A 288,358-nucleotide genomic window follows, 5' to 3' on the forward strand; every position below is an offset into this window, starting at 1 on the left:
TAATAATTACACAATAAAAACAAATAAGGTGATGTAATATTTCATAAATATCGTATCATTTTTTAATGTACCTACCTTCAAAATGTGAGGTAGGGATTGTAATCCCGGTTTGAATTTGCAATCTCGGGACTTATGGAATCCGGGATAATCCCGACTTCCCAGAGTCACAGATTCGGTGAAAATATGAAAAGCAGTGTTTACTAATGATTATGAATTATAAATAAGCAAAAATGCTACCTAATATAATTTGGGAAAACCTTTAAGCAACATGACGTCAATGATTTTGAGATTTTGACAAAAGAGTTCACGTTCAATTTTTTTTTAAATAGTGAGAAATAATGGTAAATAATTATTAAAATAGCAAAAGTAATATCATTATCATCACCAGCCGGGGTCAATCCACCGCTGAATTTAAGCCTCACCTAGCTCCTTCCACTCTTCTCGGTGCCTAGTTATTTGCTGCCACGTACGTACGAGTTCATCTAACCAGCGAGTTTTAGGGCATCCCTGTAGGCGTTTAGTGCCTATTGGGTACCACTGTATGACGGTATTCGTTCAGCCCATTGCTATTCCATCCGCTTAGCGACCTCTATCACATCGTGTACTCTTGTCTGCTTCATAATCCATCAGTTTATTTTGTGATACTTACGTATTATGCCCAACATGCACCTTTCCATGCCACGTTGCGCTACTCGTAATTTTTTGATTTCTCATAAATTAATAGTCCATATTTAGGGAGCTCAGAAATAATGGAAACTGAAATACCTAGCGGGTAAGGAGTAGTAGGTAACCGATCTCGAGTAAGGAATACTCCTGGATAAACTTAAATAAGTGTCAAGAATATGTCATACGTCGAATACTGATAATTGTTCTAGGTTTATGCATTGATGCTCATTTAATATTGGTGTATTACACACACTATTTCACGTGTATAATGCGTGTTTCATTTTTGTAGGACAGTCACACATTCAAAACCATGAATCAAAATGTAGTGTATTGAATATTGCCTGTCGGAATTATAGATATGTATTATTTTGTTCTGTGTCCATATTTCACACGCATAGTAGCACATGTTGGTTGAACACTTTCAAAACTTACCCATAAGTAATGAAAAAAATAATGTTTTATACCGAGTTAGTGAAGTCACGATTTTTGTAAATTTTTTAGTTATTTATTGAAAAAGTTATTATTATATTCAGTTCAGAAAAATGGGTTATATCGAAATAAAAATCACACGAAAACTAATCCCGGATCAAAGGGTCCGAGGGTCGAACAAATTGAGCGGATCCCGGAATTTGAAACCCCTAATATCTAACTACTAATTAGTATTTAGTTTTCAAAATATAATATATTATGGAAATGAGGAATAACTCTGTTATAATATAATATTATACGAGTGAGTACTTACCTATTGGCAATAATTTTGTTGGACCAATCCTATCCTACCGTCTCCGGCAAGGTCGTCAAAAGACGATTAAAAATATAACAGGTGATTTTTTACTTCAAATAATATATTCCATAGTTTGATCTAAATATTCACAGGTATATATGTACAAATGTGTGTAGGTACAGATAAGTGCCTACAAATAGATTCTGAATTGCAATTTAATAGATATTATATTGAATATGAATAAAAGTGACGGTTTGTGGGGTGACCATTGTCAAATGAAGCAATTTCATTTAGTAGGTTATCAATACATTATTTTACATAATATATTATGGTCTTACACCTCATGTTTATAATACGAATTGAAATCTTTCATATTACAAATTATTAAGCATAAAACGTTTACAGCGTAACCTAGAAATATCAAAACAATATTTTAAAAAAAATACAAAAATACAACGGAAGTAAACTAGACATCGCGAACCTGTCAAAAAAATTAAGTCCCGTTAAAACTTTTAGTTTCCAAGCAGTGAGCTGAATTTTTTAATGGAAAAATATTTTCGTTATTACCTACTAAGTTTTGGTAGCTATTTCTATATATACCTAATGATTCTCCTCGATTTGCCGCCCTTTGGATAACTGCCACCCCTAAGCGACGCAAAATCTGCCCCACACCCGATGACCGCGTGGATTAAGCGCCGGTCTATAGTGTCGAGGGTCCCAGGTTCGAATCCTGGGTCTGGCAAGTTCACATATTGTTTTTCAATTTGTGCATGAGTCAGAGTATGGTCCTAATAGGTTGAGCAAGTGGCTGACATCCATTTCTCGTAAAAATAAAATCTGTTAATACAAACCTCCACTCTGTGGAGGCCCATATGATCCTATTAGGATCGGACATGGAATAATAATAAATATAAAATAATTTTGATCTTCCTCCTGGATGTAATGTTGAAAATTCACTGTTTTCCATAATTGTATTATGAAACATCTATACATTTTTTACAGTTCAGGGGGCTGTACGTTTTTGAAAATTCTTTTATTAATTATTTAATGGTAACAGGTCACCATAGACATTAGTTTTTATAAGTTGGTAGTAAGATGGACATTTTTCGTTACTACCCACCCCGCTAAAATACATTGCCACGCCCCTGCGTACGAGCCCAATATTATGGGTTCAGATCCCACAGTTATTTTTACTTTCTCATACTAAACTGCACATTTTTGTAGCATGCGTCGCAAAAAAATCTCTTCACATAAATTTTTGCTGTCCATATGATTAGCTTCGTTTTCTTTGTTATAGGTAATATACCTACCTTAAATTAATTTTCTTTTTCGTAATTTCCATGTGCTTTTCTCTCCCTGGCGTCTTGCATTAGAGTAAATTCTTCGTCAGTCACTCAGTCAGAGCTCACTTTGAGCGTAGCAACCTTTCCATGGGGGATTCCCAGGCAAAATTGAAATAGATGCTTCACATCGCCACTGTAGGGAGCCGTGATACGCTCTATTAAGACCGAGTGTGGTACGGGGCGGGTTTTTGTTTGGGGGGATTAACTTCAATCACCCTTATTTATTTATTTGATATTATTTATAGATTTTATTATACATCGAATGGTCACCGCAATTTAACAGAATCCCAAGTACATTGTCGCCTTAATGTGATGAATATCAAATATCTGCATCTGATATTATGTTAATAATAAAATTATAATTATTGTCTATCGATGAGAGAAACAAACTCTGGTATAAATAGGTCAGATCGATCCTAAAAACAACAGTAACGAAATCGTTAGCATTCGACAAACATTTAATTTTACAGTTTACTAAAACGTGAAACTGAACAGTGAAACATGATTTGCAAAATCGTAAGTAACAATTATTATTAATTAGTGTTAAAAATACAGGAAATTAAACATTTTATCCCATTTAAAAATAGGTAGGTACCACAGTAATAAGGAACTTGGTTTGTTTCAAAATACATATTAATTTTAATTCAAATAGATTTAAGTTTTGTACTATTCCATATGAGTCGTCTTTTGCGACCCGGGTTTCGCCTTTCGGCATCTTCAGGCGCTGTGTACACTCACCTGTACACCCAGGAGTGTAAACAGCGCTTGAAGATGCCAAAAGGCGAAACCCGGGTCGCAAAAAACGACTCATATGTAATAGTACAAAACTTAAATCCATTTGAATTTAAATTTCATCAAGTACCTTCGGTCGATAGTATCAAGACGATACATCAGTGAAACGGCAAATAATTTTCAACTATAGGCGCGACGAAATTTTGGACTCGCTGGCATTCGGAGAGAGAACGTCGAGCTGGGAACACGTCAATTTGTTTCGTGATGGCGACGGGGGTATTAATTCTTAAATCGTGTAAAGATGACTAAAAACGTTACCCATTTACTTGAAAAAGAAAACATGTCAATGAATATATTATTATTGTTACTAATAGAACAATAAATAGAATATTAAATGGACGCATGTTGGATTTATATGACAAATTATATTTCGTTCGGCATGCGTCATTTGCACCCGCGACCCGCAATCCGTGCATCACCTAGCCACGATCTTTTTAGACCATGCCTCAACTGAGGTATAGCCTTATAACAAATTATTTTGTTTGATAATAATTATTGATAGAAACGCTCCTCTGTAAACTATCCTACTACTAAATACTGTCCTTATTATGTTAATTTTCGATAAATTTATTATTATTCATAGTTATTTCTTTTATTAAGTACCTATATAAATTAAGTGTTTTTTCTATTAAAAGACGTGGATATACTCGTACCTACGGTGTTTTATAATAAATAATAACTGTGTTATTTTAAGACCCACCACATAAAAACAAATAAAATTAGGACAAAAATGTGATAGACTCCAATACGTTACAGATAGAGATGATAGGACGTGTCGATCTCTCCTCTTTATCGCTAATGGACATCTTTGTGCCCCCTTACCATCCAGTGCTTACTTTGAGACTACTATTAGTTATATGCCAGGATTAGATGGTTTTTATTTCTAAATATACAAACTATATAGTTTTTTTGTAAACATTAGTTAAAGAGAACATTTGGAATAGGTACCTACCTTCATGTTCAAAATTAAATCATGCACATGTTTCAATAATAATTGTAAAATAACTCTTTCCATCGAAAGGGAATCATAATAATATGAGCCTACATCTTACACAGAATGGAGTTGACGAGGAATTGTTGTCAACTTATTCGTTCGACGCAATGAATCCTTAATCTACATATTTAAAAAAATATGTGAAATTGACAGGTGTTGATAACACCTGTGATCCACGGTTTCTGCGCATCTATTCAATACACAAGACTGCTATAGGCAGTTATCGAGGGTATTTTTTCATTTTTTGTATCGATTTATTAGCACTTATTGTAACAATTACAATAAGTTAGCCGTCTAAACAGTCAAAACTGTCATTCTCGCTCTAAAATTTAACACAACCAAAAGAGGGCTGTTAACAGCACTTATTGTAACGATTACAACTAATTTATTGTAATAATTGTTACAATAAGTGCTCTCAAACAAAAACTACCGTCGATAGCTGCCGATAGCAGTCTTGTGTATATAATAGATGTGCAGATACATGAGATAAAAACTTTTTAAAAATACAAAGTGATACCTATATACATAATATAATATCTTCATCTTCAGTGGTGCTTGGCTTTCTCAACTCTCTGCTATCACGATAATCGGTCATCAGATGCTTCCCTCCTAATCATCAGCAGCATTCCTTGGTGCCCTTTCCCAAATTATTTTCTCAGCAATATCTCGGCCTCCCCACGGGTCTCTCGGTTACATGTAACTTGTATGCAGTTCATCGTGGGACACTTATTCGTACGCCGCAGTACGTGAAACATGAGTTCGTATAACATTTTATCAAATGACGATTTCTTCGTTGAACATTTCACCGTGGAATACATTTGTACGTATCTTAAAAAATGCGGCGATAGTTTGCAAATAGTACTGTTCCAATTAGATTAACCCTAACCTAACCTAGTAAAGACATCTCCACATGTTGAAGCATACGTACAAATATACTCCACGGTGAAATGTTCAACGAAGAACTCGTCATTTGATTATATGTTACACGAACTCATGTTTCACGTACTGCGGCGCACGAATAAGTGTCCTGCGGTGAACTGTTTACGTACAAATTTCCGGATACGGGGTCTCTTCCCCCCTGAGAATCTACAGATCATCTTCTTTGTAATTTTTTAATTGTTCATCCGTTACTTTGAACTACGAATTTGAAAACTATGGAATGTCTAATGAGATTCTAAAATCCTCGTATGTATGTATGTACATAATATTATTATCTTATTAAAATTTTTATTTCTAGGCTTTTTTGGTAGCAGCTTCCCTGGCCGTGTGCTCAGCGGACAAGTACCCCGCAGGACTATTCCCAGCCCTGTGTCCAGACTACCCCAACTGTGATAATGAACTCCTCGCCAGATACTACCCTGATGGTCAGCCTAAGCCACTTTACAACCTGCCAATGCCTGCTGCACATGAATCTGCATGGACCAGATCTGCTTCTGAGTAAGTTACATTTTTACCACGTTTTTATTAGCTCGTATTCTTGTTTGTCCGGTACAGATTTTTTCTTGTGTGTCCAGTACATTTTTTTCTTATTTGTCCAAGATTTGTATTGGACGATTGAGGATTTTTAACTAACTTCCCGACTAGCTAGACATTTGAAACTTTTAGAATATATTATCAGAACATGACGACAATGCATGCTTTTAATACTTTTAGCCATTTTTAAGCAGAATTGAATTAATTTTCAATTAACTCTGTTTTGTATGGAAAGTTATTATTGTTGGTTGCTAAGGGGGTCCTAGCAACTAAATTATTAATATATACGTGCGTTACTATGGAAATCAATATGAAATGTCAAAATTACATTTCAGTATTCTATATTCATTCAGTATTTCTATCAAGTACAATAAAAAGATTTTATTAAAACATAGAATTGTCAAGTTCATATGATTCAACAGAAAATTTAAAAACGTGGTACTTATATAAAAAGTTCTTTTTATTTTGTAATTATTACTTTATCCATCTATCTAAGTACATATTGCCAACTTCACCTATTACGATGTACATATTATATAATTTGAACGTTATAAAGATGTCGGTTAATTTATTTTCCCCAAAGTTATTAGTGATAATTAGAACACAAAATTAATGCTTCCGCCTACTGAAAATTTACCAAAAAAGTGCATATTTTGTAATATGAAACTCGACTTACGATGGGGTTACCGGAACGCAGTGGCGAAGGGTGGATGTAGACTGTTATAGTCTTATGTTGGTAGGCACATTAAATTTTGTCAGTCATACATACGTAGGTATTTGATTTTATTGAAATAAGACTACACTTTAGAGATGGTATTGGTTATCGTAGTATATTCTTGGGTTATCACCGTGTCTCCTTCTTCCTTCTTTACTCGACGCTTCGGGCTCGTTGCAGAGGCCATTATCAAGAGATATCTCTTGATAATGGCCTCTGCAACGAGCCCGAAACGTCGAGTAAAGAAGGAAGAAGGAGACACGGTGATAACCCAAGAATATGCTACGATAAAAAACAACCGTGAAAGCCTCAAACATTATATGGTATTGGTTAGTTTGTAAAATTCATTTAAACCCTGCAGAAACCAAGCCATAATAAATAATAGTCAAAAAATACTCGTCTATCATCAAAATATCTAAAATTATGCAATTAAATCATATAAAACTTTGGATATTTTATAGATAGAATAATATTTTTGTATGTATTATAGTTTTATATATTGGCCCACGATGGCCGCGTGCTTTATGTCGAGGGTCCCAGGTTCGAATCCTGGGTCTGGCAAGTACACATATTGTTTTTCAATCTGTGTACGAGTCAGAGTATGGACCTAATAGGTTGAGCAAGTGGCTGACATCCATTTCTCGTAAAAACAAAATCTGTCAATACAAACCTTCACTCTGTGGAGGCCCATATGATCCTATTAGGATCGGACATGGACGAAAGAAAAGAAGAATGTATTATAGTTTGGTTCAGGCAGGGCTTAATGAATTTTAAACAATAAATCAACATTATGTTTAATATGTATTCTTAATCCAACATAAACAAATAAGTATGAATGAAAAAGTCTGCGCAATTTTGTCGTATCGCCCAAAATACACCAAAACTATTATGGTTTTAGGTTTTAATTGATCAACAACCAACACCATCTGTAAATTGTAGTCTTCGTTCAATGAAAACAAAAACGTATGTCTAAGATAGTTTTATGTGCACTATTAATGGTGAATCTTAACAGCATACCACCCTTCGCTATTGCCGGAACGGAACCAAAGATAATATATCCTCTCAGATAAAAAAAAATACTACAAACAAGTACTTTTATACATTTCGCCATAGTATTTACAATATTTAGAATTTAGATGAACAATCACAAAAAATTGTGTTGTACTTACATGATAATTAAACATTAAAAGTGCCACAATCTTGTTTATGGCTGCTTTTTTCAATAATTTAGCACTATAGGTACTTACAGAATATTATTTTTCCTATAATTACCAATTTAACCCCGCAAAAAATGTTTGCAATCACACCATAAAAAATCATTTTATGACTAGTTTATTGATAATGACAATTATTACATAATATTTATTGAAATAATTATAATCTCTACATTTAAAAATACTTTTGTTTATTGTTAACTTATACAATAGATGTCACCTACTATCTGTGATTTGTCCTATTCTTTTTGACACTAGATGTCCCTCTAAAAAAATGTCAGTTTTAAAAAACACAAACAAATGATATAAATAAAAAGGATCTCAACACATTTATATTTTTTCATACACATTTATATTTTTATAAAAATCGATGTTTTTTAAAATAAATATAAAAAATATAAGAACGATGAATTAATCAAAAATCAACACGAGAAAAAATTGAAAACCTAATAAATTAAATTTTAATATTAAATATGACCATAAAAATAATGTAATAATAACGTAACTTATGACATAAATATGTAACAAATTAAATAGTTTATATCTTTGACTTAAAAAAAAAATCTTTTGTAATGTTTTCAGATACATATTTATTAATTAATACGGTTGAAATTGTTAATTATCAAAAAAAAATTTCAAATTGCAAGCTTCGTATTTTTCCGCTAGGTTCTATGTTGGCATAAGGATCCCCCTTAAACATTAAATCGTATTATTTATTATTTGTTCTTCCTATTTGTAGATGGCCAGCAGGTGTTCCACCAGCTGCCTGTCCCAACTATCCATTCTGCAACGTGGGCGGAGGATTACCTCTTCCAGGATACACACAGAGACTTTACCCCGCCGGAGTGCCAGCCGCCGCTTGTCCCGACTACCCTTTCTGTTAAACCAATCAACTAACCCTGTTATTCCTTGTTTTCACACTCAATATATATCATTCTATTAGAAAAATATCAATAATATACAGTATACTAAATCCGAGACCTAAAAATAAACCAAAACCGAACACAACCTATTGTAGTACGTTGTGGTTTGTTTTTATGTTTAGAAACTATAATTTCAGACCATTATTCAACATTTTTCTTTACTGGAAAACACACGATATGGTATATTGAATATTTACAAAATTATCTGTTTATTTGTAATACCGAGAATGACATCTAAAATATATTCATTTTCCAAAGAAAAATCTTTAACCAACATTAAAAAGTACTGATATCTTAGTAATTTGTTTATTGAAGAGATCTTTCTATAATCCGAACTACTGATCGAAAAACGTCACTTCACTTCAAAGATAACTTAGAAATCCGTACAGACTTACAAACTTATCTGAAGAATGGCCAAAAACGGAACTACGAACTACCATAGGATGCCATTTTGAAAATATCGTTCGAATGTCAAGATTTTGTCTAGTTACGAGTCTTGATTAAGTAGTTTTCGACAGTGGCTCTCCCATCCCGTTCTTCAGATAAGTTTGTAGGTCTGTATTTTTTTTTGATCTTTTGATTTCACTATTTGTTTGTCTTGTGTTCTGATTTTTAAATTCGGAATAAAAATATTTTTCTGACAGATACATGCTATATTTTCTTCTTCCTTTATTGCTTCCCTTTCACCGCGGAGCATTTAATTACTATTTAATTACCACATATAAATAACATGCTAATTATATCAAATGGCCAACTAATGAGGCACAACAGCTGTGAAAAGGTTAATGCTTATAACTGAGGCTATAAAATATAAGTGAGTACACTATTTCTATATGTATTGTTTTTCATATTATTTTATTAGTATCATCAGAAAAATATACCCACCTCCTTGGTTTCTTATCTTGTAATGGCAACCTTGTTGCTCGATGATTAAGTATCATGGTTGCATTAGTAAAATAGTGTAAAACATAATTTTTAGTTTTAAAATTCTGATCTTGTGATGATGGAATCTTGTCAAAATTTATACATCTATCGACACTGCCATATTAAATAAAAAATATTTTTATAAAATATAATCTATTTATTTCAACCATATTCATTTTCTAATTTATCATTGATCGACTCCAGCCAAAGGATATTATGGACATCAACGAGGTATCTCAATATTTGTTTTACGAGTTAGTCAGTTATTTTTTCTTGTCATTGTCAGGGAACACAAAGATTATGAGATGCATTACCTTCTGGGTGTAGTTGTAAGGAGGCACGTTTCTCGAGTGTAGAGAAATATGAGATAAACTTAAACATGTGTTATTTTCAATATTTACATCTATATATAATATGTATGCATTAAAGTTTGTCACTTAAACGCAATGCGCATTCAATATTGGTATTACTTGAGGACATTTAAGTGGCTTTATACTTTTGTATTTAATGGGTCATCAAAAACTTGGTTTATGGCGGAGGAGTCATCTTTGTGATACACTGATCTATGGAATTGACGAGCTGAGTCTACAATTTCTGCAGGTAATTTAGTCATTAGTTTTAGTAATCTTCTTTCAACTTCACTGTAGGCAGGTGTCGCTTATATATGACAGACTTGAAACACAGAGTGAGAGGCTGTTCGTACCGTAGTTCAGTCGTACGGCATCTTCTGTTTTACAAAGTGTGTCATGACTGACTTATGACATTATTAGGACAGGAATGAGAAATTTGGTTCTTCGTGACTCTAATGACTGAATCAATCAGAACAAGACGCGAAATGCAATTGATATAAAGGGAATGGGACAACTGGGCGCCGGGACAATTGGACGCCGCACTGTCGAATGAAATAAATAGACATTCGTTACGATTTATACACAAAGTAGACGAGGAATTTTAATCAGCTTCTATCCACTACTTATTATAAGGCATTATATAAAAATAAAAGAACTCTCTTCTTGTTGGAACATAAACATATGCACAATTAAATCATTATTTACATGTGCATATTTAAATTCTCACAAAGTATTAAATGATAATGTAATAATATTAAATCATTTTAAAAGTACATAATATTATTATAATTCACGAATGTCTGTTTATTTTCGAATTTCATTCGATTGTGTGGCGCCAAGTAGTCAAGGTGCCGAATCGTAAAGACTTATATTCACAATTAAATGACTCATTTCCCATAATTAGAGATGGTTTACTATGAGTCTTGGCTGTCCATATTTCAAATTGTTGACGTCAATGAAATAAAACACAAATATCGCATATGTCATAAATTTACATATATTTTTTAAAAACATTTACTAATTAAGTTATTTCAATAATATTTACAAGAATATTACTATGTACATATGAACACACTCTATGTAGAAGGTTCGAATTGCAAAAAATATTCCCAGTTTTTTTTTAAATATCTATTACATTCTAAAAATACCCTAAGGTATTGTAGACCTTTGATTTAAATAGCTACCAACGACCCTTGTAACATAATTCATTTAATTTTGTAATACAAAGTCAACAATACTTGTTCTTTAAATAAGGAGTTAAAAAATTAAATTAGAATGTTCGCACCTAAGCAGAGCCATAATATGGGCCTTTGCAGACGAGGAATAGTTATTAGACTATCGTCCAAATCATTGGAACCTTGCACTGAATTAAATACAGTAAAATCTTGGATTGCGAGTGTTTTGCAAGACGGACAAAAATTTTAACTTGAGAAACGAGTGAGGTATTGCAATACGTATGTATACACTTTGTCAGCCGAGCGTCACATTATCACAACTGAGCCGATGGTTCTCTCTCTCGCTGAGAAATCCTCAAAATGAGGCAAAAGCAAGTGTTATTGGATAGGTTACTTGTTAAAGTCCACAAAAAGAAAAAGATTCCAGTGTGTCAACAGATAGCATTGATTCCGTTGGTCACAGTGAAAGTTGTCCTTCACAATAATTAATAAATTTCTCTTCTTCTTCGGTCATATCACATTAGTTGGAGCATATCTACACCACGCAGCGCCTCCAAGATTCACTGTCGCTCGCCAGTCTTCTTGCTTCGTTATAGGTTAAATCAACATCCCGTAGCTACGGAAGTCAATACTACCTGACTGAGTTATATCTGTTACCGGTGAACGGTGAACCGGTGTTAACGGTGAAGCTATGCGACCGATGACGCTATCAATCGAGGGCATTCAAGAGATAATCGACAGGTCGCATGACAACTCGTCTTGCGTTGGTTTGAAAATCAACGTTTTGTGCAATAAATTTGATTCCTTTATATTTAATTTAAATACATAATAAAAATATAAGAGTATTTCGTGTTAATCATTTTTATATTATTTCTAGCGGCAAAATTCGCTTTGATATACAAGTGCTTTGGATTAGAAATACGTATCCGGAACGAATTATGCTTGCAATCCAAGGTCTGACTGTACACATTGAGAAAAAAAACAAATTGCATTTTTCTGACCCATGATTTCGTATTTATACAAAAACAGCAAAACAGTTTATGAATACAGATTTTAAATAATGTTTATTGTAACAAAAACAATTACTGATGCATAAATAACTTGTAAACAATAATTTAATATTTATGGCCAATTATTATGGTAACATTAATTGCGACATACTATTATTTGTTTGGGTAACTTTGATCCATTGGCAGGATTTCTGCCACCAAAAAATTCACTAAACATTTTGTCAAGTTCACAATGTTTCGATGCAGATCTTAACCGCCTGCCTTCTTAACAGATCTGCTTACAAGAAATGGTTGTTACACATTTGTTCAACTTATTAATTCGATGGTCTGAATTCAAACACACATTGTGAGATTAGTACTCATATCATATGGTTACTGATATTCTGCTATTCTTGTAGTGCTATAAAAAATTTGCTTACATAATTACAACACATTATGCATGAAGAGAAAGCAATGTGGACCAAATTAATCCAATGGGTTAAAATTACCAGAATTGACTGCAATGAAAAACATATACATAAATTAATATTTCTTATTTAATGTTGTCATTAGTTAGTCATTTGTTATTAAGAAATAGTTTATTTAATTATTAAACTTAAAATAATAAAAGGTGGATCACAGAGAAAAATCTTAAAGTAATTATTTAAGTACGTAAATAGAATGTGGAAAAAAAATAAAACAATACTATTATGTACATTTTTTAACTGAGCAAAATCACCGGATTATTGTGGAATAAATAAAAAAAAACTAACTTATAAACGTTGTAATGGAATTCTTCTATTTAAATGGCTGTTATTAATAACCATGTCCTTGCTTTTTCGTACAAGGTGGTTGTTAGTAATTTTGAACAATCACAAACACCCAGGCTTTGAGAAAAACACATAAATGTTTTTGTCATGACCGGGAATCGAACCCAGAACTCTCGGGTGGAAGGCCAGCGCCTTACCCACTGCACCACGAGAGCCGCCTAGATCTTACATATTGCAAATATCCCTTAAGATTCATTTTTTCTTTCGACCATGTCCGATCCTAATAGGATCATATGGGCCTCCACAGAGTGGATGTCAGCCACTTGCTCAACCTATTCGGTCCATACTCTGACTCGTACACAAATTGAAAAACAATATGTGTACTAGTCAGACCCAGGATTCGAACCTGGGACCCATGACACTATAGGCCGTCGCTTAAGCCGTGCGGCCATCGTGGAATTGTCATTTAATAGACAAAATTTTAGTTTTAGCTTACAGTTAAAACTTGTTAATTGAAAAATTCATAATTCAAAATTTGTTGTAATTCAAATTACTCAAAACTATTTTCAAATGAAATTCTAATCATAATTCGAAATTCTTTTTTACTGGTCCTGCGCATCTATTCTATACACAAGACTGCTATTGGCAGTTATCGAGGGTAGATTATCATACATTCGTATTGAGGTATTATAATTGTTACAATAAATTAGCCGTCTAAACAGTCAAAACTGCTCGCTCACTCTAAAATTTTGCACAGCCAAGAGAAGTACTGTTAAAACATAGCACTCACTGTAACAATTACAACTAACTTATTGTAAAAATATAATACTTTGATACAAAATATGAAAAACTACCCTCGATAGCGGCCGATAGCAGTCATGTGTATAGAACAGATGCGCTGATCATAATATGAATGAAAAATCAAACGAAGAACTCCATGTTTTAAATAAATACTATCAGTATTTTAAGGGTTCAGTGCATAGTCACAAATAAGTAGGCTTATGTATTACAGCATGGAGTGTGAAGGCACATAAGTAACATTCCATAATAATAAAAAAAATTTACATTTTAAGTAACGCATAAGGTTACTTATTTACATAAGTATGACTATGCACAGGGTCCCTCTTTATAGTTAGAAGTAAAACAACCTTTAAAATCGTTGAATGAATTGAAAATTTTGACATTTTGTGTTCCGTACGTATCGTAGTTTGCATTTTTTCAAAATAAAAAAACTATTTAAAAACTAACATGAATATTAAGCCAATTAAGAAAAGGACATTGAAACCTGAACAGAACTAAAAATTATCCCAAAAAAATATTTAACACAGGTATTGTTATATCTAAAAATTAAATAGAACCTCTGTTTTATAAAACTAAATTCTTCTGATTGATAACGGTTTGTTGTGCCATCTTGTATCAGTTAGCGGCAACTCTCATTTCATACGGTACGTTACTACCCATCTGTTCACTTCCAGGATCCTTACTATTGCTGTCGACTGCTTGTGTTGGAATATTTCTCGTACCGCTACCGACTTGTCCGGCGGGTTGGTATGCGGGATTAGAAGAATTAGAAATCTGTTGTTGCTGCTGTCGGTGATTACCGCTCATATCTTCGTAGCTATTCCTCGACATCGGCGATAGATTATCGAGATTCATGTGCGGACTGGATTGATTGTATGGTGAAAGCGGCGAACCTGGATTCACTAATCGCTGATTCGTCATATCCATCCCTGATAATTGAGCAATATGCCGACTTGCCAACGATGCGTGATGATGGTTGTGAACACCGTAATCCTGAACTCCCACGGCGCCTAGCATACGATTTTGTAAATCGCGGAAATCTCTAAAGAAATTATGCGGAGAGGCAGCCATTGCCGCGAAACTGTGGTGATTGTAATGAGATTCTGCCGATGTAGAATTTGACGTATTACTCAAATCTCGAACACTCAAAGACGGCGAATGATTGATGTATTCACGTCCCGTTACTGCAGTTTGTTGTGTTTGATAATCCCTTATAGTCGTTCTTGGAGACGGTAACTCCTGTATCATCGGTTGCGATGGTTGAATGTGTGGGAATTTTCTTCTTGATACGTCTTCTAAATTCATCTGCCTCTGATGGTGTAAAGTAGCATCTGTATAAGCGTTTTTCCTGTCATTATTTAACTGCAAATCGGATTCGTAGTAATACTTTCTATCAACATGCGAAACAGTTTCTTGCCGTTGATTTGTAGCTGCCAATCTTTGATTAAAATTTCTAAGCTGCTCCGAATGCTCAACGTCCAAACGTGGCATCCGTAAATCACCATAACGCTGTCGACTCGCTTCAATTAAATTCCTAGGCATCGTTTGCCGTTGCATCTGGTTAGATTTAGCTGCCAGAAACCACGGATTCGTCAAATGCTCACTCGCGTTCGGCATCTGCGGGTAACTATCGAAATTCTGCCGTAACGTATCCTCGACGCTACGATAGCTCGGCGGTACGATTCTATTTTGTTGTATCACAGGTTCAGAATACGGCATCCTCATATACGGAGGCTCGAAATTATTTCTTATTGTAGGTATTTTCGGCGGCTTTGTATCTAAATTTGATTGGGACGTCGCGGATAGATCCCTTACTCCAAAACTACTGTCTAGAATGTTGTGAGGAACTATTGGCACATTTATTGGCATACTGCTTGCGTTTATAGATTGCACACTACGAACAGAACTCAAAGGTTTTGTTTCTGCCGACGATACAGGGGATTCTTTTTGAACTGACACATTGACATCACTCTGAGCTGTATTTAACTTTTCACTAACACGATTATCTTGAGACTTACTAGAACAATCACTCGAAGAATGACTATCATGTTCTTCTTCCTTTTCCTGTTCAATAACATTTATTTTATTAATCACAACTTCATTAGTCACCGCGGACGAATCTACGATATCTTTTTCTATTTCTACACTATTAATAACAGGACTGTCTTTAGAAACAATTTTTTCAACTTCCGGCTCGACTAAAACCGGCGGTTCTTGTATCACAGCTGCTACTGGGGGTATTTTAATAGGATTGTCTATTCTTAACTTAACATCTTTCTCTATGGCCGCCTCAAAGTCTATCTTTTCGATTTCTTCCTGTGCAGGCTTGCTCTCAGGTGGCGAAGTGATTTCCTTTTCCGGTACCTCATCTTCTTTGATGGCAGGTTTGTCATCTACGATATCTGGACATGGTTCAAGTTCCTCTATGGCTTGTATTTCTCCGACAACAAGAACAATATGGCTGTCTTTTAAATGACGGTTTAGTTTGTCTTTGTGCTCAAATACCTGCGAAAAAAAATTATAAACAATATAATTAATAATACACAATAAAGTAGTTATCAAATGAATTGAGAATAAAAATACTGATTGATCCAAATTTGAGGACTTTTTTGAGTATTCAAAATACCATTTTTCATCAAAGATATTGAAAACCACCTTCTATAGAGATAAGCCTAAATGTATGTAATTGAACCAATAAAAAAAGGACCATTGGCTTACTGATTAAGTCAGTTGCGTGTTGATTCGCAGAGAACTTCACACTTGACGTTTATTTGTCAATTTGCAGGACATATATAAAGACAATCTGTCAGGTCGAGTAGTTAAGCAGCATATACACAGATCTTATAAAATTTGTATAAAATTGTTTATAACTGCACTCGATTAAGTAATCACAATGAACATAAAAAATGGGCGCCGTTGCGTATGTAAGAAAATAGAAATGGCAACTGAGCGAGATTAATATTTGTGAAATTTACCAAATAACCATACTTCAAGCGGTTGCAAAATAATTTCAAATGTCATAACAGAATCTTCTGCTGGAATCTCTATTTATTTTACCATTGGCGACATTTATCTTGAGTCGTGAAAATTATTTGAATACAAGAATTTTCCAAACTTAATAACTACAAGGCAGTTGTCGCAAGTAGTGCGAAATCATTTATTTCAATCTGCAAGTAGGTAATGAAAAAACCTTGTTAAAATTAGCGACATCTTCAGCGAATTAATTATGGCGACGATCTTGGGAGGGATCGCGTATGCTCGCAGTAAGACTAACCCCCATAACAGTCAATGTGATTAAGGTTGTGCTGTAGTAGGTACTTTTAAAACATGAATTGATATATATTGATATATTTTACCTGTCCACACAGCATGCACAAATGCTGCGGTGTTATCCTAGGAATATCTTCATTCTTGTGTACGGTGGCGAGGTGCTTGTTTAAGCTCTGCGAGGAGCGGTAGCCGAGCGAGCAGACAAAGCAGGCGTATGGCTTGCCGGCGAGGTCGTGCCGTGCCACGTGCGATGCCAACCGCTCGGCTGTTGAGCAGCCCTTATGGCATGTATCGCAGCGGTACTCCCCTCCGTGGATCAAAGCGTGCTTTTGGAGCTCCGCTAACGAGCCGCGTGCCACTGGGCAGAGATCACAACGGAAGCGCTTGCTGGTCTCATGGTTCTGAAAAATTAAACTAATATGAAAGTCTGCCTGTCGAGATAGTGACTAAGTTTAAAAACATAAGTGATACTGTTGTCAACGATGGCAGTCTTTCTAGTGAACTTATAGTCCGCATGAACACTGCAGGATCTGCATTCACGTGTCAAACGAGTACCACATTTGAATCTAAATAATTATTAAAGATTATAGATCATTAAGACGACCCGCCATATTTAACAAATTCGTTGTTTAATACCAAATAAGTTGAACGTCTATCATCGAAGGAGCAACACGAATCTTCCATTTGAGGCAACACTCAATGCATTGTTAATGAATAAAATGCAAATAACAATATTTTAGTTCCATACCTTAACATGCGTCTTCAACCTAGACTCGGTGTAAAACTTCTTAGAGCAGATGTGACATTGATGATCCTGAGGACCGCTCTGGTGCATATTGAGTCGGTGCCTCGTGACGCTAGAGGATGTTGTAAATCGGAGACCACATAATTCACAGCCATAAGGCTTCAAACCCAAATGCGTTCCCACATGGTATCTGAAAATAAAATAGACATTTCTTTAGACTGGTGGAATAATAGAAATCTGACAACTTTTTCGAAGAAATTAAACAATAATCAGCAGTTCTGATGCACCAAATCTGACATGAGAAATACTTTATTTGAATTTCTCAAAACCTAACGCTAGCTACTAACGATCATGAGTAGATTTTAAAACAAAATATTTTTACACCCACAGTGTTCTAGTTGGTAAAAGGACTCTCTAAAGCAGTGGGTTGCGGGTTTGATCCCGTAGCTGGGCTAAATGCATCTTCTTTTTCAATATCTGTTTGACCCAGTGCAAAGCGCACAGAGTGTGGCGGGGCTATATGATACGATCACTTGCACAAATTACAATGCAAATTTATAGCTCAATGCCCATTGGTCGAGCAAGATGACGAATTAACCCAATGGAATGGCACGCCCCACGACACGTGCTATCGATCCTCACAAATCGATTCTTCACCGTCAGTTTCCATGTAGAAATGTAAATAAATTATTGGGGAAAATGGTTTATATAAATGAAATATTTCAAACAGCACTATTAATTAAAATGAAAAATGTAAAACCTGAAATATAATATTATATTTATTTTTGCAATAGTGTACCTATCATGTATTCAATTTTCCATTTTTAAAAAGTATTAGCTGAGCAGCCATAAATAATTGTGATTAAAAAGTAAACATGCATGTTCCAAATTTAAAAATTTTCACACCTATTCCAAAGATGACAGAAAGAAAAATTTTCATTGTTTGCTGGTTTCCAAGAAATAATGGGTGAAAAATCTCCTTTGTGTCCGAGTAGTGAGGAAAATAGAAATTTACAAAAAAATATAATAGATTATCTAAATAATGTGAAGAATACGCAGTATATACATGGAGAAGTGTTGAAATTTTTATCAATCACAAAAGATGGAGAGAAAACATTTTCAGCACTGACATTTAGGATAAGAATGGATTTTATTGAGGTTCAAGATAAATGGCGTACGATTTTTATCTTTGTTTGGTTTGAATAGATGAATACTATCAAGTTATCCCTACTTTGATAGCATTTTTTTGTATCATATGTACATAATATATATCTGTAAATATTAAGTTTTATAATTTTTTTTTCTTTATCCGATTTTTGTTTTTTTTTGTTTATCCGATCTTCAGAGGTTATATTATTATTATAATATTGAAGAAATAAAAGCAAAAATTGCATGTTGTTTTATAATATCTATTAAAAAATGATATTTAACTATTTACTTAAATAATATTTGATAATGTGTAATTTTTTGCAATATTCTGCGACTATTTTGCTATTAGGTATAGAATCACAAGACCCCTTGCTATTTGCTGGGTGTTAATTTGTAGAATTTATTTTACATGTTCGATTGCATTATTGTAATAGTAAAATTCCAATGAATATTTGTCCCAGCATGGAAATAAAGAAAAAAATGGTAATAACTTTAAATTTAGTGCACAAAAATTAAGATTAAAAAAACTATAATAATATATCGTGTATTTGGCGACCATACATACGATTTTGGATCATTTCGTGACTGATACAAGTTCATGGATTTACAGCCGACAGTACATATTATCGTGGCCATAACAAGAAAATGCACGTGAAAACATGCATTATCGTGCAAATTGCAAGATTGAATGCATTTATCAAAAAAGTTCAGAAGCTTCTGAATTTTCACGCGTCAATTGGACCATGCAATATCTGCGCCTGCGCAGTAGAATGATAGTGGTGAACCTGCCGGTAAACAAACGAACTGCATCGCGCTTTTACTACGTTTTGAGATTAACCAATTTTCACGACCAGTAAAATAGTACCATAAAATCACAACATTACGTTTCACTTGAAGAATGAGATTGCCGAGACAGTCAGCACTTTTACGTGTAAACAGTTACTATCGCGATATTTTAAAATACACACTATTGGTGCAAGTAAATCCATTCACGTGTACAGGGGCTATAATGTATAGATTAAAAGTTAATCATCCATTGAGCAGTGGCGACGACTCTATAGGCGATTAAGAAAAGTAATTTTTAATTGTCTATTAACGAATTTAAATAATTTCATTATTTTATATATTACTAAAATAATATAATTTGCTAATGTAGCTATAAAATTTAATTGATTATATACTTACCCAACCAATCGATACATACATGCACTAATACGTAACCAGCTATTATATATAGCACTACTAGACTGGAAACATAAGAAAAGACTTTAAGTAATTTCGAACATTTCACGCATACAACACATACATACAATTACATGACGAATTCGCGGGATATCTCTAGTATTCAATAAAGGAAGATAGGTATGTAATGTATTAAAAAAATAATTTAATTAAATAAAGTATTGATTAACTTATAAATTATTATTCCAACACATAGTAACACTCTCCAAATGGATAGTGATGGAGCCCGTCATCACTCGTACAGCAATAGAAGACATCATCTACATGTCTGTGGTTAACATTGCGAGTATCATTTTGTCTGACGAATGCGAGCCAAAAATACAGCGGGGACAAGTACACCTGCAGTTGCGCGTTGCACATTTACCGTACGTCGTGAAAAACTTTCGGGTGGGTGCTGGCTGGGGCGGAGGCCTCGGCATCGTGCGAGGAGTTCTCGTATCGAAGGCGACGAAAGTTAAATACATGTACGTATAATTTTTGTTTTAATGTTATTCAATTTTAGATCCGTTCTACCTGCCGGTTGCTGTAGAGCAGGCATGTCCAATGCTTCGATTGCAGTGATGGATAGTCGATCGCACCACGATATAATACTTGATTCGTGACAATGTATAAATTCTGTTGTAGTATAATTAGATTTTTATTTCTTTAACCAGTTTACGTGCAAGTCCTTTTTGAATTAATCGGGTGGAAGCCTAAATGACCTCATTGTTTCTTATTGCCATCATTTGATTCTTATTGCATCACTCACGGACTGATACAAAAGTGAGAGAAAGAGAAAATGTGAATCCCCATGTTTTAAACTGAGGCGTAGTTTCTTCTTGCTGTCACGGAGTAGGCTCTTTGAACAGTAGGCGAATAATTTGGCGGCGGCCTACTTGAAGTTGGACATGCTTGCTGTACAGCGAGCAATGATCGACTCAATAACTCTTTTTGGTACTGTTCGGTTAAAGCGGATACAGCGGAAAACGCATTTTGAAAATAGCCGATAAACTGGATTATTTGTTAGTTTGGGTTAGTTTAGGTTGGGTTAGGTTAGGTTAGGTTAGGTTTGGTTAGGTTAACCTAACAAATAATCCAGTTTATCGGCTATTTTCAAAATGCGTTTTCCGCTGTATCCGCTTTAACCGAACAGTACCCTCTTTTTTTGAATATAAATATTAAAAATGCATTATCAATAGAATAAAATGCAGTAGCCTATCGTATAATATCGATTACACGATTTCAGTAAGCAGTACGCGTGGCAGTGCCCTGGACAATGCGACGACAGTACTACAGTTTTGACGAGCATACCAACTGCAGGTAGGATAATTGTTACATTACATAGTATGTTACTTTATAGCGCCTGTGTACATGTGCATGGATTTACTGGCACCAATAGTGTGTAAATTGTAAATGTGAAAATACTTTGCGCGGTTAGTTATTATTATTGCGTGAAAATTCAGAAGCTTCTGAACTTTTTTGATCCATGCATGCAATATTACAACTCGCACGATAATACGTGTTGTCATGTGTATTTTCTTGTTATGGCCGCGATGATATATACTGTCAGCTGTAAATCCATGCACTTTTCTAATAAACAGATAAATACATATGAAACTGGCGGGAAAATAAACTTTATCTGCATTGTAATAAGGGTCAATTGGGAGGGGAATTAATAAGAATGTTCAACCAAACAGCTTCATTTATCGATATATTCCACTTGTGTGAGTGGAGTAAAGAACAATTTGTAAGTCATCTGTTCTGAGAGAAATAGGAAAGTTTTTTAGTATTCGTGATTTTGTCTACAGTGCTACGCTGCACGAGTTGCAACTCAGTAATGCTAGAGCTGCCGGGCGCCAGGGACTGTGGAGAAATGGCACTTGCAACTTTCATGCACAAACAAGCGTTTGGGTTTACTGACCCACAGAAAAAATGCCGGGATTTCGGCTATATGGCTGCAAGTAGACAGATTTGGCTGCATGGTAATCAACTACCTATGTATTATGTATTTTTTTCAAAATTTGTTTGAGAGCATGACGTGAGTATTACGTTATTCTAAACTGACTAGTCGTTATATAGGTTCGAAGGGAAATGACGATGGATAGTCAGGCCAGTAAACTGCTCTACAGGGTATATACATCGCCCCATTAGGTCGGTTTACAGGCCTATAGGGTTCAAAGCATCCTCTACTATGATGTGTTCAATAGCTTCATAGCTCGAAACAATTTTCAATATGCTTTCCTTAATGAATTCTGGAGAATTAACAATAGTTAGTTTCTCACTTTCCGTCATCAAATACTACAGTTTATTGTTTGTTGCACAAAGAATTCTAATTTATTTTACAGATGAAATGATAGATGTTGCTCTTTTGGGCCATGAATACATTCTGTCGGTGGCATTAGAATGTAAAACCCTCAAAGCGTGGCACATTGAAGAAGTGAAGCCGCCGATGTCGTGCATCGTATATCTACCTGCCAGCCTCCGACGGTATCTTCAACGGTACGGAAATGGGAGGGGCAAACCGTGCACTTGGAGTTTTGCATTCGAGTTGGCGAGGCGATTGCCTTCCGGTGCCGATTTGCCGAGAGAAACTTTGCCCCATCTGTGCTTGGGGCTGATTCTGAGCTTAGCTTCGATACAGGTGCAGATATAGTGTGTTTGTCTCATGAAGGTGCCCCCCCCATCCTGCAACTGCATTCGCATGCACAGACCAGTTTCTCATTTAAATTTTATTATTGCATATTCTGTCTAGTAAGGGGTGACTAGAGATTGCAATACAGAATTAATATATGAATACCGGTATTCGTCAAAACCTATTACAGAAGAAAGAAGTACCTATCAATAATTATAACTATTAAAATCTATTTAAAATACTATTTTTTTGCAATCTTCCTACATTTATTATGTTGACCTTTATAAAATAAATGTATAGATGATAATATTTAAGAACAGTTAATTTTTACAAAATACTAGTCTGGGTACAGGAAAATTTTTGAGAAATACGTTTGTTGGATGTACTATCAACGTTGGATCAATAGTTATAGAATAATTGGAGATATTTGCCACAAATGTCTTCTTTTTCGAAAGATGTTAATTCATCGCGACAATTCTATAAGTAAATTTGAAGGATTTTGTTTTAATATTATGTAACTTTTGTTGGTTTCAGTCAATAAATTTACGTTTTGGCACCATAAAATTTATACACTATATATTTAAACAATATAGTAGTAAATAATAAAAAAATAAAATTAATTCATTTTCGAAAACATGAACGTGTTCTTAATACCGAAAATACCGGTTTTCGGATTTTTGAAAGTGGTATTTCGGTATCGATAAATAATTGAATACCGGTTTTGAAATACCAGTATTGCAATCCCTAAGGGTGACATTTGTGAGATAAATACATTAATCAGTAATATTGTGAAATCTCGATTTAACGTTGACAAAAAAAAGGTAAACTGTAAATGGGGTGGGTACATATTATTGGCTTGTTTATATAAAACTCTTTTAATATTATAAATTTATTGAAAGGTTTCATCTTGTACATTGTCAATGCTAGTAAAATAGACCCTCGATGTACAATCATAGTATTTGCTTTTGTAGTGTGCAACGAAACAACTTAACAAGCAAAATTTTAAATGATGTAAATAGTAAGAATGAAAAATGTCAGCAATAAGAGACCGTAATATTCGAGTCAAAATGGAGAATGAAAAAAAAAAACAGTGTGCCCACCCTGAATAAAGTTAATGACTGCCCACCAACTGCAATGTATAAACTTGAGCTTTCGCATCCCAGCCTTGTCTATAAAAAAGAAATGCGCATATAAGTACATCAGTGGCTTTAAACTTGGCCTTGGATGTGGCAGGTATAATTTATTATAAATAGAAATGCTTCTGCGTCTGTAACTTGAGATGAATTTTGAATATTATATATTTCAGACGTAAATTGCGGGAAAGAGTAATGTAAAACCGGGTATTTAATGTACTAAAATAAAACAAGACTATTTAAACTACAAGCGAATAGCGGGAAAATGTGAATTCCGGGCGAGGTTCCATTGTACCTATATGTAAACTCAAAAAGTCAAATTTGTCAGAAATGATATTATACCTCTGCGTAAACAATACCAGAGCTAACACTTACGTACCTACCTATAATATGATATTTATTATTGGCAGGTAGAAGAAGACAGTGTTCCTGTAAACATTTTAGCGCTGGGATCCAATTCCAGTTCAGCCAATCGACTGATGAATGCCGCGGCAAAGTTTTCTCAAAGGTACGCAGTATGCTCTTAGTAGACTAATAATATTATATTCATGTTAATGGAGAACTGACTGTTTTTCAGGGTTGTATACGGAAGCTCACTGGCATCGGGATTTGGGAAGGGAAATAATGTGAATGCGGAAGATGCCGGCCCATTGACTCTGGCCAGGGGGGGTGTATGCCTTTTGGGAAATTGGACACTCCACGCATCCTCCGCTAAGAACGCATTTGCCATAAAATCAGGTATACATTTCATTCAACCCTTTCACCATCTACATACCAGCGTTGCCAGACGTCTTGCTTTTTAAGTAAAAATAGATAGTCAAAATCACGATTATTTAACAAATACAAATGAGATGTTTAGGAGAAGACAAAGATAATATCAATTATTTTAAGCATACCAACATTTAATTGCTACACCGAACGGGTATTTTCTCAGATGAATTTAAAATGTTCTTATGTCAGAAACAGATGTACTATTGAATTGATAAAATTGGAATTACTTGTTCAATTCAACACGTGGGCTGATACCAACACATTTAGCAACAGAAAGAAATTCTTCAGGAAGTAAAATCTTCACCCAAGTAAAAATAGGCGAATGTCGGGATAAAATATTGTTTGATAGTTTTGTAGTTTGTGTTGTGTCATTTTGATTGATATTATATAAAAATAAACATTAGAAATATTGAACTATGCGTATTTCAGGTTGTCCACCGCTTTTTACTCCTAAACCCTGATTTTTTTTATTTCACATAAAAATAAAAATTTGGTAAAACAATTATCTGGCAATGCTGCTACATACTTAACTTTGGATTATCCATAAGGCTAATCTGGTGGTTTTCAAACTTTTTAATGAATGGAGGGAAGGGTTGAAAAGTGACCCATACCGAAAATAGTGTGATGTCATATATGAGGTACGATACGATCCTATGTTTTTATATGTACGTACATATTTGCTTTTCTTTATATTAGCGGTGGAATCCGGAAAATGCGATGAACAGCCTCTGAAATGTTCGATGTGGACACACTGGCAAGTGTCGCAAAGTGCAAAAGACAAGGATCAACTGGCTATACTGATCAAGTGAGTTGGGCATTCAAATGTAACATGATAATAATAAACATAAATATGTCCACCTAATTAGCTAAACACAGTCTAATATTAACGAGATGTTTCAGACATATCGATTGGTATTAAAACTAGGATTATGAGCTCTGTTAAGGATAACTAGATTGAAATCAGAATTTCGTGTTTAACGTTGCAAAGGCCATTCCACAATGATTCGATTGTGAAATTGCTCAGAGCACTATCCGGCTATATGAAGCCGCTTTCTTTGCGTATAACACACAGTAGAAGCTCAATTTTTTTATTATTGACCACATTGGCGAAGACTCCATACTTGGCCATTATTTAAAACCTACCTTCCAAAGACAAATAATTTTTAATTGCTTACGTATTAAAATAATCACTTAAATACTTTATATTCTACAAACATAATATATTGAATATGCATGAGATGTTTTTAAATTATGTTTATTCAATATCTCAAATCTTGTCTTATTCGTCGAATAAAAAAAAATAGTTTATTAAACATAATATAATTTGCCAACGACAGCTCTTTGTGCCTATGTTTTATAAATTGATTATTGCTTGCCTAACCAGACCGACACTTACATGATACTAATACGTAACCAGCAGTGAACTCAGATATAATGGGAACTGAAATACCTAACAAGTAAGGAGGAGCAGGCATCCGATCTCGAGTAAGGAAGAATCTGGGATAAACTTAAACACGTGTCAAGAATACGTCATACGTCAAATACTGACGACTGCTCTTGGTTTATGCATTGACGCTCACTTAATTTAGGTGTATTACACACACTATAATGCGTGTTTCGTTTTCGTAGGACACTCGTACATTCAAAACCCTGCATCAAAATGTAGTGTATTGAATATAGCCTATCAGAATTATATTTATTAATCTGTTCTGTGGTAACCAGCTATGGCACTAATACAATCAAAAAAAGGCTGCAAGCAAACATCCATACGATTACACATGTATAGTAAATACACATACAAAATGTCAAAACCAGTGTCATACTATCTGAGGCTGTAGGTATTTCAGCCTAACACGCATACAGTGATGTAAAAACGGTTGACTCCAACAACATACCAACTAGTACTGCCTACTTCTTGTACATATTACTTGCGGTGCCACTGTAGCGCGGAAAATTTTAATTAATGTCTACATAAAAATAACTTCAACTGACACAAATAAATTTCTTTCAGTTTGTTTGGCATAACTTTTGAGGCTGACGACAGTCCATGTCAATTGGATTCCCAGATAAATTATATATTGGAGAAGGCCGTCAACCCTCAGTTTTACGAGGAAGACACTGATCAATCGGACAGTGACGAATCTGATGAAGATAAAGAGAATTTCAATTGCCTGAATGTGGGTGCTGGTCAACATGAGAGATACCAGTTTGATGGCAAAGTTTTCGCAGACAGTCAAAATATCGACTATGATATTAGAAACAATCAAAAGGGTGACAGGTATACGAGAAAGAATAACAATGTGAAAGATAATGCGAAACGAAATCCAAAAGGTGTTAATAACCATGATGTCAAAATTGTAAGAGAACAACAAAAATTGGCTGAGCTATTTGAGTTTATAGCCAATTTTAACGTCGTACTGGACCCGGATGCTGAATGCCTTTTGAGAGATTACTTCATTTGTGTACGGAAGGACAGCCCAGGTTTGAGAAGTTTTAGTCTTTTTTTTTCTTAATTTATCAGTGGCGAAGAGTACCCGTCAGTGAAAGGTAAATGACGGACGACAGTAGTGAAGGGTGAAGGTAGGCTGTTAAGATCCGCCATAAATAGTGCACATTAAACAATTAGTCATACGTTTTTGTTTTTATTGAGCTAAGACTACAATTTATAAATGGTATTGGTTATTTTTTAATAATCAATTAACCGTGCCCAAACCAAACCATAAAATTTTTGGTGTACTTTGGGCGATACGACAAAATTGTGCACACTTTTTCATTCATACTTATTTTTTTTCATTGAATTAAGAATACATATTATTATTACACATATTGTTGGTTATTTTTTTAAAATTCATTAAGCCCTGCCTAAGCCAAACTATAATACATAAAAAATATTATTCTATCTACAAAATATCTATCATAAGTTATGATTTAATGGCATAATTTTAGATATTTTATAGATAGGCTAGTATTTTTTGACTATTAATTATTATGGCTTGATTTCGCAGGGTTTAATTGAATTTTAAAAACAAACCAACACCGTCTGTAAATTGTAGCCTTATTTCAATGAAAACAAATACATGTGACTGACGAAGTTTAGTGTGCACTATTTATGGCTGATCTTTACAGCCTACCTCCACCCTTCGACACTGGTAAATAATCGTCTTCGTAACTGCTACCTACGAAGTACATTATATAGTTGAAAATTAATAGATAATCTATGAATTATATATGAAATTACAGCATGTGTGCCTGCCAAGACGCTGAGCGTATTGGGAGCACTGTCTAAAGCTCACGCACGTCTAAACTTGCGCTCCGTAGCGACGCCCAAAGACGTTTTGCTGCCAATCTACCTTCATTACTGCAGCCAGCGTTCATTGTACGGTGACTGCGGCATGTCGTTTCCGGCCACCGTTGGGGAGATTCAACTGAAACAGGTGAGCCTCTTCTATCTAACTTTGACGTGAGGAAGTTTACATTTTTTCCGATTCGTGCCCTACAAATATCTTAACTATGTGTCTCCAGTGTGTTTCTCCTGTTTTATCTGTCTGGATAGCTGATGGTAATGAGAGACATAGCGTCCTTAACTTTGTCAGACCACTGTGTAGACAACTTCCTATTTCTGAGCTTTTCCAATTTGTTGTTATTCCTTTTCGCTATTTGTAGCTAAAAACTTTCACTGAAAATATTGTAGATAGCCAATTTTTCGCAGCGATTCAATGCCACATTTCAAAGGGATCAATAATTTTACTTGACTCATCTTTCCTTTTATGATTAATTTTTATTAACATAATCAATGTTTATTTACACTGTTTTAGGCGGCTAAACAGATTATGCAGTTTGAATTTTGGTTGAAGAATTATATCCAAACCATCATTCCACGATCGTATGATATGCAGTAATAATAATTTTGGACAAATTTTGAAGATCTATGGTTATTAGCGATTAAGTGAAAATAGTAGATAAATCAAGCATAATATGTACATAAGTAAGCCAATAATTTATTTATATTTATTAGTTATATGAAATACGCCTAGCTATCTACATTTAAGAAATAATTTGTACTTTACATAGTGTAGGAACATATTATTATGACTGTAATAAATTGGAATATAGTTTTAATTCTCACAGTTGACTTATAGAAGCAATTTTATTTATCTTAAGAAATAAACGTGTTTACTTATATGTATTAATAAATAGTTTAAAATATTTAGAATAAGGACAATTTATTTTTATAATATAATAAATAGCGATAGTACTGTGATTGAAAAATTATAATTAATTTAATACAATAAATTGTGTCATTGTTTCATTCAAATTTTATATGTTTAGTTTGTATATTATGCTCTATGAGATAGGACAATTTTTAATCAAAATAAATTGTTGACCAACCTGAAATCGGCAACTCTGGAGAATTTTCTGTCACATTTGTCGCACTCGTACGGCATCTCTCCCGTGTGTGATCTGTAAAACCATACATTGCGATAAATAAATATCATACAAGTGATACAAGAGGCAACTAAGGATGTGTGTACAAGGAACCAAAATTTAGGAAAAATTCGAATTATGAATTGATATATTTTTATTTTAAATTTAAGAGCATAATGCAGTCGTCGATGTTAAGCAGCCGTTCGTTCTAACAAAAATAACACGTCACATATTCTTTCTCTCTTCCACTTGGGCATTCTAATAAGAATAATTCTCACTGAACTTAGGTCGTCGAAATTGGCCTCTTAGGACAAATAAAGATAAAAATCTGATATAGTATTAGCTATGTAATTTCAACAGATTTTTGTTTAATTTCTAGAAGTTATTGGTATTGTATAATTTTGAATTATGAATTTAGTATTTTACAAAATGACAATATTTCATGTTATTTACAAGGTTTATAAATTTTTCCATTGTATGGATAAGTTTTAGGAGGTTTTCGTGGATAGATTTTTGAAATTATTAGCCAATCTTACACAGAGGTAAATATTCGATGATACTAGGTAATGTATTCAATAAAAATCAAATGTTTGGCCAAAATGAGATTTATAAGTTTTATAAGATAGACTGACAGTATTGCCATTAAACATAGATGTCTTTTCATAACGGTTATTAAGTCGTTGCATAAAATGAATAACCTGTAGTGTTCCTTGAGTTTGAAAGGAGTTAGGAAGCACCTCTGGCACTGATCGCACTTCCACATTTCCTTGTGAAGGTTCAAATGCTGTCGCATGTCACGTTCTCTCGTGAAATCTGTCAACAAAATAAATAGTGAAATTTAGTACAGCCCTTGAAAACTTGCAAACGCACTTTCAAAACTTTATAGTTAGTAATAAAATATTTACGTTTTCCACAGAGCTTGCATACGATCGGTTTCTCTCCTGTGTGAAGTCGGAAGTGCTCTTCTAAGCAGGTGTACGAAGACAGAATCTGAAAAATTGATATAGAATGTATTCTTCAAGGCCACAAAATTGTCTATGACACTACCATCGCCTCATTTTTACTCTAATGAACATTTGAGCACGCTTGAGAGAGGCATTCACTTTCATACACCTAACAGTACACTCTAATACATTATATCTTGAGAATGGCCTCTGCAATGAGCCTGAAACGTCGAGAAACAGAGAAAGAACACGCGGTGACAACCTAAAAATTTAATTACATAGTAATGCATGAGCAGGTTATGTGTCAGCTTATAATGTCATGGGTCCCAGGTTCGAATCCTAGGTCTGGCAAAATACACATATTGTTTTTCAATTTGTGTTTGATGTTTGAATAGTATGGACCTATTAAGTTGAGCAAGTGGCCAACATCCATTTCTTGTAAAAACAAAAATCTGTTAATACAAACCTCCACTCTGGCCTCCAGAGAGTGGAGATTAATCTTATTAGGATCGGATATGGTAGAAGAAAGAAAAAGAATGATAATATATCATATTTTTTTTGAATAACCGGCTCCAGAATGAGCAAAAAGAAAAGAAACAATAAAGCCTCCAGATTTATAAGGGGTTCCAGGGTTTGGTTCCGGTTCCATTGCCAGCTTTGGTTTGAATCCCACTTGGTCAAAATATTTTCTGACAGGTTGTTTTTCAAAATTAAGTATTATTAATGGGATGTAGAGATAGAAAATATTATACCTTAGGACAGATCGTGCAAGGAAATTGTTTTTTTTCAACGGCGTTTCCACTGTGTAGATTCTTAACGTGCTTCTTCAAAGACGCTTCAGATTTGAACGATGCACCATCTTCGCAGAGGTAACAACTGACAAAAAAAAAATATGAATTATAGACACTTTCAACACATTCTGTCAGTATCTCTTACAGTCAGGGATACAATAATGAGCTGTACGGTTTCTACAGGAGCCTGCACATTAAGACACCTTAGAAGGGTGGGTCATCTACAGAAGACAAATAAAGACCTGCTCTACCTCGTACAAGATGTAGCGATAGTGTCAAGTTATATTTAAGGATTTTTGACAGAACTGGATGGAAGCAGATGATGGAGGAGACCAAGACCCACATAGGGTTGCAGTACCACGATGAAAAAGAAGAAGAATTTGAGCCGTTGTACATATTTCATATTTACCACTTCTTATGCAGTCACCTGCGCTTTGCATTGTTGTCTTTGCGACCGACTCATAAGACCTTCAGAACAGTAGCTTGCAAATGAAAGCCGCAAAGTATGTTTAAAGATAAATTTCTCGGTGACAAAAATAATGATAAACTGCTTTGCTGAACCAAAAGTGTTCCTCATCAATGGCACTCAAATTGATCGAGTCAACAACTACATTTATCGTTGACAACAAATGTCAATTGACGGTGTATGTATAATGAGATTGCTCGCAGAACCAAACTGACATGGAGTGCATTTGGGCGCCTGAATAGTATTTTCGAAAGTGACCTCCCATTGTGCTTAAAGCGTAAAGTGTTTAACCAAAGTGGCTGGGGGAGGCCTTGATTCAGCAGTGGATCGACCCTGGCTGATGATGATGCAATGTAATAAAATCATGTATATACCTGTAGGGTCTCTGTCCGGTGTGTGAATTAAAATGGTCTTCCAGTTTCGATTGTTTATGAAAGGTTTTCGGACATTGTGAACAAGAATACGGCTTCTGATGAACTTTCCTGAAATAAAAAAAGAAAATAATTTTACAAAATATATTTTTTTGTGTCCGCCACTATAAAGGATCGTTACTTTTTTTAAATGTCATAGTTATGTCAGCGATGATCGTTGCATTTTGCCATACGCATAACTCAAGGTATTGACAGGCCCGTAGCGTCTTTTACTTGGTTGGACCGCTTTTCCACATCGACCCATTGTTTCCAATGAAAATGAGCCTTTCCATAATACCCTCATCCCTTCTACCTATGTGTATAAGATGGTAATACAAATTATATTAAATTCTTCCAGTGACATCCCTAGACAAATTGCCGCCACATTTTTTTTTATACAGTACTTTTTATCATCCTTTCCTGACTCCAATATCTAAGAAATGTGTTGTATGGATACGTTACTAACAAGATATATACCACTAAATCTAATTTAAATGCCATCTCTGCTCCAATAGACAATTCTACGGTTTCAGATAGGTATCTACATTTAAAAATACACTGGACAACTTCCAAAACTCGCGAGTGACTGGCAAACATATTTGGATAAATTTTAAATTAGGTCTGCACGTGTCACTGCTGGTCACAAAGAACGTGACGTCCAAGGACGACAGAAATAAACTAGATATCGCAAAACTGACAAAAAATCCTGTTAAAACTTTTATAGTAGGTAGGTACGAGGGTGGGTCAATAATTCCTTAGAAAAAAGCATTAAAACAGTTTTTTTTTTTTTTTTTTTTTTATTTCTCAACATAATCTCCTTGGAGCTCAATACACTTGGTTAGATGTTTCTCAATTTTTTTTAAACCGTCAGAAAAATAAGTTTTCGGAAGGTCCTCAAAATAAGCATTTGTCCGATCGATGACTTCTTCATTTGAAAAAAAACGTTGTCCACTTAGCCATTTTTTTAAGTTTGGGAAAAGGAAAAAGTCACTGGGGGCTAAATCTGGCGAATACGGTGGGTGGTCGACCAATTCGAACTTCAATTCTTCAATTTTAGCCATTGATCGTAAACATGTGTGAACACGGGCATTGTCCTGATGAAAGAGGATTTTTTTCCTATTTATATGAGGCCGTTTTTCTTCAATTTTGTTTTTTAGCTGGTCCATTAAAGATGCATAATAATCCCCTGTTATTGTTTTTCCTTTTTCCAAATAGTCAACGAAAATAATTCCACGTGCATCCCAAAATACAGTAGCCATAACCTTACCAGCTGATTTTACGGTTTTCGCCTTCTTTGGACATGGTTCGCCTTTCGCAATCCACTGTTTTGACTGTTCTTTCATCTCGGGAGTATAGTGGTGTATCCATGTTTCATCTACAGTCACAAAGCGACGAAAAAATTCATCCGGATTGCGTTGCATGAGCGACAACAGGGCTTTAGAGGCCACCACCCTATTGCGTTTATTGTCGACTGTGAGCAAACGCAGCACCCATCTTGCAGAAATTTTTTTCATGCCCAATTTGTCATGTAAAATAGAAATGACGCTACCTTTTGAGATCCCTGTAACCTCAATTATCTCACTCAACTTTAATCTTCGGTCACTTAACACCATATCGTGGATTTTATTGATCATTTCTGGTGTAGTCACCTCTACAGGACGTCCTGAGCGTGGTTCATCCTTTGTTGATGTACGATCACGTTTAAATTCATTTAACCAGTTTTAAATAGTTGCAAGTGAAGGAGCAGATGGCAGAGCAGAAGGAGGAATCCAACTCATTTTTTATTTCCTTTGCTGTTAACCCTTTTATATTAAAATGTTTAATAACAGCTCTAAACTCAATTTTCTCCATTTTTGTAAACAAGCAAATTTTTTTTTTTAATGTACGAGAAACACACAACAACCCGACCAATCTGATTAAAACTTCGCAGCATACTGAATCGGTAGTGCCGCTGCATGAAAACAAACCGCTTACAGTACTAGTCGCGCCACCTGTCGGCTTTTCTAAGGACTTATTGACCCACCCTCGTACCTAATTAATACATTTTATTTCCAATCAGTGAGCTGATTTTTGTAATGGAAAGATATTCCCTGTATTACTAAGCTTAGGAAGCTATTTCTATACTTACATACCTAGTGATTCTCCTCGATTTGCCGCCACCACGCGACGCTCATCCTGCCTACCCCCACGGGATGTCACTGACTTCTACAGACCGATTTATTAGCCGACAGCTGTTTTTTATATTTAGACTTACGGCCAAAGCACACTGCGGCACGCCACCTGTGTCATGCGCTTCCAAGAGAAGGTTTTTTTCAAAGTATTTGATACCAATAGATTAATATTAAATAAATTGTCGACAATACTGGTGTTATACTCACTCTAAATGGATATTGTATTTCCTCAATGATTTGAAAGACTTATTGCATTCCTCGCAGCTAGGTTTCACGTCATTGCTTTCGTCCAGCGATATTTCTTCTTTTTTGATTTTCAACTTGAGCGCCTTGACAACCTTCAACTTTTTTATTTTTTTTACCTTTTTTCTTCTAGAAAAGAAAAAGTATATTTTTCATTACACTTGTACACTATAAATAATACTGCCACACAGCTTAAAACTCCTGTTTCTCTAACCCATTTGATGGTTATAGGCAAGAAAATCTCTCAGCAGCTCTATTCCAACATAACACTGAATTCCAAATTCAATAAAAATAATGATAAAAATGCTATGACGCATTCCATGAGTTCACTATCTCGAGGCATGAACTTCCAAATATAATATTTTTTAACGGCACCCTTTATAGCCGTGCTAATTAAATAGAGCAAGATATACAACAACAATAATTATAACTTGAGTTGTGGCGATTTGGAAAATGAATACGCACATTGTGACACTAGCGTCACCGCACGAGTCATGAAAATGTAATAAGCGTGTTCAAATAAAATATAATTTCGGAACATACAAAATTTTGAAAACACTTCTGAGAAAATATATTATAACCAATAGAAAAAATCTTATTGAAAAAAGTAAGACACTGCAGAAATCAAACCTGCATCTCTCGGGTATCGCGTCCATGCATATAGAACCACTATGCTAAATTAGTCATACTTAATTGTGACAAATTTTAACTAATGGCTTTCAATAATCACTGAAGTGCTTTCCCTGACTTGGCGTATGACTCCTCAAAGGATTTATTAGTAACGCCAAATAAAATAAGTAATACGTTTATTTAAGTTGAAAAATTACAATGGGAGAGTGAGATAGATCATTGCCAGTTTTGATATAGCATAGTAGATCACAGCCAACTTGGAGTTGAATATGCATGTACCACAGTATATGCTGGGCGTGCCGCTTCACTGACCCTCCAAACTCATATAAATATCACACCCTGGCAACGTTGCCTTTTGTGGACACCCTGCCTTAGAGGGCTCGCACATCAGAACTCGCCGCATGCGTCTTACGACGAATTCGTCGATGTGACGTCATCGTAAACCAAGAAACAAACGTTATCAAATGGAGCTTCGCAGATTGGTTGATGCAACTGCGACGCTTGAAAAAAATATGTTGCTGCCGCATGCGTCGAGTTGCATTGTGCCAGAGCCTGCAAGTCGATATCGACCAATATCGACTCCGCGCATGCGCACAGCCGCACAATCGGCCATTTCTCTCCGGACTGTCGCCGCGTTTGACGTTTCTCCGTACATCGACAAAAAATGGCAGACGAGAGAATTCTGCTGCGAGTATCGATATATGTCTAATTGATGGATGAATCCAATATTTTCGCCTTCTACTTAAATGTCTGTGGTACCAATACATAATAATCGCTGTTTCCGCGTCTCGATGATATATTTGCACAATGCGTTGTCAAGCTAGAGTTTAATATTTTGACGTTTCGGGGTACGCGCAAATGCGGCAGCGGCGATGCGTGGCGAATGTCGAATGTCGATGTCGCTAGGCAGATGTGCGAGGTGCAGAGGTGCGAGGTGCAGAGGTGCGAATGTTGCATGATACATGCAACATTCGCCGGCGGGTCTCGGAAGTTTTGATTTATGGCCGTCAGGCACACAAGGCAAGTTGTGATGTGCGAGCCGGCTTAAGGATGTAACGGATTGCAGTCGTAAATTGTGTGAGGGTTTCAACTTACGTTCCCCAAGTGCTATCCTCGTCGGATGAATGTTGGGGTTTTCTCTTGGTCGGAGGCGGCTTCGGTTCGTGCTGTTGTATTTTTATTGCTATATCTCTATTTTCTAATTTTGAAAGAGGCACATCGTCATCTGACTCATCATCAGACTGAAAAGAAAGAAGTATTATAATATTATGAATGACTCATTAACAATTTTCCATATACCTACATATTGAGATTAAGATTGGTTTAATAGAAATCAAAATAAAAAAAAAAACAACCATAGTAGCTGTTAGTTCTAAAAACTACCACCGCACCCCAAGTTATAGATGTATATTACAAAAATGGATAGGTTTGGGCACAATTAGAAATAGCATGTTCACTTATTGTCTTTCGTCGGGATTAATTATTGGTTAGGCCAATTATATTCGCATTCATCCTTTTTTTCCACCAACCTCAATTCCCAATTATTGTCACAAGACCACTTGAGAATGACATTCCGAACTGTCCGTTTACCAGTGCGTGAACACCGAACCAACTCCAGCGCACGCTAGGCCTCTCAACATAAAAGGTCAGTGTCTGGCATCCTGTGTAACCCCCCCTACCCTCGATCCGTAATCCACCAACCAGCATCTTAAAATTACAGTCCACTGCTAAAAGCGCCACATTATACTTTTAATTTAATATCGGCTGGTAGGTGTTGTGTCCCTTGGTGTGAAAAAGATAGCATATTTGATTCGGACACCGCCATCTTTTTCTTCAAACCACACAGTGGTAAAAGTAATTGTTCCCTTGTTTTTCTCTTCAATTCTTTGTTTTGTCGTCGTGCATACCCATCTAGCATTCCTCGATCATTTCGTATTAAATATTTATTCTGTTAATGCCGTTGATTACAGGACTTTTGATGGGAGGTTTAGGCATTTATTACGTTAATTGGTATCTGTACAGATGTATGCTTTTCTGTCACTTCCCACAAAAACATAAAATCGGGGATTCACTATTATATACATCAGTGGCGAAGGGTGGAGGTAGGCTGTTAAGATCCGCCATAAATAGTGCACACTGTCAGTCATACGTATTTGTTTTCATTGAAATAAGAGTACAATTTACAGACGGTGTTGGTTAATTTTTAAAATTTAATTAAACCCTGCTACACCAAGCCATAGTCAAAAAATACTCCTCTATCTATAAAATATCAAAATTATTCAATTAAATAATACATAACTACTTTGTATAGATGAATAGTATTTTAAATCTATAATACTTTGGTATAGCCAGGGCTAATGAATTTAAAAAAAAATGAACCAACAATATGTGTAATAAATGTATTCTCAATCCAATGAAAACAAATATGTATGAATGAAAAAGTTTTCACAATGTAGCTGTTTCGCCCAAAGTATACCAAAAAGATTATGGTTTGGTTTAGGTAGGGTTTAATTGATTTTTAAAAATTAACCATCACCATCTGTAAATTGTAGTCTTAATTCAATAAAATCAAATACATATGAATACGTGTATTAAATAAGGCTCTAAGTACCAAAAAGTAGTATTGCCTGCAGTTACAAAATACCGAGTCATTGCAGTAAAATTTCATGAAGCAGACCTTTTGAAAAATGTACTTTTACAGTGTGAAGCAATCACGGCAGCTTCTATAATTTTAGGTATTAAGAACTCTCAAGTGTCAACACACCATCATCAGCTATTTTATATTCAATGGCGTTGACCACTGCAGTGCTACTTACACCATTATAAATAAAACACGCCAACGGACTTACAACATCGACAGGTTTAATTATTTTGCTGTATTTTTTTGACTTGCTTGAGGCACTTAGACTATAGTTGAAGTTATTGGCGTTGGTACGTAGAACATTTTTCTATAAAAATGTCAGTTTTTATTATTTTGGTACTTAGCGCCTTAATTAATACACGTATTCATATGACTAACAAACTTTAATGTGCACTATTAATGGTAGATTTTAATAGCCTACCTCCACCCTTCGCCACTAATATACATATTATAATAAGTACATAGATAAAGCCTTTGCTTTGGTCAGCTATCAACACTGTGTATTGTTATGACAAAAGCATATTTAAATGTCACATTTTATGATCCACAAACTGTGTCATGTCTGCTCTTGACAATCTTATCGTAACGCCATAAAGATAACGAGGTGTGTAGTTTTAATTCACATTTTAATACCAAAACAATATTTTTGATAAGCCTCGTGTATTAAAAAGAATAATATAACGTGAAAACGAATCGTAAACAAGCTAATTTCAAAACAAACAATTAATTTAAAAAAAATATGATATGACGTCATCTTTGCAGTGGTTTCTGAGAGCAGTAGAGAAATTACTATGCAAACAAATATGAGATAAACTTGACATCCCGTTTCGTCAATTTGTCGGCACAATACAGCTTTCTAGTTCATTGTGTTTCTTTGCTGAATAATCTAACATAAAAATACCAATTTGTTGTATAAGAAATCATCTTTTAACTGACAACATGAGCAATTAGTGATTCATTTCAATTGAACATACATTATTTCAGAAACATGGCTATTAGATGAAATATTAATTTGTACAGAGTGGAACATGGTTTACCAACTAAAATTCCGTTTATATGATTCACTTTTGATGATCATCACAGAGGAATCATCCGCGGTGACCCGTGTAAACGCACATTCATCAACGAATCATCGAAAGTGATCATCCGGAATCAAAAGTGAATGAAGTTCAACTTGTTCTACTTTTGGATCATTTTGTGTTCACTGCGGATGATTCCAAAAGTACTGCGCATGCGCACTGCGCCCCTGAGTACTGTCATCATATCCCCAAGGTATTACGTCACATTACCTATGTATTATTAGTATATTAGTCTATGGTTTTATCCACCAACGACTTTTTTTCCTATTTGTCTTTCTCTCGATGAAATTTCTGCATTCATATAACGATCACAAATTGTTTGAATTCCTACCTCCAGAGTAATTTCACTTGACGCCATTTTGGATGAATTTTGCATTTCACTTTCAGTGATACGAGTAAACATCTGCATTCAATTCACTGCAGATGATCATCCGCAGTGACTCGTCTAAATGAGCCTTAAGCTATCGGCGCAATACTAATCAATAATGATTAATATGTATATTGTACAAATAAAACTTCTGTAGGTACACCACTGTCAGGGAACGAAACAAATATATTTCCGTAAACACCCACTCCCCATTCCGGCACAATATTCATGCCGATAATTAACATATTTTGTCGTTTCGATATCTATTTACTTTTAGTTAAAGTTAGATCGTTTTGAAAATTGGGTTATAGCCCGAAAAAGCGAGTAGTCGAAAATTTTCTAAAATTAAAAAAGCGCTTAATGTTGACCTTTCGCCATAGGTTTTCGAAAACACACTTTTACTGACAAAAAGTGGTTTGGCGTTCAGTGACCGAACCGATTCCACTAGGATACGTACCTTGGGATATGTTTTATAATCGGGTTTAATTGCAAATTCATCCTGATCGCTAACAACTTCTTCCTTTATGTCTTCCACATCCTTCATGGTCATGGTGCAGAACTCAAAGTTGCTGTTGCTAATGTCATTTTCCGTCTTGACGACGATCTCTTCACCGCTCATATTGTGATGGTCTCCGTTTTCGTTCTTACCAGGTGAAGTACAATTATTGTCGGGGTAAATGGCACTTTTGATTTTCTGAAAAAATTATAAAAATTTGAAAAGATTTAAACAAACATATATTTTTTATATTTCAAGACAAAGCTTCTACACCTAGTATACACAGACAGAACGTCAACTCCGTATCACATTTCTACAGTACAATAAAACTATAAAACACAACTTAAAAATTCTATGCTTGCACTTGAAAAAATCATTTCAATAAACACTTTTGCATCAGCACAAAAAAAAAACAATAAGAACAGCGGTAAGTTTAAATTATTAGATACAAAATTAGGATTATTCTTTTTTCTTATTTAGTCTGTTCTCTGTCAATCCCCATTCTTCTTGTGTCTTCCTAGGGCATGCCAGCGTACCGTAGCTCCACAGTGGATGGAATGGCCACGTGCTGTGGATGGTATATACACTCTGTATATGGTATTTAGCGGCCTTCAAGGATGCCGGACTCCAGTTGGCTTGAAGAACTAATCTAACTAACTAACTAAGGTAATTCACTTCAGGCATCCACAGCACTTGGCCAAGCCAGGTCCAACATCACCTCCTCACTATCGACGTGAAGAGAGGCTACTTGGTCTGCTCTCTTATCTCCTAGTTACCCTTAAAGTCATACGCACACCCGGTATCCCAAAATTGAAAACTATTTGACGAACAAGTGTAGACGGTTGACACGGTGCATAACGCACTTTCAACCTAAAAGATGTGCAAAATTACTCAGTTTTAAAACAAGAATTAAAAAGTTGAAGTGATCAAATGTGGACATAGCTAATCGAATCCGGAGAGTTCTCTTGTAAATGGCATCTGCAACGAGTCCGAAATGTTGAGGAAAAAAGGAGGAAGAGTATACGAGAGACGTTTACTTACCAATCGAGTTTTAGATGTTTTCTCTTTTTTTTTCTTCCGTTTCTTTTTCTTTTTAAAATTTTTTAAAGGACTATTATCGTCATCATCATCGTCTTCATCGTTTTGTTCACCACCATTATCATCGACGGCCCCGTTTTCAGCAGCGGCGGCGTCGATTTGATTTTCGTGCACCATATGTTTCAACTCGGACAGTTGTTTAAGATTTAACGTAATTTTCCGACGAGCCATTTTTCTGTGGCCTGATTTCTTATTCTAGAAAGAAAAAGTTTGTTAATATCTTAGGTTAAGGAAACGGAAACTTGCAGTGAATGGAGGAAAATCAGGATGTCTTATGAATGCGGCTGAAACTCAGCAGGTTGTAGTGTCAGTCTTTAGTGTAGTGCCTTTAGCAATAGACACCATCCACAATCATTGATGTAGCCTGTCTTATTTAGGCGTGGATGGTTTATGGATGACCGTATCTTAACTACTGTCCGACAACAAGATATCAGCGATAACAGGAAGTCGCTGTAGTCGCATATAGAAGACTTCTCAGTGACGTACTTGTCATGATATCAACGCGTGCTAGAGGCGTGTTTAAATAATGTCTCGGCTCTCTTTTTAGATACAACTCTTTTTCTTCTTTGCAATAAACCAAAAGGTTACTAATAATAATTCTAACATCACTCCTGATCGTTTTAGACATATTTTTATTATAAAAACTTTAAATTATATACCACGGGAGCGTAAAATGAAATGATAAATTTGGGGGCGTTCCTCATTTGAAAACGGAAGTGCGATACCGGTACTGGAAGAGATTATTAGTTCACAGTTTTAACACTTGGATAACAAGTTCTTGTTCGCCAATAGCTTCGTTCACATTATTTATTAAACATGGTACCATATTTAAAATATCTCTTTTCCCTAATTTAGGTAAATTATTTTTTAATTATTAAACGATAACAGAATTATGAAAAATATACTTCATATCAATATCAATGTATTGATCAGCGGCGGAGAGTGAGGTAGGCTGTGGAGATCTGACAAAATAGTGCACACTAAACTTTGTCAATCATATTTATTTGTATTCATTGAACTAAGAATACAAGTTACAGATGATATAATATGAGGCGTCTAATTACAAAAAGCGACAGGTCCACAATTCGATATTTGCGGCAAACAACGTTTGTATGTTTCAAGCTCCAATTATTTGTTTTAACGTGAGATTAATTTTTCCGTTGTATTCTATGTCGAAATTAAAACCAAATGGCAATTTGTTTCAGCCGATAAACTCTTCAATCGTCTCTGATCTGGCAGAACACACTAACTGGAGAATACTAGTTTTGAGTAATTTGACTTTGAAGTTGTTAAAATGTTTGAAATGGTCTATCATGTGAGTTTATTAAGTAATCGTAAAAAGGATGACTTTAAAATAAAGACTGTTTATTTATTGAGAAGGTTTCCAGACGGTAAAGTCTGAAATAAGGAACATTTTGGTATAACTAACTCAATATGTAATTTTTTCGAATTAGTGTCTTCTGCCAGAACAGTGATGAAATGTAATAAATATAGGCAAAATAAAATTGGACGTAGCGCTAATTGTACGTCACTTTTTAATTTATTCTGCATACGGCACATATTTCCATGGGACTGTCATGAGTTTACCGGATGCTACAGCATGGGAGATGCCATTTCCAATATTGAACGTTCCCTTCCAAGCTTTAAATAACATGAAAAACGGATTTGGCCCTTTTTGTAATAAAACGAGACTTAAAATATTTTTTTTAGTAGGGTTTTGTCGCGTTTTGGAATTTATAGATCAATACGTATTGTGTAAAATTATATAAAGAATATGTGGGCATTTTTTTCTCGATTTTGACCAAATGTGGACTTATCGCTTTTTGGAATTAGACGCCTCATATATAGATTCTTGGGTTTCACCGCATGTACTTCTGTCTTCGACATTCTCAAGAGATATGTTATAATGAAATGTAGTGTAGGTGTATGAATGAGACATACCTTAGATTTCTTACTCTTCTTGAAAATGGTTTTTAAATTATGTTCGCCGTTTTGTTCAACACGCAAGACACGCGCGTCTTGCTGAGACTCGTTCCTCTTCCCCTCTTGCAAATCAACAATGGGATAAAACATTTCATCGTCATCATCATCGAATGAATTATCCGCCTCCATCTCGGGAATCCTTCATCAAATTTCAATCATGATTGGGCAGACATTTCTCATTTGACTTTCTATTCTTTTGATACTGCATTATGGCATTGTGATAAATGCTTATAAACATTTTCAATACTTTAACAATCCATTGTCCATATCAATGAGAATAAATGCATTTTTTATATAAATGCATCATCAACAAGCGTTGTAGTCACCTAGAATGAAAAAATACATACATATATCAGGCACGCACTCACAAAAATGGTTTAAAGGGGGTTCATTTATAAAACAACTATCCTTAATCATTAACTATTGGCATTTAACTGGTTCTATCCCTTCAGCGAGTTATTTCGAATTTCTATGAGGCCGTGATCGACCGTGTCCGGAAACTTGTACGTATGCAGTTCGCTGTATCAAACATCACCATGATTTGTTGTATCGGAAATATATGGCCGTATATTAAAGACCGTCCAACTTCTTTGGGTCGTATAGTACTGACATAAAATTCATGTCTAAATAAAACACGGTTCTTGTCAGTTTACACTTTACAGAAAACAAGCAGCAAACAAATTTTGAAAACAGCCGACATACTGGATCATTTGTTGGGTTCGGTTAGGTTATCATTCTTGAATTCATGAATTTTGCGAACATCAGCTATGAAAATTGAATTAATGTTCATATTGAATCTAATAAAATTGGAGACCATATCGTCACTGTTCTGGCAGAAAACACTAATTCGAAAAAATTACATATTGAGTTAGTACCAAAATGTTCCTTATTTCAAACTTTAAGTACCGTATGGAAACCTTCTTAATAAATAAACAGTCTTTATTTTAAAGTCATCCTTTTTACGATTACTTAATAAACTCACATGATAGACCATTATTTCAAACATTTTAACAACTTCAAAGTCAAATTACTCAAAACTAGTATTCTCCAGTTAGTGTGTTCTGCCAGAACAGAGACGATATAGTATACAGCAAACTGTGTCAAGATGAAATGTTTTACGTACAATTTACATGTACCTAACCGTGATCGACAGGCCGCACATACAAATTTTGCGAGAGTTATCTCTTCCGACTTTAAACTGAAATTACTAGCCACTGTCGATTGATTTGCATAATCTAAAAACAAATAATTATGAAATACTAAGCCTCAAATTATCAGTATTACTGCGATTGTAGTAAAAGCTTCGCTATACATATAACACGTCGTTAAAAATACTGCCATAGTAATATCGTGAGATAAGTCTGGGCGAGGAGGCGGTTAACAAAATCTTGCAGATGTCATTGACTTCCACATTTACCACGCCAACTACTTATAGTTTCTCGACGCTTCAACCATGGACTCACGCACTTTTCAGGGTACATTCTCCATACCTAGCCACTCAAAACTTTGAGTCTAGCTATGAACACCAGTATAACTAAGGGTGTTTACCTATTATTTACCGATGTTTTCATCGATTTTTCAGGGGTTTTATGTCGATATGGAGTAATGTATTTCCGAATATTAATATGTAATATATCATTAGGTACCTAATTTATTACTTTTGACAAGATTCACTCAATGTTGACAAAAAAAAAATATCAGCTAGTTGGTTACAGGGAATTGTGCATTTTGTGTTTTAACGTAATCAAAATTAATTGACTAATTTCACAATTCAATATTTGCACTTGTATTTCAAGAGTGTCATTATTAATAAAAAAAAAACAATCGAAATCGATCTCAGAATGCGAGAAACCAAGCCAGATAGTTCGCCATTACTCCCACATACCGAGAAATTGACTGCGATTTTTTTTATTAGATGACGATGATATAGACACAAGATGACATCTTTAAGAAGCTATAATTCTATACATATTTTTTGCAAACCATATTTATAATCAGTTCACTTACTTTCAGAGTTTTAAAGCGTATTTTTATGATATTCCGAAGGATAAAAACAAAATGGCTTGACGTTTTGACAGTTTACAAATAGTTGCCAGGTCTCCAAATATTTTATAATATGAAATATAAAATTTTAAATTTTTATAATTTTTCTCTGGATATTAATGGAAAACGGCGAATAAGTGTGAAAAATGGTTGAAAAAAAATTGGTGAAAATAACACCGAATCAAGATATCTCTCCTTGAAATGATTTTGTTATTTTTACGAACTCGGGCAACTTTTTCGCTTCCAGTAGGTACAGATAATTTCCGCTAGGTTTGCTATTTTCTACCTGGTGAGAATGCTGCTAGCTACAAATTTATCCTCTGTACAGTGGAAATTTCTGTAATAATTTTGTATGACAAAAAAATGATGTAAACTTAATTCTAATTAAGAGAAACAATAATGCTGCAGATTCAGAATAGGTATATCTATATTACGAGAGCTTTGATTAAGCTATTCCAATAATAATTAATGACAATGCTCGAATAATAAGGTGAGAACAAAATTATTATCTTTATAGGATTATCAAATTCAATTGTAATTAAGTAGGTATATCCTAGCTCCTAGTTATTGCAATTAAGGTGTTAAAAAAAGGTGTATTGACACCCCAATTTATGCAATGTATTCAATATAAATAAAAAAAATACCTACATTATCTACACATGCGCGCACACAGAAAAATAGTTAACGGGTGGGCGTTGTAAATATCCATAATTTTTTTTTATTGGATTTTAAGGCGTTGGGAGGAGGCGGGGTTAATATATATATATATATATATATATATATAAGTATATAATTATTAATATAATTAACATCTAGCAATTGCTACTAACTTCCACACTTACTCCAGCTACTAGGTACTAATAGCATCTCGTCGCTTCAACCGTGAAAAAAATAGCACACTTTTCCAGGTACATTATTCATACCCGGACACTCCGAACTTCAATATAGTGATAAGCACATGGTCTGCAGTTATAACTATGGGTGTTAACCCACTTTGTCATTTCAACCCGTCGTATCCACAAGTTTTTAAATGCGCGTGCCATAATTATTAGAATCGTTTGTGTCCGTTTGTATCGTCCGCGCTATCTTGTTTTTAAACATGCCGCATTGGAATATTAAAGCAAACATTAGGTGCAACAGATATTAATTTGTACTAATTTTGTTATGGGTCTTCCAGTGGCCACAGCTCTTGCGTGTTGTAGAAATGAATGCCTAGGAAGTTGGGCCAACCAGTTCAGAAGGTATTTGAAGGGATTTATCCGGTCACGATCCACAGACACGAGGTCCTGACAATTAATAATAAGAAGTAATATTCCATTTACTTCAATAATTTGAATTTTTTCCATATCTGGGGGGTCCGGAGTGTCCGGACCAGAAACCACCTTCCCTGTGTGCGCGCCTGTAGGTATCTTCGACTAACATTACAAAAATAAACGGTATAAAAATTTGACATTTTACATCTAGGGTATTTATTTCCATATCATATGGCAATACCGGTGATATATTTTCAAGGTCAGTTTTTTTTAGTTTTCCACTTGTCAGACCGTATGCCGTAATGTCAGTTGAGTAAGAGCGTTTAGAGTCGTGTTAAAGTGAAACTTGTGCCGGAAAAATAAATAATACACCCGTGCCGTTGTGTGTGAAATAATAAATGAAGATGAGGGTCGCAAGTCCAATTTTCAGTCAAGTGACTAAAATGCTGGACTTTTACTCACAATTCAGCCCGTCGCCGCTTTCTATAAAACAGTTCATCGATTTTGGTAAGTGGATACTTTTTTCGGCAATTTATAACACTGTTTTCATTCTATCATCTTCATATTATGTTTTTATTGTATATAATTAGAAAGAAAACAACTTACGTATGTGTTTATAGCATTTTTGACAATGGCATGTCGCTAATAAAGTTTGATTTATTGAAATAGGCATATGATTGAAAAATTGTTTCTGAACTTTGGACCGGTATAAATAATATTTACTTTTCCGTTTTGTGACAGCTATTCCAAACATTGTCAGATTCTTTTTTATTGTTCCAACAGTAAACTAGCTAATTTTCAATAAAATATATGCACACTCCTCAACATCCAATGTTCAATTAGGTATTATTAACACAATGAACCAACAAGGGGTACAATGATTGGTAGGTACCAATATCTTGTTGTTTTTATTGCTATTATCAACCTAATTTTACTATCTATCTAACTTTTATCGGGTAAGAATAGACGGTACAAGTCGGTCATGGGGAAGCCAGACGTGAACCGCGCTAATTGTCATAGCCGATTTTGGGCAAAATTCATGAATTCAAGAATGAAAACCTTACCTAAACTAACCCAACCTAACAAACAATCCAGTATATCGGCTATTTTCAAAATGTGTTTGCCGCTGGCTTCCCCATAACCGACATGTACCGAATAGACTAAACGGAAGATATAGGATTCATAGACCCATCGCAATGTTGTCATTAAATGGTGCAATACAAAACCAGATTACTAAATGTCCTTAATAAAAACTGGAGATCAAATCGGTAGATATTATTATGCATTATTGTTTTATACTTTTAGAGAAACGTGTCCTGATCATGACACACCGAATTTTCTATTGAGGCAGGCCGCTTTGTTTAGACGTCATATTGTGTCACTACAAAACCACGTTGTCTTATTCTTGCTAAAAGAAAAACAGGCTATTGTAGATGACGATGTAAATAATATTATTTAAATTGTTTTGCATAAGTAATGATTTGTTATTGTTTAATTCACGTGCATTTATGAACTCTGATGGTTGTGTTGACCTTCTGTTTATGCAAATCCTTCAAAACAAATAAAAATGCCATAGTAAGCCGTGCGTAATATTGTTATTGACGTGCTATAGATTATAGAATATAGATGGACTATTCTGGGGCTGAGAAGCAGAGTGCGTTAAGTCCACTTTTTTCGAAAATGATTTTTTGATGCCAATTTTTAAATGAGACTAATATCTACGAGAAGCAGATTGCAATAAGTCCAAAAATGTTATACTTTTAAAGATAAATCATAAATTTGTGCTGCAAGTCCTTTGCCCTGTAGAAGCAAAATGGAGGAGAGTGTTATATACCGCTAAAAACATGTTTAAAATTAAAAAAAAAATCACTGTTATTCATTTCTGTTAACAATAATATTGTAACCTAACAGAAAAACAACTCATAAATTTAAAATTTTATAATAAATGGGACTATTCGACAAGCGAAGCTCAGCGTATTTTTAGCGATTATATTGAAGCCGATACACAATCTGAGTTCCTTGAGCCGATACGTATTTTAATATACTAATAATACGGAGTTGGTTTTAGTTTCAGTTGAGTATGAAACTTTTGTCGCATACGCACGCCAAACGCTCTATATAGTATTCCAAATCGAGTGCTTATAGTCAGACAACGTTATCTACAAAAAAGTGGTTTTTTGTTGTTGAGATAACGTTATTTTACATTTACGGCTACATGATAGTCAAACAACGTTATGTAAATTTTTTCTAATTTCTTATTAAATCGTCAGTAAAGTTTAACGCTAACTACATAAGTAACCCTTGTTTTCATATTTTTTTTAAACTATCCCTATAAATTTTAACATCATCATAAGCAAGATAAATGTACAATACACAATAAATAATAAAATATTAACATTAGGTTTTAAATAAACATTTCCCTTGTTGAGTAACAAGAATCTAAAATAACGATTTTTGGCTCTCCTGTAAAGTTGCACTTTTGTAGATAGTGTTGTTTGACACCAAGCCCTCGAAATACTAGTAAGTATTTTGGAACAAGTTTATATACTAAGTATTTTTTATGCTGGTATTAAGTATAGGTACTTAGTCTTCAAAATCGACCAGTTTTCCCATCTCTACTTGTTACTATTGAATTAATCACATACACGTCATTAGTTTCGAGCTGTGTCTAATTTGAATACGGACATTTGCATTAGGGACTTCTTATGACACTCACTCCAAATTGTGGTCAACAGATGTTCGTGATTAGTAATTATTTGTGTAGAATTCAAGATAAGCATTACATAACATTTATAGAGCAGGGTTGGCGAACCCTTTTAGTGCGCGTGCTAAAATTTCCTAAATATTATTTTTCGACTGTCGACGTGCCGAGCAGTTTTTTAAAGAATAATTCTGTTGATAAAATTTAAAAATTACAATTGAGTTCTTGAGATTCTGTCTTATCATCGTGTTTCCAGCCGAAGGCATATCTTTTATTATTTGATTAATTTTTTCCATGTTTTCAAAATTTTCAAAGAGATCGTGGGGGCATTTTAACCACGCTTATTTCAAAGATATATACCCCATCACATCCATTTTTAGCGATTATGTTTGAGGCAAAATAACAAGCAACTGTTATTATATTTGAGTGACTGCCGATAAATTTCATGTGGTTTGTTGATTGAATATTTTTATCTTTAATTGTTCGATAAATAAATTCTTTTTGTTCTTCCTTGATTTAATTAAGGAGTGATTTATGGTTTTTCTCATATCTACCATTTTCCTGACGAAGTTCTGCATACATCTGTCCCAGAATACAAAATACATATATATCACTGTATTGCCTTCGTTAATTATGCCATACTCCTCAGTCCACTAGCCATGTTATGTATCTGTAACTCTCCTCTCTATATTATACTATTGTAAATGATTCTGATATCATTCAACTCGGACCATTCAACTTGATCAAACTTAACTCAGCTCTGCACACCGAGTTGTTTCACTGCGGATCGGACTCTCCTGAGTTCTTTTCCTTTTATTTGAATACACCATGTAATTGTAAATTGAGAATTGACGAATAAACATCTCTGAAGATTCATAAACATCCATCGAGTCTTATTACTGACATACACCTTCCACTGGACCACGTGAAGGATCGGGGCCCGTTGGCAAGTATTTCCGTTGCCGAAAACATAACAGCCATGTTTCAATGAAATAAAATGCTTCACTGACGCTTGCTACTGCGAATATCAACTGTATCTATCTAACAGTGACGTCCCTAAGCCCTAGACAAAATGCCGCCCCATTTTTTATATAATGTTTTTTAATATCCGTGCTCGTGTCGTTTCTGGTCACCAAAGACGTCGAAGGGCAACGGAAGTAAACTAGACATCGCAAACCTGACAAAAATTAAAGTCCTGTTAAACCTTTTATGCTAATTAATACATTTTGTTTCCAACCAGTGAGCTGAATTTTTGAAAGGAAAGATATTTTCGTTATTAAGTACTCAGTTTAGGTAGTTATTTCTAAATATACCAAATGATTTTCCTCGGTTTGCCGCCCTTCAAGTAAGTGCCGCCCCCAAGCGACGCTCAATTACAACATATTGTGGACATTAAAAATTATAAGTTTAAGACGTTCATAACATGACATTTAGAAACAAGGAAATATAAAACAGTATTACATAAAAAAAGAGAAGATCAGTAGATAAATTAGATAGGTACAAGGAAGTACACCTGATGAGTTAAGTAGACCCTATTTTAAGTATTTATAAAACAACGTACACCTTAACTCATTCTCACGTAGGTGGAATATATCAACACCCGAAGCATTTTCGTTGAACATAGTAATCGCCCTCCCAATTGGCATTACCAGTGGCAGGTTGGTTCTGCACCTTGGAAGAATAAACAACTGATGGTCTATCTCGATGGCTCAATCTGCCTACCCCCACGGGATTTCACTGGTATCTAATAATTGTTGTAACCAATAACAAACATACAGCTCATAGGATAACAAAATTTGTTGGCTACACTGCCATTGACATGTAATGACGTAACAAATGAATATGAAATGTAAAGTCCGGAAATACTATGCATAAAAAAATTGAATTTTTAAATCGTTCACGTGCCAGCCAAATTTTCCTACGTGATCACCTCTCATAGGTTCACCAACCCTGTTGCAGAATACTGTTATACATCTGTTCTGTTTGTCTATGGGAAATGTGTATCATGTTAATTATTATATACGTCTGTTAGCACGATGATTTTCTTTGCATATTCTTTAATTAATACCCTGTTTTCACGTGCATGGAATTACTGCTGACAGTACGTAATATCGTGGCCATAACAAGAAAATGTGGCAAAATGTAAATTGTACGTAAAACATTTCACCGTGGCACAGTTCGCCGTGAGCTTTCTTATAGGAAAGAGATGACCGTGTACTGTTTAATATACGGTCTCCAATTTTATTTGATTCAATATGAACATTAATTCAATTTTACATAGCTGATTTTGGCAAAATTCATGAATTCAAGAATGAAAACATAACCTAAAAAAAAATAACCCAGTATATCGACTATTTTCAAAATTTGTTTGGTGCTGGCTTCCTGTAAAGTGTAAAGTATAAACCGACAAGAACCGTGTTTTTTTAGACATGAATTTTATGTCAGTAGGTACTATACTACCCAAAGAGGTTGGACGGTCTTTAATATACGGCCATATGTTTCCAATACAATATTTCAGGGTGAATTGTGATACGGCGAACTGCGTACGTAGGTGCAAGTTTCCGGATATGCTCCAGTGCATGAATCAAAAAAGTTAGGAAGCTTGTGACTTTTCATGCGACAGTAGGGATTTTTTCGATCTGCGCCTGCGCAGTAGAACGATAGTGGCGAATCTGAGGTTAACCGATTTTTACGACCTTTCAATTATTAATAGTACAATAAAAATAAATACAAGTAAAATGACAATATCGCGTCTCGCTTACTCTTGAAGAATGAGATTGGAGACAGTCAGCACTTTTACGTGTCAACAGTTGTTGTCGCGATAGTAATATGCACTATTGCTACCAGTAAATTCATGCACGTGTACAGGCGCCATAACTATCTATAAGTACCAGTGATTCTCACGTGAAATTTAACTGTGGCCGCACAATTGACATTGACAGTTCTATGGAAATGTCTGGTGGCCGCACCAAATTTCGCTTTTATGTTATGATTGAAAAAATTAAAGCTAAATTTTATTTACTAAAAAAATGGATCAATTTATTTATAGACAAGTCCATTTAATAAAAGACATTTTAACGTTTTAGTACATTATATCTATTTATTTAAAAATAATGTAAATAGAAATTCCTCAATACTCCTTTTTCCAATGCGAGCCGCATGGCTGCTTCTAAGTTTACATCGGTCAACTGGCTTCGACATTTGTTTTTTTATGAAGTGCATTACACTGAATGATATTTCACAGTATACAGTAGTAGGAAAAATCGACAATATTAATAAAGCAATTATTGTCAATTCTTTGAATTGACTTGATTCTTGGTCAACGTATAACTTCGACCAAATTTTTTCAACTGTGGTATTATTAAAATGATTTTTAAGTACTTGGTCATCACTCATTTCCAATAACGTATATTATTTAAGGTTAGCTCAGTTAATTTAATTAAATGGGTACTGAATATTATGATGTTGGTGGCCGCAGCAAAATCCTCTGGCGGCCACCAGGTTCGCACATGAGAACCACTGATCTATATTTAATGTGACCAGACGTCCCGTTTTCAGGCGGCGTGTCCTGGTGTCCCCGAACACAGCTTCGGGGCGCCAAAATGTCCCGTTTTCGAAAAAAAAGAAACTTGTGACCAAGATACAAAAATATTTGATGAGTATTCACTTTTTTCTAACTACATGACACCGCAAAAAAGTGTCTGAATGGAACACTGGGAATGTTTCAACCGAAAGTCGTTGGGTGGAATTGTTCAAACACTTTCGCGCCAATAATTTGAATCACAAGACTTTTCATCTAATTATTGAATATATTTTTAATGCACCGGTAGAAAGGGTCTTTTTTTATGAATAAGTTGTAGACGAGTGAAAAAAGACAGTTGAAAGTAGATGTCATTAAAGCAATGTTAATTATAAAAGTAGATTCGAAAAAATCCTGCCAAGAATTTCATTCGTTTTTTAAATCAAACCTATACTAAATTTGTTCTTCGGAAAGATAAATTTTCATGTATTCATACCTGTGTGTACTTTTCATTAATAAATAAAATAATATGTACCTACTATTAAAAATATGTATGAACTCAAGCGTTGTATGCGCCTACTTAAACATACCTACCGATAATCTTCAAATAAATAAATAAAATAGGTACTTAACCTAATATGACATGAAAAAACATTACTATCTTGTCAATTAATTGTATTGTATGAAAGTGTGAGGCGCCTAAAATGGATAAGTAGGTACCAATTTTTTTTTTGGTGTCCCAGTTTGGGGGAAAAAATAAATGGTCACGTTATCTATACTGTGTTTATGATAAAATTATGACGATGTTCACGAATTCATCCGCGACAGTTACAAATTGTTTTACACGTCATTATTCTCACCCTTGTTAGCATTACAAATTTATTTTCCAATGTCAATTATTATCTCGAACATCAGCTATTTCTGACACTTCCGGTTTAACAGATAAGTTCTAATAACTCGCAAATTAAAAGTGGCATTATATGCAGATACAGATTTAATTATCTAGTTATTGTTAAGGTCAGCGATATTATCTGCATCTCATTTCGCGTTGCAGATAGATTTTTAGTACCTAACCTCCACGGTCGATGGTCAATAGTAAATTTGACAAGGCCACGCTGACGTAGAAAAACGCAGTGCATTAAAGGTCATTTTAGACGTCGATTCAGTCGCCGTTTCAGTTTTGAAATGGCGGTGTATACACCTAATCGCGAAATACATTATGGTGCATGTCGCGAACTATCACTCGATTACGTCGACAAATTTAGTCTATGGTTTCGTCATTTTGCAGAATATTTTGAACGACCACCACCTCTGTAAATTCAATGATGGATACGTTAAAGTTCCCACCACCTCCCGTCATATATGCACAGCCGTGGATATGCACGGCCGCTTTCCATGACGCTTTAAACGTGTCTGAAAGAAGTGATTTTAAGTGCTCATTCCGTCCCGAGACGGATCCGCATGGGACTGATGCTGCAACCATGCACCGTAGTGCTTAATTAAGAAAGTTAAGAAAGATTTTTTTTTGTTTTTTGGACTGGCTCTGCGACGTTAAGCGCCCTGTGTACCCGCATACTGAGTGTCACGAATTGAAATGGATGAGTCTACAGAGGAATCGGGACTATCCCGCTCCCCATACGACGCTGTAAATTTCTCGAATGCCGCAAAGTTGGCATCGGTTGGGATAGTGCCAACTCTAATGTGTTAGTATTTTGAATTTTAATTCATAATTCATGCTGATTAAAATTAATTTTAACAGTTTCTACGTGTGCGCACGTTAAAATTACTTGCGATATTTTATATTCATATACAATATTTTGAACAGAACCCAACCTAGATACCATACCATAGATAATAGACAAGATTCTTATAGAAAATACATAGCCAACCGCTAAAAACAAAAACACGCGATTTTGACGTATGTCGAAAATGTGTGGGCATGTAAAAATGATAAAAAAACGTTCAAAACGTCATGCAGGTGTAAATGCAGTGCGGTTCAATGTGAGGTGACCTCATTGTTGTTCTGGTGATTTCGGCAGATTTTGCTAACTTTACTGACAATGTTCGTTTAATAAAAAGGTTTAAAATGTGCTACGGGATGGGAGCATCAGTCTGATAGCATTTTAAACATAAAAAAACGACATTACACACGTTTTTTTCTCGTAGCGTGTGACGTCACGTGATAGTCCGCGACATGCACTATCAGGTATTTTGCGCTTAAGATGACCAGTTTACTTGTCCTTTAGTTCGGAAACTGTGATGTATATCCACTAAAAATTAATGATATTTTTATAAAAACTTACTAAACGTATTGATTGGTGTAATGCTGTACCATGTCCATATGACGGAGAATAACAGGATGCAAGCCATATCCTCTGGGAATGTCCTAGAATGTGCTCTGGGGCCTTATGTTAGAACTTGCGAGTTGTAGTCGCCCGGTCGACATGACGTCATATGACATCATTATGACGTACTACCGGAGTGATAATAGCATTCGAGAAAATAGCGAGTGGTCAGACAGCGGCGCTATTCATTGTCACCATACACATATAGGTGTATCATAATAAAATTTTCTATGGTTATTCTGTGCGCGGTCGGCATGCCTCGAACGTGACGTCACAATTACGTCATCTCGTCTGGTGCCACACGAGACGAGAGTTAGGAAATCGCGGTGCTGAGGGGGAAGAAATGTTCGTCGGTCCAACCAGCTGTTCAGACCTGATCGCCACTAAGGCCAAATCGAGCTTAAATATTTGGACCATACCTTAATAAGCTTTCATATAAATAAAAAGGATTTCAAGTTATACACATTTATATTTTTATATAATATAAAAATAAAAAATGTAAAAAATATTAAAACTATGAATTAGTCAAAAATCTGTACGAGGAAAAATTGAAAACTTAATAAACTAAATGTTAATAATAAATATGCCCATAAAATATAATGTAATAATAACGTAACTAAGTATAATTTTCTTTTTAATGTTTGCAGATACATATTTATTAATTAATACAGTTGAAATTGTAAATTATCAAAAAAAATGTCTCAAATTGTAAGCTTCGTATTTTTCCGCTAGGTGCCTCTGGTAGGTAGAAGCATCACCCTTAATGACAAAAATTGTGTTGGTCTCGCTATTTTTGATACTAGTAATAGTTTTGCTTTCTTTGAGGTTGACGTTTTAAAGAAATAAAATATTGCACCCTGAGCGGGGAAAATGTTGCAGACCTTTGATTTAGTGCATAATTCTGCAGTCCAGTGATGTGGCATAAATTTAATATTACATTGTATACCTAATTACTAGTAAATCAATGCTGTTTATCGAGATTCATTAATTACTTAAATAGGTGACTGATAATAGTGATAATGTCAGCATTATGAATTAGATACGAGCCTACCTAAGTTATTTTATTGCTTTTAATTATTACAATATGTACCCAGGATAGGATAACAATATTTTATCTAATAAATAACATGCTTATACTTATAGGTATTTGTTCACAGTCATACGTGACTTTTGGAGCATACCTTCTGCATAGGTAGGTATTTTAATAAGCTCAACAATGTACCTACATACAACGTTATTGATTAGGTATACTAAATCGAATCATTTTTACGATGTTATGTGTAAATGTATTTTAATGACAATATGAGACTATTAGTATATTATGTACAATTCTTATAATATATATTTCGTTCGACATTTAAGGGCCCACATGCCCCACGTAGGTCAAAGTGGAGTTTTTATGGTATTTTCAGAGCATAAGCCTGGACATTCCTTAAGCGTTGTAGATAGAGTTGGGTATTTCCCGAGAAAATCTCAATCTCGAGATTCGGGATTTCCCGAAAAAAATTCTCGTGAATTCTCGAGATATCGGGAAATTTAAAAAAAAAACTGTAAAATTCAGTGTAAAAACAGACAAATTCCAAAAAATATATTTTTTTTATTTATGTAAGACAAACAAAATAGAAGTAGGAAAACAAAAATAATTAAAAACATTACTTATTAAAATGGAATTTCAAAACACAGACTGTCAATCGCATACGATTTTGAGACACAAAATTCCCTGATGTTGCAAAAATTGCGCTCATTTTGAGTCGACGTTGGCTTCATCATCACCATCAGCCTGGCTTAATTGTGTTAAATGCCCCGATCAGTCTTTGAACGTTTTGTGTTTTCTGTTCACGTTTTCATATAGAAAATCGTTTTTTCAATTAATATTTGATAATAAAGAAATCCCGAATCTCGAGAAAAGATTCTCGAGATCCGGGATTTCCCGAAATGTTAAAAATTTATATTCTCGAGATTCGGGATTGAAAATTTCGAAAATTTCTCGAGAATTCCCGTCGGGAAATTCCCGAAACCCAACTCTAGTTGTAGATAATCTATTTATATCATTTTGAAGCCGTATTATCCTTTATATTTATTTTGAACATTTGATGACTGCATAAAGTATTTTTATTACATAAAATAGTATTCTTTTAAACCTCTCGATCTAATGTTTTAGAATATAGTCATATTTCAGTACATCCATGTGCAGTGGTGTTAAGATTTATTAATTTATAAACGCATTTATAAAACCATAGTCAAATTTATGTTGACATTATTATACTTAGTGAAATATTTACAATAAAAAATTATATTTATAATCTTTGTGATCCCAAATTTAACAAGAATTAGGCATTTTATTATTCAAAAAATGGGCAAGATTACCACATTTCAAGATAATTCTAAAGATACTGATTATAAGCCATGTCTTTGACCATTCAAATGTGATAAAACACCCTACGGATAACGATTGTTTTAAAATAATTATTGACCTAAGAATAAGGTAGTATTTTTTTGAAATACGCCATTTCCAATGGCATTTCCCAGTGGTTAAGCTACAACATACGGCCGTAGCCATAAATTGACAGGCGATAACTGAAGTAGGGAGTAAGATCATGTGAACGCACGTGTTTGAACATGTACCTAACCGAAAAAAACGATTTTGACCTACGTGGCGCTTGTCGGCCGCTAAGCGCGAATCAAATTATTGAGGTGCATGTCGCCTACTAACTGTCACGCTGTCGCGGTGTTAAATTTAGTCTATGGTTTCGTCATTTTGCAGAATATTTTGAACGGGCACCATCTCCGTAAATTCAGTGAAGAATGACACTGATGAAGAGTGCCAACTATATGCTCAATTCATTTTAACAGTTTCTACGTGTGCTTTCCTTAAAATTACTTGCGACATGACATCCATAGATAATATTTTGAACAGAACCCAACCTGCAGACCATAGATAATAGACAATATTCCTACAGAAAATACACACCTAGTGCCAACCGCTAAAAACAAAAAAACGTGATTTTGGCATGACAGTCGAAAAGTGTAGGCATGTAGAAGATGATAAAAACGTTCATTGAGTCATGCAGGTGTCGATGCAGTGCAGTTCGACGTGAGGCAGTGATGCCAACCGTACTATAATTATAGTACAATACTATAATTTTGATTTCGCGAAAAATGTAAAATACTATAATTTTAGGCCAAATATACCAAAATACCATAATTTTAAAGGATTCAAGACGAAAAATGTTCCTGTACTATATATTTCTCAGAAATACTATAATTTTTACGCCTTTGTACTATAATCAGCATAGAAAAATGTGGCAACACTGACGTGAGGTGACCTCATTATTGTTCTTTCGATTTCGGCAGGTTTTGCCAACTGACAATGTTAGTTTAAAGGTTCAAAATGTGCTACGGGATGGGAGCATTAATCTGATAACATTTTAACCACAAAGAAAAACGACATTACACACTTTTTTCGAGATCGTTACCGGACCATGATCAATGATTTTTTTTGTTGTTGAACATATGGATGAGATTTGGTTTCAACAGGATGGCGCTACGCTACGTGCCCTACGGGGACCGCAATCAGGGCTTCGAACCGTTATTTTTTTCGTTTCGGTTTTCGTTCCGGTTCAAGTACAAAAATATATATCGGTTCGGTTCCGGCATTTCGAAAAAAATAATTTTTTTTTCCGGTTTTCGTTTCAGCTTCAAGTGATTAATTTTTAAATGTTTTTAAACGACAACTAGAGTGGGGAGTAAGATCATGTTAACGCGCTTGTATGAACATGTACCAAACCGAAAAAGCCGGTATTTTTTTCCGGTTCGGTTCCGGTTTTCGGTTCAGTTCTGGTCCGAAGCCCTGACCACAATTATCGACTTATTGAAATCAAAATTTGGCGGTAAGTTGATTTGAGAGAATGTCAATTAATTGGCCCCCAAGGTTTTTCGATTTGACACGTATTGATTATTTCTGTGGGGCTCCGTGAAGTCACTGTTATACTGATAAACCATTAACTTCACGTAACTTGAAAAAGTGACCTCCAGTATGCTCTTTGTCATTCAATATGCCCGAAATAATTTTCAAATGTTAACGCCACGTACCTATTGATCTTTCGGATAATAAAAAATCATTAAAAGTTTATTTTAAAGTTTTATTTTCTTTTACAGAGAACACTATTAAAAATATGACTCATTTAAGTGTTAATTAATTATTCTAGATTCTAGACTAGATGTTATGTTATGTTATGTTATGTTATGTTGTGACGTATATCACACAAAAACTCGCTAATTTATTTGACCAAGCTTTATTACCATCTACTTGTTTTCGTGTAAGTACAGTTCTTTTTTTTAATATAATCTAGATTCTAGATTCTTCACACAGTATACCAGTGTTTTCCAAACTTTACGTTACTACGCCTCCCTTTTAAAACAATCTAATCTTGGCGCCCCCCCTTTATTTCATTAAATTAAATATAATAAAATTAAAAAGTGCTTTTTTCTACTATACGGACTCGATATATGGATTTCATTGCATCTAATGCAGAAAATTCCGTTTCGCATAAATATGATGTTACGAATGGTAGCAGTACCTACTCACATTGCTTTTCTTGACAAAGTATTATATTAGTCTTCAGTTCGATTCAACCAAAATTGTAACAAAGGTTTTTGTTTCTATATAGCCATTTTTAGTCAGGAAATACACTACAAATAATTATAAAATAAAATTCTACATGTGAATTATCATCAATCGCACACTCCACACAATCACACACAGACACATATATATTATAAAATGTTAATATTCTGAATTAAACTTTTTTTTACTAATATAACGAATTTGTGGTGTGTTCATCTCACTTAACTGGTCTCTTGTTGTGGGGGCCATGCACGATAGTATAGAAATGAGGTACCTACCTACCTGTAATAAAATTAGTCTTTATATTATTATCTTGATACAGGTTTGCAAACAACCTAACTTTTATAGGACTGTTTTTTTATGTAGTTTATAACTAGCTGCCGTTTTATAAACTATGCACTTGCAAACTGCATACCTGCGGCTACATTATCGTGTTAAAATTTTCGCGCCTCCCTTTGCAACAGTCCGCGAACCTCTCCAGGGAGGCGCGCCCCCAGTTTGGAAATCGCTGCAGTAAATCGAGTAAACCAATACTGTCTGCGTGTTGCACTTTGATCTCTGAAATGTTGAGTGTATTTATCCAGGCATGATACCGCTATTTTTATTAACTAAAAAATATTTTTCGGGTACTATTTTTGTGACACTGGCAATGAGATTGGCTCTTATCCGAAGCGAAGGTTGAAATTATTTTCACAAAACGAATTAGCGGGCACGTGGCTGAATGGATTGCACGATCTAATAAAATTTTCTTTTACGTTTTTGCTTATTATTATGTCCGGCATATACAGGCAATTAACTTATATTTATTATTACTTGAATTTTTGACAGTATGCGTTTGTGTTTCAAATCAAAGTATCAAAAGATTTTTTCTAGTGTTTAGGGGGTGTTTTCTAATTATGTATAGTGAAGATGAGAATGTTACATTAGATGAATAAAAAAAAGTTTATTAAGTCTTTCAGCGGTAAAGACGCGCTAGGCGTGTAACGATTAGGTGGCCATTATATATAATTAGCATTCTATTTAAATGTGGTAATTAATAGATAATTAGTAATTATCTTATCAGTAGTAAATTTGTTAATATAATTTTATTGGAGTATTGAAGAGGAAGCATTAACCATCACCTACTATTTTTATTTCCTCAACCAGGACACGTCAAAGTCGTTTTAAAACTAACCACGTAGAATTTCGCGTGATCTCATCGTACAGTTAGGTTGTACACCGCAGTAGTGAGAGAAATATAATACTATGAAACCTCGCGCTTTAAACTCAGGCTTAGTTTTCTCTTACCGTCACGCAGTAGGCTCTTTGCACATTAGAATAATAGTGTGCAAGAGTGCCCTAAAAAACCAAATCTTATTATTTTTACGACGAATGGGACTTTGAAAATATCACAGTAGATAAGGTAGCTGCTAGGATATTTTCAAAGTCCTAAACTAAAGGATTACAAGCCAATGTCAACGTTAGTTAGCTCCCCCCATCTTGACGCGCCTCAAAATCCAGCAGAATCTGCGAACCTAGAGTCAGTATTCTATAAGCTGGCGTACACGTCACACGGAAATCATTGTGCCATCGCGTTCAACTGTTACATCTTTCAATTGGAGGGAACGAGATGGATGCTGAAGCGGGGCGGGGGGGGGGGGGGGGGGCGCACGCCAGCTTATAGAAGCAGACTCTATTTTACTCATTTGTAGAAATGTAAATAGCATTGTTAATGATAGTGTACATGTTTCGAGATAGATAGATTTATAATACCCGATACTTAATAGTAGCAACGAAACAATGGAAGAAAATACAAATTATGTGTAATAAATCTGTTAATAACTAGTTTACTGTTGACAGTAAAAGCCGCTATCATAATTAAAAATTAAACATACAATTTATATGCCATAAAATTAACTTCACATTTAATGTAAATATATTAATGTAATGGAAATATAATAATATTAATAATAACCTAATAAAAACCACCGGAATACCTACAAGGGAAAGACAACACAATGACTCCTCCAAACCAACCGCCCAGCGCCGCGATACGATGTGAAGCATTAGCAGTTATTTACGTCTCGTAATGTCTCAGGAGCAGATACCCAAGGCTAGAGTTGGGTTTCGGGAATTTCCCGACGGGAATTCTCGAGAAATTTTCGGGATTTTTCATCCCGAATCTCGTGAATGGAAATTTTTAACATTTCGGGAAATCCCGGATCTCGAGAATCTTTTCTCGGGATTCGGGATTTCTTTATTATTTCCTTATTAAAAATGATTTTCTATATGGAAAAAAGTGGACAGAAAACACAAAATTCAAGGACTAGTCAGGGCATTTAACACAATTAAGCCAACGTCGAATCAAAATGAGCGCAATTTTTGCGACATCAGGGAATTTTTTGTCTCAAAAGCGTACGCGATTGTCAGACGCAGCGATTGAAAGTCTGGGTTTTTTGAAATCCTATTTTAATAAGTAATGTTTTAATTTATATTTGTTTTCCTGCTTCTATTTTGTTTGTCTTCTTACATAAATAAAAAAAATCATATATTTTTGGAATTTGTCTATTTTTTTACACAGATTTTAGGATTTTTACAAGTTTTTTTGAAATTTCCCGATTTCTCGAGAATTCTTTTCTGGAAATCCCGAATCTCGAGAATTCAAAATTTCATCATTTCGGGAAATCACGAATCTCGAGATTGATATTTTCTCGGGAAATACCCAACTCTACCCAAGACTGAGCAAATGCAATATTTTTTAGATAAGGGATGGCTCCTAGAAAGCGGGTGTAGTAAATGAAATGTCAACCATTGTTTGTAGAAACGCTACATTTATAAACAATCTCTGATTTAATTGAAATAGCATTACTATACATACAGTTAAAATAAACAATTAAAAAATCAAGTTCATACATATTATCATCATCTATGACAGTAGCGAAGGGTGGAGGTAGGCTGTTTAGATCCGCCATAAATAGTGCACATTACACTTTGTAAGTCCTACATATTTGTTTTTATTGAACTAGGACTACAATTTACAGATGGTATTGGTTAGTTTTTAAAAATTAATAAACCCTGCCTAAACGAAAACCATAATAGTTTTGGTATATTTTGGGCGCTACGACAAAATTGTGCACACTTTTTCATTCATACTAAATTTGTTTTCGTTGGATTGAGAATATGTATATATATATATTTATATATATATATATATATATATATATATATATATTATTACACATATTGTTGTTTCATTTTTATTAAATTAATTTAGCCCTGAATAAACCAAACTACGAGTATAATAGATACAAAATATTATTCTCTATATTATAAAATATTCAAAGTTATGTATGATTTAATTGCATGGATTTAGATATTTTATAGATTTTTGACTATTATCCATTATGGCTTGGTTTCGCAGGGTTTAATTGAATTTAAAAACTAACCAACACCATCTGTAAATTTTGGTCTTATTTAAATGAAAACAAATACGTATGACTGACAAAGTTTGGTTTGCACCATTTATGGCGGATCAGCCTACCTCCACCCTTCGCCACTGATCTATGATGATATTCGGAGTTTCTTCTTCCATAGTGCCATAGAAGGATGCTGTGACGTAACGCTAGAAGGATTAGATTAGGGTCTATATGTGTTGTACTATGCTCCCATAGTGAACAATCACTCTCACGGATTGCAAAGAGAGAGGACACACTCCTCGTTAACTCGTTGTACCTATGTTAGATGGTATAAAACAGCTGTTGTGATCCGCTGTGTCGAGGGTCCCACTTCAGGATGTAGGGCCGTGATATGGATACAAACACACATCGAAGAAACAACATGCGGTATGGCGTTCTTTGTGGTCACTACTTGACTCAACGTTTATGTTTAGTTATAATAATTACAAGATAAAAAGAACTTTTTATATACCACGTTTTAAAATTTTCTGTTGAATCATATAAACTTGACAATTCTATCTATTAATAAATACTTTTTTTTGTACTTGATAGAAATACTGAATAAATATTATCATATTGATTTCCATAGTAACGCACGTATATATTAATAATTTAGTTGCTATGACCACCCCCTTAGCAACCAATAATAGTGGATTGGATTACGGATTTCTTCCGAAATAACTTTTCATACAAAACAGAATTAACTGAAAATGAATTCAATTCTACTTAAAGATGGCTAAAAGTATTAAAAGAATGCATTGTCGTCGTGTTTTGATATATTCTAAAAGTTTCAAATGTCTAGCTAGTCGGGAAGTTAGTTAAAAATCTTCAATCGTCCAATACAAATCTTGGACAAACAAGAAAAAATTTGTACTGGACATACAAGAAAAAATCTGTACCGGGCAAACAAGAATACGAGCTAATAAAAACGTGGTAACGTGGTAAAAATAAAGTATGTATACTATTCACTCAGATAAGTGCAGAAAAGTTTTGCTGTATTATAAATTATAAGTATATGTAAATGCAGTCATATTAATATGTCAATGCAGAAAAACTGATCTTAGTTGTCAACGTGGAAATAAGTGGTGTTAGTGGAGGGTATTTGACACTGAGCTAGGTGATTAACACACCCACTTGCCGGTCGACGGTTGCCAAGCAAAAAAAGCTCACCGGGTTTTCATTTTATAATATTTGCAATGACTGTCGCACGCCCGACGAAAATCCTCAGATTTATTGACACACTTATCTGCGAAATGCGCTAGCCGAAGTACAGTTGCGATTTTTTAGCGCGCGACTTTTTAAAAAGTCGTCCATTAGTCAACAAGATGCTACTCTCGGAGCGTGTATTATCCACTCGTGTTAGTATGAGGAAAAATGTGATACTTTTAGATTCTCGAGAAATCGTCACCTGACTAGGCTGCCGACCGCAACCTGAATTTAAAAAAAATGCTGAATAAAATTTCTCAAGAAAATTTGATTTCTCTGGAAAGGACAGATGTCATTTTTTGTTGCTTCTTACAAGTTCAAGTAGATGTTATAACTAAAATATTTGTTGAGAGCCGGGCGCCGGTTAGTAATTAAGGGAATGGGACGACTGGCCTCCGGACAATTGGTCGCCGCACAGTCTGTAGACGAGGTATTATAATCAGTTTCTATCTACTACTTAGTAGTTTGAATTTATTTTACTCTTAACATAATGTATTCTTTATCGCGGATTGAGAATTACCATGCCTAAGGCTTTATATAAAATAAAAAAACTCTTTTTTCGTTGGAACTTAAACATATGCACGATTAAATCATTGTTTACGTCTGCATATTTACATTCTCATCAACTATTAAATCATAATATAATCATTGAAATATAAATAATAATATTAAATATTTTTTTTAAAGTACCTATAAGTACCTAACGTCTATTTATTTTCGAATTCCGTGGCGTCCAGTTGTCCGGTGCCAAATCGTCCTATACCCGTAATTAAGGTAATTAATATTCCTTGATTTAAAACACAAAAACCGATAGTCAGTAATAACGCAATTTGATCTATGACCTACTACTAGTTTAAATGGTCGTAATTAGATAGGAGGCTCGTAGCATAATTGGTTAATGCACAGATTGGCGCGACACCAATGGTTATACGGGTTCAAATTTTTATAGTTATATTTTTTCAAATATGATTTTTTCTAGTGGGTATATTTATCTTAGGTATTTTCAAGTTATGTTTGTTCATTTACATACATTTAGGCTCAATCTCCAAAGAATAAGGTTTTTTAATCATCTTTTAGATATTGTTTCTACGACAAGTGTTTTGTTTGAGTAGGTACTTGGTAAAGTTTTTCAAGTATGGACACCGAAAATTACATTAAAATTACTGTGCACTGTTATAATTATTAAGTTTTTTAATACCGTGCACTGTAATAGGAGGGGGATACTATATTATATTATGTGGATGGAATGTGTAGAGCTCACGATTTCTCGATAATAAAATTGATATTCCGTTATATTAAAAATCAAGATCTATTATTTAGCTAGGTAAATGTGAACTCTGCCATTCTTGGTGGTGTTGTGTGTCTCTGATAAATACCTTAGGGATCGAGGGCATCCGCTGTTTGTTCTCCCACGGTGCAGAACTAACCTGCCATTAGTAATGCCAATTGGGAGGGCAATAACAATGTTTAATGAAATCGCTTCGGATATTGATATATTCCACTTACGTGAGGGTGAATTTAGGTGGACGTTGTTTTATAAGTTTTTAAGATAGGGTCTATCAAAGTTCACTCTGTGTGCTTCCATCTACTTTTACTTTGTTATTTTTGTTATTTTATTTAATGTCTTTTCTTATTTTATTTCTTATTTTATTATTAACTCACACTTCTCGGTATTTTTTTTTTTTTTAATTATTAACACTTATTTTATGTCATGTCGTGAACGCTTTGAATTTATAATTTGTTATGTTCATTATATGTAAAATAAATAAATTTGATTTGTATTCTGGTTAAAAATAAAAATTACCTTTAAATTTAAAGGATTCCGTTCAGAATGAATGTATTTTAAACAAATTTTGTTAAGAAATTCCATTCAGTTTATCGATATCTCAAGAAATGAGATTCTCGAAATTTTGATACTTAATTAATTTCTCGAGATATAAGATTTGCATTTTTTCTCGATCACAACCCGCATCTAGTCCTAGTGTGTGCCATAATATCAATGAGAGCTGCTTGAAGAAGTGTCAAAGCGTGCTCTGGTCTGGGAAAAAGTTTCGTTTCGCTTGCCCTGCGCGCTACGGCTCATACAGAGAAAAACTCTTCGGAAAAGACTAATATCATGGCTTACGAGGGCATGGTTTCATAATAGCACCAACTCGTTGTTTCGTTCTGGAGAAAGAGATGGTCACTTTGATTATGAGGCGACAGCATTTAAATTAGATGTTACTAGATGAGAAAATGTTATCAAACACTGCTCCGGCGTATATTATTTTTAGCATATCTTCACGCTTGATTCAATTATTTTCGTTTCCGTTTTCTGGTTTCTGATCTGATCCGATCTTTGTACCGCGACGTAGCAACTGGGAATGCATCATTCAATAAAAATACGAAATTATTAATAGACAGAGCGAGCCCGTGAATACGCGCGAATTCGCCCAAGATTTTATTTTCGTTTCATCACAATGCTGTTTCCTCTTCCACTTCAACAAGTGTTTCAAGAGCGCGTGGCCATTACTGCACTACCACCATATTATTCTGTATTTTCCCGGAAATTATTACATTGTCCAGTCATATTAAATGAGAGAACTTACATATGAGTAATAAATAGTCCAGGCTCCCATAGACTTTTCGTATACATGAAATGATGCGGAACGCATTCTGACAATTGAAATAGGTTCTAGGGGTCACAAAGATATATACTATCGATGTTGCCAGGAAATATTAGTGGTCATTTTTTAATGAGGTAATAAAAAAAAACCAACCAAAAATTGTTCTTCGATAAAAGTAAAACCGAAGCACGGATTGATTGGAAATTCGATAATTTTTACCATGCCGTCAGCACGGTCGCAGGACGATTCATCCCCTTTGGAAACATTAAAATAGTCGCTAGTACAATGTGTTCAAAATTATCGATTCTTGGGATCATTCTTGGATTCGATTGCCTAATTTAGTAGTATGTGTATATAATCACTCAATTTGATTTTTTATACCACATCTATAAATATGACATTAGTTTTAGTAAAATGGTAAACCCATAAACAGTGTAGATTGCATGTATGGATAGGTGAGTGAATGAAACAACGATAACTACACTAAGTGCACAATTGTTAAAAAAAAAGCAACAACGACATACCCAAACGAGCAATTGCTCAAACTGCTTCAGACCTTCATACTACTTACACATTTTCACAATGAAATATGCACATGCTAAAGCCGATTTCTAACAACTACATGATAACTTATGCCAGTTAGAATTACATTCGCATGGTATAACTAAAGAATCTGGTCCATTCGTCATTAGTTTTGGTAAAAATTATTTTCTTGTAACTCTAAGGCAAATTATAGGATCTTCTTCTTCTTCGATGGCGCTACAGCTCAAGTTGAGCCCTGGCCTCCTTCACCGCCGTCCTCCAGCCGGAACGGTCCTCTGCACGCCTTTTCCAGTTCCTGATTTTTAGCAGCTGGTTGGCATCTTTTGTAATGTTATCGCCCCATTTCGCTTTCCCATTGGCCTTTTCCCCCCTGGGTTTCCTTCGAGGATCTTCTTTGGTATCCGTGATTCAGGCATGCGCTGGACATGGCCTGCCCAGTTTAGCCTCTGGAGTTTTATGAAGGTTGAAAGTTTTAAATTTTGGTATAAACGGTATATTAAAGTATAACTAAAGAATCTGGTAGATGTCCATTCGTCATTAGTTTTGGTACAAATTATTTTCTCGTAACTCATAGGCAAATTATAGTATCAATAGGGTCAAATAGTGGATTAGGTGAGCTTTTCCGTAAATAAAGCCCTTAAACAGTGTCACGTTGACTATTGAAAGCGGAAATCGTGTGTGACGGCGTCATAAGGGGTAGCTAGTTCACAATCTTTAACAATTAATAAAAATAACTGTTTTATTTGTATTATTCTCTTCTTGCGTAATCTAGAAATTGCATGTCAACTTGTAATTATCTGTTTGGCGCTAGTCTCATTAACCACCCACGGCTTGTGGGCTGGCCTCTTTCCGTTTTTTGAACAGAAAATTAAATTCGAATTTCCCCACTAGACCAAAATAAGTGGGCCATCATTTTGTACGTTAGTATTTATAAACCCCTATGACGTTACAGAGAGAAGGTAAAGATTTTCCGAGAGATAATATAAATATATTTTAATCATATTTTACTTAAATTGATCGCAGATAAGAAAATTTGTATGAGATGGAAAATTTTAATTAGTTTCCTGGAAAGTTCTCACATGTCAGCATGTTATTCAATATATCATACAGATCTACATGTCTTATGCCGGGTCCACACTGGCAACATGTCGCGCGACAACCTCGTTAAATTTTACGATAATTATCATAGTTGCTTAAGAAATTTTACGATAATTATCATACTTATCGTAAAGTTTAACGAGGTTGTCGCGCGACATGTTGCCAGTGTGGACCCGGCATTACGTACAGTCTCGTTAGTGCACAGTAGGGAATCCAATCCTGGGATCCCGGTCAATTTTCGATACCAATGAATCCCGGGATTGGTGAACATAGTCCCGAAACCTTCGGGACCGATTTTAATGAGTTATATTTAAGTAGCTGCTTTATATTATGACTACATAATATAAAAAAATTCTTAGAAAGACTTACCAGACAATATTTTGATATTTTAAATATAGTGTGATTTTACTTGAATTCTCTTCATGTGATAGCACTCAACATATCTAACTTCGGTACAATCATTTAGTTTCTTTTATTTTGTTAACTGTCAATTCATGGTGCAACTGCATTGTATTGATGTTTAATTTAATAAAACGCATTTTTTTTTTAGTAGGTACTTATTCCACTTTTGATCAACAAATTAGGAACGGTTTCGTCCGCCTCAGAGGGAGATTTTCATCTGAATGAAAGTTGAAAATGTCCCTCTGAGGCGGACGAAACCGGTCCTAATTTATTGATTAAAGTGGAATAAGTACTACAAAAAATGCGTTTTATTAAATTAAACAACAATACAATCATTTAGTTAAGTATAAATCTGTTGTAACCGTTTTTAGACCGTGAACTTTATTTTACCACGTTTTTATTAGCTCGTATGTTTGTCCGGTACAGATTTTTTTTGTGTGTCCAGTATAAATTTTTTCTTGTTTGTCCAAGATTTGTATTGGACGATTGAAGATTTTTAACTAACTTCCGCACTAGCTAGACATTTTAATACTTTTAAACATTTTTAAGCAGAATTGAATTCATTTTCAGTTAATTCTGTTTTGTATGGAAATATATTATTGTTGGTTGCTAAGGGGGTCCTAGCAACTAAATTATTAACATATACGTGCGTTACTATGGAAATCAATATGAAATGTCAAAATGACATTTCAGTATTCTATATTTATTCAGTATTTCTATCAAGTACAATAAAAAGTTTTTATTAATACATATAATTGTTAAGTTTATATGATTCAACAGAAAATTTAAAAACGTCGTATATAAAAAGTTATTTTTATCTTGTAATTATTTAATACAATATAGATTACTGTATAGTTTATCATTATAAAAAATGCGGCTACTCAAAACTAGATGGCAATGGCAGCACAAAAATAACAGCAGGTGGTTTCTCAGTGAAACCACTGGGCAATAAAGGATTAAGCATTGTGCGGTGTTGAAAAATGTTAGGTTTAACACCATACGCCAGATACGTATTTTGCAAATTAGGTGCTTATTCGAAAATGATGAATTTGCGACGCATTCGTGTTACTGAACATTACTAATTATTAGCGCTACTATGTATATTGTGCATGTACTGATAACATCTAATAACAATTTAATAAACAAGCTTAATATAGTGTGCTTAGTAACCTTGCTAATAAATTACTAATTGTAATAATTAACGTCAACATATTCTATTGTAAAAATGAAACATGCCTTGATTTATAATTATACTATACCTGTCAATTATGTTAAATGTGTCATTTTAACACGATCTGACAATATGCCCTTCGCAATACCATGTCATCTCGAATATTATATTGCACAAATACATAATATGGAACACTTCAGAAGCATAGGTTATTCTTCTACTCCTGACGCTATAACCATTTGTGGGTCTTGGCGATGGTGCCCACAGAACGCGTCGGGCGCCGCACTCGCGCAAAATTTCTACAAGTGGCGCATAAATCATTGAAAATACAACGTAATCAAATACGCCAGCGCCCACTGGATATGGCGACGCATTATACGCGCGCGCCGCATGAATCATCGTTTTTTCGCGAATCACCGCTTCTCGGCGATACGAATGAAAGAAAATACAATGAGTCCATTCATTGAACACAGCGAGCAAAAACATGCTACGCGAGGCATCGTCGATCGACGGGCGGAAAGCAATTATTTAATTACAGAGAAGTCATTGTTTTATTTTATTGCGTGTTCAGTTTATCGCTGGTTGAATAATGTCATCGTAAATTTTAATTACAAGCCCCGAAATAATATAATATTTTTATTGTTTTGTTATGAGAGGCGCTGTAATAATATTTATTTTGTGCTGCTTGGGCCGCTTATAACATAGGTGAAGGGTAATGCGCGGGAAGAGACGTGTGATTATGGTTATGAATAAACACTGCATACGCGGACTTCGCGCGCCCGACGCGTTCTGTGGGCATCATCGCTTGGGGTCATCCGGCAGTTTAGGACGTCTAATGTCTTTAAATCGAACTCAATACCATCTTCAAGCCTTCGTTTGCCTTTCGGCTTTCCGAATGTCAGTTTCTTTGTCATGCGTGACTTACATGTAAATTGTACGTAAAACATTTCACCGTGGCACACTTCGCCATGAGCTTTCCATCAGAAAGAGATGACCGTATATCATACGGTCTCCAATTTTATTAGATTCAATATGAACATTAATTTAATTTTCATAGCTGATTTTGGCAAAATGCATAAATTCAAGAATGAAAACCTAACCTAACATAACAAATTAATAATCCAGTAAATCGGCTATTTCCAAAATAAATTTGTTTGCTGCTGGCTTCCTTTACAGTGTAAACCGGCAAGAACCGTGTTGAATTTTATGTCAGTACTATACGACCCGAAGAGGTTGGACGGTCTTTAATATACGGGCATATATTTCCGATTCACATTTCACGGTGAAGTGTGATACGGCGAACTGCATAATATTATTATGTACAAGTTTCCGGAGACGATTTTTAATACGCCGTAGAAAACTTTACTCACTAAAGGCGATGTGAACGATTTTTTTTGAAGATCACTGATACGTGCTATATCTATGTCTACATTCAATCACCATAATCTATCTTTACTTAATTGAACTAAACAACTACCACGAGGCATCTGTTCATTGGTGCACGGGATTCTTGTTCACACGGAATGAATCATAAGTCGAATGAACGAAATTATGTAATTTGCCTGCAAATTGGCTGTCAAGGAGAGAATCCAGATGAATGAATAGGGGACGGGTGGAAGACTACATATTATTATTTATATACTGTAATAACACGCTGTTGGCAACTGTTGGTTTAATAAAATTTGTAGGTATTCTTCTACATCTTCGTAGTCGATATACTCAGACATGGATGACCCCCACGGGGGGGTGACAGGGCTCTAGCCTGGGGGCCCGGCGTGGTGGGACAACCAGATGACATACATACATCACAAATTGACCCTAATCTTAGACTATATATACATCTAGACACCACATATTGCATTGCTAAATGAAGCTGCGTGCCGTGCGTTTGGTTTGTGGGCGAGCGAACGCATTCGTATTCAAATGTTCGAGACCATAGACCATTTCGCTAGTGCTCGCCCAAAGTGCTCGCACTATACGCTCAGAATTAAAATATATGTTTCTATTTTTTTTACGTTATATAGTATTTTTAAGCGGTTAACATGCAACCATTAGGTAAAAATATCCACAATTTAAGTTATTTTAAAGAAACACGGTCACTTGATATTAAAATATATAATAATATACAAATAAATTATCACGAACATGTATCAACTTACCTATGAAACGTAATACCATCTTCTTGCTTATCAGCACGGCTACCACATCTTAATACAACACACAGAACCATCTTTTCTACTTAATTAACTAAAAATATTTACCACTGACTTTATGTTTAACACAAAAAATAGCAATTTTAGCAACACGGTTATCGACGCTTAGTTAAGCAATAAGGTAAGATTTGGCGGCTACACCGTAGCAAACCATCTCCCACATCTGTAAACCTTTTATCTTACTCTAGCGCGTGTCGCAGAGATTATAAGGGTGCCGAATACTTTCTCACTCGCACTTATGCATCGTTTTTGTTCAGGTCTTGACCCTAATAGTAAAAATGTCGCCTGCGGCGCTAATTTACTTTAAATATGAATGTGGATTATGGCTTTAAAACATGTAGTTATGTGATGCAATTTTTTATGTGTGTCGTTACTTGACAATTCAATAATTTAAGTGGATGTATTAAAAGATACTAAAAATCTACTAAATACTCTTAATTTTTCATCGAACACCATTTGGAAAAAGTTACTGTAGAGCGCCATACTGCCTTTAATCTTAGTGATAGGTAGGGAGTCTACCACAGATCCTTGCCTGAGGCCCGCTTCAGGGTGTGGGGGCCATGTACTCGGGTCACAACATTCCTTTTTATTTATAAGAAATCTTTTTTAGGTATGGTCTCAATATTGAAGCTCAGAATTAATACAGTTGTATTCGGAAATACGGTTACGGACCTTCATTCTTTTTCGGATCGCGCAATTTGTTCGATGTCGACCAAAAATCATCGAGCCAGTTGGTACACACGTTGAGACATGTTGGAATGAGCGTAAAACCATCGAGCAAGAACGTGCGTGTGTACTTACTATAAAATTTTCCTAACAAGCAAACACAGCTACGAATAACTTCGGTGCATGATATTACAGATTAATAATATAAAACGTACATAATCACGTTAGAAAGTAAACATAGGCACGTTTTTTAATTTACCGAAATATCGGTAATAATAAATTAAAATTTTACTGTTTAATCGGTTACCGAACACCGGTAATGCATTCTCTAGTAATAGATGTAATATTTTATATGTAGGTAGTTCTAACATAAATGAATTATATTTCTAAAAAAATAATAATAATCAATTTGTGTTTTACATCCATCAGTCTCCGTTGTGCCACACGAATTTTGCTCGTTGCTAAGTCAGTACTCTTGTAAATATTATACGATTCATTTTATTTGTTCACCTTGAATATGACGCCTACATAGTAGGCGTCATATGCAAATATATTTGATAATGCACTTTGTGCAGATTCGCGGATGCATTTTGCATTTAACCGACCGGCCTTGCCCGTGGCTTTCGCGATTGATTGCTGGCCACGATTTGACCATATGACTACCTTGAGAATTTATCTGTAGGTACCGCGGCTGATATGTATGCATTTTCATAGGCCCATTTTCAACTTTAGAGCTATCGTATTTTACAACGTTTTTATTAGCTCGTATTCTTAATTGTCCGGTGGTTGTTTATCCGGTACAAATCTTGCAATCGATTTTTAACTAACTTCCCGACTAGCTAGACATTTAAAACTTTTAGAATATATCAGAACACGATGCCAATGCATTCTTTTAATACTTTTAGCCATCTTTAAGGGGCCGCTGAAGAGCTCGACGTTCAAATATAATTCAGTATAAAAAGGACCTCGGCGTCGTAACTACGTTAATTTAAATCGATCTTTTCGCAAAAATCACTAATCATCGGAGATTTTATTTCAAGAAACATTATTATTATTACTGATAATTTCTGCCGCGGAGCATTATTATTTTTTTTAATGAACACCTGCGAGATGTAAAGCCGATCAGAAAACAGGGCTGTCAAAATAATATTAAGCATTCATATTTTTAAAATGTTAATTTCATCATAGTTTTTAATCAAACCTGTGCAAGTACGTACTGATAACTTGGGTGGATTTTGTAGCAAACATACTATTGATATATTATACGGGTATATTATTATTATAACCCAATTCAAATTGAACATAGGTTGATACTCAAATACTATTATAGTATGTTTATGATTTCGAGAAAATAATACGATGGTATAATTAATCCATATCAATTATTTGAAAACATTACATTCGCACTTTGCATAAAATTACAAACACATTCGAAGTTTGCCGCACACGTACAGACCACGTGATATTTGTTTACGCAAAATCGTCGCTTTTCAAAATGGCGAATTTGATTACCAGATTTTACTGCGATGAATCAGCATGTTCCTTTTTGTCTTTTTTTATTCGTAGGTTTGTTTACTATGTACACCGAGAAATTTCCATTTATAAACTCGGAAACGATTTTTACAGAAGAGTTTTGGAATATAATGCAACCAAAACTGGAAAAAATTCTATCATGGGTGTTGACTTCCTGAATTAGCTAACCCCAGGTCCATGCCACTACGTGAACCACAATGGATATTAAGCCATTTCCACACTGGCAACAAGTTGCTGGCAACCTCATTAAATTTTACGATACTTACCATAATTGCTTAAGAAATTTTACGATAATCATCATAATTATCGTAAAATCTGACGAGGTTGCCAGCAAATTAACTTGTTGCCAGTGTGGACCCGGCATTAGATGCACAAAACTTAAATAATATATATTATAAATAAAAATTTAAAATTATAAATATATATGATTAATGTCTTCGACAGCCCTGATGAAATACATGTGAAATATGAGTCGGATCAGTCATAGAGCAAATTTATTAACACAAACAACTTTGACACGACCTTTTTATATTAACTAGTAGACCAGATATTATGGACCACATGTTAAAAAATCATATTTTCAATTCTCAAGGCCAATTCTGTAGAACGTCCTCTTAAGTAGAATTGAATTCACTTTCCGTTAATTCTGTTCTGTATGAAAAGTTATTTCGGAAGAAATCCGTAATCCAATCCACTATTATTGGTTGCTAAGGTTGCTTGGTGGTCCTAGCAACTAAATTATTAATATATACGTGCGTTACTATGGAAATCAAAATGACATTTCAGTATTCAGTATTTCTATATTTGTTTGTTTCTTGTTTTTTATTTACTTCATATCAAGTACAATTCCGTAATCCAATCCACTATTATTGGTTGCTAATGTTGCTTGGTGGTCCTAGCAACTAAATTATTAATATATACGTGCGTTACTATGGAAATCAAAATGACATTTCAGTATTCAGTATTTCTATATTTGTTTGTTTCTTGTTTTTTATTTACTTCATATCAAGTACAATTTTCTTTTATTTTGTTAACTGTCAATTCATGGTGGAACTGCATTGTATTGTTGTTTTTATTTAATAAAACGCATTTTTTTGTAGTACTTATTCCATTTTTTATCAATAGATTAGGACCGGTTTCGTCCGCCTCAGTGGGACATTTTTGTTTGATAAATATTGTTTAAAAAAAATGTATTCAGTTGAAAATGTCCCACTGAGGCGGACGAAACCGGTCCTAATCTATTGATTAAAAGTGGAATCAGTACTACAAAATAAAATTGCGTTTTATTAAATAAAAACAACAATATCAAGTACAAGTTTGAGCATAATAATTCAACAGAAAATTCAAAAACGTTGTATATAAAAAGTTATTTTTATCTTGTTATTATTTTCTATATATAATAATTATAAAGTAATTTATTAGGTATAAGAATTTATTAGGGAATTGTAATTTATTTGAAGAATGAAGTATGAAAATTGATAACTTTGGTCGTGTCCGCAAAATTGTACGTATGCAGTTCGTCGTATCACAGTTTAACGTAATCTGTTACATATGGCCGTATAGTATTGAGATCAAATTCATATATAAATAAAACACTTAAAAATACGTAATAAAAACCATGGAAATACAAGGGAAAGACAGAAAACAATAGGGCCCGTTTCAGACGGGACACCGGTGTCGCGCTCGATATACTATAGGAGGCCTTTGTATTCGAATAAATGGGCCTTGTATTATGTTTATGAACGCCTCAGAGCTAATGAGTCAACGCGTGTCCGGTACACTTTTCCGTCGGCCGCTACATTCTCAAGCCGCCGATACACTTGTTTTTATTACCATAGCCAGTTTTATGTTCTAATTTATAACGCGAAATTATGCGTTGACTCGTTAGCTCTGGGCGTTCATAAACATAATACAAAGGCTCCTTTATTCGAATACAAAGGCGTCCTATATTATATCTAGCGTGACACCGGTGTCTCGTCTGAAACGGGCCTAGGTGGGTACGTACATTAGAAATGAATACAATCATATCGAATATATATTTCTGAATGGTTCTAAGGTGGTTAGCAAGTATGTTGTCGTAAGGATCAAGTCGTACCTATTAAATATCTGATAATAATGAGTGGATAAGGAAACATACAAGGGTTTGCGATGCAATAGAGTTCACTAAAAACCTCAAATGGAAATGGGCCGGACACATAGATCGAAGAAGGGACAATCATTGTCAAATATAATCATCGAGTGGTACCCAAGAGGTACAAAACGTCCGCAAGGTAGACCTAGAAGCAGCTGGATCGATGAAATGATTAAGTTCTACGGAATTACGTGGCAACGCAACACACAGGAATGAAAGAAGTGGAATCAGCTTGAAGAGGCCTTCATCCAGCAGTTTCAGCATTTACAGCAGATTCAGGCTGATTATGATGATGATGCATAATGACAGCGTTATTATCAGATATTTGATACAAATTAATGTTCTAATTGAATCTAATAGGATTGGAATATTACTGTCTGAAATGCACCACGAAACGTATTTTTTTTTTTACTCAATGTTATACGGCTCTATATCTCTTGATGACACAACAGCTCACGGTGAGCTATTCTACGGCGAACTGCATCCTACAATTTATTTACATGTAACCAAGTGTGGCTTATGAAATGTCTATTACAGTGGTCGTAAAATTTGTCGACTCACGGAGCCCTTAGAATTATAAGTTTTTTTCGGGGAACATCATCCCATCATTAGAAAAATATATCTTAAAATAATTACATTTTTTTTACACAATTTGTCGAAGTCTAGGTGTACGTCCAGGGGCCCGATGTCAGAATTTGCGAGTGCCAGCTGCCCGGTCGACATGACGTCATATGACATCATTGTGACGTACTACCGGAGTGATAATAGCGCTCGAGAATATAACGCTACTCCGACAGCAGCGCTATTCATTGTCACCATACACATATAGGTGTTTCATCGTAATAATATCTACGGTGGGAACTGCGGGCGGGCGGCATGCTTCGAGCGTGTATTGGCTGACGTCACAATTACGTCATGTCGTCTGGTGCCACACGAGTCGATAGTTAGGAAATCGCGGTGCTGGGGCCTTATGTTCTAACTTGTGACATTAAGTCACCCGACGACATGGCGTAATTGTGACGTAAGCCAATACACGTTCGAGGCAAGCCGCCCAACGCACACGGCTCAAACATGCTGAAACACCTATTTGTGTATGGGGACAATGGATAACGCCAGTGTTTGAGCAGCGTTAATTTCTCGAATGCTATTATCACTCCGGTAGTACGTCACAATGATGTCATATGACGTCATGTCGACCGTGCGACTGGGACTCGCAAGTTCTAACATAAGGCCCTTGAGTGGCAGCGTTCGGCGCAGCGTTGAGCGTTTTGCGCAACTCAAACGTATAACTGTGTGTGAAAATATTCGTAGACAATGTCTTTTTTTGGTTATACATTTATACGGTTATACGTTTGAGTTGCGCACAACGCTCAACGTTGCGCCGAACACTGGCACTGAGGCCTCACACTAGGTCTATTTGTCGGTTTTTTTGAATCGCAGAACCCCCAGGGAGGTGCCGTGGAACACAGTTTGAAGACCACTGGTGTATTGGATAAACAGGAAGCGCATTTCATTGTTCATAAATTGCATTGCTTGTTACAGTCTATCACTTATCAGACTAAATCTGCGGCCGTGATTTCCTGGGTGCGTCCTTCGTCCATGTTTAATAATATAAAACTTAAATCCATTAGAATTTAAATTCAACTTCCATCAGTACCTACCTACCTTCGGTCGATAGTATTAATATGTAGGTACTCGAATATAACATTTAATATTAGTCTGTTCTATAATCTTCCATTGTTGTCAATCCTCGCACGCGCTTAATAAATTATCTAGCCATATTGTGTTTTATCTGTATCGTTTTAATCTCATATTAAATTTTATGAAATGACGCGCTAATCCATCAATAACCAATATCTATCTCCTCGTGATTGTTTACTGAGTAAACTCAGTAATCTAACAAAGCCTTGCAACATCGACGAGCAATCAAATCCTCGTCGAAGATTATCGCGTGACAAGCCTTTTCTTCGCGACGTCCGCCGTCGGGTGACATTGGACGACCGCAGTGGTCAGTTAAATAAAGTTTGAAATTGGTCAGTAAGCGCACTGTGGCTTTTTCAAACGACTTGAACTTTGAAATCGATATTACGCTACATGGCTGCCGCCATGTCAGGGATACTTGTACGTATGCAGTTCGCCGTGTCACACTTCACCGCGAAATGTTGATCGGAAATATATTATGGTCGTATATACATAATTTGAAAACATCTCATGCATATATACACGCTAGAAAAAATCGTTTTGTAGAAAGGAAAAGAAAATAATTACAAGATAAAAAGAACTTTTTATATACCACGTCTTTAAATTTTCTGTTGAATCATATAAACTTGACAATTCTATGTATTAATAATTTAGGACAAACAAGGCAATTGTCAACAAATCATTTTTTTGCTATTTTGCAACAAACAAACAAATACAGAATACTGAAATGTCATTTTGATTTCCATAGTAACGCACGTACCTATATATTAACAATTTTGTTACTAGGATCACCCCCTTAGTAACCAATAATAGTGGATTGGATTACGGATTTTTTCCGAAATAACTTTTCATACAAAACAGAATTAACTGAAAATTAATTCAATTCTACTTAAAGATGACTAAAAGTATTACAATAATGCATTGGCATCGTGTTCTGGTATATTCTAAAAGTTTTAAATGTCTAGCTAGTCGGGAAGTTAGTTAATAATCGATTGCAAGATTTGTACTGGATAAACAACCACAGGACAAACAAGAATACGAGCTAAGAAAAACATGGTAACGTGGTAATAAAATACTGCACCCGACGGCACTTGAACCTGTATCTGCTGGATTCGCGCCAGTATGTTTTACCAGTTAAACTACGGGTGCAGCAGATACAGGTTTAAGTTCCGTCGGGTATCGTATTTTTCTCTACAAAACTTTTTTTTCTAGTGTGTATATGCATGAGATGTTTTCAAATTATGTATATTCAGAATATAGAATGTTTCATTCTGAAAACTTGTGTCTTATTCGTTGAATAAAAGAAATAGTTTATTAAAATATGGTCGTATATTAAAGGCCGTCCAACCTCTTTGGGTCGTAGGTATAGTACTGACATAACATTCATGTCTAAATGAAACACGGTTCTTGTCGGTTTACAGACAGGAAGCCAGCAGCAAACAAATTTTGAAAATAGCCTTTATACTGGATTATTTGTTAGGTTAGGTTTTCATTCTTGAATAATTCATGAATTTTGCCAAAATCAGCTATGAAAATTGAATTAATGTTCATATTGAATCTGATAAAATATGAGACCGTATAGTATACGGTCATCTCTTTCCAATAAGAAAGCTCACGCGAACTATGCTACTGTGAAATGTAATATATACGTACAATTTACATGTAACCGGCGCCGTTGCTGGCGGGCTGCGATTTTCTTCGACGCAAATGACGCAGCCGATTCGTCGGAAAAAAAATAAAGGAGGCCTAATCTTCATAAATTCATGTTTTTTTTATAATACCGTTTTAGATTTCACAGAACTAACAATGTTAAAATTAGTGACGCCCCGTACGAGTAGGCAAATCATGCGTTTCTACGAGACGGGAAATCAAGCGAAAATTGCTAATATTATAAATAATATGTAGGTACTTAGACGTAAACATCTTTTATAGTTGATTCCGTGGACGTGAATTGTTTTTTATAAATTACACAAAATACAAATAAAAAATCGTTCAAGCGCATGGATGTATTTGGGAAATTGAGATTTGATTGTTACCCGGAGAATTTAGAGAATCAGCGAAGGAAGTGACGAGGTATGGTAAAGTAATCGGCGGGGTACGAGTGGCTATCATTTGATTTATCAGCTGTGGTCTTTCTGATTTCGGTAGCTAGTTTTATCCGATTGTAACACTCCACGCAGCCAATGCACATTATGGTAAATGCAGTCTGGAATGTGTGGTTAGCACCGGTGGCTGTGGTTTAGCGGTCGTTTTTGCGCTCACTGTAACCTCCAAAGAGGCACATAATATTATATTACTGGACATGAGAGGCGAACTGGACTGTTCGAAAAAAATGCAGTTTTTTAAGTCGACGCAAAACACTCAATTATTTCATAAACGAGTGTGATTTTAATTGTAATTCATGTCATGTTTTAGTCAACATCATTGTTCATCTCTAAATAGACGATTGCCTGACAAAAACAATAATAGAATAAAGGCGACGTACGTATTTTGCCTTTAAATTGTAATACTTACTTAGGAAGTCAGTGTTTAATTCTTAAATAATATAAAATGTTAAGATGTAAGCGGATTGGAAAAATTTGGAATGTTAATGCATCCCCTACAAACCCTCAATGTTATTATTTTGTTGGGCCAATCATGGTCGTATTCATCATTTTTTCCCCAGCATCCTCTAATCCCCAATTATTGTCACAAGACCAGGCAAGTCAGCAGTAACGGGTCATGAGTCGACCGAAATTGGAAGTTAAGTTTAGTGACATCAAAAAAGCGGTAGCGTGCAGGCTTGTTATAATTTTACCGTCGCTAACTGGCACTTGTGAATTATATACCCGCTGTGCGTATAGGGTGATTCGTCCATCGAGTACCCTTTTGACGTTACAAGGAGTTACATCAAGACAGCGGGCGCGTGTAGGTTGTTAAAGCTAACCACAGAGTAACTCAGCCAAAATACATCTGTTCGACCTTCGTTGCGCTACGAATCGCCCGAACCATCCTGAACTTTTCATCATCATTCATCCCAAAACCAAGTGAAACCGTATAAGTGACATTTCGAACCGTTCGTTTACCAGTGCGTGAGTGCGTGAACACCGAACCAGCTCCAGCGCGCGCCAGCCCTCTCAATATAAAAGTCAGTGTCTGGCACCCTGTCAACCCCCCCCCCCTGAATCCGTAATCCACTAACCAGCATCTTCAAATTACAGTCCACTGCAAAAGCGCCATGATTATTATAATAGATACTTTTTACATTTTCACACTAAATTCCTATGGTGTTATCGATCAAAATCCATCCCGCGTTGGATATACCTGCATTTGGTTAAACTCGCAATAAACCCCAGTGTATATACATTTAATACCTTGAACTTGACAGTCGATATCTGCCACAAGGTGAGAATATCCATTTCATTGATTTATGTGATACGGCTTCACATAAATTGCCAACTGGCCTGGCCATATTTATTGTATTTCCTTCCATTACATCACTATATTATATTAAAATAACATGTATTAAAATTATTAATTAATCCTAGTAAACAGGTATTTAGTAATTGCGAAGTTGTTAAAGTGTTTATAATGCTTTCAAAGTATTTTGTATTCATCACTTGGCAGCTGTTTTTTGAACTTTTCACCGTGCCCTTGCTGCGAGGATTTTTGTACGGCGCCCTAATATACCAATTATAATTCTATCGGCATAAGAACGGGTGGAGACCTTTCGGGTCATGAACCTCAGCCACAAGGTTCCGACGATGAAGAAGAATAATAATAATGCTAACACCACAGATACAAGTTTGTAAGATTTATATGCCCTAATTTTCATTAAAATACTATTTTTTATCGTAGAATTTAACAATAAAAAACTTTGTTTCGCAACCAAACTACTAATATAGGTACTGTGTATTCTTACTTAAGGGTCTTACTAAGGTCATGCGCCTTATGGTATGTAGGTATAAAATACAACAAAGTCAATTATCTGCCTGGTACGATACGTATTCTTGAAGCCAATGGCCAGCTTTAAATAATATTCAATGTCAAACTATGTCTCTCATTATATATGAAACTAAAGCACTCGCACAGTGCCATTGTAATTCAAAGTCACAGGAGTGAGGAGTTGGATCCACGGCCACTTCCCGTGCTGCCACCATGATTTTCCGTATCGTGTCAAGTAGAGGAATCACAAAACAATCAGTTGATACCATATTATGCAGGCGAATCCACCGCGCAGTGCTCATCAAATACCAAGTTAGGGAGGTGAGGAGTAGGAGCCACGACGACTTCCTGGCACGGCACCATGTCTTTTCGTATATACTATGGTCTTATATAAACGAATCACAAAATAAACTGGGTTTGTCTTATTATTATGTAGATTGTCGACGAATTCAAGGTACGCGTCCGGTGCCCATCAAGTAGATACCAAGTTACGGAGGTAAGGAGTGGGAGCCACAACCACTTCCCGGTCTAGCACCACGAATTGTTGTATTATATATACTATAGTCTCAAATAGGTAAATCAGAAAAGAAACTGTGTCTCTCTGATTGTGTATACAGTTTCAGTCTCTCCATCTGGACTAATTCTAAAAAGCATACGTTCCCTTGGATATGCCGTGTAATAAATATAATTCACGGGTTCAAAGGTTGGGGACAGCTGTTCGTAATGAAAGCAGTCAGAAGTATAACGCTTTTTATTGACATTTTGTCATGCATGAGTCGCTTATTTACATTTGTATGTGGTCGTTTTTTTATGTGTATCAAATTGATACTGATTGTAGCTTATAGACTTCAGTTAGTGGCGTACTAAATACCTAAAACTCATTGAAGGTTTTTTTCACTGAGGATTTCGAATTTAAAAATAAATATAGTCACTTTTCGTATCATGACTTCATAACCTACTCATGCTCAAGTTTTAAGATGAACAAATAACTCAAAACAACTGATCTATCAACAATTACAATAAATCAGCATATTTCAGATACCTACCGATACTGATCAGGGTTGCCAACTTAGCATTTTACTTGTACGGTCGCAATTCTTTATATGGTGTGGAAGATATGGACGCTAAACCAGGAGATGTCACGGAGAGTAAAGTTGCCAAAAACAGATTACTTATAAGAATTTCTTTTATTTTGATTTTATCGAGTCATAGATCCGATTGCAATGCATCAAGCATTATAATTGCACATACAGTCGAACTTGGTTATTACGATCACAGAAATAGCGAGATCTCGGATTTAATGAGGAAACATTCGTTGACATTTTAGTTTACGATTTTCTGCATACATTTATTCACTTTTACAACGAGCTACTTCTCGGGTATAGGTACCGAGCAAAACTGTTAATGTGTCGATCGTTTAAACAACATTTTCGACCCTAAGCAATAAAATCCAACCAGGAATTTAACTAGACCGATGCCGCCGGTGTCGGATTACGTTTATGATACTAGTTAAGTGTCCAAGTACCTAATTGGTGTTTTCGCCGACAACATTAAAAAGTATCCATGCATATGGTTGAAATTGCATGTAAAAAATCCAAGCTTTGTGAAGTCAGTAGGTACCTACCAGCGCCGCTCAGCATTTCATTACAATAAACAAATTATTTTGTAGTTTATGAATGCCATGCTTGTTTCGGGGATTTTTACGACGTTTTTCAGATTTTTTATGTCTATGCTTAAATAGAACGTGGCGCGAAAAATGTTATATAACGAGTAATGCTTATAACGAGCAAATTCAGTCGCTCCCATCTTCCTCGTAATAACCAAGTTCGACTGTATATTATGGCGCGTTAACCTTGCTGTTAAGGATGCTGTAGTCGAATAATAATGATCCTAGCTCTGAAGGACGTCACTGACTTATGATCGTATGAACATGGGTGACCTAAAAACGAAAATGATTGCATATCAAAGCCAGTGAAGAGTAACCAATGGCATTTTGCTACTCTATTATCAATGGCTAAAGCTCGTGATTAGTTTCCTTTATCAGTACTGCAGCAAGCAGCAACACGCCTAATAATAATATTACGTAATGAAATGCGACGTAACACAAAATTGACAGCCGAATATTTATCGCGAATGACAATAATATTATTGGTTACATGTAAATTGTACGTAAAACACTTCACCGTGCACAGTTCGCCGTGAGCTTTCTTATCGGAAAGAAATGACCGTATACCAGTAGCGAAGAGTGGAGGTAGGCTGTTAAGATCCGCCACAAATAGTGCACATTAAACATTGTTAGTGTTTATTGAACTAATACTACAATAATTTACAGATGTTGTTGGTTAGTTTTTAAAAATCAATTAATGGCTGTCTAAAAATAGTTTTGGTATATTTTGGGTGAAACGACAAAATTGTGCACAATTTTTTATTCATACTAATTTGTTTTCGTTGGATTAAGAAGACATATTACACATTATTGTTGGTTAATTTTTTTTAAATTCAAAAATTTTAAAGCCCTGCCTAAACCAAATTATAATAGATAAAAAATATTATTCTATCTATAAAATATCCAAAATGATGTATGATTTAATTGCATAATTTTAGATATTTTATAGATAGACGAGGCGTATAAGATAAAAATAATTTTGACAGCAGTAAAAGTCACACAAAAGAATACCTACCAAATCAAAATCGAATCCAAAGTAAAGCGTCGATGACATTTAGGTACTTTATAAGCTGCTAGTCGGCGAGACAGCTAGTGCGATTGTGATGATGACACACAAAACTTTCCACTCGCTCAGAAGCCAACAAGCTAGCGAGTCGAAACCGTCATTTTTGGTACTATTTGACAGGACGTATTGAGTAGTTCTTTTTTTTACCGGTTGGTTCGCCACTATCGCTCTACTGCGCAGACGCAGATCGGCCCACACGCCAGCGAGTAGCGAGTAAAGTAGCCCGGATTTCAACTTTTCTCGGTCGATTGTTTACAATCTGCTTGTTAGCTAGTTCGATGGTGACACTGGGCGAGTTTACAAGCAGATTGTAAATTCGCTGGCTTGTAGCTTGTAAAGTAGCTCAACGTTGTCTTCATTCGCGCTAAAAAATTAAAATTGGAAGGAACAAACAAACATAATTTTGTATTTTACACATGTTCAATCACTCAAGTATTTTTGTTATTATAATAATGTTTGCTCTTGCTTTTAAAATTTTAATCGATTTTCCCGTTTCATTCAACTGTTATATCAATGTAATATAATTCTAAAACTGATTTTTTAATTTCATACTCCGTTACACATTTATTTATTTTTCTTTATCATTTATCAATGTAGCAAACAATATAATGTTATATTATTATCGCGTTATTTGTTTGACAAAGCGTTATCGTATTTTAAAATTCTGATAGCGAATTGTGTTTATTTTTGTCCTGTGTTCTATAATGTGATAGTTTGATTGACCAGTGGAGTGGTGGCAACACACAGCCCACGCCATTCCATGATATTTAGGTTAAGTGTATCTTTTCAATCGATTATGATATCAAACAATGGTGGAGTGTTAATATTTACATAATTCATACATGTTTACTTAATCTGTTGACCGCAATTTTGGTACCTTTATTTAGAGCAATGTGCTCCCATGGGGGTGGGCATGCTATTATCTGATAAGGGGCGACATGGTATCAACATCCTTAATTTTTTTCGAGCCGAGTTATGTCACAATAAATTTTTGTCATTTTATGACCTCATTGGGAAACGAATTTGGTACCCCCGGTATGAGAAGCCAATAATACTCTAATAACCCTAATAGGTCTTGTCCACATGGCGCGTTTTGACTCGCGCGTATAAACACGCGCGAAATTCAGGTACAACTGACCTCATTGATTCCTATACTCGAATCCCGTGTCTGGTAAGTACACAATATATTGTTTTTCAACCTAATAGGTTGAGCAAGTGGCTGACATCCATTTCTCGTAAAACAAAATCTGTTAATACAAACCTCCACCCTGTGGAGGCCCATATGATCTTATAAGGATCGGACATGGTCGAAAAAAAAACTATTATTATAAACGTCAAACTGGCAGCATTGACTTGGCGGGTCTAGGACGATTTGGGACTTGGGTTGACAACTGGACGCCACGCAATTCGAAAATAAATAGACGTTAGGTACTAAAAAAAAATTATATTGTTATTTATCTTTAAATTATTATATTATGATTTAATAGTTGATGATAATTTAAATATACACACTTAAATAATGATTTAATCATGCATATGTTTAAGATCCAACGAAAAAATAGTTTTTTATTTGTATATAAAGCCTTAGGCATGGTAATTCTCAATCCCCAATAAAAAAACATTATGTTAAGAGTAAAATGAATTAAAGCTACTAAGTAGTAGATAAAAAATTGATTAAAATCCCTCGTCTACGTTCTGTATACGTGTCTACGGCAGTGCAGCGTCAAATTATTGTCCTGGTGACCAGTTGTCCCATTCCCGACAGCCGTAGTCGAAAGGTCACCACTTCAAACCAATCCGTCACCCCAATCGTCGGGTTCAAATATAATTAATTGTTTTATTCTGCCCACTCAGTGAAAAGATCCAAAATGATATTTCCCGATCGGGCGAGACATCGAATTTTCGAGTATGCTCGTGTAATGTGTGCTTTACACATTCGACTACGAGTGTCGCGTACGTGCATAATCTTGTAGTTTGATTGAGAATAATATTTACTAGTTTTTATGTAATCAATAGTAAAATTATCAATGACATTAATATGGGCGAAGCATCTGGAAAATAAAATGACACTCACTTTGTGTCGGGTCTGCCGGATGGCGAAATTCATAATTTAATATCGGTATCCTACGCTCAAATGAACATTCTGCTTGCAAGCGGTCTGGCGACACCGCTGGTAGGGAATCCAATCCCGGGATCCCGAGCTATTTTCGATACCTATGAATCCCGGGATTGATAAACATAATCCCGGGATTTCGGGATTGATTTTTTTATCATTTTTTATGGAAAATATAACAGAAAAAATACTTTTAATACAAAATAACTACATTAGAAATAAACTGAGTTTGAATGAAGTTTGATGTGTAGGTTGCCGATTCATTTTATTTTTTCACATAGATTATTAAAAATGAGAAAGATTGGTAAAAAACAATGCTTCGCACTTTTAACAAAGTAATTCCACCATGATATCATACGTTTTACGGCAGTTTCATATTTGGCTGACTAATTAGATTTATGAAGCGGAAAGGCCACAAGTACGCCATGATTATTTGCTTTACTATTTTAAATCTCGCTGATCTATTCATTATGTCTCTACTATCAGAAATAGCAATCTCATATTAAATTCACATTATTATTTATATTATAATATTATTTACTCCATTAAACTTGTGTATTTCCAAGATTTAACGTACACAATATTAACAATAAATGTCTTAAATAGTATAAATTATACTAGATTTATTTTTGACCGATTTTATCAATGTTATTTGTAAATATAAAAATTTTATATTAACAATGGAAAAAAATCCCAATCCCGGGACCAGTCCCGGGATCCCGGGATTGTCAAATTGTAATCCCGAAATCCCGGGATCAGAATTTTGGCTCGGGATTGGATTCCCTAACCGCTGGGTCTCCCCATACAAAATTTCTGACTGTCAGGTTTCGACTCCGCCGTTATTATTGTGTTCCAAAATGCCAATGTGCCCAGATAAAAATTGTAAAAACACTCCAAGAAAGATGTGATATCACTTTTCATGTGTTGGCATTATTTATTATTGATAAAATGCCATTTTAAGAAATTGATGAATGTTTATTCAATGCAATTGAATGTGCAGAAACCATTGGACAGACGCCTGTGATGCGCTGGGCTCACTTGCGTCTAATCTCCGAAAAGTCGTAAGTAACCGAGAATCTGTTTCTAACGCAATCACACTAATACGCCATTACAATAAAGGTTATATTAGGTACTATAAATTCTCGAAGCTTGTATCGCATAATGGAAATGGATACGTCATATGGTCACGTGACATCTACCTATACATCTGTGAATGACTTTCATGCACAATTTCTTGTGCGCGCCGATATGAAGTGAGTTGTCCATTTAATATGTCATTGAAAATTATCGATAAACACGCAAAACCACAAGTGAAGAAATAGCTGTGTTGATTTTACTAGAAACTTAATGTACTAGGTACATAATATTGTTGTGGTTTGAACTAACAATAATTGCAGTTGAAGTGCTGTTTTGAGGTTAATAATCAGCTTATTGCCGTGTTTATTATTTCATTGAGTTCATTGATAAATAGGTATCGTTCTTATCGATAATATCAACATAGTACATTGGTATTCAAACTGTGCGCCGCGAGTAATCAATCCCCAGGAACGTCGCAAATGGTTTGGAAAAATCCAAACAATCTTAATTCGATGCGCGCTGATGGACGATCACAATGATAGATTCGTTTTTTTTCGGTGTCTGTTTTCTTAAGGCGATAAAAATAAATAAACTGCCCTTCCCTTATTGCGGACATTCCATATGAACAAAGGCGTGACTTCATTTCCGGAAGGTCAATCAACGATTCACATCATTCAGAAAAAATAAAATAAAAATCACGGTAAAAAGTCAAATGTGATAGTAAGTCAATTATTGTCCGGCAACTTCATCTTGGCTACGTGGCAAATCTGTGAACTACGTACAGCTAATCGAACTTCCGGTTTCAAATTAGGAACGCCCCCAAATTTTTCATTACATTTTTGACACTTCGTATTGGACGCATCTATCAATTTACGTAATTTGAAGCTTTTTATATTCAAAAGATGTCTAACACAATACGAAATGATGTTCGAATTATTATCAGTAAACTTTTGATTTATTGCGAAGAAGAAAAAGAGTCGTATTTAAAAGGTGAGCCTATACAATACTTTCAACAAGCCCATTTTACGGGTTCCTGTCATGTCAGGTATGTCAAAATTCAGTGTTGTAATACTAGAAATATTTCCCCAAATACTGGAAATTATGTTTGTATATTATAAAGTTATGTGTATCGTAATCTATTTTATTAATATTTTTAGACGTATAATAATTAAGTATAAATGATCATTAGTTAGTTAATGAATTGTCCTATTTTTTCCTAATTTTTAAACCGATAAGTAGGTACATATTGTTTTAAAATTTATGTAAGGTGGATATAATTTAATTTATAGAAAATTATTTTCACAGTATGTGTTTCTACAACAATTTTACTAAAAATACGATGTAAAGACATCATTTGTAAATTATAAAACATGTGATTGGGTCATCAATATAATATTGAATATGTTATATCTTTCACTTCTACTTTTTTACTCATAATTTGTGTTCTAGTTATTTAATTAATAAATACCTGCAGCAATATTATCAGTTAATGTGGGTTCAATGATACATTTCCTTCCAAATTCAATAATTACGCTGTAATAATTAACCTAATATAATAGTAATAATTAAGAGGTGAAATTATTTGAAAAAAAAATTCTATTGATATTTATTGAACAATAATTAGACTTATAAATTAATGTACTTATAAACTTACTGAGAATAGAATTGATATAAACTTAAAACCTAATTTCGCGGGATATGTTTTCTCAAAAAATGACAACACTGTGAAATATTCTATACGCGATAAGAGCGACTTCCTGTTGTTGCCTAAATAATGTTGTCGTACAGTAGTAGGGGCCTAGATGCATAGAATTATGTAGTGTCAATATTACGCGCACATGCCAAAATACAAAACGACGGTTGCCAAACTCTTCATTAGTGACGTCACTCGCGTTCTGTTTTTGTTTCCATTTAAAAAATCTTGATTTTTTAATATTTTTGAAGTTACAGCATAACACGTGGTTGTTCCGTTTTCTAGGTAACGAATTAATTATTGTCGGCCATTTGCAAATCCTACGTAAACAAACGATTAAACGTCAGAGTGACAGTTGTTGATTTAAAAATAAAAACAACGAGAAATAATTATATAATTTAGTAATATAAGTTAAAGTGTATAGGTATAAACTAGCGGCGCTCCAATAAGCGGACCCTTTTCTCGAGTGTTTAATTTAACAAGATAATTAAAACCTGCATAATAAATAAATTAAAATTTACACCGAAGAAGTATAACTTCTAACGCGCGTACATAAGTACACGCACCGATTTTTTTAATTCTCAATTTATTGTAAAAGTGTGCATAGGGAAAAATAAATAAATTGAATAAGCATATTAGTTCAGTCAGCATTTCAGGCGGGGTTAATGTTGAAGTTAGTGGCTCTGGCTTGATTTTGTTGACCCGCCTTAAAAAATCAATTAAAAATATTATGGACATTTTTTTCAAAATGGACTCTCCGTAAATGATTTTTAAGAGGTCTCATACTAAGCTTATCAAAGACGTTTTGTTTTGTTGCCTGCTACTGTTAAAAAGTAACACATCCGTGTCTGTAGATAAAACTAACAAATTTATCAATATTTTTGGGTCGTCCACAGCTTGTCTTTGGGGTCGACGAATCGTCTTTTTTATGAGTCGGACGTATTTGATAATTGAATTAATTAATATAAACAAAACTGATAATAAAATACGTCAACGGATGACGGTACGTCATGATTGTGTATGTTTTCGTTGAAATTTAGTTTTATGTACTTATTATTTTTTTTATTCAGTTCATAGTAGGTACTTATATAATTTCCATCATATAAATTTTTGGTACTGTTCGGTTATGAGGAATACAGCGGAAAACACATGTTTTAAAATACCCGATATACTGGATTATTTGTTAGTTTGGGTTAGTTTAGGTTTGGTTAGGTTAACCTAACAAATAATCCAGTATATCGGGTATTTTAAAAATGTGTTTTCCGCTGTATTCCTCATAACCGAACAGTACCGCAACAGCAATGGTGACGTTCCTAGGAAAACTGCCACCCTTAGGAAAACTAAGGGCTTGCGCAGACAGAGAGCGGTCGGAGTTCTGCGTTCAACCGACCGTTGACCGCTAACGTTCAGGGACAGCAGACAGGTGGCGGTCAACAATAAGCGTTCCATTTGTATACAAACGTCGTTGTGACACAGGCGCTGCATAATGCGAGACCGCTATATTCCGACTGCGAGTGGAAGTGAGAAAGCACCGCTGTTGCGTACTCACTCCCCCGTGTGGTTTCGCTCTATGTTGTGTGACTGCTCAAATTCCTATGACGGGACTGGACGGGAGGTACGGCGTTCTTTGTAATTCCGGGCATAGAACTCCAGAACTCTAGCGTTCCAATTGACCGGCGTGGTCTGACCGCCGGCGTGTGTACCCATACAGTATGAAGTCCATACAGTACAAAGAACGCCGAACTCCGAACGCGGAACGCAGACCGCCTGACCGCGCTCTGTCTGCGCAAGCCCTAAATTACACTATCCGATTCTCAGGCCAGCCGTCTGGCTCGACCGTCTTCCACGATCGCTCCGGTCGTGAATAGTCACTATTAAGTCGTTCCCTGGATTCATGACCAAATTGGATCTTTAGGATCTGTATAATTTTTGTACCTATTTACTTTTTATAGGTACTTTTTTTGTGATACTGCATGTATCATATATCTTTCTTATTTACACTATTCTAATACTATATCTTTGTTTTTAAATGTCATGTTGTGAACGTCTTAAATTTATAATTTGTAATGTTCATCTTCTGTAAATAAAAAATAGAAATTTGGAGCTTACCGGAAACGTACGTAAATATCCGAATTAACCTTGAGCTTCCAAATACGGCCGCACGTGCGTGTCCTCTCTTGCATTTGACATAACCATGTCCCCACTTGTGGGGAGGGGGCTGACAGGGCTCTAGTCTGGGGGCTCGACGTGTTAGGTCGACCAGCTGAGTGAGATGAACATATCACAAATTTACAAATGATAATTCACGTGTAGGATACGGTACTGTAGACTAGGAAGGCACGCCAAAGATACTGAGCCCGTCGCCCGGTCTACCTCCACCATTCGCCACTGGTATTAATAGTGTGTTGACGAAAATAAAACAAAGCCTAATATCACTGATCATTTGAAAATAAATGTCATTGAATTAGCCTACTTTCTTATCTCTCGATACGACATTGGGATTTTGTCACTCATTGCTATGTTGCTATTTTTATATTAAATTTATTATCTTTGTAATCCTCTTATATGTAAATTATTGTTGTTTTTTCTCAATATGTTTCACAAAACGTCGACAATAATAAATATTATTGTAAATTGGAAAATATACAATATTACACATTAAATTATAAAAAATATGTCACCATTTTTTTAAAACTTGCAATTATTATAAATGACAGCATCATGATTATTATTGATGGTTTGAGAATGCAACAATAGCGGGTCCTAGTCAGTGCTGCCAACTAACAAATATCTAGATGCATATTTAATAACGATCTTTATAAGATTGTTATAAAATGGAAACACCTCCAATTTTAATATTTATTCAGAGTTCACAGAGATAGATCAACAATAAAAGAGAATACTTCAAATGGTACACGGAAATAAATTAAGAAGATAAAGATATCCACCATAATATGGCAAAATGAAGATGGGTGGTTTTTTTGTGAAACTAATTATTGTGAAACGCAATACAAAAAAACTGCGTCATTCTGTTCTAATAGAAACAACATTTAATTTAAAAAATCAACAAAAAAAACAAGTTATGCAAATTTGGACAACAAAACGGAATCATATAAGTATCCACTGAAAGTGATATCATCAGTCCATTTTACAGTCTGTACCTACATACACCTAATTGCATACACACCAGTTCCTCCCATATCACATTCGAAACCGGTTGAACCGATCTATGTGTAGTATGACAGGTGTAGTGCAGTGGTTCCGAAAGTGTGAGTAAATTCCCATTCTCGGGAGGCGCTAGAAGAGTCGGTTATGTTTATTACATTTTGCCGTAGCACAGTTAACCGTGACCTGTCGTGCCGGAAAGAGATGGCCGGATAGCATTGTGATTGTGGAACATTGCAGACAGTAATATACCAATTTTATTTTACACGAGGTTTCCAAATTATTATTTTTCCTTTCTGGTTATGTGGACAAAGAAAAGCAAAACTCTTTGAAGACATATTATAAGGGTGAGTAGAAAGAAAAGGGAATACACACATCATTCAAAGGGTGTTCCATCAATATGTTTGTGGCCAAACCTCCTGGTTGCGTATTATGAAAAAAAAAAATCATCTATTTTATTGGTTTTATATCAGTACTAGCTCGTAGACAAGATGACCGCTAAGGGCTTGAACAGACAGAGAGCGGTCGGCGTTCTGCGTTCAACTGACCGTTGACCGGTAGCGTTAAATACGAGTTCCGACAGCAGACATGTGGCGGTCAACAATAATGCGTTCCATTTGTATACAAACGTCGTGGTGTAACATGTCGTTTGACAGCTCAAATTCCGAAGACGAACCATTGCTTTTGTGGAGCTTAAAGGCGTCTCAAACAAAACGAAAGCACTGGGTGCATCCGATAAATACGAAGCGAGAAGAAGAAGGAGAATTTCATGTTCTTTTTCCGCTTTCTTTTTTAAAGATGAAAAACATTTTTTTATTTACCATCGCATGTCAATACAAAGCTTCGATGAATTATATAATCTGATTAAATTTCACATTTCATCAAAAGCGTACGTGAACATGTCCATGGCTAAACAAAAAATAGTAAAAGACGAAGCTTCATTTAATACCGTATTGGTTAATATTGGATAATTGCTTGTAAACTGAATATAATCTAGGTACTAAAATTACTGCCGTAATCAATGCATTTTATCAAACTGGATATTTAAAAACTCGATGATTTTAAACGAAGTGACATATAAACTTATTTGTTTGTGTACCTACCTCTATCTATAATATTTGACATTTCGATTCTAACGTTTCAATTTTACCCATAACCTCACATGTCAAATTTATTCTATTATTGAACTATGAAAACTATAAATTTCGCCAAATTATCAAGTATTTATGCACGTATATCAAACAAGTGTTGATTTAAAAACAGTATGTTTGTATCAAAAACGATTTGCGTCACTTAAATCATGTATAAATCTTCTCTCAATTTTTCTGGTCCCGACATTGCAACGGTTGAGAGGTACGGAGTTCTTTGTAATTCCGGGAATAGAACTCTAGAACGCAAGCGTTCTCATTGACCGGCGCGATCTGACTGCCTGCTGTGTGCACAGTTTTGATGAAGTTCATACAGTACAAAGAACGCGGATCGCAGAACGCCTGACCGCTCTCTGTCTGCTCAAGGCCTAAACGAATTCGATAATCGAACGGTACCCGAGGGATATTAGATGGTGAAATGGCCATCTTAATGTACGCTGGATTAATGAAATAGGTATTAAGGCTACCATAGAGCAGTGATTCCTAACTGGTTCCGCGAAACCCTTGAGCTCCAGGTGTTATAGCCCCGCAATCTGAGATTATCTTTATATTACTCTTATAAAATGTTAATAAGCAGTACAATGAATGTCTCGCAATGCATTTGATAATGATTTGATTTATTGCTTATTGTTTTAAACTTCCTTCCAACGATATTGTTGTCTGAGAATTCCATACATAATAATATCAATGTTTGTTTTATAATATACGAAACATGCAGGTTCCATTCATGCGGGGTATCTTGCTTTTTTCAAATAAGATCTTTTCTGTTGGTTATATTATAATATATTTTCTCAGAAGTGTTTTCAAAATTATGTATGCCCAATAAAGTAATTGTATAAAGTAATCATCAAGGGTTCCATTTATCAGTGTTGGCCGCCTACTACGAACTACTCATTTTACTTCTGTCAAAGAGTTTAAAACATTCTAGTTATAGAGTTACAGCACATAAGTGATTTATTAATATATTATACTATTTATTGTTACTTATGTGTTGACCTGACCAAAAGGTATGTTAAAATAACCATTTCATGAAAATTTTCTCCTGCGGTGCTAATACGCTATTTGCTTTAAGATTAAAAATCTTGTAAACAGTGAGAAAAGACGCTTTTGTATACTTACTATTAGGCAGTATTTTGCCTTGTATATCACTGCCTACTTCTTTGGATGTATTTTTATATTTTTTTTTTTACCTGGACCTTAATAATATTTTAATCAGCCAGCGGGTCTATTCTATACAAAAGGCTGCTTTCGTCCGCTAAAACCGCTAACTAGGGTATGTTTGTATCAAATTATTAACACGTATTGTAACAATTACAATTAGCTGGTATTAATTGTTGCAATAAATGCTATATTTTAACGGCATGCCCCTGCCTGTGCTAAAATTTAGAGCATGAGCGATAGAGAGAGAGCGAGAGAGAGACAGTTTCGACTGATTAACTGATCACAATACAATTACAATTATAATATTTCAATATAAAATGTATGTAATAAATACTAACACATTATCACGTTAGCACGTTAGCGGTCGATAGTCGCCATTTGTATAGAATAGACCCGCAGGTAGGGGTACCTCGAGTTTCTATAATATGTCCCGCGGATTCCGCCAACCAAAAAAGGTTGGTATATAGCAGTGAAGTATATAGTAATGAAAATAATGATATTATAATAATAATTATAAGGCTCAGGAAAGGCTTGGGAAACTCTGATTTTTGATTAGCTGTGTAGTATGTAGAATTTTAGATTATACGATATTGCAAATTTTCTGCTAAAGTTGACGACAATTTAATAACCGAATTAGTTACACCAGTGGGTCTATTCTATGCTTATCGACCGCTAAAGTGATAAAGTGAAAAATATTATCAAACTTAGGGTAGGTTTGTATCAAAATATTAGCACTTATTGTAACAATTACACGAAGCCGGTTTTTATTGTTGCAATAAGTGCTATATTTTAACAGCACCTATCTTGCTGCTGTTAAAATATCGCACTTATTGCAACAATAAAAACCGGCTTCGTGTAATTGTTACAATAAGTGCTAATATTTTGATACAAACCTACCCTAAGTTTGATACTATTTATCAATTTAGTGTTCGATAAGTATAGAATAGACCCACAGGGGTTCTTAACCCTGTGTCCGCGGAGCTATTTTCATGCGCCCAAAATATCAGCAATAATTATGCAGTGCTCCAGTAATGATGAGCTGCAAGAATGGATTTATCTCCTAATTCAAAAGAGATGAACCCTACACTTATTTTATGTATTATTTATTTATTTTAAAAAGACACGTGTTGAGTACATAACAAATTATTAATTCAGGACGTTCACAAAATGACATTTAGAATACAAATTACAAGTAATCTGTTAGAGAAAAAAAAACAAAGCAAAAATAGTTTTATACAAAAGAAATAAAATAAAAAAACAACAATGATTTAAAAAAACAGAATATATAATGGATCGCCAAAAATATCTACATCTCTAGGGAGTGCATTGACCAGTCGCACAGCCCTCGCTATTGGTGCCTGGTGAGCCTGACATGAGGAAACAGCTTTCACCCAAAATAGGTAATGGCTTATCATTGTATTATTCATCAATAAGCATTATATGCCAAAATATCCTTGGACATGTCATGAATGTCGTTCCGCAAATAATCAACAATATCGAAACAAATCCTTTATCGCACTGAATTTTTAAAGCCCTCGTAGAAAAAGACAATTCCTTACAAGCTGGCCCAGCGTTCTAACTTAGTGTTTTTCTTGTCAAATCTGTCATTTTTTAATACGCATCTAGCTTGACAGATATATAAGAATGCTACAGATATAAAATCGTTATAAGGGCAAATCTCTACCGATTTTCACTACCTGTCGAATAGTACGAAATAATACCATAAAAAATAATGACAACATCGCGTCTCGCTCACTCTTAAAGAATGAATTCGAGAGACAGTCAGCACTTTTACGTGTAAACAGTTATTGTCACGATAGTTTAAAATATGATATTTGAAAATTTGAGATTTGAAAATTTAAAATATGATATTGAAAATAAGATGGGACCGACTGAATTTGCTCGTTATAAGCATTACTCGTTATATAACATTTTTCGCACCACGTTCTATTTAAGCATATAACATAAAAAATCTGAAAACCATCGTAATAATCCCCGAAAGAACCATGGTATTCATAAACTACAAAAGTAGTTGTTTATTATAATGTAGTGCTGAGCCGCCGGCGCTGGCAGGTAGGTTACCTACTGACTTCACAACTTCAGAACAAAGCTTGGATTTTTTACATACAATTTCAACCATATGCGTGGATACTTTTTCAATGTTGTCGGCGAAAACACCAAATAGGTACATGGACACTTACTAGTGTCATAAACGTAATCCAAAACCGGCGGCATCGGTCTAGTTAACTTCCCGGTTGGATTTTATTGCTTAGGGTCGAAAATGTTGTTTTTAAACAATCAACAGTTTTGCTCGGTATACCCGAGAAGTAGCTCGTTATAAAAGTGAATAAATGTATGCAGAAAATCATAAACTAAAATGTCAATAAATGTTTCCTCATTAAATCCGAGATCACCATGTTCGATTGTACTTGCTATTGCTGCCAGTAAATCCATGCACGTGTACAGGCGCTATTATCCGACATCTCAAATGCGCCCGCGACCGCAATAAAGTTAAGAACCCCTGAATTAGACGCTCTTTCGTTGTTGACAGCTCAGTTTACACAAGACATCTCATGTTTTATTTTTTAAATGTACAGTTTGTATTTTTTCATCATGGTTGTTTATTTTTTGTTTCACATTGTTACTGAAGCCATTACGTATGCGTGTTTTGTAATGCGAGAACACATCTGTCTGTCTGCATATTTTTTTCTATTGAGATAGGTCATGTTGCTTTACATTTTTTCATGAGATTGAAAAAAAACATGTAAGTAGGTACGTACTTATGTGATTGGTGTTTCCTAACAGTTAACAGTTAGCATTGCATAACTGATATTTATTTTATTATTCTGTAAATAATTATAATGCGACTTCTAGAATTTACTGCCTATTTTTTTTTTAAATTATAGCTGTTTTATTTTTTAAAAACTATATTGATGCTTAAGGCTATACCTCAGTTGAGGCATGGTCTAAAAAGATCGTGGCTAGGCGATGCGCGGATTGTGCAAATGACGCGTGTCGAACGAAATATAATTTGTCAGATAAATCCAACATGCGTCCATTTAACGTTCTGTTTATTGTTCTAGAATCTAGTAGTAACAATAATAATATATTCATTGACATGTTTTCTTTATCAAGTAAATGGGTAACGTTTTTAGTCATCTTTACACGATTTAAGAATTAATACCCCTGTCGCCATCGACAACAAATTGACGTATTCACAGCTCGACGTTCGTTCTCAGAATGCCAGCGAGTCCAAAATTTCGTCGCGCCTATAGTTGACAATTATTTGCCGTTTCAGTGTCCGAACACTTGTACGTATTCAGTTCGCCGTATCACACTTCACCGTGAAATGTTGTATCGGAAATATATGGCCGTATATTAAAGACCGTCCAACCTCTTTGGGTCGTATACTACTGACCCCATATGTCGGTTGAAAGGGAAGACATTCTCAAGCCGGTCCGACCCTCAGTTGGACCAGTCGGCCATTGCGACTTGGTATCTACGAGGGAAAATTTCTCAGCTTTTAAAAAGTTAGCGAAATTTTACGGCGAGCGAGAAGGGCCTTTCTCACCGAGAATTTACCGTAATACATTATATCGAATTGGGGATCACGCACACTCTAGTGCACGGCAACCAAGGTCTTGAGAAGTTGCTTCTGGGACACTTTCGGCACAAATTTGAAGAGCGCCTAACGTTCGTTACGCCACGGTATACGCCTGCATAACTGGTGTGGAGACGTGGCGGGTGGTGGAGGGAAAAGTAACTACTGACGTAAAATTCATGTCCAAATAAAACACGGTTCTTGTCGGTTTACACTTTACAGGAAGCCAGAAGCAAACATTTTTTGAAAATAACCGATATAATGGATTATTTGTTAGGTTAGGCTAGGTTTTCATTCTTGAATTTATGAATTTTGCCAAAATCAGCTATGAAAATTGAATTAATGTTCATATTGAATCTAATAAAATTGGAGACGTATAGTACACGGTCATCTCTTTCCGATAGAAAGCTCACGGCGAACTGTGCCACGGTGAAATGTTGTACGTACAATTTACATGTAACCGAAAGGCTGAAGGGGCGTAGGACAGTGGTATTCAAAGTGTGCGCCGCAAGTTGTTTGACAATTTTAATAATGTCGGACAGTCTTGTACCAGCTTGTGACATCAGTGGCTCCATAGAAGGCTCCATAGTAGGCGATTATTTGAAGCCTACCTTCTAAGAAAAATAGATAGAAAGTATTTAAATTTAAATACTTAAATAAAAAAATGTGCGGGAACCAATTGAATATATCGTCAGAATAATAATTAATAATTATTTAAAAAATATATATAAATGAGTGACAAACCAGCGCCTCTAGCAAGTATTGAATTAATATCAATTCACTCGAGAATAATTTGTTGAGCTTATTGTATGAACGGCGTCGCAAGAGCATTGGGGCAGTTTGCTTTTATTCATACGAATCTATAGGCTTATAAGGCAGAGCTTATATATTTAGTGTCGAGGACTGCCGCTTTGGCGCTTTATTCAAATAATAATTAATAATGCGATAATAAAAAAAAAATATTTCTATATGTTCAGAAACAAAGATAGAATATTATTTAAAAATAATTAATAATTTTATCTTCTGATTATTATTAATCATTTAATTAATTAACATATAAATATATAATTTTTTATTTAGTTTGTCATATTGGGCTGTTGATAATATTTACCGATGATATATTTTTAGGCATATGTTACGTGTAGGTATAGGAAAATACATACTTTATTTTCATTGCTCAATTCTATATCGTCGGTGAGCTATTGAAATTTCATCGATTTAGTGTGACGTTGACATTAGTGTGTACCTATTCATCAGTAGTAATATCGTATTATCGTCTTATTTCCCGTGAGTATATCTGACAAGCGTGCTCTTTTTCTTTGATCTCCACAGCCTACCTCTTTCCAAAAGTCACTCTTGGCCACTGTGTGACATCCAATATGTCCGATAATTATTATTATTAGTACAAGGGCGCCGCGAGACAAAACTGCATGAGAAAGAGTTACGTCGTGACAAAGTTTTTAAGACATTTAGGCGCCAATTACTTTCTAATGAACTTAAATTTATTATAACGGCTCCTAGTCCATGGGTCGCAAAGTGTTTTCTACTGAGCGTTTTTCTTCTCAAATGTAACATTTTTTAATAGGCATCTGCCGTATGGTGTTAAATATATAAGTATCTAATGCATAAGTAGGTAATTACTAATTATACTGTCATTTTTATTTAAATTTCGAAGCATCGTGCGCTCATCGTTTAGTTCGTTATGCATCCTATAATAAAATTAGCTGATTAACATATAAGCACACTCATTTACATAAGTATTACTATGCATTTGGCCCCAAGGGTTTGTTTGCATTTTTTTAATATTTGCTTTCTTATTGTTTACAGGTCAAAATGCGTGCGAGAGAAAGTCCTTCATATTCCTCAGGAAAGAGTTGCCAGTTAGGTGAGTCTACTTAAATTTGTAAAATGTCATAATGTTCATTAGACGATTAAGGCTATACCTTAGCTGAGGCATGGTCTAAAAAGATCGTGACTAGGCGATGAGCGGATTGCGGGTCGCGGGTGCAAATGACGCAAGCCGAATGAAATATAATTTGTCATAAAAGTTCAACATGCGTCCTTTTTATGTTATGTTTATTATTATATTCGTAATAATAATAGTATATTCATAGACATGTTTTCTTTTTCAAGTACATGCAGAACGTTTTTTAGTCATCATTTTTACACGATTTAAGAATATTTTCATCCGACTCCATCACAAAAGAAATTGACATGCGAACAGGTCGACTAACCCTCTCCGAATGGCAACGCGCCGCAATATTTCGTTCCACATAGTGTTGAAAATTATTTGCCGTTTCACTTATGTACGCTCTTAATTTATATATTATACGTCTTGTCCAGACCAGAATCAATTCAATGATTGGCATATATTATGCCAATGGTTTTGATATCATTCAGTAAAGTTAGTTGCTGCTAACATGCGTCTCTGAATAAACGAAAGTAAAACAAAATAGATGCCAGTTCTCCTGGCGTTTACGTGGTAGAACTCCATTATAATGGTTTTTGAACAAATTGAGTTAGCATTTACTTGATAGAATTCAATTTTGAAAAATGATAATATAAATTAAATTAATTTTACAGGTGGTTTTTAAGTCGATAGCTATTTCGGTTGTAACACCATTACCAAGACTACAAAATAAACGACTTTTCTATGCTTAAGTATAAAACTCAACTATAAATCTCATTACAGGCTGGCCAACATAATGAAAGAGATCGCTCTACTGCCGGAGAACCTGCTGAGGATGCCGTCGGTGGGTATGGTAAACCAGTGGTACGCCACGTCGTTTGATGAAATCATACAGTTCGAGAAACATGACGCAAGCGTCCCCACATTGGAGAAGTGAGTTGATATTATCTTGAACTGTGTTAGAAAAAATATGCAGTAAATTTATTTATGCTAGTCTAACAGACCATTCAGGTCGATGGTCGACTGCACAACCATCCTCTAGGCATCTCTAACATGAGCATTCTATCTCCAGTCATCATCTTTATTATCATTTCTGTTTTACCTTTTGAAGTTGTCCTCCCATTTTGATTTTTTTTAACTAGTTCGAGTATTCTTGGGAGAATTTTAGAACATTAAAACTTGGAGTGTGTGTGTGTGTGTATGTATGTGTAGGGCACACACCGTAGAAGTTAAACTTCTTAAAAAGTTTGTGGTGAATTAATTTTAATAAAAATGATCAACAATTAACTAAATAAAAGTAATTGATTGTACAGATGATTCAAAAATAATTTACTCGCACGGTGTTCGCAACTATTATCCATCTTAATACGTCAACTGTAGTCCGGTATTGAAAGTGCAGCTATCGGTATTTCACCAATCTATTCCTTTTGGTCGGTTTCCAGATAGAAATGCCCAAAAAATAACATGTGTGTTATCTATTTACTTTCCGAGATAATTGCCATAGCGCCACTGAACAAATTATCACTGACTATCAGTGAATATTTTATGCCAAAACAGTTGAACAGGCTCCTGTTTTTGTTTTTGAGATGTATCAGTCTTTTCATTGCATTCAGTAGTGGGGGGTGAACGGATTTATTCTTGATTGACTACAGGCCGCCACCAAAGATCCATTTTATTAACTATTTTTGTTTAAAGGCAGGTTGGTTTAACCCTATTGGGCCCTCCCTCAATGATGCTATGTTAAAATATATAAATAAATATTTTTAGTTAATAAAAATATATATTTTTTTTTAGATTTTGTTCAACACTTCAGAAAATCAGCAACCGACATGCCGATGTGGTGCAGACCATGGCTCACGGGGTCCTCGAGATGAAAGAGAATCACGAGATCGACCACCAGACAGAACACAGTGTGCAGTACTTCCTTGACAGGTTCTACATGAGCAGAATATCCATAAGAATGTTGATCAACCAACACAGTAAGTGTGATGACAAGTGACATCTGTGTTATTTTATTGTTAGCTCTTTGTGTAATCCTGTTAACCAAGTTTCAAACCAAATGTTGCTTGATACTAATTTCCTTGAAATTTTTTTTATATAGAAATAAAATTGAAAATTACATTGTAACTATTCGGCAATGCGCCACGCCACAATAGTGAGTGTAATGTTACTAGGGACAAATGGAGACAATATGAAGCATGCCATTTTATACATTTTACTGGTCCTCTACATTTTAAAGTCATTTAATTAGGTAAACAAATGCCTTTCTATCTGCAGCGGTGGCCAAACTTTTAACCACTACTGGCGACCTGCTTTTGAAATTATTGGCGGCGGTCTACTAACATTAAAAGTAGAAATTTAAAGCTAAAAATAAGTCTAAATTGAAAATAAACATAGATAATGTCAATACCAATTCAATATCAAGTTATTTTAATAATAGCAATTCGACCGTGTTTAGGAAAAAGGGCGTAACCCTCACAGAACAAATTTTACAGGAGGGGCAAAAAACGTTTTTTCAATGATTTTGGTTTAATATTTTTTTTTAAATTGGCACATACATTGGGTGCATGATGATTGATGATTTGGTGTAATATCTTTTCGATCTATTAAAGAATTTATTACAGAAAAATTATTAAAATTGAGTGTAAATGCTTTTTTCCTTTAATAAAAACTTAATTAAAGCTCAATTAAATCCTGAATTTAGATAATAATTTGGCATTTGCGGCTTACTTCCTTTTTAAAGAACGTGTATTTAATTGTATACATTGTTAATATCTAATAAAAGCACTTTTCGAAAAATCGAGTGTTACGCCCTTTTTCCTAAACACAATCGAATTAATGATGACTTCAGACAAACATAAAAATAATATGTAAATAAATCCAGATCTTCTTTTATTTTACTTTTATGTCGCAAGCAATATGCTTATATGCTTTACAAATCGTAAATATTAACTACAGTACAAAAATATCAAGTTATTTAAGAGAAAAATAATGATTTATTTATCCTTTTTCATCGTGAAAAAAATTCCTGTTCCCATTCATCATTATAGTGATATCTTTTCGGCTTCTTGGAACTTGTGGTCGGGTGACTCATTGTGGGTCAAAGAATAAAACTTTACTTAACATTTCATTAACACTTCCTGCGGAGCCGAAGGTAGCCGATTATAGCGAAATGTCACTTCTAAAACCCGAAACGGCCAAACACCCGTCCGCTATGCGCTACGGTCGCCACGTGAGTTACCTACAAGTCAACTCTTGTTTTACCCGTCGGGTTTTAGAGAGAGACACTTGTCGATAATCGGTTAACTTCGAGATTGTAGTGCGTTGTCTCTGTCGCACGGCTTGTCTTGCATGCTGTGTGGGACGGGCGTCAGAGATCTGTACATATCAGACAGGTGGGCGACTAGGAATAGTTACGCGGTCGACGTTTTTGACACTCCTGATCAGATATATTAATAAGAAAAGGTAAACTTGGTTCGACTTGCCAAACACTGGCAAACCAAGGTTTTGCTATATGTACTAGTCTTATTCCACTACAGGAATTGATGGTGTTTTATGATTTATTTACAGCATTGTTATTCGGAGAAGCGCCCCCTTCAACGGTAAGTAGCCGCCACGTTGGGTGCATTGACATCTCCTGCCATCTTGGTGCGGTGGTCAGAGACGCTTACGAGAATGCTCGGTTCCTCTGCGATCAGTACTACCTCACCTCGCCAGATTTAGTCCTGAGCGAACACAGCGGTGAGTCCCTTTATATATTATGGTTCTTAACAAAAAAAGTTCTCAGATATTATGTGTACCGTGGAAGATATATGGTCCCACGCTGGCCGTGCGGCAGCTTATAATGTCGTGGGTCCCAGGTTCGAATCCTAGGTCTGGCAAATACACATATTGTTTTTCAATTTGTGATTGGAGTCAGAGTATGGCCTTAATAGGTCGAGGAAGTGGCTAACATCCATTCTCGTACAAATCTCTACTCTGTGGAGACCCATATGATATTATTAGGATCGGACGTGGTCAAAAGAAGGATGATTAAGGGATTGCTTTGCATTCGTTTTGAAGTTTGCTATACTTTTCGAAGACGTTCAAGAAACCATTTTCTCGAAGATCTAAGAGCCTAAATATATGAAAGTGAATCTGATCAAAAAGGTTACTAAGATTGATGATTAAAGTAGCTGTAAGTCATTTTGAATTACAGATTCATTTGTAGTGTAGCAAACTTTGCACTGTTATCGTCCAAATCTATCAAAAATCACAGGGATTTTAATACAAATTAGATTCATTGAATCAGTCAATTCTATGAATTATTGAATGTACTTACATATATAGTTAAGAGCTGGACATGTCAATCAGTGAATGGACAACTGCTGAAAAATGCAGTCATACAGTAGTACTCGAGGGCATTTAAATAACCATCGGTACGCCAAGTTATACCAAGTACAAAAGTTTGGTGGATGTACATGGCAGCGAAGAATTAGGGACCGATAAGAGTGAAAGGAGAGGCCTTCATCTAAAATTTTCATTTTATTTTCAGAGCTGGACTGCTGTGAAGATATCCGGATAGTGTATGTGCCGTCACATCTGTACCACATGCTTTTTGAGCTATTCAAGAACGCCATGCGTGCTGTCGTTGAGAAACACGGCTCATCGTCAGAGCCTTGCCCTCCTGTGCAGGTCACGGTTGTGCGAGGAAAGGAAGATATATGTGTCAAGGTCAGTTTTTTTTATAGTCACATTGACTGCTGACTAGATAATTACTTATTAATTACCACATTTAAATAGCATGCTAATTATATCGAATGGCCACCTAATCGTTACGCGCTAGGCGCGTCTTTAGCGTCTAATGTATTAAGATTATAAAGTTTATGAAAATTGAATCCGAGGGGCTTTCCACGGTGAACACAGCATTTTGCGCTAGCAGTGTCAGTTAGTTGAGAGTGTGGTTAACGTCTGTATCACACATTTTCTATCAATAACCCACCAATTGTTGCTACGGTTCAAATGAGGTGGATACAGTGTTTGAACATTATCTACCACAAAACCTGGGACTACAATTGATACAGGATTTCCTATATATTTATAATGAATACAATCAATGACTTACGTATCATATTTTAGTTATTACAAACCCATAATTTCATTTTTAAATTGTTAGCTAATAGATTCTTTCTAATAGAGCTTCATTTTCAATTATGATTATTACACTCATTCATTGATTATTTTTACTACACCATCGACAAGTCATGGTACTTGTGTACCTCTCTACGTTCACGTCACCTCACCACTCCATCGATTCTATCTGTATTCAACTACTTGTGATGAATGTTTTACTATTTTCCAGAAGTTCTTCTTCTCTTACTCGGTACCTCTCCGACCATGTTTGGTTTTTTGTGCCAAAACTATCGAATCGTATGTTTATATGAAGCGCCTAGTTTCAAATCCCCCTAAAACGGTTGTTAGATATGTATTTAGATGGATATTTTTGTTACCTATATTATGATTACCAAAGATTGAACTTTATAAAACGCCAAAAACCGTCAATACCTATGATCAAAAATTAGGGTAAATTTCAAAACCCGCTAAAATGGTTGGATGTGCTTTACAAATACCCCTAAAATGCAAAGCCAAAATACTCTTTCGAATGTAACGAATTAAAAAATAAATACATAAAGTTCACAGATTTATTGGATATGAGTTTTTGTCATTTTTCTCAAAACTACCTACCTAAAATCATTTTTTTCAGAACTACCTAAAATCATTTTAGGGACTTTTGAAACTAGGCGCTTCATATTTAAAAATTTAAATAATGTAGAAGTATAAAGTGTGTGTTTTGTTTTCTGTTCACAGATGTCAGACCGCGGCGGCGGAATCCCGAGAAGTGTCTCCGATCAACTCTTCAAGTACATGTACAGCACGGCTCCTCAACCATCTAAATCTGATGCTCATACCGTACCGCTAGCAGGTAATTTACCCAAACTACTAAATTTTATATTTCTTCATTGCTTGTATTTACTAAATATTTTACGATACGTGTGAATTGGGTGAGTTTTAGTAAAGTATGAGTTAGAAAGAAAATGGTTGAGTTAATGCACTATTGAAATCATTGTCAGTGCCATGTAGCAGAGGTAGAAAAGAAATATATAATATGAGACAACGACAGCTACTAAAACAATAAATTACAAATGAGTAGATGGGCGGAATTATAGTCAAAATTTTCTAATTCTTCGAGACTTTTCCGGTTGTTTATCATCATAATAGATTTTTTGGTTGACACCATTGGCGAAGGCTCCATACTAGGTGATTATTTAAAGCCTACCTTCTAAGAAAAATACACTAAAGACATTATAAAGTGGAAAAAATAAACAGAACCATCTGTCGTCATAATCTTCAGTGTTGAATTTAGAATTTGTATCAAAGGTAAAAAATATGCGACAGTACCATCTATCTGTCATATCTTATTATACGGATTATTTTGTTTGGAATTCAGATGTATTTTGTATGACTGTCAGGTCACGTGACCTTAACCCCGTCTACCGAAATGTATACTATATGCTAGGCTCGAAAGCATTTTGCGCATAATATTATTGTCTATGACCACAGCTTGAGCTAGTAAAATTAATAACAAGATAATTTAAAAAAAAATATTTCTATGGCTTTCAATCACAAATAAATAGGTATAAGTAGATTGTTTTTAAAAGTAAAAATCAATTTTATATTGTCAGTGAGCTATTGAAATTTCATCGATTTAGTGTGTACCTAGTCATCGGTTAGTAATATCGTCTTCTAATTTCCTGTAAGTATATCTGACTAGTGTGCTCTTTTTTTCTGTTCTCCACAGCCTACCACTTTCCAAAAGTCACCCTTCGCCATTGGTTGACACAGCATGCTCTTCCTTCTTCCTTCCTTACTGGAAACAAGGAGGAAGAACACGTGACAGCCCAAAAATCTATTACGATTATAATTCTTCATCTGTCAAATACAGTACCTAGTTTTAAGGGTTTTTTAAAGAATTATGCTACTCTCTAACAAGAAGATTTTGGCAAAAGCCGGAAGGCGCTGTTGTCGACTAAATGGGAGGAGCTTGTTAGTTTATAATGGAATTGCGGTTAAAAATGGGAGGAGCTTGTTAATTCACAGTTTTAGCCAAGAAGATGTTGTTCGAGTATACATTTTAGAATCTTGTGACTTAAAAAGTAATTTGATTAAAGATTATTAGCAAATGCAAGGATGACAAAATTACAACTTGGATCACTTCTGACGCCATCTATTTAATAAAGTCAGTAGTGTCATTACCTTGATTTACGTTACGAAGACAGTTGACAGAAATGAAAATCGCAAGAAGGATATTTGGGTCAGTAGCTTAATTCGTTAGAGCACACATATGGAAAATGTTAGATATGTGTCTAAATCTTACTTTGTGTATGATTTCTTTCAGAATTTTTCTCCGAGGCTTTTCGAAATTCTGTATTTTTAATAACATTATCTTATGCTGCGTTCTCATGTGGCGACTTTTGCCATTTAACTGTATGTTGAATAACAGTTGAAAGTCAATTAATAATTGGGATCTATAGTTCAACGAAGTTGATTAACTTGTAAGTTGAATTGAACGGAGTTGATGTCCTTTAGTCCATTTAATAGACAATCATCGTTCTAGTTAACTGTTCGCTGAAGCAATTTGGCTGCAGTAACCAAGGTTTTAAGTACAAACTCGTATTGTTACGTCAAACTTGAATGGGCGTGTTCAGACGGAGAATGTCACGTTCATTTATTTATGTAAATGCGGCATTTCGACACACTGGTGGCTGGACACAGGTGTCCCGTGTGAAACGGCTCTAAAAGTCGACACGTGAGAATGCGGCATTATTGATATAAACCTACGCATTGTTTATAAAGGAATTTCACATCTACCTGTACTAATTTTTTGGTGCTTTTCTAGCCTTTAAAGTGTGTTTATTTTACCATTAGAATTAAGACAGACAGCGCATCAACCTCTTATCTACAGAGACCATTTCGACACCGGTAAGACATCCCAACGGTGAATGTGTAATCTGGAGGAATTATTATATACACAAGTACAATTGCTTTTTTAGAGTATCAATCATTATATTACGCTTTACGTCTTAATTTGGAAATTTTCATTTACGAGGCTATCGGATGCAAAGAAATCGTCACACGTAATGTTATAGGAGTTACCATTGATCCTATGGTAATAGTCTCATATTTCATCTACTATGAAGGTTATTAAATTTGCAATCATTTCAATCATTGTATATTTTCTTTGATGTTTCAAAACAATTTAAATTATTATAAAGATAAAACAATGCACTTTTTTATGACACACAAAATCTGGAACATTCAGTACATATTCAATGGTAGATTAACCCTTTTACTCCCAAGTGATTTAGCCTAGCATATGTGAAAACTCCCAAGCGTTTTTTGCCAAAAAATCGTTGATTTAGTTTTTTTTAAATAAATAATTCTACACATGTTTTAAAAATTTTAAACTTTTTTTGTGTGTTCTCAATGGTGTATAAAGCAATAATAAGTAATAATATTGATAGTTTACACCAATAAAATAAAAGAAAAAAATAATGTATCAATATTTATTTAGAAATGAACGGATAAAACTATGTTTGAACTACAAAAGAAGTGTGATGACATTTTTTTATTTATAATTGATATATCAAATTGTATAGTATAATCTATTCTTATCTAGTAAGAGAAAAAAAAATAAACATATTATTATTTCTCTATGAAATAGAATTTTTATAAAGTAATCAAAAAAAAATCGTGTAGTGTCAAGGTATTCAAGAATATTATTCAATTCACGAAATCGCACGAGAATTCGATACAGTATTGAGGACCAACTGATATGGGAATGAAGTAATTTCAAAAAATAAGTTTCAAAGCACTAAAACTATTATAATAATATTTATTCATGTATTTTTTCACCATTCTACCAACAGAACAGTGGGCATTCATTGTTCGTTCAGTCAGAGTTCATTAAAATTACAAAATTTATAATTATATGATAAATGAATCATAAAACAACTAAAAGAAACCTCAGAACTTTTTATTATTTTTATGACCCTCTTTGGCTTCGCGTTCGACAGCTAGAGCAATTATGACTTGTGAGTTATTAGGGTATGCCACAATTATAATCAAGTGTGACACTAAAATAACTATTAGTCACACCTAACACATACCGAATATAGTGTTTTGTTTATATGAGAAGAAATATGACCGGAAAAAAATTGGAATAAATCGTAAATTTGGATCCAAACTTTCGGCCGATGGGATCGGCCCAGATGGAGTTTTCGCATAGGTATGGTGGGCCGAAATATCGGCCGAATGGGAGTAAAAAGGTTAAGTCAATTGGATGTGTGCACTCACAGATTAATATCATTTTAGTTTGTGTAACAATGGTTGGCAATCCAATCCCCTGATTACCAGGTAATACCAAGATTTCGGAATTGAAAATTTTCCGGGATTCCGTAATTACTTTACTGATTTTTGATAAAAAATATATTGTTATAAATGCATTATAATTATTATAAAACTTCACATTTTTCAACTGAATCAACAGATTTTTTTGTTTTTTTTTTTTGTTTTATCCTGGGAATAATTTTCTAAATCCCGAAATTGAAAAATATTAATCCCGAGATTGCCAATTCATTCCGAGATCATAAACCCTAATTGTATCCATTTTTTGTTAGTAATTAGGTTATTATTTTTTTTATAATTTTGGAAATGTATCATACACACTTTTTTAAACAATATTTTACCTACAGATATTTTTATACTGATCAGTATAGTAAAATAAATTGCATTGGGTAGTTCATGGTTATATCTGTATGCGAAAGGAAAATTAAACAAGTTTAAAATTACTACTTTTCAGAAGAACCAAAAGAAGGTTGAGTTTTTGACAACTTATTGTGTGAATTTTCAGGGGTGTTATTTCGACTTGTTTCTTTTATTCTTTATGTAGTGTCGTTAGTTAAAAAAAAAAACAGATTTATCTCCTTTTTCCTTATGCAGTCTAAAATCACTGATTTTTAGAAGAGCCAAAAACCAATCAATTTTTGGACCTCTTCACCAATAAAAAATCACCCACCAAGTGTGTTGTGTAAACTTCACCTTGTACACTGCAACCGTATCTATAAAAAGAAATTGTTCTAATTCTTCAAATTTTAATGAATGCCATATGTATATGTATGAGGTTTTTTTTTTTTAAACCATGTCCGATCCTAATAGGATCATATGGGCCTCCACAGAGTGGAGATTTGCATTAACAGATTTTTTGTTTTTACGAGAAATGGATGTCAGCCACTTGCTCAACTTATTAGGTCCATACTCTGACTCATACACAAATTGAAAAACAATATGTGTAATTGCCAGACCCAGGATTCGAGCCTGGGATCCACGATACTATAGGCCAACGCTTAAGCCGCGCGGCCATCGTGGTATACGTATTTAATTGAATGTGTTAAATTAAATTAAATTGAATTTTGAATACTATCACATATTATGTATTCCAGACATAAATTACGGGAAATAAAAACATAAAACCGGGTATTAAATTTACTAAAGTGAAACAAGGCAGTGGAAACTACACATAAAATCGGGGTTCCGCTGTACCTGTATCATGGTTCAGTTGGCATATACAACTCATTAATAAATTTTTAAGTCTTTTACCATCTTACTTTTGTACACAGATATATTTTTGACTCTACCTGCTTGTGGAAGTGAAATATCAAAGCATTGGTTGAGCAGCCTAAATATATACCATTCAAACGGATATTTAAAAACTCTTATCCGGGTTTAGACATTCATTTGGAAATCAGCAGTGTTTGCCATGTTCAAAAATGTTGCATTCGCACAAAAAAAAAAACAGCAAAATATTCCCCATTACTTTTGTAGTTATAATTATTCCTCCAGAATGAATATTTCACAATGGATATGGGTTTTGTTTTACTCGTGTGGACAATCCTTATTGTTACAACTATTACTACTCCTGCTTTAGGTATAGATCCCGCAGTGTTATGCTAACCTGCAATTTCTATTGTCAGATGCCTGTCTCACTCTAATTTTCCTAAAATGTAATTTAATATATGATACGTATGTGACCTTCCAATTTCATACCATGTGTTAAATCAATGATACTCAACCTTTTTTTTCTTCGGGCCAAATACATATATTTGTAAAGTAACGCGTGCCACATCACTACTGGTGTGACGGAAAAAATCATAAAATTACAAAACATTTTTGAGATTTTAAAAATTATGCGTGTTTTTTAAATTAATCATGTGCAATAGCAACACTCTCATACCAAATCTGATGTGGACCATAATGACAATCCTCTTCGGGTGTCACTATCTGTGCGTCAAAGTCGAAACGAATCTCAAGATATACGAAATTCCTGATAATAAACGTGTTTCGAGAAAGCTTAAAGGGCCGCAGGTTGAGTATCGCTGTGTTAAGTGGTTACATGTCAATTGCACGTAATACATTTCACCGTGGCACAGTTCGCCGTGAGCTTTCTTATCGTAAAGAGATGAGCGTATACTATACGGTCTCCAATTTTATTAGATTCAATATGAACATTAATTCCATATTCATGGCTGATTTTGGCAAAATTCATGAATTCAAGAATGAAAACCTAATCTAACCTAACAAATAATCCAGTATATCGGCTATTTTCAAAATTTGTTTGTTACTGGCTTCCTGTAAAGTGTAAACTGACAAGAACCGTGTTTTATTTAGACATGAATTTTATGTCAGTACTATACGACCCAAAGAGGTTGGACGGTCTTTAATATACAGCTATATATTTTAGATACATTTCACGGTGAAGTGTGATACGGCGAACTGCATATTTACAAGTTTCCGGACACGGTGTTAAATTAGATCATTATTTTATTCAATACTGGATAATACATACACAAGAAATAAGAATTGCACATACGTAATTTAGAACATCCTCAGAATCTTGACTATCACAGAATTTTTTTTAGAATGAATAGGACTTGAACAAGCATTGATTGAGATCCGGGCGATAATCTCTACCAACTGACTGAAATAATTTCCATGCGGCTGACAACTGTGTACCTGAGATGTTATTTTAAATTTTGTCAATATAAGTAACTGTCTTTTGTAATTTTAAATCAAACTGTCAACAACTAACTAACTCCTAAACGGACGGTGTCAGGATCTCATTTTTAAATAACACCTCAGATCAGTGGCGAAGGGTGGAGGTAGGCTGTTAAGATTCGACATAAATAGTGCACACTAAACTGCGTCAGTCAAATGTATTTGTTTTCATTGAACTAAGGCTACAATGTGTTTGTTATCCTAATGCTTCAAATACACTCTATGACGATCGGTCATATAAATGTCGAAAAACCCGTTTCTTATGTTGGCGTCCTGTGTCACAGGGTGTCACAGAGTGTAAATACGATGTCATAGCTGTCATACAATATGTATGTATAAATGTCGGAATGGCATAGATTTGATCATAGACACTAAAACGCTCTTAGCATATATGTGCCCGATCGTCATATAGTCTATTTGAACCTTAATCCAAGCCATAGTAGATAAAAATATTCATTTATCCATAAAATATCTAAAATTTTGCCATTAAACCATACATACTCTAAAAGAAGAAAATATTTATCGATTATGGTTTGATATCACAGGGCTTAATGATTTTAAAAAAACTAACCAATACCATCTGTAATATGTACCTATTTTTAATTCAACAAAAATAGGTATGACTGAAAAGGTGTCCACTATTTTTGCCAGATCGCCCATAGCTCAATGAAAACATATAAGTATGACTGACAAAGTTTAATGTGCACTATTTATGTTGAATCTTAACAGCCTACCTCCACCCATCGCCGCTGCCTCAGATGGATAGGTGTTAAGATATTTCTACATGGATAGTATTTGAGCTGGTAGCTTAATTTGTAAAGCTTATCATCAGGCTTGCGATGTATTTGACTTCAAGTCTCATTTGATCCAAAATTTTGTCTTATATGCACCTACAACAAATCAGGGTTTCACTGTATTATTTACACGTTGTTGTATATTTTCAGTTAATATTTTGTACTGTATATATCGTCGTTGTTTTGTAAAAAGGGCGAATCAACCATTTTGGCAAAATCGAGATTTTAATGAAAATACAATATGTACCCCACTAGCTTTGTTGTGTAAGAACGGCGAATTTGTATCTCCACAGGAAAGTACTTAAAAACGATAACAGTAAGGGCGGATATCCATTTACGAGGGTGGGTCAATAAGTCCTTAGAAAAGCCGACAGGTGGCGCGACTAGTACTGTAAGCGGTTTGTTTTCATGCAGCGGCACTACCGATTCAGTATGCTGCGAAGTTTCAATCAGATTGGTCGGGTTGTTGTTTTTTATTTTGGTACATTTAAAAAAAAAATTTGCTTGTTTACAAAAATGGAGAAAATTGAGTTTAGAGCTGTTATTAAACATTTTAATATAAAAGGGTTAACAGCAAAGGAAATAAAAAATGAGTTGGATTTAGTTCACGGCATATCTGCTCCTTCACTTGCAACTATTTATAACTGGTTAAATGAATTTAAACGTGGTCGTACATCAACAAAGGATGAACCACGCTCAGGACGTCCTGTAGAGGTGATTACACCAGAAATGATCAATAAAATCCACGATATGGTGTTAAGTGACCGAAGATTAAAGTTGAGTGAGATAATTGAGGTTACAGGGATCTCAAAAGGTAGCGTCATTTCTATTTTACATGACAAATTGGGCATGAAAAAAGTTTCTGCAAGATGGGTGCCGCGTTTGCTCACAGTCGACAATAAACGCAATAGGGTGGTGGCCTCTAAAGCCCTGTTGTCGCTCATGCAACGCAATCCGGATGAATTTTTTCGTCGCTTTGTGACTGTAGATGAAACATGGATACACCACTATACTCCTGAGACGAAAGAACAGTCAAAGCAGTGGATTGCGAAAGGCGAACCATGTCCAAAGAAGGCGAAAACCGTAAAATCAGCTGGTAAGGTTATGGCTACTGTATTTTGGGATGCACGTGGAATTATTTTCGTTGACTATTTGGAAAAAGGAAAAACAATAACAGGGGATTATTATGCATCTTTATTGGACCAGCTAAAAAACAAAATTGAAGAAAAACGGCCTCATTTAAACAGGAAAAAAATCCTCTTTCATCAGGACAATGCCCGTGTTCACACATGTTTACGATCAATGGCTAAAATTGAAGAATTGAAGTTCGAATTGGTCGACCACCCACCGTATTCGCCAGATTTAGCCCCCAGTGACTTTTTCCTTTTCCCAAACTTAAAAAAATGGCTAAGTGGACAACGTTTTTTTTCAAATGAAGAAGTCATCGATCGGACAAATGCTTATTTTGAGGACCTTCCGAAAACTTATTTTTCTGACGGTTTAAAAAAAATTGAGAAACGTCTAACCAAGTGTATTGAGCTCCAAGGAGATTATGTTGAGAAATAAAAAAAAAATACAAAAATAAAAACTGTTTTAATGCTTTTTTCTAAGGAATTATTGACCCACTCTCGTAGTATTACGAATAAAATGCGAATGTGACATATTAGGTCTTTTAAAATACTATATAATAATGCCTATTATAATGGCAGTATCCTTTCTAAGCTTTATTATAAACTTGTTAGATATTTCATATGCCAAATGTCATATAGGGATTTATGTGGGGGTAAGGAATAGGGATGGATAGGGATAGGTTGGGGATAAGCATGAGACTCGGGGAAATAGGATGAAGCAGGGTCGTGGATGGTTTGACTTTTACCTCTAAGACCTCAGTTACCTGTCCGGTTACTACACTCATTCGTTGGATGTTCCTGCATAATAATAAATTACATAATGATGGAATAAATATAAATATCTCGGATTGAGACGTGAGACGACTGTTTTTGTGTGCTCTCCTCTTAGCCTTAAAATTGACTGAATTTAATTCATTTAAATTTAGAAATGTCGACTGTAAACAAAGCAGTTCAGTGCAATGGTGAAGATCTCGTGTCTGCTGCACCAAATCGTGTCTTAGTGATTGTGGAGTTATTGCTAAAAAAAGTTGAAAAATTAGAAGAACGGTTGAATAAAACGTGTACCTGTCAAATGGTGTGCCCCCCTCCGGCCCCGCGCGATGCACCGCTTGCCGCTTTACCGAGCAAGCCAAAATCCAAATTGGTAATTAGCGGTAATGCGCCAATTAAGGAATCGAGTGTCAAACAGAAATCAACAACAACAACTGCGACTCTATCTAATACGATGACGTCCCGAATAACCAGGTCACAGAAGGTTTTGGATAACACCAATAAAAAGTCTACGACCGAGATCCCAAAAACGCGGGAAAGTACTTCTAATCCAGAGCGTGACGTCATAGACATTTCGGCTGTTGGACAATCTACTGAAGACGGAAAATGGTCTACAGTAGTGAAGAAGAAGCGACCAGCGGCTGTCCGTGGCATCTTAGGCGGAGGAGTGAAGGGGAGCGATGTAGTTAAAAACTACCACTTCTACCCATTTCACCCAGAGACGTCTGCTGCGGATATGTCTAATTATTTAAAAAAACTTGCAAATTGTAACGCCGAATTTACAATTGCAAAGCTAAAGTCAAAAGGGGACTACGCATCTTTTAAGATAGGGATCCCTGTTAAACTGAGTACGTTGATTCTAAAGCCCGATAATTGGCCACGTTACTCATTCATTAAAGAATGGGTGTCAAAAATTGAAACACCACGGCTGCCAACCAGCTGACTTAACAATGAAAATAATAATTGCCCAAGGCAATTATTGTTCTACTACCAAAATGTACGTGGCTTAAAGACAAAAGCTGTCGATTTTTTGAGAAATGTTTTGGCTGACGACTATGATGTCATAGGGTTAACTGAAACATGGCTTAATGACAGTGTTTTTAATCGCGAATATTTTGGAAGTGAGTACTTAGTCTTTAGGAGGGATCGAGATTCCGGCGCAGGCCACAGGCAGGGTGGAGGCTGTCTTTTGGGGGTTAGAAGCATGGAGGGGTTGAAGGCCGAACGTGTCCATGCTTTAGAGACTCCAAATGAGGACCTTTGGGTGAAACTAACCTGTGATGGAGTCACTATTTACGTTTGTGTTGTATATTTTCCTCCAGCCAGTGACGTGGAGGTGTATAAATGTTTTGTTGAGAATATGCTATCTAGTGTCAACTTGATTGGAGACAGAAGTATTATTGTGTTGGGAGACTTTAATTTAACTTCAGCGCGCAACGGTGAAAGGGTCAATAATGACCTGGAATTTATGTGCGCTGTTTTTGGATTTTCTCAGTACAATGATATTTCTAACTCTAGTAATGGGCTTCTGGATAGGGTATTCAGCAACATCAATTTGTCAGTTTCCCGATGCATGTCCCCTCTTGTACGGGAGGATGACTATCATCCTACTTTGGTTTTTGTGCTCAGGTTTCGGTCGATTCGCCCGCTGCGAACTGACATACCCTCACATGAAACCGATCGGTGCAGGGGATGGAAGTTTGAAGGTGGAAACTTCGAGCTACTTTACTCATTAATGAGTGAAGTAGATTGGAGTGAGTTGCTCGGGATTTGTGATGTAAATGAGGCGGTACAATTCTTTTATAATACTGTATATAATGTGTTTGATGAATGTTTTTCAAGGAAGTCGCCATGTCGTGGTGGAAGGCGATACCCGAGGTGGTTTTCTAGGGAGATTATTGGGGACATTCAGATCAAGCATTGCTATCACAAAGCTTGGAAGGCTGAGCATGGTCTACGCGACTATGAAATGTTTAGCCTTTATCGCTTGAGAGTGAGGCGAGCTGTTCGAGTGGCCTATCGAACATATATGGAATCGGTAGAAGATTGCATTCGTGAAAATCCCAAATCGTTTTGGGATTATATTAAATCATTAAGAAGGGATGGCGGGTATGCCGATTCGATGAGTTGGAAAGGCGAAAAGGTGACCGGACATGGAGTGGCAGAAGCATTTGCTGGTCACTTCAGGTCTGTCTACGCAAGTAGTATTCCTTATTTGGATGTTGCCTCTGCGTCAAGACAGCCAGCATGCGGTGCCCAGTCCATTGATATTTTTCCAGTTGATGAGAGTGATGTGTTAAAATTTATTAAAAAACTAAAAAATACTCACTCTTTGGGACCTGATAACGTCCCTCCATTTTTTTTAAAGGGGTGTGTTGATTTTGTCAAAGGCCCACTTGCATATATTTATAATCTTACAATGGAGACAGGTATCTTTCCGGAAACGTGGAAGATGTCGAAGGTTACTCCAATCCATAAGAGTGGTACAGAGTCATCAGTGGAAAATTACAGGCCGGTAGCTGTTCTCTCTGCACCAGCAAAAGTTCTTGAGATGATCATGCACAACATGATTTCTCCAAAAATTGAGTCATTTATAATAAATGAGCAGCATGGATTTAGAGCAGGCCGATCAACGGAAACTAACCTGATGGTATTTACCAATTATGTGTCATCGGCCCTGGATAGAGGTCACCAGGTTGACTGTTCTTACAATGACTTCTCGAAAGCATTTGACAAAGTCGATCATGATGTCCTGATGGAAAAACTCCAACTTATTGGATTGTCTGATCGATTTTTGAAGCTATTCGGGAGTTATTTTAGGAACCGTCAACAATACGTATCGTACGGCCTTTATCAGTCACAGACCTTTAACACATTTTCTGGTGTCCCTCAGGGCTCAAACTTAGGGCCGTTGCTGTTCACGATTTTTATAAATGACATAGCATTGGTAATAAAAAATGCTATGTTTTTGTTGTTCGCTGATGACTTGAAACTCTTTTTGGAAGTTGTCACCTTGGACGATTGTCGTCAGCTCCAACTTGATATAGATAATATATTAGATTGGGGCAGGCGTAACAAACTAGAATTCAATATTGATAAATGCAATCTTTTGTCGTTTACCAGAGCCTCAAAAGTGTTGTTTTTCCAATACTCGATGCATGGCAGAGTTCTGTCACGAATATCATCTGTAAGGGATCTTGGCATTACGTTTGAGAGTAAACTGACATTTATTAGCCATATAGTTACCATTTGTAACAAGGCGCTTAAAATGTTGGGCTTCGTCATGCGTACTTCCCGGGTCTTTTCGGATGTTACGGTATTAAAACTTTTATTTAATTCTTTAGTTCGAAGCAGACTTGAGAGTGGGTCTATTGTTTGGGCACCGCATCAGTTGAAGTATGGCCTTATGGTGGAGAGGGTTCAGAAGAAATTCTTGAGACTCCTTTATTTGAGGTTGTACGGATACTATCCGTGGCTTTATCCAACTGACTTTCTCTTAGGCATGCTTACATACTGCAGTTTGCAATTTAGAAGAAATCTTTATTTAGCTATGTATTTTTTTCGACTTATACGAGGTATAAATGAGAACTCTGCCATTCTGGGCAGTGTTGACCTGTGTGTCCCTGATAACTATCTTAGAAATAGAGAACATCAGTTGTTTATTCTCCCAAGGTGCAGAACCAACCTGCCACTGGTAATGCCAATTGGGAGGGCGATAACTATGTTCAACGAAATTGCTTCGGGTGTTGATATATTCCACCTACGTGAGGATGAGTATAGGTGGACGTTATTTTATAAATTTTTAAAATAGGGTCTGCTTAACTCATCCGGTGTATTTCCATGTACCTATATAATTAATATTTTTGTATGTACATATTTGTTTAATAACATATTATCTATCTCTTTTTTATGTCATGTTGTGAACGTCTTAAACTTATAATTTGTAATGTCCACAATATGTAAAAATAAATAAATTGAAATTGAATCTACAGGTAATAAACAAATAAATGTCAAAAGTTAAAAATCCTCCTCCTGTAAAATAGCATTTTGGTTAATTCACCCTTTTTACAAAACACCGATGATATTATCACTATGTATTAACTTAATTATTACATCTTTAATAAAAATGGCGATTTACAATTGAATTAGATTAATACGGAAATTTAAAACCGGTTGTATGCCTTCAGCGAGCTATCTTGCCCCATGAGGCCGTGATTGACAGGTCACACATACAAATTTCGCGAGTTATCTCACCCAACTTTAAACTCAAATTACTAGTTACTGTCGATTGATTTGCATAATCTGAAAAGATAAACGTAGTGACAACTGTTTGAATAATTATGAAATACTTAGCCACACATTATCGGTCTTACAGCGATTGTAGTAAGAGCTTTGCTTTACATTTAACGTGTGTCGTTAAAAATCTGCGGCCTGTCAGATATTGCCATTGTCACATCGTGCGGCATATGCAATCGCCTGCATTTCAACTAAATGAGATGTAATCTTAATATTATATTGTGGCAAATCAGAAAATTTACCCGCTATAGCTATACTGTTATAATTTGCTTATGTAACTAATAAAAAATTATCTACAAGAATTAGGCAATTAAGTTTAGACTCGCCACTGACATCTAGCTTTCTCGATTATGTATTAATAATAATATTGTGATTTTCACTGAGCACGTCCTATAGTACAAGCATGGCACCTAATTCACAATAATGTTTCTAACCAATAAGATTTTCATAGCTGTATTGTGTACATGTTTATTTTAAAATATCCTTTAGGATTTTCATTCCCGGGATTACAAATCCCGAGAATGAAAATATTTAAATCCCGGGATTCCGAATCCCGGGAATAAAAATGTTTAAATCCCGGGATTTCGGGATTACTTTTATTTTTGACAAAAAAAACATGTCAACTAACTAGTGTAATTTGAAAAACTGTAAAACTGTGTGCGGAGAATACACAGGACAAAAGTGATTTTTTTTATTTTACCCTCCGTCTCAGACATGTAGATTAATAGTTGCAGTAGATACCAGTCGTAATATTAAGTGTTTTAATGTAATTTATTGATTGGAATGTATACTGCCATCTATTAATACTAACATAAACTAATGTTTAAAGATTCGATAATGCATTGGTTTGCATCCACAATAATAGCTTTCTTCTATATCGATGAAGGATAATAATAATTATAATAGATAAAAACTGTCACTCGTCTAATAGCTGAAATAATACAATCGATAGTGTGCACGCTTGCTTGTCGAAAGATCCATGGATCGATCCGGCCTGCTGTCTTTGATTTTTATTTCCTTTGACGAGTAAATCATGACGGTTTTTTGTCACAGATCAGCGAGATTCACTCTCCCAGGAATTTTCGTTCACCGTGTGTAAAAAAATTTCACTTCAAAAATATTCAAATCTCATAAAAGGTACCATTATTCCACTAACATTCACCAGAATTATGGGGTCGGAAAAAATATCCATAGTGACAATGCTCCGTATTAAACTAACATATGAGCCGCTTAGTCGCCAAACCCTCTTTGTGCAATTTTATAATAAAATTAGTTTTGAATGTACGTAAGTGCTATATCGATGTTTACATGTAAATTGTACGTAAAACATTTCACCGTAGCACAGTTAAGAGGAAGAGATGACCATATACTATATGGGTCTCCAATTTTATTAGATTCAATGTGAATTTTAATTCAATTTTCATAGTTGATTTTGGCAAAATTCATAAATTCAAGAATCAAAACCTAACCTAACCTAACAAATAATCCAGTATATCAGCTATTTTAACAATTTGTTTACTACTGGCTTACTGTAAAGTGTAAATAGACAAGAACTGTGTATTAGTTAGACATGAATTTTATGTCAGTACTATACAACCCAATGATGTTGGATGGTCTGTAATATACGGTCATATATTTCCGATACATTTCACAGTAAAGTATGATATGGCGAACTGCATATTTACAAGTTTCCGGACACGATATCGATAGGTCTACCAGCCTATCGAGATGCGAGTTTTAAAATTCTGCCCTGTTTTGTCAAAAAATCAAACTGAAAATTGACTTGAGTCACCAAATCTGCTCTGGGATAAATAAAAGGTTACTAAACCCGCTCCATAACCATAACCCACCAATCAGACGTCGCGATTCAAACCATGATTTTTAGCATACATTAAAATCGCTATATAAACGTCACCATTACTAGCATCAATGTCATTGTAAATGGACAAAATGTGATTTACTCGAAGTTCAAAAAAAAACCTCCACAGGCGGATTTAGCGACTAAGCAACTCATATCAATCAAGCAGTGGTGAAGGGTGGAGGTAGGCTGTTAAGATCCGCCATAAATAGTGCACATTAAACTTTGTCAGTCATACGTATTTGTTTTCATTGAACTATGATTACAATTTACAGATGGTGTTACTAAGTTTTTAAAATTTAAACACTGCGAAACCAAGCCATAATAAAAATAATAGTCAAAAGATACTCATTTATCTATAGAATATCTATAATTATACCATCAAATCATACATAATTTTGAATATTTTATAGATCGAATAATATTTTGTATCTATTACAGTTTGGTTTAGGTAGGGTTTAATTTGTAGTCTTGTAGTCTTAATTCAATGAAACCAAATATGTATGACTAACAAAGTTTAATGTACACTATTTAAGTCGGATCTTAACAGCCTACCTCCACCCTTCACTACTGCAATCAAGAGACTATCTACATAGTTAGCTATTTTAGCAAATTGTATTTAACTCTTTAATATGCGGTAAAGAGCATATTTATATTATGTTTTTTTTTCTCTTCATTACACGCAATGCCCGGTAATTCAAATCTCTTACAGTTACAGTCCATGATATTGATAATTGTGAGGGATACAAATAAATCTTATGTACCTACTAAAATAATCCATTTATTATTATGCATGTTATAAAAAACTTTCCGTGAGATGATTTTTAAAATATTTTTTTAGGTTATGGATACGGCCTGCCAATCTCTCGACTGTATGCCCGGTATTTCCAAGGTGACCTGGTCCTCATGTCCTGCGAGGGGTATGGCACTGATGCCATCATCTATATGAAGGTAAATTATTACATTATTTTCTTGATATCAAAAATTGCGGTAGCAGAAAATCTTCGTAGCCTAAATATCTGAAAGTGAAGCTGAAGGAAACGTTACTAAGATTAGTGAGTAAATTAGTCGTGAGTCGTGCATTGCAGATTCATTCATTGCAAATTTTGTACTGTCATCGCCCGCATCTGTCAAGAACTCAGCACATTTTTAGATTCATTCAAATAATAAAATCCATAAATTATTAAACGTACAGATATTGCCAAGATAAACCCCGAAAGTAAAATTTGTTATGAATGGATGGCAGTGGCGAAGGGTGGAGCAGGCTGTGGAATTCTGACTTAAATAGTGTATAGTAAACTTTGTCAGATATTTGTATTGTTTTCATTGAAATAAGAATGCAAATTGCAGATGGTGTTGGTTCGTTTTTAAAATTCAATTAAACCTTGCTTAAAACAAAAAAATATAATAAAAGAATATGATTTTTTTTCTTGCATATTATATATCATAGTGTTTTATGTTATTTCTTAGGCTCTATCAAATGAGGCCAACGAACTGCTGCCAGTGTTCAACAAGACATCCAGCAAATTCTACCGATCCAGCATACAGATGGGAGACTGGTCAGGAAGACTGCAATCCAAGTCCAAAATGAACTCCGTACATCATACCCCTCAGCCGAGTGGGGCCAACACTTCTCCGGACTCCGATAGGGACATATCCATGCAGAGATAGTGCCTAGAATATTCCAGAACACAGTCTGGAGACACCGCTGAGAATTGCATAGATTCTAGTAGTAATTTTGAAGGAAACGAAGATACGCTTTCGAAGGAAAATAGACTTTCTGACGATGAAAAGACGGGTGCTCCTTTTTCAACATTATATGTAAGTGATAACGATGATATTAAGAGTGGTAATCAGGTGTTGGACGCCGGTTGCGTCATAAAGAAAAAGGCTGACGCTTCGAAGGATATCGAACCTTATGATAATCTTAAGGTATTTTTAAACAGAGATTTCGATAAGAGGGATTTAAATTTGGATAATATCGACGCTAAAAATTTCACTTTGGGTTGCGGTAATAGTAAAGATGATGGTTTTACTTGTGTTCATTTGAAAGATAACACCTTGACGTGTGCCGATGTGCATGCCAAGCAGAAGGTCCTATCTTCGATTCTCGGCAGGGAACAAAGTCTGGGGATTGACAGGGATTTTTATGGTCACTACGGATTCAGCGATATGCCCAAGTCTCTTGATGAACACGATCTGGGAACCTGTAGCGTAAAGGATTGCGATAAACGACATAGGAATGCTAAAATTGACAGAGGCAGCCCAAAAATTGATTGTACGATCCTATAGTTTGGATTTTTTTGTGTATTTAGATGTTTTAGTGAGATAGGTATGTAGTTATTTGTCTATAAATATACATATATAATATATACACAAACAAAATGAAATCCTAACAGTTCAAAATATATCATTAAAAAATTCATTATAATGTAATCTCCGTTATGGGTTATATTATTTTTTTTTGTGTTCAATCAATTAGCTTGCATTATTCAGTGGCTTTTCATTATTTCTAAATAATGAGAAAACATACATAATTTGAAAACACTTATACCTAACAGGATTCGAACCTATGCCCCCTGGGCTACACGTCCATGTGCTCTGACCACTAAGCTATACGTGTCTTATCTAATTGCGACGAAGTTAACTATGTAATAGTTTTTACAATACTCTCTGAAGCGCTTTCTAAATTGCGTTACTTATTAATTGGCATTTGGTTTTTGTATTTTAAATCAAAGTATTGAATTACCTTACTAATCGGTATCAGAATCACTCCAAATTTTTGTTATAACGTACTAGCACTTGCTAATTATTTAATAAACTATTTTATGATTATATATTTCTCGGAAGTGTTTTTAAATTATGTATATTTAATAAAAGAATGTTACATTCTTAAACCTTGTGAATTATTCGTTGAATAAAAAAAATAGTTTATTATAATGAATAGATTTAAATAAACTACTGTTATACACTAAAAACTTGAAAGGAAACCTTCTAGAAAGAGCTTCTTCTATTACTAGGTGGAGCCTAAATATATGAAAGTGAAGCTGAAAGAATGGATTAATGAGCTGCAATTTGTATTGCAAATTCATTTCTAACAAGCTTCACTCTATTATTATCTGCACCGGTCACAAAGGCCAACTAATTCAACACAATTATACATTCACTCAAACGGTCAAATCTATAACCTATTAAAATGTGAAACTATTGTCGTGATAAAATGCTGAAACTTTTACGATTGGGTGTTATTATTTTATTAATTTCCATAATTATTATATTCCACCAATTCGAAACACGAAACATGACTTTTGACTTTTGAACCAATATACTCACATTATAATGTGAATATATTCAAATACATCGAATTAAAATTGTTTAGAATATTAAAATGAACAACCACAAAAAAACATATAAATTTAATGTCATATCGTCGCTATAGGATTGGTTTGTCGAATATCCGTTTTTGTCGAAATCGACCTTTTATGCAGAATTTTTTTTTGTATCTAAATGGACTACAACCATCCTTTTCTTTAAATTACTTTGTAATGGTAATGGACACATCATTCATATGCTGCAAAAATAACAATTTAAATATCTCCGTGTATTTAAATATAGGATTATGAAATTTGTTTTTCGTCTCCTGAACATTTGGTCTATTCAACAAACCAATCCTACAGCGACGATATGTCTATTACCGAAATGTCAACTGCCAAAGATAACGATTGTGGCAGTCAATTCTAACATATTAAAAACGTTCTAGAAATGTTACCAAGTGCTGTATTATTAAAATTTAACAAGGCTTCCTCTAGTATAGTCAAAGCTCGATTTATAAAAGTTATCCATTCGTAACGATCCTGATGTTAATTTCTCTGCCAAATAGACCACAAACATGCTAAATCGTATTAAACACCCCAGACTTTTAACGATAAACATTTTGCATTCCTAAAAATAGAAAATAATATATTCATTTACATATTAATATTTGCTGTGCTCATCAATTTCACCATTTTGTATTGATAATGCCATCTATATTGTTTTGAATAAACTATTTTATCTTTTAATTGTTCAATCGGTTAATAGATGGCAGTGTGTATAATAATATAGAATAATACATACTGCAGTATTAAAACAAAGTGAAGATTGTATTACTCCTTGGGACATCTAGTGACAGAATTATGAAATAATCAATTTAATACAATTTACCTACTGAAAATTTACATTTCAAAGTGTTTTAAATTAGTCAATGTGTTCGCTAGCTAAAAAGAATAGAAAGAAAAATAGATAATTTTTTAATTAAAAGACGTGGATTACTTTAATGGTGTTGACTGTCAATTCTTGGTGGAAAGACATTTTATTCATTAAAATAGAACACATAATAAATTTTTATTGAATTTAATTTATAATGTGGAGGGAGAAAGGTCAGTGCGGGCCTGATCAAAGATATTGACAGCTGTTGTGACCATACTGAAGCTCAATTAGATATAAATAAAAAAGATCAAATTAAACACATTTTTATTTGAATAATCGATGTTTTTTAAAATAGACAATATTAAAATTATGGATTATTCAAAAACATCTTTTTCAATCTACGTTTTAATGCTAATAATATCATAAAATAATATGTTATAATAATATTAATAAAAGCCGTTAATGCACTCACATTGGCCCAGTGTGTAGAACGGCTGTCTTTGTTTAAAAATACGAAGCCGTCAAGCTGGTCAAATAAAATAACACATCGCGAGTGGAGAACTACAAGGTTCTAAGTGTTTGTCCTTAGCGAAACAAAAGTAACAATGAGGCAGCATAGAATACTACTTCATTGCTGGGTTTGTTTCCTCAAGGATGAATACTTAGAACCGTGTAGTATTAGGCTCGCGACATGTCATATTTCAATTTGTATTTAATCGACTACAACAACCTTCTAGAATGAGCAAATACCAAACAACTATTCTTCGTAAAAAAATCTGTTAGTACAACCTCTACTCTCCGGTGGGCCAATATGCTTTTTACTTTAGGATCAAACATGGTAATTTATTTACTTTTCATAACAGTTTTTTAAAGGTAAATTGCATGTTTTGTAATTCCGTCATTAAATGTCTGCAGTCACTACACTCCCCCTTAAACCATAGACAACTGAATAGAAATCATAGTAAATATTAAACTATATTGATGAGCCTAATAAGAAGTTGTTATCAGTAGTGCAGTAGATAGCTCTTTAATAAAAAAAAAATAGTAATATCTAAAGAGTGGTCTTATAAGATGGTTGTGTGGCGTGTAATATTTATACAGTGCACATAAAAATATAGTAATTGAAATAATCTCGCTCTTCCCTGATGACTTGTCAGTACGTAATCTAAGATTATCCGTAACGAGGACAGGTTGAGACATATTTTTTGTATGGCCATAACTAGGTTTATATCCAATTCTGAGACGGGAAGGAAATAAGGAATGGATTGCGTGAGATAATATAAAAATTGAACGTTGATAATATAGTGTTGCAATTTGTTGAATGTTAGATTTTTAGTCTACGATTAAAAATAATTGCTTTTTATGTATTCTAGTGAAATGTCTGTGATTTGGCAATGACTAAAATTCAATAAACACACTACTCATCAGTGGCGAAGGGTGGAGGTTGGCTGTTAAGATCCGCCATAAATAGTGCACATTAAACTTTGTTAGTCGGATATCACTGGATCACTAGTCATCCAATGGTATCCAAGAGGTACAAAACGTCCGCAAGGTAGATCTCGAGGCAGCTGGATCGATGAAATGATAAAGTCTTGCGGAAGTACGTGGCAACGCAACGCACAGTACCGAGTGGAAGTGGAAGCAGCTTGAAGAGGCCTTCATCTAGCAGTGCATAGATTCAGGCTGATGATGATGATTTATATCGAATCTTAACTGCCTACCTCCACTATTCGCTACTGCTTCCTATACGGCAGGCATCTAGTTGTGAAAAGATAAACATCGTGTACGTGGATGGATTAACCATTCCTGTGTTTATTTCCTTAACCAGCTTACTTGAACGTCCTCTTCAAATTAACAATAAGAAAGCCCTCGGAACATCATCGTATCACTTGATTCTTATTGCAGCAGTGACGCTTACTACAGGAGTGCGAGAAAGGGAAGATGTGAATCCCTGCACTTAAAACTGAGGCGTAGTTTCTCCTTATCGTTGTGCACTAAGTTCTTTACACAATAGGAGAATAGTTTGACAATGAGTGAATTTTTGAAGGCCTTTTAAAATCTGATGCTAATCCTATCAGGGAAAATAAATTTGTCTTTTATGCTCTTATTGCACCAACAGGCTCGATGACTCAAGCTGATTGTCATGAAAAGTCCACCACAAAGCCGTATTGAATTTTAGTCGTTTCTTATCCTGACATTTTAGTGATTTTGCCATTCACTGATTTTCGATTCTTGAAGTTAGTATCAAGCTTTACTTTTCATAAAGCAGTAATACAATATGTACACCGCGCTGTCCAAATATGTGAGGTCTTTTTAATACACACCCAAATATTAGTATTTTACGCCGTAATGTAGAAACCTAACCTAGAAATCCGATGTGAAGTGAGTTGTAATCATCGGTGACGATATCCTAAATTTACTCCCTTTTTATTCTAAAATTATTGTAGTTTTATTATGTTCTACTTTTAAACGTATGCTTGTGTACGTTGCCATATAATTATTTATTGTATTTTTTTATGTAATCATTATAATACATTCGGAAAACTTGTTACATTTCTTAAAATTAACATATCCTTTTAAGATGTCAAGTTGGTAATAGTGGTACAAATTAACACATGCTTTAATTTATTTAATTCACAAAAAAATGAATTAATGAATTATTGAATTATGAATTACAAAACATGAAAACTGTAATAAATAGGTATATGGTGATAAACCGGTTCTAACTCATGTTTTAATTGAATGCCACGTATACTCGTTTGATCCTCGGTACCTCAACTATTGAAAATATTACATCTCCTTAATAAAATAATTATTAAATCGAATTAACGGTATTCAAATTACTATACTGTATTTCGTCGCCGTAGATGTCAACGGAGCCAGTCCACAAAATCATAATGATGAGAAACAGGCACTCAATGATTTTGTGTGACAAACATTTTTTTATTGAACTTTTTTGTTTTTAAAGATATAACGGTGAAACTTTCAACATAGAATATACTTTGTGGTATTATCTTTTTATTATTTTGTACAAATAACTAAAAAAAATAGTATCTTAGAAGTTATGTGTGTTATATCTCTTGACCACTGAATATTAAAATGTACAAAAAATGTAGTCAAAAGAGTTTTGTGGCCTAAATCCATTGACCACTGCATCTTTGATGATTTTTAAATGCTTTTGTATACTTTACTCATTTTCGCCAAATTTGTGGCTTGGCTCCCTTGACATCTACGGCGACGATTTGTGTTTTTTTTATTTTATAACATAAATAAAATGGCTATGTTTATTACAAACAATATATAATGTATTGTGTTCATTTGTAACACTATTGTAACACACGAAATCACTCATGTCTAGATAATGTATAGGTTAGTGTTGTGAAAATCTAGTTGTTAATCTATATCATTTATATTCTTAGATTATTGAAATTAATTAATATTTTAGAGTAACTATGCAACCTGTGGTCTATACACCTTTGTGTGTGTTTAATAGTGTAAAATGAAATAATTTAAATGTTGCTTGTTGCAGAAATGTGTCAACTATATGCTCTTTGAAAAATAACGTTTTTAAATGACATTCTGTTTTAATGATAATTTGTAATACTGTCTTGGTGGTCTCCTGAATTTTGAGCTGTACGTGGTTTATTTTAGTTGCTTCTGCGATATATAATAATTTAATATTCAAACCAAAATAATTGCAGTAGTTTTTGTAATGAAAATCAGGAGATTTTTGCAAAATTCATTGTGCGCAATTTTTTATGTGTCAGTTTTGTGATAATATTCCATTTTTACGCTTGTAATATTTTTTTATTTAATAATATATTTTTTATATTCTCATTATTCTCATTTACTCGTGGTTAAATGCGTATGAATATTTATTTATCTTCTTAAAATAATACATTTCGTTTATATATTGTTATTGTAATGGCAATACTGGGAAAGGGTTTTTAAAATGATATAGTTTTATCGCATTTTTTTTTAAATTGACACAATGGATGCGTTGGATTGGTGTATTAAAATTTTTAAATCGACCAATCGTTTAACCGTGAAATCGCTGTGCGTAGTAGGTAGTTGCCGTAAAAAAGTCACATGTAAAGTCCATACCACCAATGAACCATGTTAAGGATCACAGGAGCCTATCTATGATAACTCAATTTTGAGATAAACGCAAATACTATGAAATTTATTAAATAAAGTACACTGTACTCAACTATTTCTTGTAAATAGGTATATGTGCGAGATAGTGCTTTGTGTCACCAGAAAATATGACTACTCAAAATATGTATTTTTGTAGTTAGGCCCTGTGATCCTAAAACACCAAAAGTTATATATTATATAGAATTCCGTAAAAGCGAGCCCGTGTAGCAACACATATATGATCCTATTAGGATCGGACATGGTCAAAAGAAAAGAAGAAGAAGAAACACCTTCAAAAATGGTTCTTTTGCAGTATTGCAGTTACTCTGACGATTATGCATCACATGGATTGCAATGTTATAATTTTATTATACTATACCAAAATTGAATGTGGCGAATCTGTGAACTAGCTTTATATGTGAATAATTTTATAATCATTATTACAGTTCAATTCCATATTGCAAAGAGGTTCGAAGTTACATCGTTGATCATTTCACGATTACCTATGTCACATTGTCCCCCATCATACAGTTCCTCAATTCCATCCGAGTTAGATATTCTTGGTGTTACTGTCAAAAGTTGGTAAGTCTCGAAATCATCTTATGGAGTAATTGCAATTGAAAGGTTTACATGCCATCTAAAATCAGACTTAATGCTAATTTCTGTGTGCTTGTTGTTGTTGAATTGTCGACTTAACAACTTTTGGCAGCAAACTCACGATTGATATTACAATCTTCAATCCAGCATAGTGTGTCTCACTAATTAACTACGCACATAACGACACGGCTAATGGTCCGAATAATAGATAACGGTTAGTAGTAAATAACCTGCCGTTACACACCATGTATTATAAATGTTATGAATTGTAAACGGATTCGTCAACTTTCTGAATTAAGTATAACAACTTGAAAACTAACAGAATACCTCATCTTATGATTTTAAATGATGTCACATTGGAACATTAAACTATTCGCATTCTGTACGTCAGAAGTAAGATGGCAGTTGTCACATATTAGAAAATTGTTCAGGAGAGAGCAACATATAAAATAATGTAGCCGCGTGACTTCGAAAAGAGACCTATAGATGGCGCTGCCCATTGACTGGACGCCGCAAGCGCTATGTAGACAGATGAGGATTTAACTCTATGTTAACTCTGTAATTTTTATCTCTCACAGCCTTACAGTCAGTCAGCTTAGTCTGATTAGCTCTGACCCTTTTGATCATACAGGTCCTCTAATTTGAATCTAAGCACCTTACACTATCGAGATTCGTTTCTAGTGATAAGTGTGGTTTCTAGTTGTCAAATGTGATACCTACCTTAACTGAACTAATCCTTTGGCAAGTTCATTTAGTTATTTGGTTGAGCGAGTCATGTTAATCTATTTTCGTGTACCGTTTTAAGTATTCTCTGTTATTATTGATTAAATCTCTGTGAACTCTGAATAAATACTAAACCGGAAGTGTTTCTATTTTATAAATAAAACATACTATAATAACCGTTTTGGCTCATAACTCAATTGTTAAATTTTAATTATTTTTTTTCTCTATATTATTCTATTTTTCTTGTCACTGACAGAATACTTACCATATCTGTTCTGTTACAATTTTATGTATTTATTTTTATGATTTTAAGTAGATATCTGTACTTTGACTTTTTGAAACTTTGGACACACATCACCATTTTCATTGTAGAGTGTAGATTCTTCAAGATATTTTTACCATTTCCTGACAAATTTTCATTAAAAATCGACACCTGGTTTTTTACTTCCAAGTACAGCATTTAATAATAATTGCAATAAACATTTTTTTAATCAATGACAATCAAATCAATATCCACAGAATTTTTCTAAAAAACAAATTACCAGTGTGAAAAATAACATTTGAAGGTAATTAAATTCTTCATTTTTTATTCAATATCCGTTATATTTACATGTGCTTTTGTACCTTTTTATTTTAGACTATTTCTGTAATGTTCAAGTAAAACTGCGTAAGTCGATTTTTGTCAACATGAGTTTTAAAATACATTTTGTAGCATGTTTTAAATAAGTAAAAGTCGGTTTGTTATCATTAAATTTTAAGCTTGTTAAAAATACTGCAAAAGTTAAATAAAACTAGTTTCACATTGAGCATAAATTTACGTACTTATGTTGTTTTACCCATTCCAAATTAATATACCAAATATATATATATATAAATAATAATATATATTACGAAATAAAAACAATAATTGGTTGGGAATGGCGTTAGTACCGTTTATGTACAATTACGTCTAACAGGAGCACTTATAAGTGGCTTATTTTTTTAAATATCATTGAGCTGGTGTGACGGTTTTGTCAAAATGTTTTTTATTTTTATATATATTTTTTGTTTGTTCATATTAAATTGCATAGTTTATTAAAACCCACAATGTTCTATATAACAGGAAAATTCAATTAGTCTCTTTACAATAAAACCCAAACAACGGAGCTAGTATAAATCTAGTATACATACATACGACCTGTTATTTAGACACAAAAAAATAAACAGTCTTTTATCTCGTGTAAAATTTCTATTTTGTCACATGGGAGGTTTTTACAGCTCTTGTAAAGTTAATATTTTCGACTTACATAATTTTACCTGAACATCACAGATTTATAAGAATATAGTTATAGGCTTATAACAAAATCATCAATATTTATTTATATATTAAGTATGTAGATATAAAATATAATATTTTACCCTTCTCTTGGCAACGATTTATACAATAATGATAATATGACATTTATTTTTTTATCATAGCAACATAATTTTAGTATTACAAAATACACAGCCGTAGTAATATCAGGTAAAGTTTATTGCCACCTTTCCTTACATATTTTTTAATAGATTTTGATTGTATGTGGACTTATTTGTTTTTTTGAAATAGAAAGACGCTGATATTTGAATAAGACAATTATCTTTTTAAATACCTTATTTGGACTTACAATACTTTACAGCATAAAGATTGATGCAGATGGGTGTCGTATGTATCGGTACAAATGAATATGCCAATAATATTTACCTGATATTGCTATATGTGTTTTCATATCTTAGATCCTATACTAATAGCTTTAAGTGGCTTGAAATGCTTCTATGGCCTGTTGACAATACAATACTTTATTGCTAGTTAAATGATAGTGCTTATTTTGCCAATGGAAGGGTCTAAAATGAATTCTTATTGTATTTTGAATGTATGACTTGAAAAAATAAAATTGACACCAATGAAAATTTTTGTTTTAATTATTCTCATTTCCAAATATATCTATACTCATTTATAAAAAAAAACAAAAGAACGAAAACACATAATAAGTGTGGGCGCATGAGTTGAGAGCCTATGGTGTAGTTGCCGCTATCGAACTTGATTGAGTGATGATTGGCTTTACGCGAAGTGTTGGAATGATGCACGAATTGTTGTTTAATTTAATAAAACGCAATTTTTTTTGTAGTACTTATTCCACTTTTAATCAATAAATTATTAGGACTGGTTTTGTCCCTCTCAGAGGGACATTTTCCACCCAAATGAAAGTGGAGTTGGAATGGAGTTGAAAATGTCCCTCTGAGGCGGACGAAACCGGTCCTAATTTATTGATTGAAAGTGGAATAAGTACTACCAAAAAAAAATGCGTTTTATTAAATTAAACAACAATACAATGCAGTTCCACCATGAATTGAAAGTTAACAAAATAAAAGAAGACTGGCGAGCGACAGTGATTCTTGGAGGCGTGGTGTTTCGTGGTGTCCATATCTTCCATATAAGGGACGGATATGGCCGAAGAAGAATACACAGTATAGTTTGATTTTTCGTAATTATTTATTTAGACATTGCAAAAGTAAGGAAGTATAAAATGGTTTTTTATTAATTTAAAAGTTAACTAACTTTTTAATGGATAACTTTGTTTTGTTGTGACTGCTTTAGGAAAGAATAATTTGAATATTAGATTGTAATCAAACATTATGTTAGTGAAAACCTTATTCTAAACGTATGAAAGAGCTAAAAAAATAAATAATTGGTGGTGTACAGTGTACCTTTTATAAATTGACATTTACGTCACGCGCTTTCTGCATGCTGGCGGTATTGCAAAGGTTTTAGTCCCAGAAATGACCACTGTGGCGTGATGTCTCGAAATAGACGCCGCAGTCTACCAATGAATTTTTCACGAAACAAACAACTCAATCCAAAATTCCAAGAGCTTTTTTAGATTTCCTTCTCATTTATGTACGTATTAATGCTTTCCTTCTACGATTTCTATCCTGTCCAGGTCGAGTGCTATTTTTAGCATTGCTTAAAATATTTCCCACATAGGTGCTTAACCTTCAAAGAAAATTTGCTTCCAAAATTTAAATGTTGAGCTTTTTTAAGCTTTCCCTCTCCCTTTTTCGCGTGGGTGCTTTCCTTCCTGTTACTGATTACAGTTGTGTAAAACAAAACTGTTTTACACAACTGAAATAAAAATTATATTCAAAACTGAGACCTTTTTTAAGCTAGATTTCTTTTCCAAAGCTTTTTTAAACTTTCATCCAGAATTCAAGTCAATGTCTCACTTTTACCAGTCTCGATGGCGCCGCTTAGAATAATTGTTGACGTAACTTGAAAATACCTCAGATATAAATACCCACTAGAAAAAAATATATTTGAAAAAAACTACGAAACTTTGACGGGATTTGAACCCGAATAACCAACCATTAGTGTCGCGACAATCTGTGCAGATCTGTGTGAGGTGTTTTCGAGTCATGTATGTTCAATATATGGAATGTTACAATATATGGATTTGAACCCGAATAACCAACCATTAGTGTCGCGACAATCTGTGCAGATCTGTGTGAGGTGTTTTCGAGTCATGTATGTTCAATATATGGAATGTTACAATATATGGATTTGAACCCGAATAACCAACCATTAGTGTCGCGACAATCTGTGCAGATCTGTGTGAGGTGTTTTCGAGTCATGTATGTTCAATATATGGAATGTTACATTCTCAAAATCTTGTAAGTTATTCATTTGAATTAAAAAATGGTTTATTAAAAATTGTTAGCAAGTTCAAGTAGACGTAGTAACTAAAATATTTGGCGAGAGCCGGGCGTCGGTGAGTAATTAAAGTAATTAATATTCCTTGATTTAATACACAAAAATCGATAGTCAATAATAATAACGCAATTTGATAAGCATTTCATGTATGACTTACTAGTTTAAATTGTCGTCATTAGATAGGAGGCTGGTAGCATAATTGGTTAATGCACAGATTGGCGCGGCACCAATGGTTATACGGTTTCAAATCCCGTCTAGTTTCTTATTTTTTTCTAGTGGGTATATATCGTCACTGTTCTGGTAGAAGACACTTATTCGAAAAAAATACATATTGAGTTAGTTATACCAATATGTTCATTATTTCAAACTTTACCGTCTGGAAACCTTCTTAATAAATTAACACTCTTTATTTTAAAGTCATCCTTTTTACGATTACTTAATAAACTCACATGATAGACCATTTCAAACATTTTAACAACTTCAAAGTCAAATTACTCAAAACTAGTATTATCCAGTTAGTGTGTCCTGCCAGAACAGAGACGATATTATCTGAGGTGTTTTCAAGTTATGTATGTTTAATATATATGGAATGTTACATTCTCAAAATCTTGTGAGTTATTCATTTGAATAACATAAATAATGGTTTATTAAAAAATGTGTTAATTTTCGCGTCCGCTAAACGTGGCAGGTGGATCATAGGTTGACCATCGTGTAGTGTAGCATAGTGTAATGTGTCATACATCTACGCTGGTTCTACAAAGAAAATATCCGTAGCTCTACGGCCTACGATGGGCCTACGCTTCATCGTAGAGGTAAGCTTTTACGCGCTACGGAGCTACAGCGTAGACATCATACCTGTACCAGCTGCTAGCAATATTATGCAATATTTTAATGATAAATCGAATACTAGACCTCTTTATTAATATGACATTAATATACATATATTAATCTCAAGAAGGCATCACCTCATAATAATAATTAGTAGTAATGGAAAATAATATACTCGTATTTTTTTGAATTAGGAACGTTTCGAACTTTTGTCGTATTCAGTGTTACCTAATTAATAAAAATAATGTTAGCTATAAAATTCAGAGTAATTTATCGAACACCAATAATTTTATTTATTCGATTTAAACAAATTCTCTTATTTTCCATAATTACTACCTACTAGTAATTATATAATTTATTAAATTTTATTACTGTACAAACATAATTTTGAAAACACTTCTGAGAAAATATACCTACCTATTAAAAATTATAACCAACAGAAAAAATCTTTTCGAATAAAGTAAGACACCGCGCAGGAATCGATCCTGCATCTCTCGGGTATCGCGCCCACGCACATATACCACTGTGCTAAAGGAGTCATACTTAATTGCGACACATTTTATCGCGATCGGCTTTTGTATTTTAAATCAAAGTAGGTAGGTATTACTTTAATAACTAACCGACGTCACGGATCACTCCAAGATTTTTTGTTGTAACTTACTTGAACTTGCTAATAGTTTTTAATTAACTATTTTTTTTCAACAAATAATTCACACGCGATACCCGAGGGATACAGGTTCGATTCCTGTGGGGTCTTACTTTTTTCAAAATTATGTATGTTCAATAATTACAATGTTACATTCTTAAATCTTGTGAATTATTCGATGAATAAGAAAATAGTTAATTTATTATTGTAGGTAGATATGAGTGCTTTTTTTATTCACCATTCTCAGTTCTTAATATATATCTTTTTTAAAATACGAGCTTATAATTCTAGCTTCTTATTATCTATTATAGTAGTAGGTGTCCCATATCTAAAATCTTATAACTATTATATTCATATAGGTATATTGTATCCTTTTTAAGTTATGCTCAGAAAAATCACATGATCCAGTATACCAATGTGCCTAATAATTAATTGATTTTCCACTGTGGTATGCTACTAACCTTTTTAGTATATTTTTCTGATAGCTTTAAATAATATAATGAAGTATTTCGTCGTTTTGATATTGTAATTAGGAATCTTTTAAAATAATATAAATATAGGTAGGTATTTTGACAGTAGATATTATGAAACTTTAACAGCCAGCACAAATAATTCACCCGTCAGCCGTTCGAAAAAAGCACAATATGCCGGAAAACATTTGAAACGAGAACGTTAGAATTTCCCTCCAATTTGATTTTCCGACGCGCTGCCGTTGTTCGCGCGCGCATGCGTCAAACATTGCACCAAACTGACGCGCGAGTGAGACGGAAGAACAACATTCAGGCGCCACCGCTTGTATTAGAAGGAGACGAATATAGGAACTGAAGCCAGTCGTGCTTCGGCCGAGCAACATGTCGGAAGCAGGGTCGGATGTACGCAGTTTTCCAATCGGGGATGGCTTTCCGGGATTTTGTCGCGATTTTGAGTCATCCATCAGACGTTTTAATGGGGGGGATTACACAGATTAGGCTGCGTCTATAAAATAAATGCCTACTAACTCAATTAGATTTTTTTTTGCGTAAATGTATTTTCTTTGTATATATAATATTTGTTTTTTTTTTGTTTGTATATATAACACGTGCATGGATGTACTGTGCACAGTAAGAAAATGTATGGGGAAACATGTATTATCCCGCAGTTGGCAGATTTGCGTGCATAAATCAAACAAGATTGGAAGATTCCAAATTGTGATGATTTATTGCGCGCAAGTAAGATTATTTTTGATCTGCGCCTGCGCAATATAGCGATAGAGAACATGCAGGTAAAACAACTAACTACTCATTTTGAGCTCCGATTTTCAATACGACCTGTCAGATATGTCAAAATGACAACCTCGCGTATCGCTTACTCTTGAAGAATGAGATTGGAGAGACAGTCAGCACTTTTACGTGTAAAGAGTTATTGTCATGACAGTTTAAAATAAGCACAATTGACGACAGTAATTCCATGCATGTGAATTAACATTAACAAAAATGATTTATAACGTCCGATTAATTGAAATAACTAATATTTTTAAGTTACACTAATTTGATTAGAAAAGTAATTCGTTGTCATTTGATATAAGTAATCTAGAATATATTGACAGCTATCGAGGGTAATTTTTCATATTTTTGTATCGAAGTATTAGCACTAACAACTAACATACTCGTATTTTAATTGTTACAGTAAGTGCTATGTTTTAACGGCACCTCTCTAATTTTTAGAGCGATATAGACAGTTTTGACTGTTTCGACGGCTAACTTATTGTAACAATTATAATACCTCAATACAAAAATATGTAATAAATAGTATCACTTTAGCGGTCGATAGTCGCCTTGTGTATAGAATAGTACCGCAGAAAAGTTTATACTAACTAAAAACATATCATAGGCTGCCTGGCCTATGGGTAAAATATAATATTTCTTTTTATGGACCGTGTTGGTTGATTTTAGAGAATATGACTTGTGGAAAATATATAGACAGACGTAAAATGCTTTACTGTACTTTGGGATCACTATAGGCGTTAGTAGGGATTATTAAGATGTTTATTTATTGTTAAGTATCAAACTTCGTGTAATGCTATTCGACAATAGCACTGGTGGATAGATTCACAAGCGTATTCAAACAATTATTACCTCCTTACTAAGTTATTGAAGAAAATTATTAATTATTGTAAGCAATTAAATCAGAAAATTGTCTTTTTATTGACTCATGGATAATGCAGCAACCATAAAGTGAACAAGTAATCAGTATAAAATTAAAATTTCGTCACTTCGTTTCTAACTAATTTTGGTCTCTCTTCAGTAGAGATTGATATAATATTTTATGACTGACTTGGTCTTTGCTACCCGTTTTACACTGTAAATAATACTGTCTGAATATTAAATATAATATTTTAAAAGGTCCAATATGTCACATTCGCTTTTTATTTGTAATACTAAGTGGATATTCGCCCTTACGTTTATCGTGTTTTAATACTTTCCTGTGGAGGTACAAATTCGCCGTTTTTACCCAAAAAAACTAGCGAGGTACATATTGTTTTTTCATTAAAATCCAAAATTCTCCAAAATGGTTGTTTCACCCTTTTTACAAAACACCGACGATATGATGAATATGAAGTTATAGACACATTTCATAAATGATAATTAAGTTAATTATATTAATTAGAGATAGGGTGTTTGTTATAATCAGTGACGAAGGGTGGAAGTAAGCTGTTAAGATCCGCCATAAATAGTGCATACTAAACTTTGTCAGTCATCCGTATTTGTTTTCATTGAAATAAGACTATAATTTACAGATCGTGTTGATTAGTTTTTAAAATACAATTAAACCCTGCGAAAGCCAAGCCATAATAGATAATAGTGAAAAAATACTCGTCTATCTATAAAGTATCTAAAAGTATGCAATTAAATCATACATAACTTTGAATATTTTATGGATAGAGCAATGTTTTTCATCGATTATAATTTGGTTTAGGCAGGGCTTAATGAATTTAAAAAATAAACCAACAATATGTGTAATATGTATTATTCATACAACGAAAACATATAGGTATGAATGAAAAAGTGTGCAAAATTTTGTCGTATCGCCCAAAATATACCAGCACTATTATGGTTTGGTTTAGGCAGGGTTTAATTGGATTTTAAAAACTAACCGATACCATCTGGAAATTGTAGTCTTAGCTCAATAATAAAAACAAATACGTTTGACTGATAATGTTTAGTGTGCACTAATTATGGCGGATAAACAGCCTACCTCCACCCTTCGCCGCTGTGTTATTAACACAATCACTGCTGACCTTTTAATTACCACATTTAAATAACACGTTAATTATATCTAATGGCCAACTGCTCCAAACGCGCCAGTCGCGGTGTTAGCACTAAATAAGATAACTGAGGAAAAATGCAGTGATTAATCAAGAACGATCATTGGGTAAATTGACGCATCGCGACGGTGCCTCTGCCCACATCCTTGGGCGAAAGCCTCCTCGTCCGCCCCTGCCCCGATCCGAACCGACCGGCCAACCAACGGGATCAATATCTTCAGTGGCCAGTGTTCCGCGGCGTTCGCGTGACGTTCTCGCTCTGACACGCCGCTGCCGAAAAAACTGCGGATGCGAGCCAGCTCTTTCGCAACGTCAATAGTAATACGAGAAAATAACTGAGGCGTCCCGAGTTCGGTTTAATCCGACGCCAGTGACGAATAAACCGAACCGATTCAGCCCCATTTCGGCCGGACGCCCTGTGATAAAAACGGATTTCACACGAGTGCCCGGAGTCCGGTCGATTTGATCATAATGCGGATATTTTGCGATTGTGTTTCATAAATCAATTTTTATCTCAAAACGGAACGTTTAAAATAAAACAAATAGTGCATGATTCAAGTAGTGATTTGTCTTTTAAAACGTGATTATTCGTTGAGTATTAAATTGAAATCGTTAATGTTTAAAATGAACATAATCTCTAAAGTGAAATTCTACTACAGAACATAATAAAGAAACGTTTTTTCAACTGTTAACCACTTAATACAAAAAATTCTTTATATTTCAACTCAGAAATAGATTTCTCACACACTTAATTTTAATTAAAATCAAAAGAAAATGTATTAAACTAACCTTAATTTATAATATGTATTTTAATTAAGCTTTTCTGTAATCATATAACACAAGAAATTAACGTTATTTTAATAAAAAATACATCGGTTTTAATATATATACATAACAAAATAATCTTAAAATCCTGACGATTTCTTAAAAGAAACTCTCACGTAGATCTCTGCAAACTGCAGAAAAATAAAATCACTGTGAAAATCTAATTAAATAATTAACCAGTATACATTATAATATTTACATTATTATTTAAAAAATAAAATCCGACGTGACACATGTTATAAATGTGTATTTTATTAAAATATCTTTGTTTTGTGTCAAATAGTTGCGTGTTATAAGAAAAGCCCTTTTTCTGGACCTCTACAATTGTATTCCAAAACCGTAGCGCCCTTTGCCATAATAATAATAATTGTCAAGTTACTTAACAATACGAAGATGGTAGAATATATTTTATATAAAATAATATAGTAATGTATTCATGCTAGGTTTTTATACGTGTGACAAGCCTTGGCAACGTACAAAATATAATATACAGTTTGTATAGTATACAACAGTAGAATGGTAGACGCCACAGTGTTTTTTTTATTTTTACACTGACGTATTAGTTATTACATACTTAATTTAATTTATAGTTATATGAAAAAAACACCTCGAAAGCAATATTATTTAGTCCCGGGTACTTATATATTGAGAACCGATGTTTTCTTATGAAACAATAAAAACAGACCTACGTGTTACATTTTTTAAATAATTATTTGTCAGATAACTACTATATCCAATATTTTGATTGTTAAATTTATTCAAATACATAAAAAGGGGTAAAAATAATAGTAAAAAAAATATTTCGTAGCAGCAACATCACCACATGTCTGAAAGTGAATATATAAAAGAGTATTTAATACAAAGAGAGAGTCCAATCTCTTTGACTTAATACAAACTTTTGTATAAAAATATGTAAGCATTATCTCCATTGACGTATAAACACGCAGGTGTATGAAAAGCGTATAGATATAAGTCAAAACATTCAAATGTATTATAATTTGAATGTTTTGACTTGATGTATCCTTCCTCAAATACTAAAAACATGAATAACCATTAATATTTTTCATAGAATATAATTTTAAGAATTAGAGTTATGTATAATTTACAAACACATATTTAACGTTAAAGTCGATTTACTCAACCTGAAAGTTGTATTAATTTTATTCAACTGTCAAAATTATTTTTAATTGCAGATAAATGAATTCAATTATATAATTATTGAACAATGTGTTTTCTTTCGTAATAGATGACATGTTTTTGCATAAAAATATATAATACTTATCTGCATTGAAGTATGAACATGCAGTTGTATTAAAAACGTATATATTTTAAATGTTTTGACTTGATATTGTGTCCATTCTCAAACATTAAAACATAAATAAATATTAATATTTCACATGGAATATAATTTTGAAAACAATAATATCTTATATACGTAATGTTGAAAAGAGTTATGTAGAATTTACAAACATATATTTTAACGTTAATGTCGATTTACTCAACCTGCGCGTCTATTCTATACACAAGGCTGCTTTCGGTCGCTACAACGGCTAACTAGGGTAGGTTTGTGTCCTATTATCAGCACTTATTGTAACAATTACAATAAGTTGGTTGTAATTGTTGCAATAAGTCCTATATTTTAACAGCACCTACCTCTCTTGGCTGTGATAACATTTAGAGCGAGATAGAGAGTATTGACTGTTTAGACGGCTAATTTATTGTAATAATTATAAAACCTTAATACATAATATTTAATAAATAGTATCACTTTAGCGGCCGATAGTCGCCTTGTGTATAGAATAGACCCGCTGTTAGTTCTATCAATTTTATTCAACTGTCAAAATTATTTTTAATTGCAGATCAATGTATTAATGTCATTGTTGCAGATACATGAATGCAATTATATAATTATTGAACAATGTGTTTTCTTTCTTAATAGATGACATGTTTTTTTTTGTGATATTACAATATTTTTGACAGAACATTACAATGGTAAATTATGTAATGTATAAAATGCGTTACATTAAAAACTTTAATGTCAATTTCCTTTTCGATTATTGTCGTTAACTTTGTTTCGGCGATTTATTTAGTTTTCTTGTAAGAAAATCTGCAATATCCGATTCGGCAACATCGCAATGTTGGCGCTCGGAAATTGCGAATTGGAGATTCGATTTTCTTTTGAAAATTGTGCAGTCGGTAAATTTATAGATAGTAAATAAATCCGGGAAAATTTTATGCTTAGTATTTGCTTGATATTTTGTTGATAAAAGTGATTATTGAAGAGCTGGGGATAAAAATGACCAAATTACATAAGTAAACGAAGTTATATATTATTATTCGTTTATAAACGAAATTATTGTTTTCAACATTCTGTAAATGGGGCCTGGTTTTCAAATAATACCCTAGTTCTATAGGGAAACAACTCAAAATTTTAAAGTTTTGAGTTAAAAATGCCATTCTATGTAGAAAGTTTTTTTCTTTATAATTCAACAAACGGGTCATAAAATAATCGAATAACCCTTTCTGTGATTAATCATTAATTCAATAATTATAAACGGGAATGCCTTGGTCGATTATTTGTTATACTATAAAATTTCATTGTGCATTGCTAAGTTCATTTGAAATAAATAAAAAATAAATACATTTACTTATTGTGCAAAATTCTTCAAATGCGATTGTTTTTGAACAAGGTATTTTGAGTTGTTTCCCTATAGAACTAATGTATCAATTTATTAGTGTATTTATTGGTAGGTACTAATAGTTTTTTGATTTTTTTTGCTTGTATTGTTCTTCCTTCTTCTTTCCACAACCTTTTGGGTTCATTGTAGAGGTCATTCTCAAGAGACTATGCATTGACGTATATCTATGATTAAGTGTATAATTGCAAACCTAGCTCATATACCTAACAGTAGGTACATGATATTAAAATGTATCTTGAGAATGGGCTCTGCAACGAGCCCAACATGTCAAGGAAGGAAAGGAAGAAGAACACACGATGACAACCCAAAAATCAAATACGACAACCAACAACCGTGTAAGACTCAAATGTCATAATTATAGTTTTTTACTGTTCAAAATGGTACAAATTCAGTTAAAAATAAATACATTGCTATGAAAATAATGACAAAATTTTACACGCAATAGCTCATAGTAGAATGGTCTTAATTATTAATTAAGAACAGTTAAAATTAATCGTATGGAAAATGGCAGATTAGTTCTGTTCCTTGGGAGAACAAACAACTGATGCTCCAAATTTCTAAGATAGTTATCAGGGACACACAAGTAAATACTACCAAGAATGGCAGAGTTCTCATTTAGACCACGTATAGGTACGTCGAAAAAAATTCGTGGCCAAATATTGATATCTTTATCTCACTGTTGCTTTTATGTAGAGAATTATATCACAAACGTTTAATTCGTAGCCCCTCAATTCATATATCGTCTGTGTTCTGGCAGAACACACTAACTGGAGAATACTAGTTTTGAGTAATTTGACTTTGAAGCTTTTAAAATGTTTGAAATGGTCTATCATGTGAGTTTATTAAGTAATCGTAAAAAGGATGACTTTAAAATAAAGACTGTTTATTTATTAAGAAGGTTTCCAGACGGTAAAGTTTGAAATAAGGAACATTATGCTATAACTAACTCAATATGTCATTTTTTCGAATTAGTGTCTTCTGCCAGAACAGTGCCGATATTATGCTTTATCTTGTATAATCTACATATAAAATACATTATGACAATTTAAAAAAATGAATTCGTATGCTAAATAAATATTAATTTATCTCGGTATTTTAAAAAAATATATACTTTTTACCTAACTGCTTTTAATAATATCCATAACTTACATGCATTTATACTACACCAAACAGATTGTAGTGTGTTTGTAAGCCGTTTAAGATTTTAATAATACATAATCCTTTCAAATATAAATGATTTAAACTATATTTAAAAAGATAATTTCAAATAATAATCACTAAAAAATAAACTGAATTGAAATATAAATAATATAAATAAACGGATTTGACATTTTTCGCGTTTTAAAATCCATTTAAAAACACTTTTACACAACGTTGTTCTTCTTTTGTTTTACGTTTTGAAATTGTGTTGACTAGTGCATACTATTGCCATTATAAAAAAAATGCATCGCACTGAATTATGTAATCTTTTAAAGTAACATAATTTATGTACTTACGTATTTCACATGAAAAATATCATCATTCTCCTCAGCCAGGGTCGATCCACTGCTGGATGAAGACCTCCCTTAGCTCTCTCCACTCTTATCGGTCCCTAGTTATTTGCTGACACGTACATATGAGCTTGTTTATACAACGGTTTTTATGACGTCCCTATGGGCGTTTAGTGCCCCTTGGGTACCACAATATGATAGCGTTTGTCTACTTGCCGAGCGACATGTCCAGCCCATTGCCATTTCACCTTCTTAGTGACCTCTATCACAACGCGTACTCTTGTCTGCTTCTTTATCCATTGGTTTCTTTTGTGATCTTTACGCGTTATGCCCAACATGCAAATTTCCATGCCACGTTGCGCTATTCGTATTTTTTGGATTTCTCTTGCGTTAAGGGTTCATTTTTCACATCCATACGTGAGCGTTGGTAGCACACATTGGTTGAACACTTTATGCTAAAGACCATGGCCCCCACATTCTGAAGCGGGCCCCCAGGCTAGGATATTTGGCGGACCCTCTACCTATCGCTAAAGATAAAGGCAGCGTGACGCTCCACAGTAGCGTTTTCCAAATGGTGTACGCGGTAAAATTAATGTGTATATTTAGTGTTTTTCTGTATAATATATATATACATCCATTTGAATTATGGAGTTGTCGAGTACTGATACACAATTAAAAGTTGGAGCGTACAACCACATTATTTTAAATACCTAATAATATTATTGGAAGGGTAATAGCGCCGCAGGCGACTTTTTTACTATTAAAACAAATTTATAATGTGTGTTAATCTCTCTTATCTGGTCGACTCGCCTCGCTGAGCCCCTCCTGAGCCCGGCCCCCCAGGCTAGAGCCCTGTCAGCCTCCCCGTTGTGGGGGCCATGCTTAATACACATTGGGAGGTCACTTTTGAAGATACTATTCAGGCGCCCAAATGCACCCCATGCCAGTTTGGTTCGACGAGAAATCTCGTCATACATAACACCGACAATTGACATTTGTCCAGGATAGACGTAGTTGTTGGCTTGCGACATTTATTTTTAAGCCCGCTCTGCGGCTTTCATTTGCAAGTTCCCACATACTGTTCTGAAGATCCTCTGGATTGCAATGTCGTCTGAAAAAAGCAAATTTCCGTATACTCAATACGTCGACCAATGTTTTAATACATCAAAGCTATGTGAATTTAGCTACTCTTCAACAAGAAGATTTAGGCAAAAGCCGGAAGGCACTGTTGTCGACTAAATGGGAGGAGCTTGTTGCTTCACAGTTTTAACACGTAGTCAAGAAGATGTTGTTCGACTATAAGAGCCTATCTTATATGGTAAATCAATGGTTAATTGTAATATTTTTTCGTTTCTATAAACACACAGGTAAACACAAACCGACAACAAAAACCGGATAAACAAAAATGGTGCCAGCAAGAAAAATCCGCGGGCTCGCGCATTTTAGGACAGTAAAAATGAATTCAAACAGAAAATTATGATTCACCATCATAGATTTTAACGTAAAGCATCGAAAAAATAATGCATAAATTTAAGTGTAAAATATGAATTCGCTCGCCGGTACATCAAACTGATTCAATTTGGTTTTGAAACAATGTTGGTGAAAAGATGTTTTTGACAATTAGTATTGTTACCTCGACGAGAGGGGCAGAGTGAATGAAGTAGTGTGTTGAAAATTAACAAATAAAAGATGCACTGACTCCATCGCTGAGTCATGCTCCTTCTTCTATTCATTAAACTCTATTGAACATTTCCAACCAAATTCCAGCCAAGATGAATTGGATAATCCCTGTGCCAGGTGAGAAAAACTTTACCTTACGTATTATTACATATTATTACTTCCTACCTAATATTTCAGGAAATAAAAACTAGAATTAGGATCGCAAGGAGCGCCTTTCTCAAAATGAGACGCTTTCTTAGCAATCGAGATCTTAACTTAGGTCTGAGACTGCGTATGGTACGTTGTTATGTTCTCTCAATTCTTTTCTATGGTATGGAAGTATGGACGCTAAACCAAGAGATGTCACGGAGACTTGAAGCTTTCGAGATGTGGCTGTATAGACGCGTCCTCAAAATTCCTTGGACTAACGGGGTGACAAATGTTGAAGTTCTAAATCGAACGGGGAAGGACCGAGAAGTTCTACGTAGTATAAAAACTAGGAAACTACAGTACCTCGGCCACATTATGAGAGGACAAAAATACGGCATTCCCCAACTTGTCATTCAAGAAAAGATCAATGGGAAGCGTAGCAGAGGACGGCGCCGCATTTCGTGGCTTAAGAACCTCCGTGATTGGTACGAGTGCAGCTCCACTAAACTGTTCCGGGTAGCAGACGACAAAGATAAGATCGCCTTGATGGTGGCCGACCTCCGCTAGGGGATGGCAAAATAAGAAAAAGAAAAAAAGCCTAATATTTCCCTCCAAACTAACCTGCCTCGCACTACACGAGCGTTGAGTCTATCGGACCGTCCGACCTGGTCGCCACAGAGGCCAATTTTATTGCATTTAGAAAATTTGCGGCGTCATACTGCCAACGTGAATATCTCTTCACTTAGAATGTTCGGCAGATTTGTATTAGCTTTAATTTGTTCCGTACTACAATTTTTAATATTGCCTCTACGTGCTCATCTCACCCGTGGGTACCTTAACTTAAAGTCATGTAAATTCAGTCAAAGCAAATTTGAGTGCATGGCGACCTTAGTCTTGGGTAACTGCTCCTGAGACATTCCCAGTCATAAAAATAAAAACGATGCTTCACACCCAAACGTAGGGTTCCGTGATACGCCCGAATCGAACAATCGATATTCATGTACACAAACTGACAAGCTATGCTGTGGGTACTATAGCGATGGGCTTGTGGAACTCCCTCTTAACCAGTGACGTCCCTAGATAAAATGCCGCCCCTAGGCAGCACCAAAAAGCCGCCAAAAGCCGCCTCATTTTTTATACAGTATTTTTATCATCTTTTCATGAGTCCAATATCTAAGAAATGTGTTGTATGGATATATTACTAATAAAATATCAGACTAATTATTCGCAAATCTGCACGTGTTGTTTCTGGTCTACTTGGTGTACGTCGAAGGGCAACGGAAGTAAACTAGATATCGCGAATCCGATAAAACCAATGAATTTTTTTTTTTTTTTTAAATAGAAAGACATTTTTGTTACTACTTAGTTTATGTATTTTTTCGTTTATTCCAAATAATTCTCTTCGGTTTGCCGCCCTTCAAGTAACCGCCGCCCCCAAGCGACGCTCAAGCTGCCTACCCCCACGGGACGTCACTGCTCTTAACAGCGAACAATCTTCCCAGTGGTGGGCTTAAGTACTTGGAGGTCCAAGGCATTGTCTTATCCCACCCACGATAAAAAATTAAAAAAATTAAATCAAAAATTCCAACTACTATCGTAGTAAAAACAACAATAATATATTACATTATCTCTTCCCTATCCAACTATTATTATCCTTTGATATTTTTTATGCTTTGGGTAATATGTTATACTCATGTTGGTAGAAATAAGTATACTTTAATGATTTTTATCTTTGTATAATTTAATAATTGTATGACTGGTTTAAACTGTTTCGAGACCCCCTTTAAAATCTTCTGACAAATCTATTGCATCATCTGGTACATAAGTGATGCTTGAAAGAGTTCCTACTTTGCGATTGTGGTGAGGTTCAGACAGGGAACTCAGAAATAATGGGAACTGAAATACATAACGGGTAAGGCGATGGCAGGTAACTGACTCGGGTAAGGAAGAATCCGGGTTAAACTTACACACGTGTCAAGAATACGTTTTACGTCGAATACTGAAAACTGCTGTCGGTTTATGCATTTACGCTCATTTAATGTTGGTGTATTACACACACTATTGCACGTGCATAATGCGTGCTTCATTTTCGTAGGACACTCACACATTCAAAACCCTGCATCAAGATGCGGCGTATTGAATAATATTATAGCCTATCGGTATTCTATTTATTATCTGTTCTGTGGGTTCAGAGCATTCAGCGCATTGTGAAGTCCTGCAACTTATATGCATTTATCGGAAGAGTGTCATCCATTAACCAAGACGAACTGAAGAGTGTTGTGTGGATTGATGCTTTGACGGTTCCACTGTAATTTGTTATGTGACTAGTTGTGTGATTTTGTTTTTTATGATAGTTTATTTATGTACTCATTTCATTTTTTTTTTCAACCATCTCCGATCCTAATAGGATCATATGGGCCTCCACAGAGTAGAGGTTTGTATTAACAGATTTTGTTTTTTTCTGAGATATGGATGTAAGCCACTTGCTCAACCTATTAGGTCCATACCCTGACTCACACACAAATTGAAAAACAATATGTGTACTTGCCAGACCCAGGATTCGAACCTGATACCCACGGCGTGATAGCCCAACGCTTAAGCCGCGCGGCCACCGTGGGTGCGGGTGGGAATTTCATATAGGTATAATATTATATACATGTATTATGTTACATTATTACATATACATCATTTTATATTTCAAATAGGTACTTAATATCCATTTCATCTACTTTTTTTTTTTAACCATTTCCAGAATCATCGACGAAAATTAGTAAATAATAATGAAGAAATAGATTTAAACCTGTACCTATAATAATATATAATATCGACTGAAAAGAGGGAAAAGGATTTAACCCACAGTTTTTTTCGAAATAGGTTTTCTTGCATAATTATGTTGTAACTATATACACGTTCTGTCCAAAGTATTTCGGTGGGCTGAGAAAAAACTAGCACTACCATCGAAGCTTACATTTTGTAGAAGGCCGACTCAATTCGCATCACTAATCACAGATTATATATTAATAAAATCAAGTACTTAATTTAAAATTTTAATTGTTTTTAATAATAATCGTAATTAAATTTTAAATGCACAAATGAGTCCGCGGGTAAGGGTTGGGAATCTATGTCGTATTGTGTATGTTAATAATTATTAGTATAAATCTTTTTATTATTTTTCTCCGAGAGTATATTATTGTAATGCATTCAGGGCACCGTGTAGTCGAAATTATAACATTAAAAAGTAGAACCTAGGTTGTTTGTATTTAGGCTATAAATATTTCAGCAGTGGTCAAAATAGAAACATCAGTTTACGTATGTAGTTCATTTTAATCGGCGATAAAAATATAATATACCCACCACTTTTGTTTTATATCACTAGTTAGGTGAGCTCGATCACTAAATCGGCTATAACATACCATTACCATAACATTGGCTATTAGAGACACAGTGGTAAAGCAGGAGTCTAACGCAGTGCTTCTCAAACTTTTTCATACCACGGCCCCCGAAATCAGAAAAAAATCCAAGGCTCCCACCACAAAAAATTTAGTCTTTAGTGACCAACAGTACTTTATTTACCATTAATTATTACTATAGGTACATTTTAATTTAAAAAATTAAAACAGTTTAATGTTATGGGTATAATTGCATATTTTTACATAAAACATCAATATCCGGAGAATGGGACTACTGGACGCCAGGACAATTGGACGCCGCACTGTCGTAGACACGTAAACAGAACGTAGACAAGTAATTTTAATCAGTTTCTATCGACTACTTAGTAGTTTTAATTCATTTTACTCTTATAATAATGTTTTTTTTATTACTGATAGAGAATTACCGTACCTAAGGCTTTATATAAAAATAAAAAAACCTCTTTTTTCGTTGGAGCTTAAACATATGCAAATTAAATCATTATTTATGTGTGCATATTTAAATTCTCACCAACTATTAAATCATAATATAATAATTTAAATATAAATATTATTATTAAATATTTTTTTAAAGTACCAATAAGTAGGTACCTAACGTCTATTTATTTTCGAATTGCGTGGCGTCCAGTTGTTCCGGCGTCAAATCGTCTTAGATCCAATATCCGGTACAATGTTTGAAATGCTAATTCGCAGAGTCTCTGTCGAAAGACACTACCTGTGTTTATTTTTTTATTACCAGTAATGATGAAAATGCTGTTTCGCATAGGTATGTTGTCGCCAAAGAAATTATGATTACGGATATTCTTGCTGCTGTCACCTTATCCAAAATTCTGCAAGACTTACATTATACCATATTTTAATAACAACTACATTTTTTAAATACCAATGTATTATTTGACAATTTTAAAATAAAAATTTGGCTGGTGCTTGTAATTTGAAAGCTATATTATTATGAAGATATTCCACATTTCCGTTCTTTCGTCTGACATTATATTTCATATTTTCATTTGGCGCCAACGGTCTTACCAACTTGAAAAAAATACAAGCGATTTTTTTTACGTATTTAGTGCACGCAAATGACATAATAAATTGTCATGTCTTCAGGTGGTGTACGACAGATATCTATTGAATAAAAAATTGGCACTGGACCAGTAAATCGTGAAAAGACGAAACAGCTTTTTAACAAGAAGTAATTAAAAGAAAAATGAATGATAGACAAAGTAAAAGTACTATTCTCAGCTAGGAGTTTTTCTTTTGTTTCCGATAATAATTATTATTTATGATCAATATATTTTTTAATTTTTCAAAAATAGAACATCAATCTATCAGACATATGAGTCGTGTGACAATGGACATTGCAGGTAGGTATGCACATAATAATATTAGAATTTCATGCAGCCATTACTTACTTAAGACTCTTCTTAATGAGCAACGTGTCATTTACTATGGTTTCCACAGATATTACGAAACAGATAGCTTTCACAATGAAGTAGGAATACATTTACATTGAATATAATTATGTAATAATATGTATCCATTTGGTATTTTTGTAAACATCTAATACTTTGAACATACATAATTTTGAAAACACTTCTGAGAAAATATATTACCATCATCATCATCATCATCTATCCAATGCTGGATGAAGGCCACTCCAAGCTCATTCCACTTCTCTCGGTCCTGTGCATTGCGTTGCCACTTACTTCCGCATTTTCAATCATTTCATCGATCAAGCGGCCTCTAGGTCTACATTGCGGACGTTTTGTACCTCTTGGATACCACCGGATGACTGAATTTGTCCAACGATTGTTTCTTTTTCGAGCTATGTGACCAGCTCATCTCTTTGAGGCTTTCAACGAACTCTCAGAATCTCTCGGGTATCGCGCCCATGCACATAGAACCACTATGCAAAAGGAGTCATACTTAATTGTGACAAATTTTAACTAATGGCTTTTAATACTCACTGAAGTGCTTTCCAAATTGAGCTACTATTGGCAATCGGCTTTTGTATTTTAAATAAAAGTAGGTATTGGTTTCATTACTAACCGACGTCATGGATCACTCTCAGTTTTTTTTGTTGTTGTATCTTACTTGAAATTGCTAATATTTTTTAATTAATAGTGGTCCTATGTGCATGGGCGCGATACTCGAGAGATGCAGGTTCGATTCCTATTACTTACTGTTTTACTATTTTCAAAAAGATTTTTTTCTATTGGTTATAATATCTTTTCTCGGAAGTGTTTTCAATATTATGTAAGTTAATAATTAGAATGTTCCATTCTTGAATTATTCGTTGAATAAAAAATAGCTAATCGAATACTTTTTTAGTAGAAAAAACATTTGAGCACTGGTTAGCAAGACAGAACAGACACTGCATAACTATTATTATATAAGTACTCTTTGTTGGTAGGGCGGCTTTCGTGGTGCAGTGCGTAAGGTGCTCGCCTTACACTCTAGAGTTCTGGGTTCGATTCCCTGTGAATACAATATTTATGTGTTTTTCTCAAAGCCTGGGTGTTTGTGATTCTTCAAAATTACTAACAACCACCTTGTACGAAAAAGCAAGCACATGGTTATTAATAGTTCTAAAAAAACTTTGTTAGTATGCATAATCAAAAGTCATAGTCAACGTTTATATTAAGGTTCAAATAGACTATATGTCGATCGGGCACATATATGCTAAGAGCGTTTTAGTGTCTATGATCAAATCTATGCCATTCCGACATTTATACATACATATTGTATGACAGCTATGACATCGTATTTACACTCTGTGACATCCTGTGACACAGGACGCCAACATAAGAAACGGGTTTTTCGACATATATATGACCGATCGTCATAGAGTGTATTTGAAGCATTACTTAGCTGCCTGCAAACGGTAGAAAATTAAGTACACACTGATCTTTTTAGTTTTTTTTTGCGTGCGATGCTGTTTTCTTTATGCTTTTCTTCTACTAACAGTATGCTTTTAGTTTGCGTGACGATCACGTCTTGCGAACAATACTTTTATAGTTAATTCATATTCATCGGTCTTCAATAAATTCAATATAACGATAGCATTATAATAGTAATGAGTTTGAGGTTTCGGGGTAACCCAGTGAAACACGGTTATAAGTAAATTGTACGTAAAACAGTTCACCGTGGCACAGTTTGCCGTGAGCTTTCTTATCGGACAGAGATGACTGTATACTATACGGTCTCCAATTTTATTACATTGAATATGAACATGAATTCAATTTTCACAGCTGATTTTGACAAAATTCCTGAATTCAAGAATGAAAACCTAAAGTAACCTAACAAATAATCCAGTATATCGACTACTTTCAAAATTTGTTTGCTGCCGGTTTCCTGTAAACTGTAAATCGTCAAGAACCGTGTTTTATTTAGACATGATTTGATGTCAGTACTATACGACCCAAAGAGGTTGGACGGTTTAATATACGGCCATATATTTCCGATACAAGATTTCACGGTGAAGTGTGATACGGCGAACTGCATACGTACACGTTTCTGGACACGAATTATAATATTAATTGAGTAGGATTGGTTTTCGGGTTTTATTTTGATATCCGTGCTTTTGATGTGCGTTACAACTGTGTTGTTGACAGTCTCGAGGCTTGTCACGGACTGGTTCAATCAGGGCCGCTACAATTATATATGCCATATGAATACAAATGATACAGTAAACTTTTAATTGGTTGGCGCTAAAAGATTTAAATACAGAACACATTCTATGGGCACAAGCCAAAACTGTTTATACATGATATAAAATGAATTCAAATCCTTTGCCAAAATGTTATTGATAACTAAAAATAAATAGATTGTCATCTTTGAGCGTCATTAATGTAATAAGATAGATCAATCAAATGCGAATCAGAAACTTGGCGTGGTAGTATTCTTCCATTGGAGACATGTCCAACGTGTCGGTCGCGATCAACCGGTCGATCTCTGGACGGTTTTTGGTCGATAGGAATTGAGTCGTGAAAATCTAAATGCGCGTACATTCAGTTGTAATACAATAGTATAATTTCATTGAGATTTTGATGGAGAACCATTAATCGTTCCTATTTTTACTTCGCTAATCAACCTGCGTAAAAATCGTTTTCAATTTAACCACGAGTAAATCAATAGCATTTAATGTTTGTTCATGGGTTGTATTTTCGCTGGAAAGATGCAGAAATATGCATTTTTTATTTTCTTTTAACCTAAAAAGAAATATGCCTCACGATATTTTGTTTTTTAATTTCAATTTATTTATTTTTTAACATATTGTAGACATTATAAATTATAAGTTTTAGATGTTCACAACATGACATGAAACATTATTATAAAGAAGAAGAAAAAAGACGTAATAAAAGCGATGGAAAATAAAGTTAACAGACAAAAGTAGTGAAAATACTATTATACATCTATAGAAGTTCAAGTACACCGAGTTTGCTAACGATTTATAAAATAGCGGCCACCTAAACTCACCATCACGCAAGTGGAATATATCAACACCCGAAGAAATTTGGCTGAACATAGTTATCGCCCTCCCAATTGGCATTACCAGTGTCAGGTTGGTTCTGCACCTTGTGAGAATAAACAACTGATGCTCTCTATTTCTAAGATAGTTATCAGAGACACACAGGTCAACACTGCCCAGAATAGTAGTATCTGACAGGCCACAGACATACGTTGAATGTAGAGCGCAGCTCTTGCTACAATCGTCGTAATACCGATAATTTGTGGCTTAGTAGGTATTTCATGATTATTCAAACATATGTCACTGTGTCACAGTAATTTAAGTTTAAAGTTGGACCAGATATCTCGCGAAAATTGTATGTGCGGCCTGTCGATCACGGCCTCATAGAGCGAGATAACTCGCTGAAGGAATAGAACCTGTTAATATGGATGAAATTTTACAGTTTTACTAGTTAACCGTAAATATAATATTCAATTCGATTTTAGAACGAAAATTTAATAATAAAAAAATATCCGGAGCAGTGGAGCACTACAAATTTTCGGTGCTCCGGTTAAAATCCCATTGCTCCACTGGTCCGTGCTCCTGCTCCGAGCTACGCTCCAACGCTCTGGCTTTATGGTTGCCACTTTCGCTCGAGTTTATCAATATAATGCTGTTGCTCCTTATCACACCGAAGAAAACAAAATACTGTTTGCATAACATAATTCCATCTGTCAAACTTTTATTCGCGGACACTTAAATATGCGTGCGGCGGCCATTGAGTGTCGCTATTTTCTTTTTACAAGGCGGTTAAAAATATTTTTAAAGCTTAAAATTAAATTTATTTACATCGCGTTGATGTAGGTGTGTGACTCGACCAAAATAGACACCTTTTCGGCAAGGCCCCATCACAATACAAGTCAGACGATTTGTTTTTATATTTAAATTATTGTACCTATTTTATTTTAGGGCTGTCACCGTATATCAGTGGCGAACGGAGTAAGAATCCGCCATAATTAGTGCACACTGAAATTACTTGTCAGTCATACGTATTTGTTTTCGTTGAACTAAGACTACAATTTACAAATGGTGTTGGTTAGTTTTTAAAATGCAATTAAAACCCAGAGAAAACCATGCCATAAAGAGATAATAGTCAAAAAATACTCGTCTATCTATAAAATATCTAAAGTTATGCAATTAAATCATACACAACGTTGTCTATTTTAGAAATATAATAATATTTTTATCTATTGTAGTTTAGTTTTGGCAGGGCTTAATGAATTTAAAAAAATGAACCAATATGTGTAATATGTAGGTATTCTTAATCCAACGAAAACAACTAAGTTTGCATGAAAAAGTGTGTACAATTTTGTCGTATTACCAAAAGTATACCAAAACTATTTTGGTTTGGTTTAGGCAGGGTTTAATTGATTTTTTGAAACTAACCAACACCATCTGTAAGTTTTAGTTTTTGTTCAATAAAAATAAATACGTACGACTAATAAAGTTTAATGTGCACTATTTATGGCGGATCTTAACAGCCTACCTCGACCCTTCGCTATTGCTGTATATGCCTTCTTCCCTTGACATATCCGACTCTCTCCAGAGATCATTCTTTAAAAAATACCTATACTCTATTCGGAATATGATGGCATATAGTTGGAATATACATGCTGTCCCACTTTGACTTTAATTCTCTCGCGCAATGTTGCCAATAGAATTTAAAAATCTACTTTTTTTAATACGATGTAACATTTTCCAATAATCGCTAGGATTTTAATTGTATTGTCTTATATTTTTTATTTGTAGTGTTTTTTGACTGTATTCTGATAATGACATCAGTTAAGAAAAAAACAAACTATTCAAAACAGTGTGAATTCATATGTTAAACTACGCTAAACTGATATATGGATAGTATATACGTCAAAGATACGCTGATACAATATTACATAGTCGTCAAAAGATATCATCGCATTTATTCTATGCACAAGACTGCTATCGGCGGCTATCGAGGGTAGTTTATCATATTTATGTATTGACGTACATATTATTATAATTGTTACAATAAGGTAGCTGTCTAAACTGTCAAAACTATATATATTGCTCTAAAAGTTGACACAGCCAAGAGAGGTGCTGTTAAAACATAGTACTTATTGTAACAATTACAACTAACTTTTTGTATCGATTATTTATTTATTTATTTAAGAATACAAAACATTGTGGAAACATATTAACAAATCTAAATTCAAGACGTACACAACATGAGATTTACATTAAAACAAATATTACAATATAGAATATAATAATATTAACAGAAAAAAATTAAACCAACAGAAAAATAAAATTTTAAAAACATAATTTTACACAGAAAAATAAAGTTTCAAAAACAAAATGCAAAGTACATCACTGAAAATGTCTTTAGGGAGCGCATTTACTAATCTTGCACCCCTCGCTAATGGTGCCTGATAGGCTTGACACGAGGAAACGGTTCCGATCCTGAATAAACCATGGCTGCGACCACGTAGGTAATTGGCAGGCGCATGTAAATTCAAAAAATCTCAATACCATACCAATCTCAAACCTCGATACATACATATGATAAACTACCCTCGATAGCCGCCGATAGCAGACTTGCGTATGTGTAGAATATATGCGCATATCACATTCAGTGATATGACTTCTTACGTCGCATATTATACTATAATGTGGTATTCATATCATATTTTTATCTGTGGTAATATGGAGGCACATATGATCCAATTAGAATCTAACATGGTCAAAAGAAAATATTTATTCTATTATGTATAATAGGTATAATATTATGCAACAAGACCAAGCGAACTTTTATCCTCGCCATATGTAGTACTCACCTTTGTATATTCAGAGCTCATGGCTCTTCCTCGTGGATCTGAGTAGAGTGGTTTCTCTTTCGAATTGATGGAGTCAGCACTGCAAAATATTTTATTTTTATATCTATTCAAATGTAGAGGGACATATAATAGTACCTCTCTTTTGTCTCACACTGTACGGAAAAAAAATATATGCACTAAGGCTTTAAGAGCATTATTGCATATAAAGGTATATGAATGCGAACGTCGCTCTAAGTGCATCGCGTGTCTCACGGTAACAACTAAAAAACGAATTACTATAGATATTATTGCGATGGATACCACAGATGGACGCCGGTCTATAGTGCCGAGGTTACCAGATTCGAATCCTGGGTCTGGCAAGTACACATATTGTTTTTCAATTTGTGTATGAGTCAGAGTATGGACCTAATAGGTTGAGCAAATGACTGACATCCATTTCTCGTAAAAAAAAATCTGTTAATACAAAACCTCCACCCTGTGGAGGCCCATTTATGATCCTATCAGGATCGGACTTGGTCGAAAGAAAAAGAAGAATGACTGCGAAAGAATCAAGCGATGACTTTGAGTAGTTTCATCATATAAAAATCGAACAAATTAAAATCTATTCATCTAAGTTGGTAATATCGCCCTGAGTCTAAAAATACTTTGAGACGATTTCAGTCAGGATTTTTGCTATATGTAAGTAGACCGCGTATGCGCAACTTTGCTGTGGTGACAATGTGCTGATAAAAAAAATATCAATACTGCATTGTCATCGTTCCAGATATTCCTTAATTCTCCATCTACTGCTGGATGAAAGCCTCTCGTTGCCATATCTACTATTGTCCAGTGGCGAAGGGTGACTTTTGGAAAGAGGTAGGCTGTGTAGATCTGATAAAAAGAACACACTTGTCAGGTATTTTATTCGACCATGTCCGATCCTAATATAATCATATGTGCCTCCACAGAGTAGAGGTTTGTATTACCAGATTTTGTTTTTTACGAGAAATGGATGTCAGCCACTTGCTCAACCTATTAGGTCCATTCCCTGACACACACAAATTGAAAAACAATATGTGTGACCCAGGATTCGAACCTGGGACCCACGGTGTTATAGTACAACGCTTAAGCCGCGCGGCCACCGTGGGTGTTGTTAGGTATACTTACGAGAAATAAGATAATACGATATTACTACTAATAAATAGGTACACACTAATGACAACGACACACTAATTTAATGAAACTGCAAAAACTTATTGACGTCATAAAAATTAAGCGACCAGTTTAAATAAAGTACATATTTTTTCAAAACATTTATACACATCAAAAATCATTAGATAAAAGTTATTTTTATTTTTAAAAACAGTCTATATTTATTAATATTCGATTAAACACCATAGAATTTTTTTTTAATTATCTAATTATTCAGTTTTAGGCACTGCGATTGGAGATTACGTTAGTTCATACAATTCGATAGACTGGGCGGGGCAACGTGAAGTAAAGTCCATATAAAAAATGAGAATTATTTGAAACATAATTCGATCTTTATTTACGTCAAGACATATGGCGCGCTGTGGTATATTTTTTAAAACCTTTGCAGATTGTTTTCTAATTATCTGTGTAATACATTCCTACACATACGGCATCTCTCGTTGGCAAAATAAATTATTTTATAGAATATATAATCAAGTGATTATATAAATAAGTCAATATGCAATTAAAAAATATTTTTCTTAAGAAGGTAGGCTTCAAATAATCGCCTACTATGGAGTCTTCGCCACTGCTATTGTCAATAATTCATTATTCATAATAATTAATATTCAATAATTGTACCCTGCGAAAACCAAGCAATAATAGATAATAGTCAAAAATACTCGTCTATCTATAAAATATCTAAAATTATGCAATTAAATTATACAAAACTTTGGATATTTTATAGATAGAATAATATTTGGTACAGTTCGGTTATGAGGAATACAGCGGAAAACACATTTTGAAAATACCCGATATACTAGATTATTTGTTAGATTAACCTAACTTAAACTAACCTAACCCAACCTAACCTAAACTAGCCCAAAGTAACAAATAATCCAGTATATCGGGTATTTTCTAAATGTGTTTTCCACTGTATTCCTCATAACCGAACTGTACCTAATATTTTTTATCTATTATAGTTTGGTTAAGTCAATGTTTATTGAATTAAAAAAAAATAAACCAACAATATGTGCAGATAATAATATGAACATATTAATGAATCCAGCGAAAACAAGTAAGTATGAATAAAAAAGTGTGCACAATTTTGTCGTATCGCCCAAAGTATACCAAAATTATTATGGTTTGTTTTAGCAGGGCTTTTAATTGTCTTTTCAAAACTAACTAACACAATCCGTAAATTGTAGTTCAATAAAAACAAACACGTATGACTAACAAAGTTTATTATGCACTATTTACGGCGGATCTTAACAGCCTACCTCCACCCTTCGCTACTGCAATTAAGACTGGGTACGGGGCGAATTGGTTTGGAGGAATCTACGTTTGCGTTGTGAATCGCACAGTCACGGCAAAATACGGTCACCCCAAAACCAGCGACTACAGAAGCGTCCACCATTAGTGTGTTTGTCTCTGGTGCATGTAAATAAATACACGGTGTTTCACAACTGCTTTGACGACGACAACATGTTATTATTTTTTTTTTGCTCTCTCAGTGGACTGTATAATATTTTTGCTTGTGTAACTTTAATATTATGGGAACAGACGCCGATCGGTAGGTGAATGGACTGTAGACTTAGACAGTGTGACCCAATTACCATCCCGGTGAAATATCACTGTTGTGACTTGATATATTAAAACTACTTCCATTAAGATGAATGCAGAACACAACACAGAAACAAACAGAGACAACAACACGAAATCAAAATGTCTCTTGACGTTAATTAAATTATGTTTATACATAACATTTAAGAATGTAGGATTTAATTAAATACATATTTTTATTAAGTGTTTGAACATGTACCTAACCGATTTATTTTTTATTTTTTTTAAACGGTACATGTTCAAACACGCGCGTTAACATGATCCTCATCATCATCTGTCAAGAACTCAGCACATTTTTAGATTCATTCAAATAGTAAAATTCATAAATATTAAATGTACAGATGTTGCCAAGATAAACCCTGAAAGTAAGATTGGTTATGAATATATGGCAGTGGCGAAGGGTGGAGCAGGCTGTGGAATTCTGACTTAAATGGTGTATAATAAACTTTGTCAGATATTTGTATTGTTTTCATTGAAATAAGAATACAAATTGCAGATGGTGTTGGTTTGTTTTTAAAATTCAATTAAACTTTGCTTAAGGGCGGACTTGCTCAGCGTGGGTCAAAATGTAGCTTTTTTTCTATTTTCAAAGCATGATCCTGTACATACCTTAAACGTTGTAGATACTCTATTTATATAATTTTGAAGCCTTATTATCCGTTATATTTATTTTAAACATTTGATGACTGCATAAAGTATTTTTATTACATAAAATAGTATTCTTTTCTTTGCTCATGTTCAAACACGCGTGTTAACATCATTTTACTCCCTATTTCAATTTTAGTTTGTCAATTTATGGATACGGCCGTATGTTGTAGCTTAACCACTGGGGAATAACAAAAGAAATGGCGTATTTCAAAAAAACACTACCTTATTCTTAGGTCAATAATTATTATGAAGCAATCATTATTCGTAGAATCTTTATTACACTTGAATGGTCAAAAACATAGCTTATAATTAGTATCTTTAGAATTATCTTCAAATGTGTTAATTTTGCCCATTTTTTGAATAATAAAATGCCTAATTCTTGTCAAATTTGGGATCACAGAGATTATCAATATAATTTTTATCGTAAATATTTTACAAAAATTATCTCGACATAAATTATACTAATGGTTTTATAAATGCGTTTAAAAATTAATAAATGTAAAAAATCTTAACACCACTGCACATTCATGTACCGAAATATGACTATATTCTAAAACATTAGAGCGAGAGGTTTAAAAGAACACTATTTTATGTAATAAAAATACTTTTTGCAGTCAATAAATATTTAAAATAAATATAAAGGATAACAAGGCTTCAAAATTATATAAATAGATTATCTACAACGTTTAAGGAATGTCCAAGATCATGGTTTGAAAATGCAATAAAAGTTCCATTTTGACCTACGCTGAGCATGTCCCCCCTTAAAAAAACTGATTAATATCACTAATCAAACTGTCAGTAACGTGTTTTTGCTAATTCAGAGCGGCCATTTTTATTAGTAGGCACTCAGTTAAAATTCCTGAAATTCTGTGACTATCACAATTTCTGTATTTTTTATAATCGAATATTAGTTCCAGACATTAAACAAAGCACTATTAATATCATTAGGTTTAGGTATTTAAAAAAAAAAGCATTTTCAATCTTCCATCACATGTTTACGTTCTTTGATATATAGTTCAAACGATTTATAACAGGCCCGCACTCATATTAGGGGCAATGATGATCATGATATCAAATTTAACATAGATACTTTTGAAAACACTTTACTATACTACATTTTAACCAATAGAAAACAATCTTTTTGAAAAAAGTACGACACCCCACATTTTTATCGAATCTCCAGAGCCTACCTCCACCTTAACCAGCACCATCTTCAATTTGTATTCTTAGTTTAATGAAAACAAATGGTACTGTTCAGTTATCAGGAATACAGCGGAAAATACATTTTGAAAATACCCGATATACTGTTATTATTATTGTTAGCTTGGGTTAGTTTAGGTTAGGTTAGGTTAGGTTTGGTTTGGTTAGGTTAACCTAACAAATAATCCAGTTTATCGGCTATTTTCAAAATGTGTTTTCCGCTGTATTCCTGATAACCGAACAGTACCAAACAAATAAGTATGACTAACAAAATTAAGCGTGCATTATTTATGTCGGATCTCCACAGTCTACCTCCACCCTTCGCCATTGATATAGGTTTATTGTATATCCATGGTAATCAGCGACGTTTCACCTGGTCGTGTAGAATGGCCCTAAGTGATTCGATGTACAAGGCGTTGGGGTTCTGACATGGAAATGTACTAAAAATTGGTCTCCAACCTTCAGTAGAAGACGGCACCACGAAAAGAAGAAGACAGAATCACATCTAAAACCGTCCGCAGCATCCGGAACAACGGGTGATTAATAAATGTCTACAGATTTTCAACTTATCATATACCTAGCATATCTAATGGAATAGTGCCAGACTGTCTATCTCTGTTGGTCTGACATGAGGGATACTTATTTAATAACATTAAATAATTGTGGAAGAATTATCGACGTTAGATTTCACGAGTGACACTTAATACTCGTACATAGGGAATCCAATCCCGAGCCAAAATTCTGATCCCGGGATTTCGGGATTACAATTTGACAATCCCGGGATTCCGGGACTGGTCCCGGAATTGGTATTTTTTTCCAATACTAATATAAAAAAATATATTTACAAATAACATTGATAAAATCGGTCAAAAATAAATCTAGTATAATTTATACTATTTAAGACATTTATTGTTGATATTGTATACGTTCAATCTTGTTCAATCAATACGTTAAATGGAGTAAATAATATTGTAATATAAATAATAATGTGAATTTAATATGAGATTGCTGTTTCTGAGAGTAAAGACTTAATGAATGTACTTATGGCCTTTCCGCTTCATAAATCTAATTAGTCAGCCAAATATGAAACTGCCGTAAAACGTATGAGATCATGGTGGAATTACTTTGTTAATAGTGCGAAGCATTGTTTTTTTCCAATCTTTCTCATTTTTATTAATTTATGTGAAAAAATAAAATGAATCGGCAACTTACACATGGGTATAAATCAAACCTCATTCAAACTCAATTTATTTCTAATGTAGTCATTTGTTATTAAAAGTATTTTTTCTGTTATATTTTCGTTTTTATTTTATTTTCCATAAAAATTGATAAAAAAATCAATCCCGGGATTCATAGGTATCGAAAATAGCTCGGGATCCCGGGATTGGAATCCCTACTCGTACATACTGTTATAATAAAAATGGTCATTTAAAAATGAGACTCCGGAAAAATGAGACTTCTTGCACCAAGTAGATCCGCCACTGGTGTAGGGACTAGGGAATCCAATTCCGAGTCAAAATTTCGCTCCCGGGATTGGCGTTTTTTTCGACAGTTAATATATTTTTTTTATTTGTACAAATACCAATGATATAATCGGTCAAAAATGTCTTGTAAAACATTTTATACTATTTAAGACATTTAATGTCAATATTGTGTACGTTCAATCTTGGAAAAACATAGGTTCAATGGAGTAAATAATATTGTAATATAGATAATAACGTGAAAGTAAAACAGTTTTAACATGGAACATGTTTTACTTATGATCTCCGACGCAAAAGCGTTATGAAAAATAGTCGTAGAATATGTATCGACGCGCGGCCCCGCCCCGATTACTTACGCTTGCCGCTTATTTTCATTTTATTTTCAGTAGGCTATATTCTGTGCGACGTATTGTTAGTCTGTTATTATTACTTCTTTAATTTAATTGTTGTAATTACATAATTTTCAGAAAAGTAAAATTGTTTAAATCCTTTGGATTCGGTTACTTTGACAAATAAATTTTCTTTCGAATTTGGACAACCAGCATTCAGAGAATCAGTAGGCAAAGCAAGTTCCATGTTTAATAATTTTAGCCGTCAGGGTTTAAGTAACTATCATCTGAGGGGCCCAGGGGGGCAAAGCCAAAGATAAAATTCATAATATTCGGCGTAGAAACAAGTGCCTGCTTGCACGTCCGTGGCACTCGCGGTTAGACGCCGTTCGCGTGCCAGAACGTCAGTGGCGTCAAGCTGGTTAAATGAACGAATTTATTATTTTTCTGATGTTATTACGATTGCGTATGACAACAGTGACATAATTTTGTACACATACTAATTTATTGTGATTGATAAAAAAATCAACCCCGAAGGTTTCTGGATTATGTTTACTAATCCCGGGTTTCATATGTATCGAAAATTGTCCGGGATCCCGGGATTGGATTCCATAGTAGGGACATATTATGCTCTACCTGAGAGAAAAGACGACAATCATAATTTACTTAGTTTTTAATGAAAATGATTTGTCCCTCGGATTATAACCACGGGTGCCATCTTGACTAGACCTTTAAACTTCCAAATCAGTAGATCTAACTATTTTTTTTTACCGAGTACAGTCCTGAATATAAACATTATAATATAATATATGTCACATGTTATAAAAGTATATGCCTGGCTGGTTCATTCTTATGATGTCGGCATTCTACAGTCATCAAAGACTATCTAAACATAGTTCCAGTTGAAAGTCAGTTTACTCTGTCAACTCTGTTGCACAGACTCTTTGAATATTATAGTGTGCTTAGATGCCTCGGGTGTCAACGTGTTATCTACGCCAGCGCGTCTCGAACTTTCTTGTGTGGCTGACCGGTGTTTTGAAATGTCTCAAAAGTAACATGTACCGGTCAGTGACGAAGGGTGGAGGTAGGCTGCTAAGATTTAACATAAATAGTGCACATTAAACTTTTTCAGTCATACGTATTTGTTTTTATTGAATTAAACTACAATTTACATATATGGAGTTGATCAATTAAAAAAAAACAATTAAACCCTGCTTAAACAAATCCATAATAGTTTTGGTGTGCTTTGGGCGATCCGAGAAAATTGTCCACACCTTTTCATTCATACTTTTTTGTTTTCGTTGAATTAAGAATATTTATTACACAAGTTGTTGGTCAGATTTTTTAAATACATTAAGCTCTGCTTAAACCAAGCCATAATATATAAAAAATATTATTCTTATTCTAAAAGTATGATTTAATGTCATAATTATAGATATTTTATAGATAGACGAGTGTTTTTTGAATATTATCTATTATTGTTGGTTTTCGCAGGGTATAATTATTGAATTTTAAAAACTAACCAACACCATCTGTGAATTAATTGTAGTTCAGTGAAAAAAAAATACGTGTAATTGACAAAGTTTAGTATGCACTATTTATATCGGATCTTAACAGCCTACATCCACCCTTCGCCACTGGTACAAGTAGATCGTCACACGAGAAATTTAACTGTGGCATACAGATCTAGCATCTCAGAATTCTGAGCAATGTATTGTTCGTTTAATAATTTTAATTAAATCATTTTTATATTAGTAAATCAATCTATAATTTTATATGAAATAATAATTATTAAGGACATGAGGATGTCTTCTATTCATGGTCGTCCATCATGGGTGAAGATCGTGACTAACTTGAAATTGCGCCATCTTTTGAGCGATCAAGACTTTCCACCCCTCTCAGTACTCTGATTCTCTCGGTTAGAAATTATACATATTACATTTCACCTTAGCACAATTCGCCGTGAGCTTTTTATCGGAAAGAGATGGCCGTATACTACATGAGGTGACCTCATTGTTGTTCTGGTGATTTCGCAGATTTTGCTAACTGACAATGATCGTTTAAAGGTTCAGAATGTGCTACGGGATGGGAGCATCAGCCCGATAACATTTTAAACACCAAGAAAAACGACATTACACACATTCTTCTCGTAGCGGCAGCTTACTGTGACGTTTCGTGATAGTACGCGACGTGCAGCATCATAATTATAATCACAACTTTAAAGTCGACGATTGCTCACAACGTTCGTTGAATTTGGTTGCATCTGCGAGTCTGCTGGACTAAGCTTTGACTAAACTTTATATATTATAGCAGTGGTTTCCAAACTTTATGTTACTACGCCTCCCTTTAAAAAAAAATCTAATCTTGGCGCCTCCCCCCCTTTATTTTATTAAATAATACACCTTTTTCAATAGCCAAAAATGTACTACTTAATACAACAATGAAAAAAACTTAATTATAAAAATAAAAAAAGATTTTACTACCTACTTTTATTATATTCATTTTTAAATTAATTTGTTTTTCATGTGATGGATGTGCTTGTTTATTAGCACAAAGTGCTCTTTTTCTACAAAACGGGGTCGATATTTGGATGTCATTGCGACTAATGCAGAAAATCCCGTTCCGCATAAATATGATGTTACGAATGGTAGCAGTACTTTACTTACAATTTGCATTGCTTTTCTTGACAAAGTATTATATTATTCTTCACTTCGATTTAATCAAAATTGAGCTAGGGTTTTTGTTTCAATGAATTATCGCATGATAATACTATCATTTTTTTTTCTTTTTCAATAGTAGTCAATCCAAATTCATCATCGTTCATTGACAAATGGATTCTAGCATGGGCCTCACATCCTGAAGCGGGCCTCCAGGCCAGGATCTTTGGCGAGCTCACCTACCTATGGTTAAGGTTAAGGGCAGTGTGGTGCTCTAAAGTTGTGTTTCGTTATCTTGTATATAAAGTTATCATTTAAGTACGTATAGCAATCATCATATAGGTATCACATCAAATCACAACGTATAACCACATATTTTATAGTCTTGAAACAAAGTAGCAGGCGACTTTTTTTAACTATTAGAGTAAATTTGTGATGTCTGTTATGCCCGGGCCCCCGGGCTCTTTATAAACTATGCATTTGCAAACTCCAAACCTGTGGCTACATTTGTGTTAAACTTTTCGCGCCTCCCTTTGCATCACTCCTCGTCTCCAAGTTTGGAAATCGCTGTATTATAGTGTAAATTGCTTTGCGGACAATATTATGAGTTTTAATGATGGGAAATAATTATTATTAATGATGAAAATGTGTCAACTGCTAATTTAAACATATTGTACATACGCTTAATTGAAATGTCAATTGGGAAAATGCACATACCAATTATTATTTAATTGTGTATTCATTTAATTTGTTCCATTACTCCAAGGTGAATATTATGTATTACTCGTACACAAACAGTATATCTACTCAGTGGCGCACCCAGGATTTAATATTGGGGGGGGGGCCCAAGGAGGAGAATGTAAATTAGTCCCATAGGATCTTTTTCTTCTTCACAGCCTAATTTCTCGTTTATCGGTCTTTTGTCTATTGCACTCGGTGTACCTACACCATGGTCCCCACATCCTGAAACCCCTACCTACCGCTAAGATTAAAGGCAGTGTGAGACACTACATTGTTTCAGTTCAAATTAAGGGTACTTATACAGTGAATTATTGGCGATTTTTAATACATCTACTTTAATAATGGAGCTGTCGAGTATCGACACATAATAATAAAAAAATAAATTGCACAATTATATAAGTAATTGAAAATGTTCATGACCATGAAGTAGAATAGCTCCGCAGGCGACTTTTTTTACTATTAAAGCTAATTTATGATGTGTATTTATCTCACTTATCTGGTCAACCCGACACGCCGGGCCCCCAGGCTAGAGCCCTGTCAGCCCTCCCCAGCCATGACCTACACCACTCCAGAATTCGGGTGGACACCGAGAATTTTTCGACAGTTCCATTAGGGATTGTGTTTCTAAAAAAAACTGACATTAGTGTTTCGAAATTAAAATCAATAAGGTATAGTTTATTGGCTTTCAATTTCAATATTTAAAATCATTCTGATAATTTTCATTTTTGGGGGGTGCCAGGGCCCCTTGCACCCCCCCCCTGGGTGCGCCACTGTATCTACCTATTATTATTTAACACCATCGGTGTTCAAACTTTGCGCCCCAATACGCAAGGGCAAGCTGTTTAAAAATATAACAATTTCAAACAATCTTAATGCAACGCCCTGCGCATCTATTATATACACAAGGGTACTATCGGCGGCTATCAAGGGTAGTTTATCATATGTATGTATTAAAGTCTTATAATTGCTGCAATAAGTGCTATGTTTTATCGGCACCTCTCTTGGCAGTTCTAACTTATATAGCGAGATAGACAGTTTTGACAGTTTAGACGGATAACTTTAATTTTCTAATTAAATCCATTAATTACAAATATATATCAATAAGTTATATTAAAACACGAATAAAAGTTAAGTAAATAAATTAGAATAGGTTTATTACTACTATTTTATATATACTATGTATATAAAATCATACAGTAATGATGTAACAACTTATGAGAAAAAAAATGCATCATTTTCAGATTTTGGTCTATGTTGTTTTCTAACGAATCGGTTCCCTCATTTGCGTCAAAGAAAACCGCCACTATTCTTGGCAACGTGACAACTGCACTCGCTTTATGCACTGACGCTCGTTCAATATTGGTGTTGTGGCTGTCATCGGATTCCCAGATCTCAATTATAATATTATTTATTAAATATTCATTTTCACGTCAGTACCTATATAATATGATTTCGTAATGTTATGGGATAGCAGATCTGTAATTTCGTAACATTACGAATGAATGTTACTTATTTCATCATAATTTCAAAATATTATTTCATAGTGTAAATATGTATAAATAGCGGGTCAGAATCGATTGGACATCTCACTCGATTATAAGTTTTCGTCAAAGACACATCGCACCGAATTGCCGTTATACTTATTTATTATATTGCACCGTGTGTACCCTTGTAGTTATTTGAAACAGTAAATAAATATTCTAGCATCCTCCATCATCACGGACAAGTACTACCATCCTTCATCTCCAATACCTATCCGAACTAAAAGAATGCGACAGTGTATTTGAAGGTTGCAACACACACTACTGCACGTCTATAATGTGTGGTTCATTTTCGTAGGACACTCAGCGTTCGAAATGGACAATTTTACGAACCGGAGCGCTCGATAATTCTCCGAAAGGATTAACATATTTATGTAATAATTTTATGTAAATACCTATTAATTAAGTATCTAAGTATTAAAATAGTGGGGTAGTTTTATGACATGCAAGATTTGTGTATAATATTGTTGGCGCCGCAGATGAAACATTATTTTTTAATATAATTCCGATAAGTTTCGTAGCTATAAATAAACTTAAAAAAAAATATATGTGAGTAAATGATTATATTACTTTTTAATAATTCATGATCCTATTGCAATTTTCCATTTTTCCACGAGACGGAGCGATAATCTCGGGGATTTCACAAACAGGAACTGCGCTCCGGTGTATTCCTGTCCATTTCGAGCACTGAGAACACTCACACACTCTAACCCCTGTTTCAAAATGCAGTGTATTAGGGTATAGCATATCTGAATTATATTTATTAATCTGTTCTGTGGTTATATCCATATATCCCGGGTACACGGCAGCGACTTACCTGCGCGGTATCTATAGTTTGTACAAAAAATACGAAAAGCGCTTTTCGGTTTGCACGAGCTACAGTTTTCCCGTCTATACACACGGGATTCCCGATACAAACCGGTTTTTGCATTTAAACTTGTGGTAAAGCATGAGCGTCTATGCTTTGTTTAAAAAAATCTTCCTCAAACATCTTTTGACAGAACGAATCAAATTAAAATATTGTTTGATTAGCTTTGTTCTATTTTTTATCAACGTTGGTATTTTCTGTATTTTTCTAAGTATATTTTTACAATTCATAATAGGTCACGTCAATTATGATACTTATTATTAGCTCGCAAGATAATTCATATTATTTAATTAATGTTTGTTTTATTTTTCTACTGCTATTAATTGGTTGAATGACATCTTATTTATAACTATCTTCCTATTGATAATAATACGATCGTGATGTTGTTGCATTGACATATTTTAAATTATGATTATTTTAAAATATCATTTTATTATATAAAATATAATATTGGGTCATGTTGTTTATTTGGTGTACCAGAATTACCTACCCACTACGCATATCAGCGACAAAGCCTAGCCTAGCCTACCCAACAACCTCTACCAGCAGCAAATATACTCCAAAACCTAGAAACAGAGTTTGTATATTATCTGGAATTGACCATTAGTGGAAAAGGTGGATGTAAAGGAGAGATAAGGTAAGTCGTACACAGATTACGAAAAATGCGATAATATGGGAGGATCGAGGAATTTTAATTGCCACGAAAATGATTTTTGTGCAAACATTAGTGAAAAGAGAGACTACAGATAAAGGAACGGCTCTCGACAATATGTCTGAAATGTTTTTTGGACATTTATTTTGGCGCAGACCGGAAAACCTGGAGAGACTGGTGTTTTGGGTAACCTCCAGGACTTGGGCAGCATTCACTCTACCCTGAGAGAAGCAGATGATCGAGAAGGAAGTCTTGTTCGCTCAAAATATGACAAAATTCCAAGATGGTCACGATCCTCAGCCATGAGGGCACGACCAAGAAGAGAAATGACAATATTAAAACAAAAAAATCTTTATAAAAACGTCACAAAACAAAATCATAAAACTAGTAATATAACTAGTCATAGCGGAACCGGCAAAGCATTAATCCATACAACTGTCTCTGATTTGGCTCGTGCCTTTACCACAAAGTTAAAATGGCTATATGCTATATGGCGTATTAGCCCAAGACAGCTTCAAATATAATTCTGGGTCTGTGTATAGAAGAAAGTCATCAGGGAAAACCATACAAGTTGCAGGACTCCACTATATATCTGAATCACATCGCACTCAACAAAGTGGAAACTCTTATCTTATGCATCATATTTTCTTCTTCTTCTTCGACCATGTCTGATCCTAATAGGATCATAATATGGGCCTCCACAGAGTGGAGATTATTGTTTTAACAGATTTTGTTTTTACGAGAAATGGATGTCAGCCACTTGCTCAACCTATTAGGTCCATACTCTGACTGACATACAAATTGAAAAATAATATGTGTACTTGTCAGACCCAATGTTCAAACCTGGGACCCACGACACTATAGGCTGACGCTTATGCCATGCGGCCATTGTGGGGTCAGTGGGTCTATTCTATGCTTATCGACCGCTAAAGTGATAAAGTGATAAATATTATCAAACTTAGGGTAGGTTTGTATCAAAATATTAGCACTTATTGTAACAATTACACGAAGCTGGTTTTTATTGTTGCAATAAGTGCGATATTTTAACAGCACATATCTTGCTGCTGTTAAAATATCGCACTTATTGCAACAATAAAAACCAGCTTCGTGTAATTGTTACAATAAGTGCTAATATTTTGATACAAACCTACCCTAAGTTTGATACTGTTTATTAATTTAGTGTTCAATAAGTATAGAATAGACCCACAGGTGCCTTTACCACAAGGTTAAAAGGGCTATAGGCTATATGGCGTATTAGCCCAAGACCCCTTCAAGTATAATTATGGGTCTGTATATAGGTATAGAAGTAGATGAATGTCATCCAGGAAAAGCGTACAAATTCCAGGACTCAACGTTATTTCCGTAATCTGCACTGCACTCGCAAAGTGGAAACTCTTTCTGCATCATATCAACACATCTAAAATGCTCATTTTGGATTCGGGTCAAGCATATGTACGTTATATTTGCGTAGAAGCCTACATCTAGGAACCTCGTCCAGTGGATCTGAATTTGGAGCCTTGCCGGACATTTTCCGTTTTAGTCGTTCACTGATTACTCCATCTAAGACAGTTTTCGCCACTGACGTATACCTATTTGACTTTAAACTGACATAATATAGTCACCTCAATTTTATTTATACTACAAATAGATAACTCTGATTTGGTCATTGTTGGGAAAATGAAATTTAAACGTTACTTGATTAACATAAATCTAGGCTATAATTATTATTTAAAATAAAAAAAATGGAAATTGTGCTTGTCTAATTGAGAACAATTAAATAATGTTCAATTATATGAAAAAATATTTTAGATATAGTATTTTATGTATTTAATGCATTTATGGTTTTAAAGTTATCTAATATTCTCAAACACAAAATTAATACAGTTCTCATTAACTTCTGACTTACCTAGTTTTATCAATTTGTAGAGAAGGAAATGTAGAATTATATTCAATAGCTATCTCAAAAACAGTGAAAATCAAGTTATCTAGTTGCAGCAGTATTGCAGTGACGATATGTAGAATTATATTCAATAGCTATCTCAAAAACAGTGAAAATCAAGTTATCTAGTTGCAGTATTGCGGTGACGATATGTAACTCAACTGGTAGATTTATAATTCAATATTGTGTATTTATTTTATATTTTCAGTCTTATTATTTTCATGGCTCGGCATTGAAAGAGTAATGGCCAATTCATGCATCAAAACTGGTCAGTGGGAATATTATCGGCTTAATTTTGAATGTCGGCTTTTTGCATTAATTAATAATAACAATGACTTTACAATTATTAAAAGACTTTTTACTAAAACTTAATGCTATGCCTTCTTAATGCCTAGTACAGACGGTTACATGTAAGTTGTACGTATTCAGTTCATCGTGGGACACTTATTCGAGCGTCGCAGTACGTGAAACATGAGTTCGTATAACATTTTATCAAATGACGAGTTCTTCGTTGAACATTTCACTGTGGAATACATTTGTACGTATCTTAAAAATGCGGCGATAGTTTGCAAATAGTACTTTTCCAATTAGATTAACCCTAACCTAACCTAACCTAACGTAACCTAACCTAACCTAGTAAAGACATCTCCACATGTTGTAGCATACGTACAAATATACTCCACGGTGAAATGTTCAACGAAGAACTCGTCATTTCATTAAATGTTACACGAACTCATGTTTCACGTACTGCGGCACACGAATAAATGTCCTGCGGCGAACTGTTTACGTACAAATTTCCGGATACGAGTACAGATACATAATATGTCCGTGAACAAATTATACAACATATTATGTCTGTAAACATCGGTTCCAACACAAACGCACGTCCACATATTATGTAAAAAATACTGTCAAATTAAATGTAGCTTGGACAGTCAATGAGATAATTATTTAACATACATAATTTTGAAAACATTTCTGAGAAAATTTAGTATCTGGAAAATAGTCAAATAATATGCACAATTCTGTAATTTACAAAAATATGCCAGATTCGGTAAGAAAATTAGCAACTTGCAGAAAAAAGACTAGATTTTCTCATTTCAAAAAAATAACTCCAAACATACAATGAAAATTATGTTTACAAGAATAACGGGAAATTTGTTGTTCCGTAATTGTATGTAAATCAGTCATAGAATTACAAATTAATGCGGGTACTAAATTGTGTCTCCATTTAAATATCATTGTGTTACATTTATTTTAATGGGAAGACATATGATATAAAGATCTGCATGTACATTTTCAAACAAATAATATAGTAAACAATTTAAGCCGTTTTCCCTGTTGAAAGATGCTAGATTTAACACTATACGCCAGATACGTATTTTTTAATATAAGTGCCTATTCAAAAATGTTGAATTTGGCGAAAAAACGTTAAGTTACTGAATATGCACACCTACAAAGACATCTCTTTGCACACCTAACTAAATAAACTTAATAAAATATTATATGAATCATGCTGTAGGTATATTCTGTTGAATGAGAAAATGTTATTATTTAAAATAAAAATTGCACTAATTGTTAATAGGTCCCCAACAATTTAAAAATGACACTAATGTAATTATAATAAAGGTCAATTGGTCCCATAGGCGGATCCTAGATGAATTAAATGTTTCACCATTGACTAATAATATTCACAAGAGATTATTATCTATATACAATCATATTTTTAATATATCCATGCCCAGTGACCTCCCTTAGTAAAGTGCCGCCCTAAACAGACTTAGAATACCCTCTCCTTCAGTGACGTCCCAAGACAAAATGCCGCCCCTAGGCAGTGCCAAAATGCCACCACATTTTTTTATACAGTACTTTTTATCATCCTTCCATGACTCAAATGTGTTAATCTAATCTAATCTAATCTAATCTAATTGAAATGCCATCTCTGCTTCAATAGACAATATTGCGAGTCTACGGTTTCAGATAGGTACATTTAAAAATACACCTGACAACTTCTAAAACTCGCGAGTGACTGGCAAACATATATTGATAAATTTTAAATTCGGTGTGAACGTGTCATAGCTGTTCATCAAGAACGGGATGTCCAAGGACAACGGAAGTAAACTAGACATCGCGAACCTGACAAAAACATAAAGTCCTGTTAAAACGTTTATAGTACCTAATTTATACTTTGCTTCCAACCAGTGAGCTGTGTTTTTATTGGAAAGATATTACCGTTATTACTAAGTTTATGTAGCTTTCTACATATACCTAATGATTCTCCTCGATTTGCCGCCTTTTGGGCAACTGCCGCCCCCAAGCGACGCTCAATCTGCCTACCCCCACGGGACGTCACTGCTCTCCTTTAATTTATAGTATCAATTTATCCGAATTTTCAACTATATCCGATCCTAAGAAGATCATATGGGCCTCCACAGAGTAAAGGTTTATTGTTTTTACGAGAAATGGATGTCAGCCACTTGCTCAACCTATTCAGTCCGTACTCTGACTCATACACAAATAGAAAAACAATATGTGTACTTCCCAGCCCCAGGATTCGAACCTGGGGCCCACCGCGCGGCGATCGTTGGCATAGTTAATACATTAGTTCAGCAATTTCCAAACTGGGAGGCGCGGAGTGTTGCAAAGGGAGGCGCGAAAAGTTTAATGACAAACACAATTATGAATGTATCCGCAGGTTTGCAGTTTGCAAATGCATAGTTTATAAAACGGCCGCTAGTTATAAACTACATAAAAAACAGTCCTATAAAAGGTTGTTTGCAAACTTGTCTGAAAATATGGAGACTAATTTTATAATACTCGTACCTCACTTCTATACTATTGTGATTCGCGCTGGCTATCTCGTGAAAATTGAAATAAAAGTGTCAAATTAATCATGATGTTGAAATTTGAGGCAAATTGTTTAGGAACGATAATTTTGTTGTTAAACATGTCTACATATTTGGTTGAAATTTAAAAAAAAAATGAGTTAATAAATCAATGCAAGGACCACTAGTGCTTCACTGATTTAAAAAGACAAAGTGAAGGCATTCATAAAAAATTGGAGGTTAAGAAATCAAAATTACAAAAAAAATAAGTTCGCCATGTTTCCACTTTTAAATGATTTCTACGCCAGATATATTGAAGCAAACAAAAATCTATTTACTGAGTTCTTGGTTAGTTTGCTAATGCACTTTTCACATTATTTCATTAATAGTAAAAAAAACTTGTTTTGCTTTGTTTTTTTAATGCTTTTTCAATTTATACAATGTGCTAATAGTCAATTTGTGAGAAATACACTTCTTTTTAAGATTTTGACATTATTTAATAATTTTATGACTGATTTGAACGTTTTCAAGGCTTCCTTTTAAATCTTCTGACTCACACTCACTACTGATAACTTCTCAACGTGATGCTACTAGTATATTGCAACACTGATAGATAATCAATAAATCAATAATTGGGTTTCCAAATTGAAATACAAATTAATCCCTTGACCATTTTCTGGATCCGCTAATGACTAGTGCTTGATCCTACTATGCGCTCACCCTTATTATTACTGTATAAATAATGTAAAGTATGCCACTGTAAGGGCTCACTCACACGATCAGTCATAAGTTCATACCGTCGTTATCAACTGAAACTGTGCCTGAATTAATTCAAATTCAAATTTTATTTATTTTGACATAAATGGACGACGCACTCAATACAGTAGCTAGCAAGTAAATTCGCGATTATGCGATATCACACATCGGGAATTTATAGCAATATGACCTTTATTGTAATGGCGTTAGAGCAGTGTTTCTAATGTCAATGTTCATTTAAGCGAACCCGTTCGAACCGAACCATTCGGCAGACCCAACAAAAAGCATCAGGAATTTATAGCAATATCACCTTTATTGTAATGGCGTTACAACAGATTATGCCATTCGGCAGACCCGACAATAAAGTGAGTGTCATCTTCTTTTCCAGATGATTAGTCCATATTAATGTCATTGCATAATACAGTGAACATTGCAAATTATTAATTTAAGACGTTCACAACATGACAACCAAAGAAATATTATTAAGACAATATTGTATAAAAAAGAAACAGATCAGTATTATGTTATTAAACAGTAGAAAATTAGTGTAAATAGAAAAAATATATAAATTAGATACAAGTAAGTACACCGAATGAGCTAAGAAGATTTTAAGAATTTATAAAACAATATTTACCAATACCTACTCATCCTTACGCAGGTGGAATATGTCAATATGTTAATTCTGCACATTGGGAGAACAAACAACTGATGCTCCCGATTTCTAAGATAATCATCAGAGACACACAGCTAAATACTACCAAAAATGGCAGAATTCTTATTGTCACCGCGTATAAGTCGGAAAAAATTTTCTTCTTTCGACCATGTCTGATCCTAATAGGATCATATGGGCCTCCACAGAGTAGAGGTTTGTATTGACAGATTTTGTTTTTTTTTTTTTTTTTACAAGAAATGGATGCCAGCCACTTGCTCAACCTATTAGGTCCATACCCTGACACACACAAATTGAAAAACAATATATATGTACTTGCCAGACCCAGGATTCGAACCTGGGACCCACGGCGTTATAGTCCAACGATTAAGCCGCGCGGCCACCGTGGGCAAAAAATACGTGACCAAATATAAATAATATCGTCTGGTGTTTAAACTACAATATTTAAGCATACCAAAGAAGAAGCCAGTTGGGTAAAGCCACGGATAGTATCCATACAATCTCAAGTAAAGGAGTCTCAAATTTTTTTTTTAACTCCATCACAAGGTCGTATTTCAACTGATGCGGGGCCCAAACAATCGACCCACTCTCAAGCCGACTTCTAACTAAGGAAATAAACTAAACAATTTAAATAAAATGTATTTATAGTTGTATTGTTTAAATCTGTGTTGTTTTTGCTCTGAAATTTAATAATACATTGCATTATAGTATGTTGTTGTGTGTAGTATGCCAGTCGCTTTTAACCCATTAACACCCGCTGTTTTGTTTTGTTTTCAGTGCTACTGGCACTAACGACTGCACCCCTGGCCAAGGCCGAATGTCAGAGTGAGTATGGCAACATTAATAATTATTTGACAATAATATCTAAATGCAGGTATTGTAAGCAAAAAAAAAGAATTTATAAATTAAATTTAACCCTTTACACCTTTTTTGAACACCTAAATTAATCGTCACTCCATTTTCTAACTCTGCGTAATATGCGATTTAATCTAGATTCTAAATTAATTCTAAATATAAAATACCATCTTGATATAATAATATAGATGAAAACATAATAGTGGCAACTAATTTAAAAAAAAATTAACATACCTACATAATTTGAAAACACCTAAGATAGGCAGATAGAAAAAAAAGTATGTGATAAAAATATTACGCCCTACGGGACTTGAATATATAACCACTGGATTCGCGCCAATATGATGTACCATTTAAGCCACGGGCATCCCATCTAATAACGACGGAATTAACTACAGTGCGACTTTCATATCGAGTCTTCTACGTCACAACGATCGTTTCTGGAACTAAACAGTGTGTGTTTGACATCGCGTAAAGTTTTATTAACATTAAAATGCCTAAACCTTTTGGCTCAAATAGACTCTATGACGATCGGTCATATAAATGCCGAAAAACCCGTTTCTTATGTTGGCGTCCTGAGGCGTCACAGGGTGTCACAGAGTGTAAATACGATGTCATAGCTGTCATACAATATGTATGTATAATATGTCGGAATGGCATAGATATGATCATAGACACTAAAACGCTCTTGGCACATATGTGCCCAATTTTCATAATTATAGTCTATTTGAACCTTTTAGCAGACGTAGGACATTATTTTGAATGTACAAGTATCGTGAGGAGAAGAAACAGAAAAGTTTTTAATTCCTCTCAATAGTGCCAGAGATAGAGTATCTAATATGACAAGTCAACACGCAAAGAGTTCGTGACGTAATAGTATTAAGTGGAAAAAACCAAGTGTCACCGCATACAGCGTTGTGACGTAGAAGACTTGATATAGAAGTTGGTCTATATGTAGTAGTTTTTACATCTTGAAATGATTATCAATTAATGGCGTTAATTCTTGGCTTTCGGATAATGTGTCTTAAATCAACTGCCTTAATTACTAACCGACGTCAGCATTTCTCCAGAGTATTTTAATTATAACGTATTTACGCATAAAATGAAGGTTTATTAAAAAAAGTATATTCAATATTGATTATAATATAGAGTATGTAGATGCTTTATAACTTTGCACTCTCTAGGATGAAAATGGTGTAATGTATTCTAAATGTATTCTATTTATTTATTACTACATTTATATCAACACAAGTAAATATTATTTGATCTAATTTTATGCGTGGTAATCAGTTTAAGAGGCGTATCAGTATAGTAAAAAGTGAAAAAAAGTGCAAAGTTATAAAACGTATACTCTACTCTCTCTTCTTGGTCGTGCACTCATGGCTGAGGATCGTGACCACATTTAAATTTCGCCATCCTTTGGGCGACCAAGACTTTCTATCCTTCTCGATCTTCCGCTTCTCTCAGGGCAGAATGGATGGTGCCCCCAGTCAGCTCTTTCACTTGGTCGCTCCATCGCGCAGACGCTCTTCCTCTGCTTCGCCTTCCCTGGAGGCTACCCAAAACTACCAGTCTCTCCAGGTTGTCCGGTCCGCGCCTGACAATATGTCCAAAAAACTGCAGAATTCTTCTCAGACATATCGTCATACTCTACTAGACTAGATAATATAAATTCAATTAATAATTATGTATTGGCAAGCTGTGTCAGGATGTAATTTTATAAAATAGTAGATTACTTCTGACCACAGACAAAACATATCGGTAATATTATTTCTTGACGGAATAAATTTTAAATAACTCTAATATTATGTTGCCTGGATTGACTGATGGATTGATCCCGAAATATGTTAATGGTTTAGAACTCGGATAATTAAATATATCTGAGTTCGAAACCTATTCGTTTCTGTTTTTTCAAGAATTTCTTTCTACTGTGCGAAAACATCTTTTTGGTACTACGTAAGTGGGTCTATTCTATACTTATCGACCGCTAAAGTGATAAAGTGATAAATATTATCAAACTTAGGGTAGGTTTGTATCAAAAAATTAGCACTTATTGTAACAATTACACGAAGCTGATTTTTATTGTTGCAATAAGTGCTATATTTTGACAGCACCTATCTTGCTGCTGTTAAAATATCGCACTTATTGCAACAATAAAAACCAACTTCGTGTAATTGTTACAATAAGTGCTAATATTTTGATACAAACCTACCCTAAGTTTAATACTATTTGTCACTTTAGTGTTCGATGAGTATAGAATAGACCCAAAGGAAACGCTGTTGGCTACTAAATGGGAGGAGCTTATTAGTTTATAATGGCAGTACGGTTAAAATGGACGGAGCATGCTAGTTCACAGTTTTAACACGTAGCCAAGAAGATGTTTTCGCACTATAGTAATATGTATGTTTCTGAGGTTTTTTAAAAAAATAAAATACTGTCTATTAAATAATCATTGTAAGGAAACTAAAGCTATAAACGTTTGTCTCGGCAATTCAACGCAATTTAGGGAAACTAAAGCTATACACATTTGTGTTGGCAATTCAACGTAATTTTTATTTACAACAAGTTAGAAACGGAGTGACGAAACGTAGGTATAGACAATAGATTATAGACAATAGAGAATTATTATAGAATTTTTATTGGCACCCCCTCAAATAAAATTGAAGGTATTGGTTGCATAGTCAGTTTATCTCCGTAAATTTTTATAAGATAAGTGTGTGTATTAGGTAAGAACATAATTAATAAATAAATATAAAAAACTGTAGTTAACTGACTTTGCAACTAATACCTCCAATTAAATAAATTTTTAAATAAAACATACCTATTGGTTATTATAATATTTGTTTTTCTCACACGTTACGTATTATGAAAACGCAGTACGAAAACAGAGTTGATAGTTGTTATAACTTATGTTTACATAAATTGTAAATTATTGTACTTATTAAGTTTCACCGTATCACAGTTCACCGTGAGCTGTCGTACCGGAAAGAGATGACCGTATAGCATTAAGATCAAAAATGACACGTTCGTGAAGCATTTTTATTCGATTCAATAAAAACATAAAAACTATATTGATAAGTACGATTTGATACTTATGAGCACCTACTTGCTAACCTAATTTTGAATAATTCAGAATTATTTTATATACATAGGTATATACGATATGATTGAATTTATAATTATTTTACCTACCTATTTTTTTCTAGACTTTCTCCTGTATTTCGGTGGTTTTTATTTGGTATTTTTAAGTGTTTTATTTAGAAATGAATTTGATCTCAATACTATATACGATCATAATATATTTCCGATACAAAAGCTGACGGTGAACCGTGATACGGCCAACTGCATTCGTACATATTTCCAGACACGATAACTTATAATCGTAATCATTTCATACAATGCGCAATCCACAGGCTTCTAATACCAGGTGTCCCGGGTTCGATTCCCTATTAAGTTACAATACACACGATTTTCTCAAGTCTGTGTGTCTGTGTGATATAATATTTCACTAGATATTTATTGTATTTGATACCTTGCTGCAATTTTGGTTCTTAGCTATGGAGCAAAGTTTAAAAAAAACCTAGTTTATAATTTATCATAAAAGGTCACTTAAATTAATTGGGAAACACTCTTTTTTTGTGCAGGTACATCGTCGGTGTTTTGTAAAAAAGGCGAATTAACCAAAATGTTATTTTACAGGAGGAGGATTTTTAACTTTTGACATTTATTTATTAATTACCTGTGGATGATTATAAATGTCTAACAAGTTTATAATAAAGCTTAGAAAGAATACTGTCTTTACAATACGCTTTATAATATAAACCACTGTGCTACGAGGTGACATACTAATTGCGACAAACTTTAACTATTAATTGGCACTTAAGGGCGGACATGCTCAGCGTAGGTCTAAATGGAGCTTTTCTTGCATTTTCAAAGCATGATCCTGGACATTCCTTAAACGTTGAAGATAATCTATTTATATAATTTTGAAACCTTATTATCCTTTATATTTATTTTAAACATTTGATGACTGCATAAAGTATTTTTATTACATAAAATAGTATTCTTTTAAACCTCTCGCTCTAATGTTTTAGAATATAGTCATATTTCAGTACATGCATGTGCAGTGGTGTTAAGATTTTTTTTAATTTTTAAACGTATTTATAAAACCATTAGTATAATTTATATCGACATTATTATAGTGAAATATTTACGATAAAAAATTATATTGATAATCTGTTATCCCAAATTTGACAAGAATTAGGCATTTTATTATTCAAAAAATAGGCAAGATTAACACATTTGCCGTACATGTACCGTTTAAAAAAAGCAGTGCAGTCATCAAATGTTTAAAATAAATATAAAGGATAATAAGGCTTCAAAATTATATAAATAGATTAACTACAACATTTAAGGAATGTCCAGGATCATGCTTTGAAAATGCAATAAAAGCTCCATTTTGACCTACGCTGAGCATGTACCCCCTTAATACTTAAACCCAAGAGATGCAGGTTCGATTCCTGCCGGGTGTCTTAGTTTTTTCAAAATGATTTTTTCTATTGGTTATAATATATTTTCTCAGAAGTGTTTTTCAAAATTAGGTATGTTCAATAATAATTTGAATGGTACATTCTTAAATCTTGTGAATTATTCGTTGAATAAAAGAAATATCTAATTAAAATTATTAGCAAGTTCGAGTAAGTTACAACATAAAATATTGGAGAGATCCGTGACGTCGGTTAGTAATGAAAAGTAGTAGGTACCTACTTTGATTTAGAATACATAAGCCGATTGAGTTAGTAGCTCAATTTGGAAGAGCGCCGATGAGCAAAGTATTAAGTGCCAATAGTTAAAGTTTGTCGCAATTTAAAATAAAATATTTTAAAATGCCTAATATTATGTCACATTCGCTTTTATCCGTAACACTAATTGGATATTTGCCCTTACGATTATCGTTTTTAAGTACCTACTTTCCTGTGGAGATATAAATTCGCCGTTTTTACACAACAAAGCTAGTAAGGCACATAATAGTTTTTTCATTAAAATCTCAATTTCACCAAAATGGTTGATTCGCCCTTTTTACAAAACAGGGATGATATAAGACGCGTTTTGTTTATAAACTTATGTGTGAAAAAGAAAAATATGTATAAACTAGAATATCTTATTTATTAAATACATTTTTCATATATTTTTTTAAATTACTATTTTTGAATAGTTATCATGGAATAACAAAAATTGTCCCGTCTATATTCTCTATGAACACACACAGTACTGTCCAATAGCTTCATGACTATATCTAGCTGTGGCTTATGAACTACCAGGGCTCTAAATGAACCGCAGCGCACCGGAGCGCCGTTCCGGTTCATAAAATTCCCAAAATTACCGATCCGTTTTGTGGAAAAAATAATTTTACCGTCTGAGGTAAACAAGCCATATAACAAAGAATCTAACACACTTATTTTTTATAAAATATACATAAAATAAAAAAAAACTATGTATTTATATAATATTAATCTATGTAAATATTTTCGTAAAAATATCGAGTGCTCCGGTTCGTAAAATTTTCCATTTTGAGTGCTGACTATGATATATGTAAATCCACTGATTCTCTATGGTATATCTTTTAAAAATAAAAGACGGGATTTTATTGTATTTAATATTATTTGAGTCAACAGTTTGGCGCACGTAACGTAGGTATCTTTCACGTATAAGCCCGGTCGCACATACAAAATCGTCTCGACTGCGACATAAATCAAAACAGCCGGTAATGTTGCAACTCTCTTCCGCGCATACAGGCGGGATCATGCCAGCCGTGACGAACAAAAAAATAGCATCTTCACGTATGTACACATGCGACATTTTGCTATTCTACCTGCGGTTCGTACGGAGTGAAATTTGGTACATGCGACAAGTATATGTTTTCTTTTCTACCAAAAATATCGCACCTAGGCTATGAATAGCGTTCAGTGTTGTAAACTGTCATTCACAAATATTTGCCAGATAGGGTAAAAAAATAAGCGAGATTTCAGAGAAAAATGCTATATTTTCTCAAAATTAAAAAAGTGTCTAGAAACTGACATTTATATCATTATGTTACATTTATTTTACTGGCAAGACATAGATATTATAAAAATCTGCATGTACATTTTCAAACAAATATAAAAAGCTGTTTGCGATGTTAAAAACACTATATGTACTTAACAATGCCAGATGCAAATTTCAAAATCTAGATGCCCATTCAAAAATGGTAGATCTGGCAAGAAAACGGTAACTTGGCAATGCTGGCAGCCGTACATGTGAAACATCATTGTGAATGACAACAAAATTACATCGAAAAATTCGACTTGTCGCAGTCTAGACAAGTTTATATGTGAGACGGGGCTTATTTGTTTGTATGTTATGACTTGTTTAGAGACACCCTTGTCATTAGTCGAAATTTTGTATAAAACGTGCAATAATAGAGTTGTGCTGCAAGGGTTTTTTTACGATTAATACATAATACTGTGAAAGATATGCATGTTTTTAGGATTTGGTAATTTTTGTGTGGTTGCAGGGTAAAAGTTATTAAGTCGCAGTTTTTACGAAATTAAGATTTTTGTGCAATTTTTTGTGAATCATAGATTTTGTCACATGTAAGCAAAATAAATAGATATTTTAATTTCTATAACTCTACTAGCTTAAATTGAGAAAATCATTTTTAACTCTAAGGTAAAATTACTTAGGTATTCAAAACATTGAATTTAACACAATATCAAAAACTTAATTACTCATAAATAAGTACTTAATGAAAAAAAAAATTAAAAAGATACACCAATTAATCTCTAAGCGTATTTTGAAAGGTGTGATTTTTTCAAAACCGATTATTGGGAATGGGACAACTGGGCGCCAGGACAATTGGGCGCCGCACTATCGAATGGAGAAAATATATGTATGTTCGTTACGATTTTCTACAGAAATTAGACGAGGAATTTTAATAAGTTTCTATCAACTACTTAGTAGTTTTAATTCATTTTGCTCGTAACATAATGTTTTTTATTGCGGATTGAGAATAATCATGTCTGAGGCTTTATATAAAAAATAAAATAACATTTTTCTTGATCGAACTTAAACATAATATACACATTTGAATCATTATTTACGTGTGTATATTAAAATTTTCATCAAGTGTTAAATAATAATTTTAAATATATATTTTAAAAGTACATAAATAATTCACGAGCGTCTATTTATATTCGAATTTCTTTCTATTGCGTGGCGCCCAATTGTCCTGGCGCCGAATCGTCCTAGACCCCGATTATCTCAGCTGCAAACAAACTGACTTAAGTACTTTTACCCCAAAACTGCAAATTTTATAATGAAACACTCTTCAAGTAAACCCATCACTTACCACACCCAACAATTTTGTTATTCTATGATAACGATACACTTTGAACGGTCTTGCCTATGGATGTCTATCTGTTGTTCATATAATGACTATAGTTTGTCTGTTGTCGCGCGTGTGTGGTGACCAGCTCGCTCCATATACTGCTATGAGTGCGACAGCTGGACGGACCTGCGCTGCAAGGACCCCTTCAACTACACGGCGCTGCCGAGGGACCAGCCGCCGCTCATGACCTGCAACGGATGCTGTGTCAAGATGGTCAGGCATTCCAAGTCACGTGAGTTTCAACCACTAACTCCATTTTCAAATATCCTAAAACCAACAACTAATGCCGCGTTCTAACGTAGCGATTTTTGTCGTTCAACTATACGTTGAAAGTCTGTACTGGTCAATGACCTTGGGCCTTGTCATCATCATTTCAATATTGTAATAATTAGCAAGTCATTTAAACTATCGCACAATCGTCGCATCTACAGTCAGCATATTCTACACGCGTGACATCGAAGTGCAATAATGCAGAAGCCAGCAGATTTCTCAATAGCAAACATCATCAACATTCGCAATTTACCGAATATTCATGTATATAATTAGCGGGTCATAGTTGATGAGAGAGTCAGTCTAAATACCTATTAGTTCAATCATAATCTCCGTCTGATAAGCTTCGTGTAAATCGATCCTGTCCCTCGAGTTCGGACCTCGGGACAATATCATAAGTATTGTAACATAACGCTCTTGTTACATCATACTCTTGTACCGACTGTTTACCGCTGCAAATAAAATTCGCTCCTGCACCCATCGGAGCAACCACCACCAAATATTGACTTCTCATCTCTCCTCCTGACGACTCTCCATCTACACTTCCTGGTCATCCCCAAATACAGCCGTAACATTCACCAACAACAAGACCCGCGAAAAGTCAATTGATAATTATTAGTGGGAACCATATTTCATATTATATTCTGTGGAATATACTTACTAACTAAATGTTGAAGAAAATCTTTTATAGAAATGGAGCCTAATAGAGCCTGTACATGTGCATAGATTTACTGGCACCAATAGTGTGTAAATTAAAGTATCGCGGTAACTGTTTACCAGTGACAAAGTGTGGAGGTAGGCTGTTGAGATCCGACATAAATTTTGTCAATTGAATGTATTTGTTTTCATTGAACTAAGACAGCAATATGTAGATGGTATTTATTAGTTATTAACATATGAAAGTGATAATAAGACATACCCCCCCCCCGGACCATGTCCGATCCTAATAAGATCATATTATGGGCCTCCACAGAGTGGAGGTTTGTATAAACAAATTTTGTTTTTTTTTTTTACGAGAAATGGATGTCAACCATTTGCTCAACCTATTAGGTCCATACTCTGATTCTACACAAATTGAAAAACAATATGTGTATCTACTTGCCAGACCCAGGATTCGAACCTGGGACCCCCGACGCTTCAGGCTAGACCGTCGTGGGTGTTAAGACAACTAGAACCACTAATTTTCATTTTAACCCTGATAAGATACCACTTACCTTACTTTTTTGCACACAAAATTGGCATTGACATAACGTCAGATTACTATTAAAACCTCGTAAGTCTGTTTGAGAAGAATGTTGACGGCAAGGAAAAAACGTAATACAACCAATTTTTTAAACACCCCTCTAATCGATGAATCTGGTAACACTGGTTGTGAAATACGAGGTTTTGATTCCATGTTTGAAACGAGGAGACCTACGAGTTTTTAAAATTTGTGGATAGATGGACAGCATACTAGTCTAGAGAACCGAGGTTTTGATATCATTTAAAATACTTTTGTTGAAAAACAAAACTTCATTTTTCCATAATATCGGACTTACGAGGTCTTAATAGTAAGGTGATGATAAGCGATGTTTATATGAAAATTACAGATGGTTCCGTCAGAAAAAATATTATACATTTTTGATCGATAAGTTTTTTCTATCGTTGTGAACTAATTACCGTGACTTAACTTTCAGCGTACGAGGTAGTCCGGCGGACGTGTACATCGCAGCTGCAGATCAACCTCTTCATGGTGGACCACGTGTGCATGATGGAAAGTTCCGGCACGGGGCACATGTGCTTCTGCGAGGAAGACATGTGCAACAGGGCGCCGCGGCACGCCCGTCCGCCCCCGCTCCTCGCCGTCCTGGCCATACTGGCCGTGGCAATCGCGGCCAAAGCAGTGGCCAGTTGAGTCGGGGGCAACGCGGCTGGCCACGACGCCCCTAGCGATCGCGACAAGGCGCTCCTAACTCAAAATGACATTAGTAATTGTCACAATCGCGGAGAATACTGGTCTGACGCCGATACGTCCGGTGATCGGGACCACTCTTCTCCGAACGGTATGCTTGTTGTTTCGTTCTGCCGGCAAAAAGACCCTCACCCTGCGGCGCTGAAAAGAACAGAACATTTTTTACAAAAGTGGTCGTTCTTTGCGCTACATTTCCTCTGTTTACAGCTCAAAACGACAACGTTTCCAAGCGTATACTCCAACACTCCTCAAAGAATCCCATACTCCAAGAACGAAAGTATTCATTCCTCAACTGAGGGATACATCTTTACAAATCCTTTTCTTGAAAAAAACTCAATTAAAACACAAAAGTTATACCACATTTTTCCTGTAATTCTATATTCCTTCATCAGCCATTACTACACAATATTTAAAAAAGCTTTCCATCCTAACAAAAAATATTACGCATCACTCCTAACATGCAGTAAATTAGTAAAAATCCTGAATGCTATAATAACTCCTGGCAAATGTTTTCACACTTTTCCTCAGCATCCATTACCCTCTACCAGCAGTTTTTACTGTTGTTACATTCTTAAAAAAATTCTGCTTTTGTTTACCAAATTTTTCCATCTATCCCCGTTTCGAAACCCTTCCCAAGTCTTTACCGCGAAGTGGATTAGTCCGTCTCTTACAGTCTGTACCTGATAATTACAAACATGAGACAAATTTGCAAGTACATTTGTCTTGTCCTACGAAATCCTGGTGATTATGTGCAATTTTGCATGTTCTTTGGAATGAGAACATATTTAATGAACGGCCATTTGATAACTTTGCTCTTTTCCACCGTGTTAATTGACTATATTTTATTTTCGTTAGGTCTACAATCAATAATAATTATAGATATTGATCAATCTAAAAAGATATTTCTTAACAAATTTTAGCTACTTACTTAAACTATTAGGTCCATACCACACTGAAAAACAATGTTTGAAATTTCCAGACTGGGGTTACCTCACGTTACCACTCTTCACATGTAGCCAAATCGGGGACATCTCTGCTTATAAAGTCAAATCATCTCAATTTGGGTCTTCCTCGCCTTATTCCATCTTCTGTGTGATCCTTATCATGTGGTTCGTCCAATTATATGAAACAATCTATTCTTGGCACCACAAATAGATGATAGAACCCAGTTGTACCCAACTTATTCACCAGACTCTATTCTATTGCTCTGAATTTAAAGATCTTTCTCTCAACGTTCGTATGTATGTCCAAACTCTGAGCCATTCGCTAGAACATTCACAGTTCACAGAAAAATTCCGACCATGTCCAATCCTAATAGGATCATATGGGCCTCCACAGAGTGAAGGTGTGTATTGACAGATTTTGTTTTTACGAGAAATGGATGTCAGCCACTTGCTCAACTTATTAGGTCCATACTCTGACTCATACACAAATTGAAAAACAATATGTGTACTTGCCAGACCCAGGATTCCGACCTGAGACCCACGACGCAATAGGCCAACGCTCAAGAGTGAAAAAGATTATTTGACAATAGAACATTTTTTTATTGTTCAATCCTAATGAATCGAAAATAATATACCTTCTTTAAAGTGTCTTTTCTATAATCCTTGTAAAAACCATCAATCCATATTATATTAATATGGAAGATGTTAATGATTTTGGTTACTATTGAGTTCAAAAACCATGTAATTGAAGAAACTCGGCTCGTGATGGTTTTTGAATGCCAGAAATCCATGATCCAATCTTAAGCCTGTAAGTGGTGCTGCTCACCACCAAGGATCTGTACTCAAAGTTAACGTCTCTTAAATTGGTTTCCTTTCAAGTATCCAATGTTAATTTATATCTACTGCGAAATCCTGACGTCACATGAGCAAAGTTATCAAATGGTCATTATATTAGTATACGCTCATGGAGTATTAATGATGTACCCAAGCAAAATTCCATAATATTCACAACAAATTAAATATAATATTACAAATAAATTGACATGGCGTTTACGCTTTGGCTTGGGTAATGAAATGACGCAGTGCAACAATGGCTGACACTTTCTATCGTGGATACCGCAGAATGAACGATAAATAATCATAAAACAACTCGGCGACATATAATATTATGCTATTCTAGACGTTTATAATATAATTATCGAAGAATATTTGATAAATTTAATGACTTTTGTGATGCTTCATATAATTTTGAATAAATGGGTACCAAGGTGTAAGCCTTGTTTCACACCAATTCTATAAAATGTACCAGTAGTAAATTTTTAAAAAAATGTTCAAAACAATCAATAATATAAACAGAAAATATTCTAACTCTCATATTTAGAAACTCCGTCAATGTATACTTCCTTATTGAAAAGGAAACTTTCAATTGATTTTGAAGATTTTATTGAAGTGAGTAGGTACTCATATAGTTGGAAAAATAATTCAGCTTATATATAATAAGATATAAGCTAATTTAATTCAAGGGCTAAAACAATAATTTTATGACGAGATCATGATGTATAATAAACACTCTTATTGGATTTATGCCCTATATACAGGATTAATTTTAATGCATTATCAAAAATCTTGTATGGATTCACAACATAATATTATTCTGAAAGCCCTTTTGAGTTATTATAATTGTCTTAAAAATCAACGAAGCCTATCAAATATAAAAATGTTCTTGAAATAGTAATTCGTAATTCGAATTACATAATTCGTATTATAAAAATAGCTTTCAATGTTAATCTATCGATATATTATAAATTTCAAACGTGTTTATGGTATCTATAGTGAGAGAGTGCGGCCAGGTTGGACTACGTTAGTGGCTCTTAAAATTTTTACTAGAATTATTAATTAATAACGTAGTTGTGCACGACGCATGCGCAAAATAATTTTATATATTTAAATAACGAAAAAGTGATTGATACTATTATTATATTATGATACTAACAAAACGCATGATTTTCATTTTCTTCGAACACTGGAGTGTTGCCATATAACGAAAGAAATTATCCCCCGTAAAACTTTTTAAAATATCTAAATCACGCCTTATTATATAATATCCTTCATTTTTACTAAGTATATACGTATAATAAGATTTAATAAGTCCCTTGAATAAATATAATACTCAATAATTTAACTAGATGCTTCAAATTTTGCATAATATAGATATTTCTTTACCAAAGAAATTAAATTATTATTAATCCTTACCTACATTGCTTGTAGTTAGTAATTATTATTGCTTATTTAGGGCATTATGACGCGTTCGTCTATCTTTTATGGCAACACTCTTGTTTTCCAAGATACGTAGTGAGTTAACAATATTTTTTTTAAATCGAAAATAGCTAGGACAAGAATCTATTATATTATTATGAATTATATTCACACATTGATTATTTTCAAAAATATATTATCTATTATAACTATGGCAGATTTTTAAAAAATGTTTAAAGAAATTCTGTAAGATGTCAGTGTATGAATATAATTTAAAAATACTAACCGCCGAATAATTACTTAAAAACTGTTTTAAAATAAACATTTAATTAATGAACTAGAAGTTTTGCATTTGGCAATGATTTAAAAAAAAAGACACGATGAAACATCTAAATGATAATAAAATTTTATTGTTATTTTATTTAATATTTTTATCGTTTTATAATATCATTATGATAGAACAAATTAATTATTTTAATTATTGTCTGTAAAGGTTTTTTTTTAATTGAAATGGCAGTATTTTAATATCAGCTGATTAATAGTGTTTTTTGTATTCATTTATTGATTAGAAATTTATTTGGGTATTGCAAAATAATTCTAAAGATATTCGCTTTAGCCGTATTAAAAAAAAATAATATTATATTATGTAATATTTTATTGTTTACATTTTAAATTATTTTGCAATATCGAATATTCAAACCCGTTTTATTTTCGTTATTATAAATCATTAATAAATCTGTAAAAGAAAGTCCGAAGTTGTAGAGTATTGAAAATATTGTGATAAATTAGATGATTAGATTTCTTTAGAGCATGCAGTTCATAATGAATATTTTTAAAGCTCGCCGTCGGTATTTTTATTTTTCAATTATTATTTTGACATTCCCCTTTGACAATGATGACATCTATGAAAGGCAAGTGCAACCTCGCACTGGTGCTTTGACAAGCCGTTCACAGATGTCACTGTAAAATTGTGCAAGATATGGAAGATTATTAAAAACACGCTTATTAAAATTTTACAAATATTACACCGACGGCGGGGATTGTTTTTATTTTTGTTTTTAGATTTAATATAAATCATTATAGAGTTAAATTGATAATTATTACTATGCAACATCGCTTGCAGTTGCGTAACACTTTAATATTATAGTTATTATTAATATTACTAGTAGATTATAAGTTGTAAACCGAAATAGATTTAAGGGGCCATAGTGTGGCTTGCTCACTAGAGAATCAGGGAAACATTTTTTACCATAATTATGTAATTTTAAATTATAATTTTGTTATCACAGTCAATAGTGGTGATGTCGCTTTATACATTTATGATATATTTAGTTTGGTGCATTATTTTTAATGAGGTCTTAAAACCGGTGTCCACTTGTTGTATCGTTTCATTGTTGCGTCTCATCCAGCAATATGATACAATGTGATAGTGACTGATCGTTCCCTTATCGTCACTATGCATCCGTATCAAAACAGAGAACACGGGAGATATTGAATTTGAAGGATTTCCTTTCTGACTGCACCGATAAGTTCACCTTTTTTATTCAATAACATATTTTGCAAGTTCACAGCAGAACATATGTAGATAGTTAATTGTAGAGAATAATATTTCAATGAACAATCATAAATATGTCATTTGTATCCAAAAGTTAAAAAAAACTACAAACCATCCGATCAAGTGTTTTAATACTAAAATTTCATGACCGTCCATCTTGTAATAGTAAGACCTTTTGCTTTGATCTGACTCATTTTGACAAGCTATGGTGTAATGTTCATTGTCGCCTAGTGCGTACGGACTAGTTTCTCTTCCGGGAGCCACAGCTTCGATTCCCGGTGAGGTAACTATACATCTATGTGATTTTCTGAAAGCTTTGTTATTTCAGTGAATATTTCACGCCATGCTAATACTACTGGCACTGTCATTGGTACTGTCATTGGATATCATGGCTTTTGTAGTCTTAAAAAGAAAAGAAAAAAATCTCTGATCACTGTATCGCAACGATGACACGATACGCAGATATGCAACAATTGGATGTCGGACATTAGATTCTATTCATACTCGTGATCATTAATAATTATTTTATGTTATTTTTAATCGATATATCATATCATTAGCCAATTATTAACGTCCAACACGAATTGTCTATTGGTTTCGCATATTATAATACGTGTTTAATTTTAACATATAATAATTTTCTAAAACCAACAACAATAATAATCGCTCTTCCAAATCAAATCATGTTTAAACACTAAGAAGTTTCGTCTATGGTTTAAATATAGAAATCGTTTTGTAGAATCAGACCGGCGCCATCTCTATGATTTATTTAAAAATACACAGGCTCAACATTTGACATTTGCAATTATTTAACTTCCCAATATATTGCAATCTGTAATTTTATCAATTTAACCCATTAACATACTATTACATATTTTTCAAATAAATAATAGCCTTAAAATACTTTTTAATTTTCTGCCTAAGATGACTTTACGACACAATATCGAGGTTGATAAGACAAACGGTCGTAAATACGATTTGCAGGAGAGAAAAATGAGACTTCGTCCCAAAATAACACTTGCTGATGGGATGAAACAATTTAACCTGAAAAGCGACTCATTTTTATGAAAATATATTTTACGCTCTTTTGACTTGATAAGTTCTGTTTGTCTTTTGTTTATTTTTTTGTGTGATTGAAAGTCTACAAAAAAAAAGCATAGTAACTTCATACGAATAATTTTTGACTTAACAGAAGTTGTAACAATGCATTCTTCATTGTCAAAGCCCGCCTTGCGTTCATGTATGGAATTTTACAAAAGAAAACAATTAAATTTTGACATTAGTCTTACATGTGTGAAGAAAAGAATGGCAAAATCTTGTTGTTATTTTGGTGTAAAACATCTGTAGTACATTCAAATCATTTTCTTTGAATGTATCAAAAGGTCCTATGTTACATAAGACTTTGTAGTTATGTTAGTGGGTTAAAAATATTTTATTGTAAAGATTTTGAATTTTTTACTTACCAATATATTCACAGTGGTTTCAAAATATCTAATAATAATTATCCTCGTACACATTTAAGTATCTTCTAACGGCTAAGCCGTTTTCTTGAAATATTTCTTTTTATGACTAGGATAGTACCTTATAATAGTCGTTATAAAATGTGCATTATTCACTTACACACCTACTTAATCACATCGGTTGTGATATATATAAAACTTAATAGTACTAGTTATAGATGAACATGAGCTATACCAATTTTTCTGTCAAATAGCGAATTATAATAGATTGATGAAGTTTTTTTTAAGATTCTAAGCCCGCTGCTATGAAGGTGACTTTTATCTGGCTTTAATAAATAATCAACATAATTTTTTATCGCTTTAGAAGATATCATAGCTCTAATTAGATAACATAATAATCCGGCTAATCATACATTTTCATAAGGTCTTAAAGATACGTAAAACAATAAGGGCATATGTTTTTTTTAATGACTTGATCTGGTCAAATTATACTATATTTCCTGTAACGAAGTGTAGAGGAAGGCTGTTAAAACCTGATCTGTGCCGGGAGGTTTTGTATGGCGGAAAGTGAGAGGCTGCGAATTTACCATTACCACTTACCGATCATATGCTAAATGTCTCATTATTGGACCAGTATTCTTCCGAATTTAAAATTATTCAAAACAAACCCCTGAGACTGGCATTCTGTCTTCAAAGACAGGCGAATAAGTTCTCGTTTTTTGTATGGCCGGCACTGTACGCCTGGCCATATCCGCGAACATGTTCACTTTGGCACAGAACCGAGATTGAGATCGGTTACATGTAAATTGTACGTAAAACATTTTACCGTGGAGCAGTTCACCGTGAGTTTTCTTATTGGAAAGACGTGACCTTACACTATACGGTCTCTAATTTTATTAGATTCAATATGAACATTAATTCAATTTTCATAGCTGATTTAGGCAAAATTCATGAATTCAAGAATGAAAACCTAACCTAACAAATAATCCAGTATATCTGCTATTTTAAAAATTAGTTTGCTGCTGGGTTCAAACCAGGGACCCATGACCATTATAAGGCGACACGTTAGGCGCTCGACCATCGTGGGCACACTAAAGTTTGTCAATCATACTTATTTATTTTCATTGAACTAAGACTACAAATTGTAGATAGTATTGGTTTGTTTTTAAAATTCAATTAAACTCTGCACCAAGCCATAATTGATAATAGTCAAAAAATATTCGTCTATCTATAAATTATCTGAAATTATGCCAACTTACATAATTTTGGATATTTTATAGGTAGAAGAATATATTTAAAATTTTAAAAGAATTTTTCTCTGGATAAAATGCATATTGAAAAAATACAATGAAAATTATGCCAAATATAGAATTTGAACCCGCATCTGACAGCATTAGAGGAAGATACTCTGCCGCTAACATTCTGTGAACACGGTCCTTATCTTTTCTAAGATCAATTGAAAACATCTACTTTGAATGTTTACTGTTTAAAATTTTACACAATCGTTATTACATGTTACTGAATTAAAAGCAATAAAAAAGTCTCATAAAACAGTAATTTCTCAATAACTTGTTTCAAAAAAAACATATGTCCTATTTTTAACTATTGACTTATTCTAACATAGATTTTTTATTCAATACATAGATGTCACTATAATCCAATACCAAAAATGTCTTATCTTGCTGAAAGTTTAATCTTTAGATAGAAAGTTACTATAATTTTTATCAAGTAAAATAATCTATTCAAAGCCTGTGTATCGATCGTATTTGTAATGATTTATGTCTTTTAATTTTTAATTGTAACGTTAAGGTTGAAAATTCACAAAAGCAACATTTTTTAGCATATCACCATCGACATAATTAAAATTTATTATCGTCAATGTAACATAGTTTTCATTTTATACTCTTTAACATAAGCAATAAAGGAAAATAAATAAGATTCAAATACATATTAAAATATTCCTTCCAAATAGTTTATTTAATTCGTATTATTATTAGAAATTCGCGCATCTTGATTAGGGGTTTTTTTTTTGTTATTAAAATCTAGTACGTTTTCAAAAAACCCTTTCGTAAGACATTATTAATTGAATAAAAATGATTGTCGTAATTAATGATTGCGACAAAAATCGAAATTTGAATAAAATTTGTAGAAATATACGGCAATGTATGAATACAGAAATTTTATGACGCATCGTAATGAAATTTATTAATTCAGTTACGGATGATGAGAATTTGTTAAAATGAATTCTTGCTCATGTATATAATAAATTTAACACTGCGATTAATCTAAAAAAAAAAAAACTAGGTACCTAATTGTTTTCATAGATAAGGAAAAATTGATAATACGAATGTTTTTCGTTTATGACTGTGAAACGGTCGCGCTGCAGACAATTTAATTGCTTGGGTCGTTTAGTTATTAATATGTTGTGTAAAATTTTTATATTGACTAGTTATATATAGGAACTCGATTATACAATGGAACATATTATTATAACAATAATTTCATTCCAAAATAATATGATGGGACGTGTACGTTTGACTATTTTTATTTTATAGATAGGTAAACACTGTTGGTAATAATTTTGGAAGATATATATAGAAACATTTCATACATTTTGTATTAAATAAATTAATACAATCAAACAATGATAGTTATAATATGGTATAAAATACTAATGAAACAATCCTTTCTATAATACGTAATAGCCCTGACTGAACTGCAAGAAAAGTTGTTGATTATATTGAGATGGACATCATGTATTGTCACGCTGTCACGGTGACAAATTTAGTCTACTGTTTCGTCATTTTGCAGAATATTTTGAACGATCACCGTCTGTAAATACTATGATGGAGAGTGTCAACTCTAATGTTATTTTGTATTATTATTCATTATTCATGCTAATTTCAATTAATTTCAACAGTTTCAAAAAACTAAAATGTGTAGGCATGTCTTCTTTCTTTTTTTTGAGGTGTCGATACAGTGCGGTAAAACTGAGGTGACCTCATTGTTGTTCTGGTGATTTCGGCAGATTTTGCTAACTGACAATGTTTGTTTAAAGGTTCAAAATGTACTACGGGATGGGAATATCAGTCTGATAATATTTTAAATATCAAACTCAGCTTACTGTGACGTCACCTGATAATATGTGACGTGCAGCATATAATCACGACTTTACCCTAAAGAATTAAATAAATAGTGTTGCCAGCAGATGTAAATATATATTCCCGATTTATTACCAACAGTGTTTCGTAAGCATTAATATTTACATAAAAATGAGTAGGTATAATGGTTATTTGAACCTGATTGGTGCACGCAGTGAAAGGTTGAAAGACAACAAATGCTTCTTTACTATAAACGATATCAACCAAAAAAAAAATATAAGATTTAACTAGAGTTTGTTATGTAGGTTAAAATTTTATATTGAAAACAATAATAATTAGCTTCTAGAATGACAAAGATCAATCGAAACACCATTTTATCATGTTTTGTTTTATAAAATGTCACATTATTATGTAAATAGAGTATATTTTTGAAGGGGGACTCGTCAGAAAAAAATTTGAGACAAATTTATATAGTATGGTTTAGGAATAATTTTTTTACTTAGCGAAGATTCAATCCGGATATAATGGTTTTTTTCTGCCGTGTTCTTTTACAGACCACTGAGATAGTATATCATACATCATATTATTAACAACTGCATGTGTAAAATAATATAATTCTATTTCAAGAAGGAAATCAAAAATATATTCAGATATTAATTTTACTCTGAGAATAAATTACCTGGTTGAATTTGGTCTGGCATTTTTATTTCCTTGTTGAATTAATAAAAAAAATAATCAACCTAAAATGGTTCAAGATATTATAAAAATAAATAAAAAAGTAATCTATGTAAAGATTCGAATCAACACTTAAAAGTGTTAATAATTCTTGATGAATGAAATAATCATAATGAATATCGACAGTTTTTATTTAGTTATAGTATTTTGAACCACATTCAATAATTATTATAGTAATCTTTTAAAATTCACTTAATAAAGTTATATTCATCCATTGTATTTTTGAACTGGACTTGTTATTTTTGAAAATATTTCTTTCCACAAGCTGTGGACCTTGTAACAATAATATTTTATATTGGTGTCTGTTTATAAATTTAATGATCTTATATGAATATAAAAGAACACATATTTTTATAATTCAACTATAAAGACAATTTTGACGATTTCAAATTCATTTAAATAGAATTATTTAAATTTTTAATAACAATACTAACCTAACTGTACATGTATAGCTAATGGTGTCATTTTGACTACATTAAAATATAATTATTAATTCATCTCGAGTTAGTAAATCGATGAATTTATGCATTGCAATGGATAATATAATATGATCTTGTTAAAATTTGTTTCATTTATGAACAGACACCGATCAGTTTAGATTAAAGCATGAAATCGAGACATCAGAACCATTTTGCAATATTAATATTTTTTATTTAATTCATCACCATCTCGTAGTTGAAGATCTCACTATAGACAGCAATTTTTCTGCATTCAATACCCACACCATCGAATACACAACGAATTTGAATTAATTGTTTTTCATAATAATAAAATGCAAAATACAGTGTTCAGGAAGTTTAAAAGGATATTTGAGTCAATTGCAAGAGATTTACATGGTACCTAATAGTTTCCATAGTAATAAGTGATATAACTCTATATTATACACCTCAAAGATGAATCTTGTTTTTATTCAACAAAAATGATCTCGTATTTTCAAATATTATGGATCTATCATGTTCAAAATTGTCACTAAAAAATTCAAAACTGATCCGTCACATTCATGTGACGTGTGAATTTGAACGTTTCAAAGATCTATTGTTATAAAAATATTTACAATATGACTGCTATGATATTTCTTCATTCAAGTGACTAAAAAACAGATTTATCATAAAACATAATATTAATTAATTGATTAAATTAATTGGCGTTTACGTGGTAGAACTCCATTATAGTGGTTTTAAAACAAAGTTGTTTTTAAATTCTAATGGATTCAAGCTCTGCACTATTCCATTTAAGTCGTTTTTTGCGACCCGGGTTTCGCCTTTCGGCATCTTCAGGCGCCGTGTACACTCGCCAAAGGTAAACACACACTGATAACGAACTCTCTTTACTTTAGCTTATATAATAAATCAATACAATAAAGTAGGTTAAAACTCCATCACTTCAACTATTCATAAGTTGTTTATTGTATTTTTTGTAACATTTGACTTGATAGGTAGGTAATGGAGTTTTTACCTACTTTATTGAATTGATTTCTTATATAAGCTAGAGTAAAGAGAGTTTGTTGTCAGTGTGTGTTTACCTTTGGCGAGTGTACATGGCGCCTGAAGATGCCGAAAGGCGAAACCCGGGTCGCAAAAAAACGACTTAACAGTACAGAGTACTTAGTACAGAGCTTGAATCCATTAGAATTTAAATTCAAATTCCATCAAGTACCTTCAGTCGATAGTATTAAAGTTGTTTTTGTTAATTTTATTTTAATTAAGTTATTTATGTTGACAGCCGACAGGAAGATGGCTTTATAGCCCAAAACAGCTGTCAACGTAAATAACGTAATTAAAGTAGAATTAACACAGATTAATAAGTTCGTTTCAAAACTATAATAAAACATATTCATTTATCATGGTTTTTTTTTAACAAATCGTTTTTAATTAAATAATTAAAAACTGTGTTTTTAATTTAAACCGATAATTAGAAACCTAATAGCTAAAATTGAATTGGTATAGATTATGTGAGGTTAATTTAAAACTCTTGGACATTGTTATTATTGTGATAAACGTTTTAATTCAATATTTATTGTTTGCGTGCGGGTGATGAAAATTTTGAGGAAAATTATAGATTGAGTATTTGAATACACACAATTGTTTGAAAATAGTGGTGATTTTTTCCAAATTATTCCTAGTTATAGGCACATCAGCTAATCAATACTTGCAAATATAGTTACTTATTGCCTTTTTCACGCTTTGGTCTAGACTAGAATATATCAACAATATGTTTGGGCAATATTTTTACATCCACATTTTAAAAGACCATTGTGTATCCATCAAACTGTAATAAATAATTTCACTCAACATTGTTACGTGCACTAATTAATACCTACTTTTTACCCCATAGCTGAGTACACGCATGAATGGATTGACAAAATTTTTACCATTGATTACGTGGTTATAATAATCAATTGTTATTAACTATCCCTATTTCTATAACTCATATATTATTCACGCGGTGTTCAGGTAAAAACTATGTTAGTCGAAAATATTAACATTGCAGCAGAGCACTTTGATAGTATCATGGCAGCATGATTTGCGAGGAGGTGTTAGTTTTTGAGGTAAACAAAATTTCAATTTAAATTTTGTTTGAGTAATTTTTTACGTCCCGTGTTTCGCCTTTCGGCATCTTCAGGCACCATGTGCTCTCATGGTGTGCATTTGCCATTGGTGAGTGGGCATAGCGCCTGAAAAAACGCGAGTCGCAAAAAATGACTCAGATGGAATAATACAAAACTTAAATCAATTAGAATTTAAATCCATCAAGTAATCCAGTTAATCGATCGATAGTATTCATTTTTTAAATTCAATATTCGAAACAAGTGAAATAAATGAATTAATTATAAAACAAATGCTAACAATTATTATGTAAGTCTTTCTTTGGTGTCAGAAGAAAATAATTCTACTAAATTTTTAAAAAAATTATGGGTTTTATTGGTACCTTTAAATTGTGATTTTCTTTATATTTTAACGTGACGTTAAAAATCATTAAAATTTATACTTAACGTAAAACTAGTTATATATTACTTATCTTGTATCCAACAAATTTACCGATGACATACCAACTTTCACCCGCAGTACAGCAAAAAGGTACCTACCAAGTATCAAATTGTGTTTTTGATCAAAATCGACTTATTTAGTTTTAGCTGAACACTACAGATATATCGAAATAGTGCATATGGATAAATCTAAATTCGACAACCTTCTACAATACCATGTAGATAGGAAACAATAATTTATAAAGTTAGTGTTTCATTCAAATACACTATTGCCATCTATTATTTTTTAATAAATTAAAATTATATTTTTTTAAACAGATGTCACTGTTTGTTATAATTCGTATCAAGACCTATGGAATAATCCACTAACTATAAGTGCGTTATTAATATGGTTTATGGGAAATAATTCACCGTCACAAAGATTTATAGCAATTACAACAATCATTGTGTGTACTCGGCGTTATAACCTTTTGGCAAAACATCCTCATATTTATTTTCTAATACTCTTCTAAAATAATTAGTAACAAATTAGATAAAGCATGGCGCCTGATTTTATAAAAAGGCTTAAAGCTTACTAAATTTTCAAAAAATTGACACTTCAAAAATAACACTTAATTATTATTTTGGTAAATAAGTATTTACAAAGCAAAAGAGTTGCAGTGTTGCAATATAGAAAAGAAAAAATGGTATTTAATTATTTACTTTACCAAGTTTTTTTTTGTTTTTTATATAATTATAGATTAATTAAGTAATATTTTTTGCATTTCGTAGTGGTTTTTTGTACTCTTTAATTTTAATGTAAAATTACAAAATTATTAATTAATTAAGTTCTATATTTTATTTTAATTATTTTTTCATTTCTCTATGAAAATGCAGCTCTTTTAAAACTTATTTATTTCACAATGATTTTAATCATGTCATCGGTCAAATTCTTTTCCATATTTCGTGAGCGTAAAATTACAAAGCCACAAGTGCCTTGACTTTCGTTAAAAAAATTAACCTAATCGATAAAATGTGTGAATTAATTTTAGTACATAATTGGAATTAGTAACAATTTCTTAGTACTTAATTTAATTTGTAATATTGTTTGTTCGAATGGTATATTTTTTTCACAAGAATAATATGCCTTAGGACCTTGTAATCTTTTGCTCATGATTTCTTATTTTATCCCAATGTATAAAACATCCTAAAACTTTCCTCATACTTAAGTTTGTGGTAAGCAATCTTAATATAAAAAAAAAAAAAACAATGGATGCCTGTCAAAACGAAAATACAACAAGGAGCGTCGACATTGCGGTCATACCATATGCAAGATGACAACTTGGCTTATTTTGCCGCAAGTGCCCCGGCTTTGGTCTTTTTCACATAGCACACGTGCTCCTTCCACACACCATGGAGAGAACCGAACACCTTCCAGACGAAGACGTTTCAAGATCTGTTCGGAAACATTTGAACTTAAAAATTAAGTGCAATACAAATTGAACAGTGCTACAGTGTGGGTAGATAAAAAAAAAAAAAAAAAACAATATAATTTGGGAAAAAATCAAGAAATAAAAAAGTTACGAAGATGGTGACATTTCTCAAAAACAGTTTTATTTTTTGTGACAACATTGTATAAATACCTTTCATTATCTTGTGTATAAAACATACTACAATTTGTATTATATTAATTTACAATATTGCAATTTTTATTTTATTTAAAATTCATAATATTATTATAAACAATAATTTTTTTATAAACAACTCTTTTTGCACAATATTGCATATTTTCTTACAGGAAGTTAATGATTTTTTAGCTTTATATTAAAATATCATACTCATGACGATAACATTGAACAAATTGATAAATATTATGATTGTAAGAATATTATGAAAAAATGTCGACACATACCCAATTAAATAATCAAAATAATGACTTAAATATTGACATATTATTATGAAATAAAATTATATATTATATTTCATCATCTTCCAAATATTATAAGATGGAAAATATTTATTTCGCTATATTCTGTGTAATGTCAAATAAAACTGATATAGCATTAAATTTACTTCATCAAAAAAAAATTATAAATATTAATAAAATAATTATTTATGCCGATTTTTTTAAATCGATTTGTGCCACGTCAGAAAAACAAAACATGTATCTTAATTCAATAGTAGAAATACAGAAAATAGTTAATTGTTTCACAATACATACATACCATATCTATTTTTCCATTTTAGGCGTAAATTATTACATTTGAAACATCGCTAGAAATTATTTTATAGCGGATTCGTAAATCAGATAAGTTTGTAAATAAATCTCACGCGCGTATCTCGGTAAATAATAGATAATACAAAACACTCTTTGGAGCCGTGTCTAAATAATAAGCTATCCATTTTTATCATCACACTCATCGGTAAAGAAAATAATAGACAATTATTAAATTTGCATAGATTCTAAATTTTCGAAATATCTGCCATTTCCGAATAGACAGAAGGTTTATTATTTTAGCGTTAGAATATCTAAACTTTATTTTTATTTATTATGGTGTATAAAGAATTTTAGGGATTGTCTGTGAAAGAAATAGGTAAATATTAGCAGTTTTTTTAAATAATAATATAATATAATTCCAGCATATCATTAAATTTTAATAAAAGCAACAGTACACATTTATTTTTTATGTCTCGGAATAATCAACCATAATCTGTATTTTGTCAACGTATCAGAGATTCTGCTATCTTCAATATTAAGTTTATTATGGATTCAAGTGATTTGATCAGTGGTTCCCAATCAATGTTCCGTAAGCCCGTGGCAGATGGATACTCAACTCAAACCTGTAGGCCAAGACGGTTTTATTCTACCAGAGCCTCACTTCCCTTGTCTCTGGTAATCCTGTCAAACAAAAAAAGGTTGAGAATAACTGATTTAGACACACTTATAGTGTTAGATAGGATAATTAAACAACTTAGTTAGTCACCCTGTTAATATTATTTATTATATTTTTGTTCTGGAATTTATATATTCCTTCTCATAGAGTAGAGAGTTTGTGTCCATCAAAAACTGGCTACATTCGTCAGCCATGAAGAATTTTCTTCTCCCAGCGTTTTCCACTGTCCTATCAGAGATTGGAAGGTGGTCATTTTCATAGACTAATATATACTATAGATAGGCAGCTTAGATGCATATAAATGCTTCATAATGGGCCCTCTCTTAAATGAACATATCCGATAATAATTCCCAAATGATATCCTATTCAAGATTCAAACCGATATATAGTTTTTAAAAATCCACTTCAGATAAAAGAGGGCCAGTTTTTAACCACTCCTCTGCATAGAAGTTGCCTATTATATCTATTGTCTATGTAGGTATATGAAATTATTTTCAATGCACCAGTGACATCTTTGAATTAAAATCTTAACTATCATAATATTATGGATTAAAATATTATAATATGACATAATGATGTACGTAATTAATTTTATTTGATGATATGCTTGAATTATTGATAATTGAAAGAGATTAGTTTTATTTTTGACAGAAGTAGTAGACCCAAACGTTCCTTTAGCCAGATTTTGAAGGGATAAAAAAACAGTGCCTGATAGTAAACGAAAATGATCCAAACAATATAATAATATAGTGCTTGAATTTTTGTATATTATGAGATAGTAAAAAAAAAGTAATGTTTTATTTCAAGTTACGTTTAAATTATGACGTGTCCTTTATTAGAAATATTTTTGATTATCCTAAAACAAGGCAAAGCCAGTCGCCTGGCAACAATTTCAAATTACATTAAAATATATGAATATTATTTTTTTTTATTTAAAGGGGTAACACCATACAGCATGATTGTTTTAGCTAATAATAAGAACAATATATGTAATTTGAATTTGTTGCATTATTTTACATTATCAAATAAACAAAAAATAGGTATGCAACAAAAATTAAAGAATAATCATTTCCAATAAAAATTACAGAAAGTAATAATTTGTTAGAAAAAATGCAAACCCGTTTTGTGATGTGAGTTTTTCTTGACTTATTTAAAATGAATGAATAGAAAACAAAATATAATAATATATTCCTGATTTTTTATTTATTTTATGAAAGAAAATAATATTTTATAGTGACATCTCTAGCTGTCTCTTTTAAATAATTATGGCACTTTATATTTAATATGAATTGCTCTTTGTTTATGAATATTTTTGCAGCATTCAAATTTGTAACAATTATTATCTATGGACTCTCTGATGGACTCTAATGGACAGAATTCAATAATAAATAATTTTTATGTATTAAAAATGTTATTATGTCTTTGCAAAGAATGCGTCAATTAAACAGCTGTCGAATGCAAAATTTAAATAAGCCACGGTCAATTTTTTCAATAGTGCTTCGGCCGTCGTAATGTCTGCTTCGTTTAAAAGATCATTTTTCATTCATCGGTGACATTTAATAATAATTTACAAAATACAGTACACTTAAGATGTTAAATCATTCTCGAAGTTTCAATCGCTAATATTACCTACTAATAAATAGGAAAGTAAAAGGCATTTTTTCTGATAAATTATGTAATCAAATTTTGAATTATAATTATGACAAAATGATGACTATAAGCATATTATAAGTACATTATGCAGTTTTTAATAAAAAAACATATATAATATATATAAAATGGACCCAAGTGAAAATAGCCTTGTCATTATCCAATGATTTATATTTAAGTCCTGCAAAAAGAGTTAAATTATTAACACTTAATTTAAATAATATATTACGTCTCAATGTGCATATTCACAAGGCGAGCCATCTTCTCCTTTCTGTGCCATATCCGTTATCGTAAATCGGCATTGATTTTGGTTATATTTTCCCCGTTTGTCACTGTTCTGTAGTGTGAGAGTAACAAGGACATTCTTCTTCTACCAGGAACTCATTTACCAATAAATAATCTTTCCTTCAATGTTAACATGCAGAAGTTGATATCTCTCAAAATGGCACATGATGTGGCGATAAACTGCCAAAATTCAAATTTTGACTTTTCTGATTATTTCTTTAACCTTTTTCATCCTTGAGATTAATAACTTTGTAATTCCAGCTGATACCCACATTTCGAATGTTTCAAGTTTTCTGAGCGTTGTTTCTGTGAGTATCGACACCTACACTCCACATAATGCGAGGCGTGGACAATCACCAGGCGAAACATAACAATTACTGGACTCGTACGATTGTCTGTTGATAGTGTGAACATCGCCAATAGCAAACAAACGACCTGCGTATTTAAAGCCGAGACATATAAACTGCAAAACAATGTAAATACCAACCAGAAAAATAAAACTGTATGTTTTGCAAAAAGAGAATTAATTATAGGAAAATAATAGTCTGCCGATAGCAGTTTTGTTTTTCCAGTTGATTTTTGGCATGACCGCACATGTTTTGTAGTGTGTGTGGTCTCGTTATTATTCTTCTTCTTTTGACCATGTCCGATCCTAATAGGATCATAATATGGCCCTCCACAGAGCAGAGGTTTGTGTCAACAGATTTTTGTTTTTACGATAAATGGATGTTAACCACTTGCTCAACCTATTTGCTACATACTCTGACTCCAAACACAAATTGTAAAACAGTATGTGTATTTGCCAGACTCGTGATTCGAACCTGGGACCCACGACATTATAAGTAAGCTGTTCGGCCATCGTGGGCCCGCCTTGTTATTAGAGAGTAATATTTAAGGTTCGAGTTTTGTTGTTTTTGCATTTATTCAGTCCTATGGTTTGTCCAATAATGATGCACCTTTGTAGGGATACAAAATTATCTCTTTGTCCTAAGTATATATAATAACAATGCTCTTTCTTATCCAAAAGCAGTTAAGACAATTAGGAAACTTTGAATATTCATTGGATAATGCAAGGCTTACATCTTTCACTTCTTCAAAAAAAAAAAAAACCATAATTTATTATGTAAGGGCTTTTGATAAACAATTAATACTGCTTAGGTTTCCATCTCCAGAAAATGGTAATAATTTTTTAAATAATATAGTACACTCATGATAATCTGAAATTATGTCCCTGTATTTAAATTGGTTATGAGTTGTCGATTGTAAATTTATATCGAGATAACTTTTAGTGGTCAGCCATTTCGGATGACAACAAAGGTGCCATTTTATTTCAGTGAAAGTATTAAAAGAACTGTCCATTATTCACAATTTTCTGACAAATCACTTCGCTTTGAGGTAAATAAGTGAAGAAACTACCGGAAGCCGAAACCTAAATAGAATAATATCAAATCGATTAAAGAAAATTTGAAGAGTTCAGAATAGTTTTAATAATATTACCAAATTAGGCTTTATTATGATTATAAATTTAACAAAAACTGACAAGTCCACTTATGGTTAAAATCTAACAAAAAATACTTACATATTCTTCATGTAATGAACTTCAATAAAAGCCCCAAAGCTTACATACTAAAAATAAATACAACTTAATGAAAAAATGCTGATACATTTTTGCTTGTATTCATAACAATAATTATTTGGCTTATAAAATCGTCACTGTTCTGGCAGAAAACACTAATTCGAAAAAATGACATATTGAGTTAGTACCAAAATGTTCCTTATTTCAAACTTTACCGTCTGGAAACCTTCTTAATAAATAAACAGTCTTTATTTTAAAGTCACCCTTTTTACGATTACTTAATAAACTGACATGATAGACGATTATTTCAAACATTTTAACAACTTCAAAGTCAAATTACTCAAAACTAGTATTCTCCAGTTAGTGTGTTCTGCCAGAACAGAGACGAAATAAGCTTTTCGGTCTAATTTTAAAATACAATACATGGAAAAATGAAAGTTAATGCCCAAAAACTATCCACAATAAATCGTGGCGTTACTGCCAAAAGTTGGTAAGTCATGTTATGGAGTAAATTAGGCATAATGCTAACTTATTTTTTCTAGCATACATTTTTATATTATAAAGACACATAATCCGTTGTTAACTCCAAATACCTAAATTATCAACTTATCAAATTTTAGCAGTAACCCCACGTATTAAATCACTAAAATGTCATTTACCACAAGTATTGAAGTGAGAATAAATCGGTATTTAAAAATAGACACCTCGTATGTAGTTTGGTTAACTAAATACTGTCACTCTAATACTCGTATACATTGTTATCTACTAAATATTCTTCTTCTTTTGTGGCGGTACAGCCCAGGTAGACCCCTCCATTATGGTCGGTATTCTAGTTGATTGCCCCCAGTCTTACTGTATATTATCTATAAGTCCGTCACCAAAGTCGTGATCTTTCTGCAGACTGTTTTATCTCTGATCTAGTAAACGTGAGGTGCATCTTCGGTGTTGGATCATCGCATGGCACATCACAGGTTTTGATAAATCTGACAATATCAGGCACATCAAAGAGTTTAAAGAGCTCTTGATTGCGGCGACATCGCTAGATGCCATCCTCGAAAATGGGAGCTAAGAGCTTTTTCCAGATCTCAGATTTGTACATTATATCAACAAGAGTGTTGTGTAAGATCGACAAAATCAAAACATCACAAATGACTTAAATGATGTCACAAGAGTCAGTATTTTTATAACCCCTTTCTTATCGTCACTTAATGACGAAATCGTCAAAATCAAAATGATCGATTACAGTATTTTGTTTTCAGGGAATATTTTATCCTAAAAATAATGAGTTAATGGTTTTGCGACATCCCATCATATATGGACGACCCCTAAATGTAACATAAAATTCCTGATTACTAAGTAATTGTTTTTGATGCTCAGTATACTGTTGCTCTGAGTCTATGTAAGGTGCAGGTTCGTATGCACCATCAGAATGCATGCATCGAATAGGCGGCATTTGGTTTTGACCAAGTACATTTGTGAGTCCCAGACATTCCGCACAGAGTTGAATATTGGTCCGGCCATTCCTATTTGGATTGCGAGCTCTCATTGCAAAATGCCATCTCCCGCGATGTGTACCCCGAGGTATTTCAAGTTTTCAATGCTCTCGATGTTTTGTACGTCGCTAATCAGAGGGAATTCTGTACAAGTGCTATTATACAAAACGTTGAAATTCAAATCAACTCAAGGCGAGTTGTCATTCAGCTTGTCGATCGTTTTTTGAATACCCTCGATTAACTTGTCGAACATGACAGTGTCATCGGCGTATTTTACCTTTGTAGCTCCACAAAATTTAATCAACAACAAAAAATATTGAAATAATAATAAACTACGTGAAAGTATTTAGTATATACGGATAAGAAATTCATAACAGAAAAGTTGTGCCAAACTTCTTCCGATTCCATGTTATGATATTGAATGATAAGGGTAAGGCTATCTCGGGTGCTCTTTGGTGTTCCTGACACGACGTTTTTAATGTATTAAACTTGAGACTTGTGAATGAATACTGTATAATATTGAAAATACCAGTTAGAATCCAAAGGATTTAAGGTTACAGCGCAATAATAATTATTATAACCCAATATAGTATATCAAATTCATTATATTCTTCTTCGTCCTTCATTACAACCCTACACAGGTCTTGGCCTCTTCCAGCATTCGCCTTGTCAGCGTCCAGGTCTGTCTAAAGTTGCTTCCCTACAGTTTTGGACGCTCAAGGTTTTTAAATTCAAATTGACACTATCTCCATTTTATATGAGGTTTTTTTGCCAGCTTCCATGTGTGACTCCTCCATACAATGATCTTGTACAAAACATACAGCCTGTTTTTATTTTTCCGTTTCTGACTGTGACGGTCCGAAGATGAGACCACAGTGATATAATGAACAAAGCATTATTTCAATATTTTTAGTCATTTACCAGGTTTCTATATACTGACATGTTAGTAAGTGGAACACAGCACCTAGTTCTATCAAAACAAATTATGTTATAACATCGTATGCGTTACAATTTTGATAAACCTGACGACATCAGGATCGACAAAGATCGTATACAGCTCATGATTATAGCAATGTTACCAGATGCAATCATCGCAGATACGAATATACAATTCTATCCTCAAATACATGTAACTTCTGGTTACTTCAGTTACAATACTAATATATTATTATATACACACAAAGATGAATCCCTTTTCACTCATAAATAATTGTATGTGTGATATATTGTCAATCAAATATTCAATTCTAAAATATCCTAAATGCCAATTTTTCGAAATATGTTTTTTTACATCAATCGATTCTATATAAAATTTCCAACATTTCTGTATAAACCTAAATGCATAGGATTATATTGAATTTAAGAAAGAATTATTATTTTCTTGCCACTTCTTAAGTATCCTAAGTGACATTATTTGTCAATGTATTGAATTTTTCATAAATTAATTGTAATTTGAAACACAAAAAATGTTTTTTTTAATATTTCGATATCACAGAACTAAAATCGAATATAATTTCTAAATTTCGCTTTCCTGCACATTTTATGGTTTGGCGTTTAGGATAGTTTAGAATTGAATAGACAATTATGCCAAATTAGCTACGCATGTTTTTAATCAATAAAAAAAATATTCATTCAAAATTGAACTGTGTATTAATTAGATTTTATTCTGAACTCTTCGTTTTGACAACGATCACGTAAGCATAAATTCGTAATACTTTATAAGGCTTGTAAGGATTTTTAAAAATGACGAGAAACGCCCTAGAATTATTTACTTGGTAATCACACAAATTCTACCAGTAGAGATTCTAGCTTAAAATAAATAAAAATGTCGGTTGTTCTCTATAAAATAAGGCAGTTTTTCTTTCGTCGGTTAAGATAGATTTACACGAGTCTCGCGGGGAGGGAGTCAGTAACAAAACACACCATTATTCATAATGGCCTTAATAATTAAAAACCAAAACAAAAAAATTGTATATATTTATTAATTTTTAATAATAATTATAATATGGTATTTAAATCTACATAGCAAACAATAATGAAACAATTGAAAGGCTTAGCACAAAATTGTTGTAATTATTATTGCTATGTGAGCGCATTTTTTTCTATTATAATAATATATTGTAATATTATTAACAATATTATTTGTATTATAGAATGTTTATCGAAATAATACATTCGCCCATATGAAATTGAAGTTTTATTCCCTATCCGCCATCTTCCTATTGCTGAATAAAAGAGATGTCTTTATCTACCAGAGGCACCTAGCGGAAAAATACGAAGCTTGCAATTTGAGACATTTTTTTGATAATTTACCATTTCAACTGTATTTCAGTCGAGCTCGGTTATTACGATCACGGATATAGCGAGATCTCGGATGTAACGAGGAAACATTCGTTCACATTTTAGTTTATGATTTTTTCCATACATTTATTCACTTTTATAACAAGCTACTTATCTGTTATACCGAGCTAAAATATGGTCAAAATTTTTCTTAAAACTTCATGTGTCGATCGTTTAAAAACGTTTCGACCTTAAGCAATAAAATCCAACCGGACAAGATACCGCCAAAATTGGATTACGTTTATGACACTAGTTAAGTGTCTAAGTACCGACCTAATTGGTGTTTTCACCGACAATATTGAAAAAGTATACACGCATATGGCTGAAATTGCATGTGAAAAATCCAAGGTTTCTGAAGTCAGTAGGTACCAACCAGCGTTCATTACAATAAACAACTTCTTTTGTAGTTTATGTATGCCATGCTTGTTTCGGGGAAAAATTCTAATAGTGTATTTTTGTTTGAATTAAACGGATAAGGCGGATACTGACCATGACAGAAAATGAGGTTTTATATCCATAAGATGTAGTTAAGTCCAAACTGATGGTAGGCTCTGTACGATTTTTATCTGTATTAGCGGCTCCATCAACTCGGCGAAAATATTTCAAACCTAATCGAAATATTTTTTAAAGAAAACTTCGCTGCTATATCTTTTGGCAAATCTGTGATGTAAACAATTGGAGGAAAACATACAAAGCTGAGTTCGGAGTGCAGTTTAATCATTAAAGTAAAATTGGGACACTGTCCTGGCAATGTGATGTAGGTACAACCCTATGAATGACAATGAATTAGCACTGAGAGCAATCTAATAGGGCGCAGAAGAGGAAAAATTCACTGGCTAGATGGAGATACCAATGACTGCTGGATTTTTGGGGTATTACATTGGAAAACGGTTAGGAGAGGTACCTACAGATGGAGAGAGTTGTTGTAAGAAGCCAAAATCCACCAAATGTTTTGCTCCTGATAAATTTCATGTGAGTACACAACACTGTTAGCGATAATGAAAATAACAATAAATTATTTACAAACAAAATAATGATAATTATTTAAGATGTACGTATGTTGTTTTGTTATTAATTAATTAATGCTATATTACTGTTTTTTTTCATTGGCTCTACAATCCTGTGTCATGACTGCCTCACAAAAAAGTTTCTTAACTTACTCCAAGAAAATGGAGATTAGCCATTTACTCAATCTACCTACTAAATCTATTCTCTGAAGACTCACGATACGCGGACACTAATTTATTATTGATGTAAAATTCCTAAATGATATCAATAATGATAGTCTCGAAGAAAATAAGATAATTTTTATATGATCAAGTATTACTACATTATTTAAAATACTTGTCTGCCCGTTTTTATAGTGGCACAACCACCATACAACTATTATAAAGAACACAAGTAAATTTGACATTTCAAATATTTCAATAAATTTTGACAGTCTCCTGTGTTACGAAAAAATTTATAAAGATAACTAAATATTGAATAAAATATCATTATAACATCTGCAGAAACTAAATGCACAACACTTACCGCAAGATATATTGGCTTATCAGATGGTATTTCGTATGCAGGAAGGACGAAAAGGTTTATTCATATAAGGTAAACATTCGACACGAGAGAGGTATGTTTTCAAAATAAAACATTGCGGAGAATTGAGGTGAGCTATTAATAAGTTAGAAAATACTTTTCATTACTATTATCTTTAAAAATTCTATACTATACGACTTCGGGGTGTTGTTAATCACAACTAGAATTTATTACTTCAATTACCAAGGTCTAAATCTATATTGAGTCACAAGTGAAGAGAAAGCAACTTTTAGTAATATAACACTATAATATCGGGTAAATGTGCCGCAGAGGTGGACATGAGATTTTACAACTTTCTTTTTAGACCAAACCAAACCTAATCTAACCTACCCCAACCTAATATTACCTCATATAATCTTAGTTTGTGATAATGGTGCATCAAAATGTATGAAAATTTCAAATTTTCAATCAATGATTATTCGATCGAAAAGCAGATTCGCCGACAGTACAATGGGTACAGTTTGGTTATGAGAAATACAGCAGAAAACACATTTTGAAAATACCCGATATACTAGATTATTTGTTAGTTTAGGTTAGGTTGGGTTGGGTTGGGTTAGGTTAGGTTAGGTTAGGCTAGGTTTGGTTATGTTAACCTAACAAATAATCCAGTATATCGGCTATTTTCAAAATGTGTTTGCCGCTGTATTCCTCATAATCGAACTGTACCGAAAATGGTATTTATTATAATTGTCTACATGGAATAAACTGTTTTCGTAAAAAAAAAATTATAAAAGTTCATGTCCACCTCTGCGGCACAATTACCCAAAATCGCATTAGGTTAGTTTACAAATAGTCCTGCATGTACCATAATTCGAAGATAATGATTTCTCTATCAAGATAACTCAATCACGCAATTAAATTAATTAATTCATGCCAGTTCAAAAACCACACTTTATTGGAGCATCAATCTACAATAAATAGTCAGAAATGATCTCTTGGACGAGAGGGTGATCGCTGTCGTGGACCCCGCTGATGGTGCTACAGCTGCCGGAGAGTCTCGTTTGGTGAAGATAACTCTGGACCACAGTTATTGGATGTGATGAGAGAGAGGGAGAACTCTGATTGGGATGGAGCACTGAGAGTTTTTGATTGTTTGGATTTCGCTAGTCTTTCAATGTTTGGTGTTAAATATGTTACTGAGCAGCAGAGAATTCTTCAAATTTGAATCAGTTATGCCAGTCAGCCGCATGACTATAAAACTAATATTTGAGCATGGTGAAACCAAACAATGACCTAGTTGGCCTTGTACAAGATTAAGGAATATTGTTGAGTTTCATTTGAAGACTTCGGGTGTCCAAAACTGGGTAAATGTGTCGCAGAGGTGGACATGAGATCTTACAACTTTCTTTTTAGACCAAACCAAACCTAACATTACCTAACCTAATCTAACCTACCCCAACCTAATATTACCCCATATAATCATAGTTTGTGATAATGGTGTATCAAAATGTATGAAGATTTCAAATTTTCAATTAACGATTATTAGATCGAAAAGCCAATGCACTGACAGAAAAAGGTTTCTATTATAATTATCTACATGGAATAAACTGTTTTCGTAAAAAAAAAATTAGAAAAGCTCGTGTCCACCTCTGCGGCACAATTACCCAAAACTGTAGCGAAACTGCAAGCCTGGATGGAAGCGTAGGCTATGATTCATATAACTCTGATCCGTAACATCAATATGGACCTAATGAATGTTTCGTATAATTTTATGTATCCCTGTAAACCATATTGACCGTGTTTAGGAAAAAGGGCGTAACCCTCACAGAACAAATTTTACAGGAGAGGCAAAAAACTTTTTTTGAATGATTTTAGTTTAATATTTAAAAAAAAAAGGCACTGATATTGGGTGCATGATGATTTGGTGTAATATATTTTTGATCTAATAATAATTAAAGAAGTTATTACAGAAAATTCATTAAAATTGAGGGTAAATGCTTTTTTCCTTAAATTAAAACTTAATTAATCTCAATTAAAACCTGAATTTAGATAATAATTCCGCATCTGCGGCTTACTTCCTTTTTATAGAATGTGTATTTAGTTGTATACATTGTTTATATCTAATAAAAGCACTTTTCGAAAAATCGAAGGTCATGTCCATTAAATTATATGTAAACTTTATTAATTCCGCAGTTTAGCATTAAATTGGAATAGATCTGAAGATATATGAATTCTAGTACTATCGACTGAGGGTACTCGATGGAATTCTAACGAAGTTAAGTTTTGTACTATTCCATTTGAGTCGTTTTTTGCGACCCGGGTGTCGCCTTTTGGCATCTTTATGTATGTGGGCTTATTTGTGGATTTGTATTATTAAAATTAATAATAAGTAATATAATAAAAAAAAGTAGCATATAAGAATATTCATTTAACTATGATAACTTTTTTAAAGACTGATATTATTATTATATCTCTTTAGTTAACTCGATTAAATTCACAATACGTTGCCATTGTTTTCCCAGTATTGACGATTTTACACCTCTTGAATGCAGTGACGTCCCTAGATAAAATGTCGCCTCTAGGCAGCGTCAAAATGCTGCCTAATTTTTTATACAGTATTTTTCATCATCCTTTACTACTCCAATAATTATCTAAGAAATGTGTTTTATGGATACATTACTAACAAAATATACACCACTAAATCTAATTTAAATGCCATCTCTACTTCAATAGACAATATTGCGAGTCCACGGTTTCAGATACATTTAAAAATAATACACCTGACAACTTTCAAAACTCGTGAGTGACCAGCAAAAATATTTGTATAAATTAATTAATTAGGTAAGTATGCACCTACCTATAATTCGCAAATCTGCACGTGTCGTTGCTGGTAATCAAGAATGTGATGTCCAAGGACAACGGAAGTAAACTAGACATAGCGAGCCTGACAATTTTTTTTTTATGTTAATTAATACATTTTGTTTCCAACAAGTCAGCTCAATTTTTTAATGGAAAGATATTTTCGTTATTACTAAGTTTAGGTAGGTACCCCTTTATATAGGTATACCTAATGATTCCCCTCGATTTGCCGCCGTTCAAGTAACAGCCGCCCCCAAGCGACACTCAATCTGCCTACCCCCACGGGACGTCACTGCTTGAATGTAGTAATAGAATATAGTGTAATTGATTATAATCTAATGATCTATTATTAGGGTTTTGACAATCTATACGCCTATTAATTGTATTATTAGTAATTGGGGTTTTTTTGCAAACACTTCAACTATTCATAATAATTTGTTTGTTGTATTTTTATTGTGATCCTTGACTTAATAGGCACCTAGGTGATACAGTTTTTACCTACTTTATTGTATTAATTTATTATATAAGTTAGAATTAACTGTATTCCTTGTCAGTGTGTATTGCGTTTTGATGAGTGCACATAGTGCCTGAAGATGCCGAAGGGCGAAACCCGGTTCGCAAAAAACGACTCAAATGAAATATGCGGTACAAAACTTAAATCCATCAGAATATATGAATTCGTCGACATCTTTATAGATAAATAATATTGTTTTATCTATAAATGGATCTAATTATTTACAATTTCAGAAAATTCATCGGTTCAGTATCAAATAAAAATGGCAGGTCCAGAAAAACCTTTCTCCTGCTCAGCGTCAGGCTGCGGAGAGTCTTTCACAAATGAAGACAGACTCGCCGTCCATGCTCGGAGACACGACATGGATTTGCAGCTCGAGACTAAAGGAGTTACATTTGTCGGTACGAGCTTTCTTGTTTCAGTAAATGTTTAAGTGACCACTCCGACACATAATGTTAGTAGAATCTATACAATTATCATCATTATCAACCTGGATTAAGCCAATGTTGAATGAAGGCCTCTCAAAGCTGATTCCCCATGCCCCTAACTCCTGTGCGTTGCATTGTCACCTAGTTTCAGAGAACTTAATTGTCTCGTAGATTGAGAAAAAACGCAATGATGATGGGTGAAAAAGCGAGACATATTATATTTCATATTTTATGGCTCCATACTAATTTAAGCATAAAATTAAGTCCACACTGGTTGAAAATATAATAATAATTTTCTTTGTTCTTTTTTTGAGTGAAATTCGGAATTTTTAATTTATGTTAAACTATTTACAAATCTAAACGATTTTCATTTATAAAATTTTGTAGAATCAATATTTTGTTTAGTGTTTACGTATATTATATGAGATTGCTATTTCTGATAGTAAAGACTTAATCAATGGGTTTGCGAGATTTGAAATAGTAAAGTAAATTATGGTTTATGGCCTTTCGGCTTCATAAATCTAATTAGTCGGTCAAATATAAAACTGTCGCAAAATGTATGAGATCATGGTGGAATCACTTGTTAAAAGTGCGAAGCATTGTTTTTTTCCAATCTTTCTCATTTTTATTAATTTATGTGAAAAAATAAAATGAATTAGCAACACATGGGTAATAAATCAAACTCTGTTCAAACTCAGTTTATTTCTAATGTAGTTATATGTTATTAAAAGTATTTTTTCTGTTAAGTATATTTCCGTTTTTATTTTATTTTCCATAAAAATTGATAAAACAAATCAATCCCGAAAGTTTCGGGATTATGTTTACCATTCCCGGGATTCATAGGTATCGAAAATAGTTCGGGATCCCGGGATTGGAATCCTTATTCACAATACTTCGAAACCTAAAACAAAACGAGCGCCGCCGCGAAGCCTCACGTTAAACTTTTCGGTATTTAGCATACATTGGTTGAACACTTTAGGCTCAATGAGAAATCACATTAAATTTGAAGACGCTATTCAGGCGCTCCATTCCAATTTGGTTCTGTGAGCAATCTCATCGTACATACTTGTAAATTGACATTAATTTGTTGTCCCGGATAGACGCAGTTGTTAATCCGTTTGTATTAAGTGCCATTGATGAGGATCACTTTAGGACAAACGAAGATGTATATGGCTGCGTAGAACTAGGAAACGAGAAGAATGGTAGGAGCTATGGGAGGTCTTCATCTAGCAGTGGATCGACCCCGGTTGATGATGATAATATAATATTATGTTGTCTTGTCTTTTCACAAAGGTATTTTCTCATCTTTCAGCTGATCAGACTCCTACACCGACCCGATTCATAAGGAATTGCGAAGAAGTGGGTCTCTTCCAAGACTTGCAGAATGTCAATCCATTTGAGGAGACATTCAAGAGGGCTATGGAGACCAGGTATGTTCCAAACTTTGCTTATCTTAAATGACTCTTTCGACTACAATTATCAACAACGTGCCATTTCACCGGATGCATACATATTTATTTTTAAGAAAATGCAACGCATTGGAGCCAATTAGTTAAGAGCATACATCAGTGTAAGGCAAATAATTTTCGACAATAGGTGGGATGAAATTTCGCACTCGTTGCCAATCGGAGACTGGTAGTCGAGATCTGAGCACGTCAATTTGTTTTATGATGGCGTCAGAGGAGTATATTCTTAAATCGTGTAAAGATGACTAAAAAAACGTTACGCATGTATTCGAAAAAGAAAACATGTCAATAAATATATTTTATTATTACTAATATAACAATAAACATAACATTAAATGGACGCATGTTGAATTTTTATGACAAATTATGTTTTGTTCGGCACGCGTCGTTTGTACAATCTGCGCGTCGCGTAGTCACAATCTTTTTAGACCATGCCTCAGCTGAAGCTCAGCCTTAATAAAAAATAGTGATTTTATTTTATCTGAGAAGGGTATTTAACGTATAAAATTACCGTCATCCCTATTAATAAAAATCATATTAATATATGTAGCTTTGTACATAATGTATAATACGAGGGTGGGTCAATAATTCCTTAGAAAATAGGATTAAAACAGTTTTTATTTTTGTATTTTTTTTTATTTCTCAACATAATCTCCTTGGAGCTCAATACACTTGGTTAGACGTTTCTCAATTTTTTTTAAACCGTCAGAAAAATAAGTTTTCGGAAGGCCTCAAAATAAGCATTTGTCCAATCGATGACTTCTTCATTTGAAAAAAAACGTTGTCCACTTAGCCATTTTTTTAAGTTTGGGAAAAGGAAAAAGTCACTGGGGGCTAAATCTGGCGAATACGGTGGGTGGTCGACCAATTCGAACTTCAATTCTTCAATTTTAGCCATTGATCGTAAACATGTGTGAACACGGGCATTGTCCTGATGAAAGAGGATTTTTTTCCTGTTTAAATGAGGCCGTTTTTCTTCAATTTTGTTTTTTAGCTGGTCCAATAAAGATGCATAATAATCCCCTGTTATTGTTTTTCCTTTTTCCAAATAGTCAACGAAAATAATTCCACGTGCATCCCAAAATACAGTAGCCATAACCTTACCAGCTGATTTTACGGTTTTCGCCTTCTTTGGACATGGTTCGCCTTTCGCAATCCACTGCTTTGACTGTTCTTTCGTCTCGGGAGTATAGTGGTGTATCCATGTTTCATCTACAGTCACAAAGCGACGAAAAAATTCATCAGGATTGCGTTGCATGAGCGACAACAGGGCTTTAGAGGCCACCACCCTATTGCGTTTATTGTCGACTGTGAGCAAACGCGGCACCCATCTTGCAGAAATTTTTTTCATGCCCAATTTGTCATGTAAAATAGAAATGACGCTACCTTTTGAGATCCCTGTAACCTCAATTATCTCACTCAACTTTAATCTTCGGTCACTTAACACCATATCGTGGATTTTATTGATCATTTCTGGTGTAGTCACCTCTACAGGACGTCCTGAGCGTGGTTCATCCTTTGTTGATGTACGACCACGTTTAAATTCATTTAACCAGTTATAAATAGTTGCAAGTGAAGGAGCAGATATGCCGTGAACTAAATCCAACTCATTTTTTATTTCCTTTGCTGTTAACCCTTTTATATTAAAATGTTTAATAACAGCTCTAAACTCAATTTTATCCATTTTCCATTTCTCCATTTTCCACAAGCAAATTTTTTTTTTAAATGTACGAGAAACACACAACAACCCGACCAATCTGATTGAAACTTCGCAGCATACTGAATCGGTAGTGCCGCTGCATGAAAACAAACCGCTTACAGTACTAGTCGCGCCACCTGTCGGCTTTTCTAAGGACTTATTGACCCACCCTCGTATCATCGTTGAAACTAGAAAATTATGTAACTCCAAAAACACTACTTTACAGGATATTATAGTGTCGCATTATACAAATCTATGACTGTGGAGTTGAATCATCCATGATTTAACAATGCTACAATTTTTTTGGAATTACACCATTTGCATGACGGGTAGTTGTTAACAACGGCCACTAGATGGCATTCAAAGTCGATTTTCAATTAAAACGGATTACACATTTTTCTAGTTTGTATGAAAATAGATTCTTATGCCGTGTCCACACTGGCAACAAGTTGCTGGCAACCTCATTAAATTTTACGATAATTATCATAGAATCTAACGAAGTTGCCAGCAACTTGTTGCCAGTGTGGACCCGGCCTTATATTTAATAATTAATGGCTGAACACCACCACCTATAAAACCCACCGCTGGATAAACTTATTGTCGAAATTTGATATTTATATATATATCCAAATTGTTTGCAGGTCCTCTGGAGCCAGTCACCATTTAAATTTAGATGGAAATTTATTAGCGACGGATGACACATTGCACACGCCTCACATTTTTCCACACCTTCCTGACGAGAGTGGACCAATAATTATTTATGCCAGCTCGGAACAACGAACGGAAATGGGTGTTAATCGGCAATCGAGTGACGAAGGATCTGTCCAATTGAACAAATCAATGTCTTCCAGCGTCGAAGATAATTTAACAGCCGTGTGTTTGCAGGATAGTACCGATAAACATGACAAAAAAATGGCGGCACTTGTCGGTAGAAGGATATTTAAAAGAATGGAAAAAGGGGCGTCAAAATCGAAGCTAACCCGACAGAGTTCTATCGATATCGAAGATATTCACGCGTCTAATGTTGCCATGGATGCAAATTGTCATTCAGAAGTAAGAAAGACAGGTCCCAGTATTAATCTATCATCAGATAAAGACGGTTTAAAAAGTACTGTCGGTAATTCAATGAGACCATTGCAGATTCCTGTAATATCTATATCTGAAACTCCTAAAGGCAATATGGAAACGGATGATAATTCAGATTTAAATTCTAGAAAAGATTTGCAAGTCGTTCTGAAGAAAGATTATCTGATTGCCAATACCGTGAAAGAGTGTAATAAATTAGATATAAAAGCAACAGTCAAACAAAACTTTTCTAAGTTAATATCTCAACGCTCGATCGACCTGGCTTTGATTCATTTCGAGAACGAATCCAAGAATAAAACGATGGATTTGAATAATATTTCTATTGAAGATATGCCTGAAAGTATGGACGATCATTCTTCAATTTTAGTAAAGAATAATAGTTTATCTAACCACAGTAATATTCAAGATATTTCCGAACGAGGATTAAAAAGACATAACTTTAAAATGACAGAAAGTAAACGTGTTTCTGTTGACAATGACGACGGTAGTGTGAACGTTTATCAACATTCAAATATGGATAAAAATTCTAAAGTTAATGAGTCTAATATTGGAGTCGTTGAAACTAATGCTTTGGAGTTACCGCATGCCGAAATAATTGGCTGTAAACTATTGTCGGAATTACAAGAGAAAAATCCTAATAAAGGATACGAGTTATTACTGAAGTGGCCTGACGGTAAAAAGGTTTATTTGAAAGAGGTTTTTAGAGATGAGGACGCGCAAAATGACATCGATAAAACATCTAGTGTAATTACTGATGGTGGTGAAAAAATTAAAGAGAATGTTGCCGTACAAAATTCAAATTCTTCCAACGTCAAACAACGGTTGAAAGAAGCGATTCAAAGTAATGCTAAACAACGTTCGATTGTCTCCAGCCAGAGTGCAACGAATAAAAAAAACTCTCCTAAAATCGCCATAAACAGTATACACGCTAAGCCGAAATCCGTTGTGCCGTTGCCCGATAATTATGTCATACTGCCTCAAGTGATTCAAAATGGCGTTTCGACAATTGTAAGAAACAACGTTCAACTATTGACAATTCAGCCGCAGAATAATCAAACGATATTATTTGCAAATAATAACTTTGGTGAAATTTTAACGCAGGATAGTAGTAAGCAGACGCCTTTCAATCAAAGTATTGCCGCAAATAATTATTTCAGTCCGGGAAGCGTAGCGGCAAGCTCTTCGAATTCGCCACAGAAAATTAACTTATCATCGAAATCGTCAAATCTAAAATTTGAAAGCGGTAACACCTCTAATAACATTGTTAATTCAGGTCTTGTGAAGAATAATGACAATTTAAATAGTGATCCTTCTATACTTGCCAACGGAAATATGCGTGATTTTAAAGTCAGGAAGAGAAAAAATGACAATGTTGCTATAGTAACCGATAATAATAAGAATTTAAATAGTACAATAGATTTGACTTGTTTGGGAAATGACGTGTTGAAGATAAATAAAAAAGGCACGAGTAAAACGTATGATGCCCAGGAAAGGAATAGGGCAGCCGTTTTAAGATATAGGTTTGTTACAATATTTATTATGTTTTTAAAATTAAGTTGCTGGTCCACCAGTTTTATTCCACCCATCTTCAAACCGAGGAAGTTTCTGATGAACGATTTTTCGGTTCGGATGTTTTTCACAACCTCTGTAGGACCCAATAGCATTTATTTCTATACCGTCAGATAGTATGTAGAAATCGTATTTATTACAATGTGAGCATATTTTAAAGTTACTTACGATTCTATACAATTTTCTTCATGAAGGTTACGTCTAGAATTGCGTCGATTTGATTACTTTTCGTTTGTTTTAAAATTGGTTGGTTTTGATTTAGATTTTGGTTTTAATTAGCTTTTATAATTTTTTTTTTACGAAAACAGTTTATTCCATGTATACAATTATAATAAATACCTTTTTCTGTCGGCGCATCGGCTTTTCGATCCAATAATCGTTAATTGAAAATTTGAAATTTTCATACATTTTGATCCACCATTTTCACTAACAAAGATTATATGAGGTAATATTATTATGTTGGGGTAGGTTAGGTTTGGTTTTGTCTTAAAAGACAGTCTCATGGCCACCTCTGCGGCACATTTACCATTATTTTTTCCTGTAATGTGTGTGAAGGCTGAAAATAAATAATACAGAATACAAAGTTCAATAAGTATTCAGTCAATTACGAATGTCAAATGAAAAGTTTACGGAATATATTTTACTATTAAAGAAAGACATAAACTTGACATACGATTCCTCATCGTTTTTAGTGTGGTTGAAGTGTAATCATCATCATTTCTGACATTACGACCCTTGGGTCTTGGTATTTGAAAACCTTTTCCATCCTAGTCATCCATCGCCGACGCTTTCCAATGACTTTCCAGCCAATCATCCTTAAATCCCCCATAGTGCAGTCCAACCATCTGAGATTTGGTCATCTAGGTCTTCTGGCCTTGCTGGCAACTCCTCCGGCATTATATTATGCGCGTTGCGATTCCAGTGCAGTCTGTATTTTCATAATATAATTAGGAAAATGGGCGTAAATTTTTTTTTTTTTTTAATTGCTAGCTTTATAAATCTAGATAATAAATTTAGATAATAAATCAGCATTTTCAGTGTACATCCTTTGGACACAACGTTTACGAATTTAGTCATGTACAACGTTATTATGCAATAAACCTATTTTGAAAAAAATGAGGGTTACGCCCTTTTTACTTTCCACAGTCGAATTCAAAATTACAAAAGATGGTTGTCAATATTAACAGAATTTTAAATAAAACCTCAAATGTGTCCTGTTAGGAATTTTTGTCTTGTTAAGTGATCGCACCATTAGCTTAATTGTTAAGGCACACTGCCCGGACTGCGATGAGTCCCATTCCCATTCCATCCACTTTTGTACGTTCAATAAAATATTTCTGTACTATAACTAGACAACATAAGCATGACATTTTTGAAGTTCGGGTTAGTTCGCAAGTTATCGGTCAGTTACGAAAACGGCAGCCCGTATTACACGTAGCAATTCGTTAATATTACTTTCAATATGAATTATTAAATTACTTACAATATAAATCGCGCATTACTATGACATCTCATCTGATTTACTCACTGTTCCGTTCTGAAAATAATAATCATCGTTGTCATCCGACTCCTCACCAATATTTATTATCAAGGTTTACATAATATGTGTGTCTATTCCTAAATCACTTGCCCTATAAGAATATTCGATTTTTATATCGTGCTCACAGAATTTTTTTGGGGTATAATCAATGACATTATTAATGGACAACCCACTCAGTACAGTAGCTAGCAAGTAAATTCGCGTATAGCAACATTCGCACATGTATAGGTAGACGAGACGTGACAAAATTTCGCAATTTCCATTATGCGATATCACGCATCGGGAATTTATAGCAATATTACCTTTATTGTAATCGCGTTAGAACAGTGTTTCTAGTGTCAATGTTCATTTGAACAAACGATATTGATATTAAAATATGAATTATGCCATTCGGCAAACCCGACAAAAGTCATGGGGAATTTATAGCAATATCACCTTTATTGTAATGGCGTTAGAACAGATTATGCCATTCGGCAGACCCGACAAAAAAGTGAGTGTCATTTTTTTTCCAGATGCTTTGTCCATATTAATGTCATTGGGTATAATTGAAGAATAACCGATCAAAAATTATCTCATATCTATCGATTCTTTGTCTTCTAGCATTACTCTCTGAACGGTGCTAATAGGTACGTCAGTTGCCTCGTTTGCCGATTTATTTTAAATTGTACTGTATTTTCATCAATTTTAAATATTCGGTCACATTAAAAACAAAAATTTCTCGTGCTTGTCTTTGTAAAGGTTTTTTGTAATACCCCGATCGAGATGGGGTATTCATTGTAAAACTGTAAATATACTATTGTATCGTGTAAAACAGATTTTTCACACACAGTCCCAGCGTTTACACACCTACTCTATGTGCACGAAAGTAAGTGTGATTCTGCGCAGGTCTGTGCTTAAGTTGTTTAGCTATAATATTTATTGAATAAAAGATTCTATAATTTATTTAAAAAAATAATTAATGTTTTTCTTCGTTATATTGTAGGACTAGAAAAGAAGCCATGAACAAAATGGTGAAAGCGAGGAATGGAATCCTGGAAGAAGAGAATGAGAAAATAAGTAGAAAATTGGCGCAAGCCCTGCAGGAGATTCAAAGACTGAGAGACGCCCTCGCCTGCCATGCTGATTGCAAAGTTTCCAAAGCAAAAGAGGAACCAGCTAACTATTAGAATCAAACAATAAATTTGACTGTTTCAGATGATGCATTGCAACTAAGTAATTTTTGGTCCATTTAAGATAACGTGAGTCAGTGGCGGCTCGGCTCTATGACTTTTTAGGTTGTTGGGTTTAGCCATTAATTAAATTATACATACCTACCTTCTCAATTCTCATTTTATACGTTATCTTACTTATATTAATGGGGATAGAGGATAATTTTTAGAGATAAATACCATTTTCAGAATAAAAAATATCACTAATTAAATTTTAAATTAATATGACAAAGTAATTAAAATGCCGAGAGAATATTACTATCTTCTTCCTTAAAATGATTTAATCTTATTTAACTGATTTGAGTATTTCAAAACAAACCAATGAAAGAATAATAATATAGATTTGTAATTAGATATAAATGCGCTTCAAAAATATTAACTTAATTAACCTTCCCTTTACGATGCTAATAAATTCTGTCTGTTCGGGTGATGTCACCTTGGGTTACCATATGAGATTGACAATATTACAGTAGGTAGGCGGCTCTCGTGGAGCAGTGCGTAAGGCGCTGGCCTTCCACTCGAGAGTTCTGGGTTCGATTCCCAGTGAGGACACAATATTTATGTGATTTCCTCAAAGCCTGGGTGTTTGTGATAGTTCAAAATTACTAATAAATACCTTGTACGAAAAATCAAGGACATGGTCATTAATAATTTAAAAGGAAAAAAAGGAAGTAGGTATAAGGAAAATGCCTATTTTGGCAACATAAATAAGTCTAATATGGTTTTATTACCATTAAGTATTTACTATTAGTTTCATCTATAAAATGATCAAAAAGGCCTCAAAACTGAATTGTAATCATTTGAGTATTTATATACATGCTTTCAGCCTACAAGTCATAATTCTATCTAGATCTACTGTATTTTCGTAATATTATCACTTTCTCACAATTGAGTATGTCTCTCTTTGTCGCATATAGTTTAATTCTAAGTCTCTCTTTTTTTCGTAATGGAATAAAATGCACAGTTAAATGATATCTGATCGATATCTATCAATTATATGTATTTACTGGATTTTTACTGGATATTTACTCAATTTTGAAAATAATAAAATTTTAATTAGATGTAATATTGATGATTTTACGAATAGTCGAAATATGGAGATTACGAGGTGCATATTAACTGAAATATTTGCAGCCTAATGGGCTGGGTAACCTAAGGTGACATTGCAGTCAGACAACAGCAACATCTAGCAAGCTATTTTAACAAACCTCGGGGATATTTGACTCCATCCATATACTAACGCTAATGCATTCAAATCCTTTGTAGAACGAGATTTGTACCGCGGTGACGGGATGGAACAGAGACGTCCCGATCAGCGAGAAATAGACGCTGTAGCTTTCTTAATTTGTACATAGGTGTCAGCGTGCAATTGCACGTATTTAATTTAATAAATTATTTTATTACCACCAATAAATTATGTAATAACTTAATCATGTAATGGCGTAGGTAGGTATATTGTGTCAAATAATAAAAATATCGTGTATTTTTGACATGATAGGGATGTGGGGATTGTCCATACGAACCTCTAAGGTAGAGCCGCGCCCCTGACATGAGTGATTAATCGATCCGTATTTCGTCTACTCTCACAGCGATATCACCGCAATAAAAAACCAATAAGCTTCTAAGCTAACACCTAAACGTTATTTCTCAGGATCCGAGATAACAACTTTATGTTAATAATGTACTCATCTTGATTGCTGTGGCGAAGGGTGGAGGTAGGCTGTGGAGATCCGACATAAATAGTGCATACTAAACTTTGTCAGTCATACTTATTTGTTTTCATTAAACTAAGAATACAAATTGCAGATGGTGCTGGTTAGTTTTTAAAATTCAATTAAAACTAAAATTAATCTTAGTTCAATAAAAACAAATACGTATGACTGACAAAGTTTAGTGTGCATTATTTATGTTGGATCTTAACAGCTTACCTTCACCCTTTGCCACTGTTATGACATGTAGGTGTGTGCAATTACAATCAGGGAGGTATTTCATAATACTTTTCTTTTGTTAGCAGTCGAGGTATAATTCGTGGGGCTACTGCCAAAAGTTTGTAAGTCTCGAAATCATCTTATGGAGTAGTAATTGCATATTGAAGAATGGAATTTTTTAGACACGTAATCCGTTGTTAACTATATATACCTAAATTATCGACTTACCAACTTTTGGCAGCAACCCCATATATTATATCAACTGAATAGACATGCCTTAATATTATTTTTACTGTAACGGTTATAATTCGAGATATTGATGAACTTGCTAATCTCAAAATGTATTAAAAACATGACACTGTGTTAACATGACTATTGAAAATAACAGTACAAACGTTTTGTTCAGTTTTTTAATTAATATTTAGTTTTTGTGGATTTCTGCCAATCAATACATTTCTTTTATTTTTTATTTATTGAAGTTGTATGAAGAAATGGTCTCAATAATGGGTGGACAGAAAAAGCATAATAAAATCAAATATTAAATACAGTTATAAAGAATATTGGAGAGATATTAAATTACTGAAAGAGAAAAACACATTAAGTAGTAATCCTAAGAGAACGAAAAATACTGACCAATCAAAGAAGCAATAGTCCAGTTACAATGAGTTGTAAATTTTGGGGTAACTTAATGTAAAAGAGACAAAAGAACAAAACTGTTCCACTCGATCATTGTGAAGATTCATAGTTCTGCAGAGTCGAACCACCGTATAATAGTAACCTAGATTGGTTATACATAACAGAATTTGTTAAATATGTATGCAATAGGTACTCCATTGTATTCTAACATATGACTTAACTCCAAAAGCAATATAAAAAATGATAAATATATGTCGTATTCAGTCATTTAATTATTCCGGGAAGTTAACTGATTTTTTTTTAACACGGCCGTCTATGACTGCGTTAACCGCGCGCTGTCAAATGTCGTTGAGTAACACAGTTAACACATTGTACTTGATTCAAAATGTATCTCATTAGAATCTTCAATTGGACTTCTTTTTATCAATCAAGTAAAACGTTTTTAACTGTGTTAACTATTATTGTAAATAACCCCTTGCTTATGGAATTGTTCCGAGTGATATCTGTGTTATTTTGGAGTAATAAAAATAACGGAAACGTGCCACTGTGTTAACTATTTTGAATAGCTCTGCTGATTGTCAAATAAATTTGACAAATGGCCTGAAATTCACATCTTTAAATGTAGAAATCAAAATGACTGTAATATGTCAGATGAATTTATGGAATGTAATACAATTAAATATTGTAGTCAAATATGCAGATTAATATTCACTTAAGTATATTATTATAGTTTTCCTGACGAGGTAATTCATTACCAATAGTCAATGACATTAATATGGACGAATCATCTGGAAAAGAAAATGACACTCACTTTATTGTCGGGTCTGCCGAATGGCATAATCTTTTCTAACGCCATTACAATAAAGGTGATATTGCTATAAATTCCTGATGCTTTTTGTTGGGTCTGCCGAATGGTTCGGTTCGAACGGGTTCGCTCAAATGAACATTGACATTAGAAACACTGTTCTAACACCATTACAATAAAGGTCATATTGCTATAAATTCCCGATGCGTGATATCGCATAATGAAATTGCGTGACGTCTACCTATACATGCGAATTTACTTGCTAGCTACTGTATTGAGTGCGTCGTCCATCAATAATGTCATTGCCAATAGTAAACACGATTGGATTCAATTGATCGATGGTTGAAGAAAATGCAACAATAGTGGCCACCAATAGTTTCTAAACTTAAAAACAAATCAAAATCTAATATAATCTTGTTTTTTCAGGGTTGCAATGGGTTGTGTTAGGTTTTGGTTTGTTTTTAGGTCTCAAAAGACCACTACCACAAAACTGATACGGTAATAATTAAAATATTCCTACCCAATGTGGTATGGCCCATTGCTGCATCTGCTTCTGTAAACGACAGATGGAATCGTGTTTACACCATTACCAAGATTCTGTTAGTCAAATAAATATTCCCTTATTTATATTATTATAGACGAGATAAAAATAATATAAACTATTTTCCGTCTTTCATGATGTGAGGAAACTGATTTTTCATGTACTTTCCGTTATTAAAAAGAAAAAATACTTTCCTTTACGTTGAGTCAAGTACGTATTGTGAATTTTGGCACCCTTTGATGCGTGTAGAAACACCGACACAGCGTCGTAGTATGGCCATACATTTGGCTAGCATGGTCCAACGTCAAGAGATAAAAGGTAAAGACATACATAAATTTATTGCTAGAACCGCTGTTCAAGTAGGCTACTTAATTATACATTCAAATGTTTTCTCACATTGCCACCTGTTCATAAAGGCTTTTTTTAAATTAATTTTTTCTTTGATGTTTTTTTAAAAAATGCAATATAAAATATGTGGCTCAATTTTTGATGTATTAATAGATACTAATAATTAATTACTGTATTGTATGTATTTATGTGTAATAATTTTGTATGTTTGAGGATTTTTTTTGTTATATTTACCAGACCTAATATTATTATATTTTATTATAAGGAATAAATCTGTGATATTTATAATTTTTTATCTTATGAATAAAATTGTTTAAGATAATTGTGTGTGTATAATATTTATTATCAACATGTACCTACCCACTCCTTTTTTTATTACATTTTCAATAGGTACCTACTTACATGACTTTTATAGCCCAAACACATTACCATCACGTCACGTGCTGTCATGCTGAGATAGAGATAGTGAATCACTATCTCAGTGTGACGGCATATGACGTGTGGTAATGTGAACGGCCCATTATATCTACACATCACCATGACCAATCTAGTGAACTGAAAATCCCCCTTCAGTTTTTATAATGTTTTCTACAAATCCACTTTCCATTTTACGTACACCTTCAAGCTTCTGTCCTTACAGCATATATATATAGCACTCTGACATGTCAGCCAGTTTATAGAAAACATCTGTGTAGACATCGGTCTACAGTTTAAATTAGATGCAATTAATTTCATATTGCTGATTCATTTGTAACAAATGTGACAATTTTTACCTGCATCTGCGCATCTATTCTATACACAAGGCTGCAATCGGCCGCTATCGTTTCTATCTTCTGTTATCTAACAAAATATTTATAATACTAATTCTACTATGCGATATCGTCTGATCGTCGTGATACCTGTGGGTCTACTAATACACAAGGCGGCTATTGAGGGTAGTTTATCATATGTATTGAGGTGTTATAATAATTATTGTTACATTAAATTAGCCGTCTAAACTGTCTCGATCTATAAGTTAACACAGTCAAGAGAGGTGCTGTTAAAACATTTCACTTAATGTAACAATTACAAATAACTTATTGTAACAATTATAATTCCTCAATACATAAATATGATAATCTACCCTCGATAGTCATGTGTATAAAATAAATGCGCTGTAGTAACTGGAAGCGTTTCAACACAATTTTAGATTCATTGAAAAAGTTAATTCCATAAATTACCTATATTCCATAAATGACCTATTCATAAAGTTTTAACTTTTAATGACACAATATCATGAAACGCAGTAATATGAGTAAAAATGGAAGCAAATGCTAATGATTTTATAAGAGACAAACAATCAAATGGCTTCTCAATGTGGAATTTAATCATACTTTTTCACATTTTAGACGGTCACAGATCCAGCAGAATATAGGTAGATATTCAAATGAACAATCACATATTATATTATTATGTCGTCCATTGGGTCTATTCTATACTTATCGACTGTTAAAGTGTTAAATATTATCAAACTTAGGGTAAGTTTATATCAAAGTATTAGCACTTATTGTAACAATAACAATACGTTGATTATAATTGTTGCAATAAGTGCTATATTTTAACAGCAACAAGAGAGGAGCTGTTAAAATATAGTACTTATTGCAACAATATAACCAACTTATTGTAATTGTTACAATAAGAGTTAATGCTTTGATACAAACCTACCCTAAGTTTGACAATATTTATCACTTTAGCGGTCGATAAGTATAGAATAGACCCACAGGTCTAAAAATGAAAACAGATATGGCGGCTTTACAGATATTTTATACACCAACTTTAAAAACATTTATTTTCCTATGGCGAACGAATATACCTATCAAATGAAAACACTCAACAAATAATATGTACCAATAAACTGGACATGAAGACGTGTTTTAAACACTTTCATAAAGTTCCCTCTTGTTGTAGTCAAACTCTTTGGTATACTATAAGCGATAACCTTCTGTGTATCAGATATCTACTTCTTTTTCGTCTATTGTTCAACTTTAATAATATTATCAGATTAAAATAAACATTGTTTCATCACCAGACAGATGATCCATGACAAATTGAATTTTCCCGCCAATAAAAAATGTTTAATAACAGAACTTCTTAAATAAATCGATAAATTTGCGAACATTCAAGGAAATGTTATATAGCATATCTGAACACACCACTTTTGACAGTAATGTGTTGCCAAGCTAACATATTTTCCTATTAAATTGTTTTATTAACAACCGTCTTTGACGTAATATTATGTATTAGAAAAACATTTTTAATTTAATACCTACGGTAGGCATTGTTCATAATTAAGCATAACGAAAGCCTCAATGACATTGAGCTACTTTACAAGCTGCTTGTTGGCGAATTTCGGCGAGTCAGCTAGTGCGATTGTTATGATGACACACAAAACTTTCCACTCGCTCAGAAACCAACAAGCTAGCGAGTTGAAACCGTCATATTTTGGTAGGTACTATTTTGACAGGACGTATTGAGTAGTTCGATTTTTTACCGGGAGGTCGTCACTATCGCTCTACTGCGCAGTCGCAGTAGGCACATATGACAGCGTGTAGCGTGTAAAGTTGACCGGCTTTCAACTTTCCTCGGTAGATTGTTTACAATCTGCTTGTTAGCATGTTCGATGATGACACTGGGCGAGTTTACAAGCAGATTGTAAATTCGCCAATAAGCAGTTTGTAAAGTAGCTCAATGTCATCGAGGCTTTACACAATAAAACACTAAAGTTATCTAATTTTATAATTATTATCCACAATATGTTATGAATGTTATAAATAATGAGATATTATTTATAACATTCAATTATTATAATATTACAAACTTATTTGTAGAATGGCCAAAAATAGAACTACGAACTACCATAGGACGCCATATTGAAAACGTCATTCGAATGTCATATTTTGTCCAGTTACGAGTCGTGATTGGCTAGTTTTCGACAGTGGCTCCCCCATCTCATTCTCCAGATAAGTTTATGGGTCTGTATCTGTAGAATGGCCAAAAATGGAACTACGAACTACCATAGGACGCCATTTTGAAAATGTCATTTGAATGTCAGATTTTGTCCAGTTACGAGTCAAGACTCGTAACTGGACAAGTTTTCGACTGTGGCTCCCTCTAGATAAGGTTGTAGGTCTGTAAGCTATTTATTATTAATTTAATTACCATTATTTAAAAAAAAATACTTCCCTCTGTAAAACTGCAATAAGTTAATATTTTTTTGTCAGATATTTTCTGGCCAGAGCAGGATTTTCTAGTCGACATACTGGCAACCCTTATACGTCTACACTTTCTGTTGTTCTCTTTTGGTAGTATACATTTTTTCAAGATTCGCTTACAAGTGCAATTTTACAAAGTTCTTGTTCATCCTAATGCAGACATGTCATACTCGGGCAGAAACAAATTCGAGGTGAGTCCAAAAATTAAACCTTTAACAATTCACGGCATATTGTGAAACGTCGATTGTGTGTATTTGTTTTTCATTTTGACTTGAAACAGCTGATTCCACTTCGACCAATGCCGGTGGTCTCGGGTCTTTGTTATGTTTTTTTAAATTATTTTTATAATTATTTCGCCCGTAATAAACATCCGAATTATATAAATAAACAGACCCAATACTTATTAGCGTTATATGTATATGATTTTTCTGTCAAATTTTGTTTTGTTTAATGTGAAAAAATCATTTTTTCGCGTACGTCTAATACGCAATATCTTTGGCATGAAGTGTTTGTTGCTCTTGTCAAAACACGTTTTTTTATCGTTTGCGTACTAAATAGATAACATCTCGTGGCTTTATTTAGTAAATAGACATGGCGATTATGACAATTAACTCTTTAATGACATTGAAAAGTCCCTTAGGTACTCGTTGCGTGTCATACTTCTGATTTGTGTGCAATTCCTTTGTGTAGTTGGATTTTTATTTGACTGGAATGTTGGCCGTACACTGGTTGCTCCAATTAGCGTCTGTCATTTTATTTTTGGATGAAGATTAAATGAAATAAATCTTCTAATACCTAATCATATTCAGATATAATATGCAAATAAATATTACGTTGCTTATATGCTTAGACAGGTATATTAATATGCTATCATTCTATAATATTCTGTTATTATTATTTGTCCCATAAATCGTGAAATCCTGATATTGAAAATGACGAATTCGAGGGATTTCGGGATTAGCAATCACAATTATTAAATTATTACAAGATAAAAAGAACTTTTTATATACTTACCACGTTTTTAAATTTTCTGTTGAATCATATAAACTTGACAAATGTATTAATAAATACTTTTTTTGTACTTGATAGAAATACTGAATACATTATAGAATACTGAAATGTCATTTTGACATTTCATATTGATTTCCATAGTAACGCACCTATATATTAATAATTTAGTTGCTAGGACCCCCTTGGCAACCAATAATAGTGTTTAAGTTTTACGATTTTTTTTTCCGAAATAACTTTCCATACAAAATAGAATTAACTGAAAATGAATTCAATTCTGCGTAAAGATGGCTAAAAGTATTAAAAGAATGCATTGTCATCGTGTTCTGATATATTCTAAAAGTTTCAAATGTCTAGCTAGTCGGGAAGTTAGTTAAAAATCGATTGCAAGATTAGTATTGGACAAACAAGAAAAAAATTGTACTGGACAAACAAGAATACGAGCTAATAAAAACGTGGTAAAGTATTCCCTGCGGTGCAATTTTATTTATTTATTTAAGAAAACAAAACACTGAAAATGTCTACGTCTTTGTGGAGCGCATTGACTAGTCTTGCACCCCTCGCTTAAAATTACAGCCAGTTACGAGCACAACCAAAATGGAATACAAGTGGTTGAATGAATAAATGAAATTTTAAACAATATAAGGTTCTATACGTTTATCCTGGATACAGCGGCAAACACATTTTGAAAATAGCCGATAGGTATACTGGATTATTTGTTAGTTTGGGTTAGTTTAGGTTAGGTTAAGTTAGGTTATCCCAATGACATTATTAATGGACGACGCACTCAATACAGTAGCTAGCAAGTGAATTCGCATGTATAGGTGGACGTCATGCAATTTCCATTATGCGATATCACGCATCGGGAATTGATAGCAATATGACATTTATTGTAATGGCGTTAGAGCAGTGTTTCTAATGTCAATGTTCATTTGAGCGAACCCGTTCGAACCGAACCATTCGGCAGACCAACAAAAAGCATCAGGAATTTATAGCAATATCACCTTTATTGTAATGGCGTTAGAACAGATTATGCCATTCGGCAGACCCGACAATAAAGTGAGTGTCATTTTCTTTTCCAGATGATTCGTCCATATTAATGTCATTGGGTTATCCTAACAAATAATCCAGTATATTGGCTATTTTCAAAATGTGTTTGCCGCTGTATACAGGATAACAGACTTGTACCCAATATAATATTACTCACAGATGTATTGAATACTTATAAGAAATACCTATGTTGCGAAAGCCAGACGACATAGACTAAGACTTTGACAGCAGTTTTGATTTATGAGTTTATGACTTAATGAAGGGCAAGCCACTAAACCGCCCTGAATGTCCTCGAATATAACCAATATTGAATCTGCTTTCCGTTTATAATCATTATACAAACGTAAATATTGAAAATAACGTATTATTCTTTAACGCGTGTTTTAATAGGTATATCCCACCGAAAAGGTAATGCACTTTCCATTAATTTTGTGTTCTCTGGTTTTACCATTCTAGTTATTGTACGATTTCAATTATCGCGACACGGGTTTTGTCACTCATGGCCCTTTACGACGGCGAAAAACTCTGTGAATCGGAATCATCTATAAATCGAGAAAATAATATGCCAACAACTCTTCAAACATTCTGATGAGGACCTTACCTCTTGATGCCACTAGACGCATGTGTGTAAAAACAGGGTAGATTGGTGAATAGAGATAGCCTATAATGTTCACATATCAATTTAAATTATCTTAATAAAAATACTTTTAATAAAATTGATAAAACTGGACCACTTCGTCTAAAATAGTTTTGAATTTAATGGAAATATTTTTACAAAATGATAATCTAAAATACTAAGTACTTACCTATATTAAATTCTACATTTTTATGTCGATAGCTATTTCGGTTGTAACAGCATTATCAAGACTATAAAAATAAACGACTTATCTTTATATTTTTGTTATATCAGACAGAAAAGTGCAAACCCTTTGGCTTTTATGATTTTATAAGACCTGGGCATTGTGACGTCACTACTACGAGTTAGCATTGCTATCAACCTAAAAATACTTGTAGAATTTAATATAATTTATGTTGTCATTTTGTAAAATGGAATTCTATCAAGCATTGGCGAAGAGTGAAGGTAGGCTGGGTAGATCCGCTATAAATAGTGCTCACTAAACTTTGTCCGTCATACGTATTTGTTTTCATTGATACAGATGGTGTTGGTTAGTTTTTAAAATTCGATTAAAATGCTAAAATGTAGGTATAAATATATGATGTAGGTATCTATAGTTTATGGCTAAAACCAAGTCATAATAGATAATAGTCAAAAAATACTCGTCCACGTATAAAATATTTGCAATTATCCAATTAAATCATACATAACTTTGAATACATATTTCATAGATAGAATAATATTTTTTATTCGTTCAGGCAGGGCTTAATAAATTTAAAAATAATGACAAGATAAAAAGAACTTCTTATATACGACGTTTTTAAATTTTCTGTTGAATTATTATGCTCAATATGCTCAAACTTGTACTTGATATGAAGTAAATAAAAAACAAACAAATATAGAATACTGAAATGTCATTTTGACATTTCATTTTGATTTCCATAATAACGCACGTATATATTAATTATTTAGTTGCTAGGACCACCCCCTTAGCAACCAATAATAGTCTTTTACTTTTTACGGATTTTTCTGAAATAACTTTCCATACAAAACAGAATTAACTGAAAATGAATTCAATTCTGATTAAAGATGGCTAAAAGTATTAAAGGAATGCATTGGCAACGTGTTCTGATATATTATAAAAGTTTCAAATATCTAGCTAGTCGGGAAGTTAGTTAAAAATCGATTGCAAGATTTGTACTGAACAAACAACCACCGGACAAACAAGAATACGAGCTAATAAAAACGTTGTAAAAATGGACCAACAATGTGTGTAATATGTATTCTTAATCCAACGAACACAAAATAAGTATTAATCAAAAAGTGTGCTCAATTTTGTCGGTATCATAGGTAGGTATATATCGAAACTATTATGGTTTGGTATAGGCAGCGTTTAATTGATTTTTAAAAACTGACCAATACCATCTGTAAATAATTGTAGTCTTAATTCAATAAAAACAAATACGCATGACTAACAAAGTTCAATGTGCACTTTTTATGGGGGATCTTAACAGCTTACCTTCACCCTTCGCTACTGCTATCAAGTTCATGCTGACTGAATTAAGAAATATTATTTTTTAGTTACTTATATTAAATCCTTTTGTCTAGATCGTATCTTTTCAAAACTGGCAACCCTCGCTGAAGGAGAGTGCTGACTTTGACAATGTATAATACGTTAGCCTATTAAATTATAATTTTACCCTACACTTGATTGTAGGTAGAAATAATTACAAAATAAGATTAACTAACCTGTTACTTAGCGCCGGTATTGTAGGCGGATAAAACAAACTGTTTTAATCATTTTTTTATTCAATATTTACTTAGTGTGTAATCGCGTATTCACTGGAGGATAATACACTCTAGTTGAATAGGCTGAGTAAAGCAAGTATAAAGAGTGAACTGATGTAATTTTAAAATTGTATATTGTTGTTTGCGTAGTTTTAGTACTGTAAATCACACAGCTATGAAGCTGTCCAAATTTAAAACGGTTACATGTAAAGTATTGTACGTAAAACATTTCACCGTGGCACAGTTCGCCGTGGTCTCCAATTTTATTAGATTCAATATGAACATTAATTCAATTTTCATAGCTGATTTTTTGGCAAAATTCATGAATTTAAAAAACCTAATCTAACCTAACAAATAAGTATATTGGCTATTTTAAAAAATTGTTTGCTGCTGGCTTCCTGTAAAGTGTAAACCGACAAGAACCGTGTTTTATTTAGACATGAATATTATGTCAGTAATATACGACCAAAGAGGTTGGATGGTGTTTAATATACGGTCATATATTTCCGATACAACATTTGACGGTAAAGTGTGATACGGCGAAGTGCATACGTACAAGTTTCCCGGACACAATTTAAATCATAGCAAGGGACATTTATTTTTTAAATGTGTTCTATTGTCTTTTGAAATACTTACACATGCCTGTATTTGATTTTTTTTTAATAATTGAATTGAGTCATTTTCAAGATACATATTAAACATTTAAAAACCAAGTAGGGGCAACACAAATACAGAGTGTCTGAGTATGGGGAATGTAACCGGAGTAGTAGGTGGGGGTGAACATATAAGTCAATGGCACCTGCTATATTTTGTTAACCCCGCCCCCTGCTGCCGCCTTAAAAGTAACTAATAAACTATTATGGATATTTTTTTGAAATGGACCCCCCTCCCACGTACAGAGTATATTTTTCTATGGTTACCAACGTTGTGGACTCCCAGTCAAGCAGTGGCGAAGACTCCATACTAGGCTATTATTTAAATAACTCGATTATTTTATATTTTACAAAAATAATTTTATTTGCCAACGACATCAGACAATTAAATATATACAGAACCACTGTCAAAGGAAAAAAAAACGCAACAGCGCCATCTCTCTTCAACTATTGTATATATCGGATTATTGTGCTTTGAATATCAGTTTTTTTTTGTATGGACTTTACTTCATGGACCTCATCCTCGTCTACCGTAATACATGCAACATGGTAGGTTCGAGAGGCGTAGCCTAAAACCTTTGCGCATAATATTGTCCAAAATAATTCGTCATAAGATAATTTAACCACGTACCTATAAAAGAAATATAGATTGTTTTTAAAATTAAAAATTTAAATGATTTTTGGTAGTAAAATGGTTTAGAAAAATACACATCGCTCAATTTTATATAGTAAGCAAGCTATTGAAATTTCATCGATGTAGTGTGTCGCTGTCATTAGTAGAGTTGGGTTTCGGGAATTTTCCGACGGGAATTCTCGAGAAATTTTCGAGATTTTCCATCCCGAATCTCGAGAATTCAAATTTTTAACATTTCGGGAAATCCCGGATCTCGAGAATCTTTTCTCGGGATTTGGGATTTCTTTATTATCAAATATTAATTGAAACAACGATTATCTATATGAAAAAAGTGGATAGAAAACACAAAACGTTCAAGGACTAATCGGGGCATTTAACACAAATACGCCAACGTCGACTCAAAATGAGCGCAATTTATGCAACATCAGGGAATTTTGTGTCTCAAAAGCGTACGCGATTGTCAGACGCAGCGATTGACAGTCTGTGTTTTTTGAAATTCCATTTTAATAAGTAATGTTTTGAATTATTTTTGTTATCATATATCTATTTTGTCTGTCTTCTCACATAAGTTGAATTTGACTGTTTTTACACTGATTTTAGGATTTTTACAGTTTTTTTTAAATTCCCCGATATTTGTAGAATTCTTTTCTGGAAATCCCGAACCTCGAGAATTGAAAATTTCATCATTCGAGAAATCCCGAATCTCGAAAATTCAAAATTTCATCATTTCGGGAAATCCCGAATCTCGAGATTGTGATCTTCTCGGGAAATACCCTACTCTAGTCATTAGTGTGTACCCATTCGTCAGTAGTTATATCGTATTATCTTATTATTTCCCGTAAGTATACTTACCTGACAAGTGTGCTCTTTTTCTCTGATTTCCACAGTCTACCTCTTTCCAAAAGTCACTCATCGCCACTGCCGTCAAGTGTTGTAATACTACGATAAAATATTAACTTATATTATGACATATCTATATGAATCTTTTTTTGGTATACTTAGTACAAATTCTAATATTTTTTTATTCTATCCTGCAAAATGCTATAAAATCATTTATCGTATGTATGTATGTGCAATATGTAAGTACACACTGTCATAAAATTAAGTGGTTTATGACAGCGTAACCATGGAAACCAATAAACATTGATAATAATACCTACACAATGTCACAATAGTAAGTGTTTTATCTTTTTACATCATGACATCGTAACCATGGAAACCAATAAACATAGATAATGATGAATTTGACAGTTTAGTGTTTATAATGGCATATTTTTATCACATCAATACGATTGCGTTCTAGTTTTTTTTAAAATCTATTACACGAGGTATATAAGGTACCTAGTAATGTTACTTTAGTAATATGTCATAGAATTCCTACATTGTTTATAGCCACGAATGTATCTATATGCTGCTGAAGGAATGTTAAAAATGAATCATTTTGAGTATCATTGCAAACTTAGCCTAAATACTCTGTAGATTTCGTAGAAAAGACGTATGTATATTATGTCATTATGATTCCATGTCTTTTCTCATCTCAGAAATTAACATTTCATGACCGCATACAATAGCCATAAAATAGTAGATATTATTGTAAATTGAGAATTGAGAATTATACCTACCAATATATAACAAGAAAATTCACGTGTAAACACACGTATTCAAGTTACAAGATTGCTTACATGGATCAAAAAAGTTCAGAAGCGTGTCAATTTTCACGCAATAATTTGTACTTGCGTGGTGGTGCGCACGATAGTGGCGAATCTGCCGGAAAAAAATACGAACTACACCGCGCAGAGCATTTTGACGTTAACCAATTTTCACAATCAGTCAAATAGCACCATAAAATGTCAACAACGTGTCTCGCTTACTCTTGAATAATGTGACTGGCTAGACAGTCGGCACTGTTACGTGTAGACAGGTTATTATCGCGATAGTTGAATTTACTCACTAATGGTGCCAGTAAATCCATGCACGTGTACAGACGCTATAGAGCCCTATACCTATGGTAGGTACGCGAAATGTTGTAATTTATCCGAAATTACGAGTCAATTACAAACTCTATTGAAAATATTACCGAATATAATATATGACTCCACTTCACAGAGAAGTGGAATCCGCTTGGAGAGGCCTTCATCTAGCAACGGATAGATTCAGGCTGATGATAATGAATGTATGACATGTTACATGAAAGTTGTAGATATAATTAATTAATGCACATATTGGCATAATCTTCTTCTTCTTGGTCGTACACTCATGGCTGAGGATCGTGACCACATTTGATTTCGTCATCCTTTGAGCGTCCAAGACTTTCCATCCTTCTCGATCTTCCGCTTCTCTCAGGGCAGAATGGATGGTGCCCCCAGTCAACTGTTTCACTTGGCCGCTCTAGCGCGCCGACGCTCTTCCTCTGCTTTGCCTTCCCTGGACGGCACCCAAAACCACCAGTCTCTCCAGGTTGTCCGGTCCGCGTCCAAAAAACTGCAGAATTCGTCTCAGACATATTGTCGAGAGACGTTCCTTTATCTTCTGTCTCTGGACGATTGACTGGTTCGTCATGTGCTCTGTCCAAGAAATACGAAGCATTCGGCGCCAACACCATATCTCAAAGGCATCATTTGCTTTCCGTTCCCTTGCCTTCAGGGTCCACGACTCGACTCATAATAATACGTTGAAAAAGTACGGACTGATGTAAGTACCAAATATGGCTTTAATTTCTATTTTAACACGACGATTTTTACAGTAATAGTCTTTTATAGTACCTATTAACTTAATATTTAATGTGACTATAAAATGTTAATTTCTAAGATGAGAAAAGTCGAGGTATCATAATGACATAATATTACGTTTTTACCCACAAAGTCTACAGATTATTTAAGCTCGCAGAGATTTCAAACATTGTTCATTTTCGACCTTCACAAAACACCTTGACCCTAAAATAAATTGTCACACTAACTTAGAATATAAAATATAAATATTCATTTTGTTCACATATTTTTGGCTCCTTCTACTCATGTGAGAATATTAAGAATTTTTCTTAGGTCATCTTTTTCATAATGAAATGTTTACTATCAGTAATTATTTTCAAGCCAGTATCTGGCTGCCGAACTGCATGCCAAAAAATTGAAAAAAATAATGAAATATTTCATAATATGTCATGTCATATTTTTCTTTCATTTCTCTGAAGTTGTTTTTAATTTTATTTGTCTCTCAAAGTGGCATCATGCTGAATTTGACGTAAAATTGGAAAATATATATTTTTTTATTAATGATAAAATAATTTGATTTTTTTATATTATACCTAATGAAGATTGACGTTTTTTCCATTATGATGTTTTTCGGAGGCAGGCATTTTTATGCCGAATTGTCAAATTTAACTATACAGCGATTATAATTATTATTATTGTTACGTAAAGCATGTAGATAACCTATTGCGGGGATTCCGCAATGAGCACGGGAATTATTTTAAATGCATCGATATGAAGGGTGGAGGTAGGCTGTGGGGATCTGGCATAAATAGTCCACAATAAATTTTGTCAGTCATACGTATTTGTTTTCATTGAACTGAGTCTATAATTATTTTCAGATGGTGTTGGTTAGTTAAAATTCAATTAAACACTGCGAAACAAAGCCATAATAGATAATAGTCAAAAAATAATCCTCTATCTAGAAAATATCTAAAATTTTGCCATTAAACCATACATAATTTTGGATATTTTATAGATGGAATAATATATTTTATCTAAGTACCTACTATGGTTTGGCTTAGGCAGGGCTTACTGAATTTAAGATCCGCTGTTACGATCCGTCATAAATGGTGCACACTAAACTTTGTCAATAATACGTAGGTATTTGTTTTTATTGAAATAAGACTACAATTTACAGATGGTTTTGGTTGGTTTTTAAGGTTCAATTAAACCCTGCGAAAACTGAGCCATAATAGATAATAGTCAAAAAACACTTGTCTATCTATAAAATAATATCTAAAATTATACATAACTTTGAATATTTTATAGATGAAACAATATTTTTTATCTATTATAGTTTGGTTTAGGCAGGGTTTAATTGAATTTAAAAAAAAACTGACCAACACCATTTGTAAATTATTGTAGTCTTATTTCAATGAAAACAAATACATGTATAAATTCTAATGGATTTAAGCTCTGTACTATTCCATTTACTTAAGTCGTTTTTTGTGACCCGGCTTTCGCCTTTCGGCATCTTCAGGCGTCGTTTACACTCACCAAAGGTAAACACACACTGACAACGCGCAAAAAACGACTTAAATGGAATAGTACAGAGCTTGAATCCATTAGAATTTAAATTCAAATTCCATCAAGTACCTTCAGTCGATAGTATTAATATTATAAATACGCGTATGGCTGACAAAGTTTAGTGTGCACTATTTATGGCGGATCTTAACAGCCTACCTCCACTCTTCGTCACTGGTAGATGATGACGTGTTTGTTTTGTCTTTTTTTAAGATTAGATAAATAAGCATTTCATATTTCATCACACGCATACAATTTGAGACTACATTAATTGCAAGGGGGCGGTTTTTTAAGTCTGTCTAAGGGCGGCACTTTGCTTAGGGACGTCACTGTATGACATAGAAAGAATAATTGTATCATCTGTTGTACGTTTTACGCGCATGACATTCGTAATTCAGGTTTTCTCAGACGGGCCCGATATTCTCCTAACGAATGTGGCCAGCAGGTAGGCAATGAATATCGCGGTGTCTTGTCGGCGCGTCGGTGTTGTGTGCCCGGAGTGACCGCGTTTGAACCCGCCCCGCTGGAGTGACGAGGCGTCCGACCGGGCGGCCGCGGGTGAACGAACGGCCGATCCGATAACCGTTTGAGCATCTCGCGTCTGCAATTTACTTCTCATAATACCCCCCGACCGCTGAACGAGCGTGGTTATGCACAAAGCAGCCGGGCCACAATTTTGAAAAAAAAAAATGAGTAGGTACATAAATCGTTTTCACGCACGGATCGTTCGTTTTTGAAAGTCCCTCCAAACACCAATAAGAACAATGTTAATTGATAATCCCTCATTAACCGTTCCCCGATTTATCGTCTAAATATTATGGTCCCGTCACAAATATTACACCGATTGACCGTTTTTGTTGAATACTTTTTATTTCGCTTTCGTAGAATTGTTTATGATACGATACATACAGACCTTTCAGTCGCGTCGCTTTGTTTGCACAGGTCGGTCGGAGCTCAGGCTTGCCTCGCATCTCGTATCACGATTTTTTATAAGTCGCAACTAAAATGCCCCCCATGAAGAAAACTAGAACTCCAGCTGAGAAACTGAAAATAATTCAAGACGTCGAAAAATCCCCAGGAGAAAAACGAGTTTAAAAAAATATATCTTTATATCCCGCATTTATCCTTTTTTTAGGTTCCCTTGAAAACCGTAGAATCGGGGTTTCACTGTGTTGCGATTTCCATTATCTCACACGCTTGTTTTATGTTCTGCACAAATCAGCCAAGCTGCTGTTATACAAAAATCTCATAAATGCGTTTTAAACATATGCCATTTTTGTCCTGCATAAAGCAACCACGTGACAATGTTATTATATAGATTTTTTCATGTAAAAATAAGTGCCAGGAATTTATAATTTACAAGTTTTTAGAATTATTTTGAGAACTTTGAAATTCCCATAATACCTACTTCTATACTAGATATCTATACTATATTAGATAATATATATCTAGACTAACTTGGAAGGTCTTTTTTTAAGAAAATAGATGCAAAAATAAAGATTTTTCTTACAAAAATAAGAGTTAGGTGCATTCTGCAGAATGAACATTGGTTCTAAAAAAACAGTTTTGCACAAGACACCCTGGACTGCTAAAACATCAAAATTTCATAGATTTTATCCTTTTATCTCTTTAAAAGTTACACAAAATCATAGGTATATATAATATCTATCATTTAAAAGGTATAAAGAGTATTCAGAGGCTTTCTGGATTTAAAGAAACACACTTTACATAGAAGTGCTTCAATCTCTGTTTGATATTTGTGTGTACTGGCTGCTTTGCGCATAACTACGTTCAATAATTCACTTTTTTCGCCGTCTTATTCGCCAATTTGATAGTTTTTTTGTGTTATTATTTATTTTACATGCTGCATGTCGCGCTCGCAGTGGCGGATTAGATTGCCGCCTGTCCACTCGGAGGCAGGGGCGTAACTACGGTGGGCCGCAATTCGGGGCCCGCGTTGGGTTTTTCAACGTCATCTTCGCGCGTTGAAAACCGACTTAGTGTGTGTGTTACTGCAAAATTATCCCTGATAACTATCTTAGAAATAGAGAGCATCAGTAATTGTTTATTCTCCCAAGGTGTAGAACCAACCTGCCACTGGTAATGCCAATTGGGAGGGCGATAACATGTTCGACCAAATCGCCTCGGATATTGACATATTCCATCTGCGTGAGGATGAGTATAGGTGGGCATTGTTTTATATTCTTAAAATAGGGTCTCCTTAATTCATTCGGTGTACTTTATATCTAATATTATATTTATACTTTTCTACTGTTTAATATTTTTTATATACCTAATCCTGTTTTACTAATATTTCTTTTTTTAAATGTCACGTTGTGAACGTCTTAAATTAATAATTTGTAATGTTTACTATAAGTATATATATAAAAAAATGAATTTGAATTTGAAAAATTACACGGGCTAGGCAAAAAACAAAACAGTTTTAGAATATATTATGGTAGTCACGTTATTATGGTATGTTAATTTATGTAAATATACCACATTAACGGGGAGCCTAGTGAGAGAAAGCGCTGTAAATGATAGTCGAGGGTAGCAATTGTAACAATAATGACATTTGCACTGCCTATTTGCTGAGCACGAAGAAATCAAATGTTTACATGTTCAAGGTAAAATTATTATTCCACTATACGTACACTATAAGAATTGCTTCTGGTTATTTCATGTTTATCTGTTCTCCACACTTCAAGGCAAACTTTTAAAACTCAGATAGAGCACACTTGAGTGCGCGGCGATCCTAGTCTTGGGATAACTGGTTCTGAGACATCCAAGTTATAAAAAAATATGCCAATGGTTCACATCTAAACGTAGTGTCCCTTTATAAATGCCCGAGACCAGCGCATCTATTATATACCTACACAAGACGGCTATCGAGATTAGTTTTGTATCGAAGTATTAACACTTATTGTAACAATTACAATAAGTGCTATGTTTTAACAGCACCTCTCTTGGGTGTGCTCAATTTTAGAGCGAGATTGATAGTTTTGACTGTTTAGACGGCTAACTTATTTGTTGTTTCTATTTAATAAAACGCATTTTTTTTTGTAGTACTTATTCCACTTTGTGTCCACAAAGTGGAATAAGTACTACAAAAAAAAATTGCGTTTTATTAAATAAAAACAACAATACAATGCAGTTCCACCATGAATTGACAGTTAACAAAATAAAAGAGGCTAACTTAATGTAACAAATTATAATGCTTCGATATAAACATATGAAAAACTACCCTCGATAGCTGCCGATAGGAGTCTTGTGTATAGAATAGATGCGCATGTATGGTTTGGTGAAGGCATTAATTTCAAAGCTTGTAAAAAATATTTAGTATCACCTATGTAGTAATAAACCGCCGAATACCTACGGTTTGTGATCGCGGGATAGATGGGGTGGACTGTTTTTGATGAATAGGGGATGTAAATAGTATGATCATGTCAGGATGAAAACTGTATATGTAATTGCAAACTGATCATATATTGAGGCACAGTTGAAATTACAAAGATAAGTATATAATAATCCGTGCTGGGAAATCCTACTTTAGAATGCTTCGAAATTCGCCACTGATCTCAAAAACATTGTTTAATTGGGGAGGAGTTAATTTCAAAAGCATCGCCAATCGGCTTTATGATCGCAGTCGTAGGTTGAATTGCATTCCGAGGGGTTCCGTCATACGAAGACTATGTCAGTAGGTATGTAAGTATTTTTCAGTGTGTCGTTACGTGAAAAATGTTAGGAAGCACTGGACTTTGGGAGAAAATCCATCATTGTGCATTATTTTACTAAGCCGTCGCACACTCATTATTTTACGATTGCCAAGTATTATTTTTTATTAAATTCTTTGAAATAAAAGTCATCGCTTAACATTGTATAATTATTTTATTGTGTGGGCATTCGCCACATTGTTTTGCTACTAGTAATAATTATGTTTTAATAATACAAATCGGTATTTTTCTTTCGGAATTTTGAATATTTTGTGTTTATAGTCAAAATTACAAGATAAAAAGAACTTTTTATGTACAAAGTTTTTAAATTTTCTGTTGAATCATGTAAACTTGACTTGACTAGCTTAAACGATCAAAAAAAAATTGTACTTGATATAAATAATACTGAAATGTCATTTTGACATCTCATATTTATTTCCATAGTAACTCACATATATATTAATAATTTAGTTGCTAGGACCCCAGACCCCTAGCAACCAATAATGGTGTCGAAATAACTTTTCATACAAAACAAAATTAACTGAAAATGAATTCGATTCTACTTAAAGATAGCTAAAAGTATTAAAAAATGCATTGTCACCGAGTTCTGATATATTCTAAAAGTTGGAAATGTCTAGCTAGTCGGGAAGTTAGTTAAAAATCGATTTCAAGATTTGTACCGGACAAAGAACCACCGGACAAATAAGAATACGAGCTAAGAAAAACGTTGTAATAAATGAATTTTATTAATATTACGCTAGCGAGTTTTTGTTGTATTTGAGCATAAAGTCGTCAAATAAATGTTTTAAAAAAAAAATTGCAATTTTCGTCTCCGGCTAATAAAATTCTCCAATGCTGTCAATTTCCCGTTAACCTGCCGGTTGTCGCATAGGTACATATCAGTTTTGACTGTTTAGACTGCTAACTTATTGTAATTGTTACAATACGTGCTATGTTTTAACAGCACCTCTCTTGGCTGTGTAAAATTTTAAAGCGAGATTGACAATTTTGCCTGTTTAGACGGCTAACTTCTTGTAATTGTTACTTCGATTAAAAAAATGAAAAAACTACCCTCGATAGCTGCCGATAGCGGCCTATAGCAGTCTTGTGTATAGAATAGTGATGCGCTGGTAGTAATATGAACGATGATTATCTCGTCAGTGCGTTGTGTTCGGTATATTTTGCGTGCATTTTGATTTCAAACAGATATTTGGCATATCGCGCGAATCGCCGGTCCGAGGGGGGGGTCAGCGGACCCCCTACCTGACTGCCCATGTGGTCCGCGGTATTTCTGGAAATCCACATAACACTGAATACCCACTTACTTATATTGTATTGTATACATTGCGTGGTTAATATTGTGGTGAGTGGTATTCGATTATAAATAATTAATGCCACACGAAGCTTACTAGCTTTAAAAGAATGTAATTAAACACTTTTTAGTATAAACAATTTTATTCCTTATTCATAGTGGCTCTGAAAAATGATTGATTATGTATCTGTTACTTAAGTTAAGAAATGCATATTATTCCCAGTCGTCTTTTGCTCTATAATAATATAGAAGATATTATCTTCTCTTGTATGAACTATTAACAATTACATTAATATGGACGAAGCATCTAGAAAATAAAATGACTCTCACTTTGTGTCGGGTCTGCCGGATGGCGAAATTCATATTTTAATATCGGTATCCTACGCTCAAATGAACATTCTGCTTGCAAGCGGTCTGGCGACACCGCTGGGTCTGCCCATACAAAATTTCTGACTGTCAGGTTTCGACTCCACCGTTATTATTGTGTTACAAAATGCCAATGTGCCTAGTTAAAAATTGTAAAAAAATCTACTAAACACTCCAAGAAAGATGGGATATCACTTTGCATGTGTTAGTATTATTTATTATTTATAAAATGCTATTTTAAGATATTGATGAATGTTTATTCAATGCAATTGAATGACAGGAACCATTGGACAGTCAGTCGCCTGTTAATCTCTGCGCTCACTTGCGTCTAATCTCCGAGAAGTCGTAAGTAACCGAGAATCTGTTTCTAACGCAATGAGTCATGACACTAATACGCCATTACAATAAAGGTTATATTACTATAAATTCTCGAAGCTTGTATCGCATAATGGAAACGGATACGTCAATGGTCACGTGACATCTACCTATACATCTGTGAATGACTTTCATGCACAATTTCTCGTGCGCGCCGGGTATGAAGTGAGTCGTCCATTTTTGACTATTAAGCTCTTTGAGTTTGGACTTGCAAGCCGTCCGACATGTCCATGCGGAGGTGAAATACAGGATGCCAACCACATCCTCTGAGTATGTGCTTCGAACGGGAGGAGATGCTCAGGTCGGTCCAACCAGCTATTGGGCCCATTGGGTTGTCCGACTTGGTTGCTACTAAGGCCAATTATCTTGCATTTTAAAAAATTGCGGCGTCTTACTGCGGGCGTGAAGATCTCTTCACATAATTTTTGCTGTCCGTATGATTAGCTTCGCTTTCTTTGTTATATTATATACCTTAAATTCATTTTCTTTTTCGTCGTTTCCAAATGCTTTTCTCTTCCTGGCACCTTGCATTAGAGTAAATTCTTTAAACTCAGTCAGAGCTCACCTTGAGCGTAGCAACCTCATTCTTGGGTATTTTCTCCCAAGGCATTCCCAGGCAAAATTGAAATAGATGCTTCACATCGCCACTGTAGGGTCCCGTCATACGCTCGATTAAGACCGAGTGTGGTGCGGGGCGGGTTTCAGTTTGGAGGGATTAATTTCATTGTATGAATTATTCTCCTGGAAGTGAACTATCCATCTAATGACGCTGAATGCGGCATTAAAGACCTGGCAGAAAAAATGGAATGCCTCCACCAAAGGCAGGCACACATATGTTTTTTTCCAAATATCAAAATGGCGAATAGAGAACCGCTTTGACTCCAGATCATTACATCAGTCAATTCTTGACTTGGTGGCTTCGCTGGCAGGCTCTTTGAGCTTGGTCTTGTTAGGTGGGTGTTCAACATGTCCATGTGGCGGAAAAATACAGGATGCAAACCACATCCTCTGGGAATGTCCTAAAGTGTGTACGGAAACGGAAGAGCTGCTCAAGTCGGTTCAACCAGCTGTCGGGCCCATCGGACCGTCCGACCTGGTCGCCACAAAGGCCAATTTTATTGCATTTAGAAAATTCGCGGCGTCACATTGCCAATGTGAAGATCTCTTCACTTAGAACAGTGGTTTCCAAACTTTATGTTACTACGCCTCCCCCCCTTTATTTCATTAAATAATACAGACACCTTTTTAAATAGCCAAAAATGTACTACTTAATACAACAATGAAAAAAAAATAAGTATAAAAATAAACAAGATTTTACTAAGTACTTTTATTATATTCATTTTTAAATTATTTTGTTTTTCATGCGATGGATGTGCTTGTTTCTTAGCACAAAGTGCTCTTTTTCTACTAAATGGGGTCGATATTTGGATTTCATTGCAGCTAATGCAGAAAATCCCGTTTCGCATAAAAATATGATGTTACGAATGGTATAGCAGTACCCACTTTACTTACAACATGCATTGCTTTTTGCTTTTCTTGACAAAGTATTATATTATTATCTTCACTTCGATTCAATCAAAATTGAACTAGGGTTTTTGTTTCTTCATTTTTTTCCTTTTCAATAGTAGTCAATCCAAATTCATCATCGTTCATTGACAAATGGATTCTATCATGGGCCCCACATCCTGAAGCGGACCCCCAGGCCAAAATCTTCGGCGGGCCCACCTACCTATCGCTGAGGTTAAGGGCAGTGTGGTGCTCTAAAGTAGTGTTTCCTAAATTATACACGGGAGTTATCATTTAAGTACCTATAGCAATCATCATATAGGTATTACATCAAATTGCAACACACAACCACATATTTAATAATCTTGAAACAAATTAGCCCCGCAGGCAACTTTTTTTAAACTATTAGATTACATTTGTGATGTCTGTTATGCCCGGGCCCCAGGATCTTTATAAACTATCCATTTGCAAACTGCAAACTTGCAACATGTTAACGCGCGTGTTTGAACATGTACCTAACCGAAAAAAAAATCTTTTTTTTAACGGTACATGTTCAAACACGCGCGTTATCATGACCTTACTCCCTACTTCAGTTTTAGTTTGTCAATTTATGGCTACGGCCGTAGTTGTAGCTTAACCACTGGGGAATGCCAAAAGAAATGGCGTATTTCAAAAAAACACTACCTTATTCTTAGGTCAATAATTATTATAAAACAATCATCATTCGTAGGATGTTTATCACACCTGAATGGTCAAAGACATAGCTTATAATTAGTATCTTTATAATTATCTTCAAATGTGTTAATCTTGCCCATTTTTTGAATAATAAAATGCCTAATTCTTGTCAAATTTGGGATCACAGAGATTATCAATATAATTTTTTATCGTAAATATTTCACTATAATAATGTCGACATAAATTATTATACTGATGGTTTTATAAATGCGTTTAAAAAATAATAAATGTAAAAAATCTTAACACCACTGCACATTTATGTACTGAAATATGACTATATTCTGAAATATTAGAGCGAGAGGTTTAAAAAAATATATTTTATGTAATAAAAATACTGTATGCAGTCATCAAATGTTTAAAATAAATATAAAGGATAATAAGGCTTCAAAATTATATAAATAGATTATCTACAACGTTTAAGGAATGTTCAGGCTTATGCTTTGAAAATAGCATAACATCTCCATTTTGACCTACGTTGGGCATGTGGGCCGTTAAGAATAGGAATATCCAAATACATTCCTAACTATACAAAGTGATTGAAGAAATCAGACTATTTATTTATTTCTCTCTCTCGCGAAAACATCCTTTTCGTTTATGTCTGACTAGGAATTATTTAAAGAGATCAATAATAATTGCAGTGGCTGTGATACGTTGTTATTCAACGGAGTTGAATGTTTCATCTCTTAACTGTAATTCGGCGAAAAAAATCGCACCGAAAATATCCGCCCGGAGTTCAATGAATTCGTCCGGTATCGCGGAATAATTTTCGGCCAAATTTATATCTCAGACAAGCCTTCGTATTTTTAATGTGCTGATACTCACTGCAGTGGCGAAGGTCGGAGGTAGGCTGTTAAGATCCGCCATAAATAGTGCACATTAAACTTTGTTGGTTATACGTAGGTATTTGTTTTTATTGAACTAAGACAACAATTTACAGATGGTGTTGTTTAGTTTTTAAAAATCAATTAAACCCTACCTAAACTAAAACATTTAATAGTTTTGGTACTTATATAATATATACGATCAACAAAATTGTGCATACCTTTTTATTCATACTTATCCGTTTTCATTGAATTAGAAATACATATTATTACACATGCTGTTGGTTAATTTTTAACAACGTTTTTCTTAGCTCGTATTCTTATTTGTCCGGTACAAATCTTGCAATCGATTTTTAACTAACTTCCCGACTAGCTAGACATTTGAAACTTTTAGAATACATCAGAACACGGTGTCAATGCATTTTTTTAATACTTTTAGCCACCTTTAAGTAGTATTGAATTCATTTTCAGTTAATTCTGTTTTGTATGAAAAGTTATTTCGGAAGAAATCCGCAAAAAGTAGAACTATTATTGGTTGCTAAGTGGGGCCTAGCAACTAAATTATTAATATTAATATATACGTGCGTTACTATGGAAATCAATATGAAGTGTCAAAATTACATTTCAGTATTTCTATCAAGTACAATTTTTTTTGATCGTTTAAGCTAGTCAAGTCAAGTTTATATGATTCAACAGAAAAGCGTTGTATATAAAAAGTTCTTTTTATCTTGTAATATTTAAAAGTAATTAGGCCCTGCCTAACCAAACTATAATAGAATAATTTACAGATGTGTTTTTTGACTATTATCTATTATGGTTTGGTTTCGCAGGGTTTAATTAAATTTAAAAAAAACTCACAACACCATCTGTAAATTGTAGTCTTAGTTCAATGAAAAAAATACGCTTGACTGACTTAAGTTTAGTGTGCACTATTTATGTCGGATCTTAACTGCCTACCTCCACCCTTCGCCTCTGATATATAGTATATACCTATACTTATAATGAAATATGTGAGTGATATTAAAACGTTTTCAGCTCAACCCTGGACAACCAAGGAGTGTTTTCAACAGTTCCGCAACTTTTGAAATAATCTAAATATTTTGTAATATGTTTTAGTACAAAAAAATAGTGCAGGTGTCCATAAATTGGGATCGTACATTTTACCGGGATTGCAATCTCGTGGGTCTATTCTATACTTATCGACCGCTAAAGTGATAAATATTATCAAACTTAGGGTAGGTTTGTATCAAAGTATTATCACGTATTGTGACAAGTACAATAAGTTGGTCGTACTGTTGCAATAAGTGCTATATTTTAACAGCACCTCTCTTGCTTCTACATACAACAATACAACCAACCAGTGACGTCCCGTGGGGGTAGGCAGATTGAGCGTCGCTTGGGGGCGGCAGTTATTCGAAGGGCGGCAAATCGAGGAGAATCATTTGGAATATATAGAAATAGCTAGGTACCTTAACTCATTTAGTGCTGACAACGCGACTGGCGCGTTTGCTATTAGTTGGCCATTAGATATAATTAACATGATATTTAAATGTGGTAAGTAATTAGTAATTATCTGATCAGCAGTAAATGTGTTAACTTAGTAATAACGAAAATATCTTTTCATTAACAAATTCAGCTCACTGGTTTTTTCGGGTTCGCGATATCTGGTTTACTGCCGTTGCCCTTCGACGTCCTTGATGATCAGAAACGACACGGGCAGATTTGCGAATAATTAGTCTGATATTTTGTTAGTAATGGATCCATACAGCACATTTCTTAGATACTGCACTCATGAAAGGATGATAAAAATACTGTATAAAAAATGGAGCAGCATTTTGGCGCTGCCTAGGGGCGGCATTTTATCAAGGGGCGGCAATTTGTCTAGGGACGTCACTGCAACCAATTTATTGTAATTGTTATAATACGTGCCAATACTTTGATATAAACTGACCCTAAGTTTGATAATATTTATCACTTTAGCGGTCGGTAAGTATAGAATAGACCCACCGGGTGACGAAATACATTTATAAAATAATAATGTATCTAATATAAAGTGAATTGCACCTTATTGAAGTGACTCGATCGTACTTGAACCTCGACAATAATAATTATCCGCGCAACTTTGTTTTAGAAACACTGGCGTACAGAAATTCATCCCTTCCAGTCTAGACTAGAGCCAGACTGCTACATAAACATTTTATTTGTTAAAAATTTCAGTGGGTAGGTGGGTAGTTAGGTACCTACTTGTAAACAACAATGAAATGCTTTTTTTTATTTCGTAAACGAAAATTTATTAAGCAGATACGTTTTTTGTTGATGATGTTCATATGTATTAATATAATATTGATTTTCGATTATTTCTGACATTTTAATAATGAAGTATTGAAGAATTTTATTTTATTGGAAATCTTCCAAATATTGTAATGGATTTAAATATAAATATTTCTTGAGTGTGCCTAAGTATTTCGACTCGAGAGTTTCTGTGGGATAATAATATAGGGGTGATCAACCTTTTCGGACTCATGTTTTTAACGTTCTCGCTGCTACGATGTATTTTTTTTAAATCCCACGATTTATAATTGTTTTTGATAAAAAAAAATATGATATCATTTATAAACACCCTAGTTCAGTGATGGCAAACCTATGGCACGCGTTCCTCATCAGCCGACGGGGAAAGACGCGCCGTGACACTCTGATTTTGATCGATTTACAATGGTTGAGACCAATTGGATAATTAAAAATAAAAATATTCAACCATTAAACATGATAAAATGTATCAGCAGGGCTCTAGCCTGGGGGCCCGGGGTTAGGAGGGGCCCGGCGTGGTGGGTCAATCAGATAAGAGAGATAAACACACATCACAAATTGATCCTAAAAGAAAAAACGTCGCCTGCGGGGCTAATTTATTTCAAATGTTAATATTGATTATGGTTTTAAAACATGTGTCAAAACTCGACCATTCAATAATCCAAGTGGATGTATCAAAAAAATACTACAAATCGCTAAAAAATACTATTCTAAATACTTAATTTTACCTTGTACACCATTTGGAAAACGTTACTGTAGAGCGCCATACTGCCTTTAATCATAGTGATAGGTAGGGGGGGCCTATCAAAGATCCTGGCCTGGGGGTCCGCTTCAGGGTGTGGGGGCCATGTCTGCAGTTATTCAAATATAAACAGCTGGTTGTTATTTTGCCTCAAACATAATCCCTAAAATTGGAAAACCGTTCAGACATAGGGAATATATGAAAGAAGTGTGGTTAAAATGATTCCATGATCTCTTTGAAAAATTTGAAAACAAGGAAATATTATTCAAAGAATAAAAGATATGCTTATATGATATGATATTGGCTTGAAACTGTGAAAAATAGAATCTCAAGAACTCAATTGTAATTTTGAAACTATTATATGTATATTAATATATAATAGTATATATATTAATAGCATTCTTAAAAACTGTTTATTCATTTTTTCCCTGTGAAAAACCACTAGGCATGTCAGACAGTCGAAAAATAATATTTGAAAAATTTCAGGACGCGCACGTAAAAAGGTTCCCCATCCCTGCCCCCTAGTTAGTTAATTATGACCAAAAATACATGTTTTTCGCTATCATGGAATTCCGCTGAACCTAATATTTCATCAATACAATGTACCTTGAGGTGTGGTTTATAGGTCGTCGTATATTCTTCGGGCACCACTGGATTGTCGCATTTGTCCAGCGGCCCATCTCCATTCAACAGTTTTTTTTTTTCCAACCATGTTCGATCATAATAAGATCAAATGGGCCTCTACATAGTGGAGGTATATATTAATAAATTTTGTTTTTAAGAGAAATGGATGTCAGCCACTTGCTCAACCTATTAGGTCCATACTCTCTGACTCATACACAAATTGAAAAACAATATGTGTACTTGCCAGACCCAGGATTCGAACCTCGTACCCACGGCGCTATAGGCCAACACTTAAGCCGCGTGCGCTCTGTAAACAGTTTTGGCAAACTTTATTACTTTGCATACTCTTGTTATCCATTCACTGTCTTTACGCGTAAAATAAAAAAAAATCAAAAAGCCAAACGTAGCCAGCTTGCTCCGCTAGTATATTACAAAATTATAATATTATATATTTAAGTACCAATCTTGCATAGGTACTTAAGTCAACACAGCCCGAAATAGCCAATGGCCAATCAGCGTTCGGGTGACATCTTCAAATTATTATTAGTATATATCTTTTATTCTGGTTGATGGTAAGGTGTTCATATGCTTATTAATAGATGTGATGTGTTCTGATTGCAGCTGTCCCGGTTTATGGGTGACGATGACTGCCAAATCAACAAGAAGCTGCCCAAAGAGCTGATACTCCGAATACTATCCTACCTGGACGTCGTCTCACTCTGCAGATGTGCGCAGGTTAGCTCTATACAATTTGTAAAATACATTCATTGCAAAATATTTTACGTCCCTGTCTAAATTATGTTACATATTCTAAGCACCCCCGTACTTAGTTGAAAACGATCGATTTCAGTATATTATCATCTCAGAATATTTTATTACGTTGAGTTTATATTTTGTTGATTTTATGACGTCCCAATTTCCTACGACGCCCCTAATCCTTGAGGCTTTGGCCACATAGGTAGGTGCTTGTCTACTAGGTTGTCTACTAAAACCACTACTGCCACATTGCATGCTACGTGCTTAGGTACAAATTCATTTGACATTCGGGAGCGCTCAAGTCGACAACGATATGTCACTCTCAAAACTAACCAGAAAGCTACTTCTCACAGAGAATTTAAAGTCTCAAATTCGAACTTGTTGGGTGCATAATGTCAATTCATCCCTTGCGTCATTATTCATAACCTCAAAATATACGGTGTTTGACGTTTGTCATACTGAAGAAACATCCGCCATCTTGCAAAATCACTAGGTGACACAATAAAAATAACCAACACGTTTGTTCGCCGGGAGACTCACTAGGTGACTAATAATCACATAGCGAGGCGCGAAGTGTGCAGTGTGGCCATTGCGATAGTATAGTGTGCGGCCGTTCGCTAGGATATGTCACCTAGCACGTAGCCACCAAGCAAGGCACCTAACTATGTGGCCTTAGCCTTGCAGATCGTCATGTTGTATCAGAGCTCTTCTCTTCATTAGGACCATAAAATATATGGATGATCCTTTACGTGGATATCGGAGAGTAATTAAAGTAATGAAATTGAAATAACCTCCATATTACCTGTTATTCCTTTGTGACGGTAAACAAAAACAATATTATTATGAGAACACTCACCTAAAAATATGTATTAACCCTTCACTGCATGATCTTTTGTATTTGAAAAAAGAACATTTTTTCTTGGTGTCAAAATGCCATCTGAATGAAGGGAAAATAATATTTTTTTTTTCGAAAATTCCATTTAATTTTGTATGTTACTGCATGGTGTCGCAGATTTGCGACATTAGGAAATCTTACATTTCAGTATAACATATACCCAAATGATAACAATTATAAAAAAAACTAATATACACACCTTATTTGATGTGTAGATATTTTTTTTTATTTATTTACAATTGCGGATTTTGGCATACATACGAATTCGTCAACTGAATATGTGTATTAATTAAGGCTCTAAGTACCAAAAAGTAGCATTGCCCGTAGTTACAAAATACTGAGTCATTGGAGTAAAATTTCATGAAGCAGACCTTTTGAAAAATGTGGTTTTACAGTGTGTAGCAATCACGGCAGCTTCTATAATTTTAGGTATTAAGAACTCGCAAGTGTCAACACACCATTGTCAGCCATTTTATATCAGTGCTATTTACACCATTATAAATAAAACACGCCAACGGACTTACAACGTCGACAGGTTTAAATATTTTGCTGTATTTTTTTGACTTGCTTGAGGCACTTAGACCATAGTTGAAGTTATTGGCGTTGGTATGTAGAACATTTTTCTATAAAAATGTCAGTTTTTATTTTTTTGGTACTTAGCGTCTTAATTAATACACGTATTCATACTGTCAAAGCAGAATTGCATATGCTATAATGCAGAAATGCTTTATTTCTTGAAATGTCCACTTCAAAAATGTCTAATTGCATTTCTAAAATAATATCAAGGTTTTTCAATTTTATAAATAGTAAAAATCAAATGATTAGTGTCTGATTTAGACCATTTTTAATCTTTTCCAATTTCAATTAAGTATGTGTATTTTGAGATAGGTACCTATTATCAGATCTATTATCTGTCAGATAGTACCGATGCCCACGATGGCTGTGCGGCTTAAGATTCGGCCTGTAACGTCGTGGGTCCCAGGTTTGAATCCTGGGTCTGGCAAATACACATATTGTTTTTAAATTTGTGTTTGAGTCAGAGTATGAACCTAATAGCAAGTGGCTGACATCCATTTCTCGTAAAAACAGAAATTTGTTAATACAAACTCTGTGGAGATCCATATTATGATCTTATTAGGATTGGATGTGGTCAAAAAAAAATATTGTAGTTTTTTTATTTTATTTTGTCCGGATTTGGAGAAAAATACTTATGGTAAGCCTACGTAAAAGCAACTGACGACAGTATAAGGAGTTTTTAGCACAGTAATAGAAGGGTTAATATTGAAACGGTGATTTCATCTGTTATATTCTGTTAGTTTGAAATTGTAAATGTCAATATTTGACGTGTCGTGTTAGGAAATTACTTCATTCTTTGTGGTTGATAATATCATGAATGCATTATCATGACTAAGTATTTAAACAGGTAATGTCAACAGTCAGTATACACGAGTATTAATATACAATTTTTTTTTTAAATATTGTTTCAGGTGTCGAAATTATGGAACGTGCTCGCCCTCGACGGATCTAATTGGCAGAGAATTGATCTGTTTGATTTTCAAACTGATGTCGAGGTATTTACATAATATATATATATATATTATTGCCATCTCATGAGTGATCATTTAGCTACATATTGCGGTAAATAATATTCTAGACAGTCAGGGTTTCCCAAACTTTTCCTGCGATGGAACACCGCAAATCTCAAAATTTTAATGGAACCCCTTTTTTATTTTGTAGAGTAGGTAAATAAAATGAGAAAAAACAATAATTATTTTTAAAACATGATACATACAAACATAAGCAAATGAATTTGGTACAGTTCGGTTATGAGGAATACAGCGGAAAACACATTTTGAAAATACCCGATATACTGGATTCTTTGTTAGGTTAACCTAACCAAACCTAACCTAACCTAAACTAACCCAAACTAACAAATAATCCAGTATATCGGGTATTTTCAAAATGTGTTTTCCGCTGTATTCCTCATAACCGAACTGTACCATGAATTCCAAAAATTCTTGATATCAGGCACAGTATTGGTAAATTTAATTCTTATATCTGGTGTGGTGTCGAGCCTGTTCCTAGAATTTGACTTCATTACAGCATGATGGTTACATGTAAATTATACGTATAACATTTCACTGTAGCACTGCTCGCCGTGAGCTTTCTTATCAGAAAGAGATGACCGTATACTATACGGTCATCTCTATAGTACCGAGATGTAAAAAATTACGCGTTGTTCGTGGAGCATTGCAGACAATAATCTTCTAATTTTATTAGATACTAATCTAACCTATCCAAACCTAACTTAGCCTAACCTAACCTAACAAATAACCCAGTATATTGGCTATTTTCAAAATTTGTTTGCCGCTGGATTCCTGTAAACCGACAAGAACTGTGTTTTATTTAGACATGAGTTTTATCTCAGTACTATACCACCCAAAGAGGTTGGAAGGTCTTTAATATACGACCATATCGTCACTGTTCTGGCAGAAGACACTATTTCGAAAAAATGACATATTGAGTTAGTTATACCAAAATGTTCCTTATTTCAAACTTTACCGTCTGGAAACCTTCTTAATAAATAAACAGTCTTTATTTTAAAGTCATCCTTTTTACGATTACTTAATAAACTCACATGATAGACCATTTCAAACATTTTAACAACTTCAAAGTCAAATTATTCAAAACTAGTATTCACCAGTTAGTGTGTTCTGCCAGAACAGAGACGATATATTTCCGATACAACATTTCACGGTGAAGTGTGATACGGCAAACTGCATTCGTACAAATTTCTGGACACGCAGCATAATCCTACTTCACTTAAATATGTCGTAGTAAACGGAAGTAAAATAATAATAGCATGTTTTGACACACTGGGGTACTCTTCTGATAAATTCTCGGAACACCTATTCACGTTCCACAGAACATAGTTTGGGAAACCTACTAGAATCTAGACCAGTATTCCCTAAACTTACGACATGTTATAGTGCAGACCAGGTAACGATAAGGGGTGTTGAAAATAGAGGGGCGTGTAAGTAAAACAAAGACGGAAGAAAATTTTGAAAAATTGTTTGTACATGTTCCATATTGTGTTATGTAACATACAGTTGATTTTGTAGCAGTGACGAAGGGTGAAGGTAAGCTGTGGAGATCCCTCATAAATAATGCATATAAAATTTTGTCAATCCATACTTGTTTGCTTTCATTAATACAAATTGCATAATATGTTATCTATCATGGTTCGGCTTAGGCAGGGCCTAATTGAATTCAAAAAATTAACCAACACCAACTGTAATTTGTATTCAATGAACAAACATGATTTATGGAAATGAAATAATTGACTCGCTGGTATTGTTTTCCAGGGTCCAGTGATAGAAAACATTTCCCGTCGGTGCGTTGGCTTCCTGCGCCAGCTGTCACTGAGGGGATGTGAGAGTATTGCCGATGGGTCCATGAAAACACTTGCTCAAGTAAGAGAAGTCGTCAAAATTATTTTCTTTTCGGTGAAAGTCTGACGTGTGTGTGTGTTCAATAACGTAATGCGTGTCTTGTTCCAGTCCTGTCCGAACGTGGAAGTCTTGAATCTCAACAAATGCAAGAAACTGAGCGATCTAACATGCCAGTACATCTCGAGGAGCTGTCCAAAATTACTAAGGTATGATATCTCCGTTTGAACCTCACTCAAGTCTCTTCAATTCGATAACATGTTGCCCCAATCTTGCCAAAGTCACCAATGTGCAAAAGGACACTTCTGAGACAATCAAATTTAAACATTTTTCCGAATCCATTGTCTTATCCTAGGATTTAAATTCTAATTGATTTAAATGTTGTATTCTTAGACATATACTGTATAGACTCCGCGTATTGTTTTGCTAAGTAAAACCGTTTCCGTATGTTTGGTTGTTACTTGTGTTTGGTGGAACTTACCTATGAATCGTAATACCATCTTCTTGCTTCTCAGTACGGCTACCACATTTTAATACAATACAGTTAACCATCTTTTCTACTGAATTAACTTAAAATAATTACCACTAACTTTATATTTAACACAAAAACTATAAATTTCTGCAACACATGCTTGCAATTTTTGACTGACTAGTCATCCAAACTAATATTTACCGGCTACACGTACGAAAAATTTTGTACACAGCCATTGACCTTCTATCTTACTCTAATGCATATTGCGGAGATTATAAGCGTGCCGAATGTTTTCTCACTCGCCCTTATGGTTCGTTTTTGTTCAGGCCTTAAGGTAGTATTCCATTTGAGTCTTTAACCTTTCAGGGAGTACCTTTATTAGTACTGGTCATGCTATGGGGAGTGAGTTTTTTTTGCATGAATATTATTTTTTTTTTAAATTCAAATCAATGTAATATGAAGATAGAAATGTTTTAAAAATAGTAAAAAAAAAAAAACTCACATTTTAAAGGTTTTATCGTAAAAAAACCGGTTGTGTATTCCAGGTGTAACCAACCATAGATTGACACCAAGACATTCATTTTTTTCACAATAACTGTTTATAACTTAACACTATTATAAAACTTAAAATAAAATGGTGATTCGATAATGGCATTATTTGTCTAGTATATTTTTACGGATTTTTTTAAAACCAAGCTCATTAAAATCCGCCGTCTTCACCCACTTTTTCATTTTCGACATCGCACATGATTTCTGGGACGCAGCCGTGGCATAAATAATTGTTTCAGAAACTATTGTGTTGACAATATCTTCCGTAAAAAAAGAGCTGAAAAAGGTCCAGCTCAAGGTAATCCCCTTCTACATTTATATTCCCTTTTATACCGGACTGAAAATCACCAAAATCGTGAGGTGTTGGAGTGAAGGTTGAGTTATTCCAGGTCCTTGGTTCTTCCCGCCTGTATTTAGCACTTGGTTGGATGTCTGGATCCTCGTCATCAGAAGAAGATTCATAAAATTCCATCGATATATCATCAATGTTCTTGATGTTCTCCTCTTCATTGTCACTGTTCATCAAAATTTTGCCAATGTCTTTGCCTCTTTGGAAATCCATTTTAGGAATATAGATCGACACAAATAAATGACGGCAACAAAATCACCATTAAGTCCCTATATCAAATGTCAACACAGAAAAACATCTAAAAATCGCTGAAAAACTATGAGAACACCCAATATAAAAACTTCCAAACGCATTAAAATACCGTAAAACACAGTAAAACATCTAAAAATCGCGGAAAAAGTATGAGAAAACACTATATAAAAACTTCAATTCACAATAAAATATGGTTATAAACTTCGAAAAATTGCGAGAAAAGTATAAAAACACAATATAAAAACTTCAAATCACAATAAAATACGGTTATAAACTTCGAAAAATTGCGAGAAAAGTATAAAAACACAATATAAAAACTTCAAATCACAATAGAATACGGTTAAAAACTTCGAAAAATCGCGAGAAAAGTATAAAAACACAATATAAAAACTTGAGATCGCATTAAAATATCGTAAAACACAGTAAAACTTCTAAAAATCGCGGGAATGGTATGAGAAAACACAATATAAAAACTTCAAATCACAATAGAATACGGTTAAAAACTTCGAAAAATCGCGATAAAAGTATTAAAACACAATACAAAAACTTCCAAACGCATTAAAATACCGTAAAACACAGTAAAACTTCTAAAAATCGCATGAAACGTATGATAAATCGCGCGCGCGGAAATCGATTGTTTGCGATTTATGTACTTGTCCGAACTGGTAGGTATGACGTCATATTGATATCACGTGACATACGAAAAAGTAGAATTCTGCAGTTTGTAAAGTTGAAATCTGTTTTGAAATGGTATAAAAATACACCCAAGTGTCCGTAGATGGCGTTGCAATTCATACTTGAAGCATAGACACACCAATAAACCCATACTACTAGAAAACGTACATGTACGTCCATACTCCTGCATGCGAAAAATCGCGCCGACGTACATGTACGTCCATACTCCCGGGAAGGTTAATAATATTTACTTTCATATTAATACTTTCGACCGAAGGATGATGGAAATGATATTTCGGCATCTTCAGGTACTATGTGCACTCACCAAAAGGCAAATACAGAATACAGTCAGTGCGTATTTGCCTTTTGGTGAGTGCACATAGTGCCTGAAGATGCCGAAAGGCGAAACCCGGGTCGCAAAAAATTACTCAAATGGAATAGTGCAAAACTTAAATGCATTAGAATTTACTTTCATGTACGAACATTGTGTCGATATTTGAAGTATTCCTACGTATTTTATTTTCCAGTATAAATTTGGACTCCTGCCCCAACATCACCGACATTTCACTGAAAGCCTTATCTGATGGATGTCCCGTGAGTACCTCTATTCGTATTATTGATAAATATCACCGCAGCGAAATGCACTCCTAGCATAAAGACTTGATGTCGCATTGCCTTCTTTTCCAGATACTGACGCATGTAAACGTGTCATGGTGCCAGTCCATCACGGAGAACGGGGTAGAAGCACTCGCCAGAGGCTGTCCAAAACTTAAGAGCTTTATTAGCAAAGGTAAAATATGTTTAACTTTGTATTCTACGGTAGGTACATTCGGTAGAGCACCTATTTCTGAAACAGATGCAGGTTATAAATCTGCGTCTCGCTTAAATTACATATTGTCTTTCAATATGTCAAATGGTTAACAAACATTGTTCAATTCTAATTTCCATTCCAATGTCAGTAAACAAACAACCTATTTTGGTTCATTTATATCAGTGATTCAAACCCGAGTCTGGCAAATTCACATGTTGTTTTTTCAATGTGTGTTTGGACCCAATTGGTTGAACAATTGGCCAACGTCCATTTCTTGTAAGACAAAAAACTCTCTTGACAAAGTGACTGTAAGTTGAAAATTGGTTATATACTAATTCCTGATCATTAATTATCTTTTTACTTTTAGGTTGCAAGCAGGTAAATGATAAAGCCGTTACCTGTCTGGCTACCTATTGTCCCGACTTGGAAGTTCTCAATGTCCAAGGATGCGATGTAAGTATTATTAAATATATGTATTATTAGAAGATTTCAAGAGAACTTCGGCAGTGAATAGTTGCTGATGATAAAATTTGTGTGTTTCATGATGTTTTTGATATTTCCAGTCGCTGTCTGATGACGCCGTGTCAAGACTGGGCAACCACTGCGGAGGGCTTCGCACTCTGTGCGTGTCAGGCTGCTCCCGACTGACAGACGCCTCCCTTTCTGTGCTGGCCATCAAGTGTCCCGGATTGGCCACTCTGGAGGCTGCACAGTGTTCATTGTTCACAGATGTCGGATTTCAAGCCTTATCAAAGGTAACTTCATAAAATATTAACTATTATGACGAAGTAGGAGTCGTCTATCCTTCAAGAAATCAAATTTGTAGGTGTCTTAGGTAGCGGTTTGAGAAAGTCAAAACAGTAGACTGTTAAATTGAAGCCTCTCCATCAATAATGATCTATGTTACATTTGGGCATTTTGAGATACATAATCGAACAAAACTATTTTGTTGAGAAGAAATAATTATTTATATTTAAAAGGCCTCTCCTGAATTCCTTAATTATTACTTTTTTCATCTTCCAATTTTCCATGCGAATTTTTCTCTCTGAAGTCTTCTTGCAACCGCAGGGTTAACAAAAACTCTCGTGTCATCCTCCATTTTGACAGATACATAGATCATTATTGTAGGGAGTCCAACATAACGGACCAAAAACAAGACGTGATTTAATGTTGCTAGATCAAAAAAATAAATATGCCAAGACAGAGGCAATGTGATGTGGATCATTGTTGCATATTTAGTTCAAAACTACCAAAATGTAACAGATCATTATTGAGGGGGGCTTCAATTACGGCCTTAAATAATTTAAACAATTATAAGAAATTTTATGGAATAGAATATATCTGTTTTAGTGGGTTTTAAAGACAACTTATAAAACAAAATAATTATAGTAGTTAGTGAAGGAGCATTATTATGCACCCACGGTGACTTGATTGGTAGAGCGGCCGTCTCTGAATTAGTGGGCTCCGGGCTCGAACCCGCGGCTGGTAGGGTTACATGTAAATTGTACATATTACATTTCACCGTAGCACAGTTCGCCGTGACCTTTCTTATCGGAAAGAGATGAAAAAATTACGCGTTCTGTATTTCTAATTTAATTACATACCTATTTTCTACTGTCTTTCCCTTGTATTTCAGTAGTTTTTATTATGTATTTTAAGTGTTTTAAGTACAGGTCGGTTTACAGCAAACCAGGCGGGAACCACATCAATTTTTATAGCTGATTTTGGCAAAATTCATGAATTTAAGAATGAAAACCTAACCTAACCTAAGAGAAATAATACAGTATATCGGCTATTTTCAAAATTTGTTTGCTTGTTGGCTGCCTGTAAACTGAAAAGAACCGTGTTTTATTTAGACATGAATTTTATCTCAGAACTATACGACCCCGAATATGGGTGATAATCCATATATTTCCACTACAACATTTCACAGTGAATTGTGATATGGCGAACTGTATACGTACAAATTTCCGGACACGGGCTGGTAGTGCCTATTGTTTTTTCAATATGTGTCAATATAATCTTCACACTGTGTAGGCCCATAATTTATTATTCTCTGCTCAGGAGTGAATATGGTAATTAACTTTTATTCAAGGAGCGTATTGTATTTATCGATCGTTTTATGATGTGTTACAGAACTGCCGACTTCTCGAAAGAATGGATTTGGAGGAGTGTGTCCTTATCACTGACAACACTCTGATGTATTTGTCTGTCGGATGTCCGAGACTCGAGAAATTGGTATGTGTGACATCATTTTGTATCACAAGGGTTGGTTTATTCCAGTTATCGTTGTCCAATTCTGCCAACGCAGGTGTCTGCTTAAATACGGCCACGTAAATTGCATTGTTTGTAATTGAACAATGACCTTTACCTACAGAGTAATCAGGGTGAATATTGCAAATTCATGTCTTTGTAAATTGAGATTTTATATGGGAGCTTACGTTGTGGTATAAGTCAACATACTGTATTATAATTTTATTATTTGACATCACTATTCTAGTTAATACCTTTATAATTCAAATACCCATAATTCGAAATTTATTATAACTATGCTAAATGATAAAAGTCCTTACAAGATGGAGTGCGGTAGAAGAGACGGAAAGGGTCAATTCGTGTCCAGTGACGCCTAACCGGTGTATTTCTTTTTGTATGCACAGTTTAGGGTTTTTCTTTAGGAACCAGTGTTGTTTGAACGCTCTTTCAATAAATTCATAGGCTCCCGGGATATATGGCATGTAGCGCCATCTTGAAACTAAGTGTTGTCAGATCCATATGTTCTACAGGAAAAAAATCACATTATTTAATGATATTGGTCACTTTTAACAGTCAGTACAGTACCGGGCAGTCACTTTTCAGAATACAATGGACATTTTTGGATTTCTTGAGGATTTTCACTCATCCAGATTCATCAATTTTGCTTGTTGACGAAATCATTCTACAAAAAATGAATTATGACACAAAACACGATTTTCTCGGCAAAATCGGGGTGTATAATGGGTAATAAAATTTAGTTATTTCAGGACTACGATGTTGAACTGTATACCGTAGGTAGGTACCATATTAACAAGTGGCAGACACAGACGTCAAAAGTTTTTGATACAGAACCTCAATCGACTGTCAAAGATACTTGTTCTCCTATTAAAAAATCCCATACTAGCTAGCATTAAGTATGAATTCGTAAATTTGAATTTTTTTGTTTCCTTAGTTTCGAATTAACAAGGTTTTAGTGTACTTGTTCAACTATGTATTCTGTTTCTATTTGCAGACACTGTCTCATTGTGAATTGATCACGGACTCTGGTATCAGACACCTTGCCATATCGCCATGTGCCGCTGAGCATTTAACAGTATTAGGTGAGAATTCTCATAATTAATATTATAATATTTTATTTCACCAATATTGATTGTTCCTTGGGAATTGAAATGCGAACTCGACACTTAGGCCGAGATGCATAGAGCGTTGACATTATATAATTGCCTTATAATTATTGTAAACATATTTTTTAATTGACATACAATGTACAGTGATAAAGGTTTGAAACCTGCACATTTTAATTGAATAATTATAACAGTTTAAGTATACCTACAGTGTTTTTTCATTCTATAATTTTATTGACAAGGCAATAAATTTGTATATTGTCAGTGTGTGTTTACATTTAAATGTCACACTGAGAATATTATAATAAAGCAGATTTAATGCTTCTAGTCTTTCGTGTTTGCGTATATAATGAATACTAAAAATAATTTTCTTCTATCTGAAACAGTAAACGGCATTAAAAGCTATTTATGTAATTTCTGGTTAAAATGTGACAGCCGTCAGATATGATGACCCTCAGCCAGCTCTCACATCTAAACTCGCCTCATCTACCGCACAGCCATAAATCAAATCTTCTAAGAACGTTGATTCGGTGTTGCATATGAAGACCGCGCACATCTACCGAACTAGCGACAGTCGCACGTAACCCTCGAAATGTGTAGATATTTGGATGCAGCGATCGGTGAGCCGGTATAAGAATGACCAATTCCTAGATGTTCCTATGCGCTCTGGCATCTTCGACTCGCAGCCCGACGACTATGCAACTTGTCGATTGCAACAGTAGATGTTTTTTTAAACTAAAAAGTCGCATTCGACCTGCTGCGGAGCTCCATTTGGCAACGTATGTTTTGTGAATAACGATGACGTCACATCGACATATTCGACATGTTGCAGACGAGTCGAGTTTAGATGTGAGAGCCGGCTTACACTCTAAACACTAATAACCTGAAATGGTTAAAAACTGTTTAGTGATTAGGCACATATTATGCATCGGCCTTATCTTCTAATGTATATGTACCATCTAACTTTTACTCATTCATATTTGTCACAAGGCTTAAACTTTCTCTGTCACACTCACATATCGGTTTTCTGAATCAGGTTTAGACAACTGTCCGTTGATAACCGATGCAGCTTTGGACCACCTGATATCCTGTCACAACCTTCAGGTGATCGAATTATACGACTGTCAGCTGGTGACTAGGAATGCCATACGGAGACTTAGGGTGAGTCATTTCTTTTACATTATTGAAAATGTTGATTCTAATAATTGTAATCGTTAGCAAAATTGTGAATGAAAAAAGGCATATCTTGGGGACTAAATAAATTGAACCCTAGAATGTTAAGGTAAAGGGAATTGCTCTAAGAGAGCTCTGAAGAGTTTGACTATATCATGAGGGAGTTTTAGTGTTAAAACACTTGATAGCATTTCTGGAATATTTTGAGTATGGTTCCTAAATTTTACTACATACATTATTACAATTTTATTGTAATCAAACACTAGAAAAAATTTGATATGGATTTGATGTTCAGCGTCGTTGCATTGTCAAGAGGCAATGATGAAACGGAAGGTATCTTGTGAATTGCTACGTAAAAGTATGTAGTCCCGGATTATTGCAATAATACAATCTAAATTTGGAGTGAATCAAAAAACAAAATATGTAGATCAATCAAGCCATGTCCGCCCCTTAGCTGGAGCAAGTGGACACCACATGGCGCTTCCAAGAATCTCTGTCGCTCGCCAGTCTCCTTGCTTCATTCCAGGTCATACTAGCATCCTGTAGCTTCGCCGTATACACTATAAAAGCCGGAATCCGGTTGGCTTGAAACATAGGCAAGCCATGTAAAAATTTTCTTCTGGCATCTACAGCACGTATCTGAACCAGGTCCAATGTCACCTTTTCACTCTCAGCATGATGGGAGGCTGCTCTGTTTTTTTTGCAACAAAAGATACCTTTGAAGATTGGATTAATAAACAAAATATCTTCACAGAAATATAATTATCTATTTTTTAACGAATCATGCTTTGTTTTATTTGTTATAAGTGTATAAGTTTCCTATTACATTATTTCATAGGTCATAGCGTCGTTTATAAATAAATAAATAAATATTGAACATCTGACTGAGTGATCTGTTTTGATGATTTCAGAACCACTTGCCGAACATAAAGGTGCACGCCTACTTTGCGCCCGTGACCCCGCCCCCGTCGGCAGGCGCCGGGCGACAGCGGTACTGCCGATGTTGCAACATCATTTGAGACGCGCCTCCGCACAGGTTAGCCCGGCCATCTTTTTTATGTAAAACGCCTGTAGTCGGCGTAGCATAAAATTGATTGATTAATGTATGGTTTTGAATAGATAACGAGGCAAGTAATTGACATATCTCTTTCTCGTTCTATTATACGGGCGATCGCGAGAGCGAGCGAAATGCACGATCCGCGCACAGAGTTTTGATTTTTATCAGTTATTGGAAACAATCGGTTATTCCACACGAGGATAATACAAAGTACTGGAATTAGGAAACTACCCGGCTGAACAGAAAAATTTTGCATGGTGGCCTCGTTAAAAGATCGCGTACAATATGCATGATTTGTGAAAAAGGTCTTCATGGTGTTTGTTTATTGGAACATTTAAAATATGTATTGAAAATGATTTTATTTCATTATTTTTTTATAAATGAAACAGTTTTTATATAGCACAAATCCACTCTAATTTAAACACTGAGTTGAGTAAAAGTCTTTCCCATTATTTCAAATGCATAAAATAAAATAAAACATTGTCCTTCCACCAAGAATTTGACTGTAAACAAATTTTTATATGGTAAATTAAAAATTTGTATTTGGAATTGTTTTTATTGTAAAAAGGGTGATGCCATGAAAAAAAATACAATAGTTATAAGTTTTAAACCTACCCAGTCACAAAACATATATGAATCGGGTTATATTACACAATAATAAAACTAAATAGATAAAACAATGTTTCGTACCACTGGTGCAGTAGTATGTTCCCAAATTAACTTAACATTTCAGGCATCAAAAGGAAAACGATGATCATTGTTAGCATTTTTGGCCATTATCAAAAACAACGATATATCGTTGCGTAGCATTCTAACGGTTATGCACAAAGAAATTAGCATTTGCCTGATTTCAGAGGGCTTATCAAACTTTCAAGTTGCAATTACTCCATACAATGATTTCTAGACTTACCAACTTTTGATAGTATCCCCCACGGTTTATTGATCTGATGTTTTGTTATAACGTATACATATATGGTTTGTAATTGTTCATCTAAATATGGTTTGGTTGCTTATCTATGTACAATAATTGTTCTTTCGCAGCAGTTATAACCACATTTGTATTATAATTTCAATGCTTTGTTTTCGGTACAAGTTGAACGTGTTTCCTGTTTTAAATGGTAAATTTATGTTATAATTAATATAATAAAATATTCATTTGAAACAGAGAAATCATGATGTAACGTATGTGGTATGGTTACAGGTGCTGCTAGCCAATAAGGTTGGCGGCCAGCCTGTGCCTGTCGTTCTGCCGCCTCCCCTGCTGCTGTCAGCGGGAGTGCGCCACCTTCATCTGACTGTGGCCCCGCCCGGGCGCCGCCCTCGCCGTCGCGTTGCTCTCCTCGTGCCTACTCATCGGCAACCGATGGAGCATCGCGGGCCGCCGTTGGACCATGATCGGTAGGCGTTGGATGTTCGTGGGGAACCGCTGGACTCTCGTCGGCATCCGGTGGATGGTCGTGGGGAGCGTATACCCCTGCCCTGTGCTCCGCGGAGTGTACCACGTCTGCGCCGTCACCGCGTTGGTGCCGTGTGAACTTGCATAATGATTTGATGGAATAATAAGACGTTTTACCATGTGCGAGTGTAGAATAATAATAATATTGAGAATTGTTTGTATGTGCGGTTGTTTTGTCTTGACAAAACGTGTGGCACTCACTCTGAATTTCAATTCGATTAAGTGTAGTGTTTTATTGACACATTTAATCAAACCTGGACTGACAATGTAAATAAGATTTATTCCCGTTTCTGCAACTTTTTGCACCACTTTAAAAGAGACGACTGTATATACGGTGAAATGCTCACAAAGTAATAAAAAAAACATGTTGACGGTGTAAGTGTAATTCCATGAAAGAGTGAGATTTTTTAAAATACATTTTTATGCGGCTTTCTCTTGAACAAGAAAATTGTTAGCTTGTGTATGTAATAAAATTTCAGAATCGACCAATAGTTCTCTTGTTTATCAGTTTAAATCAATACTTCATATAAACATGCATACTGTAAATAAAACGACATTCGAATCATTCAGCGAAAGACATGGACCTTTTGTGCTGGTCCATATATAAATTGTTGAATGCAATTTCATTTTGACCTAAGCACAACTTTTGAATGGACAATCGAAAGAATTAGTACGGTCAACCTTAGGCATTATATGAAAATTAATAGTCCTTTTTTGCCATCACTTTCATACGTTTAAGCTGCATCTCTATACAAGAAGGTTTTCTTCATTATCTAGTAAAAGGTCTATCTTGTAAAACTCATAAATGAGATTTATTGAATATTGCCATGATGGTCTCCCCCAAATACTTTTGTGATCTTGAACAGACGCTTTCCGTTGCTTTGGCTAAGAGAATTTAAATCTCCCGCGCCTCAATCCAGCTATCTCAAATTCGGCCATCCAGACCTTCTCGTACCCTCCGGGGATGCGTACATAGTTCATAACATGTCTAGTTGTTTCAAAAATCAATCCACAAAAACTTCTTAAATTGTTTTTTAGAGAAAGTTTGTTTTCATGTTTTGAGTTTTGACTGTTTTTACCAAGGCCTGAACAAAAACGAACCATAAGTGCTAGTGAGAAAGCATTCGGCACGCTTTTATCTCCACAATATGTGTTAGAGTAAGATAGAATTTCTACGGTTGAATTAAATATTTTTTTTACACTTCGCCGGTAAATATTGATTTGAATGACTAGTCATTTAAAAATTGCAAGCACGTGTTGCTGAAATTTATTATAAATTTGATAGACTGAGAAGCAACATGATGATGTAACGTTTCATAGTTAAGTGATAATAAAATTGAGGTCCTACTGTGCGTTAAACGCAAGAATCACGGCTTCATTTCGCCGAACAATACCCACCCTCTTTATATTATTACTCTGAGGTTTTTACTGTTTCCTGAAAAAGCACTATTTTGGATTTATGAGGTTTATGAGAGGATATTCAAATTGTGCAAATCAAACCTGCGTAGTAACATAGTTTTTGTCTTTTCTGAACGATTTAAAAAATGGTTAACTCACGGAATTACACTTACACCGATGATGTCATTATTACTATGTTCGATTTTTCGCTCTCTTTTACCATCAGAGCAATTCAAAAGAACCTCTTAAAACGTAACTGATGAAAAATATAACTTGTGCCCTTTAAATTGACCAAAAGACCACAGAAATGTATCATAATAAACCATTCATAAAAAGCAGATTGTAGAAAAGATTCTACAAATTGTAACTGGAATAAATCTGTAAAAAATTAATAACTACTGTTTTTATAATCGTGTACTGTTGAAAGATATTGTATGAATGTGTTACGAACGATTGTCATTCTGATAGACGTTCCAAATAATATCAGATTGGAATTATACGTAAAAGTCACAATGTGCCATGCAATTTAAATAATTAAAAATGTCGATGGGTCAATGCACAGGTGTTGTGTATGTCCAGGTTTCTACGGTTTGAAAAAAGTCAAAGCGTACATAATATGTAATAAACTATTTCTTCTGTTCAACGAATAATTCACAAGATTTGAGAATGTAACATTCTATACATTGAACAACATAATTTGAAAACATCTCATGTGTATACCTACTAGAAAAAATCTTTTTTGACACCTGACGGGACTTGGAACTTGTAACAAATGGATTCGCGCCATTGTCGTTTTCCAATTAAGATACGGGCATCCTACATAATTATGACGAATTTAACCAGTAATTCTTACATGAAATGCTTATCAAATCGCGTTAATAATGTTGGCTATTGGTTTTTGTGTATTAAATCAAAGATAGGTATCAATTAAATGCCTTAATTACTAACCGACGTGCGGATCGCTCCAAATTTTTAGTTATAACGTACTTGCACTTGCTAATAGTTTTTCTTTTATTCAACGAATAATTCACAAGGTTTTAGAATGCAACATTCCATATTAAATATTTGAATGAGATAATTAATGCTTTCTCAAATACCTCATATGGGAGTAAGTTGGCGTTTTGTATAGAAAAACTCAGCCGGACATACATTAACACCTGTGAACTAATCCATCTATGTGTGGTACATAGTTTTCTATGATGCGAACTCAGTTTTGAGTACTTATGAGCAAATTGTAATTAGCGCACCGTTTTTATCTACCCGACATAATATCAAAACTAACAATTATTTATTTTGATGTAATTATTCTAAAAATTTTATTTTAACCGAAATTTACGGATTAATTTTAATATTTTGGTTAAATAACTAGAATTCTGCAGGTGATTGTATTTGGATTAAGGGTCTGTCATATTTATTTGTCCGCCGAGATGAATTTGTTTACGAATAATGTAAAAATTGTTTTTTTTTTTTTGATCGTAATAATATTGTAATGAGATATGCATATAAAAATTATCTGTCTATACTAGGTAATACTGTTTATTAAAATATTATAAGAGTACTCTAATATAATTCACCGCTTTATTGTTACAGTGTTGTGTGTAACATTTTTAAATATTTTTTAAACGTCACGGTATAAATAATCACGTTCACCAGTAAATCGCGTTCTGTTCGGTTCGGTCGAATAATAGATTCGACTGCGGGAAGCCCTTCATGCGAAACAAACCTGTGTTACAATATAGTAAATTGTTCAATTGTAAATAAAACAAATAATTTAATGAATTATCTGATTCACTGTTTGAATAATAACAATCGCTGCTATTATCCGACTCGAAGCCAATATTTATAACAAATTAACCGTGTGTTCAATGATTTTTTCCATTCATTCATTATTTACCCAGTGCCATTAAGTGTATTAAATGTTTAAAAAACAGACAATACTTGCATTTTTTCGTCGCTACTTAGAACAAAAACTTTTAGTATTTTGTTTGCGATTGGTTATAAAATAACCTCTGAAGATTAGATATATCGATGGCTTAGTTTCATAGTGCTACAACTAGAAATTAGTAGTTTTGAGTAATGGCTGATCAAAGTTTTGACCGACTTGTAGTAAAGTGACAAAAACATCGGCCCTACGAGGAGAACTAGTAATTTTTTTGAGTTGTAATTTTGTGGAACTGAAGAGGAGCGATATGCAAATACATAACACATCAAAAATTTTGACTTATCTTACTATGGAACTGACCATCGATATAAAACATTTATAAAATTATATTAATCATTTGAATGAATCGTATTTTGTTCTAAACTTAAAACTCTGCAATTTTTGGTGTTTCGCATGTTTTTCCTTTTAATCTTTAGTTGTTTTATCAACATTGCTAAAAAAAATGTAACATACAACCATGTAATATTGAAGTAGCGAATTCATTACCTATTTTAGCAAGTTTTAAACTATCGATATGTAAAAAAAAATGCTATTCATAATAACATAGTCCAGTGGCACTATTGATAATAATTTTTAATTGTAATATGACATAATTAATAGATAAGACAAATATTGTGCATTATTAATGTCGTAAAGCTAAAAAAATATAATATATCATATATACATAATATTGTAAGTATGTATACTTGCAATTTTCAACAGTATTAAATAAAATGAATCTAGTTTATTGGCAATTGACGTTTGAAGATGGAAAAGAAATGCTCACTGGTTTTTTGATTAAGTGAATTATTGTAATAATTATTGATGTCAATCATTGTGTCACGTAGAATGTGCACTAATGTTTATTTTACCTTTGTAAAATGGTATTCATTAATTTCTGTACTATATCGACTGGAAAGGAAAAAGGGCGTAATCCACACAAATTATATTTTACAGGATGCACAAATAGGTTTTTGTTATGGTTTTCGGTCTAAGTTAAGGCCGCGTCCAGACGCATGTTATGTAACACGAATTTGATGTATGGACGTTGCTACAATCCTTACCATTACCATTAAATGCTCGTAGTGACGTTCGCGCTGATCCATCGGCTGTCGGTTTTTAACAAATACACAAAGGTGCTCGCAGTGCTTGAGAACTCGAACAACAACAGGATTCGCGTGGAGATTGTGTGGCGCTACATTACACGCGTCTGGACCCGGCATAAAATACAAAATAGACATGATCTTCAAGTGCATGATAATTAATAATTTGGTTTTTATATATTTAATCTGCTATTAATTATTGAGCTAATTAAAAATATAAGTTTTTTTTCCCACGTCACTTCCTTCTCTTTTTTTAAAATTGCTAGCTAAATTTATGTAATAAAACGGCATTTGCAGCTTACATCCTTTGGACACAACGTGTAATTAGCCGTGTACAACAACATTATGCAATAAAATCTATTTTTTTAAAACTGAGGGTTACGCCCTTTTTCCTTTCTACAGTTGAATGTCTTACCCAGTTTTCTTGGTACATATTAGTTTGCAATCTCATTGTTATAATATGTAATATTTTAATTTGTGATTACCAGTTCAGTCAATTGAAACTTTCTCGATTTCTTGTATGGAATAGATCTTATTTACGATCGCGATCCATTGGTAGTTTTATGCGCTGTGTGATCTCGCAAGCTGAGATGGGAGATGCCGGAATTATAGCGAAAAGCAATACATACCCTAAAATGCAGTAAAACCTTGTTAATACGAATACAATTATTTCGAAATATTCGGCAAAATTTTTATTGTAATTTTTTATTCAATTACAATAATTATGCAAGATTTTTTGAGTCTGTAAATAGATATTGCGTCAATATTAAGTGGTCATATAAATATATTTCATACTACCAGATAACGGCAGCTTGTTAATGGCAGTACATACTAGAAATAATTTTAATTTCTGTAATGTATGAGCCTAATTCGTCCAACATGAAGTGGTTTTCTTCCAAAACTCCAACATAAATCATGGGTGTTGATATTGCCATTTTTGAGACGGAACGTTGTGCACCTAATCGATGTGCGGTCTTAGCAGATCACATTCAGATGGGCAGCTGTAATGATGAAATTCCACGTCCAAATATCAAAATAGAAATGTGTCACCCCTAAGCAAACTGTGTTAGTTTAAACTACGTGTTCTTAACCCGTGGTAGGTGATATCTAGGGCGCTACATTCTTTCCCATGTACTAATTCCTGAAATTAGTAGATAATAATATTTTAATGGCCACACGATAGCCGAGCGGATAACGTGTCTGCTGTAATGTGTGTTTGGACCCAGGGTATGAACCCATTAGGTTGAGCAAGTGACATCAATTTCTCGTAAAAATAAAAAATCTGTTAATATCAACTCCACTCTGTGGAGGCCCATATGATCATCTTAGGATCGAACATGATGATGTGATGTCGGTGGCGAGGGGTGGAGATAGGCTGTTAAGATTCGACATAAATTGTGCACTCTAAATATTGTCAGTCATACTTGCCATTCCCTACACCACCCGCCACGTCAATTCAATTAAACCCTGCCTGAACTAAACCACAATTGAACGTTGAAATTAGAAAATTGTGTAACTCCAAAAATACTACTTAACAGGAGAGACAAAAAACATTATAGTTTTGTGTACGAATACGTAGTACGGATATGGAGTTAAATCATCCATGATTTAACAACGCTACAATTTGTTTGGAATTACATCATTTGTAAGACGGGTAGATATTAACAACGGTCACTAGATGGCATTCAAAATCAATTTTTGATTAAAACGGAGTCACACATTTTTCTAGTTTCTACGACAATATGATCTTTTTGATGTTAGCCACTTGTTCAAACTATTGGGTCCATACTCTGACTCCAAATATACGTTGAAAAACAATATGTATATTTGCCAGACCCATAATTCGAACCTGGGACCCACGACATTATAAGCCGACACGTTAGTCACTCAGTCATTGTGGGCGTGAATACATTTATAGAAAAAAAAAATACTCTAATATTTTCACTCAGTTTGTTAAAAATGCCTTTTTATGCCAATGCAATGGGAAGTCCCAGGTTGTGAACAAGTGGTTTAAACTGTCTTCAAATCCTTCGTTTCATTGTGCTGCACCAAAGAAAGACCAAAGCCGCATTATAGATGAAATGATAGTGAAACTCCTTATTTTCACTGATGTACACCAAATATTATATTTTACACACAAAACTTCATGGCTGCGATTTCATAGTATGTAATGGTAATGGATGGAGACAGGGACATAAATGTGGGTGGATTTTTAGCTCCGCAGATCACCCTTAAACTCCCGCAGCCATGATTTGTCAATATTATGCACAATTTTACCGTTATTTCACAAATTGTCACACATGACTTCGTTTCGGTGGTATGTATCCAGAAAAATTAATATGTATATAGAATCTACAATGTTTTATTTCATAGGCCGGCTCTATATTCGTGATCTTGTACTATTTAAAAAAAATCTATACAAAATTATTACTGATAACCTAAAACCTGTAGCATATATTAATATTATCATATATATATATATATTGTAATTAATTATACTAGAGATGTTGTCATACCAATAAATATATTTTTAAGTTTTGACTGTGTCTTACCCTTTGTATGGGTAATTTTGGTGCTTTAATAGTATTTATACAAGAAGGAACATGTATTTATTCCCGTAGTTTTAACGTAGTCATTTTGTTTTAAATATTACACAATGCTATTATAATATTCCATTAAGGGTCGTCCATATATGACGTCACACCCTAAAGGGGGGGAGGGAGTCTGATGCAATGGCGTCGTACAAAATGTGATGTCACAAAACCGACAAAATATAAATTGTAATATGAGCCGTCGAGTCACAAAACTCGCTCTAGTGACTTTTTCTACTTAAAAACGGTTTTTAGTTAGGATTATATTTAGTATATATAGACAGTGATGAGAAATATCCAAATCCGCAATGAAATTTAATGTAATTTATAAAATGATGTTTTAAAAATGTTCAAAGCGGGTCTTGCGACTTGACCACTCATATGAAATCTCACCATCCACGGAATATATTGAAATTGACCATTGTTGTTGTTTTTTTTTTTTTTTTTTAAATGATTAGGTAAAGGGGAGGGATCAAAAAATTTAGATAAGGGAGTCAAAGATTTTGTGACAATCGGTGGAGTGCGGGTCGAAAAATATCAGGAATCGTGTGACGTCATTTATGACTGACCCTTTATTTGCGAATATCGCTTACGGTCGAACCTCGATTTACCAGGATATATTTGGAGGATGTATTCACCGGTTAATCCAGGATATCAATAAATATATTCAAAACTATGCAATATAATTTATATACTATATAATTTATATAGATAATAATTACTCTGGCAAAAAAGAGTCATCCGTAAAAATATAATAATAATAGTGAATCACTAAGCAGTTTTCAGTATATTACAACAAAAACAAACCTTGGTAAGAAATGCTGCTTTGGAAACTTTGATATTCGAACGAGAACCGATTTAGTCGACATGCTATTGTCGATTTGAAATGAGGTGTCTATTTCCAAGTACCGATAATACCCCATGATGATAATAATGACCATTTTTATTAGCCAATAAACCAGTGGCGATGAGTGGGAGATGGGCTGTGGAGATCTAACGTAAATAATAGTGCACACTAAACTTTGTCAGTCATACTTATTTGTATTAATTTAACTAAGAATACAAATTGCAGCTCAAATGTCTAAAATTATTATAATTTGCACCATTATATACAATTTGTATTTTTTATTCAATAAAAACAAATAGGTATGACTGACAAAGTTTAGTGTGCACTATTTATGTTCCTTACGTATAAATTGTGCATATTACATTTCACGGTAGCATAGTTCACCGTGAGCTTTCTTATCGGAAAGAGATGACCGTATACTATACCATAGTTTCTTAACCGGTGGTCCGCGAAGATTCTTGGGTGGGCTTCAAAATTTTCTGCAGTTCAAAAATAGTTACCCAGAAACCCAAAATTTGAAGTGGGATTGTATTATATTTCGACAATGGTTTCAAAAATAGTGTAAATATAAATATTTATTATTTTATTCCAATGTTGATGGTCGGCAAAACATTTTTTGATTTTTTTGTGGTCCGCGGTTGTAAAAAGGTTAAGAAACATTGTACTATACGGTCATCTCTATGAAATTACGCGTTGTTCGTGGAGCATTGCAGACAAGAATGTTCCTTCAAAAATGAAAACCAAACCTAACCCCACCTAACAAATAATCCAGTATATCGGCTATTTTCAAAATTTGTTTGCCACTGTCTTCCTGTAAACCGACAAGAACCGTGTTTTATTTAGACATGAATTTTATCTCAGTACTATACAACCATTATATTTCCTATACAACATTTCACGGTGAAGTGTGATACGGCGAACTGCACACATACAAATTTCCGGACACGATTTATGTCAGATCTCCGCAGCTTACCTCAACCCTTCGCCACTGGGATCAACCCAAATTTGGATATATTGGCATTGAATTGTATTATTTTGGCGGGTTTTGTAAGTTATATACATAATAAATATCATTACATACCGTGTGAAATTGAATATTATTGAATTATTGATTTATGTGTTTTTTGTTAGATTCTGACCGCATAATATGTACTTATCGATTTTTGAAAAAAGACACTTCAAATATAACAATTTTAGGATTTCTAAAACAGGCCACAAACGCGATGCTCTTAATATGTAACTGTGTCTCGAATAGAAGAACGAACGCTGGTCTGGGGCCAATGAAATGATTTTGATCTGATTTTCCCTGTGAGAGTACGTTGGATAAATATCCAGCCAATGAATAGATTTATAGTCTTACGATTTAGTGTAATTTCTTTTTTAAACTATAAAACAAAGCATTATGTAATATTTAAAAATGTTATATTGTAACGATTTCATTGTAACACATTATCACAATACTAGGTGTTGTAACAATAGTAATAATATTATTGCTATGTAGTTAGTACATATATCGCTGTTTCAATATTGCAAGGTTCTATGTAACATTTTAATGTTTTTGGGGTTGTGGCATTGTTGTATTGAATCTTGCGTCTGGAAAAATCATTAATCCAGAGCAATGCGCCGAGTAGAATGACTAAGAAACATTACACACATTCATCATACTATTATTCGTGGGTATTCTGCGAAAAGGCACTAAGTCAAAATTTTGCTGTTTTGACTTAATGATGAGGTAATCTTATTAAGAGTACGCTCTATAATCTACAAAAACACACACAGTCATATCTATAAAACTGGCGAAGATAATTTATGTTATAAGTCAAAAAGACATACAAAAGAAACTAAATGGACTTAGTGCATTTGCTTCTCTCATTCTCAGGCTATATTCACAAAATTCTGCGTGCGAAACTGCACTAAGTCATACTCAAAGCAATATCGCAGAAAGGAATTTGCCTTTTATATATATAAAATAAGTTAAGACCGTCCAAACTTTCAAACTAGATTATCTCAAAACTAGTATTTTTGACTTAATGCTTATTCGCAGTATACTCACGAATTCCGAATTAAATAATTCTATCATTGTACACCAACGCATAATACCCTGTTTACACGTGCATGGATTACTGTTGACAGTAAGTATCATCGTGGCTAGGGAATCCAATCCCGAGCCAAAATTCTGATCCCGGGATTTCGGGATTACAATTTGACAATCCCGGGATTGGCATTTTTTTCCATTGTTAATATAAAATTTTTATATTTACAAATAACATTGATAAAAGTTCAATCTTGGAAATATACAAGTTTAATGGAGTAAATAATATTGTAATATAAATAATAATGTGAATTTAATAAGAGATTGCTGTTTCTGATAGTAAAGACATAATGAATGGATTAGCGAGATTTAAAATAGTAAAGAAAATAATCATGGCGTACTTATGGCCTTTCCGCATCATAAATCTAATTAGTCAGCCAAATATGAAACTACCGTAAGACGTATGATATCATTGTAGAATTACTTTGTTAAAAGTTCAAAGCATTGTTTTTTTCCAATCTTTCTCATTTTTAATAATTCATGTGAAAAAATAAAATGAATCGGCAACCTACACAAGGGTATAAATCAAACTTCATTCAAACTCAGTTTATTTAGTATTTTTTCTGTTTTATTTTCGCTTTTCTTTTATTTTCCATAAAAATTGATAAAAAATCAATCCCGAAATCCCGGGATTATGTTTATCAATCCCGGGATTCATAGGTATCGAAAATAGCTCGGGATCCCGGGATCCCGAATCCCTAATCGTGGCCATAACAAGAAAATGTATGGGTAAACATGTATTATCCTGCAGTTGCAAGCTTGAATACATGAATCAAAAGAGTTTGGAAGCTTCTGAATTTTCATGCGACAGTAGGGATTTTTTCGATCTGCGCCTGCGCAGTAGAACGATAGTGGCGAACCTGCCGGCAAAAAACGAACTTTACTCATTTTGAGTTAAACCGATTTTCACTACTTGCCAAATAACACCATAAAATAACAACATCGCGTCTCGCTTACTCTTGAAGAATGAGATTGGCGAGACAGTCGGCACTTTTACGGTGTAAACTGTTATTGTCATGATAGTTTAAAATATGCACTATTACTGCCAATAAATCCATGTACATGTACAGGCGCTATAATGCTAAATTCATAAAGCAAATATGTAATATTGTATGTATGTTATACTATTTTTTTTATTTAAGGCTGACTGTAACATTCGTTATTGAACATTCATAATTCGGAAACACCTCAGAAACATCGTTTACAAAAAATCTCAAATCTAGGAATCAATGTTATATAGTACCTATTATTGGTACCTTGACTCAAACCACAAATACGTCAGTTAAGTAGGGTGCTGGTGGCTACATTATTAAAGCACATTGGCCGGATTCCAATGGATGCATGCTCGAGTCCTGACTGTCACTATATTTTTTCTAATAGATTTCTGACAAAGATATTGAAAAAAATCTTCTTCTATAGAGATGTACCCAAATTTATGAAATCGAAGCAAAAAAGGAACATTGGTCCACTAATTAAGTTAGCTACAAGTTACTGCATTGCAGGTTCATTTGAAGAGAACTTCACACTAGTGCTATGGTATTTATTTTTCAATTTGCAAGGCGTATAAAAAGACAATACGTCACGATGACTAAATGCAGCCGATAATAAATATGTACTTACTTTACTTTGGCATTGTTAAAAAATCATGTAAAATTTGTGTAAAACTGTATGTAACTGCACTTGAGTAGTTAAATCACAATGAACATAATAAATACCCGCCATTGCGTATCGACTGTGTTTAGGAAAAAGGGCGTAACCCTCGATTTTTCGAAAAGTGATTTTATTAGATATTAACAATGTATACAACTAAATACACATTCTATAAAAATGAAGTAAGCCGCAAATGCCGAATTATTATCTAAATTCAGGTTTTAATTGAGATTAATTAACTTTTAATTTAAGGAAAAAAGTATTTACCCTCAATTTTAATGATTTTTCTGTAATAACTTCTTTAATTATTATTAGATCGAAAATATATTACACCAAATCATCAACCATCATGCACCCAATATATGTGCCTATTTTTTTTTTAATATTAAACTAAAATCATTCAAAAAACGTTTTTTGCTCCTCCTGTAAAATTTGTTCTATGAGTGTTACGCCCTTTTTCCTAAACACGGTCGGTATGTAAAAAAATCCGAATGGCAACTGGGCGATCTTAATGTATGTGGAGTTAACTAACTTAGCCATACTTGATACGCCTGTAAAATAATTTCAATTGTCGTAACAGAAATAATGTATTACAATCCTATTTTATAGTCCAAATTCTTTGGTTTCTAAAGTGTTTCCGAATTATGATTGTATATATCGCCTTTCAAGCTGAGTTTGTGTAACTCATTTTCTCAACAATGCTAAAAATAAAAAATTAACATACAACCTTGTCACATTGAATATTGAAGCGGTGATATTTTAAATAATTGGCATTTGTAAAAGTATTTATTACGGTTTGCAACTGGTAACTTTTGTAACTAACTGACTTTTGTTTCGCCTCGAGTCGAGTGTTTGGGCTTTGTCCGACGGACGAAGTGTGTTTGTTAGGGAGTATTTTAATCAGACAATAATATAAATACTCCAAACGGCTAGAACTTTAAAACTAGAAATGTATTTTGTACAATAATAACTAAGTATAAATAATAATATTATTGGAGCATTATCTTTATCATTCGTCAAGTTGTGTAATTTTACCGCAATTTTTCTACAGCATTTCAAAACATCAAATAGTATTAAAACTTGTATGTTTTTTTTTTTTATAATAATTTAAGACTGACTACTATTGAATTGTTTTTACCCCCTATCATCAAAGTCTATAGAGAACTATGCATATCGCCGTGCTAAAAAGAACATTGCATTTGGGTCAATAGTAAATACATTGGTCTTTCAATACTACAAGGCTCTATGTAACATATTTTATACAGCATAATATAGAAACCTCTACATATTAAAATATTGTGTATGTATTATTAATAGTCAAGTCCTTTTCTAGACTTATTGAAAAGTGAGATACAGCCTTGTAATAATATTGAAACAACTTTTTTTTACATACCTAGATCGCAAAAATTAAAAATTATGTGTCTATAACTTAACTTATCACAAGAACTGTTTTACAAGGCAACATTTGCAAATTAAGCACTTTGTAAAAATATTTGGTGTGTATTTTCACAACGAAATGGTTAGTATTTTTACACAAATCTTCTGTGTTATGTATGCCAACTGTCGTTTATATACTTATATGGAAAATGATCGTAATGCAGCAGCTCTTGCGTTGTACACCCGCTAGAAATATTACATCATTCCATCAAAAATTGGCCCCACATGAGCTGAAGATCGACTGCGATCTTCCAGTCAAAACGGAAATAAAAATAATAAAGTGTATATGACGTCATTTAATTATTTTGTTTCCACCGGCAGACGATTGAATTAATTGGTTTGTAGTATAGTAGAACCTTGATTATTTGGACGTCGATTATCTGGATGTCATTGCAATTCTCTTCTTTCTATATTATATATAGTGGGATTACTGCCAAATGTTGGTAAGTCTCGAAATCATGTCATTATGGATTTATTGCAATTTGAAGTTTGACATGCCTTCTGAAATCAGGCATAATGCTTAATATCTTTGTGCATGTTCTATATCGAATGACTTTGAATTTTTCTAGCATACATATTTATTTATAGACACATAATCCGTTGTTGACTTTAAATACATAAATTATCGATTTACCAACTTTAGACAGCAACCCTATCTTTTTTTAATACTACAATAACAAGGCCATGAGTCCCAACGACAGAAGTGTACTACAAGTGTAGCAATCATAAACACCCAGTCTTTGAGAAATTCGCATAAATATATTGTAATCTCACCGGGGTTCGAAACCGAAGCCCCAGGATGAGAGGCCAGTGCCTTATGCACTGGACTACGAGGGCTGCCCAATCATCACTATTGTATGAGCACTAGAAAAGGGTAATAATGAATGCTGTGAAAAATTAATGTTTATTCCGTAAATAAGCTATTTTTTGTATTTCAGTTATCCCAATTTAAACTACCTTCATCACAAACTGGAATTTGCTTCAGTGAGTTTTATAAGGAAACCATCTGGACGGAGATTAAACATCGTCCTGATAATCGAGATTCATTATATTGTAAATCAAATATTGACAAATCGTAAGAATATTTACCGCTTTGATAAAAATACTTACCAAATAATAATTAAACCATTCTGTTATATTTATTTGTAAGAAACTTGTATTGAATGATATTTTTGTCACTGGTTTTTACACCTGAATTTTGCAATGAATTTATTATTTATTTACTTACATGCATTTTATGTGGTACTGCCCGGTAATAAGTAAAAATATAATGTGTATTTTTAAAATAGTTTTTTGTTTTTGCTATTGAAACACCATTGTACTAATTAATAATTGTAGTTGCAAAAATAAATATATAAACAATGTATTCTAGTGTTTAAAAATGTTTACTTAAGATAAATTTTGTACTACACGTAGATGTCAAAATAAAATATGAATATTTATACCAATGTGTTTGTTTTATTTTTCATTTGACCGTGTCCGGATATTTGTACGTATGCAGTTCGCCGTATCACACTTCGCCGTGGAATGTTGTATTATTTATTGTAAGGTGGCTCTCGTGGTGCAGTGGGTAAGGCGCTGGCCTTCCCCCCGAGAGTTCTGGGTTGGATTCCCAGTGAGGACACAATACTTATGTGTTTTTCTCAAAGCCTGGGTGTTTGTGATTGTCCAAAATTACTAACAACCACCTTGTACGAAAAAACAAGAACATGGTTATTAATAATTCTAAAAAGCCGAAAAGAAAATAGCCGATATACTGGATTATTTGTTAGGCTAGGTTAGGTTTTCATTCATGAATTTTGCCAAAATCGGCTATGAAAATTGGCACGGTTCCCGCCTGGCTTCCTGTAAACCTACTTGTACCTAAAACACTTACAAAATACGTAACAAAAACTAGCGAAATACAAGGGAAAGGCAGTAGAAAATAGGTATGTAATCAAATTAGAAATACAGAACAACGCATCATTTTTTCATCTCGGTGCTATAGAGAGTACGGTCATCTGTTTCCGATTAGAAAGCTCACGGCGAACTGTGCTACGGTGAAATATAATACGTACAATTTACATGTCAAAAGTCTCAACTACTGGACTCTATGCCCATATATTAATACCCCGCTTATACGTGTATGGATTTACTGTTGACAGTAAAAAAATGTATGGGTACACATGTATTATCCTGCAGTTGGCAAAATTGCATGCATGGATCAAAAAAATCGGTGTGTGTACTTATGTACACGAGTTAGAAGTTATACTTTGGCGTAACAAAGCAAAAACAAAACTTGTGATAACCTAGATTCTTCGACTAGCTGTTAATTATCTTGTTAAATTACACACTCAAGACTTTTCTTGAGCTTATTGAAGCGCCGTTGATTTATTTCTATACACTTTAACTTATATTACATTACTAAATTATATACTTATGTATTTCTCGTTGTTTTTATTTTTAAAGTAACAACTGTCACTCTGACGTTAAATCGTTTGTTTACGTGAGGAATTGCAAATGGCCGACAATAATAGATTCGTTGCCTAGGCAACGGAACAATTCTACTATCAAACTAGTGCTAGTGGGGTACATATTATATTTTCATTAAAATCTCGATTTCGCCTAAATGGTTGATTCGCCCTTTTTACAAAACACCGAAGATATATTTAGGGTACCTGGTATTATGGGTATAGATTATAAAAGGACGTAAGGTAGATTTGAGGTTGGTGAAATACAAAAGTATCATGATGCAATCAATCCACTATTCGAATATTCACGTCATTCTGTCTGTCGCCAGTCTGTCTCGCTAGGTCTTGCAGACGGCTTGGCGGTATTGGATTTCAATATAATTGTGAAGTATGCATAGATGGTGCCATAGTTTTCCCTTCGGGATGGGTTTTTTATTCACGTCAGACAGTTTGACATTTCGCTGATTTGTCAGTTTTACGATTTGCAAATCTTCACTGCCAATATAAATTTGGGCTCATATGCGTAGTCTATTCAGGAGTCTGGCCTTCACAATATCGTCTTACACCACCTTAGGCTGCTATGCCTAGCAGAACAGCTGGCAATCGCCGATTGCTACCACTGACATTTTAATTTTAATACGATATATGTGTAGGTATGATCAGTTAAATATGATAAATAATTATACATCTCGATCATTCGAATATAAAGCAATATATTATGTGATTATCATAAATAGCGATCCAATATAACGTGATATTAATCTCCTTCGGGTCCCATTGAGATAATAGAAGGTTAGCAGTGTAAAAAATAAATTTAAACATTATTTTGTTTCATTGTCTATAAAAAATAAATGCTTGCAGCCACAGAATAATATTTAAAAAATCTAAATTTGAATTAAAAATTAACCTTAAACAATATAGTTTCCCGGTGCGGGATATTCATATCGAGACAAATCTTGATAAATAATGAAGCAATACATATTATATCTGAGAGGAATAGAACAATTCTGATAAGAATAGGAATTTATAAGACCTAAAGATGTGGAATCAGCTTAAAGAGGCCTTCATCCAGCAGTGGATTGATACAGGTTGATGACGATATAAATGGGTAGGTATATAAAATCACAAATTTTAAAAAAATATAGCAGTTTATATGACCAAGAAGAGTAGAATTAGGTTGGTATAACCTTCATCCAGCAGTGAATTGATCTTGGTTGATGATGATAATGACGATATTATGAATGGGTAAATATAATATCAGCAATTTTGATAAATATAGCAATTCATATGACCGACAGAAATTCAAACAACTTAGAGAGGCCTTCATCCACCGGTGGATTAATTCAGGCTCATGATGATAATGGAAATATAAATAGATATAATATAATATCACCGATTTTGATAGATACAGCAATTCAAATGACAGAAAAGAGTAGAATCAGGCATGGGAGGCCTTTGTCGAGCAGTGGATGGGTTCAGGTCAATGATGATAAGGACGATAGAAATAGGTATAATATAGTAGTAGAATCAGGTTGCGGAACCCTTCATCCAGCAGTGGATTGAGCCTGGTTGATGATGATGACGATATGGATATGTAGATAAATGTAATATCACCGATTTTGATAAATACAGAAATTCATATGACAGAAAGGAGTAGAGTCAGTCTAGAGAGGTCTTTATTAAGCAGTGGATTGGTTCAGGTCGATGATGATGATGATGACGATATGGATATGTAGATAAATATAATATCACCAATTTTGATAAATACAGAAATTCATATGACAGAAAGGAGTAGAATCAGGCTAGGGAGGTCTTTATTAAGCAGTGGATTGATCCTGGTTGATGATGATGATGATGACGATATGAATATGTAGATAAATATAATATCACCGATTTTGATACATACAGCAATTCATATGACAGAAAGGAGTAGAATCAGGCTAGGGAGGTCTTTATTAAGCAGTGGATTGGTTCAGGTCGATGATGATGATGATGACGATATGAATATGTAGATAAATATCATATCACCGATTTTGATAAATACAGAAATTCATATATGACAGAAAGGAGTAGAGTCAGGCTAGGGAGGTCTTTATTAAGCAGTGGATTGGTTCAGGTCGATGATGATGATGCTGATGACGATATGAATATGTAGATAAATATAATATCACCGATTTTGACAGAAAGGAGTAGAACCGGGCTGGGGAGGCCATTATCCAGCAGTGGATTGGTTCAGGTCGATGATAAGAATGATAGATATAGGTATAATATCACAAATTCGTTAAACCGATAGTAGTAGAATCAGGTTGCGGAACCCTTCATCCACAGTGGATTGATCCTGTTTGATGATGATGATGATTATGATGACGATATGAATATGTAGATAAATAACATTAGCATTTTTAATAAATATAGAAATTCAATACTGTCAAGAATACAATCAACGTAGAGAGGCCTTCATCCAGCAGTGGATTTATTGAGGCTTGTGATAATAATGGCATTAAATATAGATAGGTAGATAATAATATCTGTACCTCAGAGGCAGACGGATACAAGTGCCAAATACCCAATTGTTCAGGAGAGCCAAAAAACAATTTTTATTTTAAACGAATATTCATAACTTCTAAGAAAATATACATATCGTCGCCTTAACTAGAAAACTGCTTATCTACAGTTTAGCAAAATGTTCAGGAGAGCATAAAAACTGAATAAAATCAGTTGTAACCAATATCATGTTGTGAATTTTACATATGTTACGTAAATAATAATTTTTGTTGATTTGGCATTCAAATATTAAGAAAAATTTCAACCTGTCTCCCAAAAAACACAAAAAATGCAGATACGTATTATTCTCTTTTCCTTACCAACATAAAATTTGGAGATATGCAGTTTGCGTAACTTATTTTAAGTATGCAAATTTAGTGTGAGGATACTAATATTACCCAATTATCAACACACAATGAATGTAACAGCATGATATAACAAGCTGAAAGAAGTACCTACATAGCAAGCTTTTCTCCTACCAAGTATAATCATAGGAAAATAAGTTTGAACTATTAACTTAGGGAAGAATAATATTTTATTAAAGTGTTTACATATAAAATTTTTACAAAAATAGTTTCTTGCACACTCTGACATATCTATTTCTGCATTTTAAGGATAGCACAGTGGAAGTTGATCTTCTTGATGCTTTTTTCGTACTGGTTTTTCTATTTGTTGCATTAACTGTTACAAGAGTATTAACCAACACTTTCTTTTCTGCCCAAGATAACTTCCAAAAAATCATTAAAAATAACTCTCCTCTCTTCTGATATCGACTGACATTTTATAACAGAGCGATCTTTCTTTGAGGAACTGCAATTACACCTTTCTTTCAGTGTTCTTTTCTCTGCTGATGCCATACTTCCATTTTCCATTTATTTTCTTTTTTCCTTTGTAAGATTCACCCTTTTCTCTCTTTTTTGCGATTGCCCATTGGTTTTTATCCATCTGACCCGTTTGAGATCTTCGTTTATCAACTATGTTATCATCAGTTGACAGACTAGCTGTACCTCCTTTTTTGTATGTATTCCTTCCACCTGCTCTGCAAAGACTAACACATCGTCTAGCGAATTGTTATTCGAATCCATTTGGATGTAGTTTTGAGTCTCCACTTGCTCAATCAAACAATGAGTTGTCTCTAAATTGTTATTTGACTCCATTTGGATGTAGTTTTGAGTCTCCGCTTGCTCAAACAATGAGTTGTCTTTTCTTCATAACCATTTTCCACCTGTGCTACCGAAATGCAAATTTCACCTAATTCAAGATTGTTTGAATCAATTGTATTTACAGTCCTTGTCTCCACTGGTTCAATTTTCTTTGTGAG

At 33.9% G+C, this 288,358-nt stretch overlaps 6 protein-coding genes across 12 annotated transcripts; 5 read left to right on the top strand and 1 right to left on the bottom strand.

Moving 5' to 3' along the window:
* Nucleotides 1-3,160: 3,160 nt before the first annotated feature.
* LOC147074797 (uncharacterized) lies at nt 3,161-9,912 on the top strand. Of its 2 annotated transcripts, none has more exons than XM_085942963.1 (3): nt 3,161-3,249; nt 5,757-5,956; nt 8,661-9,912. In XM_085942963.1, the coding sequence occupies exons 1-3, from the start codon at nt 3,235-3,237 to the stop codon at nt 8,803-8,805; spliced, it is 360 nt and encodes a 119-aa protein (XP_085799089.1). In that variant the 5' UTR covers nt 3,161-3,234; the 3' UTR covers nt 8,806-9,912. The 2 variants fall into 2 exon arrangements, with proteins under 2 accessions (XP_085799089.1, XP_085799090.1); XM_085942964.1 differs by having other exon boundaries at nt 5,770-5,956; nt 8,661-9,490.
* A 3,183-nt stretch (nt 9,913-13,095) lies between these two features.
* Nucleotides 13,096-44,609, bottom strand: LOC147074798 (uncharacterized). The gene is made up of 14 exons (XM_085942676.1): nt 44,526-44,609; nt 42,477-42,844; nt 40,479-40,730; nt 39,399-39,635; nt 35,950-36,095; nt 34,189-34,353; nt 31,775-31,882; nt 30,896-31,019; nt 30,105-30,189; nt 29,898-30,012; nt 29,164-29,235; nt 17,872-18,058; nt 17,210-17,524; nt 13,096-16,358 (listed from the first exon to the last, which is right to left on the bottom strand). Exons 2-14 carry the CDS (start codon nt 42,645-42,647, stop codon nt 14,469-14,471), a joined length of 3,867 nt encoding a protein of 1,288 aa, XP_085798802.1. The 5' UTR covers nt 42,648-42,844; nt 44,526-44,609; the 3' UTR covers nt 13,096-14,468.
* A 1,483-nt stretch (nt 44,610-46,092) lies between these two features.
* Nucleotides 46,093-131,304, top strand: Pdk (pyruvate dehydrogenase kinase). Of its 2 annotated transcripts, XR_015070030.1 has the most exons (10): nt 46,093-46,321; nt 100,153-100,210; nt 101,018-101,167; nt 102,029-102,213; nt 103,805-103,975; nt 104,769-104,947; nt 106,082-106,196; nt 122,075-122,184; nt 122,704-123,665; nt 131,251-131,304. XR_015070030.1 is itself a non-coding variant. In XM_085942677.1 (9 exons), the coding sequence occupies exons 1-9, from the start codon at nt 46,213-46,215 to the stop codon at nt 122,902-122,904; spliced, it is 1,278 nt and encodes a 425-aa protein (XP_085798803.1). In that variant the 5' UTR covers nt 46,093-46,212; the 3' UTR covers nt 122,905-124,633. The 2 variants fall into 2 exon arrangements, 1 of the variants encoding a protein (XP_085798803.1); XM_085942677.1 differs by lacking the exon at nt 131,251-131,304 and having other exon boundaries at nt 122,704-124,633.
* Nucleotides 131,305-139,599: 8,295 nt separating this feature from the next.
* qvr (glycosylphosphatidylinositol-anchored protein quiver) lies at nt 139,600-187,123 on the top strand. 4 transcript variants are annotated; one of them, XM_085942959.1, is made up of 5 exons: nt 139,600-139,970; nt 145,762-146,191; nt 172,006-172,065; nt 184,415-184,561; nt 186,276-187,123. In XM_085942959.1, the coding sequence occupies exons 2-5, from the start codon at nt 146,167-146,169 to the stop codon at nt 186,491-186,493; spliced, it is 450 nt and encodes a 149-aa protein (XP_085799085.1). In that variant the 5' UTR covers nt 139,600-139,970; nt 145,762-146,166; the 3' UTR covers nt 186,494-187,123. The 4 variants fall into 4 exon arrangements, with proteins under 4 accessions (XP_085799085.1, XP_085799084.1, XP_085799086.1 ...); XM_085942958.1 differs by having other exon boundaries at nt 139,600-139,698; XM_085942960.1 differs by lacking the exon at nt 172,006-172,065 and adding an exon at nt 176,826-176,873 and having other exon boundaries at nt 139,600-139,698; nt 186,276-186,979.
* A 24,118-nt stretch (nt 187,124-211,241) lies between these two features.
* Nucleotides 211,242-225,529, top strand: Atf-2 (Activating transcription factor-2). 2 transcript variants are annotated; one of them, XM_085943088.1, is made up of 5 exons: nt 211,242-211,464; nt 214,941-215,108; nt 216,448-216,565; nt 218,942-220,906; nt 223,478-225,529. In XM_085943088.1, the coding sequence occupies exons 2-5, from the start codon at nt 214,970-214,972 to the stop codon at nt 223,659-223,661; spliced, it is 2,406 nt and encodes an 801-aa protein (XP_085799214.1). In that variant the 5' UTR covers nt 211,242-211,464; nt 214,941-214,969; the 3' UTR covers nt 223,662-225,529. The 2 variants fall into 2 exon arrangements, with proteins under 2 accessions (XP_085799214.1, XP_085799215.1); XM_085943089.1 differs by having other exon boundaries at nt 211,242-211,406.
* A 5,750-nt stretch (nt 225,530-231,279) lies between these two features.
* Nucleotides 231,280-270,664, top strand: LOC147074802 (uncharacterized). Its single transcript, XM_085942678.1, has 14 exons — nt 231,280-231,403; nt 254,355-254,468; nt 256,872-256,955; nt 258,750-258,857; nt 258,945-259,042; nt 261,658-261,724; nt 261,818-261,920; nt 262,309-262,394; nt 262,505-262,696; nt 264,078-264,179; nt 265,207-265,294; nt 266,355-266,479; nt 267,403-267,527; nt 268,750-270,664. Exons 1-13 carry the CDS (start codon nt 231,374-231,376, stop codon nt 267,508-267,510), a joined length of 1,305 nt encoding a protein of 434 aa, XP_085798804.1. The 5' UTR covers nt 231,280-231,373; the 3' UTR covers nt 267,511-267,527; nt 268,750-270,664.
* Nucleotides 270,665-288,358: the final 17,694 nt, after the last annotated feature.

Source organism: Rhyacophila brunnea, unplaced genomic scaffold (genome assembly GCF_057557595.1).
Source record: "Rhyacophila brunnea isolate RB1 unplaced genomic scaffold, BYU_Rbru_1.0 scaffold_15, whole genome shotgun sequence".
Taxonomy (NCBI): Eukaryota; Metazoa; Arthropoda; class Insecta; order Trichoptera; family Rhyacophilidae; genus Rhyacophila; species Rhyacophila brunnea.

What these genes read in the sequence shown, in the direction of transcription:
- LOC147074802 (XM_085942678.1), top strand. Translation starts at nt 231,374, where the DNA reads ATGTCATACTCGGGCAGAAACAAATTCGAG. An exon ending in TGAGCATTTAACAGTATTAG is followed by an intron (nt 265,295 to 266,354) that starts GTGAGAATTCTC and finishes TTTCTGAATCAG; the next exon opens with GTTTAGACAACTGTCCGTTG. An exon ending in ATGCCATACGGAGACTTAGG is followed by an intron (nt 266,480 to 267,402) that starts GTGAGTCATTTC and finishes TGATGATTTCAG; the next exon opens with AACCACTTGCCGAACATAAA.
- LOC147074798 (XM_085942676.1), bottom strand. Translation starts at nt 42,647, where the DNA reads ATGGAGGCGGATAATTCATTCGATGATGATGACGATGAAATGTTTTAT. An exon ending in ATTATAAAACATATCCCAAG is followed by an intron (nt 36,096 to 39,398) that starts GTACGTATCCTA and finishes CTTTCTTTTCAG; the next exon opens with TCTGATGATGAGTCAGATGA. An exon ending in TCCAGAGTTGCCGATTTCAG is followed by an intron (nt 18,059 to 29,163) that starts GTTGGTCAACAA and finishes TTTTATTTTCAG; the next exon opens with ATACCATGTGGGAACGCATT.
- Pdk (XM_085942677.1), top strand. Translation starts at nt 46,213, where the DNA reads ATGAAGATGAGGGTCGCAAGTCCAATTTTCAGTCAAGTGACTAAAATG. An exon ending in AATGTTGATCAACCAACACA is followed by an intron (nt 102,214 to 103,804) that starts GTAAGTGTGATG and finishes ATTTATTTACAG; the next exon opens with CATTGTTATTCGGAGAAGCG. An exon ending in AGGAAGATATATGTGTCAAG is followed by an intron (nt 104,948 to 106,081) that starts GTCAGTTTTTTT and finishes TTCTGTTCACAG; the next exon opens with ATGTCAGACCGCGGCGGCGG.
- qvr (XM_085942959.1), top strand. Translation starts at nt 146,167, where the DNA reads ATGAATTGGATAATCCCTGTGCCAG. An exon ending in TTGGATAATCCCTGTGCCAG is followed by an intron (nt 146,192 to 172,005) that starts GTGAGAAAAACT and finishes TTATATTTTCAG; the next exon opens with TCTTATTATTTTCATGGCTC. An exon ending in CAATTCATGCATCAAAACTG is followed by an intron (nt 172,066 to 184,414) that starts GTCAGTGGGAAT and finishes TGTGGTGACCAG; the next exon opens with CTCGCTCCATATACTGCTAT.
- LOC147074797 (XM_085942963.1), top strand. An exon ending in TGGACCAGATCTGCTTCTGA is followed by an intron (nt 5,957 to 8,660) that starts GTAAGTTACATT and finishes TCCTATTTGTAG; the next exon opens with ATGGCCAGCAGGTGTTCCAC.
- Atf-2 (XM_085943088.1), top strand. Translation starts at nt 214,970, where the DNA reads ATGGCAGGTCCAGAAAAACCTTTCTCCTGCTCAGCGTCAGGCTGCGGA. An exon ending in TAAAGGAGTTACATTTGTCG is followed by an intron (nt 215,109 to 216,447) that starts GTACGAGCTTTC and finishes CTCATCTTTCAG; the next exon opens with CTGATCAGACTCCTACACCG. An exon ending in GCAGCCGTTTTAAGATATAG is followed by an intron (nt 220,907 to 223,477) that starts GTTTGTTACAAT and finishes GTTATATTGTAG; the next exon opens with GACTAGAAAAGAAGCCATGA.